General features: G+C 43.7%; 5 protein-coding genes across 14 annotated transcripts; 3 read left to right on the top strand and 2 right to left on the bottom strand.

The window, feature by feature from the left end:
• The first annotated feature begins 14366 nt into the window (after positions 1-14366).
• LOC105015548 (protein jagged-2) lies at positions 14367-42406 on the top strand. 2 transcript variants are annotated; one of them, XM_010878798.4, is made up of 25 exons: positions 14367-14675; positions 15228-15548; positions 22198-22255; positions 27014-27268; positions 27416-27476; positions 29570-29700; positions 29973-30092; positions 30241-30354; positions 31551-31664; positions 32670-32783; positions 33791-33837; positions 33958-34131; positions 34222-34372; positions 34588-34752; positions 34878-34991; positions 35086-35313; positions 35465-35581; positions 35678-35705; positions 37046-37131; positions 37466-37579; positions 37660-37775; positions 37873-38124; positions 38323-38454; positions 39818-39977; positions 40105-42406. In XM_010878798.4, the coding sequence occupies exons 1-25, from the start codon at positions 14607-14609 to the stop codon at positions 40608-40610; spliced, it is 3747 nt and encodes a 1248-aa protein (XP_010877100.1). In that variant the 5' UTR covers positions 14367-14606; the 3' UTR covers positions 40611-42406. The 2 variants fall into 2 exon arrangements, with proteins under 2 accessions (XP_010877100.1, XP_010877101.1); XM_010878799.4 differs by lacking the exon at positions 32670-32783 and having other exon boundaries at positions 14368-14675.
• A 49806-nt stretch (positions 42407-92212) lies between these two features.
• esr2b (estrogen receptor 2b) lies at positions 92213-108645 on the top strand. 5 transcript variants are annotated; one of them, XM_020054058.2, is made up of 10 exons: positions 92213-92486; positions 99058-99569; positions 99727-99920; positions 100154-100270; positions 100368-100691; positions 101513-101651; positions 106214-106347; positions 106968-107151; positions 107259-107512; positions 107628-108645. In XM_020054058.2, exons 2-10 carry the CDS (start codon positions 99142-99144, stop codon positions 107681-107683), a joined length of 1830 nt encoding a protein of 609 aa, XP_019909617.1. In that variant the 5' UTR covers positions 92213-92486; positions 99058-99141; the 3' UTR covers positions 107684-108645. The 5 variants fall into 5 exon arrangements, with proteins under 5 accessions (XP_019909617.1, XP_010877103.1, XP_010877104.1 ...); XM_010878801.3 differs by having other exon boundaries at positions 99055-99569; XM_010878802.3 differs by lacking the exon at positions 92213-92486 and adding an exon at positions 96028-96120 and having other exon boundaries at positions 99055-99569.
• A 511-nt stretch (positions 108646-109156) lies between these two features.
• Positions 109157-221662, bottom strand: syne2b (spectrin repeat containing, nuclear envelope 2b). Of its 3 annotated transcripts, XM_029125398.2 has the most exons (129): positions 221541-221662; positions 216568-216703; positions 207071-207132; positions 202711-202806; positions 202386-202463; positions 202194-202286; positions 201810-202012; positions 201431-201630; positions 200939-201039; positions 200689-200778; positions 198522-198635; positions 197977-198114; positions 196706-196870; positions 196483-196595; positions 196218-196386; positions 195983-196079; positions 195293-195492; positions 194974-195138; positions 194738-194875; positions 194500-194601; positions 194115-194291; positions 193747-193905; positions 190868-193645; positions 190633-190767; positions 188812-188931; positions 188227-188423; positions 188025-188103; positions 186122-186216; positions 185830-185950; positions 185418-185720; positions 184653-185242; positions 184402-184560; positions 183976-184126; positions 183270-183428; positions 183012-183179; positions 182822-182923; positions 182378-182572; positions 181942-182149; positions 181679-181791; positions 181160-181362; positions 180842-180949; positions 180432-180699; positions 180019-180348; positions 179147-179476; positions 178654-178974; positions 177247-177576; positions 176739-177068; positions 176268-176612; positions 175945-176123; positions 175546-175861; positions 175225-175389; positions 174667-175014; positions 174351-174487; positions 173898-174027; positions 173243-173416; positions 166980-173141; positions 164764-164892; positions 163860-164015; positions 163452-163693; positions 161263-163339; positions 160832-161166; positions 160546-160690; positions 160255-160455; positions 159747-160006; positions 158881-159040; positions 157412-157567; positions 157110-157250; positions 156764-156940; positions 155848-155985; positions 155143-155328; positions 154901-155014; positions 154230-154382; positions 152487-154145; positions 152267-152404; positions 150626-150742; positions 149758-149856; positions 149455-149550; positions 147599-148159; positions 145917-146108; positions 144375-144548; positions 142679-142813; positions 142384-142499; positions 141692-141803; positions 141428-141562; positions 140865-141014; positions 140485-140679; positions 140053-140154; positions 139572-139691; positions 139098-139286; positions 138768-138941; positions 138489-138620; positions 137709-137902; positions 137433-137565; positions 137130-137324; positions 136684-136833; positions 136435-136596; positions 136117-136272; positions 135835-135978; positions 135443-135613; positions 134895-135028; positions 134570-134774; positions 134238-134420; positions 134010-134123; positions 133779-133933; positions 133435-133582; positions 133234-133328; positions 132818-133049; positions 132449-132643; positions 129804-129929; positions 128466-128621; positions 127214-127372; positions 126241-126407; positions 120794-120956; positions 119926-120113; positions 119659-119809; positions 119195-119377; positions 114751-114888; positions 114401-114595; positions 113923-114214; positions 113717-113785; positions 112689-112825; positions 112422-112545; positions 111895-112106; positions 111533-111733; positions 111275-111403; positions 110584-110865; positions 110433-110501; positions 110152-110201; positions 109157-109941 (listed from the first exon to the last, which is right to left on the bottom strand). In XM_029125398.2, the coding sequence occupies exons 2-129, from the start codon at positions 216650-216652 to the stop codon at positions 109734-109736; spliced, it is 34125 nt and encodes an 11374-aa protein (XP_028981231.2). In that variant the 5' UTR covers positions 216653-216703; positions 221541-221662; the 3' UTR covers positions 109157-109733. The 3 variants fall into 3 exon arrangements, with proteins under 3 accessions (XP_028981231.2, XP_028981233.2, XP_028981232.2); XM_029125400.2 differs by lacking the exon at positions 188812-188931 and having other exon boundaries at positions 164764-164949; XM_029125399.2 differs by lacking the exons at positions 216568-216703; positions 221541-221662 and adding an exon at positions 214860-214878 and having other exon boundaries at positions 164764-164949.
• A 1031-nt stretch (positions 221663-222693) lies between these two features.
• On the top strand, positions 222694-224162 carry gphb5 (glycoprotein hormone subunit beta 5). 2 transcript variants are annotated; one of them, XM_010878805.4, is made up of 3 exons: positions 222694-223066; positions 223367-223565; positions 223873-224162. In XM_010878805.4, exons 1-3 carry the CDS (start codon positions 223041-223043, stop codon positions 224059-224061), a joined length of 414 nt encoding a protein of 137 aa, XP_010877107.1. In that variant the 5' UTR covers positions 222694-223040; the 3' UTR covers positions 224062-224162. The 2 variants fall into 2 exon arrangements, with proteins under 2 accessions (XP_010877107.1, XP_010877106.1); XM_010878804.5 differs by having other exon boundaries at positions 222699-223066; positions 223870-224150.
• Positions 224163-226614: 2452 nt separating this feature from the next.
• On the bottom strand, positions 226615-281893 carry kcnh5b (potassium voltage-gated channel, subfamily H (eag-related), member 5b). Of its 2 annotated transcripts, none has more exons than XM_010878895.4 (11): positions 281609-281893; positions 279661-279784; positions 277362-277468; positions 277053-277202; positions 273677-273813; positions 269280-269672; positions 265691-266120; positions 246245-246444; positions 245804-246056; positions 241464-241660; positions 226615-230991 (listed from the first exon to the last, which is right to left on the bottom strand). In XM_010878895.4, the coding sequence occupies exons 1-11, from the start codon at positions 281679-281681 to the stop codon at positions 229939-229941; spliced, it is 3117 nt and encodes a 1038-aa protein (XP_010877197.1). In that variant the 5' UTR covers positions 281682-281893; the 3' UTR covers positions 226615-229938. The 2 variants fall into 2 exon arrangements, with proteins under 2 accessions (XP_010877197.1, XP_019909421.1); XM_020053862.3 differs by having other exon boundaries at positions 277074-277202.
• Between the last annotated feature and the right edge of the window lie 6465 nt (positions 281894-288358).

Genomic DNA, 288358 nt, shown 5'->3' with positions numbered 1-288358 from the left:
CCTAGGGGTATGAGGGGGTATGAGAGCAATAATAGCCCTGCCTAAAAATAAAAGGGGCAAAATGACAGTGGAGGATTCCATTACAAAGAGTTCCTTTGGACAAACAGGAGGGCTAGTGCTTTGAAGAGTGCTCACAAAAGACGACCATGTCCCCCCCCCCCCCGATCAGGTTCCCATTATTGGCAGGCCACACGGTGAAGAAGCAGGAGGGGTTTGAAGTGCCAGTTAGTGTGTGTTTCTTGCTGGAGGAATCCACCTGCAGTATACTGTAGGACACAACCAACATCACTCTGTGATATTCAGTTTGTTTTGGTCCAAATTGCATCATCGCTTTTACAATTGGTACGTCTGTGTGTGGGATTGCGTACACGTGTGTTTGTGTGTGAAGGACAGTGATGTGGGGCTTATTCTCCTTGGTCTCCTACCAGACTTGTTGCTGTCCCATCTCACTCGGTGTGTGTGTGTGTGTGTTGTCCCACAAATGGCTTCTGTCCTTTCTGTGTGTTGGGCTAATGCACTGTGCTGGATCCCTGCCCACCCCACCCTCCCCACCTGCCCCACCTTCTCCACCCGCCCCACCCTCCCTGGCCGCCCCACCCTCCTGTGTCTGCATCCTGGGTGGGTACGGTAGCCAGGTCCTCCGGAGTGGCATTCAGGAGTGGTCCACGGTGACTCATACCCCTTTTCCATCAGAACAACGCCTTTTTTAGATGGGGAGTGGACTGTTCTTAGCACCTTCAGTAAAGCCCCTGGAGGATACGGGCTTCAGCTAAATCACGCTGGGCGGGTGACTGGGTCTTCGCTAGAACAATGGCTCTGTGGCGGTCTCCTCCTGTGCCGCAGCACGGCAGGTGCTTATCGGAGCCTCCAGCCCTCCGGACCCCTCCTTTACTCAGAACCGGCCCCAGAAGGAGAACCGACCCAGCCCCGGCACCGTCCCCGGTGCGTTTCAACACCGCATTGTTATGTCTGGCAGTGTTCTGCTAGATTGAGATCTGCAGCAGAACGTGTGATTTCCTCAGTCCACTAGAGCCTCTAATACCACCTTCTGGTCTACAGTGTACATTTCCACCCCCATCACTCAATGTCCCTGAATTAACAATGCTATTCCTGATTAGATCAAAGCACATGATAGCGCTGGCCTTGCCTTTCTGAACTTTTTGCTTCCAGAATGTGCTCCCTCCTGTTCGTCATGGTGACTGATGTACTACTGTTTGTGGGCACCCGTTGGGGATTACAGGGGTGATGTAGGTTCATGTTATCAGTGGACTGGACCTGGATACCCTCTCCCAGGGTATGGATATTCCTGCTCCATGTGACTAGTAGCTGTGATGCTATCCAATTTAAAGGCTTGAGTGCTATCAAATAGCATTACACAAAGACATTTAAGACACACTTCAGAAGGGAATGGGCTTTCTGATCTCCCATGGGACCTCACCCTGTGAAGTGTGTCCAGAAACTGATGTGTTGTGCGTACTGATATTCACTCAGTCCTCAGTTTTTCCTTTGTCTTTTTGGGATGTGCTGCATCATGGAAATAGGGATCAGGTCACCTCAATAATGCAGGGTAAGGGTTAGGGTTAGAATAATGGTGCTTTGTAGCTGCCTAACAACGCACAAATAAATTCTAGTTGTGCAGATGTGATTCATCTGGCTCCTATATCATCAGTTTTGAAATGCACACCATCACAGCAGTACATGCAGCTTGTGAAGTTCAACGTCTGACTCGTTCATTTTACAATGTAACCGTGCAATAAACGTACTCGGTGGATTACAGATAAGGTCTGATTTTCTGCTGTACTTTTATTGCTTGATTACTGACTATTACATTTTTGGGCGCCCTTGCTGTCAACGGCAACACACCCACCTCTTCCCGCTGCTACATGTGCACTGGGATATTTTCTCAGGAGGTGGGCACCTGCTTCAGTTTCCGTAGTGATTGTTTCCAGGTCCTTTGCCTATGGTCTTGAAATGTTTTGCACTGAGGTAACGTTTCCTTGCATTGACATGGTGAATGGCTGTCTGTCTATTGTGCCTTGTGTTAGCTCCACACGGAATCAGAAGAGAGAGGCCCGGGCAGCGACAGGAGGGGGATTCCGGGGAATTCCTGTAGCATTCCAATTGTCTTCCCAGTTTAACCATTAGCAATCAGTGTAGGAACAGCTCAGTGCTTCAGAGTCAAGGGCATGTCACATCTCTCCAGTGATTGTACTCCACATTGCCGTGTTTACATTAGACGTTACACGGTTTTCAATGGCTCCATGTGTTTACTGTTCAGAGGAACAACTGATGTTGTGTAGGCCGGGTCCCCTGAGGAACACATTCTGAGAGCCTTGGACCCTGTTTGTGTAAGACTTGATGAGGGAACTTGTAAAAATAGTCATGGAATAGTTCATTTTCACATTCTCTTTACAACTAACACTTTCCCTTCGTCCGTCCCCCCACTCCAAAAAAGTCACGACGAAGAGTGAGTGGACCTGCTAGATTTGGTTTCAGTAAAATGAGGAAAGAATCTCTGACAAAGTGCCAAAAGAGATCCTTGAGATCTTATCAACAAAGGTCATAAAGACCAAAAAAAGGCAAATAAACAAATGTGGCCAAAAATGCCTCTCATCTGTGTTTATAGTAAGCAGAGAACTAAGAGAGCAGGGGGGAACCAAGAGCTTCCAGACTAAGTGAATGATTTGAGTCCTGATGATGGAAGGGTGCCTAAGTGAGTGGCTCTATTTACTGTGGTGCTGCTTGATTTCTCCTGGATTCCTTAGATCCTTAAAGTGCTTGGTTTTACTCATTGTCTGTGGAGCCCCAAATTAGTTGTACTGTATCTTTAGTTTAAGTCATGTTATTACATCGTGGTTGTGAATTTATACAGTACTTCAGTAATTGAGACTGTGTTACATTTCAGCACCAGGAGCTATTTGAAAAGCACCAGTAACTATTTCAGCCCAAGAAGCTATTTCAGCCCAAGAAGCTATTTCAGCCCCAGAGGCTATATGAAGGAAAGACCCATTGGCACCGTTCTGGAGAATTCAAAATAACTTACATTACAGTCTGTTGGTCGTAGTTGACTGGGTCATGTATCTTACCTGTGCTAGGTTTAACGTGCCTACATCGTATAACTGGCAACTCAACAAGGTATGAGAAATAGAAAACAAAACATTCTGCTTCCTGTACCACTGCCCCGATGGCAAAAAACAAACAATTGTCTTAGGGTGCCCTAAGTAATTCTTATGCAGAGACGTTCCCGTGGTTGGATATCTTAAGACATTAGAATTCCTGTTACCCAAATCCAAAACATCCTTTTTACTGTCCATGGAACTGTCAAGTTTCCAAAACTGGACCCCAAGAAGATACTAAACCTCAGATGTTGTTGAAAGCTGGTTCTGAACATTTGACAAAGCACCTCACACAAATTCTAATGATTTGCAAGCTGACCGGAAAAATACTAGAAGGAAAGATTCAACCCGAGCCTTCCACTGCGCTTAATCTATAATGGTAAGCCCTACCGCTGAAGGAAAGACACAAGGGAGCCTGACTGAACTTCTCCAAAAAACATCTAAACGTGCCTAAATCCTTCTTGGAAAATGTTCTGTGTAACAAATTTGCAGGTCTTTGGCAAATTAGATCAGCGCTGTGTTCACAGACAACCAAATTAAGATTTCATAGAAAAGAACACCCTATCTACAGTCAAATACAGGGGAGGTTTGAAGGGTAGTTGCTTTACTGCCCTTGATAATGAGGCACTTAAATATATACAAAAACATCATGAAATCAGTGTTCAACCTAGAGTCCAGAAACTGGGAAACCATCGAAGTGTATGGGTCTTCCAGCAGGACAACGACTCCAGCACAGACATCAAAAAACACCCAGGAATGGCTGGAGAAACATTTGACTACCATCTTGGCCAGAGATTGTGCCACCAAATATTATATATTGGATACCAAACCTTCTTACATGTTTCTAAATTGTAATGAAATTATTTGTTTATAAAGCAAGGGTATGAATATTTCAAGACTAAACTGTGTATGCACGTATGTGTGAATGTGTGTGTGTGTACTATGTGTGTGTCTATGTGTGTTTCTAGGTGTGTGTGTGTGTGTGTGTGTGTGTGTGTGTGTGTGTGTGTGTGTGTGTAGTCATGGGGACATCGGTGGGGGTAGGCTGGGTGCCTCAGAACACATTTTCCCACTGCTCATGGAGCCACCGTTCTGTTGTCTGCGTTAGGCAGCCGTTTTGGGCATTGTATTTGTGTCCTGTGTATCACTTCCTTAGTGAGTTTGTGGATTGTTATGGGAACAATAGTGTGTTTTGCCTTGAAAGGACACTTCAATCACTCACTACGCCGTAAACCACAAGTATACAGTCTTTCTGAGACAAAAGTAATTTTTCCACTGTTATCATTTGAATGTAACTCGTTCAACAACCATCATCATCAATCATATTTTTTAGGGGCGTAGTAGATGTTTGCAAAGATTTTGGTGTATTCCAACAATTAAGTCATGAGTTGCTGTGATTTACATCAAAATATGCAATAATCAATTGAGATGTGTTTTCGAATATTTGATTGCAGCCATCTCAGCATCCACTATTTTCCATCTCCCTATTGATACTATTTGATTTATTAATTTGTAGAAGTTTTGCTTTCTCATAAGCTGATTATTTTCCCAGGTAGGTTCAAATTAATTACATATGTGTCTACCAAGGTATTTCCAAAGGTTTCAACATTTCAGTTTCTCATGAGTAGCTTTTTTCTTGGTACTTCAGGTACATATTAATTCCAAATGATTTATTTTATTTGATTGAAGAACACATTGTAACCAGCAAATAAGCACGGGAAATGTGCCTGTTGTCTGTGTTAGTTCAAGAAGCATTCCGGAACTTTTCTTGATTACCTAACTATTTTTTTAAAAGGCAGGATGTGTAATAAGTCATATATAACTGTAAGAAGACCTAAGAAATCTGGAGGGCAGGCTATGTTGAGGCTCAGCATCAAGCAGTAGGAGGGATAGCTACGTTAGGATTAGCTACAATATATGTACAATTGTTTTCATAGACCCGTTTTAGTTGGACAGCACCACTTACATGAAATTCGCGGAACTCATATTTAATGGTACAATTTCTATTGAAGTTACAATTTCCTGGCTTGTCTTGATGAGTCAAATTATTCATACATCTTCGGTGTAGTTATTCATATGGTGCAACAGAGCCTACTGCCTAAGTGAAATTCCAAAATGTCAGTGTAACAAAAAATTATGTGAACTTACACACTTGGAATAACATTCTACAGGATATTTTATAATTACCTATTGTATAATAACTTGTACCGATAAATCATTATTTTATTATAATTACATTGTTGTTAATACAGTTGTTAATATGTATTTACATAGCAGTTACATACAATAGTAATAGGTGTGTTAAAATGTTACCGACATTTTTCCAATCTTTACCAGTGTCAAATAATTCTGTACAGGTGCTATATAGCATGTTTTAGGATGCTTGGAGAAGCAGTACTAGTTTTGTCTTGATCCGCAGTATATCAATACAAATATGTCAAATAAAAACATTTGAGAATGTGATTAGAAAGAAGAAAAGTATTCTCTTGAAGTACATCATCTTTACAATTCTCTACATTTCTAATTAAATTAAAATAGATGCAATATTCTGTGCAGATAGGACATCATGGCTGAGCCCATATTCATATTTTATAGCCATAAGGTTCTCTCTGTGACTGTATCCCAAAAACATTTTATTTTACAAATGCTCCAGGATTCTGATAGTTCTGCACTTTTCACCATAAAGTTGAGGACCCGAAATAAGAATTCGCTAAAATACAGTTTTGGGATCTGGTATGTGAAATATTTAATGCCCAATAACTATGTTGTGTATGAATAGAAACCTTCTAACTTTATACACAGTACACCCATATAAATGCATAAACACTGAGGGATGTCTTTGGCCAAAAGAAACACACCCTTAAAACACTTCCCAGTGAGATAGCTCCCCAGCCCAGGATTAGGTCCCATCCACATTTGGGAAACCCCCAAGGATACACACGTCAACACAGTCAGTTTTTTGAAAAGGTGGACGTCAGAAATCATGCCTGAATTTCTGACCTCTGCCAAGATCTTCATACCCCAGAAGTATAGTAGGCATGGACAAAAAGTCTCAGGAGATACCATTCCTCAACATCAGATTGTCAACCTCTCGATTAGTACTACAGCTATTTATTTTGATGCATTTTATTCTCAGTGAACAATGTATCATAGACAGACTGTCCTTTCTAGAACATCCAGTGTTCTGAAGCAGCGTCTACTATGCAACACTACACTGCCTACTCCATCCTGTCAACACAGACATGCCCACCTCCACAACTATGCAGTCAAGCACACACTTGTTGCTCTTGCAGTGCCCCCCCAACCCCACCCACAGCCCCACCCCTCTTAAATAGAATGGTATGCATTTACCACCCACACTAAAAACCTTTGGAATGGATCAGACACAGGTATAGTGTGGATTGTCCTCCCACCATCTCTTAACATGCACAAAATAGTCAGATGTTCATCTATTAAAGCCCCAGTGTAGATAACAAAGGAAGCAGTGAAATTATAATTGTTATTTAAAATACAAATGTCCTGTATTCCTGAGTCTTTGGATAATTTTAGCCAGTTGTTGTGAAAATGATGCTCATCAGCTAAAACAGGTCCATATTTCTTTTGTACCACTTCTCCCAGATCGTGATTTTGTCATACATATGTCATAACATAGTATTCACCTTTTGTGCACTGTAGATCTGCTCTGTAGTTCTTTGAATTCAATTGAGATAAAAGCTATTGCAAAGTCACTGAAAATGTATGTATGATTTCTAATCAAATTAAATCTTAAGCACCACATTAAAGTGGGATTTCTGTTGCACTGCTTATAGAGTGAGATTGACATAAAACCAGTGTCTTCTGTGTCTCCTAAAATGTGAGAAATATTGGCTTGAATACATGGCTCTGATGCTGCGTTAGTGGTGAAAAAAAGATCAGAATTGGGCTGCTTGTGTCACGCAAGCACCATAAAGGAAGAGCCTGATGAAGGAACAGAAAAAGGGGATAGGCCAGTATGGGATTGTTGGGTCCTGGAGGATTGGTAAATAGGTTAATAGGTTCATTGTGGTGAATATTTTGGCTGAAGATACATCATTAGCCATGCCCGGGGTGTGGCCTATTGATTCCCTCATCTCTCTGCTGCCACAATACACCAAGAGGAGCTCTGCGATCCATTCGACCTGTTTGGATCACATGGCTGCAGCTCTTTGAATTCCACCAGAATCCTTTGGGCCTTGCCTTTTGAACTGAAGTGTCCATGTGCATGGTAGGCCAGGGGAACTTGGACATCATAGATGGGGTCTTCGGCGAGATTGGGGTTAAGACAAGGGGTTTACCAGGGAGTTGTGGTTGGTGGTGCTAATGGTGGGATAATTTAGGAGCTTAGTGTTTCCGAAGGAGCGAACCTGGTGGAAGGGGTCATTGAGCTGAGTGGTTGTCACCTCCAAATGCCTTTGGGAACCACTTCAATTTTGGTTTAAGCGTAATGCTACCAGGCGCTTAAGTCCCCGGCCACCTCACGCGTCCTTCATCGCCCTCTTGGCCATTGTGTCCGGTGTCGTCTCCCCGCTGAAATCCCACCATAGTGAGACTCTTTGGAGCACGGTCACAAAGGCTGGAGAAGCTAATCTGGCAACCCCCACTACAGCCGCTGTGACCCCTCCCAACCGCCAATTATCAATAGTGCTGCAACCCAAGCCCGTCTTTCAAAGGGCTGAGGTCGTACATGGCGATGTGAGCGTGCAAGTGTGTGCGAAGCGTGTAAACACCGGAGACGCCGTAAGAACTTCAGTCGTACTCTTGAAAGCTTTTCACAGGCTACAGGAAAGCCCCTGAGCAGACTGTGTGTGCATGTGGGTTTTAATTTGCGGCGATTACCTTACCTTTACCTCTGTAGGGAAGCAGCAGGTTCTGGGCTGAGCACATAGCTACCAATCACGGAGTGGGGCCTAATTGACACTGTCTGTCTGTGGGGGGATGCTGCTGTTTTGTTTCGGGCTGAGTTTTATGGCCCGGCAGCCTCTCCGCCCCACTGTTTAATGAGATGTTTACATGGAGGAGGGTGTGGGAAAAGAGCCCATATGCTCTAGTGTTAGATGACAGGGCATGGCTTTGTGTTTTGGCCTTGTTAAGGGTTTGAGGACTCAAAGCAAAGCAGTGCTTCCATGCTGGTGACGCAGAGATAGCTAGAAAGAGACTTTTTTTGCACTCGTCTAACTTTCTTTGTAGCCGCGGATGCCCCGTGTGCTGTTTTCCCTCATTCCCTATGACTGCCTATGCTAAAGTATTGTTCATAATGGGAGGAGGTACTAAAATTCAATGAAATTGTTTTCTAGACAATACATTTTAGAAAGCTATTTATATTTTAGATAAAAGAATAATGTTTACCGTGCTTTTCAGGGGTGCCATTTATTTTTGGTCCAGTCAATCTTAGTTTAGGTCATTGTTTCTGTTAGACTTATTGTGATTTAAAAATGCTTTTCTTCTCATTGTATATTCCATTGGTTCTATTGGGAACTGTCACTTTTGAATGAATTTTAGGATAATATTGTCTATCCTAAACTCATAGAGCAAAAAATACACATTCTTCACATAAAAGCCTATTTCCTGACTTGAAACATTTTGTTACACCATGTGCGTCCCCAGGATGTGATATATCAGCTACAAAACATAACAATGTCTGGAATGGATTTGTTGGATATGAGTTTGAGCTACTCCAGGAAGTGATGTTGAAGGCTAGCTCAATGCTGTTACCTCTCATTGATAATGTAAAACTGAAGGCCAACGTGAATACAGACAGCTTCCGTTGGCCACATTATCATTTAAAATTATACAGCAATCTGTCTTGAACTTTTATGGCTTCCATCACAGGGACAATTGTTCTCCCCGGACTTTCAGACAGAACTGATACTGAGGGGAATTTCTGCCCAAAACGATTTTCACGGCAGTAATCATGAAAATGATAATCTCCAATACTAGCCCAGATTCCAGTAGAGTAGTGAAGGCAGATATATTCCTGAATAGCTGCCCTTGGAACCAGAGAGACAGGTGCACATGTCGCTCTTATCAGTCCTTAACTGTGCTGTGGGGCTATAAAAGCTATAAAACTATAGTGGGCTATCTCACACACCTTTGTGCACCTGCTGCTGTTCACACACACTGACCCTGTAGGTCTACTGGTGGTCTGGCCGCCACTGAACACCTGCTCTGTGTATGTGAGGGATGTCTGTGTGTCCTTCTTATCTGACTTGTGGGTGAGGTTAATTGGTACAGGATTCATTCCTAGACAGAGGTACTCGTTTCAGATCCTATGAATAAGGTGAGTAGGTGATTCATTGTCTAATCTGTTGCAGAAGGAGCTGTTGGTGTATGGATGTGGTGGTGGGGGTACTGTAAGTGTGAACAGTACTGTAGGTGGGGGATGTACTGTAGGTGTGAACAGTACTGTAGGTGGTGGGGGTACTGTAGGTGTGAACAGTACTGTAGGTGGTGTGGGTACTGTAAGTGTGAACAGTACTGTAGGTGTGAACAGCCCTGTAGGTGGTGGGGGATTGTAGGTGTGAACAGTACTGTAGGCGGTGGGGGTACTGTAGGTGGTGGGGTGTACTGTAGATGGTCGGAGTACTGTAGATGTGAACAGTACTTTAGGTGGTGGAGATATTGTAGCTAGTGGGGGGTACTGTAGGTGGTGGAGGTACTGGAGGTGTGAACAGTACTCTAGGTGTGGGGGGGGGGTACTGTAGGTGTGAACAGTACTGTAGGTGGTGGAGGTACTGTAGGTGTGAACAGTACTCTAGGTGGGGGAGGTACTGTAAGTGTGAACCATACTTGTGATGGTGGGGGTACTGTAGATGTGAACAGTACTGTAGGTGGTGGAGGTACTGTAGGTGTGAACAGTACTGTAGGTGGTGGAGGTACTGTAGATGTGAACAGTACTGTAGGTGGTAGAGGTACAGTAGATGTGAACAGTACTGTAGGTGGTGGAGGTACTGTAGATGTAAACAGTACTGTAGGTGGTGGAGGTACTGTAGGTGTGAACAGTACTGTAGGTGGTGGAGGTACTGTAGATGTGAAGAGTACTGTAGGTGATGGAGGCACTGTAAGTGTGAAGAGTACTGTAGGTGTTGGGAGTCCGGTAGGTCTGAACAGTACTGTAGGTGGTGGAGGTACTGTAAGTGTGAACAGTACTGTAGGTGGTGGAGGTACTGTTGGTGTGAACAGTTCGGTTTGTGGTTGAGCTTCTGTAGGTTGTGGAGGGTACTGTAGGTGGTGGAAGTACTGTAGGTGTGAACAGTACTGTTGGTGGTGGGGGTACTGTAGGTGGTGGGGGGTACTGTGGGTGTGAACAGTATTGTAAGTGGTGGAGGTACTGTAGGTGTGAACAGTACTGTTGGTGGTGGGGGTATTGTAAGTGTGAACAGTACTGTAGGTGGTGTGGGTACTGTAAGTGTGAACAGTACTGTAGGTGGTGTGGGTACTGTAAGTGTGAACAGTACTGTAGGTGGTGGGGGTACTGTAGGTGTGAACAGTATTGTAAGTGGTGGAGGTACTGTAGGTGTGAACAGTACTGTTGGTGGTGGAGGTACTTTAGGTTTGAACAGTACTGTAGGTGGTGGGGGTACTGTAAGTGTGAACAGTACTGTAGGTGGTGTGGGTACTGTAAGTGTGAACAGTACTGTAGGTGGTGTGGGTACTGTAAGTGTGAACAGTACTGTAGATGGTGGAGATACTGTAGGTGTGAAAGGTACTGTAGGTGTGAACAGTACTGTATGTGTGAAAGGTGCTGTAGGTGTGAACAGTCCTCTTGGTGGGGGGGGGTACTGTAGGTGTGAACAGTACTGTAGGGGGTGGAGGTACTGTAGGGGGTGGAGGTACTGTAGGGGGTGGAGGTACTGTAGGTGGTGGGGGTACTGTAGGTGTGAACAATAATGTAGGTGGTGGAGGTACTGTAGATGTGAACAGTACTGTAGGTTGTGGAGGTACTGTAGGTGTAAACAGTACAGTAGGTGGTCGGGGTACTTTAGGTGGTGGAGGTAATGTAGTTGGTGTGGGTTACTCTAGGTCCATTCAGCTCTGTCAGTGATAACGTTTTCTAAAGAGAAAGAGAAAGGCATCTCTTCTCCTTCTAATCCTCCTCTTCCATCGTCTCACCCCTCTTTCTGACCAGCGGAGGAATGGCCTGTCAGGTTCAAGTCACAGTTTTTAGGGATGGCTGTTTTAAATGATTTCCTTGCCGCCTTGTAGGAAATATGACAACGGCAAGCCACTACAAGACTGACTAAAATGTACTATTTTTTTAAGATAATACACCTCTGTTTGTATTCGTCAGGATAGGACTTGTAAACGTTCCTATGGTGCCAGTTTCCCTCTGTTTGTGTACTGTATGATGTGTCCACAGTAAGGTTGATGGACTGAAGTACGATGTATATATGCAGGCACTCCTGTTATTACATTTTTTTTAAAGCCCCTATAATGCTCTGCAAAACAGGAACTTAAAGAGATGGACACAATTCCTCTGAAAGGGTTGATCATGAGAGAATAGGTGTGAAACGGGCAGGTTATCATGTTAAGTACCGGATGGGTGAAGAAATCACCATGGCAATGGTAAAGAAAAGAGTGAAGGGGGAGAGAGAGAGAGGGGGACAGAAGAAAGGTGAGTACTACTGGGCAGGTACATACACGCCAGGCGTGTGTAGCAGCCACCTAAACTCCAATATCTGATTTGGGGATTTTCAACATTGACCAAGGAGAGGATAGAGACGACCACTCATCCTTATCATTGAGCAATGCTGTAAAACCAAAACGTTTCATACTGATGATAAATTACCATTTTACAGCTATATTTGCCAGGAAACAATAGATTGTCGTTTTGTCTGCATAGAGGTCTTCAGCAGTCACGGTTAACACATTACTGGGTCTATTGGTGTAGACTTCAGTAGACAGATATGTTGTTTTGTCTTTGTTCCGCATTAGAGCAAAGCAGATATGCAAGAGGGGACTTTATCTTGTTGAAAAACAGAAGGAGTTGAAGTAGAACTTTTGTGGGTAAAAAGTGCTCTTTGGTAACATGGCAAAATAGTCATTAAAAATGAAAGGGTTCTATTGAACAGGTGATAATCATTATGAAGGCATTCAAACTCATTTTATGAAAATCGCCTGGGTGCATTTAGTTTTAAGGGACTTTATCTTGTTTTAAAAAAATTATAAAGTCAGTCAAGAAAAGTTGGTTTTAAGAATACTCTCCCCAGGTTTCTTTAGCAACTTAGATGTGGATATTTGGGTGTTGTTGAACATTTAATAAGTATTACTTAAAACTCTAATTTACCAGAACACAAAGATCCTATATGTGGAGTAAACGTTGCATAACTTTGTCAAACACATGAACCTCCTTGCTTCCCCAGTTTATCAGGACTAGCAATTTTCCCATGGTTCTTTATCATGTGTGATAAGAGCCATCATAAAGGGCTGAAGAGAGGAGAGCAGAACAGAGAGGTGTAGGGAGAGGAGACGAGGCATAGGGCAGTCTTCTGCACCTGCTTCCCTGGCCGGGAGGGAGGAAACATCTGCTGGAGTGTGTCAGAGGCCATCTGTTGGACTGTGGAGAAACACTGCTGCCTTTAGCTACTGGACCACTCCAGGCCACATGGCTGTAAGCTGGGTGATTGGCTAACCACACCAAGTGTAGGCTAAAGAACAGAGTAGGAAATACTTAATTTTTTTTGCTGTTAGGCTAAATCTTGTTTTGACTGAAGCTTCCAAATCATAGTGGTCATTAAGTAGTGATTAACTACTCCTGTCAGGTGTGGGATCTAGGAGAATCAATTCAAAGACCATGTATCGTTATCTATGTAACCCCTGATAGGCATGTAGATATTAAATGTTTACGTAACTTCATAGACACACACAAACAATTTTACAGTGCATACAGTATATACAAATACACTGTACATAGGTAGCACATTCTAACACCTGCTTGTTTACTTCAATCAGTGAGTTGTGTAACACAGTATTTTAGCATCAAACACTTATCACTGGTTATGGTAGGAATGGACAGAATACAATCACACTAAGACCAAATTATTTCTCAGAAGTAATAGAGAATGACGGAAGAAGCTAAATAATCTTAATCTTACTGTCACATTTTAGTCAAATGGATGCACATTACAAATTGTGACAGCAAGAGTATCAGTAAAAACCTGGGTAAAAAAATCAGTAAAAACCTGGGTAAAACCTGACATTAACACTCTTCCTGCCTATTCTTTGGAAAGCTTGAAAGATTTCATCAAGAGATAATGTACCTGAGGCACACAATAGACAGCTATGTGAGTACAATTTAATGCGGAAGACTTTCCTTTTTGGGCTGGTATTTCTAAAGTTTGCATATTTGCACATCAATATGAAAAGTGACACACCAAGTATTTGCTGACACACGTAGGTGTTTCTTCATACAATATATTAGCCCCTAGGGTAAAAGTAGATTCCCATGTGCAGCCCATAAAGTAATTGGTTTTTAATGCGCAAATCTGTGAGTGATGGACCCAAATTTGTTTTGTGCCAGACCCTTTTGTGGTATAATTGCTTTTAAACTCCCCACCAAGTGCACCTGTGATTGTTTTTTAGAATACATGAGGTACTCCTGATTTTTCCTTTATTCAAGAAAAACTGTATGTGTCCTCTCAATGGCAACTTGCAAGTGACTTCCTGTCTTTGTGTGTTTGATGTCTTAAGTCAGTCTACTTATAGGGGAATATGAAGTACAGTGAGTTTGGTATAGAGCTGAACTCAGGGGTCCTGAAAAATTAACAGTAGAGGGCGCTGAGAGACATGTCTTTCTCTACTTACATGTAAGAGATCCAGACTACCTGCATGTTGGACCACTCCATGCTCTACACAGCAATGTATTTTAATTATATATATTTTTTTTATATTATTTTTTTGTAATGTTACACTATTTTTGCAACAATAAACAATTACTTGTAAAACTTTCTTTTCCTTTAGTAATATACGGAAGGATTGTTTGTAAAATATACACACGCAAAATATTACACACGCACACACACCCACCCACACACACCCACACATATATATATATATATATATATATATATATAGATAGATATATATTTGTAATGTACTCCGCCCCCCCGTCATTTATGGTTGGCTCTTGGCGGTCCTTCAAGTGTTTGAGCCAAGAGTTTGTGAATGGTTTGTTTAGCTGTCAATCAAAGAACCGTCCCCGGGCTGGGCTTCAGCGCTGAAACCGATCGCTGGCTTTGCTGTTGAGTGATTCGAACGGTGGGGGAAAGTCGTGTGTCTGGACCAGCATTGCGCTGCCTCGGCTTTCCTTAGTACGCATCTTATGTTTCTCCTTTATTCGGAGAAATAGCAAGCGGAATAGATAACGCTTTCACGTCGTGCATGCCAGGAGAAGAGGATACAATCGCCGGTCAACTGCATTATTTTAGAAATACATATTTGTTTCCTAATGATAGCCTACACTAATCAAACGGAGACATGTGGAATTGTATGTGGATTTCGAATTGCCTCTCAATAGTGTGTCTTCTCCTGACGGTGTGGACTGAGGTGAGAACTTTTTTATTTTGATATTGGAATGCAAAATTAAAAAATCGTATTCTGCATCGAGTGTCTGATGCAGATAACTAGGTTTTATTAATTTGGTAAAATGTAATTGTTTGAATTTCATTTCTAATGAAATTACGTAAAGTTAAACCATGTCATCTTGGATATGCTTGTTTAGAGCGTCCTTATCAATTTCTTTTTCTTGCCCTGTCATTGCAGTCATCACATTGTATCTACAGTGTTTATAATCTAAGTTTATTAAATCAATTTTTTGACGTTTCTAAACATATATTTATCGTATAACGCTATATTGATTGTATCAAATAATTATATCTATTAAAAACCCAAAATATCTCCACTTATTAGAAATGTGCAAGTGGAACTAACGCCACTTGGTTGAGAGCCTACAGTACTAAACACTGAGTGGAAACCGATCAAACAGTTACTAACGAGAAGTGTTGATAAAGTTCCGGTGTGCAACATGCATAACCCACTGCCTACTTAAATACTGTAGGTGCTTCATGTATTTATTTTCAATTCAAATGTTATTTATAGGTGTCCCAGTCCTCGGGCTATTTTGAGCTGCAACTGATTGCGGTACAGAACGCAAACGGTGAGTTGTCGGACGGGGACTGCTGCGACGGCGAAAGAAACGCTCAGGATCTCCGCTGTAGCATGGATGAGTGTGATACTTACTTCAAAGTGTGTCTAAAGGAATACCAAACGGAGGTCACGACCAAGGGTTCGTGCATCTATGGAACTGGATCTACTAACATTGTCGGTGGGAATACTTTTCAATTTAAGAGCGCCAAAAACAACCAAAACCGACATAACGATGGTGGAAAGATCGTTATCCCATTCCAGTTTGCTTGGCCGGTAAGTTGACGACCCGATTACAGCTGTTGATCCACTGCATGTGGCCTGTTTTAAGTCCTTAACTTATTAATAGTCAAATAATATTGTCAGTATCTAAGCCCAAACTGAATATGACTGGCACATGGGCATCTTAATTGTGGCCACTTGGCGACTTTGGACTGCAACTGTGCGAGTGATTCTTTGTCCGTGCGCAATAATGTGTTTCCAATTTAGAAAGAAATTGTAAAAATGTAATAAATCTAATGTCAATAATTGTTAAAGATCAGTTGCTATTCGGCTTAGTGCATTACGCAAACACGCCGAAAATGCGAATAGGTTGCTGATTATTTTACGCAGAAAGAATGTGTAGAACATATGCAGTTTTTCTGACTCTTTTTCAAATGACATGTATAAACGTTGTATTCTCTTTCATTCTGTTACTTACTGGCTACACGTGGTTTTGTCCTAAAGCCTGAAAATCAAAAGAGCTGTCACTACGATTTTGTGCATGGTGGTCAAAATTGTTAAAAAGGACATCATCACCTTAACTTAATAATACCCTGTAAATCATATCTCTGGCTGGTACTCCCATAGACAATGTGGACCTACGGTCCTGTACACAATATGGAAACTTGCAGTTCATCAAGAATGTTCTCATGAACAAAATGCCTCTGGAATCGAAATGTGAGGATTGTTGTACGGTTGGTTGGTTGTGTGACCTATCCATTCATCAGTCCTCATGGTCAGCTGTCAGCAGAGGGAAAGATGGAAGTAGTAACTTGGGGCCCTGGGCAGATTTGATTACCACTAAGTTGTGTGTGACATAGGGAGTAGATATCAGTATCACCACTACTCAAACAAGCGAAGATCCCGGAAGATCCCTATTCATGTGGGCTAGGGATTGCCTTTACCTCTGGCCTCTCAGGTTCACTAGCCTGTCCGTTATTGGGTCATTGTCTCTATTCACTGGGTCAGTATTAGCCTCTTTGTACATAGGACAAAAGACACGATAGGTTTGTAGAGCTGAGAGAACATTTGAAGTTTTTCATTGTTGTGATGGGCCAAGACAAGAACATATTAGTGAATGCGCTCTTCAGTGTTCTAACATTAAGACTTACTCCAACATAGCTTTCAGAAAAATACCATAAGTCCAGAAAGCCAGTAAATGATGATCCTTCCTATACATTTCTGTGACAGTTGATTTAGTGTAGCAGCATTTCAAAACCTTTTAAAGTCCTGTGCACTTGAGGTGTTGGGTTTGAAACCACCAGGGTGTGCTGTGCTGGCCAGGTAGTTTTTCTTGTGTTGACAAGGAGGTGCGTTTGCTTTCTAAAGAGTGGAGGTTTTTAAGAGCAACAATAGGACATACAGCAGCACACTACCAACAATACGTGACAGGTGCAGTTTAAATTTGATTTGAAGCTTGCTGTCAGTTGCTAGGAGACCCCTGTTAGTTGAGTATCCCCTCTCTTTCGACGTGTACTTTTATGTGAAAAAGAATACCTTGCCAGTTTACTTGCAAGGCAAGCGACAGACCGTTATAGTAAACAGCATGTAGCACACTGGTTGATATGTTATGGACTGATAACCCCAATAAAGGTCATGTTATCGAGGCATGCCCTGGTAGCCTATGACGGCATAGCCTGTTGGTTAGAAAATCTGGGCCACTAGATTCTGCCATGAATTAAAGAGAAAAAAGCCTTTGTTCTGCGACTCAATGGTAATTTCTTCTTCACGGTTAACCCCTCTGGCTGTTTTGGTCTTTAGTGACATCTTTCTCATGAAATGAAGTGAGGGAGGGATGGATGCTGGTGAAGAGAGAGACTGCCTCTTCTCTTCCCTCTGCGAGGATTCTGTCACGAGGGAGAGGTATTTTTAGGACCCACCCGGATCTTCAGAGTCACTTAAGGCTCAGTGTTTGACTCCAGAAGAAAAACAGACATTTAATTTGCTCCATACTCCTGCTTATTCTCCTATTTGTGGTATATTTTGAGCCAGCCTGACATCCCCTCACCCATATTTCACTGCCGGTAGTCTATTGGTTAAGTGAGGTGGGGATCAGAAGGTTTTCAGTTCGAGTCCTGGGTATGAAGGGAATGATCTGTCAGGAAGTGAGCTGCCAACTAGAGAATTGCTTGTATCAGATCCTAGATGCCATTGCCTGCCCTTGAAATGTGTCTCTGAGCCGCTATTCCCTTGGAACTGTGCCAACGAGTTCTCAGTCTGGCAACACCCCACTCCAACCTGGGCTGATTGTAGATGTAGAGGATCTGGGTCTTTTAGAGGGTTGGGAGAATGTGGAAGTGAAATTTTGGTTAGGACCGTCCGCAATTGACCAATAAAGGGATGTTAATGGGTGAAAACCACATAGATGAGAGACTGTTGCCAAGTTCATGGCTGTTTTCCTTTCGCTCTCTTCTGATTTCACTGTGAGACAGTCGGCTTTGACCAGGCTGTGTTTCAATATTGCTGAGGAAGAACTTGATCACAGAATGCTTTTCCTTTCTGTGTAGTTAACTATCATATGATTACATAGTGCATGACTCACAACACTGGGAGTAAGACACCGATGACGGTAAATATCCCTGAAATCATTGTCTGGTGATGATGACTCTACAGAGGTGCGTAATGTTTCTGCTCTCTTAAGGCTGATGCTTAGGGACTACTTGTAGAGAAGGACTCATTTTACAAGTGCAATCAAGAAGATTATTTGAAGTGTTTTTGTTTTAATGATCATGGTTGCTGTCGGAGATGAATCTCACCAGAGTCAATCAGAGCCTTTATTGGGGTGCCACACAACAGCTCATCCTCTGACCCCTACCTCCTGGGTCCCTTTAATAAGCCTAAAAGCTTTGGCAGCTCGTCTCTGGATGTGAGATACAGGACTATGTTACCTGCGTGTGTGTGAGGTCAGGCAAGGTGAAGGATAGTGTTGTTTAAAGTCGTGCACACCTTCATTGGTTAGGAAAGTTGTGCTCATTTTTCCTCTGCCTACTTACGCCGCCACCATTGACTCCCTCTGGTTTCAGTTTAGATGCCCTGGTTCTTCATGTAGCCTGGATGTGTGAAACCACTGATTACTGGCTGCTTGTTGAATGTATAGGAAACGTGTAAAATCACTGATTACTGTGTGTGATTCGGTGGGCTCTCTGAGGGGGCACCTGTTCACGCGGTTGTGTGTCTGATAAATGCTAATGAAATGCATGTATTTCAGGTGCTGTTGTGGTGCTGGTGAGACCAGTGCAGCTGTCATTAAAGCATGTTATTACACAGCCAGTTTGTTTAATTTCCACTAGCCTCGAGTACCTGTTCACTTGGCTGGTGGGGCTCAGCTAGAGCCTGAGCAAAGCCACCCTCTTCTTATTTGTGTTCTGGTCTAATTAAATCATAGGCTTTATGCATATCATTAGTGGAGACCTTCCTCTACACATTACCGCTCACCTTCCCAAACCCTAACATCAGCAGCTGCCCACTGGAAAAGCAGTGAATGTATCTACGTATCTATTTCTGTCTTACACTTTAGTGTTGATATACAGTGTTTGGTCATTTTTTACTGTAGTTGAGTGATTCATTGAGCGCCTCCATGTCACGGGAATTCCAAAAAGCTTTTGCAACACTGCCCCTCTTGGTGTGTGAGGGTTCACCCACATCAGAGTTTCTCAATTATTATATCGTCATTAACCTCAGTTACTTAACAATTGTTTTTGTGGGGAAGTGAGTGTGTCCCTGTAAATTCTGCATTTAGCTCCAATTAATCATCATACTGTTCCGGCCATTTGTGTGTGTGTGAGGGATGAGTGGGGTTTTCTCAACCAGGAATATCAATTTTCCAAGCCTTGGAAAAAATTAGGCTTCCCTTTTGTCGCAGAGCCTTTCAGGCCAAACAATGAATTTACCTGAGTCTTTGTCTATGTATACATTGTGTTCTAAAACAAGTGGAGAGATGGAGAAAGACAAGATGGCAGTTGTGTTGGGCAAAATGTCAGGACTGGATTGGAGCGCGTTTACATGAGGCCTCTCTTGTGTTGCCTCTGAAGTAGGCCTGTGACATATCTGGTGTTCAACGCCTTAAACAGGAGTTGGGTTTCTTGTCTGAAGTGTTGGGCTGTCAGTAGAGGAGGCTGACTTATGGATTCATCAATGACCATTACACGGTCTTGAGAAAGATCACGCTGCTTTGAGGAGAGGGACAGCAGTTCTGTTACAGGTGGTATCTGTCACAGTGACAGAGTGTGTCAGGCTTAGTGTTCCTCTGGATATCATCATGGCCACTTGTAGCATATTGGAGTTTGAGCATGCTGCCATTCTCCAGAGATTTTCATGTCTTATCTTCGTTTCATGGGGATATGTGATTATCTCTAGGATGAAAAACAAAATATCTTTGTTACTAAATTGTGAAAGATTGCCAAATGGTACAGTTTTTGGTTCTGTCTTACATAATATGATTGACGTGAACCATGATAATGAGTTTCAAAATCTTGACTGTGAACAATGAACAAGGTAATTTAGTTTTTTTTCTGCTGCTTGTTCCATGAAAGGGTTTGATGAGGGGGTTCGATGAGCTTTGTTTTGACTGCAGGTCTTTTAGATGAGTATCATGTGGTTGTCTCTACAGCTGGGTTTCTCTGCTCATAACATGCTACATTAGCCAGTCTGACTGGACCCCACTGGGACCTGCATGTTTTATTCATTTCAGTATCCTAACAGGTGTGAGATGACAGGTGTTGCTGTTTTTCCCCTCTCATCTCAGTTCCACTGAAGTTGTTAATTGAGTGTTAGAATGATGTCAAGCATACTTGCTGTGAAACCCCTTAGTTTTTTTATAGACAATCTCCTTGATTTGACTCTGGAAGACCCTTAGTTAATTCAGTACTACTAGTACTACAACTACTACTACTACTACTACTGTAGTGTCATTAGGAGTCAGGTGATGGAAGCGGTTCAGTAATTTATTCATTGAACAGGTGAAGGCAGTGAGGAGTGGGCTCATTCCTCTCTAGCTAATTAAAACTCAAATCCCTCCAACTCCTGTAAATTGGCTGGGAGGTGTCAAGTGACTAGCCTACTGCTGCAACTGCTGCCCAGCCCTGGCGGCCACATAAACAGTGCAGTACAGGCAGGCATCTCACAGCCCCCCTCTCAGTAAGTCCTGGGCCAGTAGTAGTGAGGAGGCCAGACTGTCCTGGGCCAGTAGTATTATGTAAGCCTGGCTGGCCCTAGGCCGGTGTTAGTGGGGAGAGCTGGGAAGTCAATGACGGGCCAGGGAAGTAGCCCTCTTTTGTGCCACACCCTCTACTGTGCTTTTCATGAAGAACACTTTTTTTATGTGATTTAACTGAACTCTCTTGGTGGTAGGTGGAGTATTAGGATATATTATAGGCTAGGTATTAAATCAGCCAATATGATGATGGTTCAGGTCTGGACCTTGGAGTGATATATGTGACAGTGTAGAAGTCTCCGCCTTTTATAAGTCCCTAGGGACTGATGAAGGGCCCATTACTGAGACAGCTCGTGTTATAATGGAAGGTTTGCTTTTGAGGGAGGGTGAAATTAAAAGCGTCAATGTCCTTGGACCTTTAAAGAGCTCTTTTTTTGCATTCAGAAAGGACCTAAGAGTTAAACATGCAGTGTGTTTTTGTATCACTCTGGAGAGTCACTAGCTAAGTGAATGCAGACTACTGTGAACAAGGACAGGCGGGGTATGACTGGAGGTGATGAAGGGGGGACGTGTCGTAAGTCACTGTGGTGGGGGGAGATCAAGGACTGGAACAAAAGTCCTCTCCTTAAACATGCGTAGCATTTTAGTATTCTTAGATGTCATCATCTAGATCATAGAAATGTTTAGCTTCTTTTTTTATTACCTGTTTGAATAATTTTTTTGTAGGTTAATTTCAGATCTGTTTCCCTGTGTTAGGTGTTTTTGATGTTGACATCATAAAAGGTTACTTTGGACAATTACATACCCCAGTCTACAGTTCCCTCCCTCCTCTCTAATCTGATCAGTGTGTGTAATCTACCTCTACAACGTGGTCCTGGGTCATGGGAATTCACATCTGTTTGACTGGCCCCTCTCATTTGACAGGGACACAGTTTCCTTCTTGCTTTGGTGTACCGATACCCACTCCGCTCCCTAGGAGTTTCAGTTAAAGAAAGCTTGCTGTTGTTAGGTTATGTATTGTGCCAGAAAATGAGGGAAATTATATCAGTGTACAGTCCGCAGAGCTGCCAATGTTGAGCTAACAGCCTAATCACCTGTGCTGTATTGGAATGTGTTAGCTGCCAGTGTTTAGCTAACAGCCTAATCACCTGCATTGTCTTGAAATGTGTTCAGTCCCAATGGTTCAAAGTAGATGTTGATCCTTAATTCCCCACAATAATTGCTGTACTTGATAACTGCCCTTAGACTGATCTCCAGCTAATCAGTTACCACAGTGTGGGAACCAGAGCTATTTTCCCACAATCAGCTGTGTGTATGTGTGTGTTATCATCATGTGTTCCTTATTTAATACATTCCGCACACAGTAAGAACGTCTGTGTATGTGTATCCGTCTGTCTGTGTGTGTCTGTGTCCCTGCCTGTCTGTTGGTCAGTCTGTCAATCTGTTTGTCGTGTCAGTCTGTCTGCCGTTATCAGTGACCCCCTGACAACCTCTTGCGTGTCTCTTTTGCAGCGTGCGTACACTCTGATGGTGGAGGCGTGGGACTGGGACAACGGTACGCAGAGCAGTGGTGAGTACTGTCCAGGTGTCAACACACGGAAGGAGAGTCCGGGAGAACACGTCATCAGGATTCAAATTGGGATGCTCCTCTGACATGGAGAAATAGGGGAGGACCAGGGCACAGTCTCAAAACATCAAGTCCAAATGAGGACTTGTAGATTCCTGCGGGGATCTACAACCCTGTTTCCAAAACATTTGGGATGCTGCGTAAAATGTAAATAAAAACAATGCAAAAATGTGCAAATTTAAAACCTATATTCAATAGAAAACAGTACAAAGACAACATCTCAAATGTTGAAACTGAGACATTTTATTGTTTTGTGAGAAATATAATATATAATTCAAGAAACAATTAAATATTATTAAGCCCACTGATGCCATCAACATTTCAAAAATTTTAGGACAGAGGCAACAAAAGACTGGAAAAGTTGTGTAATGCTAAAAAACTAAACCTGGTGGAATATCACACTACTAATTAGGTCAATTGGCAACAGGTCAGTAACATGATTGGGTATTAAAAGATCATTCCAGGGAGGATGAGTCTGTCAGAAGTGAGGATGAGGAGGGGTTCACCACTCTGTGAAAGACTGCGTGGGCAAATAGTGCAACAATTTAAGAATAATATTTCTCAACATAAACTAGTTTTGGGATCTCATCATCTACGTGACATAATATCAGAGGATACAGAGAAATCTCTGTATGCAAGGGACAAGGCCTATAACCAATATTGGATGGCCGTGATCTTTGGACCCTCAGGCAGAATTGTCTGCATTAAAAATGGACACAATTCTATAGTAGACAACACTGCATGGGCTCAGGAACACTTCCAAATACCATTGTCTCTGAACACAGTATGTCGCTGCATCCACAAATGCAAGTGAAAACTCTACCATGCAAAGAAACCAGATATAAACAAGATCCAGAACTGCCGCCGCCTATTCTGTGTCCAAGCTAATCTAAAATGAACCGAGGCTAAGTGGAAAACTGTCCTGTGGTCTGACAAATCAACATTTTAAGTTATTTTTGGGGATCATGAATGCAATGTCCTCCGGACTAAAGAGGAGAGGTACCATCCGGCTTGTTATCTGAGCACAGTTCAAAAGCCAGCATCCATGATGGTATGGGGGTGGTTTGGTGCATATGAAATGGGTGACTTGTGCATCTGTGAAGGCACCATTAATGCTGAACAATAGGTTTTGAGGCAAGGTTTTGGAGCAACATATGTTGCCATCCAGATGACGGCTTTTTCAGGGAAGGCCTTGCTTATTTCAGCAAGGCAATGCAAAACCACATTCTGCATGTATTACAACAGCATGGCTCTGTAGTAAAATAATCTGGGTGCTAAACTGGCCTGCCCGCAGTCCAGACCTGTCACCACTGAAAAAAGTAGGTGCGTTATGATACGAAAAATACGACAAAGGCGACCCCAAGTTGTTGTGCAGCTGAAATCCTATATCATGCAGGAATGGGAGTAAATTTCACTTTCAAAACTATAGCAATGATGCAACACAGTGGTAAACAATTTTTCTGTGTTGCTGGCATCAGATAAAAAATGGCATGTACTTTTCTAAAAACAATACAATTTCTCAGTTTCAACATTTGATATGTTGTCTTTGTACTATTTTCAAATAAATACAGAGAGAAATGATTTGTACATCAATGCGTTCTGTTTTTTTTTGCATTTTACGCAGTGTCCCAACTTCTTTTGGAAACAGGGTTGTATTCAAAGGACCTTGCTGTCGTAGTGATGGGGCTGGTGAAGATGTAATGCTTTATTAAAGATGACTTATTGCCCCTGGGGGGGGGGACAGGAACGCGTGAGGCAGCAAGTTCCCTGCGTCACACCCTTTGGACACGGACAGTCTGCTGTTACGTACACAGCTGTATCCTGTTTTTACTTGTTCCTCTCATTTTGTTCTTGTTCCGGTTTGTTTTGCAAGCTCTGCCAGGAGGAAGAAAGGTTAATTGAGGAATGTAGTCTATGCGATAGAACTTTGAGTACCTAGGTGTTGGCTTGCTGGAGTCAAGTGCATTATATTTAGGGCAGCTTAGAACTGGAGGCAAGATCAATGGCTGTCCTAACCTGACATGGGCTTTGTGTTTTGTCCCGTTTTGTGACCATACGCTACACAGGCGTTCAAGATTCTGTAACACGCCACTCCTGTTTTCACTGCTGCGTAACTTAGCCTTGACCCCCTTTTCAGAGTGTCAGAGTGACATTCATAGGAACAACGTTGCCTCACACGAAGCAGCATCGTAGCGGCACAAGACAAAGAACAGTCCCCAATGCCAAGCAAAGTCTTCAGTTGAAAACTGACTCTCCGTTTGAGCTGCAATAGACAAACCCAGAAAGAGCAGTCATAGAACGCCTTTTACTCCCCTCTGTGTCTCTGTTTCACCCCTCAGCATGACCGTGCACGGTCATATCAGTCTGGTAGCAGGAATCCTGTTAACTTTAGTTTCGGGAAGTGAGAGATCCAAACCCCTGTCCTAGTAAGACAGAGATTTCGAACGCATTTATTCTGTTGGTCTACTTCATCTGTGATGCTGCATAGTGGCCCTTCATTCAGCCGCGGTGCCTGATGGGTTGCATAGCGAGACTTGTGCCTACCCAGCGGACCTGAAGGATCTGACTCACTGTTTGTGCTCCATGTCCATGTCTCTATATAAAGTTTGTGAGCACATCACCTTGTTAAGCCGTTCATTATGGGCCACAGCTCTTCTTTCTTTCCACTGGTGTATGCCTGCTAATTACCGTCCGAGCAGCTGCTGTGCTACTGCACACCACTTCATTATCACAGCCTGGACACACTGACTGGCAGCGTGGGCCCTCTTGACAGGACAGCTTCGACTGCTGCTCATAGGCTGGACAAAGTGACAGGCAGCCTTTTATAGCGTGGCTCTGGACTGCTTCTAAGTGCTGTGCACTGACAGGACAGACAGCCGGCCCTGGACTGCTCATGACCTAGGCTGCAGTGTAGCTGGGAGATGTATGGTTTGGAACAGCTATTTTCTTTAGGACTTAGCAATGAGCAGTACAGTGCAATGGAATAAAGCATTAGGTAGGTAGATAGGACAGCAGGGAAGATCGGACTGTGGGTTAAATAGGACAGCAGGGAAGATCGGACTGTGGGTTAGGTAGGACAGAGGGTAAAAGACAGTGGTTTGCACACGACAGTTGGATTGGACAGTGGGTAAGATTGGACAGTGGTTTAGACTGGACAGTTGTTTAGATTAGACAGTTGGTTAGATTGGGCTGAGGGTGGGATGAGGTCCAAGAAAGAAGGGAGCTGTTTATTGTCCAGGAATTCTCAGCAACTGGCTCTGTTTTTAAACACTAAACAGACAGCATGTTTTCTCGACTAGGTGGCTCTTAATATTATTGTTTCTTAAATCACATTGACTTCATCCTCATCAGAGAATGATTGAAGGGATGGAGACATGAAAACAATATTATGATGAATAAAGTTCAGGAAAGGTTGTTCTGAGAAGAATCTTGTTAATCAGTTAATAAATCAGCTAATGCTACTTGACTGCTAACGTGTCCAAGTTTAAAACGCTGCCAGCCTGACAACAGCCTGACAACAGACGTTGGCTTAGGTTACAACAGCCACACTGCTAGTCACGCGTGACTAAATGATGTTGGCTGTTTGAAGACACAGACAATTATGTGGCCCTCTTGACTTGGTCAACTGCTCAGTGTTGAAGCCCCCTTATTGTTTGTATAAGCCTGTGTTGTAGTCACCACACACACACACACACATACACACACACACACACACACACACACACACACAGACACACTCACCCCTCCGCCTGCTCTCCCTAGTAACAGCGGCCTCTCTCCGAGTGTCTCCTTCAGCGCTGAGAGAGCCAATGATTGGTCTGTATTTTTAAATCTAATTGCTGGAAATGAGCAGAGTGAGTGCTTGAGTTTTCAGGTGGAGAGAGAGTGACTGATAATCTGTGCCAGTGTGTTAACCTTGCAGTACCATTTAGAAAATCAGGACAGCAAGCTCATTTATGTTTTTTTTTATGTGTCCTTTATCATGAGTAAACTTTGGAAGTCAGCATGGCTGCCTGGACTGTATACTAAGTAGGATAGAACAAGAAGATAAAGACTATTACCTGGATAAATGAAGGTAGGCCATACACAGTCCTTCTAATGAAGGGCCCTAGGAGCCCTGACTGTCCATTAACAGCCCACCATCCAACCAGGGCAGATGTTGTTTGGTGGCTCCTCAGGGCCCAGTCCTGGGCTGTGGGTGGCTGAAGAAGACAAGCCCGTTTGGTCATGGTGTTTCTGTTTCTTGAGAAAAAGCTAAAGGCCCTTTCCGATGTCGCCCTTCCTCGTCTGGTCCCGTCTCTTATTATTTCCGCCCTGGCTCCGAAGGAGTCGGAGCTGGATTTCCTGAGAAAGGGAGAGAGGGAGGGAGGGAGCCAAAAAGTATTTCATGAAGCAGGAAAACTGAAAAAGCATTTGGTTATCAAGCTCCCCCAGCCGCGGCCCTCGCCCTCTATTTGTGCTTGCTGTATTGTCCTTCTTTTTTCTTTCATGCTCTTGGAAACTGAGTGGTGTTTGACCCCAGGTCGCCCCCTCCATCTCCAGCAGCAGATAAACACCAGGGTTCTGCTTGAGGGTTCTAATAATGACCAAGGGCCTAGCTGGAACTCGCGTCTTTCACTATTAATCCTATTAACGTCAGCTAAGGTCTGTTAAAGACATGTCATCACGTCTTGTTTTTTTTTTTTTTTTTTGTTCGCGCAGGTGAAGATCTGTTGATTGAGCGGAGTGTCCATAAAGGAATGATCAACCCTGGAGATGAGCGACAGACCATCCAGCACAACGGCCCCATCGCCAGCTTTGAGTACAGCATCCGGGTGCGCTGTGACGAAAACTACTACGGCAGCAAGTGCAACAAGCAGTGCCGTCCCCGTGACGACAACTATGGCCACTACGTGTGTGACCAGTTTGGCAACAGAGGCTGTATGGAAGGCTGGATGGGGACCTACTGTACAACTGGTGAGTACAGCATGTGTCAAGTCTTATTATCAATCAGTCAGTCAGTCAAATTTAGGGTATAAAACAAAGTGCTTTTACGAATCCTTTTTAACACAGCCAAACACACGTGTCGTGCTACTGGGAATAACCGGCTAATCCTTTTTACAGCGATCTGCAAGCAGGGGTGCAACCTGCTACAAGGAACCTGTGTTGCCCCAGGAGAGTGCACGTGAGTCTGGCTTCATGTGCACCACTGTGTTCATAACATACCGACATCCTTCTGGACGGACATCCCGTCAACTAGGAGTGGTGCCTGGAATGGGCAATGGGCAGTGGGTCTGTTTGAGTTCAGTGTGGATGATGGTCATGACACAGGGCTGATTGCATACCAGAGCTCAAGCCTGTGTCCCCGCCCCCCGTCGCCCCACCTCTCTATGGAACGTACTGCCCCCCCCCCCCCCCAGTCTGATCCAGGAGCCATTGTTCTCCTTCCTGTCCCAGACCTGGCCTGTAGCAGTAATGGCTGCCTGTTTTTCACACAGCGTTTCCTCCGCTTCTCCAGCGGTGTTTCTGGGCGCCTCAACCCAAGTCTGAAGCCCCCATTGCTTCTTCCTATCCTAGGCCTGTTTTGGCTGGCACACCCCTAATGGGGGTGTGGACTCCCTCCCGGCAGCCCTGGTCACGTACGTGTTGAACCCATCGAGTATTCCATGTCAAATCCTGTTGTCAGACCACCTCCTTGTGCATCTCCGAGGTGCATTCTGTACAACAGGGGCGGGGTCTTCCCAACAGGGATTTTCCCAATATTGGCCTGATTTTGTGTTGTCATCTCATAAAAGAATGGATTTCTCATTGAAAATGGCTCGAGGAGTGGAACAAAGAGGAACAAACATGAATATGCCCCAACATGTGATTTGGCGATGTGTTTATTCTGAATGTGAACACACAACTTCCTTCTGCTGGTGTAACAAGCCATGTCTGGTGCCTGCCAAAGAAAACGAACAATGTGTCGGTGGTATCTGGTTTCCTTAAACACAAATCATTCACAACCTACGCTCCCTCATGTAACACTACTAAAGATGGATCCATGCAGCAGTCCGTTTATTTCCCACAGTTATGTAAATAATTCAGAGACAAAGCGATCGACTGCAGCAAAAAAAAAATAATAGAAATAAAAATCATGCATGCGTCGCTGATAGCTGCAGTACTTTATTGAAGAACAATGTACTCACTATGACTGAGTTATGGGCTTGTCCCACTGAACTAGCGTAACATGAATGCACTAACTGTAAGTCACTCTGAACAACAGTGTCTGCTGAACTACAAAAATGAGGGTGTGGTTTCAGAGGGCTATTTCCACAGAGTGGGTCCGCTCATGTTGGGCTGGGCCTGGCTGGAGATATTTACAGTGTTGCTGGCCGGCCATCTGGCTGGGCTGAGAGAGCCCTGCATCGATGGGGCTGTGGTGAGGTGGTTGTTGGGTATTGGTAAAGCCACCCTGGCCTTGTGGCCACATTGGTCTCTCCATGTTGCCAATGTGGCCATGGCTTTTCAGTGCTGCTACTTCTGCTTATACAGCTACACAGTTGAGGACAGCACACTGACACACAGTAGCACACCGCTGCACGCTTCAGTGTTTTTCCACATGTTCACCAGTGTACTACAGTATACAGCGCTGTCTGCAGCTGGTGTAGCTGTGAGACGGCAGCGCTGCGTCGTAGCGAACATGTTATCAAGGCAGCATTCCAGTTCAAAATATCAACTAGTAGTGTAGCGTTTGGTTGGCGTCCATTTGCAGGCGAGTGGTCTTTAAATAGCCCTGGAGGAGAAGTGACAGGACAGGTGGGGCAAGGTTACCACTGGCCTTGGAATAACAGAGTGCTGCCATAAACCAACAGATTAGCTAACCCTTCACCGGCCGCCTCCACTCGCTCACAAGGTTGCTTGCTTGGGAACCGCCGCTCCAAGACAACTCCCCCCAACCCCTCCACCCTGTCTCCGCCCCGCACGCCATAGGCTTGACCCCGTCACGGCCCTGGAATGTTCCTGTTCCTTTGTCTAATATTAGGAGCCTCAGAAGGGAAGAGGTGTCACTGGTCAACTTGATGAAGACGTGACTGTCTGTCTGGCTTCTGATGGAGACTAACATTACATTGACATGGATGTGTGCTGTAGGTCTGTCAAGTCCTTGACCATCAACCAATGAGACTGAATAGTGATTAGCTTTTACTATCCATGAAACGAATAGTCTTCCTATGAAGATCCTTATTGGCTGTCCGTTGCCTGGGCGTATATAACGGAGGTGTGTCATCTGTCCTGCAGGTGTAAGTACGGCTGGCAGGGTCCGTTCTGCGACGACTGCCTTCCCTATCCAGGCTGTGTCCATGGGACTTGCGTCAAGCCCTGGCAGTGCAGCTGTGAGAAGAACTGGGGAGGCCTGCTGTGTGACAAAGGTGAGACCAATCCCACTGTACTGTTAACACATCCTTTACAATGACCTCCGACCTCAATGTCAGACAACACATCCTCCGACTTCCCCCTCAGCAGCACTTTCAAGACAGACAAAAGAATGGAGAGACTACATTTCACAGTTTGTAATAGTCTGACCACGAGAAGTTATAATAATATAAACAGACATTTATCATTTACCATCTTAATCCCTCAGATGTTGGACCATAAGACCACAAGTGTGTAAATGTAATCCTTCCTGTATGATTCTCTCCAGATCTGAACTACTGTGGGACAAACAAGCCCTGTAAGAATGGAGGAACGTGTATGAACACAGAGCCAGATGAATACAACTGTGCCTGTCCCGACGGATACTCCGGCAAGAACTGTGAGATAGGTGAGAGTCCTCCACATCTCCAATATCTCGTCAAAGACCGCTCAGTCTTATTCTGAACGTTAGCCTGTATATTATTTTGTTAAGCCGTTTATTGAGTCTGTCGGTCTGGTTCCTGTCTGTCTCCTCATGTGTGCCCCCATGTCTCCAGCGGAACATGCCTGCGTGTCCAACCCCTGTGCCAATGGCGGCACCTGCCACGAGGTCCCGTCTGGGTTTGAGTGCCACTGTCCCGCGGGCTGGGCTGGGCCCACTTGCGCTAAAGGTGAGTGAGTCACGGTCTTGACCCTGCCAAGGTGTGTGTGCGCCTTAGGGGTGAATCGGTCAATGGAAACATGTTTTATAATAAAAACACAAGGCCTACACACTGGATTCTCTGTCTTAAATGTGAAAGCCACTGGAGAAAAACGCCATTAAAAGCAAAATTACTACACTTTGTTGTTCTCAAAGTACTGATTACTTCTTAACTGTTATATTTCAAACCAGTATTTTGTGAGGCGACAACTGATTCTAGGTAGTGTCATTGACCAATCAGAATGGTACAATGAATGTGTAAATGTCAAGACACCACAACGACACCACAACATCCCCTTTCCATTCATGCTGTTCACTGTCACTGTTCCAAAGAAATGACAAGACCGATGTGTATGTTTATGTATATTTTCGTTGTATTATAGGGGAGGACACCACCTTTTCTTGTGGTTGAGAAGCACGCTCTGTTGAAAAAGCTAGAGCTTTTTAATGATTTGGAAAAAGCACACTGCGCTTACTCAATAGCCAATCACGGTAGATGACAAGTGACCAATCTTCCTACTGACAGGCTCCCTCTATAGTCACAAGTGTGTATCTTGAAGTTGGCAGTGTAACTGTGCATTGTTAACCAAATGTGAACATGAACTTCCACGTATGACAAGGGAAAACTGGTTATTATTAGTGAGAAACCCTTCTGTTGTCATGACATCATCTCTGACATCATCTACCAAGGAAATAAAACATTTTGGAAACAGCATTTTTGGTGGTTAAATGCAACTACAAAACAACATTTGAAAAAGGCAAATGTTGACGTGTTTTTTACTCTAACTTACTCCCTATTATTTCTTTACAAGCAGAACGGTACTTTGTACGTTTATGGTGGCCGTAGCTTGTTGGCCAGTAGCCAATCAGCATTTCTCAATTAGTTCAAAGCACATGAATGCATCCAACTGGTATTTATAACTCATAACCCACATGGTTAGGAACGCAGCTTCAGAGTAGAAACTTGAGAGGCCCGACATAACAATTCCATCACAACAGTCAATGCCAGGAACATTATGAATGGCATTTCATTTTCTCTCAGTTCCGAAACTAAACCGCTACCACAAAAATCACAATATGTACCGAACGGTGGTTTCGGTAACCCATTCCACCCCCACCGTGCCCTGATGTTTTCACCAAGCTGACCGTCACTTTTCTGTGTTCCAGACACGGATGAGTGTGCATCTAACCCCTGCGCTCAGGGTGGCACCTGCATCGACATGGAGAACGGCTTCGAGTGCCTTTGCCCATCACAGTGGGCTGGGAAGACCTGCCAGATAGGTAAGCCCAGGAGGGAGAGGTGCCGTGGGGTCTAGCCTGGGGAACTGTAAATGTGGGTTGAAGTGGAGAACCTCATGTCCTGTGGAGCATCGCTTTTGTATGTTACTATGAACGATCCGTTTGATTTGAACTGAAATGTGATGTGTTGCAATGTGTTATTGAATCTTCACTATTGAATCTCGCCGAGTTGGGTTGTATTCCAGGAATGTCCGTGCTCGTTTAGTATCTGGTTGTCTGGGTCCTGCACCCTGTTGATCCTGACTATTACTATGGTGTGAATACTCATTCGAAATGTTTGCATGCATGTCCATGGAGAAAGGGGTATATTATGTGCAACCCGAGCCAGGTGACTTGAGTAAACCTATAAATAACACCTAGCCTGGCAACTGCTAGTCTTCGGGCCAGATATAGCCTGAGAGGGGGTTATCTTTGGATACAGACTGGGGTAAGAGTGGGATTTAGTCTGCACCAAGAGCAGAGCCTCACCCCAACTCCACTATTTGGCTTGGTGGAGTGGAACAGAGGAGAGGCTTTATAATGTGTAAAAACATGCTCAGGGAGGAAGCCAAGCTCCGGGTCTCGTGTTACGGTTCTCCTTACATGCGAGCGGCCGGTACCTGAGATAGGGGTGTCAGGTGTCCATAGCCCAACAGGTGCTTCTCACCTCTGAGGAGAAGTGGTTGTGATCTAGTCAGTCCAGGGAGAGCGTGTTAGTGACTGTTGCCTTGTGAACTGACCACTGGGCAGAGAAAAGCTCACTTCAGATTAGAGTAGTGGACAAAAAGACATTTGGGTAGGATGTGAGTTCAGTAAAATTGATGGCAAAAAAGCAGTGAAATTACATTCAGCTGAGTTGTGAATGTTTTCTAAAGGCATGTTACAATTATTGTATTGTGTGTGAGTTGCTGTACAGCCCTGCTTAGTAGAGATCTGCTTGGTGGTGGGGTTTGGAGGCTGGTTTTTAGCTCTCTCTCTCTCTCTCTCTCTCTTGTCTCTACTTCACAGATGCTAATGAGTGTATGGGGAAGCCTTGCCCCAATGCTTACTCTTGCAAAAACTTGATTGGTGGATATCACTGTGCCTGCTTTCAAGGATGGGCCGGGCAGAACTGTGACATCAGTCAGTATCAATCATGTACCTCTGTCCCCTTTGCCTGCAGACAGCTCCTACCTGGTCCACTGACTGCTCTGTCCTGGTCCTATATCAATTCGCTCTGCCTCTTACCTTGTCCTATATCAATCAGCTCTGCCTCTCACCTGGTCCTATATCAATCAGCTCTGTCTCCTACCTGGTCCACTGGCTGCTCTGTCCTGGTCCTTTATCAGTCAGCTCTGCCTCTTACCTGGTCCTATATCAATCAGCTCTGCCTCTCACCTGGTCCTATATCAATCAGCTCTGCTTCTCACCTGGTCCTATATCAATCAGCTCTGCTTCTCACCTGGTCCTATATCAGCCAGCTCTGTTTCTCACCTGGTCCTATATCAGCCAGCTCTGCCTCTCACCTGGTCCTATATCAGCCAGCACTGTCTCTTACCTGATCCTATATCAGCCAGCACTGTCTCTTACCTGATCCTATATCAGCCAGCACTGTCTCTTACCTGGTCCTATATCAGCCAGCACTGTCTCCTACCTGGTCCTATATCAGCCAGCACTGTCTCCTACCTGGTCCTATATCAGCCAGCTCTGCCTCCTACCTGGTCCTATATCAGCCAGCTCTGCCTCCTACCTGGTCCTATATCAGCCAGCTCTGCCTCCTACCTGGTCCTATATCAGCCAGCTCTGCCTCCTACCTGGTCCTATATCAGCCAGCTCTGCCTCTTACCTGGTCCTTTATCAGCCAGCTCTGCCTCCTACCTGGTCCTATATCAGGAAGTGCTTGTGCTTTACTATGACTTTCAAACACATGTGAGTCTTGTTTTTAAATGACAATGAGTTTGATGGTTTTCAACAGTTTCGCTGCCTGTACTTTAACTAACAGCCATCTAGCCTTCCTGCATCTTTAGAGAAATCTTCTTCTGAATTTCTTTACAGCTTTAACAAAGATGCATTTCATACACATGGAATGTGCAAGTGTCCCTCTGTCCTGGCATTGTACTGTATTAGTAAGTCCTCTTTCCCCTCTGCAGATGTCAACAGCTGCCACGGGCAATGTCAGAATGGAGCAACATGCAAGGTAGGACGTCGTTTTAAATAAAGCTACCAGCCACAATGCCTGATGACCTCCGTTCTATTGATTCTCTGGATAACAACGTGGAGATGGGAGCAACTGAGGAAATCTCTGTCCTTCTAATAGGAGGGGCGAAGGGGCTACATATGCACATGCTCACCAGGATTTGTGGGCCGGCACTGTGAGATCCAGAGGAACAGCTGTGCCAGCAACCCGTGTAGGAACGGAGGCAGGTGCCACACCCTGCTGGACGGGTTCCTCTGTGAATGCCCGCATGGTTACTCTGGCGCCGCCTGTGAGGTGAGCTACGACTCAGTCATGACCTCCCACTGTGGAGACCGATCTGGGCCTGGATCTATTTCAGGGTGTCTTTCCACCGCTCCATCCCAGGTCCAGAGCAGCCCGTGTACCCCTAACCCCTGCCAGAACAAGGCCGAGTGCCACGGTCTGATGGGAGACTTCTACTGTGCCTGCCCTGATGACTACGAGGGCAAGACCTGCTCTGAGCTCAAGGACCACTGCAAGACCAACCCCTGTGAAGGTACGTACTCATTTACTGTTGTCAGTTCAAGTCCAAGAACTCGACCACCTGTAAGAGTATTAACCGGGGGGGGGGGGGGGGGGGGGGGGTTTCTGGTGAACTCTAAAGAGAAATCTGATGTTTAGATGCTCAGTCCAGTCAGCGATTGTTTCGGCCCCATCCAACAGCTCTGTCATACCAACAGCGGCCTGTACTTCCTTCTGTTTTGATCTTAGTCATCGACAGCTGTACCGTTGCCGTGGCCACCAATGATACGCAGGAAGGGGTGTGGCACATCTCGTCCAATGTGTGCGGCCCCCGCGGACGCTGCATAAGCCAGCCTGCTGGGAACTTCTCCTGCGCCTGTGAACCGGGTTTCACCGGAACGTACTGCCACGAGAGTGAGTGGACCCACGCCATCGTCACCACTCCAAACGTCCTTGATTCTGACTGTAACAGAGCACCGTCTTCATTTGTATCATGGTCATCCTCAGCCCCTTGGGTTTGTCTCTCCTCCGTCCCCCAGACATAAACGACTGCGTGACCTCTCCCTGTAAGAACGGAGGAACCTGCATCGACGGAATCGGCTCCTTCCAGTGCTTTTGCCTCGACGGCTGGGAGGGCACGCTGTGTGACATGGGTAAGTGTGTGTGTGTGTGTGTGTGTGGTTGGTTTTACTTTGCCTCTCTATAACGTGTGAGTTTCTCGAACTGATCCATGTCATTGTGTTACAGATGTGAATGATTGCAGTAGGAACCCCTGCAAGAACGGAGGCCAGTGTTTGGACCTGGTCAATGACTTCTACTGCCAGTGCCAGGATGACTGGAAGGGCAAGACCTGCCACTCCCATGACAGGCAGTGTGATTCCAGCACCTGCAGTAACGGGGGGACATGTTTAGAACACGGGGACACCTTCCACTGTACCTGTCCCTCAGGCTGGGGAGGTCGAACGTGTAACACAGGTGAGAGACCAATATTACATGCTTTTAACCATCTTCATGCTAATGTACGATAGAATGCACTAGTCCATGGGCTTAATAAGATAACTTAGTTTTGTGCGTTTGTAGCTGGACTATGGGTTCTAAGCTCGTCTCGCATTCACTCTCTTGTCAGCCAAGAACAGCTCCTGTGACTCTAACCCGTGTGAGAACGGAGGCACCTGTGTTGGAGGCGGGGACGCCTTCACCTGCATCTGTAAAGACGGCTGGGAAGGGCCCACGTGTGCTCAGAGTGAGGCGCCATTCACTGAAATACTTCCTGTTAAGAATAATTGTCAATATTTCCTGTTTTTGACTTTTGTTCCTGTTTTATCCCCTCTCTTAACAGATACTAATGACTGCAATCCTCACCCCTGGTAAGTGGAATTCATGAAATAAACCAAACTACTTTGAAAAGTGTTTTAAACTCCTGGTGCCAGTACTGGTTCTGTAAGTTGTAACCCTCTTCATGAAAACATTCGATTATTCTCAATCGATGCGGGCACACACACCCAACGCTAACACATATTACAACGTTTCAAAACAGGAACTTATCTTACAAATCACTGAGAGATTTCCTGGAATTGCATTCTAAGGTGTGTGTAAGGGGAAGTGTGTGTATCCCTGTCTGTGTAGACCAGTGCATAGCCTGACAGCTGGGTATTCCCAGTTTCCCCTGGATGAGAGAGGCTCAGTGGACAAAGGCTCCCGCCACCACAATGACTGACAGGGGGATTAACACAGGGGGGCAGCAGGGTGGGAAGAGACGCCCCTCAAACTATTCTTCACCGCTGACCCCTGCGCACAGGGTGGTGTAGGCAGGATTGGGGGGCTGGGGGGCATGGGGGTATAGACCCAGCACAGTAGGGGGTCAGTTTGGGATTTGCATATGAAGTCTGGACATTGATAAGAGATCAGCTTTAGTGACCACAGTCTCTCTCTCTAGTCTTCTTGGATGGAGACCTAGGAATGCGAAGGCCCTGTTCTCTTTGTAGTCTCAGCCTTGAGGGTTCTGTGTGCTGCTGCACCTGTGCCAGTATGTCCTATATCCTGGCCTGATGTGTCCTATATCCTGGCCTGATGTGTCCTATATCCTGGCCTGATGTGTCCTAAATCCTGGCCTGATGTGTCCTATATCCTGGCCTGATGTGTCCTATATCCTGGCCTGATGTGTCCTATATCCTGGCCTGATGTGTCCTATATCCTGGCCTGATGTGTCCTATATCCTGGCCTGATGTGTCCTATGTCCTGGCCTGATGTGTTCTGTATTCTGGCTTGTTGTTTCCTATATCCTGGCCTCAGGTGTTCTGTATTCTGGCTTGTTGTTTTTCCTATAGCCTGGGCTGATGTGTACTATAGCCTGGGCTGATGTGTACTATAGCCTGGGCTGATGTGTACTATAGCCTGGGCTGATGTGTACTATAGCCTGGGCTGATGTGTACTATAGCCTGGGCTGATGTGTACTACAGATCCGGAAAAAAACAAGAGATCAATGTACCTTTTTCTTTTCCAAAAAAGTCAAAAAGGAAGGTTTTGAGTAAGGAACAGATGGGTTAGAATTAAGAGACCACTGCGGATTGAATGCTTCTGTTCCTCACTCAAAACTTTCCTTTTAACTTTTTTGGAAAGGAAAGAGAAAGGTGCAGTGGTCTCTTCATTTTCGGAGCTGTATATCCTGGGCTGATGTGGATGTTTTTGTCTTGTTTCCTTCCGGCAGCTATAATGGTGGAGTGTGTGTGGATGGCGTGAACTGGTTCCGCTGCGAGTGTGCCCCAGGATTTGCTGGACCAGACTGTCGGATCAGTAAGTCCCTGGGAACCAGAGGGGTGTGGGGGGGGTCAGATTTTAGGGGTCAGGGGTGAAAGGGGACGGGGGAGTTTGAGCTGATTGTTTGTGAGGGACAGATTAGGAAGCCTTTAGGAAGCCTGTCTTAACCTCTGACCTCTCTTGTGAGGAGAGGTCAGCTGTGTTCTGCAAACAGGTCAATTCAGTCGTACATTGTCAGGCACAGTTCCTTTCCCCTTTCCCAGAGAGGGTCTATTTTAAACGTGGGGATGCCAGACATGTTGTGATGGTGTAACAGCAGTAGACTAATCATGTGTATGTGGTCATAGCTATCCTCTTGTTTCCTCACCAGACATAGATGAGTGCCAGTCGTCTCCTTGTGCATACGGCTCTACCTGTGTGGATGAAATCAACAGCTTCCGCTGTGTCTGTCCCCTGGGCCGGGCTGGGCCTCGCTGTCAGGAGTGTGAGTAGACTGAGCTGTAGAGAAAAGCCCTGAATACTGTATCCACTGGCCCTAACCTGCTCTCCTCCCTCCCCCCACAGTCATCGGGGTCGGCAAGGCCTGTCGTTACTTCGACCTGCAGTTCCCTCACGGCAGCCGATGGGAGGAGGAGTGTAATACATGTCAGTGTGTCAACGGCAACGTGCGCTGTTCTAAGGTCAGCATTGCATAGTTGTGTGCATGTGTGTCTGCGCGCGCGCGCGTGTGTGTGTGAGAGCTGGTTCCCTGACGTGTCTGTGTGTGTGTGTGTGCAGGTGCGATGTGGCCGGCGGCCCTGCCTGCTCCAGAGAGCCGGTCCAGACAGCAGTCCCGCGTGTCCCGGAGGACAGGAATGTGTGGAACACCAGTTCCTGACCTGCTTCGCAGCGCCATGCCACCAGTGGGGTGTGTGTTCTACCCCCGACCCCCCTCCACCTCTCCACACCCAGTGTGAACCCAACACTGGTTACCTGGACAAGACCTGCGCCCGCATCACACTCATCTTCAACAGAGACAAAGTTCCACAGGTAATTACAAGTCATCATCACAAGACATTTAATGAGATATTTAATTTAAAAAAAAAGATAGATCTCTTGACTTGTTTTACTTCGCTTGGATCTCTGACTTTCCCCATGGTCTGCCAGAAAGAAGTAATTAAGAATGTAATTAGCTAGAAGTTGGCAGTAAACTCTGCCGAAAGTTTTAATGGCTATCTTCTGTCAAAGGGCACCACTGTGGAAAAGATCTGTTCAGAGCTGAGGTACCTTCCTGTCTCCCAGACCCTGGCTAAAGAACACACCCTCCTGATTCTCTGTGACCTGTCTAATTCCAACAGGGACGCTGTAGAGGTTGCCATGGTGAGTACCCCCTAAACACCACCGTTCTTGCACCACCCCAGTCCCCCCACTCCCACCTCAGCCCCCCCCCCCCCCCCCCCCTCAGACTGACCTGTTGCCATCTGCAAATGATTGCCTCCTACCTCCACCTCACCTCTGGCAGTGGTTCGCTAGAACAGTCACTCTCTCTTCCAGTTATCCCTGAGGACATCGCCCCTTTTTGCTCTCTCGTTCACTTTATTAAAACACACACTTAATTCGTCATTGTAAATGGGTTCCAGAGTAGACTTGTAAAATTGGAGCCTTTTCTTTTCCTCTTTGTAAAACTGGAGGGCCTTTTGAAGCGCGACGCCCTTCGTCTGAACATCTGGATGACATTTAGCTTAACTGTGGAACACCTTACGGTTACAGTGTAGTCTCTTCTCAGTTGCTTCTCTTCTCTTCAATAGCCCCAGCTACATGACATACCTCTCTCTCCCTATCTCCCTCCTTTCTCTGTTTCTCCCTCTTTCTCTCTTTTCCTCCCTCTCTCTGGGACTGGCGTGGCCACCCAGGTTCTCCTCTACAGTCAGACACAAGGGAAATCAGGCGCTACAGGGCACTAAGCCCTTAATGGAGGGGATTAGACCTTTTCTTGTGATCTAGTCATGTTTGGGGACGTACAGGAAAAGGAGTGGTGTGTCTGACGTCCTGGTAGCTTAGTACTGGGGTTGATAATAACACTCCATAGAACCTTGCAGGCTTACAGTCAGACGTCAGTTGGGCTTTGTTAGACCGTTATGGAGTAGCCCCAGCTCGACATGAACAATGTCATAGCGTCTCAACCTGAGCGTTGTATTGTGGATCTGGGTTTGGCAAAGTAGTCCCCTCGGGCTAACCTAACTTGTGTATCTGGACAGATGTTCTATGGAGACCCACAACAATGAGTTCTCAGTTAGACGCCTGAACTCCACTCAGAAGCCCAGAGCCCAGAGGCTCTCACTCAGAAGCCCAGAATAAGGAGAAGCTGTGTGTGTTCGCATGTGTGTGAATGAGCTCCTGATTACCCGGAGAGAAGACAGGGGAGCGTTGCTGACTGAACTGACTGGCTGGCTGGCCAGGGAGCACCAGGGAGCCCCAGCTGGCCTGTTCTTCTTTGTTCCTACTAATTAAAGTGCACAGCATCCAGCTAATCTCTCCATGCTCCCCCTGGACTCACTCTGGTCTACTTATCTGGCAATTAACTAGACCCACTATGTGCTTCATGGGGGGTGCATGTGAGAATCAGGACTACGAGTGACTCTAGGAGTCATTCCCGGAGTTAGTCTAGGCGTGACTCTGATTCTAGGGGAATATCTTGGCGTGAAATCCTGTCTCATGTTGACTCTCTCGCCCCCTTCTCCAGTCGTATGATCAGGATGGACAGGAGGCGCTTGGAGACGGTGGGCGGATCCAAGAGGCTGCCAGTGCCGTGATTGGTGCCCTGTCCAAACGTCACAACAGCACTGTCATGCTGGCCGTAGTGGAGGTCAAAGTGGAGACCCAGGTCATGCCCCAGTCCACAGGTGGGTGACCGGATCGGACTTCCTTTGACCGTCTATGGTTTTATACTCTGCTTCATTTCCATTAGCGGTTGATGACCTTAATAATAATTAGGAAAATGTAACCCCCCCCCCCCCCTGTCCTCTCCAGAGACCGACTACCTGGTGCCGGTTCTGTGCGTGGTGTTCAGCGTGCTGTGGATCTTCTGCATCGTGGTGTGTGTGTGGTGGACCCGTAAGAGGAAGAAAGAGCGCGAAAGAGAGTCCATCGTGGACGACGGCACCGTCAACAACCAGCTGGAGCCACTAAGGGTCAGCCTGCCGCAGCACAAAGACAACCGAGACAAAGACATTCAGTATGAATGCCAGAAACTCATGGGCTCCCCAGACCGGACGTGTGACGGGGCTGAGGAGGAGGACGGGGCTGAGGAGGAGGAGCTGAAACGAGGAGCGACCGAGCTAGACAAGAGCTCCTCCCGAAAGTGCACCTCGGCAGGAGTGCGGGACAAATTGATGGGCGAAGTGGGACGGGTGTGTACGACGCGCAGTGCCCCCGTCAAACCCCCCCACCGGACAGCGTACAGCCCCAAAGACAACCGGTGTAAAAACCTTAATGCTGCCAACATCAGTGAGGACATCAAAGACCATTACGTATGAGCACTAGAGGTGAGACCTCCCTGACTAAAGACTATGTCTCATAGAAAACCCAAGCACCAGTAGTGAAGACTTTAAACACACGTTTTACATTTTATTCGACTTTCATCCTCTGTCTGCAACATGGAGGCTCCTTATTTACTGAAAGCGTTTGCAAATGTACATTTCAACAGCAAAAGGAGACTTGAATTTCGATTTCAATCACACTCTTTACTTTTTTGTGTTTACAAACTGCCGCTCCCTTCAAAGGAGAGCAATCACAGTGTGTCACTGAGATTGTGTGTCATGTGACTGTGTGAGCACTGCCCTGTGGACTATGGAGAGTCATGGAATGGCAGCTGTTGTTGTACCACTACGTTACTATTAGTGCATTTAGTGAATATATGCCTTAACCCGCACTGTGGGCCTTTTCATTGTTCTCTTGGTATATTCATGTCATATGTATCAGTGTATGTATGATGTAAAATGTTATATATACAACCTTATGAAAGCTATAAGCGGTATATAACGCCTTACATCAGCATTAGGTTGTACACATAAACATATTTTCCACGATGTCAATGATTCTGGAGATCATTGTAATCTACCACTTCATGTGAGTCTAGATGCTTTATTATTTCAGTATTTTATTTGGTAGAAAGTGTCTTCAGGCCTACTTTTATTATTTCATCTCATTCAAATAATTGATCCAGAACATACTGTAACACATTTAAACAAAGGGAAAATGTCCTTTCACAACTTTTCATATCACCACAAAGGTATTTCTTTGAACAATGTATATATGTAATTATAAAAATGCCTGTGTATATTTTAATTTAGTAACTTAAGAGACCCTTTTTGTTATGGTTATTCTAAAGAATAAGATTTTGTTTGTTTTCTATGATTTCATTCCGTTTTCTTATCGTCAGTTGACACAGGGCAGATTTTATATTGATTTATGGACGATATCCAGGGTCCCACTTAATCACAAGAGCATTGACAGAAACAAATTATTGTGCTTGTTTGTTTTGCTGTATGATTTTTTCTTTTGCTCCAACACTTAACATTGTGAGTAAGCAGAGCTGTTAGTTGTAGTCTGCTGCTGTACTTGGAGCTGTTGGGAGTTTCCCTAGTGAATGCTGGCTCACCATCTCCCATTCACTGTGCTACTTACTGTATGTGAACATTAGAATGTCCTATTATATTGCAGAAGTCTACCAGGGCATGGATGGGTTGTGTCGATCTAATACAAAAGCAGGACATGCAGGCTCTCGTCATTGCGATTTAAGTCTGAATCACGAGTCACTAGAATCCAATTCAAACCATCATGATCACATCAACCAAGTGGATGAATCGTTGTCTGGATGGAAACTCGTGGGTTACACTGCTGCTTCGCAGGAGCGCTCAGCCCTGCTGTGGTGCATTGGATTTCTGCTTTCAATACTGGTCTAATGAAGGGAACAAGTTTTATTGTTGTTGTTGATGTTGTTGTGGTTGTTGTCCAGTGTTTGCATTATATTCTGTTTCTGCACTAAGACAAGAGGACCCATTGAGCAGAACCTCAGCGGTGGTAATGAACATGATTTTTTTGTTCTTTAATGTTGTTAATTCTCAGACAGGAATTGTGCTTTAAATTACAAAAATAAATGTTTTCAAATTAGTACCAATATCCAATCAGTAGAATACCACTAGGCCCAGAGAACGGGCTGAATGTGCAGAACATTGTAATAATTTTGTACAAAAGAGCATTTGCGTCTTGGTTTGTTAGTGGAATTTATGTTTGTTCTTAGAACAATCCATTTATTTATTAAAGTATTTTATACCAATATCTTTGTTTTGTCTTGTTTTTAGCTTTGGAATTTGACCTGTTTCAGTTTTCCATTCATTACCATTAATTTGCCCTAGCTCATTTAAATGTGTTAAAACTGGACGTGTTCACATTTTGGCGATGGAGGTATATCTGCTGTTCCTTTAGGATGAATCTTTCCTTGGCTGATTGATTGTCTGCATACAGACAGATGCTGGCAAAGAACCAATAAAAAGGTATGTCCTCGTTTTATTGCTTTAATCTGCCCTGAAAGGGAAACAGTCATACAAAATCTGTTATTAAGAACAGTTGTCATGACTGTCAGGTGGGTTCTGTACAGGATCACTGACCTGCTTGGTCATACCATATGGGGGGGGGGCAGCCAATGGCAGTCAGTAGGTTACAGTATGTATGTGTTCATATAGGAGATGGGGGGAGGAGCCAATAGCAGTCAGTAGGTTACTGTACGTATATGTGTTCATATAGGAGATGGGGGGAGGAGCCAATAGCTGTCAGTAGGTTACTGTACGTATATGTGTTCATATAGGAGATGGGGGGAGGAGCCAATAGCAGTCAGTAGGTTACTGTACGTATATGTGTTCATATAGGAGATGGGGGGAGGAGCCAATAGCTGTCAGTAGGTTACTGTACGTATATGTGTTCATATAGGAGATGGGGGGAGGAGCCAATAGCAGTCAGTAGGTTACTGTACGTATGTGTTCATATAGGAGATGGGGGGAGGAGCCAATAGCTGTCAGTAGGTTACTGTACGTATGTGTTCTTAACAGTCAGCATGCACTGCAGGATGTAAGCCAACACCAGAGTCAAGTTACTGTCAACTGTCAAGAGTTACTTTCCAAGACAGGTTAGCCACTCCACTCCACACATAGCAGTGAAAAATACATGTTGGTGGGTATGCCTGTTGTTGGTCGCAGTTAAATAATTTATGCTCCCTACGCTTTTCAGGTGGGTAAACTTTCATGGTAAATAAGTCTTGTTAAGTAAACTTGTTCACCCAACAAGACACTATTGAACTAAAATTGTTTTGCTGCTACTACATCAACTCTGTCTGTTATTAGGAGCATGATGTGTGAACACTATTAAAACCGTAGAAATAAAAAATGTATTCTCATTGTCATTCTAATTCCTGTGTAACTGATGATTATTTTAGATTTGCGAATACAGCACATTTGCACTATTTAATTTAGCACAGAAATGTTCATCGGATAAATGGTCTGTGATGTGTGTTTTGATGTTGGTTCAATGATTAACGTGTAGGCAAAATGTGATTCTTGCTCACCCAGTCTCTTTACCTCCCACAGGAGACATCTAATAGATCAACCACTGAGACAAGGATGATATATCTGTCAGAAAATGGACTGCCCATTAGCATCACCCAAGATCCCATGGGTGAGAGTCACCCACTTGAGGTAAACACAGTAGCGGTGGTTAGTGAACCAGCGTTGTGTCCCAAATTACACACTCTTCCCTTTGAACGGTGTGCCTTTTGGGGCGTAAACCCAGGTTAGTAATAAAATGATCCAGGATAGTGTAGTGTACATGGGAGTCAGTAGGATAATGTTGTGTCCACATCAGGTAAACATGTGGGACTGGGTCAGTAAGAAAATGTCCACATCAGGTTCACACACAGGACTGGGTCAGTAGGATAATGACTACATCAGGTTAACACACGGGACTGGGTCAGTATGACTACATCAGGTTAACACACAGGACTGGGTCAGTAGGATAATGACTACATCAGGTTAACACACGGGACTGAGTCAGTAGGATAATGACTACATCAGGTTAACACACGGGACTGGGTCAGTAGGATAATGACTACATCAGGTTAACACACGGGACTGGGTCAGTAGGATAATGACTACATCAGGTTAACACACGGGACTGGGTCAGTAATAGACTAAGTCATGTTTGCATAGCGAGGGTTTGTGCCAGGGCCAGGGCATCCCATGCACGATGCACCACCAGAGTAGCCAAGGTATTCCCTGACCTGCTGACCCGTTGCTGCTTTTAAATACAATGACCCAGATACGCCGGGCTGAATCCACCCTGTACTTAATGACTTTACCCGACGATGCTCTGCCTGGTAGTCACACTCTACACACCTATTTTTGCCCAGATCATTGGCGCAGAACACAGCCACACACAGGAAGGACGGATGCAGGAAGGACAGGCAGGCAGCGGATGATGAAATAGAGCCGCTCATGTTGGACGAGGTCCTCTCATTGTTGATCATAAACAAACTCCCTGTCTTACATAATATATGATTGATATTTCCTGTATCACAATGCCTTTATGCTGAACCTTCTCATAAGCTGGTTATTGCTTAATGAACCAATCACAACCTTTCAAATGGAAGCATTTCTGAATGGTAGCAAATGAAGCGTGGCATGAGGTGATAATGGTAGGAATTCAGAGTGGAGGGATGGTGCTGGATAGCGTGTGCATGAAGAGAGAATTATGTACGTCCCCAGGATAGTGAGATTCCTTTTCATTTCATAGGAAGCTGCTGCCACACCTTGATCTGGCCTGGCTCAGGGCCCAGTGGCTCCTCCCGTGATGGCCCAGGGGGGGTGGAGCTGAATCCACATGTTCAAACGGAGATGAAAGGCCTTGTAGGGAGGGTGTCAATGCCAATTCAGCTGCCTGCCAAGTAATCCCCACTTAGTGCATTTCCAGCTGTTCTCGACACTGAATATTCGACCATGAAATACAGCGAGGGAGCCTTGGACCGACCGTTCCCATCAGCGTTTGGGGAGGAAGACACGAAACAATGCCGTGCTCCTGCTGCACCAGTCTTTTCATCTTGAGAGAAAAAAAAAAGGTATCTGTGATTTGGTTATCTACAGAAACAGGAGGGTCGGGCCCTGCACTGGAAAACTGACGTTAATTCCCATTTCCTGTGAGTGTCTTTTTTAGGAAGGTGGAAAAGTAATGCGAGCCAAGACATTCTTTACACTAGGGCAACCACTTATAACCCTTAATAACTTCATTATCTATGTCAGGGGATGTCATTCCCAGTCTCTATTATTTTTTTTTTTAAACCATCTGTATTAACATCACATCTGCTTGATGGAGCAGTGAATGACTCCCGCCCAACAAAGCCCAATGTTAGAGCAGTGAGGGTTTAGTCATCCTAAAGCTTTTAATAAACTGACTAGTGCTGAAAAGCCTAGTGTTAAAAGTAAAATGAAGAAAGTATGTTTGACTGGTATATAATCTTTAAGTCTAATGGTATGAATCCACCTGGTCCTGGTTCTGTAGACAGTTCATGCAACTTGGTTTAATTATAAAAATCATGTGTTCCTACCTCAGTTTGGCTTTCTGACATGCACAGTGTTCCCCCAGGCTACCACATTACAGACAAGCCCCAACCAACCGAGGAACGCTATAACTCACAATATCTTTTTCGACATCCACCTATTTTAATGACAATGTAAAAATCTCTTTATTCAGCTTAGAATTGTAAGGTATCCACCCGTGAAAGAAACTGAGAAAAGATATCCTGATATTTTTTATTTCACCAAAGGAAGAACTGCTATTAGGTGAATGTAGGATAGATATAGTACGTGATACAAAATGATAGACATACATTAACTAATGTTAGTGGAAGTTAACAGTACAGTATACGTTTTACGGTATATTGAAAGAGCAATGGTTGAATACGTTTAACTGCTATCTTTGTAGTAAACCGTAGCGTAACAATATTGCATCCATTATATTAGCCCTGTAAGCCCCGCAGCAGTGTGAAATGGCCCTTACACTTCTCTGGTCCTGATATTGCAGGTCTTTGTCAGCAACCGTTTGGTGGATGCTGCTCAGACAGACACCCAGTCACACGAACATGTTGACTTTCTGACCCCTTTCTTTCTCTTTCTCTCGCAGAGACGGGACGGCCTTACGTCATGCCATTTGCACGCGCGGTGGCCGAGTGGCCAGTGCCTGAGGGGTTGGCCCAGGATTTTGTGACCGTGTGATGGTGCGGTCACCGGATTGACTGAGCTCTGTGTCATCCGTTGACCGGAGGTGCAACAATAAGGCCTAATGCGTGATTAAGTCCCACATCGCCTGTCATTATTAGAGAGCATGTCAAGCGTGAGAGTGGTGTGGTTCACAAAGCCCCGTCGGTGGCACTTTGCTCTGCTGCTCATGTCTGTCTCTGTGTGTCTCTTTGTCTCCGTGCACTGTGTCTCTCTCTTCCAACACATTACTTTCTCTCTGCAGTTAAAGTGTGAAACCCAAATCACTGCTGCCAGAGTAATAATGTGCATTTCTGTACATGCTATGTTAAAATCAAAACCATACAACAACACCTTCAACTTTGCACCTAACTTGACACCATCAAAGAAAGATGATATTGACATTTGACCTTTACTGTTGAAAAGCATTCTTCCAAATTTGAAGACTTTAAAATACCCACAGTAAAGAATGAATAAAAGCTTGTGCCATTTTTGGACCAGCTGCAAAATGCCTTTAAATGTATTTTTAAATGTTTTACCTATTTCTTTTTGTTTCTCTAGGCTTTTTAATAAACCAAGTGAAAAATGGTGCTGAAATAACACTAAAGTGCCAATTTAACCAATTACATCATCATACCAATCCTAATTTTGAGTAATTGGTTTGAATCCACCCCACATGTTGAGCTACTGGGTTGGTAATTTAATCAAACATGTTCTGATCTGCCCATTTCTATAACTCTCAAGTCAGAGATTTCATCCAGGAGAAAAACTATATACAGAATAGAAATATAAGAAGTGCTTTACAAAAACATTGTGTAATATGCAGATGGCCATTACAAAGTTTTCTAGCCGGCTCAGAGTGAGATTGTTGCTTATACAGTTCCATTGAGATACATTTTTTTTCCTAGAACAATGTATTGACAGACTTCCTGTTTGCATGCTGACTTAAGTGGTCACATTTCTCTTTCTGACTCTTATACATGGTTTGCTTATACAAAGAAAAGCCAGTAAACCCTGATGTAAAGTCAAAAAAGCAACAGAAGCAACACAAAGAAAAAGGGGGAAATCTTAGATGAAGCCTGATGTTCCCTAGTATGACTTACGTATGCCCAAGAGAAGCTCTGACTTATGAGGGCTTCCCAGTCAGTGGTCATTTTCAAAAGAAACAGAGTTAGCGTGTACAATGATTACAGTCCCATCACTGACGGAGACGGGGCCAAATTCAAGAAGGTCAAGACTCTCATCTGGCAGCGAGATGGTAATTTCACTCTGCTTCATGCTGCTTGTTGTTGAGGGTGGAGTATGATGCTGAAATTAAACCTCGGAGGATGCAACACAATCCCACTACAGGGATGGACTTGATGATGTTACCTTTTATGATACGACTAGTCCTCACTCCTCGTGAACATGGGCATCTACTGTAGTTGTTTGCAAGGCAGGATGGGACTGGAATAATGGGTTTGAAAACTGCTTCCTGCCAAGGTTGACTTTCTAACATGATGATGTCATCCTCGCTGGGTGGAGGTTCTCAAACTAGAATTTTGTAGATATGTTACATGCAATCCTTCCATTTTTGTAAGACAAGATTTCACCAGTTTTAATACTACCGTATACAATATTTTTATGAATGACAAGCTTTGTTTGTATTTTCCACTTACTCCTGTAGCCGGCCATCCACCCCACCAGGGTGAAACACTGGACCTTTTAGGGTGTGATGTCATTTCCCTTTTGTAAAAAAAATAAACATTTGGACTAGTTATATCTGGATAGCATTCTTATAAATGAGGAGTTTTCCTATATATAGACACAAAGAAATGACAATAAACACTGACTAGTCAGTGTTTCAAGTATGAAAATATTCCATATATACCATAGATATTTTGTCAACAACAACTGGGCTATAACATTTCAGCATTGTTTACCCAGGCCAGAGGGACAGAGCTAAAAGCTATGCCACTGCTTTCAGCTGGCAGTTGATTGGACTGAAAAGTCTTTTAATTACTCATTTAGTATTAATTATTATATTTTTTATGCAGGTCTTTTCAGGAGTGGTGTGCTATCAACCTCGCTAAATAAATAGGCTACCAGAGAAAAATGGAGAATGTGCCTTGCTTGATTATGATAATCTGATTGGTCAAGACATTCATTGTGGCAGTCCAGTGGCAGTCCAATGTGGACGGCAGATATATTGTGTGCGAGGAGACTAATCAATTAAACTTTGCTAGCAACAAATCTACCATTGCGTTTTTTCTGCTCATACTGATTTGTTTCCTGGTTTGACGTGTGCTTGTTTGCTCCGCCTGATGCCTTTCTGACGGCTGACCTTTGACTCCACTTGTTAAGTTCATTAAGGGTAATTTCCTCATCGTCTTCAGCATGTGAATACATGCCTTTTTGAATGATTTACATAGCCTTTTATCTATGTGTTTGTGTGCACAGACATGCACAGTCTTTTACAGACTTGTTTGTGTGTATTGTTGCTTGCTTCCTGAAATCTTCGGATGTGTTTGATGATGATGATGTGTGTACGTGCAAATATACTGTCTGTATGGTTCTGTGTGTATATGTGTTTTGGAACAGCCATGGAGAGCTGGATCAGAATGGACAACAATGGGAATAACAAACTCAGGCAACTAAGGAAGGTCTTCCTCCAGGGAAAAGTCCAAGGACTTTTATAAGGGGAGTGGTAACAGAACATGTTGACTTTCTTTTCCTTACTTCTAATTCAAGAGACTTCTTGAATACATCCATTGAGAATAGTAATCTAGGATTTCCTGGTGACATGGCATGCTAGAGAGTTGCTCCCATATTCTTTGCCAATCCATCCTAAATAACAAAAAAATTCCATTCTAAAAATGGAATTCTAAAAAATATTTTTTTTTTTAACCAATGTTCAAAACAAAACACAGGGCAAGATGACCCCTAAGTTGGCTGTTGCTGGGATGGAAGTTAAAATGACTCTCAAAGTCAATGTGAATCAAGACAAAGAAAGAAAAGGAGAGCGAGAGAGAACGAACAACATGCTAATGGCTAAAATTGGGCATGGAGGGCGGCGCCAGAAGTTATAATCTAAGACTTACAGTGAGGGATATTTTTTTTATCCCCTGCTAATTTTGTATGTTTGCCCACTGACAAAGAAATGATCAGTCTATAATTTTAATGGTAGGTCTATTTGAACATTGAGAGACAGAATAACATCCAAAAAATCCAGAAAAACGCATGTTAAAAATATTATAAATTGTTTTGCATTTTAATGAGTGAAATGAGTATTTGACCCCTCTGCAAAACATGACTTAGTACTTGGTGGCAAAACCCTTGTTGGCAATCACAGAGGTCAGATGTTTCTTGTAGTTGGCCACCAGGTTTGCACACATCTCAGAGATTTTATCTCACTCCTCTTTACAGATCTTTTCCAAGTCATTAAGTTTTTGAGGCTGACGTTTGGCAACAAGAGCTTCTTCTTGAGCCACTCCTTTGTTGCCTTGGCCGTGTGTTTTGGGTCATTGTCATGCTGGAATGCCCATCCACGACCCATTTCCAATGCCCTGGCTGAGGGATGAAGGTTCTCACCCAAGATTTGACGGTACATGGCCCCGTCCATTGTCCTTTTGATGCTGTGAAGTTGTGCTGTCCCCTTAGCAGAAAAACACCCTCAAAGCATAAAGTTTCCACCTCCATGTTTGATGGTGGGGTTAGTGTTCTTGGGGTCATAGACAGCATTCCTCCTCCTCCAAACACAGTGAGTTGAGTTGATACCAAAGAGCTTGATTTTGGTCTCATTTGACCACAACACTTTCACCCAGTTCTCCTCTGATTTAATCAGATGTTCATTGGCAAACTTCAGACGGGTCTGTACATGCACTTTCTTGAGCAGGGGGACCTTGCGGGCGCTGCAGGATTTCAGTCCTTCACTGCATAGTGTGTTACCAATTGTTTTCTTGGTGACTATGGTCCCAGATGCCTTGAGATCACTGACAAGATCCTCTCGTGTAGTTCTGGGCTGATTCCTCACCGTTCTCATGATCATTGCAACGCCACGAGGTGAGATCTTGCATGGAGCCCCAGACCGAGGGAGATTGACAGTTCTTTTGTGTTTCTTCCATTTGCGAATAATCGCACCAACTGTTGTCACCTTCTCACCAATCTTGGCAATGGTCTTGTAGCCCATTCCAGCCTTGTGTAGGTGTACAATCTTGTCCCTGACATCCTTGTACAGCTCTTTTCTCTTGGCCATGGTGGAGAGTTTGGAATCTGATTGATTGATTGCTTCTGCGGACAGGTGTCTTTTATACAGGTAACAAGCTGAGATTAGGAGCACTCCCTTTAAGAGACACCTGGGAGCCAGACACCTGGGAGACAGAAATCTTTCTGACTGAGAGTGGATCAAATACATGTTTCACTCATTAAAATGCAAATCAATTTATAACATTTTTGACACACGTTTTTCTGGATATTCTTTAGTTATTCTGTCTCTCACTGTTCAAATAAACCTACCATTAAAATTATAGACTGATCATTTCTTTATCAGTGGGCAAACGTACAAAATCAGCAGGGGATCAAATGTTTTTTCCCCTCACTGTATAGGCATACCTATATCAGTGTAGAAAGACTCTCACCCCACCACTCCTCCCTCCTTCTCTCCAGTCTCTTCATGGCTGTCCTGGTCAGTCATGTTATTCTGTTGCCTTCACGCTTGGATTGTTCCAATAGAGTGGTGATCGCCTGAGGTTCCATCCCTGCTCAAAGTCCATCACGTCCTCAAGACATCCAAAAGGAGCTGATCTCTCGTGCTGCGTTACAGAGATCGGCTGAAGTATTGCAGACCCAGAAATAGATTTTTCTCCTAAGGTTGCCAGAGATATTGTATGCTGGTCAGGTTATGACAAAGTTCTACGACCATGGACTTGTACAATGCTCACCCTGTGAGAAAGAGGAAATGTCTAAAGGATTAGCTACAAAGAGATTGTTTCTTCAAATCAAAAACATTTTGTTCCTCAGCTATGTTCGTGCTGTGATGTTTAAAATACATGCTGGTGATTTAGTAAAGAAACTGACAATGAAGATGGGATTGGCCACTCTGAATGTGAGATGAGAGAGCCACTCTCTTTTGTTTATTTACCAGACACACCTACAGAAACATCCAGCATATCTCATATTACTTATCAAAGTTAAGACAATTTATTATAGCACAAGAACAGTTAATATTTGATACAGGATTGCTTCTGAACTAAGTAAAACTGCCTTTACTTTTTTGCACCAGCAAAATGAGCTCAGTCTTCAAATATTTGTGCCCTTGAAGGAATTTATTGAAGTCTTGGAAGTTTAATTTGTGGAAAAATATCTGTTTGTGATTATGTAACTGCAACGGTGTGTCAGGAAGACTAGGCCCAGAGGCTATACTGCATGTACACCAGTCCAATAATTTATGGTGAAATATTATTTGCAAAGGTATTTATTTGCATGGTGACCAAAAAACAAACAATAAGACTGAAAAATGCATATCCCTCAGGGCCGCACCTGGGCTAATGGTTCTCTATCCACTCACCATAATAAAAATGTCTTTCCCACCCTTGAACTGACAGAGGCTCCTTTTGTAGGGGAATGCCCTCCCATCTACATACCATGATCAATTACAATAATTCAATCAAACCAATACACATCATAACATTTCGTATTCCTCCATTAAATAAGAGACAATAAGTACAAAAGACAAGTTTATAAACTTACAAATACCTCTTTAATTACCATATGCTTTCCTAATACCACCCCTACTGACATGGTATCTTCCAAAAAAAGGCCAACCTATCCACATGGATTGAAACAAGCACTACAAGGCCAGCCCACTGTTGTAGTTTAGGTCCTTTTGGAAGGAAATCTGGAGGCTGCTGAAAACAGAAAGAAACTACAGACACAATAATTAAAACTATATAAGAGACAACTGTGACCACCTACCTCTTTCAGGGGGGTTGTGGTTGGTGGGTGTCCCTTTGGTTGATGCCTGGCAATGTGGGTGGATTGTTTTCCTGCCTGTTGGGCCCTGTCCGGGGCCTCCCCCGGGTAGGGCCACAGTGTCGCTGGACCCCCCCGTCTCAGTTCCATGGTGTTACGCTGCTATATTATTGTGCTGGGGGATATGAGGAATGCACTTTCTAACTTTTCTCAGTCTCCTCCAGTTTTAAAATTTAGGAGGAGATGAGGTCCTGGTCCACACCTGCGGAGTACCTGATTTGGGGGGCCCGTTGCTGTCCCTGTCCATGTACACCTGGTCATACTTTTGACCTAGTCTAGAATCAAATAGACTCTGGATTTAGCCCAGAGAAATGTATTTATTATTCTAATTGGACTCTTAATATCTCACCCGGCACAGCCAGAAGATGACTGGTCACCCCTCTGAGCCTGGGTCCTTTCTAGGTTTCTTCCTAAAATTCGGCCTTCTTAGGGAGTTTTTCCTAGCCACTGAAATCCAACACTACTGTTGTTTGCTCCTTGGGGTTTAAGGCCGGGTGTCTATGTAAAGCACTTTGTGACAACTGCTGTTGTAAAAAGGGCTTTATAAATAAATTTGATTGATTGATTGACCTGTACATTCACCGAACAAAATTATAAATGCAACACTTTTGTTTTTGCCCCCATTTATCATGAGCTGAACTCAAAGAGCTAAGGCATTCTCTATGTACACAAAAGGCCTATTTCTCTCAAATCAGTGTAAATCTGTTAGTGAGCATTTCTCCTTTGCCGAGATAATCCATCCACCTCACAGGTGTGGCATATCAGGTGTGGCATATCAAAACGCTGATTAGACAGCATGATTATTGCACAGGTGTGCCTTAGGCTGGCCACAATAAAAGGCCACTCTAAAATGTGCCGTTCCATCACACAGTACAATGCCACAGATGTCGCGTGCAATTGGCATGCTGACTGCAGGAATGTCCACCAGAGCTGTTGCCCATGAATTGAATGTTAATTTCTCTACCATATGCCGTCTCCAAAGGCATTTCAGAGAATTTGGCAGTACATCCAACCGGCCTCACAACCGCAGACCATGTGTAACCATACCAGCCCAGGACCTCCACATCCAGCATCTTCACCTCCAAGATCGTCTGAGACCAGCCACCTGGACAGCTGCTGCAACAATCAGTTTGCAGAACCAAAGAATTTCTGCACAAACTGTCAGAAACCGTCTCAGGGAAGCTCATTTGCATGCTCGTCGTCCTCATCAGGGTCTCGACCTAACTGCAGTTTGTTGTCGTAATCGAATTGAGTATGCAAATCCTCACATTCGATGGCGTCTGGCACTTTGGAGAGGTGTTCTCTTCACGGATGAATCCCGGTTTTCACTGCACAGAGCAGATGGCAGTGTGATATATAGTCAGCGGTGGCATTCTCCTTTCTTTTTTGCCTTGTGAAGAATACAAACCGGATGACTCTAGACACCACCTGGTCACACAAGTGGTATGATCTTTTATTGTCTGAATCCATGTTAGGGCTCTGTGGTCTGTGTGCAAGTCAAATTATCTTCCAAAGAGATAATAACAAAGGCTATCCATGACCCATTTTATGGCTAGGCACTCCGTCTCGATGGTTGAATATCTAGTTTCTTTGGGAAGAGGCACATGGATCAGGTACAAGACAGGCAATTATTCCCTCACTTCCCTTTGTGCCAATACTGCCCCAGTGCCCACCGCTGAGGCATCCACTTGCACCAGGAACCTTTTTTGAAAATCAGGGTTGGAAGAACGCAGGGCATTTGTCAGGGTTTGGAAGGACACTTCACACTCATCAGGCATATATGGCTGACATCAGTTCTCAACAGATCAGAAAGTACAAGCACATCCCTTCCCAATATCATCTGAAACAATAAATTCTCCACTACTCCAAACTTGAGATGATACTTCTGACCCCTAATCTCCACAGTTAACTCAGCTGTGGGATGCTGTATCTGATCACTGTGGACACACTTGATGAGTGCCTGGTGACTGTAGTCCATGCAGGGGACAAGTACATTATCTTTCCTAATCAAAGACAGAGAGCTACCTGTGTCAAGCATAGCAGTTAGATTATAACCATTCACTTTTACAGGTAGCAACATAGACAAACAGCAAGGTTCTGAACCTCTCTCATCCCAAAGACAAACCCCCCAGAGTTATCATCATATTCTTTAGTGTCCTTTGTCTCTGGTGCTCCTTTAAATGGACAATGCAGAATGGGCGTGGCATTCTGCTCTTCTGGCACTCTGGTAAGTCCATCTTTAGGCTCATGCTCTCTGACCCAGGTCCGGGTGTTGTGGGGCAGGACTTGCAGTAGCTGCTCAAGCATAATGACCTCCCTGATCACCTCTGGTGTCTATTCCTCTGCATCAGTGGTAGAGACCTCTAATGTGATAATATATCTCTGTTAGCAACTCTCCCAAAGGTATAGAATCATTGGCGGTAGGTTTCTGGAGAAATGGCAAACTTCACCAGAAGAGCTTCCTTCAAGTCCTTGTAGACATTGGACAAATCCTCATCCATTGCGATATAGGCCTCTAGGGCCTTACCTGTAAGTATTGGAAATAGTCCACATGCCCATTCTTCCTCTGGCCAAAGCAAAGTCTTGGCCATTCGCTCATACCTCAGCAGATAATTTTCAATGTCCTCCCCTTGCTGATATAAAGGCATTTTCGGTTAATTCCTGAAGATGGCAGGATGGTTGACATTCACACTTCTGGACTGGTCTATCAGATTACCTTGCCATGTTAAAGTGCCCAGGGCATTCTCCTGTAATCGAACTGGTGTTGGTAAACCCAACCATTCAAACCATTTCTCCCTTCCACACACACGTTTTTCTTCTACTTTTGTTTGACCAATTACAAAAGCAGGAAAAAATATATTGTCTGGGATGTAAAAAAAAAACAATACTTGGTTTTGTGTAGAATTTTTGCCATTGCTCATTTGAGATAAGATTATCACTAGACTTAATGAGAAGAGACGCAGACAACAGAGGCCGGTGCATCCTCAGTTGACCAACAGACATTCTGTATTTTAGAATGCACATAAATAAAAATGCTACCCAAATAAGTTTGTGTGAGTGCCTTTTGTCAAACACTCCACTTTGGCTGTAATTATTGTGACAGCTGCTCCCCGTGGTGCGGCGTGCTCCTCTCCCACTCTGGCGCTCCACCTCAGCGCTGTACTAGACGCCGGCTGGAGCAGATGGCAGCAGCGCTCCCTTCACATCCACACACCTGTTTTGTGTTAGTCATTAAGATGTCTATTTTAGTTACTCATTTTCACCCGCACCTCATAGGTTATTGTGTCTATATATGTTGATGACCGTGTGGTGCTTGGCTTTTCATGGATGTAGAAAAGAACGTGAGCATTTGTGTCAGTGTCGTTTTGTTGCTTTGTTTTTTGCCTCTCCATTATGCACTCGCTAGCCTCGCAGTTCAATATGGTCATTTTTTATTTAAGTTAATCAATTAAGTGGGGCTATACTGACATAGTTTAATCCCTTTTTATTTGATTTTAATAAATATTTTATTATGTATTGACATTCCACATTTAGTCTCCTTACAGCCTTATTCTAAAATGTACTAAATAATTTTTTCCTCTAACGCATAGTGATCCTAATAATTACCTATATTGGTCAAACAAAAACTGATTTTAGAATCAGTTGGCTAGTGTGAATGTGGAATAAATTAAGGGTTCTCAATACTTTCTGAATGCACTGTAAGAATGTGTATTGTGTACAAACTTTTTCTTGTAACTTGCCATTGAAAAAAGGCAAACAAATCCTCAGGCTTGACACAGAGAACCTACATCAACTGTTATATTACAGAGAAATAATTTATTATTTTCTATGCTGAGGTTGTGCAGTGCCTTGTTTTTTTCATATATTTTATATTGAACACAGTAAATAAAGAATTTGCAAAACAGTTTAAGATAAAAGTAGAATCTAAATATAAACAGAGAGGAAAGAAACACAAAGAGAAACAAACCAAAGTAGAACCAAATATACCCCGTCTTAACTTCTCCCCATGGAAGAGATGCCTCCTTCCCAACTTTGGCTACCAAGTTTGATAGCCGGTGAAAAAGCAGTGCACATCCCTGTCTTGTACCTCTGTGGATGTGAAATTAGGAAGACAAGGTATTCTAGCCATGGGTAACTGTATGGAAGTTGGATCTATTTTCTGAACCTATCCTTAATGTTACATTTCTCTTGGACAGCAAATAGGTGGGTCATTGTACTTGATCAAGGTTTTTATTATGTAACAGCAAGAGAGAGTACACTATTGCATAGGGACTCCTAAGACTGAAAAACAAGTTCCTTTTAGGGAATAAGACAGTCTGATCCAAGTCGTGGGGTGAGAGTCCCACCAAAGTACTCAAGCTTATTTTGCTAATATCTTTTAATCTGTTTTGCGGAGGACTAATTTCTTCCCTTTCAGTCTGTCATGCTCTCATTGTGGCCACACCTGAAGTCCAAAAGAGGCTGGAGCTCATCAGAAGCTTTGCCTTTAAGGTGTTATAATCACAGCTCTGCTCTTGTTCTCAGATTTCCTGCTCTTGATTGTGATAAAAGGTCTTACACTTGTTTTGGAATGTACTATATAACTACCAGCTTTGTCTTACATTTTTTGGTTTACTTTAGAGAAAGTGTACTTACCACGCATGGTGTTGTATTTAAAGTTGTTAGTGTACCATTTATTGCAACACTACTGGTGTTTTTTGTCTGATTAGGTGCCCAGCAAAAACAAGTTCACGAAAGCCAGGATTAAGCTCTACGGGTGCGCCGTGTGGTGTTTTCCCTAACACTGGCGGCTTCTTTTTTCCTGTCTAGCTCAGCTAGCTGGTTAATGAGTAAGAATGGTATGCTTACGTTATGTTATGCTGTTTGCTTATATTCGTGCACAGGTTGCGCTAAATGTGATCTTGGCTGTGCTTATGATGTTAGCTCCATCTGAATTGGTGAAACAGGGAGAAACTGTTATAATTTGGTTAACGTTTTAGTTTAGGCATGATGACGCACACAACCAGAAAGTTGAATAACTGTTTAAAGTTCTTGTTAATTCAGAGGTGGTTTTAACCTGGACGTATATGTTAGAGAGATTTCCATTAAAACATAATTGAAGGACAGACACAGAGTAGTACTGAATTGATTTCACTATTATCCGAGGACAACGTTCTGACAACCTCCATGTACATGTCTGATATACAGCAACCCATTTAATTATTTCCCTTCGTGCCTGAACACTGAATGCAACATTTCCTTCTGCCAAGAGGGATGTGTTACTAGTCCTAGCAGGCTATTTCCCAGGCCAGCATTCCACAGTGTTTGCAACTGTGGGATGTTTTGTTATTGAGTTATAATTTGTTGAGCACATTTTCCTTGCTGATCTTACCTCCAAATGCTGGCTTGGTTCTGTAAATAGTATTGCTGTGGTGCTTGTGACCCAAACAGTTGGCTTCGTTCTTCTAATTGTCTGTATAGATGGGCAAAGAGCTTTGCCCTGGGCTAAATTGACTATCCCTTATGCTGCATGGTCATGTCTAAATAGGAGTGGTACTACATTGACCTACCATTAACCTCTCCGGGGCTTAAATAGACTGGGCATTTATTTCTTCTTGTAATTCACTGATCCCTATAGGGGACTTCTGGCTGAAATAATCAATCACAGTGTGATTATTATGGCAGTGTGAGTTATTGTGCATACAGTCTTTGGGTTCACTACACAACAAGCAATCCATCTTCTGATTAACTTGTTATTCCTGGTGAACTGTTAGGACTCTCGTATGGTTCACAATAGCATGGTCTACAGTGCCAGTGTTTTGGGTTTGGTTCACGTGGGGACTAATATGGCAAAAGTTGGGAATATTTGTGCAGCTATAGCAAACTCACTCCAGGAGTTAGTGTCTGCCTGATGACAAAGTGTAACTATGCTTCCACGTCTGGTTTCTGTGAGAAGTTGTTTAACTAGCTACTTGTGCATCCTGCACATTCCTGTGTTTAGATATTGCATGCACGGACACAGCATGTATGGCACCAACATACAAACCCCAACATGTGAGCATTAGTAAGCCCTTTTCCACAGAGAGGACTTAGTTGTCAAGAGTGGGGAAATGAAAGAAAACATTACAAACAATTCCGACCATGGCACAGTGCTTCTACAGGTTCCACCTGCTCAGTTCGTGAGACTGTCTGCACACGTTACTCTAGACGTTAGGTGACTTTCCTCTCTCCTTCAGGAACAGGCAATTTGACTTGTTGAGGCCCAGGACAGTTTGTGTAGTTGGTTTCTCCAAAAGGGTTTGAAAGTTATGCATCATTGCACTTACAGGCCCTCGTGGAAGTCCTTTGCAGTCGGTACGTCTCAGACACCTCTTTGAACCCAATCACAGTTGGTTCCTGAGGCTTCAAGGTCTTAGCCTCAGTCTCTAGTCTTCCCTTCAGTCCCACCATTCAACTTCCACCTATTCAAATGGAGTTAAATATGCACCTGCACTACTGAGGAGCAGTGGACTTAGTATGATTGGCTGGTGGTGGAGTCAAAGGAGGTGGTGGTGCTCCATGCCTCAGTACTCCTATCACGTAAAGTCAATGGGTTTCAGGGTTAACCATGAGCAACAACAGCATGTTTGAGTCCTGGGTATCGAAAAGGATTAAGCAGGGATTATCTGGCGTCCTTGGTGGGGTTTGGCATATGCCTCTGCCTGTTGGAGTTGATGGTGCCTATGATAGAAGTTTTTCCCTCAAGGGTGGTTATGGAGGCAACCAGCTCATCTCTGGGAAATGTCCACACACATAAAAGCACACCAACACTTAAATCACTGGCTCCAGGTTTTATCATATCTCATTGTGCTGGTCCCTTGTAGGGGCCCGCAACACGTCTCGTGTCCCACTCCCATGTGAAACAGTGTTCACCACAGACACATTCCCCTGGTTCTTTTGGAGACTGGTATGGTGTTGAGAATATGTGCACTCACAATCTGATTTTGGTACTGCTGTGACAAGGGCATCACTCACACAGTGATTCAGTTTTATTTCCTCAATGTTACGGTTCCTCCAGCCCATAATGTGCTTTCAGTTGAGAAAAAGAGGATACGTAGACTGCATATTCCACTTTGCCTTAAGGGGACTGCGCTTAGTGTAAGTTCGTTTCCTGAATCAGAGAACAAGGGCAATTCTGAGAAGGGTAAATTAAAATATTAATTGTTTCATGCAAAAAATCAGTTTGGACCCATTCTATGTACTCTTGCTTTTCATTCTTTATTGGTTTTGTGACGTCTAATAAAACATTAGAAACTATGAATAAGGATTATTACACCAGGATCATTACAGTATATGACTGCTATGGTATCAGGACAGGAACATGGATGGATCCCAGCAGCTGTCTAACCACTGATAGGTTCATGTACAAACATGGATCAACCTGACACATGAACATGACCAGCATTAAAGCCTTTTCCTTTGATGTCTAAAACAAGAAAGGACCTGCATTTTTCCACCCAGTGAAACCAAAGAACTCAGAATATTTTGGGAATATACTTTCTGGTGATGCCTGGAATTGAATAACTCTCTCACCCATGAACAGAAGGGAGAACACTAAAGAGCAACATTTGAAACATTGGGATGAAGCATCAGCAGGCTATCATAGGTCCACACCCTTTGTGCTAGGCTACACTGGGCTCCTAGGACTACCAGCTGGTCAGACTTGGCTTTTGCGTTGGACATGCTTCAAAGGTCCACTCTAAAGATATCCACCTATAAAGATGTGTCTGTCTGTCGTGTGGAAAGTGTGAATCCCAGCTGTTCCACAGGTTTAGCAGCAGAATGATAGACAACACTAGCCTTTGAGAGGCTGGATATCCTTCCACAGTCTTGGCTCCAAGCCAGGTCGAGGCCCACTCATCCATCCCTGTCTCCCCCTAATCTATCTGCAGAAGCAGACTTTGTTTTATTAATTTAACCAGTTTTATTACTATACACTATTTGATTTCAATCGTTGTTATTTGAGTCTTCATTTAACAAAATCCAGGCATTAATGTTAAAATAATTCATTCAGATGCTGTATCTAGATTTTGCACTGCCCTCTGCAGGAACCCAATGCGCTGTCAGTATGTCGCAACCAGAATTCAAACTCTTGGCTGCAGACTCAGTTGTACTGTAAAGCAGTGGCATGGACCCCTGGGGAAATGTGAATGGTTATGTGGATTATAATGAATGGTCATGTTTTGCAGGAATAAATCTAAAATGTCCAGCTCTATATAAAGTCTGACATTCTGAAGTGGAAATATTCCTGCAACAACAGGATTATCCAATTAAGATCCTGCCTCTGTAAGGTGACTGCGGCTTGGAGAAAACAGGTTTACCTAAGATTTTCCCACATATTTATAGATCAGGGATGAAAGCTTTAGGAGGAGCCAGACACGCTAGGAGCAAGTAAATATCATCCTGTAGTAGTTTGGTGTAGTGTACATTATGGTGGTACCGGCCCGTAGACTTAGTGGTGATCCTTATCTCCCACCCCATGGGCATGGAGCCAGGTACTGTAGTCTCTCAGTGCTCTCTCTCTCCGCCCCCCCCATTCCCCAGTTGTTGCTCAGCACCAGTCAGTGTTCCACACAGCTCCTCCGCTGGCAGCGTCCATGGCCACAGGTAGATAATCACCAGTGTACCGGACATGCCCTCCACCTCCATCTCCCTTCCCTGATATCCTGTTGGCAGCTCCGGGCTGGCGGGTTAGATGGAGCTACACTCCACGTCCAGAAATAAGCAGCACATGGTTGGGATTCAGGGCCAGGTAACTGACACATTGTTGGGATTCAGGGCCAGGTAACTGACACATGGTTGGGATTCAGGGCCAGGTAACTGACACATGGTTGGGATTCAGGGCCAGGTAACTGACACATGGTTGGGATTCAGGGCCAGGTAACTGACACATGGTTGGGATTCAGGGCCAGGTAACTGACACATTGTTGGGATTCAGGGCCAGGTAACTGACACATGGTTGGGATTCAGGGCCAGGTAACTGACACATGGTTGGGATTCAGGGCCAGGTAACTGACACATTGTTGGGATTCAGGGCCAGGTAACTGACATATTGTTGGGATTCAGGGCCAGGTAACTGACACATTGTTGGGATTCAGGGCCAGGTAACTGACACATTGTTGGGATTCAGGGCCAGGTAACTGACACATGGTTGGTATTCAGGGCCAGGTAACTGACACATTGTTGGTATTCAGGGCCAGGTAACTGACAAATGGTTGGGATTCAGGGCCAGGTAACTGACACATAGTTGGGATTCAGGGCCAGGTAACTGACACATTGTTGGGATTCAGGGCCAGGTAACTGACACATGGTTGGGATTCAGGGCCAGGTAACTGACACATGGGTGGTGTGATCGATAACAGACGTGCTCATCGCACCAACAGAAAATCAAAGCAGTATGCTTCCAAAATATGCTTGGTTAAGGGGCAAAACAAACCTTCGGAGAGTCACAGCTCCGTTGAGAGCTGCAGTGCGGGGTAACGCACTGGCCTTTGACCTCTAAGGGGGGTCAAAGCTTCTTAATCATTGTTGGTCCAAGCAGCTGAATGAATGCGTGACCCCCCCTCTGACCTGGGCATGGTGCCGGGAGTCTGCCAGTGCCGGTGTTCAGGTCAGTGTAGGTTGGAGTGTATTAGGGAGTGTCGTGTGTGTGTGGGGACAGGGCTCCTGACCTGCTGCCGTGCCCCTGGGCATGTTTATTCATGCTGCCAGGGCACAGGTCAGGCACGGGTCAAGAGAAGCTGTGGCCCTCAGGAGTGTGTGTGTGTGCCACTGTGAGCGTGTGAGTGTGTGTGTCTCTGTGAGTGTGTGTGTACGTGTGCGTGTGTGTGTGGCAGACAGGACATCAATTACCCTAGATCATGTAGATATACTGCTTGAGATCCTCAGAGTCCGATTTTTCCCACTGATCATTAAAGTTCCCTGATGCAAATACTTTGACTCCATGACACACCATCGACTAGACCAGGTAGACTCACTCATCCCAACGTCATTATTAATCCTCATCCTGCCCTACCTTATCCCAGGTGTGACACTCCTTATCGTCATCATCCCCGCCCTGCGTTACCTCATCACTGGGCATCGCTGCCATCATCATTAGGATATGCAGATGGGACCCTGGATCTGGCTGGTGCTTTGTGACCACTCTATTTTGTTTTGTCGCCAAAACAAACCCCTTTCTTCTCTTTCATCTGCAGCCTAGCTCTGAAGAATTTGCATAGCTTAAATCAACTTCAATCAGTCTCTAATCACAGATGTGGAACGGCAGTGAGAGAAACATATCATTTGAAAAACTATAGGAGGCTTGTGCGCCATTAATAGATGAAGGCTCCTTGGCCCCCCACCCCACACATTACTGTCAATGGTAAGCTGCTCTCTGCCTAAACATGCAGCGATGTGTCTACCTGTGCTTGTCTGGGCAAACCAAAGAGCCCGTGCCTGCTGTATATAGACAGATAGAATCGATGGATGTGTGAAATGCTTGTGTGGTGCAGATGACATCTGAACATAGCCTGATGATATTTTTTGAGAAAGGAGATCATCTACTATAGGGTGATTTACTTCTTACTGGCTTAGATCAATGGGGGGACTACCACCACAGCCCGAATCCAAACTCACACTGTACATACCTTTTTCAGCCTTGACCTTTACGTATGAATTCAGCAGTGCTTTAGACATCCCAATAGCCACTGTACAAAGAGATTCCTGTCTGCTCATTTCCTTTAATTTGACGCAAGTTTCGCTCCCTCGTTTAGATGTCTCACCCAGACAGTCACGGACACACGGCCCTATCAAGTCATTAATGAAGGGAAGGAAAGACGGTCATCTGCTGGATGATGTCATAGCACACCCCTCCCTCCGCTCAGACTGTTACAACTCGGATCCAACCAGGAATATGTTTGTATCTACACGCTTAATTGGTTTATGTAAGAGGATGATTATTGTCTTCCTTTAATGCAAAGGGGAAAGCAACTTGATAACCATAGCATGGGTCTAGATGATTGACTCGCTGAAAATCAATTTCCCTCCTTAAAATTCTCAGATTGTTTAAACTACTGTGACATTTTGAATGGTGATAAGCACAAGAACAGGCACAGAGCCAATGGGGAATTACAGAGCTGATGTGTGTGTGTGTTTCAGCTGATGGTAAAGCAGTGGCAGCAGTAGCTGCCTGGAAAGGCCTTGGGTGTGGCTGTGTTGGTTGAGGTGGAGGGGGTGGGGGTACAGCTCCAGACTGTCTGTGGGACTGAAACACTGGGAGCCCAGGGCCAGACTGTCTCCCCCAGTAACACTCAGACTTTCCCAGCCTTGGCAAAGGAGCCAGTCTCCTCAGCAAGCCCTTAAATAAACTACTGTTTACCACACACACACTTAACACATACACACACACACACACACACACAGACACACACGCACGATCTCATCCCTCTTATTATTAACCCACTCTGGGACCGAACCGACAGGTGAGGGAGAAGAGAACCTCAATGAAGCACCATCATAACATCAAAGCTAATACAATAAATACAGTATGTGACCCTGATTGTCAGCCGTGCAGTAGTATACAGTAACCTGCCCTCCACGCCCACACATAAACCAACACTCCACCCTTAGCATCCGGTTCTCACAGTTACAATGATGCTGGAGCCAGTTTGATCAGCCTCCGTGAACAGTGCAGTATCCTGGAAACAGTCCTGATTGATTGATTCTCATTAGAACTGTGATTAAATGGTAGGGTCACATGGTCCCTGTCCTAGTTCTAGACCTCCACAGCTAAAGCAGCTCTCCCTCTCTCTCTCTACCCACGATCACCTTTCTTTGCCGGGGCTATATTTAGCCCAAGCTTCGGTGGGGCTGTAATTCCTGCAGCGTTTGTAACGGCCCTCTCAGGCTCGGCGCTGGGACCTGGCGGACGCCGCCCTAGTCTTCTAGGGCCACTGCCAGGTGTCACGGGAAACATTGGTTGAACTTATTTTAGGGTACGCCTCTCTGCCCGCCACTACATCGCCATCAGTCATGCAAGGGGTATATGACTGAGAGGAGTTAGAGGGCGTGGCCTATCCTGCAGCTGAAGGTTTACAGTAATCGTTCTTTGATTTGCATACAGTGGTAGTCGTATAACTCCCACGGTGATTTAGTGAATGCGGAGGTTGCGGAGGCTGTACACACCACATCACTGCGTCTAAATGTCACGTTCTGCTGATGTCTTCTGGTTTAAATGGGTGATTCCGGCCACGTTGGATATGTAGAGGAGCTTGAAGCCTGGCTTGTAATTGTTGGATAATGTATTGACTTTAACTTAAGATAACATTTCCTTCAAAGTCATACTATTTGTTTACAACTTATGACAAAGCCACCCTTTACTGAGCCATTCATCAAGCCCTATTACTGATTAGAGCCTTCTGAGTTATGGTGGGAACTACTGACATTTCCTCTCTGGTGTAGACCCATGTTCCTGCTGATAACAAACTACCACACAAAGCCATTCTGTGCACTGTATGCTGTGTTACACTGTATTACACTGTAGCCTGACAGAAATGTGCATTGAGCACCCAAATAACGAATAATGCCTTGGGTGGTGATAGATTTAGTAGCCGTTATTCATTATATAAACCCCAAAGTTCCCCCATGAATGAGTTCCTGACAGAGGCCAATTGTCCTGTTAGCTGATTGTTTATGCCAGTAATACAAGCCACCACTGATAAAACTTTTAACATTATAAAAATATCTTGCTTTGGCTAACAATTCTTAGTTTTCCCCAAAAAAGTGGCGCAGCCTTGACAATAAGCATTTGATGCCTTAGACCATGGGTGTCAAAACGGTTCCACAGAGGGCCGAGTGTCTGCAGGATTTTGGTTTTTCCTATAAATTGGATCCCAGTTCAGACCTAAACAACCAGGTGAGGTTAGAAACTAACCAATTAGTGACCTAATTAATCAATCAAATACAAGGTGAGAATGAAAACCTGCAGACACTCGGCCCTACATGGAACCATTTTGACAACTCTGCCTTAAACCCACCTGTTGATGACCGCTGATTAACCCTTCTGATAATTCACCTGTTCTGTGTTTCAGGTCTATTAGATGAACTATACCATAGCTAGCAGCTGATCCTTCTCATTAACATTAACACCAACCTCCAGCAGTTTCTGAATCATGATCAGATAAGTTGTAGCGGCGGCGAGCATTGGTGCCGCATTTAATGGCCTACCATTGGACCCCCAAGTCCAGCCAGGGTGTCTCGGGAGTTGGTTTATATGCACATCAGTTCCATTCACACACGTGTGTGTTAAATGTGTAATAAACGTGTGAAACAGGCTCAACCAAAGCACAGCGGTAAATGATTCTGATTACTCTCCAAGCGGTGTGAAGAAGCCAGACTGGCTGAGTGGAAAGACGGTAACCTAAACCCTGCTGCCCGGCCCAGGGACCTGCCCCCCTAGTCATTAGGGACATGGGACCAGCTGTTTATGTTTGTTTGTTTGCTCGGCTGTACGGAGCAACTCAGCCTTGTTTGGTTGCATACAGCACTGGCTACTCTTAAGCACACAGTAGATTAAGCAGCGTCATAGTAACCACCCTGTGTTTCTCCGGTCTCAGCTCATGGTTCCTGTGTACTGCTTGCCTCCCTGGTAATTGCCAAGCCTTCCCGACTGATGATAGGAGTTCAGGTAGTCAATAAGGGGTGGCTTTGCTTTGCTTCACCTAACGATCTGTTTGGCCTGTTTGCTGAGTAGCTGGTGTCAGGAGAGTGTTTGTACTCGCTGAGTTCACCAGTCAGCTGTTTTTTTTTTTGCTGAACTACAGCACAAGCTTACGATGGAGCAGGCACTTAACCAAGAAAGTGTGAATGAAATGCCTTTTGGAAAATGTTTTAAACACACCTGTAGGCACACACGCTTCCGCGTGGACGTAGGCACAAAAGCATGCACACACAGAGAGAAAGAGCTATAATCACAGTATTCCAGAATTCTCCAACACTCTCCAAAAATAGCGCCTTCTCTTTGCTTTAAATGTCCAGGCCCTTAAACAGCTGATTGTGTGACAGCTACACAGTGAGACAGAGACAGTGTGCCAAGAGGGCCGTGGGCGGGGCCCTCTACCATGGCCTGGGGTTGGTTGACACCCCATCTCTGGCTGGTTCTTCTAATGTATGGCCAATTGCTCTCTGGCCGGATCAGACCTGTTAATGTTGGTGCGGTCTGCCAAATTGCACAGACAACCCACATAAACATACACATATTCAGGCACTCACGCACGCAAAAACACACACACACACACACACACACACACACACACTGTAAGCAGATTCACCTCCGGCTGTCTTTGTTTCAGAGTGTACAGTTCTCACCATCTCTTCCTCAGCTACATATTAATTTAAAAAAGCACCGTACAGATATGGCCTGTTTTGGTTTCCGGCTGTACAATGCACTGTAGGTCGGTGTCTGAGTTATGACACTGTGTTTTGCATGGTGATGGGAGCTTGAGCTAACCCACAAACTCTAATTAAATGACCGTGAGAAAACACTTGCTCTCTGTTCTCCTGTCTCACTGTAGCTCCTGCTGTAACAGTAGTCCTGATCCGCTCTCAAACCCTGCTTTCATGTTCCTGTTCTCACGCTCGTCAATCTGCCTGCTCCAACCCAGTACATCCAGCACCAAGCCCTGCCCAGCGGAACCAAAGTTGTTCAGTGAACCACGTAGGTGTGAAGAAACATATGGGGTCTCTTTCTCGTTGTCTTTCTCTCGCTTTCCCACTCTTTCTCTCCGTCAATCTCTCTATTTGTCTCCGTCTCTCTTTGTCTCTGTCTCTTTTTGTCCATCTACCTGTCTTACTCTGTCTCTCTTTCCCATCCAGCAAGATTGTTGATAGACCAGCTGAGATAACATACCAATGGTCATGCTGTATAAGTTGGTGGGCATCTGTTCGCATTTGTGTGTGTGTGCGTGCGCGTGGGTGCGTGTTCTGTTCTGACAGTAGTGTGAGTGCGGTAGTGGACGTGCATACTGGTGACCACAGTCAGTCAATGAGTCAGCCACACAGCCGGGCCAACCGGAGCCCAGTTTCCTAAAAGCATGTTATGGCTACGTTGATTTTTGTAGGCGATGAGTTGTTTCCATGTTACAAAAGCTGCACTTGAAAACGCTGATTATTTAGAATGCCCCAGACCAGCAGCTAATCGTGTTGTTTGACCTCTTCTATTCATTGAATCGATAAGTGTTTATTTGTTTTCACAGCTAATACCCAGGACCCATGCCTGTCACAGCTGAAAATGACTCAGCAATATTGGTGTCAGGCTCTAATGACTATTACAGCAAAACTATTGGGTTCTCCACCAAGCCTGTAAATGTTTCTGAGGACTTCCTGATCGAATGAGATTTGATAAAAAGCTAAAAGGCTTGGCAAAATATTTCGTAGGACTAATGTCTCGATCTTCTGGTATATGGCCAATATACCACAGCTGTGAGTGACGTGACGCATCACATACCTAAGAGCTAGACATGGTGAGAACCTAGGAAACATTCTCTGTGTTGGAAAATCAACGGCATATATTAAGCCATTTCAGGAAAGATGCATTGATAAGACACTAGTAAGCCAGACCTTTATCGCTATCAGGAAATTGAACAAAGACTAGGCCTGACTGCTGGTCTCACTGACTGCTTGTCTCACCATCCAGTGGGATCTCAATGTCCTCTGGGTCTCACGGACTTCTGGTCTCAGCATCCGCTGGGTGTCACTGATTACTTGTGTCACTGATCACTAGTCTCATAAACTGCTGGATCTCACAGATTTCTGGTCTCACTGAATTAATCTCATTGACTGTGGGTCTTATTGACCAGTGGTCTCACACTGCATAATTTCGGTACAGTACATCTGAGCTCCAGCAATCTTACAAGTCTCTTATCACACACACATTAATACCACAAAGGAAGCCTGGCTAATTTGCCTTGTTGTCATTTTGCTTTGTTTCACCATCAAACAGACACCATGGGAACCTGGTCATTAATTAGTGTGTGATTCACAGTTTGAGTTACCTCCCTGGTCTGTCATTAGGAGGTTCCCAGCTCTCCTTGTCTCTCCTCCAACGCAGTTCACACCAACACTTAACTCCACTAAATCACCACCACGTTTACACTAGTCTCCTCACAATGCTCTTCACTACAATGCCTCTGATGTCATTGTATTTTACTGTTGAAGGAAAACTTTGGGATTTGAGAAATGGAGTATTTTTTGTCAGACAAACCCATGACTATTATTTCTATGCCTGTGTGCAGTTTGAAGGATGTGGAAAGTACATCGTTATAGCTTAGCACCATTTGTGGATGACTGCAGGAACTACTAGTCAATTACTATTACTTATTATTCCAAAGTTGGCCATTTATAGTTTAATCTTACAACATAAATCCTCTTCTGTCTTCATTTTGTCCCCTGTTGTTGCATAGTGATGTACAGAAATTGTATCTGTACAAATTATATCACAGACTTCCGTGCGTGCTCAGGCAGTGCTATTAGGTCAGATTCAAATCTTCAAACAGCACAGCGAGGCATTCAAATTGAATCCATGAATTTATCAGAAAAAAGGCTTGATTCCCAAAATGCTGAAGTGTCCCTTTCGCAAGATCTAGAAGTTGATAAGGCAACTTGAGACTGTATTCAGACTTGAATTGTCCTTTAAGCCTCTGATTTTCCCCATGAGGGTGGGATTGGTGTGGTTGGTAGACTATGTATTTAACCTGGGAGACAGGCAGACGCATCGACTGTGCTGATCTGTAATAGCCAACACTGTAGAGGGCAAGTAATGGCTGCAGTTGTAACATTCAGCTTGGATTTTTACCAGCTACCAACTAGACATGGATAAGGCCATGGGGGCTGGCCAGGGTAGTCTTACCACCCACCCACTGCACCCCCAACCCCCAACGCACACAGTCTGTTTGTGTATGCATGCATGTGTGTGTGTGTGTGTGTGTGTGTGTGAACGTGTTATGTGTGAGTGTGTGGGTATGAATGTGTTATGAGTGTGTGAGAGTTTATTATGAATGTGTGTGTGTGTGTGTGTGTGTGAGAGAGTTTGTTATGTGTGTGTTGTGTGTGCATGTTGCTCCAGCTGCCCCAGACTGTAACCTCCTCTAGCGTCAGCCCAAACAGTTGCTCACGTCACTTCACTGAAGTCATGCAACACGGAGGGGTCTGGATCTGACTGTAAGTGTGTGTCAACGATGGTCAACCGGGGTGGCGCCGGCCAATACCAGGTGGGTCTTATTAGAAGGGGAGGATGCCCAAACAGGGACTTATTCACTACTCTGGAGATCCTCACACACTCACAGTCTTGTGGAATAGCGTGAAATGTTGTAATGGCATTTATATACTGTAGTACCAGTCAAACGTTTAGACACACTTGCCCAATTGAATGAGTCCAGACCTTTGGCTGGTACTGTTTATGTATATAAATGTCTCCATTTGAGTCACCTCATTAAACTGGTGCTAATTATTCTTCAGTTGTGTTAATGATCTGATAAGCTTTTTTATCAGAGGGAAACATTTTTTAAAACCTACCCACATGAACCACATGAAACACAATAAAATTTGAAACGTACCACATCACCATGGATCCTGGACTTAATAGAAAAGACTTGGTGAGTGCCAAGTGTTTTTCCCCTAAAAAAGGAAACATTTAAATAGTAAAAACCAGAGAAGTGTTTCCACCAATTTCTTGCTTTTGACAATGAACATAGAGAATACGGAATAATTAATTCATTTGGTTGGGTCTTTTAGACCAAACTCTCCCGGCTAAACCTGTCCTTTTCTGACTGTCAATGGACTTCCTGACTGACAGGTTGCAACATGTGAACAGATTACATGCATATGTAAGTACTCAGTGCATATTTCATGCATATTTCGTTCTCCCTCAACAGTGGAGTGCAGCAAGGATACGTGCTGTCACCCCTACTTGTAGGTCTTGTTTTTTAAAAACATTATTTTACCAGGGAAATATGCTAAGAACACATTCTTATTCACCTAACGATCTGGGTGCCTTTGCGCTTAACTATCTTGCTGAGGGACAGAACAGGGTCTAAGACCCGACAACATGTTTGTTACCCAACACTCTTGACCACTATACTGCTGCCAGGTTTGCAGATTACACTGTCTTGGTTGGGTCTTATCCCTTACAGCAGTGGTTCCCAACCAGGGGTACTAGGTCCCCTTGGGGTACTTGGCCTCTCCACCGGAATACTTGAAATCATGACACCATAGCCTTTAATAGTGAAATTAAAATGAGGGGATACCAATAAGTCCATGTTCCATGGAAAGGCTGACTGAAACTTATTACTGAAAAAAAAATGTGGTCTTCAGGAAACATCCCCTTCGTTCCCTCAATATTTAAAGCTCAGCTGCTGGTTTGGCTGCATCATTCACATTCATAGGGAACATCATCCCCCACAACCCTTGGTGACAGTATAGAGTCACAGCGGTCATAAAAGCACCCCAGTGGATGTACCAGTTGCGGCAGATGAAAAAACAAATAATCTCTGATCGATTTGGCTACATGCATCAAACCGAGTTCTCCCATGTTGAACGTAAAACAACCAAATCTCTGAGCTTTAGACAGCGTTAATCAGATTTTTCAGAACACTGAGCAATAACTGCAGTTGTATGACGGCCCACCAGTGAACCCATGTCTTCAATCTTCAAGTCTCCTTCTTACAGTAATTCAGTCCAGAGGTGCCATTGAAAAGACCTCTGGTGTAAGACAAGGAAACATGACCATGTGACCATGATAAAAATATTCCAACACTGACTCTGAAGAGGCCTCCTGTGCATACCTCACACAACTAACAGGCTCGTTATGCGGTCTCCTCCTCACACATAAACATACAAACACACATATACACACTGTCACATTCACACACCACGCTCACACCCCCCACCCCCCACCCCCCCACGCACATGTATGTACACAGCATGCACGCACACACACATTCTTCTGGATCTCCAACAGGGTCAGCTGGCATGTCTGGACTTGTCCCGGCTACCTCCAGCACCGCTGAGCACCGGGAGGGAGGGAGGCTCACCTTGTGTCTAGTGGGAAAAGACAGACTGTGCCGTAACCTCTTATCAGCCACACCAAACACCTAGAGACTCCCAGGCAGCCAGGCGGGCAGGCAACCTGACCACAGGTGTGTTTCACAGTCACACACTGAAGGCCCACAGCTCCGCTTAGCTTACTCACACTAATACATGTGTTATAGGCCACATAATAACCTATATTAGCAGCTGAGGGCTTATCTCTTATGATAGCGCTGCAGATTCACGTGCTACTTAAAGTGGACAGACTGTGTTTTGGTTAACTCTCTTGGTTTGCTAGGGCTCTAAAGCTGTGATCCTGTGTGCTGCTCGGCAGTGTCTCAGACTTCTAACCATAACCTTAAACGGGTGAGCAGAAGCAAATATAAGCCAGCATGCACTTTAAAGATTCTGAAGTAAGACCCAGTAATAAATCCAGCCCCGGTGAAAATAATAGTTTCCCAAGGGCCCCGTTCATTAGAGAAGTAGCTCACCTCCCAGCGCTGGTCTCTCCTGTTACGTAGTGCGATATGCTATCAACCGTAGCAATTAGCTGCCAATAGCGCCATCACATGGAAAGTAATGCTTAATGGCATCAATACTTTTCCTTAATTTGATTTAAATGTAATGAAAACACCTGTTGGAGACAGATATCCCTCTGGACTCCCACTGGACCTGGAAGACAGATGCGAGTAACACACAGGAAAGGGACGTGAGGCCACATAAGGCCTTAGTTTAATTTGTGACGCTTAAAAATGTTTGCATGTTCATGTAACTGTCCGAAAACCAAGCAAACAAGCCAGTGTTCTCCAGCCGCCCCTGCCGACAGAACGGTGAGGGCTAATTGGAGGCCGTGCCATTATCTAGGAAATGCTCTAAACACAGTAGTCTGCCCTTACTGACCTGAGGGGCTGAGTTTGTTTAGCTGCTGTTAAAGTTGTCTTAAATGGAGATGTCCGTGGCTGTGGGACACAAGCAGACTCTCTATCCTGGGGTGATGAATGGCCCTCTCCCCCACCACCCCCTCCCCCTCCCTTTGAGGCTGATCACCTGTTCCTCGTTCACAGGGAGGGGGGCCAGTCGGGGGGGGGGGGGGGGGGGGGGGGGGGGGTTGAGAGTTATTGATTCTCTTCTACAGCCAAGGATGTTGGACAGTTGGCTGTGTGGTGGCTGGCATGTGTATATGTGTGTTTGTGTGTGTGAGTGTGTGTGCGTGTTTATGCATTAGCTTATATGGGACACTATGGTCTTAGATGATTGACATTTTTGCCAGTCCGGAGGAAAGACAACTGTGTTTAGCATTGGAATCAATTAGTGCCAGAAAGATATGCAGGCTACTAGGGAGGTTTCTCCAGAGGTCAGAAAACTGACACCAACTAAAGGACGTTACTGACATCTCTAAATGTCCCTTATTCATCCTCACTTTGTGGATAATAATCATGTCGTCATACTTGACGAGGGATTCTCCAAATCGTCCTGACGGTCATCTCATATCCCCTAACAGAACCGTGTTGTTCGGAAGCCCCGACCTGTCAGGATGTTGTGTCATGGTCCCCTGGATATCCTTAGGATGTGACTTGTTTCATGGGAACTTTGGGTTAGGGAAAAATGTTTCTCCTTTTTATTTAACAGATATTTTCAAATTGCTTTATTGTGTTTCCACTAAAACAAAAGACAATAAAAAACCTAAAAAACTTTAGAAACATGTTTCTATTTAGTAGTCATCAAATGACTAATTACTATGCCCCTTAATTCTGAGCCGTGCATTTAATCAAAAATACCAAAGCAAATAAGCTATAAATGCTCTTCTGTCATGTTCTCATCACATCTGACAGACTTACTGTAAATACCATATCATTCCCATGTTGACACTGTTGGCCCTGTAATATTCTCTAAGCCTCTGGAATTTTATTTTAGAAAGAGATATTTAACCCAATAATCTTCACTGTTTGTTTAAGGTGTTTTGACTCAAACCAAACCATCAACAACCACCAAATTAGAGCAATTCTTTAGCTTTAAATGTCTTAGCTGCACTGAACAAGAGTCTTTATTTAGCCACACAAATGCATCAGTCAGTGTGTGTGGTTGGAAATGCGGATGGGCTGATGTGATGCTTCTGGAGCTTCTAGTTCTAGTGGCTAGTGCATCGTTTAGAGAGATGTTGTAGAACATGTCAGTATACAGTGTCAGAGTAGACAACGTGCTGATCATGGAGCCGATACCAAATGTAACCGTCCATGCCATCAAGGCCTCTCATATTGAATTATGCACGGCATGTCGTGCCAGTAGCTAACAGTTGGGGTGGCTTGGTAGATGCCATTTCATACGGACATGATCATAATGTTTGATATCAAACTCTGCCCGGGCTCAAGTCTCTGGGGCTTACTTAAATCCACGGTCCCAGGGCTGGGGTAATCTGGTGATCTCTGCAGCTACGCAATACTGCTTTGTGCTGTACAGGAAGAGGGTAAACATATCCCAATGCTTTCCCATATCCTGGGGGTTCCTGACCACATAAAGGAGCCAACACAATACAACCAGAACGGATTTCCTCCCACCACAGACAGGTGGGGTGACAATGGCACTCCTCCCTCTCTCTTTCTCCTCCTCTATCTCTCCACTTCTCTTTATGTCTCACTCCCTCGCTGACCCCTAATCTCACACACTCTCTTTCCCATAGCCTCGGGAAGTAGGGGCGTTGGGGGTACTGTGGGTACCCCCCACTCCCCTGGTTCTAGCCTCAGCACCCCCTGACGAGATTTTGAAAGTCACTTTTAGCTTGGTATTGTTCCCCGTTTGCTCCAGCGGTTTGCTTCGTTTGCAACTCACGCTGCCAGAACAGGTGTGCCGTGCTCACGGATAAAGCTTTGTGTGCTTTTGAGGGTATCTGTTCAGCTAATATTCATTAAACTTTTCACCATCTCTCTTCTCATCCTGTCCAGGTTTCTACCTCATCCATCTCCTCCTCCATCTCCTCGTCATCATATTCCTCCTTCAACTTGTGACCTTTCTTCCTCCTCGAACTCCTCATCTCCCTCTATCTCCATCACCTCCTCCTCTCCTCCCTCCTCCTCAGTTTGTCTACGGTATGTCTTTGTTAAACCACCCCCTGTGTTTTTGGCTTTGCTTCTAGACTTGCATAACCATGATTACCCAGTGCTGCCTTCAGCCTGTGATGCCCACCACTTGATTGAGTGTGGGAAGAAGCAGAGTGTTTATTTGGATCCCTCCACTGTGTGATTTGACAGGGTATGTTTTGTGTGTGTTGTTCAACCCAACCGGGCTGGCATATGGATCAGAAAGGGGTGTGTGTGTGCGCGCGTATTTGTTCCGAGGGGTGGTCAAACACACCACCTCAGGTTAAAACGGCATACTCCCTGTTTTGACACCGCCGTCAGAGGCTGTCCCAGTCTGACCTGGACTGGGCTGGCGTTCTCCAGGCAGGCCGATCCCAACGATGCCCTTTAGCCCGTGGGTCCAGGGGTCTCAGTGACTGTGGTCGTAACGGCCACTGTCATGTTTGTGTGGCTTAATCTTGAGAGGTGTGTTTGAGGGAGGGGAACAGGTGATGGTTGGACGGACGGAACGGGCCGGAGACGTAGTGGAGCGAGGGGGGGGGGCGGGGGGTTAGAGGCCAGGCGGTAAGTTGAGTGATGGTTGGACAGCCGTACGTCTGACAGACAGGTTCCTGGGCGTGCGCAACGGGACAGATGGAGCCGTAAGCTGATCTTATTGTGTCCTCTTTAGACCCCTATACTGCATTTTATTGGTTGTTGTGCTGAATGGGCCGGGCCGGAGTCGAGAGGCAGGCCTGGAAAGACTGGACACTTTCGAAGTGTTTTCACAGTTGTCCAGCTTTTCTTAGACTGATGGGTTGATTCTTTTTTGACGAGCCAAAAGTCAAAGGTCAGTCTTGTATTCACAGTCCCCGTCTCTCATACTGTAGAGGTCAATCCTGTGTTCACTTTCTGACCAAGAACAGGACATCCCCAAAATGATTACGTCAGTCCCATTGAAACAGCGCATGCTGCCACACAATCCACCATGGCCTTTAACTGCACCAATAAGCTTTTAATGCTTTTTCACAAATAACTTTTTACCGCCACAATGTCTAGCGTTAAAAGAGCTGACACTTTTATTTGGGCCTGATTTATTGATTGAAACAGGCTTTTATAAACGGCTGTAATTTTTTTCTAATGCTGTAATTACCCTCATGTTGTATCATTTTATGTCCAAAACCTCCCAAAACGTTTCATCTCCATGCCAACGTATGATGTAGCTGCTTGCGGAGCTGAGCTAGGAGAGCAGGGCGAGAGGAGACACAGGACAATGTGGAGACACTCAGGCTCTCTTAGTGGCACCAGCCCTGTCAAATGTTTTTTCGTCCACCACCACTGTTAATAAGAATCAAATGTTCACTTTTATGACTGCTGACTTCTACAGCACTAGGCTAAGACATTTAAATTCGGGTGGGGTACATATTTTTATTCATAAAGAGTTTATGCTGTGCGTTGACTGTCAGTTGGATCCTTAATCTACCAACTGGAGTTAGAGCTAGGACAGGGGTTCCCACGACCCCCGTTTTGGTATCGTCATATAAATACGTCCCTACCATGTAAAAAAATGAAGGTGATGTAATCGGAATGTAGACTTCCTTATTTGGAGGCTGTGACATTCTACAAAAAAATCAGTCCGACCATGTTTTTGACAGTAGTTAATCTTAAGGACTAAAATGCATCTGAAAGTTATTAGGAAGTTCAGAAAAACATTAAAAAAAGATCATCAAGCAATATGATCTATTAGCGTAGAAAAGAACACCAATGTGTTTCTAACAATGACGTTCTTTTCCACCAGTCATCTGGTGTCTGGTCCTGTCCATTTTGTTTTGACGAGTCCTAAGCACCCTTGTGAATGTGGAATAGAGAAACAGGAGACAGGTTAATGTTCCTGAGTTACCGTAACTTTCAGAAACATTATGCAGTCATAACACTGTAGCTTACAGGGTGTCAAGAATGCTTTAAAATGTAATAAGCTATACAAAGAGACATTTCCAGAAAGTTAACATGAATTATCCAAAGGTTACTCATGTAACACGTGTCCTATAAACTAAATGGCAGGTAAAGAGCAGGCAGTCATTCAGCAGATGGCCGAGTCAACACTAGGGGACAGTGCCTAGGTATTTTCTCCCAAACACTCCAGGCACACACAGGGATGAGATGGAAGCCAACAACCAATCCGAACCACGATAACCTTTTATATTTCTCAACTGATGGACAAGCAAATACCGCCATCACTCTGCAACCCCCCCACCCACCCCCCAGCCACCACCACCCTCTCTCTCACTCATTGTTTACATTGGCTGCCTAAACAAGTGAAGACCACAAAGGGCAAGAGATGTCACTGATGCCCGTAAAACAACTGCCGTGGCTCCTCCAAGTTCCAGTTGGACTCCAGAGTATAGTATGAGAGGGCTGTAGTGGAATAACCTCCAAGTCTATCAGACTCTGTGACTACACCAGTTTTGAAACGGGACACCCTGAAGCTCTACAAGCAGTGTTTGACCCACGGTGACCCTGCTGGACTCTTCGACCTATCATTCCACCCACTTGCTTTCCACACACATAGTCCCTGGACAGCGGAGGCAGAGCTGAAACCCTGCTAGCAGTTTGCCACGCGAGACAGCGGCCACAGCCTCGCCCACAGTTTACACACTGTGCTGAGCAGAGGAGGTCAAGGAGGCGTGTGTAGCATTGGGAGCAGAGCTTGGCAGCGCTGGCCCATATAATCATCACTGTTACGCAAACATTCAGACGCACTGTTCCCTGCATGATTTAAGGATTGTGGCATATTGTGAGCCCAGTGTTGCTGCGATTTCATTTTCTATTCATATCTACATTTTGAACTCTATGCTTATAGATAAATTCCCCATTATGCTCTATCACGACGGCTGTTTCCGTGTGCAAGACCCACACCTAAACCAACACATGAGATTTAGCAGTGGCTCCTTCCTTTTCCTTTTGGTAAACAGTACTCGAAAAAAAAAAAACCTTCTCACTATTAAAAGCATATTAGTTAAATCAACGATTAAAGGTTTGGCAGTCCAGTCTTCATCGATGGCTTTCGTCAGATCCATCAGGAAACTCATAGTCCACTTATGACATGGAGGCTGTAATTGAGTTGGTAACTGGTAGAATGGGACATTATGTGCAATTTGAGGTTTAAACCGTACAGTGTAGTTTTCGGCGCCAATATATTATTGAAAATACATGGGTCTGGACCTACCATTTCCACCCTGCCATGGCAACAAATGTGGCTTTGTTAAAAAAATTGCCCGCCTTTAAACTGTGCCCACCACAACGAGCACATATAGCAATTAGCTGTTTCTACTCAGGGGCCACTTAGTGGATTTGAAAGCACCAAATTGTGTGGCCACTTGAGAGACACTGTGTCAGTTGATTACACGCACCCAGTGCAGGTTCTGTTCCAGGATCTGTTCCAGGATCTGTCCCAGGATCTGTTCCAGGTATTGGAGTGGAGTGTAGAGTATAGCTCTTCCACCCAGTACACAGAGTTAGCTTAATGGAGGAGCTCTCCAGCAGAGGGGCCCAGCTACAGGACTGCACTCTATGTCTGCTACAACACTTCATTTGTGGGGTTGATGATGATGAATACAATACACAATCTCCACAAAGACTACTTAAACTGTTACCTAAATCTATGTTTCCTGATGCAATAACCCACACAGTCAGGCTGAACAATTCAAGGGCCAAAAGTGTCTCAAAGAAATAAATTACTACAGGAGTTAGAAATAAATATATTAAGGATTTCTTAAAATACAAAAAGCCTAAAATGTATGCAACATAAAGTGTGGCACGGCGGCTTTAAAAATGAATTAATGTAACGGTTCATACACTTTATTATAGGGGACATTTCGTATTGATATTTAAAGCTTTAAAATTAGATTTTGGTGACCCAATACTTAAAATAAATGTAAAAAGATCAGAGGGACTAAAGTCATCCCGGGTTTGTGGAATGACCCATTTACCATGAATGCAGTCTCCACAAGTGTGGTCAATTTGCCTTTAAGGGTAAACAGAGTACTGTCTATTTACTTTATATATCTCTGTCTCTGCTGGGATGGTGCCCTAAGACATCTTAGAGAGCAGACTGGGCAGTTGTACTAGAATCCACCAGATCCTCCCCATATTTGCTTGGTGATTGAGAAAGCTCCTGCTGTGTAACAGCCAGTGGGTCTCTGAGGAGGAGTTGGTTCCATGAATACATGTTGTGTGTCAACCCTGTTATAGAGCAACACGGCACAAATGTCCCAGGGGCAGGAGGGACATCAGGGTTAGGGGTTATGTGTACACGTTTTGTTTCATACACTCTGGCACGGGTGTTTCAGCTATCAGAGTACAGGCAGCACTGCTGGGAGGCCTCCTCAGTTTGTTGGATCGTAGCTCATCAGCTTCGCCTTTTTTTTGCGTTCTTGAGTTCTGAAAGTGTGTAGGATGAGACGCGTGTTGATTTACTGTATGGAAAGGCTCCCCTCTAGTGGTGGATTTCCAACCCTACAGTCAACTTAACTCTTCTCTGAGATAAATAAAAATTTAGAGCACACACACACACGCACAAACACACATGTGCACGCACACATATTTTAATATTATTTCTTTGTTTTAGTAACACATGAGGAACTTTTATAATGAGTTTTTCTTTTGATAATCCGGAGGCTTAAAATGAAGTATTTGCCACCACATTATTAAAAACCAGCTGAAACAAGCCTGTGATTAAACAAATGAACGAATTCATTTGAATCAAGTTCCACCTCAACCAAGGAGAGATTAAAACAAAACATACATCTTCAAGTTTCCAAAAAGATAAAATGTTCTGAATATATCAGAATTCTGTGAGTTTTACCTCTCTTGTAGCCCTGCTTTTTAGAAAATCGTATAGAAACCTATTCACACAACCCAAGAGGTTGATGTAGTAAAATCTTCAATGTAATTATGATCAATGATTTAACTTGAATGGACTAATAATCCACCTTCGTACAAAGTTTCCATTAAGTTCGTTTTTTGGTTCAGGACAGGTCTTAAACAATATTTGTTTAACAACATTTATGAACACAATTTCTGGTTATTGATTGTGCAAAACTGAATACTAACAGATATTATTGACTTCAAAACATGTCTCTCATCAAATAAATCTGAGTAGGGCAAGCTAATAACCAGGCTTTTACCTTTCAGCTCGGACATAAACAAAAAGTTAACCCTCCATTTTGAGTCAGGCATCAGGGCAGGCTACAGGAGTCCTTCATCCACACTTAAGCGACACCATAACTGCCATAGAAAGCAGCATGCAGTGCTGTCCAACTCTTTCAAATGACCTAGCCAAATGTTTCACTCTGTCAACCACCTCATCCTAATCAGCATTCTCAATTGGGTTCTCAGAGCCATGTTGGAAAGCTACGTTTCTGGCTGTGTCAAAGTGGAATATATGCTGTCCAGACCCTGTTTCTTTGGGTGCTTGTCAGGGTTCAATTCTCAGGCTGAATGAAATATATTCTCTGTATAGCACACTGTTGTACTTTTGGCAGGTGACTCTCTGATTCACATTTGTGTAGACGGCACTGTTTTGTATTCATCTGGTCCCTTGTTGAACTCTGCGCTGACCATTGGCGGAACCAGACCGCAGGGAGATAGGGCAACAGCAACCCCAACATGATTCAAGAAGGTGTCGATGCATGTTGTTTGAGCTGATGAGATCTTTATGCTCTGATAAATAAGCCCTCACCACATTCAAAATGTCAGCCTCACTGGTACAAGCTTATCTACAAGTCCCTCCAAAATCACACTTTACTTCTGTGTACTCCTCAGTAGAAATCTGTCCTCTGGTAGATACCTTACTATGGTCACTCCTAAAGTAAACACTTCTTTTGGCTCTTTGCTACCAGTGACTGATACCTATTGCAAAAGACTCACAAACTTCACAGATTGATCACTTTTTTCTCTTACTTTCAAAAATAAAAGACTGAACTGCTACTTAATCATCTGCTGAATAGATAGAAGTGCATGTGCTAAGCACATTATCCATATGTACAGCTCCAGGAAGAAATTAAGAGACCACTGCACCTTTTTGTTTCCTTTCTAAAAAAGTTGAAAAGGAATGTTTTGATTTACATTCAATTTGCAGTGGTCTCTTAATTTTAACCCTTCTGTTCCTCACTCAAAACCTTCCTTTTTTGACTTTTTTGGAAAGGAAAGTAAAAGGTGCAGTGGTCTCTTAATTTTTTCCTGGAGCTGTATATTGTATCTCACCTCATATGATGAGCAACAATACATTATATGTTTTCCGAACTCATAAACGTAAATATTAATAAAAGTGAATATCAAATGTAAAATAAGAGGCCCTTGTGGAAACAGATCGGGAACCTTAATCTCAGAATAGTTTCAGTAGATGGAGCCATTGAGCCGCTACATCGTTGCTTTTGTTCTGTATGTTCTTTGGATTTGCCAAGTCAGTCTGAACATTCCGTAAAGTTTGGACAAAATTAGTCTGCTGTCAATAAAATCCGATGGTCTATCCAGATTACATCTGTGGAATCAGAAGAGCCCAGCGGGGGCTTGGAAGGGCAAATCCGTATTCACTGAGTCTTCCCACCAACGAACCCATACAAACAGACCACCATCCACCCATACAGGCCACCACAAACTCATACATGTTATTAGGTTGGTGTTCACCAGAGCATTCAGAGAAGCAGGCATGAGACAGTGGTGAACAAAAGCCATCCCTGCCAGAAGGGTTACCAGGAAAACTATGGCCTTTAGGAAAAACACAGCAATCAAATACAGCAAGTGTAGAAGTAAGGGTGATATAAAACAATGAGGTGTGGTGCAGTTATAAAAATGCCACAATATAATGAGGTGGAAATATTTTCAGATTTTCTGTCAATAATATCACGAGTTCAGAGGCAGGATGAGATTGTATGGATGTTCAGGCACAGGTGTGTTACCTCAGAGACCTGTCACATGAGAAATCAGAGTACAGGATCATGGCTGACGTGTAATTCACATCAGAAGATGGAAGAGATGTGCAGGGGCCTTCCTGATTGAATGGCCTTCTCTTTGTGTTGGCCACAATTCCCTGATTCTGTGTGGGATTTCAATTTCCGCCACATCTGGGCATTGAAAGGCCTTCTCTCAGTGAACGAACAGAAATGGACTTTACCACTGCCAATCTCATATTAACCTCATCCTTGTCTATTGTCATAGATAGTAAAGTCCCAACAAAGATGAGTTTCCTGCTGAATAGTGTCATTGGTATCAGAGTAGAGAGAAAATGCGTTTGATACATTAAAGTGTCTGTCAGATCTGATATTAGGCCGAGATAGAGCAAGGAAGAGGTTTAGAGAGAGTCTCTGTAAGATATCTGTATTTTTGCGAAATGTCAACCATATTAAAGCATGAATCTAATGGAAGGTATTACTTCTCATCAAAACAAATGTCTGATTTTCCTGCATGAATATTCAGTCTTACCCTGGAGTCTCAGGCATAAAGCCTTCAGGATTTAAAAGTACTTTACTTAACCTGAGCAAACATTCATCTTCTATTACAGCCACAAGGAGCAATAAAACGTCTGTTTACTGAATCCATCCTAGAATTAATTAATCTAAATGGAATTTACACTTAATAGCTGCAGATTGAAAAGATAATCTACCTCTCTTTATTGTTACTCCCGGGCCAATGCTGTGACAGTTCCCTTTGAATTAATGAACCTTTCGGATTTTACAGTTTAATCTTAAGGGTAAAATAATCTGTGTGTGTGTTCTTGTGTGTGCGTGTGTGTGTGCTGTGAAAGGGATAAGATATCCCATAGTACTGAAATGCATCCAAATGGCTGTACTGTACATACATCTTAAGCCTTTTACAAGCATAGCACCTGTCATGGACCAAAATAGAGCAGGGAACATGATTCATCTGTTTTGAATTTATCTCTCCTATGAGTGGTTCACCTCATTTTAAGCAATGCAAGTTAGGTCAATACTGCATGCTCATCAATTACACCAGAATATGCAATTTGCTGAAAGTCATTTTTGTTGCCTTAAAAAGGGTTGCATTGCAAAAAGGTATGAATCTGTTACAATGAATGAATGAATGAAGGAGTGAATGAATTGGTTGGACAACCATCAATACCCGATGTCAGTACAAATGTTGCATTGCTAGTTCTTCCTTGGGGCATGCAAATTTCTTTTAGTGGGTTTTAAGCTGACATAAAGGCCAAGCCCAGACTGAAATGTGTGAAGAGGGAGGGATTAATCTTTCCTTCATTATTCTAAAATAATTTGATTCTATCAATCCATGTGATGTAGATTTAGATCAATTGGGCAGGTTGGTGGGTGAGTGAGGGGTTAAGGTTAACGATACACTATTGAAATAGCAGACAATTCCTCCCTATTACAATGTGTTCTAGATGCAGAGAACACTTCAGCCATAAATTATCACTCAGCTTGAACAAATGCCAGTAACACTCTCCAAAAGCCTGTAACCCTCTCCAAGAGTTCCTTAGCGCTGCTCTACATGCACACGTGCACTCACACACACACGCGTGCACACACACCGTACAGTTTTCCATAGAGGCACATTCAACATATTACAGGGAATGTACAGCACAGAAAAAGAAACCAAACAACTTTGATGTGCCAGACTTATTCCAGAAAACTTGAATTGACTTTAACTGTAATGTATTAATCAGGATTTTGTAAGAACAGCATGGTGGTAAGGATCTGGTTCAGAATGTAAATGACCTTTATTTGCCATCCACATTAACCAACAGTCAGAATTTGTCATTGTCATTTTGTCTAGATTAAAGGCTTGGTTGTTTTATTGCATATTACATATAACCAGGTATCTCTAAAAAACAACTGTAGCTACAACTTGTTAGCTACAGGTGGCTAGCTTGAAAGTTTATTGGTTACAGCAGAGACAATCCATGGATAAAGTGGGACTAGATTTTTTAAAATTGTTAAGTAATTTTTTTGTTGGATAGTCTGTCCTCGCACTGAGATGATGTTCACTTGCACTTACTAGCATTTAGCCAGCATTCGGTATGGGAACGAGCCTTACCACAGATGTTTCCACAGATGAATGAATGTGAAGCATTTCTGCCCTTTAACAAATGTTTACGTTTTAATCATTTAGCAGACATTCTTATCCAGAGCGACTTACATAAGTTCAAGGCAAAACAACACTTTTTTCACCATGTCAGATAAGGGATTCAAACCAGTGACATCTGGCCTTAAACTACAGTATAAACACTCAGCTGTCTGCAGTAGCCAGCAGTGGGAGATGAAGCAAGAAGGCACTTGGCTGACATTTGGTCCATTTTGTCATTGATTTTACATTTGATCTGAACAGATGTCTTCCCAAAACTAGAATTGGATACAAGTGTGGACTGATTTCTTTAGACCAGACCATTAGTTTTATAACTGTATTGTTTTTGGGGCAAGGGCATATTAAGTTATTGTACACATCACAGAAATGCTGTTCCCCAAATTAAATATGCAAATACATGCTAGAAAGATACTATAGAACTGCCTACACCTAAAAGGAATACTCCCAAAGCCTGACAACAGTAAACTAGTAAATTGTCTGTTTGTAGCATATTGCATCTGGAGCCTGTGGGAGTTCTGCCGTGTGGAGCTGAGCTCCCTCTGTCCTCTAGAACCACCCCTGTGTTCTGTGTGTTCTTTGACCTTGGGACAGGGCTGGTTTCTCATGAAAACGTTTTCTCTGAACCACTTTCTTCTCAGGGCCACAAAAGGCAGCCTTAGTCCTGCCAGAGTATTCAGAAAGTACTAAATTACTCTGACGGGAGAAGGACATTCACCAAAGATCAAGGTCACCTGCATGTCTACACTCCTCTACAGTGCCTGGTTGCAGAATGTATGAAACTCCATTTCCAAAAATCATTTGGTGGGAAATGTCTCCTAAAACCTGTTCCCTAATAGCTTCAATGAGAAGAAAAAGAGACTGATCCGACAAGATAAGCAGATGTCTAATTTCTCTATGTGAGAAAGGTAACAAACTCACATTGCAAAATGTGTTTACGGTATCTTGTTTCCATTTTTTAAATACCTTTTATTGAGGGTGACACATTGAGAATGGATTCTTGTTTACAAGTGTGCCCAGTACATTTTAAAAGAAAGAAAATAATCCAAACAACCAATGAAATAAATGAAATAAGAACATTTCAAATTCATAAACCTTTGAAATTCTGAAAGTGACATAAGGGCGTTAAGCTCTACTTGCTTCTTGTTCCACTTCTGTGGGGTGTAATAACTGAAAGCCTGTTTTTACCAAGCTCTGATGCCACCCTAGGTGTTCTTTTACATAAAGAGGCCTACCCTACGTTTACATATAAAATAATATCTCCATAATCTAAAACAGTTTCCACATTAAATTTCTTATTAAGTTTACCTCCACCAGAAATAGCGTCTATAAGCTGTTAGCTTTTGCCACAGGCTGTTTGAACAGCTTATTAGCCAGTAATAGGCTTACTGATATCTACTAACTTAGGAATAATCGTAGGAATTGAGCAATTGCTAGCGAGACTGAACATGAACTATTCCATGCCAGAAACAGTGGCAATATAACCGAATACATTTCAGTTTTTTGCAAGCGAAGTTTTCATCAATACGGAATAATTTACAATGCGTACTTCGCTTCGCCTGCAATGAGATACAAACTCAGGACCTATAGTTCACAAGTCTGCTTCTCTAACCACTATGCTATTCAACAAGGTCTAGTCAGTCAGTCAGTCAGTCACTCAGTAAGAGTATTTGCTCTTCTTAGCCAGCTCCGCTTACGCGGTCCGGCAAATACAAGCATTGAACTGACGTCAGGGCCAAGGCGGAAGTCACTGAATTGACTGTCATGTCATTGCATTTACAATGTGGTAAATAATTTTCCAAACCAGTCTACTAACACCTAATAGTACTTTCCCTGTGAAAAATAATGGCATTATATGTGACCTTTTGAAGCTAAAAACATTATTGTAGGTTAATATTACCTGGAATCCTGTCCTTTTCTCTTGCCTGTTACTACTGCCAATGCTTTCATTGAGCAGTTAGGCAGTGGAAGTAATTCAGTGAGGTGTAAGGAAAGAATCTGATGAAAATGAATGAACAGATATGCATAATAGGACCTCATTTACAAATGTGCTTCCCAATCCTCTCTGCTCCCCTCTGCTCCACATCCACACAGAGGCAGCGTATGCTGGCTGTCTTCTACTGTCTCTGGGAGGTGCTACCCTCTGTTCCCTTGGAGTTAACAGATAGGAGGGGAACACAAGTGGGAACACTCAGTTCCAATTTTAAGTTTCCTTTTTTTAATCAGGATTTGGGATATGATATCGTCCACGAGTGATCCTTAACATTTGCAGAATTTAGTGGAGTATATTACACTTGTAGTTTGACATGTTGTTACCCCTATGTTACAGGGACTCGGCTAATAGGCCCTATGTTCTCATCATAAGAAGAAAATGGGGAGGATGGAAGAGAGTACTAGATAACTACTGGATTCTAGCCTTGCTTCTTAGTGAATAAATGTACCAATTATAGTGTTAACTCCTTAGCTTTCCAGGAACTGCGTCTATGTGGCCTTGAACTATTAAAAGAGTGGATGCTGTCTTAAGAAACCAACGACTACTTATTATGTTACGAAACCAATGGCTACTTTTTGCTTTTGCTGCATTCATTGGACCTAGGAGTCTCAGGCCTAAACACATGCTCTGTAATGGCGGTTGATCTGTAACCTGAGTGAACTAACTTCCTCTTCTACCACTTTTGCCTAAACCAGTTGCTATTTCAGTTGCAAAAGTTTATTGATGTTCACAGAATTTAATGTCTGCTGTAAGTGGAGCAGATGTTATTCCTTATTCTATGTTTTGGAAAGGCATGTTTGTTCTAGACAGCATATTTCCACCTCAATGATACCGAATTGAAACATGTACTGAAGCAACTCAGGTGAATCAGATGAGGTAGTGGGATTAAGTCAGAAGGCCAATCAGATGAGGTAGTGGGATTAAGTCAGAAGGCTAATCAGATGAGGTAGTGGGATTAAGTCAGAAGAACAATCAGATAAAGTAGTGGGATTAAGTCAGAAGGCCAATCAGATGAGGTAGTGGGATTAAGTCAGAAGGCCAATCAGATGAGGTAGTGGGATTAAGTCAGGAGGCTAATCAGATGAGGTAGTGGGATTAAATCAGAAGAACAATCAGATAAAGTAGTGGGATTAAGTCAGAAGGCCAATCAGATGAGGTAGTGGGATTAAGTCAGGAGGCTAATCAGATGAGGTAGTGGGATTAAATCAGAAGAACAATCAGATAAAGTAGTGGGATTAAGTCAGAAGGCTAATCAGATGAGGTAGTGGGATTAAGTCAGAAGACGTGCATAATAATCAAATCAGGTGTGTCCTAAAGCATATGCTGACTTTTAAACTATTGTGGCAGACTGAAAAGTCAAAATCACTTTTTAACTGGATTTCTAAATTGTTGTCTAGATGGTAATGTTCTTTTTTTTCAACCAAACTGTACATGTAGAATAGGGGTTAATACTGAATCTCATCTTCTCAAAAAACCAATATAAGACACTGCCAGACACCATCCATCATCTTCCGCTTATCCGGGGCCGGGTCGCAGGGGCAGCAGTCTAAGCAGAGATGCCCAGACATCCCTCTCCCCAGACACTTCCTCCAGCTCTTCCGGGGGGACACCGAGGCGTTCCCAGGCCAGCCGGGAGACATAGTCCCTCCAGCATGTCCTAGGTCTTCCCTGGGGTCTATTCCCGGTGGGACGGGACCGAAACAGATGCCCAAGCCACCTCAGCTGACCCCTCTCGATGTGGAGGAGCAGCGGCTCTACTCTGAGCTCCTCCCGGGTGACCGAGCTTCTCACCCTATCTCTAAGGGATCGCCCAGCCACCCTGCGGAGAAAGCTCATTTCGGCCGCCTGTATCCGGGATCTTGTCCTTTCGGTCATGACCCAAAGCTCATGACCATAGGTGAGAGTAGGAACGTAGATTGACCGGTAAATCGAGAGCTTCGCCTTGCGGCTCAGCTCTTTCTTCACCACGACAGACCGATACATCGACCGCATTACTGCAGAAGCTCCGATCCGTCTGTCAATCTCTCGTTCCATCCTTCCCTCACTCGTGAACAAGACCCCTAGATACTTAAACTCCTCCACTTGAGGCAGGCACTCTCCACCAACCTGAAGTGGGCAAGCCACCTTTTTCCAACTGAGGACCATAGCCTCGGATTTGGAGGTACTGATTCTCATCCGCACCGCTTCACACTCGGCTGTAAACCGTCCCAGTGAATGCTGAAGGTCCTGGTTCGAAGGGGCCAACACGACAACATCATCCGCAAAAAGCAGAGACGAAATAGTGTGGTCCCCAAACCTGACACCCTCCTGCCCCTGGCTGCGCCTAGAAATTCTGTCCATAAACATTACGAACAGAACCGGCGACAAAGGGCAGCCCTGCCGGAGTCCAACATGCACTGCAAACAAAATCTACCTTCGGGTATGAATAAAGTAACTTGAAATTGAACTTGAACTTGATGCACTGGGAACAAGACTGACTTACTGCCGGCAATGCGGACCAAGCTCCTGCTTCGGTCGTACAGGGACCTGACAGCCCTTAGCAAAGGACCCAGGACCCCATATTCCCGAAGCACTCTCCACAGGATGCCGCGAGGGACACAATCGAATGCCTTCTCCAAATCCACAAAACACATGTGTATTGGTTGGGCAAACTCCCATGACCCCTCCAACACCCCATAGAGGGTATAGAGCTGGTCCAGTGTTCCACGGCCCGGACGAAAACCACACTGTTCCTCCTGAATCCGAGGTTCTACTATCGACCGTATTCTCCTCTCCAGAACCCTGGCATAGACTTTCCCGGGGAGGCTGAGAAGTGTGATCCCCCTATAGTTGGAACACACCCTCCGGTCCCCCTTCTTAAAAAGAGGGACCACCACCCCGGTCTGCCATCCCAGAGGTACTGTCCCTGACCGCCATGCGATGTTGCACAGGCGTGTCAACCAAGACAGCCCCACAACATCCAGAGACTTGAGGTACTCAGGGCGGATCTCATCCACCCCCGGTGCCTTGCCACCGAGGAGTTTCTTGACTACCTCAGTGACTTCAGCCCAGGTGATGGACGATTCCACCTCTGAGCCCTCATCCTCTGCTTCCTCAATGGAAGACGTGACAGCGGGATTGAGGAGATCCTTGAAGTACTCCTTCCACCGCCCGACGACATCCCCAGTTGAGGTCAACAGCTGCCCACCTCTACTGTAAACAGCATTGGTAGGGCATGGTTTCCCTCTCTTGAGGCGCCGGACGGTTTGCCAGAATCTCTTCGATGCCATCCGATAGTCCTTCTCCATGGCCTCACCGAACTCCTCCCAGGCCCGAGTTTTTGCCTCCACAACCACCCGGGCTGCAGTCCGCTTGGCCTGTCGGTACCCATCAGCTGCCTCAGGAGTCCCACTGCCAGACACTCTCTTTCCATTTGCTCTGAAAACCATAACTTCCAGTTGTTGGGACAGCACAAACATTGGAAATGATAGATCAGAGACTCAGTTCAATGTGAAAGACATGCTTTTAACTACATTTAATATCTCAGATATGCCTTTTTTTATCATCATACTGTACCATTTTAAAGCAATTTATGTTTCATCAGCAATTAAATGCCTTACAGCTAAAAAACGCCAGCAACCACAACTGATTACCCCAGCTATGCAACCAGCTAATATGAAAAATAGTTCATTTACGTATTACATGTAATTTTGCACACACTGTTATCCAGAGCCACTTACATCAGGGCATACATATATTCAAACCCACAACCCTTGCAAACTCCAACTGAGCATTCAGCATTCATTTCATCAAACCTTAAAAGGGAAAACTTCCAAATGTTACTCAATAAAAATAGTTCTGAGGGACCACATTGTAGGTCTGTTACACTAACTACAGTGCCCTCCAATTGATTAAATAAAATTCAAGGAAAAAATAAACATTAAACTATTTTTCTCATATATATTTTTGCCACAATTGTCGGTGCCCCTTAATTTATAACTTTTATAAATTAAGGGCAACATCTGTTTTCCCAGATAACAGCTCTGAGTTTTCTCCTATAATGTGTAATGAAGTTGGAGAACACGTCACAGGATCTGAGACCATTCCTCCATACAGAACCTCTCCAGATCCTTCAGATTCCAAGGTCCATGCTTGTGACTCTTCAGGTCATCCCACAGGTTTTCTGTGGGCTTTAGGTCAGGGGATGGGGATGGCCCTGGCAAACTCTTGATTTTGTGGTCAGTGAACCATTTTTGTCTTAATTTTGAGGGGTGCTTTGAATCATTGTCCTGCTGGAAGATCCAACCACGGCCCGGTTTAAGCTTCCTGACAGGCAGTCAGGTTTGATTTAATCTGCTGGTACTTCATGGAGTCCAGGACACCATGTATCCTAACTTTGTCAAGGGCCTTAGGAAGAAAAACAGTCCCAGAGCATCAAAGCTCCACCACCATATTTAACAGTGGGGATAAGGTACTTATCTCCATGGCATTCTCTCCATCTACGCCAAACCATCTACGCCATCTAAGCTTCCAGAAAGCACTCATTTTGTTTCATCTGACTACATAACCCGGTCCCATTGAAAGTTCAGGTAACGTTTGGCAAACTGTTGGCACTTGAGTTTGTTGTTTGATGACAGCAAAGACATAAACAGGCATATTTTCAAAGCCTGTTTTGAATAACTTTTTATTACAATTATATGGGGGATCTAGCTTCAGGTCTTTCTTTGGACACTTGTTAGGTAGCCATCTGACTTGCACATCACACTCCCTCATCTGATTGGTAGGCAGGTCTTCTGACTTTTGTGGCTGTTGCCACTAGTGACCAGTTGCTGGGGATGGAATGTGGAAAGAGCAATGAGTTTAATTGAGTTCCTACAAACCATAGTACCTATGCTTTTCCAAAACAATTTTTCTTTCCCAAAATAGCTCAAATGTCTTTTTTTTTATTTAGGGCAACTGTTAACATTCCTAACTTATTTTTAATGATCGGTCCCATTTGTGTCAATGTAAGGGCCTTTAACATTTTAAATGGGTCAACTGAAGCAAGGAGTGGATTTTGGAGCAGCTTAGTGGTTTGTTGGTTAGAGCAACAGACCCCAGATCAAAATGTCACTAGATTGCATCCTCAAATCAAGTGGGTGAAAACTTGTGTTTATTGCATATTGTCTTTATTTCCATTAATTGCAATACTCATCAGCTCTCTAATTCAAATAGTTTTGTTTATATTCATAAGCCAAATCTTGGTTTCAACTTGTGTGGAAAATGACAAATACTCCCTCACCCTACTAGTCTTTTCCACCACAATATGTATGATGACTGGAATACAGAGGCAGTGTAGACTCAAGCGCAGAGCGCTGACACTTTAATCAAAGACAAGGCAGAGACACAGAACAAGGGGCAGGCAAGATTTGAGATTACATAGGCAGAGTCCAAAAACACACAGGTAATCAAGCTGCGTAGCAGAGGTAACAAGAGGGGCAGGCTGGCAAACGTAGTCAAATAAAAGCAGGCAGGCAAAAATACAGGCAGGTCAAGAATAGGTTTGTGATAACACAATAAGTAGCAAAACTAACAATACTTCCCAAGGACAGAGGGAACAGTAGGCAATATATTGGAACGCAAATGAGAAACAGGTGGTAGGTGAAACAGATGTTCAGAATTCCAGTGATGATGATCTGTGACGAGAGCTGCTTTCAGGAGACAGACAGTGTGCACTGGAAATGGACCTGACAATATGTTGAAATTATATTATCAGCCATCAAAGTACAATTTCACTCAAGACGTCAGATGGTTCACGAAAAGTAATCCATATTTCAATTTTATTTAAAGAGGCATTAATTGTTGAAATGAATAGAAGAAGAAAACAATTGTATAGGGAATAATTGTCTAATCGTTTTTTATAAATGTTATAATTATGAAAAAATATAGTCTATTAAAAGTGAAGGCAAACTCCACAAGGTAGGAGTGAATTTTGGAATATATCCTAAATAATGGGTCTCCCTGAAAACTTGCCTTTCCCTTGAGTTTGGTTCCATTTGGAAATGGTACACATGGAAATCACATGCTTACACACCCTGTTTACTGCCATTCATGGTTGGCCCTAGCCATAAATGACATAGGCGATCACTTAGGGCCCCCGACTGCTATGGGGCCCCGGACCGCTAGTGAGCCTCAGACCACTAGAGGAGAGGGGGCCCCCGAAAATAAAATGTTGCTTAGGGACCCCAAAAGGCTAGTGCCACTGCTGCCATTGATTATTATCTGAAGTTTGTAAAGGCTTTTAAAAGACAACAGAATCATAAAGTTTATTTCAATAATAAAGATAATAAAGATTGTTCTTTCAAGAAAATCCGTTAGGAAATAAGGAAAATTCTTCTTTAAGAATTATGTGGACTGAGATACAGCTATAAACCCCCCACTATCATTGTTTTACAGCATCTTACACACTTACCACATAAGTGTTACATGTATGCGATTATATACATAAGATTAATTAACTATTTAACTTTTAGATTAACTGCTATTCTATGTATACTGTACTTGCCTACAGCTGCAGTGATTCAAATAAAAAAGCGGCGCATATCAGAGAGGGTGTGGTTAGTGACGTCAGCAAAAGTCTAAGTCTAGTGCTTTTAGATCACTGTCAAATCTTCGAAACTCGGAAAAGGAAGTTGGAAATGATTTACCCAAAGGAGTAGTGGTTACATTATATCAATGGCAACATGCTAGTGTCTACATGTAGCGTACCTAGCTTATAAGCGGCGTATTTCTTTCTCTATATTCTGTAGTTGTTCGTGTGCGCGCCACGGTAACTCCACCAAACTCCACGCTGCGCTGCAAACCTCCGCAACAGGCACTTGGCTCAATTCACTGACTGGAGGACAGGTTGGTTTAATCAAATTGCTGTTATTGTTGTCGAATATAAAAATGAAAAACAACGTGAAAGTAAAAAGGGATAACGTTATGCTATTGTAGCATACATATGAATGTGACATCTTTTGAAGATTAGTAACCGATTTAATATCCAAAGGCTACAGCGTTACTAACCCTTAACACTTAATTAAGGTCAGTGTTGCTTTGTTACATTATACTTTTTACCTGGGATGTGCTTGAGCAGGTAAACTAGAATATTCTAGTAATAACTCGTGGGTTATTGGTCTCTGTGAAAACCCGCAGGTTCCTGTGTATCAGTGAGACACTCCTGTGATTTAGTTGCATTAAGATTGAATATAGGTTTGATTAAACTGATAACAGATCTGGACTCACATTTTAATTATAAGCAAAACTATGCTGTCGACTTGGCACTACCCTGCACTATTATCTTTTACTTGAAATAGGCTGCTCAGTGTTACTGTGAATAGTGTATGCCCTTTTGTAATATAATTATTGTATAATTTGCCTTCAGCCAGATGACCATTACTTAACATGTTATTGTATTATTTTGACACACCTATGCATATGTCTGGCATCATGCTGACTTTAAATATGATATTGCACCACAGCTTAATGAAAGATACACATGGGCAAGTTGAGAGAAAAACTGTGAAAACTGCTTATTGTGGCATGTGTGAAATCAGGCACAAGTGAAAAGTAGAGGACAATCAGAGGGAGAGGTTGTGGTATTTGTGAAGTTGGGTTTGTCTGTATGAGATGACATACGCTGATAAGACACCAGTCAAATACAAGACTCGTACCCTTATTATGGCTGTCTGCTTGAACCTCCCTCCTCCATTTACAGGAATTCATCATCCAGACTGTGAAGCTAATAGAGAATGAAGGGTTAGACAAGTAGTTTGCTTTGGTCAGTTTTACCAGAAGAAGATTACTTTTAATTATACGATTATATGCCAGCTCCAGCATTCATCACATCGCATCAAGATTACGACCAAAATGACAGCTAGGGCCTTTATGTTGCTGGTGTTATCTTATTTACCTAGTTCTGTTATCTTTTTACTCACCAGAATGATATTTATAATTCTCATCATCACACAAACAAAAATAGGCTTATCAATCCATTCATATCATTTATGGAGCCCTGCAAAAAATCAAACAGGATTTACATTTGTCTATCTCCTCTGATAGCCTTGAGACTGCTCACAGCGTGACCATAATCTTACTTTGTGTTACTCAGCTTCTTCACTTACAAATAACTTGACTCTGGGGAAGCAATGTGTGGGGGATGTCCTGTCGCATACACAAATACAACCCAACTCTGTTCATCCCCTTCCGCCCTCCTGCATTTCCAGTGCTTGAAACGCATTCCCTGGGCAAGCGCCTAAAACACACCAAGGTCACGCTTTCAAAAGACCCCTTGGTTTGTACATTACGCACGGAAAAAAACTGAGCACATCGTGTAACTAAAACATGCCTGCTGTAACTAAGGGCGGCCCATTCCCCCTGCATACACACTGGGACTCAGTCACTGGTGGCCCTGCCTGGACAGGCTGATATTGGAGTGTGCGCGCTGTGCTGTCAGCTTTAGCAGACAGGTGTAACCTTACTCACAGCTCCCAGGAGCAGGTGTCCCTGAGCGTCAGCCATCATCCAAGGACCAAAGACGCTGCGTTTCGACTGACACGCCTTCCCTAATATCCCTACCTGGCCGGGCCGCCGTGTCCACGTTGAACCATTTCATCTCTGTGCCACATCATGTACAGTATTCGCCCGCACCTACCTGTCCTCCATGGCAGATGCAATCTCATTTCCCATTCATCTGTTTTATACCTGTTCTACAACAGAGATAAGTTGTTTTTACAGGTGTTTTACAGGTTTCCTTCACCTGTTTTTTCTCTAGAGCTGTCTGTTTCATCTCTTTGGAAAATTTGCTTGTTTTAAGGCTGGCCTACTCACCTGTCATTTATACCTGGCTCTTACTGTGGTAATTCTAGGTGGCTTTTGAATAATTGTGGTGACCTGTTTTAGTGATATTAAAAGGACAGTATTCCCCTGGAGATCAAAATGTAACTTAAAGACTGCAATCAAAGTAAGTGCCATTACGGGCAATTTGAAGAAGGAGACCATAAACCATGTGGAAAATCATGACCCAGAATAGTTAAACAATTGCCAGTCCAGGTCAGTGTCTGATGCTGGTGTTATTTGGAGCTGGGTGGTTAAGTGGTGAGTAGTTGTGTTACTACAGTACAGAGGTACAGTGCAGTGGGCAGGTGTAGAAGCTAAAGTGACAGGTGACAGGTAAATTACCTCCGAGCTCTAGGCGCCATAATCAGCCTGTCTGCACTGCTCAACTTTATACTGTTCTGCGCCACTCTCACAAGAGTTTTACACTGTCAAAATCAGCCCCTACAGTATGCTCTTCCTCCTCCTGTGTAATCTGCTTACAATGCTCGTTTTTTCTCCCTCCTTCCAATTGAGTATTTTCTCGAGCGTTTCCTTGTCAGTATTGATGCAGAGCGATTGGGGGCTAAATGAGGCTGCTGTAGCTCTTTGTGTGGAGGTATGTGTCCCTTGCTGTTTGCATCCGTTTGAGGGGAAATTATATGGGAACCTGCTTTTGCCAGAGATGGACTCTCTTAATCATGCTCTCTTCCACGTTGTCTGATCTCCACATTGTCCACATTGTCTGCAAATATTTTAGATGCAGTACAATCTTCTGAATGGATGCAAATTATTTGCCCTGTTTTTTTCAGAATCGACAATGCAATTAACATTAACCCAGTACACTTCTAAAGACATGGGACTAATTGCTAAATGTTGACACATTGTATTATGGCAAAGCCCTCCTAAATGCATTTTAATCAAAATGCTATTTTGGGGGGAGTGTTTAATTAAAATTGGCCTACTCACTAGAACACTCAAATGAGATCCTTGAACTTGAATATTTATAGGTAAATGTTGCATACTGTATGTAAAATTTAAAATGTAAAATAATATATAAAAAAATTAATGAAGAAAGCTAAATTTAGCCAAATTGAATTTTTAAGTTTGCATTTCACAGGATTTAGGATATGCAGAAGGTCACAATGGCATAGAACGCAAAAGATTAACAAATGATCCAAAGGTTTGTTGTTGTTCAAGGAGTGTTGTTGAAAGTGTGTGAGAACATATGCCTCTAAGCATTCAAAGGAATCTCAACCCTGCACTACAACACTCAGTTAGGCTTGATGAATTGTGCATTGTTATTGAAGTCCAAATCCTCCCTTGTGTTTTGGGTGATTGGTAGCTAGAGTAGCTTAACCTCCGTCCACTTCTCTGCAATCCTTTGAATGTGGCTGTGTGTGCCCTGTATACATATGGGAAGTTCTCTTGGTGAGAATTATGCTGTATTGTGGACGTATAGTCTCATTAACAGAGCTGGCAACATGCCCTCTGACCTGTGAGGCAGTGCTGGGTTTACCATGGACCTCTGCCAGGTTGCCGGTTCAACATCTAGACTGTCTGTCCAAAGACCAAATCTCTGGACTGCCAGCATTTGACAAAACAGCAGTGCTGTCTGTCAGACTCAATAGTAATCTCTGTTTCATATTCTCAGCATGGAAATGTAAGACCGTTCTTGTACAAGGTCTGTCAGAGGTATTTATTTTCTCATTTTTTAATAGAGATTGTTTATTAAAAACAATATTACAATGTTTTCTTATCTGATTTAATATGGTTTTAACATTTAAATTATTGACTATTCTCAAACGAGAATAGCAATAAACTGAATATTCCTTTCATCTGAATGTTGAGTCTCCACAGGCTTGGTCTCATGAGGTTTTTGATGATGTGAAATGTCAAGGAGAATGTGGGCTGTAATTAAGACTGGATGATTTTAGATGGAACTAAATATGGAATTGACACTGAAATAGAATCTACCCTCAGCAACATCAGGTGAAACATTTTGTAAATCTTTTATTGGATGGGTTTCATGGCCATGTGACAGAATGGATGTCTTTACTCTAAATTCAAGTGAGTGGGCCTATTTTGCTGTGAATGGAAATGCCATTCTAAACCATGCTTGTCCTCAGCCCTTGTCCTGTGATGTAGCTTTGCTTTCCTCTCATGTGCTATTATAGACATGCCATCCACTCTGGCACTGATTAACTGATGTCCTGTTTTACCCAGCGTAGGTACAGTATTACGTAATGTGGATTTCCACACAAAACACCAGAGCTTACATACAAAATATTACAATAATACAGTATCTTCCTTAAATTATGGATGGGTAATACAATATTTTAGCATTTTCTTTACAGTACATGTGTAATATAATCAGAATGTAGTTTCCTTCCAGTTCAGAATATCTCCACATATGTGAAAAATGTCTCATGTCACTCCTTACGTTGAGGCTATATCTGATGCAACTAATTTTTCTCTGTGTATAATGTTTTATTGTTTAAGAAATGGCTATTCTTGTTTCTCCCTTGTACTGGAGTGGCAACAGTCAAAGTAACTTGTAGTCTAGACAAGATTTTAGACTAATTTAAATAAATTAGTGCGTCTGCCCTGATGCATCTGTATTTTCACAGGTTCAATGTGAGTAGGATATTATAAAACTATTTACTACTTGGACATGGTGATTAATAAAGGCACTATCCAGAAGTTCAGTGCCTGGCAGGATCTTTGGGCAAAGCTCACAGTCTACAGGTCTTTTTCTATCTGGGAAATGCACAACAGCTCATCCACTGTTCACTTTGGGAACATTATCTAGACAAACACATTTTGAATTAAATATTAATGAAGTGTAATTTTTTATTAAACTTTGCCAGACTAAGGAACTTTCTTCGACACCACTATCTCTCCAACTTTGCAAAACAAATATGCATACTGTCACCTTGTTTTATAGTAACAAATGTGTTATACCCAGCACATCTAGGAAGGAATGAGAGAGCCTTGTTGAGAATGGTGAATCCTACCAAATTATGTCACAAATTTAAATGGATAGAAATGCTGGTTTAGCCAAATTATTGAAAATGAAAAACTGAAATATCTCATGTGCATAAGTATTCAGAACCCTTGCCATGTCACACCAAATTGAGCTCAGATGCATCCTGTATCCTTTTATCATTCTTGAGAGGTCTGTAGAACTTCATTGGAGTCTACCTGTGGCAGATTTAAATGATTGGACATTCACACACCTGTCATTACAATGTCCCTCAGTGCATGACAAAGCAAAAACCAGGCCATGAAGTCCCAGGAAATCTCAGTAGACATCTGAGAGATTTTTGTGGAGGCATAAATCCTTGTAAGGTAATACAATTGCTAATGCATTGAAAGATCCCAGGAGCACAGTGTGCTCCATCATTGAAATGGAAGCAGTTTGGAACCACCAAGACTCTTTCCAGAGCTGGCTGTCCAAACAAGAAGGTCAGGGATGTGACCACAAACCCAGCAGCTACTCTAACAAAACTTCTGAGTTTCTCTGCAGAAATGAGAGAACACCCCAGATGGACAACCATCTCTGCAGCACTCCATCAATCAGGCCTTTATGGTAGAGTTGATTAGATGGTAGTCACGCTTGAGTAAATGGCATATGACATGCTGTGAGAAGGATTGAGAGCATTAGGAGAATATATTCTGGTCTGATGAGACCATACTTGATGTATTAGGCTTGAATGCCAAGTGCCACATCAGGTGAAAAACAGTGTACCATTCATATTTGAATAATACCATCTTTACTGTGAAGCATGGTGGAGGGAGCATCATGCTATGGGGATGCTTCTCTTCAGGGACTGGGAGACTAGTAAGGATTGAGGGAAGGATATACATAGCAAAATACAGTGAAGTCCTTGAAGAGAACCTGATCCAGAGTGTCTGGGACTTGTGAAGTTTGCAGAACACTGAGTCACTCCCCATCTGATCTGATCGAGTTTCAGAGGATCTAGAAGGAAGAATGGGAGAAACTGCCCAAATCCAGGTGTACAGTGATGATAGAGGCATACCGAAGAAGACTAAGCTCTTTTCACCAAAGGTTCTTCAAGAAAGTGTGGAATAAAGAGTCTGAATACTTACGTATGTTAAATATTTCTGGTTTTTAATATTTTCAATATATTGACACAAACTTTCTCATTATGAGAGTGTAATTTTTTATAATTGAGTACTAAAGCTTAGCAGAAAAACAGATGCCATTGTACTTGTTGAGCTTCAGGTCTGGTGAGAAGCTGAGTTTCACAGTATGGTCAACAGACCTCCACAGTAGCACATTTTTAAATCAATCAATCAATCAAATGTATTTATAAAGCCGTTTTTACAACAGCAGTTGTTACAAAATGCTTTTACAGAGACACCCGGCCTTACCGGGTAATTGTAAATCAATTATAAATTAAGTCTAAGCCTACGTTTTTCTTAAGTGTGTCTTTAAAACTAGGCATACAATTTGTTTATTGTTTGGCTGAGGATTGGATGAAGAGTGACTTCCACATTATGTGTTTGATAAACTGTGTGTGGAGTAGTGAATATTTCCGTGGTATTTGAGTGTGACTTGGTATTCTCTCTCCATCCCTCCTCCATGGTGCAGTAGGAATTCTGATCTTCTGGGCCCAGGGAGCAATGCGATAGACAGTAGCAGCTACAGCCACAACGTCAGCCAAACGTTAACTCCAACATGGCCAGTTCTCCTGGGAGTGGAACTGAAAGTTCTCCGCTGCTTCAGCTCCAGGAGGTTGACTCAAGCAAGGCCCAAGGGAGTGGAAGCCCCCTGGGACTCTTGCCCACCATGTACTGCTCCCCCAGTGACATGGAGACCCGCACCCTCTGCATCCCCTCTCCCTACACGGACAACAGCCATGAGAACAGCCACGGCTCACTAACCTTCTACAACCCCTCCATGGCGGGCTACAGCAGAACAGCCACCTCCAACAGCCCCTCTCAGTGTCCCCCACTTAGTCCATCTCTCTTCTGGCCCCACCCTGGCCACAGCCAGCACAACATGCTTTCCCTGACGCTGCACTGCCCCCAACCCCTGGGGTATAGCGAGCCAAACCATCATGCCCTTTGGGTGGAGCCTAGACCCCACGGCCTTAGCCCCGGCAGGTAGCTACAGTCCTTCGGCATGTGACACAACCCCCATTTGCATCTTTTAGGGGTTCACGCCTGTCTTATCTCAGTAGGAGACGGGCTCTTAGCAGATGTTAGGCTCCTACGATGGAGACTGTGTGTTAAACATTATAATCGCCGTTCCTTCTCATAGCCCTCTCCTCCACCCTACCAAGCTGCTGGGGAGAGGACTGGTGGATGACAGCGATCTGAGCTCCTCCGCTGGCAGTTTATTGGCCAAGGCAGACATGCACTTCTGTGCCGTGTGTCACGACTACGCTTCAGGCTACCACTACGGCGTGTGGTCCTGTGAGGGCTGCAAGGCTTTCTTCAAGAGGAGCATCCAAGGTAGGGCCACCGAAACGGCAGCATGGTGTCACAATGTGTCCTGGGTACCGGGGTCATGCATGGTGGTCATCCTGTGGCTCAAAACCCTGCTCTGTTTCTACTAACTGTACCGCTGGCCTCCTATGTTAGGTTATCCGCGGCGAGTTTGTGTGATGATTTGGGTTAATTGTTCGTTGGTCAGGTTCGTAAACACATGGCCTTTAATATCACCTGTCTCCATCTGTCTGGTTTAGGGCACAATGACTACATTTGTCCGGCGACTAACCAGTGCACCATCGACAAGAACCGCCGCAAAAGCTGCCAGGCGTGTCGCCTTCGCAAGTGCTATGAAGTGGGCATGATGAAGTGTGGTAGGAAGTTGTCCTCTTGTACAAGCTGTGAGCCAGTGAGGATGTGGAGCTGTCTATAAGGGTGAATTCTCTGTTCTTTATCTGTGCTGATGTCCAGGTGTGAGGCGAGAGCGCTGCAGTTACCGGGGGGCAAGGCAGCGACGTGTACCACAGGGGCGGGGGGCCCCAGGCAGGCTAGTGGGGATCGGTGCCAGGGCCCAGAGGCGCCTGGAGGCAGGATCCATCCATCAGTTAGATGTACACCACTCATCCCTGACCCCAGAACAGCTGATATCCTGCATAATGGAGGCTGAGCCCCCTGAGATCTACCTGATGGCGGACCTCAAGAAGCCCTTCACTGAAGCCAGCATGATGATGTCACTCACCAACCTGGCCGACAAGGAGCTGGTCCTCATGATCAGCTGGGCTAAGAAGATCCCTGGTGAGGCTACTGGAGGCTGTGTGCGTGCAACACATGTGCAAGGCTGGCTTGATGCTCCAAGTTTATATGTGAGGTAGGAGATATGTCAACAACCAAAAAAGGAAGAAAAACTGTCTAGCTGTAGACCCAGCTTCTATGTGTATGGAACCAAGCTCATTGTGATGGCCTGTTCTGTAGGAGCTTTCTCATTAACCCACATACAGGACAGTTCTGCAGCTAGGCACATAGTTGGTTAGTCCTGTTGGGCAGGAAATCAGCCTGGATATGAATGGGTTACTCTTCTACTCTGTCAGAGAGCATTTTGCCTTCACTCAGGGCTTGATAAATGAGCCCAGCAGGTGCCCTCTTAGGTGAGATGGGACTGAGTTCACTCATTCTTTTGTCTGAGATGGTCTTTTGGGGGTCTGGTGAAAGACAGAGATGTGATAATAAGTTTGTATTGTCTGCTGTAAAGAAGAACAAAACTCTGCAGACAAGCAATGTGTTGTGAATGTGCCCCAGAGAGCTCTTCAGTTGTATTAATGCAAGGTGCCTCAGCATTTGGCCTTGTTCAATGTCCAGCTTTCAGTACTTGTCCAGCTTTCAGTACTTATCCAGCTACAGTAAGACTGGAGGGAGCTTAGGCTGTTAGTGCTTTACTATGCACTTCATCTATCCATTATGGGGGGGTGGGGTGGGATTAGTTATTTGTACGTTCTTGAACTACCCTCAGACTCAGACCTACTGGAGTTTTATGTTATTGAACAATAGCTCCAGTCAATGAGCACTAACTTCCACTTTCTTTTTGTGTGCGTGCGTGTGCGTGTGCATGTGTACAAAAGGCTTTGTGGAGCTGAGTCTGACGGACCAGGTGCATCTGTTAGAGTGTTGCTGGCTGGAGGTGCTGATGCTGGGCCTAATGTGGAGGTCTGTTGACCACCCTGGGAAACTCATCTTCTCTCCGGACCTGAAGCTCAACAGGTACAATAGCATCTGTTTTTCTGCTGAGCTTCGGTATTCCATTATATAACAGGTCTTTAACCTAAAAAAAATTACTATTTCCTGTCATGGTTTTCAACTATGTAAGAAAGTATATTTAAAAGTAATAAATACATTACTTAAATAAATACAATACTTGAATTTACAATAGTTTTGTTAGAATCTTTGGGGCTTCCTCACAGTCTTCACCGGTCACTCCCCCAGATCAGACTTGTTAGCTTGTGCTGACACACCTGGCAAAGAACGCTCTCACATTCTTAGTACCCTCCGTGGACAGCATTAGTCACTCAACGTAATGGTACATCTTAGCACTAGCAGGTCCTGGGGTGTGTCCAATTTCCTAATTTTAGGAAATTAGGAAATTGTAAGCGCGTAAGCTGGTGGTGCCACCAAAGGGATATGTTTTGTTGAATAAGATACTTATTTTTAAGTGCAACGAGACCTTGGCAATACTGGCAAAATTATACATTCCATGGCTTTTTATTTCATGTGGTCTGCAAGTTCTGTAAGTTATTGCTGGGCTTTGCAATGTCATCAACTCTGTCTGGGTGCGCAAAATATTTATTTTCTGCCTTGTCCATTATGGATGGCTATGGTTTGTTTATTAGAATAGGCCACAATAACATATGGAGGACCTAACCTTTATTTATTAGAAATAAAAAAAATATTAAATGCACACACTAATATGAAAATACATGAACGAATAAATAAACACACACACATATACACACACACACATTTATTTGTATATATAATAAAATAAGTGAATGCACCCATAAATAGATGAATGAATAAATACATACATGCAAATCAATTTGTAAATAAATATACATTTTCGCAAATAAATAGATACATAAATACATGGATGCAATAATAAGTGGATTCTAATTCAACCATATTTTATCAGTTTCAAGTTAGCTAGCTAGCATGTTTGACACTCAATCATTAATGTTAAACTTACCACCTTTTTGTGGTCAACTCATTTCCAGTTCTGGTCGACTGCTTTTTGCCTACTCCAGTCTTATGTTTTGGTCATCTTTTAAATGAAGGCAAAAGTAGGCTGTGGCATTTGCAATCATAACCCCAGCCTCCAGGGGAAACAATGTTGTTAATGACTTAGTGTTGCAAACTATCATTATTATTAATGTTTGGGGTTCACATGAAACCACAGTATTAAACATCATTCTAACTGATCGAATTGCAGGCAAATGCAATTGCACAACAGACTGTGGCCTTGATTAATTGATAATGTGTTAGATACCAAACACATGCATGCATTTGGCTGACACCCATTCATTTTCATACTGGTGTAATAATCATACTGAAATAAATAAATGAAGAAAAGAAACTCAAGTGTTATTAATCATTTAAATAATGATGCATCCACTTGTGTGTATTCTTGCAACCATTTATTTATGTATCTGTATATTTGTTTATATATTTATTTGTCTATTTTATATATATGTGTAGTCATATATTTATATGTGTATGGCACATTTAGTCCTCCATAAACATCAAATAAAATTGCTAAAATTACAATCGGGTGCACCATAGTAGGTGTGAATGATTACAAAATCATTAGGAAGAGAGTAGCTTGAAAGGTATAGCCTTCCATAAAGATTAGAAACATGGTCTGGTTTGGTCTTAACCATGTGAGTGTGTGGTAATACATCATGGCAAGATCAAGCAAAGCTACAACAAAATGGCTCAAAAAGAAGAAAAGGCAGGTAAAGGACTGGTTGAGTAAAAGCCCAGATCTCAGTCCTATAAGAAAAGGTTTCCTAAAATTGTGTACCATGTCACCAATTCACTAACTTTATAGCTTGACATTTCATGGCTAACTGTGGTATGATAATGACTCTATTTATATGTCTATTATGCACATACAACATCATCAAGCTCAAAATGGGAGGATTATCTGGACATTTCTTAAACAGCTTTTAAGGAAAGTTTGCATGGCTGAATGGTCAGGATTGTTGTCAATAGAATAAGGACAGTCTACTGAGGGCTTTTTCTAATCAAATGAAACCAAAGCAAGGAGTTTTTTTGGGAAAATTACTTATTTATTTTCCTAAAAAGGGTGCCTATTAACTGCTGTAAATTAATGATATGTAACTATTGATTCTTTAAATATTTATTTTAGAAATTACCTTGTTTCATGATAATGTTTCTGGTAGGTCTGGTTTTACGTCTACAATCTTGTTAAATAAAAAAATGTGTGTCCAGTCTTTTGCAGCACAAACAGCTAATTTCCTCTTTCATAATCACCTAGGTAGGCTACTCGCAAAACCTTTGCCATTATCAAAGTGTTGACAATTGTTAACAAGTTCTGAATGATATTACCAGTTATGCGCTGGTTTTTATTGATAAATATTAACCCTCCCACAAGAGTAAATACTAAAGTGTTTGACACCAAAAAAAGATAGGTTTCTATGTGTCTGTAAGCAAGTGCGTGTGTGGGAACAGATACGAATGATTACAAGTGGTTACAATATGTTCTCCCTATAATGTACAGAGAAGTTGACCTCCTATAAATCTGTCAGATATCTGAAAATGCCATAATAATGATATCAATGTTTGCTTCAAATATGGTCATACAGTTGGACAGAATATTGTCAAATTCCAGATAGATTTTCTTAATAAAATTTCTAGTGTTCATTTGAGTTATGTTTGACTTTGAACTTTGGCCACCTCGACGTCTGACTTTGCTGACAAAGCACCTTTTGAATTGTCAGTAAACAAAAGGTTTGTGTGTTGTAACCTAAATAACTTGATTTGATCAGGGTTTGTTAGGCATTACTGTTTGACAGTTACCTGCAATTCTGGGGTTAGGTGAATGAAACCCATTTGTTGGGCTCCAGGTGATTGATCTCCCCCCTAATGCAGTCTTCTAGATGTGTCAATGTGCACTAATTGTCTATGTTAGTTTGTACTACTTCGCTATAGTGTACTACTTGTCTGTATGTGATTGTACTACTGTATACAGTGCCCTCAAGAATTATTGGCACCCTAGATGAATATTAACACAAAAATTAAGTTAGCTGTTTTATCTTACTGTTTAATCTTTTGATCTTACACTTAAAAAATATTTTGACTCTAATTGAGTGCAAATGGTTCAAAAAAATAAAATAAAAAATCCAGTGATGGATTTTGACCATTGCAACTTGATTCTGTGGTCAGTTAAATTTTTGTGTGGATTTGGAGGTATGCTTTGACAATGACCCAGCTCAGACCCAGACTGGTTTCAGCCTAAAAATCTCCTGGTTCTTCATTGTCCAAGTTGCCAAGTATCTTATAAAGCTTCGCAGAGCTGTTGAAAGTAAAACAGCCTCCCAACATCACATATCCACCACCATACTTCACAGTAGGGATTAGGTTATTTTCTGCATGGCCATGGCTCTTTTTAAACCAAACCCACCTCTGGTGTTTGTTGCCAAAAAGCAAGTCTCATCAGACCTGAATTTTAGTCACGTTAGAACCTGATTTCAATCAAAGTTTCAATGACATTTAGCAAACTCCTGGCGCTTATGTTTGTGGTTTGATGACGACAGAGGCTTTGTTCTGGCATCCCTTCCAAATAACTTGTTCGCATGGAGTGTGATCCTTGAAGATTTTTTATCTTTATTTGTTATCTTTTTTCAGGCAGGTTCGTCACAGCTCCAGTTGTTTTAGTTTATTTCATTATAGTTGAGATGGGGTATAATCAATTGTGTAGCTATCTTTTTATAGCCATTGCCTGATGTGATTAACAAAAAAAATTTCTCTTTTTTTGGTCATTCGATGGCCTTTTGCATGTTGATGGAGGACTAATAGAGTTTAGTCTGTGTGTCACCTCATGTTTGTACCCAAGTGAAACAGGACATCATGGATGACCACTTATGAGTTGTCAACGACTTCCTCATTTTAAAGGTAAAATCTTAGTTTTAGTTATTAGATGACTTTTTTTCTCAGCGTTTTTTGTTAGGATTATATTACCAAGGTTGCCAATAATTCTGCAGGGCACTGTGTGATATTATATTCTACCTGTCTATTTGTTAGTACATTACTTGTCTATATGCTAATGTATCACTTTTCTGTAATTAGTGTGTTCTACTTTATACGTGAGTGAACTACTTGTCTGTATGTTAGAGGATAAGTTGTGTAAGTATGTGTGCTGCTTTTTAAATACAGTAGGTATGCTCACATCCCAACTTAACTGTCTAAACCCTGTATGTTTTGTTGTGAGAGTGTGGCTGCATCGTGTTTCACCTTTTCCACTGCCACGGCGACAATCACTATAGGCTTAGCTAACCTTGGTGTGTTCTCCTAACATGGACTTATTTTTCAAAGTCCTCTGACCATTGTGTGGCTTTTGCACTGTCTTGAGACTGCTATGAAAAACATATGACGTAGACAAATTGATCAGTGTTTTGATCTGACTTTTTTTTGCTCTAATGCCCCCCTCAGCACCCCCCCCCCCCCCCCAGCATTAATTGTATTACTCAAATCAGGAATTGTGCATTATATGTACAGTATAATGATACTCTTTCCTTCTGTGTCTATAGGGAAGAAGGGAACTGTGTGGAGGGCATTGTGGAAATATTTGACATGCTGCTAGCAGCCACTTCTAGGTTTCGGGAGCTGAACCTTCAGAGGGAGGAGTATGTCTGTCTGAAAGCCATGATCCTCCTCAACTCCAGTAAGTTAAATTATCTTTTCTTCTGTACTGTTCTTATGGGGGTGAAATCCACTTTTAGAACTACTGTGAATTAGACCCATTGTCTAACCTGTCTGTCCTCACTGGGGTCGGAGCAATGACACTTCATTCACTGGCTCCAAACACTGTCAGACACTTGGTTCTCTTCCATAACAGCTGGAAGGAGTACGAATTGTGCTGTTGAAATCTTGGTTAGAAACGTGTGTGTGTGGGATTGCAAAATTGTTTTGGATTGAAATAAGATTTCTCAGGCCGGTATTTAGTAACCTTAATTGCTCCTGTAAGTCATTCTGGAAAAAAGCATCTGCTACTGTAAATGACTGTAAAGTAATTGTGATATTAATGTATTCTTGTGTGGAATTGTATGATTTAGGAAGACGTTTTTGGAGGCCTTTGTGTTTTCCCCAGCAGTGACATCTAGTGTTGCAGTAATGCACGAATAGTGTTATTTTATTTGCCCGTCCTCTCTTTTACATGCAAATAAATGGCATGTTAACTGCTTGTAGGTATTTTATCTTCTCTTTTGTAGTTTTGTGAACACCATGCTTTCTGTATCTGTGACATATTTTAGTCAATATTTTCTGCGTATGTGTCCCCTACAGATATGTGCTCCAGCTCTCCGGAAAGCGCAGAGGACCTGGAGAGCAGGGGAAGGCTCCTGCGTCTGCTGGACTCAGTGACCGACGCCCTGGTCTGGGTCATCGCCAAACGAGGCCTCTCCTTCCAGCAGCAGTCAGCCCGCTTGGCCCACCTCTTAATGCTGCTTTCACACATCCGCCATCTCAGGTAGACTACTGCAACAATAGCTACAGGTCTGCCTCATTAGTACGTTGTATGTTTGTTGGTTTTCAAACCTTAACGTCCTATGCTCCTGCTCTTCACTGTCTCCTTAGTAACAAAGGAATGGAGCACCTTTCCAACATGAAGAAAAAAAATGTTGTGCTTCTCTACGACCTGCTTTTGGAAATGCTGGATGCCAACACCCACAGCAGCCGAATGTCCTCACCCCATGAGCCCTGTAACCCCAACCCCACAGAGCCCCCAGCAGCACCAGCCCAGGTCCCAGCCCCAGCCACGGACCCCCATCTCCAGCCACACAACCTACAGCTGCCCTCCCAAGACCCAGAATGCCACACACTTGAGAGCTGTTAGTACATTTTTAATGCAACGTAGCATAATGTTGGATTAGCGAATGGGGGAGTACAATATGTATTCACTACTACTGCAGGGAACAGTACCATATGTGTGATCTCTGTCTCCAGGTTCCTCCACACAGGGTGCTGGCCAGCTGAGAGAGGGGAGATGTGTACCCCAGTGACCAGACACCAGGGAGCATGGATGGAGACTGTAAAACAGTGGGTGACTGAAGAAGAAATGTATGGGTGACTGTTGAAGATGTATCCAGAGACGGATTTTGACCTGAATTTACTCTGTGGGACACTGGACCCCATTTTCAATTGACTGATGAGAAACATTTTAGAATGTGTCATAAGTCTTACCCTTTTAAGATGGTTTTGGTATATGGAGAAACTGTGGTTTGCACAGTAACAGTGAATTTGACGGGTTTTTGATTGAATGTATTTTTTGTGTAATTTCCTTGTAAATATGCAGTTGGTAATGTTGCTAGTAATGAGTGTATATGAACCTCTACTAGTCAGTCTGTCTTGTTTAATGTCAGCATTAAGTGACCGTGGCAGTGGGATGTAATGTGCAGTGTGCTGCGGATGGATTGCGGAGGTTTGGTCAGCACCACGTGCATAATGCTTTACAGTGAACACCTTCAGTAGCTGTGACTGTGCCTGATGACTCTGGGCATCCTTCACTCCTGATGCACTCATTGTAGAAATTCATCTTTTTTTTTTCCACTTTCAATCAAATGAATTTTGTGACCTTTGTTTAAGATGACTGTTAAAGAGGCTCCATTCAAGTTTATGTGCAAGATCAGAAGCCAAACAAAAACTAGCATCTGCTAAAAGACATACACGTGCACATTTAAATCCATATTCTGCCGTCTCTACTGTGATTATTTGGTGCTTGTGCTGTCTATGTGTTCAGTGTCAAAGGCATGTTGGAATTTCTAGAAAAGAACCCAGAGCTTACCATATAAAGGCATTTGAGTCCCAGTGGGATTGCAGCCAAACAATGAAAGCAGCATTAAAAAGGGGAACGTAGAAATAAACACCCTTAATGGCAAACATTGTTTATTGTCAAGTAAAAATGACAGCTAACTATTCATCATCCATAAATAAGCATTCAAAAAATAAATCAGACTGTACACACCATTGTGTTGTCTATTTTCCATTGTACTAGTTGAGCTGTACAGGATAACATGGCTATTTATACATGGCTATAAATTAACTGCTCTTTACACTGTTCTTTGATTTGCTATTGTACCAGTATTTCACGGTGGAGTGACCCTCTGTTAGACACACTATAATGCGCTCTTTGATTCAGCCTGTTCCCCATTATATTCATTGACTGTCCACGTTCAGGTCCCTATTTATTCTAGTGTTAGAACAGAATCAGATTTGACTCATTACTCAAAAACAGAAAATGGTAGAATAGTTTCCACAGGAATACATCCAACATGTTGATCAGTGCCAAAATGATTTCTTAGCAGCGCTCACTATATCAGCACATGTAAGATACACAAACACACAAGGCCTCTCTTTGTCAAGATAGGGTCTCACACACACAACCAATCAATAATTTACCATTGCTTTGTCAGTTGTTTTCCATAACGTACGTACGCACGCATGAACACACACACACACACACACACACTGAAATATATATATTAAAAATTTCTTTTCCAAAGCACTGACTCCAGCAAGGCATGTTTTCATTTGATTTGCTACCACTATTTAGTGAAAATGATCCATCACTGTGTACACGATGCTAAATCAAACAATATGTATACATACACAAATGTGCTACCCACAGTTGGTTGTGAGTAAAATGATAAGAACTGTAGTCATGGTACAAAATTATACTCTCATCATTCTAATCCTTTGGTACAAACAGCAGTGGTTTACAATTAAATGAGCCATTAATATGGGTATACATTATCTTCATTGATAAAACAAAGCTATTAAAATATGTATCTGTGTCTGGAAAATACAGCTTGTAGGGGATGTTATCTTATGCACCTCCACTACATGTTAAAATGCTTTACTTTAAACCAAATCAATTATATGGCTTATTTTCTTATTTTCTGAGCTGCACACCTTAATGAGCTCAGTATATATTAAATATAGATATGTGGACATAAAAAAAGTCATTAACCAATATTTGAGACAACTTTCTGTAGTGTAGTGTTTTTCAGAGGCTTTAAAAGGCAAGGGCAGGGGGGCGGTGTTTTTGCTATCTCATGTGGGCGGTGGGCCATTGGTGTAGCGCAACATGGGGTAGAAAGAGCGGGCAAAGTTATTGGACAGGGCACAGCTGTAGTCCTCTTCAGAGTGAGGAACCAGACAAGCCAGCACCAACAGGAGCAGGAAGAGCAGGTGTAGGGGAAAGGCAGCACGCAGCACCCTGTAGAAGAAGGGACGAGCCGGGGAAGAGTCTCCCTTCTCCCTGGAGATCGCGCGAGACGGAGAGAGAGAGGCATTTCAAATTAGAGATAATTATTTCATATTATATAAAAATGTTGGTCATAGACATTTGGCATGACGTTACTCATCAAATACATGACTATTGTGGTCACTCAGTTTGATTAGTTTGAAAAGCATCATATAACCAGGGTGAAAAAGTTGGAAGCAGGCAGATGTAGAATTCAGCACATACTTTCTAAAGCTGGTGGCTTTGACTCCTGCTGCTCTCATTTCAGCCTTATCCTACACACACACACAAACACACACACACAACACAACATGCCGTGAAATAACAGTCCAGTCAATAGATAGCATTTAAAATATATTAATTGTAAATATTCTTAAACAGGCCAAATGTATTATTTAACGTGACTCCTTGAATTTCCCAATGTGCACTGTAAAGCATTTACTGCATAACACTGACTATAAACAACATTGTGGGCTAGCAACTAGCCACTGTGTGTGTGTGTTTACCTTGTGCAGCGGAGCACTGATCATCCCCAGACCGACGCTGTCCATCTCAGAGCTGGTTGGACAGGATTCCTGTGACACACCAAGACAGCACACAGTCACATCATCGGCGGAGACGGACACCCCAGAAACCACTAACCACAATAAGACTGACCGCCGTCACCGATGGTTCTCCAGTACCGGTTCCCTTCACCAAGGACATGAGAGATGGTTCCCTGGTTTTGGAGCGGTCAGTGGGACGTACCAGTCTGTCGTGCAGGATGTGCAGGTCGCTGGCCACCTGGCGCAGCAGTAGGCGGAGCTTGTTGCCTATGACGTGGACCTTCTCCTTTGCCTCAACGCTGTCCTCGGCCGTGGCCTCCAGGAGAAGCTGGGAGGATATCTCCTGCAGGGAGGAGACCTGGCGCTGGCGCCCACGCAACTCCTCCTCCAAGGTCTGTAACACAGCAGCAGCAACAGGAGATCAGGCCTCAGTCACCACACAACAATTAGACGAGTAGGGTAAATATGTACTTATCACCTTTCTACAGGACTGACTAAAATGTACTTGGCTGTGCTATAGCTGGGTTGTGTGGTTGGTTCACCTAGCTACGTTACAATGAATGAACAGGAAGTCATTCTCGTTAAGACTGTCTGCTAAAGGACTCAAATGTTACGGTAAATATACAGAAGATCAACACACTTTCCTCATTCTCTGTGGGCATAAACATATGCAGGCAATCCTTTCTATTCCAAGTATGCAGCTTTAACGTAATGTAATATATAGTATTCAGGCAATATCTATATTTAATCCAGTATGTTGTTCTGGGCTACTTCTGTATGGAAGCTAGTTCTGCCCTCCTCACCATGAGGATGTCTCTGTGCTCCAGCAGGGCAGAGCGCTGTGTGACGCAGCTGTGGATATTGATGGTGTGGCGCGTGTTCTCAGCCTGGGAAAGCCACAGCAGCATGGAGTGCAGTGTCTCATGGAACTCCTGAAGGGGAGAGGACAGAGGTTAGAAGGGCAAGGTCATTCTCATGCTTTCTATATAGTAACATTGTATTCCCTGCAAGGCGTGTTATGGTCAACCAGTGTGTGTACTGTATCTACTTGTTTCCCCTACCTGGCACTGCATCAGGGCACTGTGGAGTCTTTCCTCCCAGCTGTCCAGGCCAGCACAGGCCTGCGTCCAGCTATGATTGGCAGTCCTTAGGGTCTCCTGTAGCTCCTGCAGTTCAGCAAAGCCCCCAGCCTGCAAGTCTTGGCCTCTCAGGTTGATGGAGATCATCAGAGACTTGTAACTGTTAAATGTCTTTTGCATCTCCTGGAAAGACAGGAAAACAGCTAATTAACAAGGGGTAGTCAGTCACTCACTCAGTAAGAGGCATTCGCTGTTCTTGGCCGGCTCCACACAAAAAGTCACTAGTTTGGGTTTATTGTTGCCCTGGAGATGATAAAAGACTCAGATTATTCTCGACCTCTCACCTTAAGTCTCCCAATGTTGCCCTCCATGTCACGGACGCTGGTGGCCGGGGTCAGCCTCTGCAGCCTCTCCAGCTCTGGTAGCACATGATTCAGCCAGGAAGTTATTTCAGCGAGGTCAGAGTTCAGCTTCTGCCACTGCTGCAGGTCTTGTTTGATGCAGAGTTCATCACTGTGGGCCTGAGCCTGCAGCAGTTCCCAGCGCTCGATCACACCTGAATGGCAACAGATCGTAAAAGGTTGAAGAGTACTGAGTAGGAGTGACAATCTCAAATATAAATTGCAATATTTCACTCATATAGTAATGCATCATAGGATTCCTCTGTTTCATAGGAATCTGGTAACACAATTTAACTGGTAATTTAATTTAATTGTTTTAAAGGCTTATGCGAGGGATTCTGTAGCCTGGTCCCAGATCAGTTTTGCTGGGTTTTCAAACTTCGAAAGAACAAAAACTAATCGAACTGGGATGCTAGCTATACATGCTAAAATGAATGGACCGGTGGATCGGTTTCCTCATGGAAACCTACCAGTCTGTTTGTCTGCGCTGGTCAATGTTGTGAGGCCTTGGTCATCCAGCTCTTCGTCGTCCAGGATCAGTTTAACCCTCTTCACCCTGTCGATGCTGCCGCTGCACTCTGACAACAGCTTGACCTGGCCCCGGGAAACAGACATGGCGATGTCACTTCCTGTCCGCACCGTCATCTACAGACAGTTACGTCTTTCACCATGTCACTGCCACAACAGCGTGTATTGTTAAATCAGTGTATGTGGAGAAACGACGCACGAGGACTCACATATCCCCGCTGGTGGAAGGGGGGGCTAATGTGGGGTCTGGGAGATGTGCCCGGGCCCCGGAGGACGTCCCTGGGAACACGTTTCTTCTCCTGGGGCTCAGGGGAGTGCCAGTTGGGGGGATCCGTTAGCGACTTCACTGGAGGAGCGAACAAGAGGAAGCCGGTAAGACTTTGGAAAGATGCTTCTAGGTTCACTGAGCGTTCATGGGTAGTCGGACAACCCCGTGGGCCCTTGGCTGTATCACGGCACTCTGCATCCCACAGCTGACATGCATCTGAAGCTAAGCACGGTCAGTGCTGGTCGGTTCCTAGATGGGAGGCCTGACGCTGTTGGATACTGTTCCTCGGGTCTTTATATCAGATTGTAGGCTGCTGTCTTCGGGATGTGTGTCCTGAATCACTGTGGCAAAACATGCCATGTAGCATAAGAGTAGGGGCATAAACCTGGCCCCATGTCCGCCATGGCCACACAATCATCCCCCTCACTCCTACACCTCTACACCTCAAACTGACGAGTGGGGAGCAGTCTGGGGCGCTACACGTTGGTCGTGGATGGAGTTTCGGCCTTGCTTTTCAAAACACTTTTGACACCCTCAGTTGTTACAAAGCTCTACATAAATACAGTGCATATACATATTATCCGTAAGCACTCGTCCAGTCAACATTTCACACATGCACACCTGACCAAAGGAGATGCCATGAAAACGGTTTGCATGCACGGGTCACAAAACCTCTATAAATCAATAGTACATTAGGGAATATAGATAAAAATGCAGGTAATACGAGGTACAATCATGCAGTGTTGCATATGAAGGGAAAACAATGCAGGGGGGCAGTGGCTCTAACCAGTCCCGAGGCCTGTATGTAAATTGGGCAAAGCAGAGCAGCGGTGTGGGGTGGGTTTAAGATGGGGTGGGGTTGGTTTGAGGTGGGGTTGGGTTGAGGTGGGGTTGGGGGTCATGCCTGGCCATTATAACCACAAAGCAGTGCAGACACATGCAGGACAGGACAGCAGGCAGAGTGCCTACCGGAGGCTGCTCTCAATGCTTTGGCAGTCGCCTTAAGAAAGGCCTCTGAACTCTCAGTGACGTCTACATCTGCAACAAAAGAAGTGGATCAGTGGTAGTCTTCCCACCACTACGGGTAACATGGCCGCCTTCAGCACTCTTCTTCATTCACCCTCATTCACCTGGTAACAAAGACGGGTTCAGGAGATGTGACTAGTGAGCAGTACCTGACATGGCGTTGTAGAAGGTGGCATCCTCTTCGTCCTCGTGGGATGAAGATCCACCCACGTCCACAGTATGGTCCCACTCCAGAGGAATGGAGTCCACACTGACCGGGGTTTCCCTTCCGGAACGTTCCAGAGGGTGGGCCAATAGATGACACACGGCATGCCGTCCCAGTGACTCGCTTCCCACTCGGCACTCATCTTCCTCCTTCTCCTCATCATCATTCTCCCCCCAGGACCCTCCGGTCAGTTCAGCTGAGTCATCCAGGTCTGTGTCTCGCTCCTCCTCCAGGACCTGAGGACAGGTAGAGATCACCTCCAGTCATATACAATATCCGCAGCATTTCCAATTAGAATAGCTAATTACCTACTTCTAGATCTTAGTTTGTATGTATAATTATACAGGAATTAAAGGTTTTGATTGTTAAATGAGCTACGGTAAATACTGCCATGGTGTTATGGTGCCTGGCTGTCTACTGACCGGGTATCTGTTGGTGAGGCGGTGGTGGAAGCGGGCCACTCTGCCAAACACCTCCTGGCAGTAGGAGTGCAGCTCCTCCAGCTCATCCTCGATCAGTACAGCATCCAGAGGAGCACTCTTCTGGATTAGGTTCTCCCCAAACACAATCAGTGCATCGATCTTATTAGTGTTCAGAGTGATCTCCTGCTGGAATCCCTGAGGGAAGATGAGAGAGACCCATTGTCAACCCAGCGACCAACCAACGAGGCACACTTAGAAGGACAAACTTCAAGAAAATCAAATGCCCCCAATAGCTTAGAAGAGTTTGGGAGGCAAGACAGATGGAGTGGTTAGTAGGGTGTTGAACGTACAATGAGCTGTCTCATCTTGTCCTCAATGTCGCTCTCTGAGAAGTGCTCGACGTTGGTCAGCTGCAGGTCCATCTCAGTTAACCAGACCAGGATGCCCTCCCGCGTGCCCTCAAAGTCCTCCCTTTGAGAGGTGAAGTGCTACAGGGGACAACCTCTTATAAGATCAGCAAGCGGATATTTAATACAGACTTACTATATCACATGAAGTGTACAACTGTTGCCCGTAGTAACAGGATGTTTCTTGTTTGACAAAGGATTTAATTGTCAGCCTTTTTATGATTGTGTGTAAAAGTGTATTTATGGCAAACGCTCAAATGTAATGTATTATATAGTAAGAACACCAAAACTATATTTTCTTATTTGTTTTATTAGTGCACGATTGATAGGGCAATCACATTTTAAAGTAAAGAAGCTGAATTTGGGAATTTTAAACATTATCCTGCATTATGAAAACAGTGGACTAATGAAAAAGATATAGTTTTAAGGTGAACCATTCATTTTAGAGACCTTCATCTTTCTTTCTGGGCAATTCTGAGAAAGCAGATAAGGTGATAAAGATGAAGGTCTCTAATCAGATGCTTCTTGGATTGCATCTGATGTTATAAAAAACATCCTCCATCTGGCTTCAACCACAAGCCAAACTGGAAACAGCTGCTTGGCAACGTAACTGTCCTTGTTTTGTCACCATCTGAGAGGTGACCTATATACAGAAGGCTTAGTGCTGACGGTGAGCCAAAGCACCACTCAGTTCAATACCCACATGAACCTTACTACAGCTACTAACCACAACTGCATCAACAAATCCACTCAACCCTCACATCTGACATGGATCATGAAACCTACTAAACTCCAAACCAAAATTATTGTTGGTGACCATACACTATTCCTTAGCAGGGAGTACCGTTATATGACTCCAATCTGACCCCAATCGGCTCACGTTCCAATTCTGATCCATCCATCCATCTTCTTCCGCTTATCCGGGGCCGGGTCGCGGGGGCAGCAGTCTAAGCAGGGATGCCCAGACTTCCCTCTCCCCAGACACTTCCTCTAGCTCTTCCGGGGGGACACCGAGGCGTTCCCAGGCCAGCCGGGAGACATAGTCCCTCCAGCGTGTCCTAGGTCTTCCCCGGGGTCTCCTCCCGGTGGGACGGGACCGGAACACCTTCCCAGGAAGGCGTTCCGGAGGCATCCGAAAAAGATGCCCAAGCCACCTCAGCTGACCCCTCTCGATGTGGAGGAGCAGCGGCTCTACTCTGAGCTCCTCCCGGGTGACCGAGCTTCTCACCCTATCTCTAAGGGATCGCCCAGCCACCCTGCGGAGAAAACTCATTTCGGCCGCCTGTATCCGGGATCTTGTCCTTTCGGTCATGACCCAAAGCTCATGACCATAGGTGAGAGTAGGAACGTAGATTGACTGGTAAATCGAGAGCTTCGCCTTGCGGCTCAGCTCTTTCTTCACCACGACAGACCGATACATCGACTGCATTACTGCAGAAGCTGCACTGATCCGTCTGTCAATCTCCCGTTCCATCCTTCCCTCACTCGTGAACAAGACCCCTAGATACTTAACTCCTCCACTTGAGGCAGGCACTCTCCTCCAACCTGAAGTGGGCAAGCCACCCTTTTCTGACTGAGGACCATGGCCTTGGATTTGGAGGTACTGATTTTCATCCCCACCGCTTCACACACGGCTGCAAACCGTCCCAGTGCATGCTGAAGGTCCTGGTTAGAAGGGGCCAACACGACAACATCATCTGCAAAGAGCAGAGACGAAATCGTGTGGTCCCCAAACCTGACACCCTCCGGCCCCTGGCTGCGCCTAGAAATTCTGTCCATAAAAATTACAAACAGAACCGGTGACAAAGGGCAGCCCTGCCGGAGTCCAACATGCACTGGGAACAAGTCTGACTTACTGCCGGCAATGTGGACCAAGCTCCTGCTTCGGTTGTATAGGGACCTGACAGCCCTTAGCAAAGGACCCAGGACCCCATATTCCCCAAGCACCCTCCACAAGATGCCGCGAGGGACACAGTCGAATGCCTTCTCCAAATCCACAAAACACATGTGGATTGGTTGGGCAAACTCCCATGAACCCTCCAACACCCCGTAGAGGGTATAGAGCTGGTCCAGTGTTCCACGGCCCGGACGAAAACCACACTGTTCCTCCTGAATCCGAGGTTCTACTATCGGCCGTATTCTCCTCTCCAGAACCCTGGCATAGACTTTCCCGGGCAGGCTGAGAAGTGTGATCCCCCTATAGTTGGAACACACCCTCCGGTCCCCCTTCTTAAAAAGAGGGACCACCACCCCGGTCTGCCATCCCAGAGGCACTGTCCCCGACCGCCACGCGATGTTGCACAGGCGTGTCAACCAAGACAGCCCCACAACATCCAGAGACTTGAGGTACTCAGGGCGGATCTCATCCACCCCCGGTGCCTTGCCACCGAGGAGTTTCTTGACCACCTCTGTGACTTCAGCCCGGGTGATGGACGAGTCCACCTCTGAGCCCTCATCCTCTGCTTCCTCAATGGAAGACATGTCAGCGGGATTGAGGAGATCCTCGAAGTACTCCTTCCACCGCCCGACGACATCCTCAGTTGAGGTCAACAGCTGCCCACCTCTACTGTAAACAGCGTTGGTAGGGCACTGTTTCCCTCTCCTGAGGCGCCGGATGGTTTGCCAGAATCTCTTCGAGGCCAGCCGATAGTCCTTCTCCATGGCCTCACCAAACTCCTCCCAGGCCCGAGTTTTTGCCTCCACAACCACCCGGGCTGCAGCCCGCTTGGCCTGTCGGTACCCGTCAGCTGCCTCAGGAGTCCCACAAGCCAACCAGGCCTGATAGGACTCCTTCTTCAGCTTGACGGCATCCCTTACTTCCGGTGTCCACCACCGGGTTCGGGGATTGCCGCCTCGACAGGCACCGGAGACCTTACGGCCACAGCTCCGAGCGGCCGCTTCGACAATGGCGGTGGAGAACATGGTCCACTCGGACTCAATATCTCCAACCTCCCTCGGGATCCAGTCGAAGCTCTGCCGGAGGTGGGAGTTAAAGATCTCTCTGACAGGAGACTCGGCCAGACGTTCCCAGCAGACCCTTACAGTACGCTTGGGCCTGCCGAGTCTGTCCAGCTTCCTCCCCCGCCATCGGATCCAACTCACCACCAGGTGGTGATCAGTTGACAGCTCCGCCCCTCTCTTCACCCGAGTGTCCAAGACATACGGCCGCAGGTCAGATGAGACGACAACAAAGTCAATCATCGACCTGCGGCCTAGGGTGTCCTGGTGCCACGTGCACTGATGGACACCCTTATGCTTGAACATGGTGTTCGTTATGGACAAACTGTGACTAGCACAGAAGTCCAATAACTGAACACCACTCGGGTTCAGATCAGGGGGGCCGTTCCTCCCAATCACGCCCCTCCAGGTGTCAATGTCGTTGCCCACGTGGGCGTTGAAGTCCCCCAGTAGAACAATAGAGTCCCCAGTCGGAGCACTTTCCAGCACCCCTCCCAGAGACTCCAAGAAGGTCGGGTACTCTGCACTGCCGTTCGGCCCGTAGGCACAAACAACAGTGAGAGACCTATCCCCGACCCGTAGGCGCAGGGAAACGACCCCTATTGTTCACCGGGGTAAACTCCAACACATGGCGGCAGAGCTGGGGAGCTATGAGCAAACCCACACCAGCCCGCCGCCTCTCACCATGGGCAACTCCAGAGTGGTGAAGAGTCCATCCTCTCTCAAGGAGTGTGGTTCCAGAGCCCAAGCCGTGCGTAGAGGTGATCCCGACTACCTCTAATCGGAACCTCTCAACCTCACGCACTAACTCAGGCTCCTTCCCCGCCAGCGAGGTGACATTCCACGTCCCTAGAGCCAGTTTCCGTGTCCAGAGATCGGGTTGTCTAGGACCCTGCCTTCGACTGCCGCCCGATCCTCTTTGCACCGGCCCCTTATGGTCCCTCCTGTGGGTGGTGAGCCCACGGGAGGGCGGCCCCACGTCACCCGTTCGGGCTGAGCCCGGCCGGGCCCCATGGGGGAAGGCCCGGCCACCAGGCGCTCGCATTCGAGCCCCAACCCCGGGCCTGGCTCCGGGGTGGGGCCCCGGCTGCGCCATACCGGGCGACGTCACGGTACTCAAAATTGTATTCTTCATTAAGGGGTTTTGAACCGCACTTAGTCTGACCCGTCGCCTAAGACCTGTTTGCCTTGGGAGACCCTACCAGGGGCATATAGCCCCAGACAACATAGCTCCTAGGGTCACTCGGGTACTCAAACCCCTCCACCACGTTAAGGTGGCAGTTCTTGGAGGGGTCCAATTCTGATGTGCTTTTCAAATCACATTTCACAAGGATTACAGATGTTGACCTCAGCACTGCTGATTTAGTGAGGCAATACTGATAACTCCACTGAACCTTAACCCCTAACACCTGACCTTTGACTCTCTCACCTTGAGTCTGCGAAGAATGGTAGCCACTCTCTTCTGCAGGCTGTCCCAGCGCTGGTTGCCTTCATGGACCATGACCTTGAGTTTGCTGGCAGCATCTGTGCGGTTCTCCCGGGCCAGACGACGATATTGCTTGTTGACCAGCTCCAGCTGGGTTAGCCTCTCATGGACCTGCCTCTGGAATGCCTGGGGTCAAGGGGATAGGCTTGGGTTAGGACTGACCTCTATTGTATTTTAAACATGACTCTCAGTTGATGTTGAATGGATAAACATGCTCCCTGGCCCTTGGATTCTAATAAATGTGGTAATGATTCCTGTGAGTACTTGTAATAGAATGACATTGTTCAGTTAGGTCAATTCAATTTAATAAACCATGAAAATGTAAGAAAAAGTACAGAATTTGGTATAAAGTAGCGTCATATTTATTATGTGTGTGGGCTCAGTCATCAATGCACATTTTCGCTGACCTCAAACTTTTTAAGTTCCTCCTTGGCGCTAGTGTAAAGGACATCGGCCGACACAGGGTTGGCCGCCGTCCGCTCAGCAGTCCTGAGCCAGTCCTCGAAGCGGGAGTAGTCATCCTGGAACTTACACCACAGCCGCCATGTCTCCTCAATCCTAACAAGATGTCGTAGAAAGAAAATACAGACAATGGCACAAACCACATATCGGGGGATATTGTCACGTATCTGTTTGAGTGTGTGTACGCCTGTATGAGAGAGTCCATGCCTCACCTCATTCTCCTCTCCATGGACATGGCACAGATGTTTCTCCAGCGGCGGTCCAAGCTGCGGGTGGTCTGTTGGATGGAGTCATTCTCCGTGTCACTCCCACAGGCGTCGGCATCGTGAAGCAGAACATCGCAGATAGTCAGAACGGATGCCACACCCTCTGTGTGCTGCTCAATGTCTCGCTGCAGATCCTGTGTACGGACACAGGAAGAGAAGGACACCGGTGTTGATTAGCCTGAATTACATCCATTGCTTTTGCGTTAGGTCCACGACCTCCTCAACATATCTCCTGCCAGAGCAATAAATGTTTTTTTCATAAGCTGCGATTTTTCAACTGGAATCTGGAATTGTCCTGGAAAAACCTGGAGGCCTGGAGAGCACAGCAATGTAAGTGTCATTTCCAAATGCATCCGAGTGTTCCCTCACTTTGTGTAATGATGAGAATGGACCTTTCTCCAAAGCTGCAGGACACTGTTTTTACTTCTCTCTGACACTCCATTCCCCTGTTCCTACAGTACAGACTGGGGTAGCGGGAAGCAGGACTATTAAGGCTAAAGTTCATTCATCTGCACTCTGCACACTCAGAAACCTGATGCAGCTTTCAAAAGTACATTTCTGCCTTCTCCCTTCATAGTCACAGTGTGCCTCCTAACAGCTACAGCTTCCTGTAACCCACTGAGACACCACTACGGCACAACACTTACAAAAGTGTAAAAAAAACTTTAAAAAAACACATATCTTTCACTATTAGATTATTCTGACCCACAAAGAAACAAACTGAAGGTATGTATTTGATGTTGATGCCATGTAAATAAGTCTGTATGGTGGGTGGTATGTGTATGGAGTGTCTGTCGTTAACCGCTGAACCCACCTGCTGCTCAGCCAGCTTCCTCTGGATCTCATCACTGTGGCAGATGCTGTAGACCACAGGCTTGGACAGCTCGGCCTCCATCCGGGACAGCCACGTCCGCAGGTTGCTCATGTTCTTGTCCAACTGCTGCACTGTCACCAGGGTCTCCTTCAGCTTCCTCACCCTGGAGAGCCAATCAAATCGCTTAGTCAATCAGTCAATCAAATTAGCCAGTCAGTCAGTCAATCCAATCATACAGCAACCAATCAAACCAGCCACTCAAAACAATGACATGAAGAACTTTATTCATTCTATTTGTCAACAGTGGCACAATAGCATAGACCCCTGATGAAGTGTACTATATCGCGACTTATAACAATTAGAGTTACACTAATTCATTTTAATTATCCTTCTCACTCTCAGTCTGACAGTGGACGTTAGGCTTCACCATAAACGAAAACTCTGCGGGCTGAAGAACGCTTCCAAAAAACACACATTCAACATCCAATTCACAAGCCAACTGCTTTGCATGACCAGCATGCCCGCAAACCAGACAAATGACGATGGGTATTCCTTCAGGGTGGAGTACACGTTAGCCATCACACGTCGTTCCGCTAGCATGCCCCATTCTAACCTATGACACAACAGCCATCATTATTGCCAAGCTGATTTGCGATACAGCCTGACCTACATCAGCGCAGTCCTCTGAATAATGTGTTGTGCAAATCTAGTGCACCTCTGGTAAACTATCTATGTAAGCGCATTCTTCAGCACGCTGTGGCACAATGTAGCATATTCCATGGTCACATGACGCACTAGTGAGTATTCCACTAGAATCTCCTTCAGACAAACCTGTAGAAGTCTGAACCCTGGCTGCAGTTTTCATGATAGGGACCAGAGATATATTCACCTACTACCTACTCTCACACACCATCACTGACAGGACAGCTGACCGCTGCTTGTTAGCTGATTAGCAAACTAGAGATCTGACCCAACATGAATGCAAAACCAGCATCACGCTGCCATCAGGCTGTTAGGAAAGGCGCATGCAGTACATAACTGACCTGTCACAATTCAACAAAAGAGACAGGAGGGAGGAAGTAACACAGAAAGGCTGTGTTGTTTTATTTGTGGCTCGGTACTTGTGCTCATCTCAGAGATACGGAGCAAACCGCTGCAGGCTGGGCTGGATTGAGGCTCTAAGTAACTGAGAATGATGTCTGGTAGTGGAGGAGAGATGAGTAGCATGTGCCTTACTAAGACTGGAGTGCCCCAGCCTGAAAATTAACAGCACCTAAACACAGATACGCTGACACCATGCGAAAACCCACAGTAATCCAGGCTTGAGTCAGCTACACTGAGCCTGGATATCTCCGGCTCCTTGCATGCTCCGACAAAGCACTGCCCATCCCCCCACATTCTTGCTCTCCATCTCTCACTCACTCAGTCTATTTCACACAGACACAACAAAACCGTTTTCCGTTCCCCTTCAAGCGGGCTGCTCACTAGCTGTGCGTACAGGCATGAGGGCCGGACGATTAGGGAAATAGAGTTACTTACGTCAGGGCTGGTGAGGAGGCTACTCCACGGCGGCTCACCCATTAGCAAGTGCTTCCACTCGCTTTCGCCTGCCTCATTCTGTACGTATACAGCCTGTCCCCTCCCCCTCCTTCAGCCTCAGCCACGCTGGACCAGACCAGACCAGCCAACCCCTCACTCCCCAAACCTCCACACACACACACACACACCCATTCAAACACATACACACCGGAGACATAGGAGCATCTGCCAAACAACCCATTGTACCACAAAACAAACCGATGAGCCGGAAGAAGCAGCCACGGTTCTTGAAGTCAGTGGTATGGCCCCTGAGGGCCAGGCTGTGGACAGGGGCTGCCTGGACATTGTAGCCAAGGCCATTAAAGCTCATTTAAGTAAGCCCAGCACTGAGGAGATTACAGGGCCCAAGCATGCTACTGTTACTGTTTAGTGCCAGCCTGCACCTCAGACCCCCGCCTGCACCACTGCCAACCAGGGCAAGGCCAAGGACACAGTGCTGCCTGCCAGAAAACATTCACTGTCATCTGTCATTTAATCAAAGACAGCTTAGAACAACAATATTGACTTTGTAATGAGACAAGAAATCCCGTTGACATGACCATTATTCTTCTGTATAGTAACCTACAGTCATGCACAAAAGACAGTAAAGCTCCATTCAATCGCCAACTGACCACAATGTGTTGTTATGCGGTATTGTTACTATTAAGTTCCAAATACTTTCTCAAAGACTGAGAGCTCTGCAGAAACATTGAATGACTCAATGTGATCTACTGGCAGCAATCCAAGCTATTCCCCCACACACAAACACACACCAACACCCAGCCTCTCCTAAACCTCCAATACACACTCAGACAGACAACTCAATGCTGCCACACATTGTCCGAAGTCAACTTATTACCATGGCAACCATGCTGGCAGCATAATGCGGAAGTTCTTTGAGAATCATTACGTCGCCATGGCTACAGGAACTTCGACCATGAAGGGGAGATTGAGACAAATGGCGAAATACGTTTTTTAACACCTAAAATAAAAGACATCTATGAAATCTGTACTTGGAGAAAAGAACAACAGAGATGTAAATCCCTGTTTTGACAAACAAAGGAAGTCTATTTGTGAGGACTGAGCAGACGCCCGGTCAAAGGCTAGAGAGGGTTGTTTAAAAAAACATCTGCCTCACGCGCTCCTCGCTCAGACAATGGCGAGGAGCACAGGGGCCTTGGGTTAGGGGAAGCAGGACTACGGCGCTATGGATGACACAATGCCTCGTGTCAGCAGACAGCAGCTGCTGGACAGGGTGATAGAGTACCCAGTTTGTTTTGGGGGACAAAGGCGACCGGCTAGCCTGAGCCAATGTCAGCGCATCTAATCCTCACCAAGTCAACTTTCGCTAATCGTCTATATCGCATTGCACCGGGTCTGCCCAGACACTGGCACGGGCTGAGGACCAGCGCTCACTCATCACCACTCTGAAGCGGCCTCTTGTCTCTGACTCATCCAAATAGGTGACACATTATTTCAGGGCCCCGTGACTGGTCAGTGAGAACGGCCAACCTCCAAATCAACTCAGACTTCCGCCTCGAAGCATGAATAAGGGATGTTTCAAATCCCCTGTATGGCTGATGGGTAACAAATAGAGTTCAGGTGACTCATTGATAATGCAAAAGATCAACATACAGTAGGCTGAATGATTTCTGAAACTGTATAAAGTACCAGACAAAAATGAATGGGCAAGTGTCCCCCAACTTGACTGAAACTGTAAATGCTATTGATTTGATGAGGGAAGGTGGCAGGCATACCACTTCATCATAGGATCACAGTGTATTATGGGATAACTGGGGATAATTGGAAGTGGAGCTGACATTGAAGTCTTGCCTGAGCAGGCTGCAAGTGGGTTAAGTGAGGACCGGGGGGCTTTTCCTTCATCCATCTTTTCATCTCTCCCCTTCTCATTCTCTCTGTATATCCACCTGCCTCTCTCTTCATCTGTCCCTCTCCCCCTCTCATACCTATTGATTAACAAAGCCCAGCTCACTCCTTAAACTTTTAACCCCCAGACAGAATGCCACTTGCTGCCTTAGCCAAGTCATTTGGACTGCCTCTGCCATCTCACGTATTCACAGAATAGTTTTCCACTATGTACCAACCTTCTAACATTTGATGACGGTATTAATGTTCTCTTTACTACACAGAGCCCTCTGTAAATATATATTATTATTCACAAACAAGCTGTCACCTGTGGCTAGTTGCCATGCAGAATGTGATGATAATGACCGTGCAGCATGAGAAACTCAGGCTAGAGGCAAAGCAACAGGGCAAATGGTTTCCATGTAAGCCGCCTGTTCAAATGCAACGGACAGACCTTACTGACGTTTACCCACGCTTACAAGGAGCTGCCGCTTCCCTCTACACTTCAATACAACCAACCAGGCCCAAATCACATCATCAGGCATTCTGAAGCTGAAAGATCACATCTCAGTCATGGCACAGCATCTCTGGAATAGGGGTGGAATACGTACGCTGAACCAAGCGTCCACACATTCCTCTGCATTGTCACATGGACCAGTACTAAGTGTCAGAATGGACTTGTGCCAGGGCGCTAGCCAGCTCATTAGCAGGACAAGACATTCACGCTTGGCTGGAAGGGCAGTGGGTTAGTGGGCTGGGCACTCTGTTGCATGTGTTACCCCAGGCTCCACCCACCCCCAATCCTAATCCTGTCACTGACCACATAGCAACACACAAAACAAAGCTGTCACTCAAATAGCAGCCACTCCCCCTGCCTGTTGTTGTTAATCTTGGCAGAGCCCTCCCTAGTCTGAGAGAGACAGACCAGCTGTACATGCTGTCAGGGAGGAAGGAACAGCCACCATATGGCCCAGCTAAGTCCCTCATTCTCATGGAGGATAGGACACCCAGCACCCTGCACATCAAAGTGACATTCCACCTGGCCAGTGGCCACTGGGGCCAAACTAAAAACATCCTGTTAAAGTGCAGGTTAGCTAGCTGTCACTGAGAAGTGGCAGTAGTTTGGCCAACTCAAATGGGTGCTGGAGGCAGGTCTGCACTGAAGGTATAAACGTATGCGATTACTGGGCTCAGTGGAGAGGGTGGAGCTTATGCCCAAACGCTTAAGTCGCTCATTTACATCTCAAACGGTTCCAGTAAGGGTTTAGGTCAGGGTTAGGTAATGGACAGGGGTTAAGGTTAGGGTTTTGGGTATGGAAAATGCACTAATACAATATTCTAGCAGGGTCTTGTAATCAGACTGCAGCAGAGAGGACTGCAGAGCAACATTATGCTAATGATGCCCAGACACATTAGGCCAGCATTTACATCAGGGACTGCAGATAATGGACAGTGTTTATGAGACACAGTGAATCATTAGACTTGTATCTCTCATAGTATATCATTCCCCATGCAGCATTACGTTGGATTTAAACATGTTCTTCTCTCATTAAGCCTGTGGTGTTCTACATAACCGGCTTCATATTCCTCAATGTGGATGGTATGTTTCCTGCTCTCCGAGGCATGCATCTGCCATCAATAATAACGCTGCATGATGATCCAGAAGAGGGATACGCCTGTATATGAGAATCTCGGCAGTTCTCTCCTGTGTTTACTGTGTTGAAATAGGATGAATGTTGATGGATTAATAAGCGTATCCCTGCTTTCATCTGCTTTAATCCCAAAGCTGGGAATGTTGCAGCACGTGTGTCAGGCTGTGCTGACCTCAACTAGCCTTGGTGGTAGTCCACCGTAGCCATGCTTTTCCAAGAGGCTACCCTCGTGTACATCTGAGAGTTTTACAACGATCCATTGTTGTAATGAATCACCAACCCTGTTTTGATTGTTGATTAACTATGAATTGCCTGGCCAAATTAAGCTCGGTGGTTGCATTTCAATCTTACCTTGCCTCTATGTGGTCAAACAGGTGCTGCCACCGATCATTGATGTCTTTCAGCTTGTCGTTGACCTCGGTCTCCTTGGTCTTGTTGCTAGCGGTGATGAGCTGCTCTCCAAGTTGTTTCAGGTGAGTCTTATTTTCACTGAACAGGTTGATCTCCTCCATACAGTCCTGGTAGGTGAACAGAACATGAGAGTCAGTGTAGAATCCGAGTGGGCCATGGCGTTCATGGAAGCATTTCCCCTGATATCAGGGGGTAATGTTGTCACAGTCCTTAAAAAGTCCAATATTGTCCAGTCATCATCACCCCCCCACCCCCAGACACACACACACACACACACACACACACACACACACCAATTCACAAGTACCATAACAAACAATGTGGCCAGGCCTCCACAAACCTAGTTTATGTAGCCTGGCTGAGATTGAAACAGCTGTTGTTCTATTCACAGGCAAAGTAATTCACAGCACACTGAAAACCCTAAACTCCCCCTCCTCTCTCTTTTTCTCTCCATTCTCTCTTCTTCACCGCTTTCTTCTTTTAGGACACAGAACAATACCCACCACTCTAACTCTGTCTGCCACCAGCGGCCACTTGTAGAGCGTTCCATTCTCTTTGTTTACTTCCCTGTCATACAATGGACTTTGATCAGCTGATGAAGGTGAGCCAATCAGTGGACTGTTAGAAACTGTATTGGATTTTGGTGATTCAGTGTTAAATGTTGGGTGTTGGTTTTAATCTAATCCATCATCCATTAAGGCCAATATTCAGTGTTTCAATAAACAATGGAGATTTAAAATAAGAAAGTACAAAACAGACACTTCAAACATTTCACCATTCCGATCTTAACTCTAATTAGAGGACTTTGTCCCACTCCCCAAGGTATATGTCATTCAGTCATGTCCATGCCTCTGCATGCGCCTGAATCCTAGGCCCCTCCCAGCGTTCCAGGCAGTGTGTTACAGCTCCCTACCTTCTTCAGTTTCTCCACCATCTCCTCAATGCTGAGGTCAGCATTGTGGTCCACCTTGTTCTCCATCTGAGTCAGCCATTCACAAAGCTCCTTGTTCTTGTCATTGAAGATGATCCAAGCATTGAGACGGTCTGCTATCTCTTGTTTGCGGAGGGAGACCTTAAAGGGAACACAATATGGTCAAAACGTGTATAACTGATCACACGTTGCGCATTGAAATCACAGTTTTTTACATAAGTTACTGTATATGACTCTGTTGAGCTCATAATGAATTCAAAATTCTGTTTCTCCAGGCTGAATAAGTGACAGTAAGATTGCTAGATAATGTCAGAGAAACCTGCTCAGTTGCTTCACCAAAGTTTCCTTCTGGTGAGTAAAGACTGGTAAACAAAGTCTGACACACACACAGATCTGGAGCATTCACACTGGTGTGATTTCGCTTATCCATTGTGACTCAGTGTACCACGCGACTCCATTAACTCCATTAACACCAATGTCACTGCTCCACTGTCTCTAAACGACAAGTTCATGGTGGATTGTGTGGTGGAACATTAGGAGGTGTAAGCAACACCCTTCATCTGAAAGCTGATTCTGATTTCCAATGAGACAGATTTTGAGAAGACATCAAAACTCCCAATTTAATACAATCCATCAGTTGAATAAGTGAGCACTGTATTCATTTAAGCCTGACAACACAAAATCAGTTTATTTTTCTCTCACTACTTAGATGAGACTGAAAGCCTTATGATCGCCATAGCAACAGGCCTTGCGTGATGACAGGCTGCTTTCCTACACAAAGGCCTGCTTCCTGAAGCCTAAACTAATTTGGCCTCTCACCATCTGGCTCCTGAGTCACTCACAGACACCTCCCCCGACCTCTCTCAAACCTGTTGATCTCTCCCGTAGAATATAACCACAAATCTCAGGCCAGCACAGATCCACCAAACTTGGTTCACCATTTTTTGGTTGACCGTATCATAAAACAAAACAAACTCAACACTTATTATTAAACAGTTTTACATTTCCCCCGACTGGGTTATATGTGTATAAAACCCATGTAAACAGATGACAGCTTAATGCTCTTTCAAAACAATTCGAGTAAGGAACCGAGTTCAAGCATTTAGTAATCTGGACATGATATCCATGCCAACCAGCTGATTCCGTATCTGTCACTCAGCAGCAGCTGCCACGGCATAAACACATCAACACTTCGGCCAGTGGACTCCTCGGCATCGGCCAAAACCGACAGTACCTTGAGACAGAGGTCCTCCCATTCACAGTGGAGGTGCTCCACCTGCTCTTGGAGTAGCAGCACGTCGTCGGCGATAATGTACTGGGACAGGTCCGTCTTCATGGTGGCCAGCTCGGTCAGGCTCTCCGCCCAGTCATCCAGGGAGTTCTTAGCCTCCTGCATACCATAACACAACAGCAACAATCTGTCCGGTCAGGCCCCTCTACTCCACTCACACGTTCTATCCCTGTCTATGTCCTGCCCCTCCCTCTCTCAGCTCTGCTTCTCTCTCTCTCTTCCTCCCCGCCCCGAAAGAGGATTAAGGGCTGCAGCAGGCCAGGACAGAGGGGGAGGGGAGGGGGAGGGGTGGAGAAGGGGAGGGGAGGGGATGGACCTACAGTATCTCACAAAAGTGAGTACACCCCTCACATTTTTGTAAATATTTGATTCTCACTTTTGTTGCCAGTGGTTTAGACATTAATGGGTCTGTGTTGAGTCATTTTGAGGGGACAGCAAATTTACACTGTTATAAAAGCTGTACACTCACTACATTGTAGCAAAGTGTCATTCCTTCAGATATAATCAAATATTTGCAAAAATGTGAGGGGTGTACTCACTTTTGTGAGATACTGTATATATGGTCCAGAATGTATATTTCAGACATATTGAAGTCTACAATGTAATCCCCAATAATACCCAATAATACACAAAGTGTTTAAGAAACAAAAAGGATCAAGGCACTCATCAGCTAATTATTTAAGACGCCTTATTTTTGGTTAAGGCACGTGCCGTTGAAACAAAAGTTAAAATCTGGTGTGCTGTGTCCTGCAGCAAGTTTAACAGATACAGTGAACCATACTAGACAAATACTTGTTGTCCCAAAAAAGGTTCAGAACACTAAGACATTAATGTGGATGTTACCCTGAAATTATTTGTTTATAACAATTTTATTTCTTCCAACAAGACATGTAACATCAGCTTGCTTAATAATAATAATAAAATATGATATACAATTCAATTAATCTGCTCCAGTTGATCTATTACAAAGACATAGGCGTTCTGATCAATTAATCTATCCAATTTATTTTTTGACATCATCGGTTTTCACAAAGTGCTTGTACAGCCCCCTGATAAGATTTTAGTTCAAATGTTTGCAGAAGTAATACAGACGCTAAAAGGTTTCCAAATTGTCCTTCATCACTCTATGCAATAAAAAGATTAGCAGCAATGGACACACCACAACCGGTAAAACAAACCAAACAAATGACCGCCAAGATAAAACAGTTATAAAGTGGGACATGGCTTGAATACATTTGTTGCTATCCATTTGTCCCAACACGTTATTCATCAAACATTTACCTTAATTTGTTTCTCTGTAACTTGGAGCTCATCATTGCGTTCTGGGATTGACTGCTTTAGTCCGGTCTTAATGGTGTCCAACTGCTGCATGCTAGCTGCTAGTCTGGTCTGGCAGTGGTCCCAGTTCTGAGAGGAGACACATGATCATTTATTTATATAAAGTGGGAAGACACAGTATCAAAGGGTGTCATAAAACTATAGCCCCAAAGAATAGTTGAGTAGGTAATTACCAGTTAAGGACAATTTCTTTTCTCTCGATGTTTTACTATGCACATTTTGATAGCATTTAAAATGTATAGCTGTGCCTCCATTCTCTCGGTGGATGAAAGGAGAATTGATTAATTTGATTGATGTCAGAACAATCACCTCCATTGTCTTTCACTTTCCTCATTATTTCTAATCGTTGCCTGAGTATTGGATGAAAAGCCTGTAGCTTCTGTCAAAGGAAAGAACGATTTGGCCAAAAAAGACAAAGGCAACAGTCATCTAAGGTGTCAAAGACCATCCATCTGAGCCTCCATACAAAGAGCGAGGCCAGGTTTCCATTACATACCATATCTGTAGTCCCAGCCCCACATGGAGTATCTCCAGGTAATGACAGTGGAACAGCATGGCCAAACAAGCATTTTTCCCCAGTGGGAGTGGAGGCTCTGGTCTCCATCTCCATCCTAGTGGCCAACTCAGGGTCTAGAAGGGTTCAGGTGCTCTAATACCTAGACAGACTGATAACACTAAGCAGCATCCCCCTGCCAGCGTGTCTGCCTCACACCTGCTGGTTGGCCTGTCTGCCTGTCTGTCCATAATGTCCTTAGCATAGTGGAAAATAATGGGCTGAGTGCTTCAAAATCACCTACTAATTTGATTATGATCCTTCAATCTGAGGGATTTTACAGGCTAGATCAGATCAATTACAGGACATTTTCTCTTTGACTCATAGCTTTCCATAAAGAGCCTTTAACATAACACTACTGAGTGATATTGATCATTATTCAATGATTAATCTATCTGGCGGGGGCTGGTCAAAAATGGGGGAGGGTTTTTTTTGCTCTGTATTGTGTGTCTTTTGTGAGGGCAGAGGGGAGGGCATTGCATTTATAGATGGGTTTTTTTTAGCAGTTTTGCAGGTCTCCCATACCTTATTTTATGGTACTATGGAAGAATCTGAGCGGCATTCAGCATTTTGCTATCCAGCTTGACTCAGACAGCTAGTCATGCTATGACACATAAACAACTCCACATAGCTTAGGAAGTTGTTAAGAAAGGGAATTGAGCTTTGTTGTGGAGCAGAAGACCACTGGTTTGCGCTTTATGTTGGCAGGCATACCTTCAGGGAGGGTTAAGCCTAGTCGTGCAGTACAAAATGAAGCTCAATGAAAATCGGTTTCATCAGAGTGACTTCATTATTTTTATTCTGACCATTCTGTAACATATTTAATGAGGGAGGATTTGTTTTTATGCTGAGAGGGTGGTGCATTTTTTTATTGATACATGGAGTTTGACCTGCCTCCCCACTCCCCAATAAATAACTCTCTTTTAGTTAGGTCAGTTAGTCAGTAAAGTACCCGACACAATCTCAGATCAGAGATAAATTAAGCCAGCCTGCTGAATATGTGGATATATGGTTATTCTAGTGAAAAACAGGGGATGGAGGTCATTGTTTCAGGCCCAAATCTACTACATTTGACATTTTACTGCCTGAAGCCCAATCAGGGAGGAAATGGACTCCCTATACCAGCAGGGGTAGCAATGGGCATTTAAAGTTCAAATATAACCACAGTAGGGGGTCACATTTCATAACAGGTATTTCAAAGGGGCTCTAGAACTCCTATGGCAAACTACAGACCTCTGGCTGTGGAGAAAGCCAGCTGAACATCGGACACTTCAATTTCACATGGCATTTTTGTCGATTCTATCCAGCGCATTCGTCTTCAGATGGCTAGGTGTGACAACCGCCAATCACAGTAATTGCAAGTACATTTTCCTCAATGAGTAAGTCATAAGCAAAGACGGTGCTAGTAGAAAAAGATAATGATAGGGGTGCCAGGACAGAGGAGTGTGGGAGCTGCTCTCCCATAAGAGTGGGATGGCCAAGAAACCACAGGTCGCTAGACAGAGTGCTTGGTTAGGGATGTAGGCTTTGTGCGTGGCGTGTAACTAAGGCGGGGCGGTTTGACTCGCTATTTTATAGGAAGCCAGTGTCGTATGTGGAGGAGTGAAGACTGAACGGCAGTCGGAGCTGCAGCGATCCGGATAAGTTGCAGCGATTAAACTGCACAATCGGGCAGCCCAGACAGCGGTCGGTTTCAGTAGTTCGGGCAGTCACAGGACACGAAAAGCGCTTGGATTAGGGCCTGCTTGTCTCCTACAGGTGTTATAGAGCATGAACCCGCTGAAAGCCTGAAATAAGCTTCTGATTTATAGTACATCTATTTATTCTATTATAAACCACTGTACTCCATTCTATTGTTTCAAATAGGTCCTCTTCACGTTTGATCTATGATTTCAGTTTGTGAATTTACAATCAAATGGACTCTAAAAAGATCATTACATAACAGTGATGGACAGGTAACGATCTTCCCGGGTCAGCTGACTAGTCCCTTCTCCCAGTGGCTGGTTCCCACCTGACTGAGAGCTTAAAGAGGCACCTGAATGATGAGGTCTGTGAGGTCCTTCCTCTTTCCTAGCAGGCCTTGTAGGTTCTTCCAGTTGTCCTGCAGGGTAGCCAGCTCGTTCTGTAGCTGTGTCTGGGTCTGCTCATCCCCCATGGAGAAGAGCTGGCGGCCCAGCTCCAAGGTCTGGATGTAGCTGCACTGGTATCTCTGGAACAGCAGCTCTGTGTGCTACAGTCAGGAGGAATGCGCGGAATCAATCAATGTACGTCTGTATTGTGGAAACAATCAGTCAATGGCTCTTTGTGCCATAATGAAAATCAATTGGACAGACCCTTTTCCTTTAGTCTCTGCTCTTATTGACCCCCCCTCATTTCACCTTGGCTGTGTTGGTTCAAATCTAACCTTTAGGTCATGGAGCGAGTGTTGGAGATGCTGCACGCTGCATTGGGCTGGACCAGTAAGAGGCAGGAGGGCCAGGGCGTCTGCAACAAACCTCTGGAGCTTCCTGAGGTTGCAATGATAGAGGTGCCAGTGTTTGACCAGCCCCTCCACCAGAGAGCGCCTCTGATCTGCCCTCTGAACCGCCCCCTGCCAGTGCTCCCTCAGCTGGGCCAGCTTCAGGATGAAGTCCGTCCTGGGGGACAGAAGGGGCCCAGTGTAAAGCAGGTTAATGATTGCTAATTCATGGAAAGGAAGCTACAGTGTTTTACTAATGCCCGGGCGATGATCAAAGGAGCAGCTAATAGAGGCAAATTAACATCAATACCTCTACAAAGACTAGAACATTGTCCATGTGACCAGAGAGTCTCTGTTCTCACCTGTCATCAACATCTCCCCTCTGCAGCAGATGCAGAGCATCGTTGATGACCGCGTGCAGGATCTGATGCCCAATGGACATCTCTAACTGGAACCTCTGAGACACCAGAATCACAAGATCACTTTCATACTTATCGTCCTCATCAGGGGTACAGAGGAGTAACTGCGTCGTCTGGGTGTGTGTCTTTGTGAGTGTCCGTCACCTGGTGTGTGCGTAGCTGCTCCCTCAGGCCGGCGTAGGTGCTAGCCAGTTCTACTGCCAGGCTGTCGTCCATCGTCTGTAGGAAGTCCGTCCAGCTCTCACACTTCTCCTGAAAACTCTGCCGCCTCAGTGCCTCTGTCTGCAATTCACTGGCACAGACACACAAGACTCTCACCTTCAGATCTGGCGCGCCGCCAGCAGGGATTGCCCAGGTAAACACTAGACAAGTCATTGTCCCTGAGGGCAGAGTGGAGGCCTACCTGAACTCTGTCTGTTACTGCTGTTCACTTGATACAACGCCCTTTACTTACATATGCTGACAGATTAGCACTCGACTTTACTGACCTGCAGGTGTCTACAGCACGGGCAGAGGCCTGAGCCCAGCTTCTGTTGAGGCTCTGTAGTCTGTGGGTGACGGGGTCACTGAGGGACAGTCTGAAGCTCAGCTCATTCAGCACGTCCAGGTCAGGAGAGAAACCAGCGAGCTCCAACAGAGCCATCTGAAACATGTGGCGCCACGGTTAGTCTCTGGATGGACGGCGTTAAAATTTAGAGCTCGGCTGTGTTTTAGCCTACCTTGGATACGGGTGGAGACACAGTGGCGTCTTTCAGTCTCCCCTCCCAGGCCTCGAGGTGTTTCTCAAGGGATGCCAAGACACTCTCAAACTCCTGTAGCTGCTCACCCTCTTCCTATATGCAGAGAATCAGATGTGTGCAAATGCAAAACATAACTAAAGCTGTAGTGTAATGAAGATGTAATGATCCTAGGTGAGTGATATAACATTTAAAAAGTGAACATCTTACCTGCAGTTGACCAAGCTGATCAGCCAGAGCCTGGTTAAGATGTAGAACACCACGGGTCAATAGGTGCCTCTCTGATTGGATGTAGATGGCAGCAGAGGGTTCCATTAGTCCACTGAGTTCCTTAGAGGCGTCTAGCACCCTTTCCAAGTCAGCCTGTAAACAGTCCGCTCTCCCCTGCAGGCTCTGGGACCAGGTTAATGGGACAAACACAGCACGGATCATGACAGGGTACAACAAACGTCATGATGCAGAATCAACCTGATCATCACACAACATATTGCCACTACCGTCCATACTTAACCACCAAGTGGTTCTGATAACATCCCGCTTACCTGGGCGCCCTGCATCTGGGCAGCAACCAGCTGGGCAGTCCTGGCCTGACCGGGTGGTCTGCTCATCAGAGCTGTGACGTCACCCCTCAGGGTTTGCAGACGTTCGGAGAAAGGCACAGAGAGCTGGGAATAGTCCTCCCAAACCTGGAGCAGAGTCTGGCTTCTCAGAAGGTTATCCTCCAGCTCACTGTTCACCTTGGTCCACCTTGACAGACCACAGGCACACACTCAGAGTGTGCGTGTATGTGTGTGTGTGTGTGTGTGTGTGTGTGTGTGTGTGTGAGAGAGCGTGTGCATGCATGTTAATTGTGTTGATTCTGCTGACCTGGCTCTTTCTCGGTCCAGTTGCTCAGACATGAGGTTGAGGGTGGTGGGACTGATCATGTCTCTGAGGATGGAGAGATTTTGGCCCAGACAGGCCCACTGAGAGACACACCCCACAGTCTCCTTCCTTAGACACTACATACAGGAACACATACACATTACTGTGATGGTCACCTATGTAACAGAATGATAACATTATGCCATTACTGGTTTCATAGGTTAATTCTGTTTGAGACAGCAGCAGCCTTCCAAGGGTCCCCAAAATACAAAACAATTGAATGTTTCAACTGAAGAGTTTTATGTTATCTAAGCTTTATGTAATTTAAACACAACAGAGTTTGCAAGTTTAAACACAACAATATTTAGCATGAAAACAAGAAATGAACACAAGAAAAAGTTCCCTCAACTAGGAGAGACTGGATTGCGTGTTGTGTATATATTTAGGATAAGTCGTGCTGCACGGTTTTAACCAGCTTTAGGTCTCTGGCTAGGAACATTTAAAAATAGGGAAGACATAGTGTAACCAACCTGGTAAACGTTGGTACAAACCTGCAGCTCATCATGAAGTCCTTGCAGGGCATGAAGAGAAAGCTGAGGGAAGCAGATGTATTCTACAGCCTGACTGGTCTTCATGGTAGTCAGCATCACATCGTTCAGCCCTTTGTCAAAACCTGCCCAGACCTCCAACACCTTCTTTAGTCTCTGTTCCAGAGCGGTGTTCTGGAATGGGAAGAAACAGGCCGAAAGCACAAAGATTTAACTAAACCTTCCGCATTCTGTCATTTGAAAACCTCTGGAAACTTTTGATTTCAAATATGATACATATATTTCTATGCTTTATTTTACAGGAAAGGGGAGAAAGATAGGAGAGAGAATGTTTGTTGATCACTGGACCCACACAAGCACACAATGTCAAGTCATTTCCATGCCAAGTAACTTACTTCTTCAGTGATATCTGCACAGGCTTTGATTAACTCATCTGTCTGAGTGAGGAAAGCAGAAGTTCCTTCCTCTTTTTCTCTCCTGTATTTTTCTTTCAAGTCTTGAAGTGCTGAGATATTTCGAAATACATTCTCCTTCAGACCCTGAACCCCCCCCCACAGTAGTAGTTAAGATTACACAGGAACAAATGCATCATGGAACTTGGGGTCTTGGAACTTAAAATGACCACTGGCTTGACACCTATAATGGTCATGTAACCAAGACTCTGATTTTCATCATACCTCGCAGGTTGTCAAGCACTTCTCTACCCCTGACAGACTAACAGGCCTCTGGGCTGAGCCCATCCACTCTCTCTGACTTCTGATCCAGTTGTGGTGGTTCTGCAGGGTGACCTCTCTCTCTGAACACATCCTCAGCTCCTCGTCCACTTCCCGGTTCTGCAGAGGGACCGTCAGTGTCATAATCAACGTATTTTTGGTTACATCTAAGTCAGTGGGAGTAATGGAGTAATCTAGTGAGATCTAGTTGATCAGACGTCCTGTAGTTTGAAGGCGGATGTTACTGTAGTATATTTTCTCTTTGCCCTACTGGGAAGTTACCAGGTTGTTGAGGGTTCTCTGTAGGCTGAGCCAGCGGTGGTTCAGAGCACCCAGCTCCTCGGCATAGTGTATGCACTCGTATCTCCCTGTGATCATCTGGAACGCTGCCTGGTTGACGTAGTCTACTGTGAGCTGGTGTACCGCCATCTTAGCATCACATTCCTGAAGGAGAAAGAGACAGAGAGACCTATGAAATCCACCCACTTGCTTATTTAAGTACACATCTACTACATTATTAGGAACTGAGACCTTGTAGCTCTGAAGGAGTTGGGTGAGGTCAGCGCTGTTCAAGGCGGTTTGGATCCTGTCCCTCTGCTCCTCTAGCCTGGCTTCAGTCTCACCTATCCAGGTCAGCAGTTCTGTCATGGCCCCCAGTGGGGAGAGCCTCTCCATCAACAACTGATGGATAGAAGGTGGGGGGGAGAGGAGACAATCAGGCAGAGGGAGAAATAGGTTCACACCAATGAAGAGGTGAAGAAGGCTTCAGGTGCCTTTGTGCTCCGCAGCTGTGCTGTTTAAACCTGTTAATTGGTGAGAGGAGGCTCACATATAAAATGTATGTGTGACCACTTGTCAAACAAATGGCACGTATAAATGAAGCAATTTGTCCATTAGTAGTTGGGGGAAAAAGTGTGATGAAGCTCCACGGTTGTGTATGTATGATGTCACTGTGATATTGTTTGTGACAGACTCACCTGATGCAGACTCTGTAGGACAGCGGGTATATCAGCACGCATGTCAGCCCAGTCCTGTTCCATCTGTCTGAGCTGGGTGTCTATTGAACAGAATTCTGCAGGGCTCTCTGCTTCTCTCAGCTGCTGCAGCTGCATTCCTGTGGTGATCACAGAGGTCTTCTGAGTGGTCCTAACCTCCAGCGCTTTGGTTAAGTCCTACAAACACAACAGATGTGGTTATAGTCACATGAAGGTGATTCACCCCAACATATTCCCACAGGGGTTAACTTGACTGGACTTGTCAAAACAGTCCAAAAGATTTACCATATATTGGTTGAAGCAGGCGCGTATATGGTCAAGATTTTGCTCCTGATTTGCTGTGAGAGTGAATATCATGTTTATGCATTTCCTGGCCCCTGTGATCCACTCACTCAATGCCAAAGAGTCATGGGAAAATCTGCAGGGGTTATATTAGGGACAATCTTTAGAATTTGTCATTAGGATTAATAAGCTATACAACACAACTATTTTAAAATAGAAAACTGCCAGTGCAGTTATGCTTTCATACGTTATCAGTGACCCCTGTATGAAAGTTGTCACCTGCTCAACAGTTTCCTGCTCCTGTCTGTAGTGGCTGGTGTCTTCTCCAATCTCCAGAGAAGGCTTGTCCAGCGAGCCTCCAGGGCACGGCCGGACGCATCCACCCGTTTGTAGCCCTCCTCCTGCAGCCTCTTCCCAAGCACCTGCACCTGGATAAGCCTTGGCCTGCTCTCATCCAAGACTCTTTTCATTTTCTGTCAGAGAGAAAGTACCTAATCATCAGTCTCTTCACGCTGACCCTATATATACAATTCTAACTCGAACTCTATCTATATCACGCTGCCTTCTCCTCACCCCCCTACCCTGGGCCCCTGAGCACCAGGCTGTGAATGAGGAAAACACTCATGTTTCTGACAGAACGGGAGAAGACTTTCCTCTGGATGAGGTGCCCCACTCTGGCCATTTTGGATGAATGAGAAGAAAGTGTAGTAGAATCAGATAGGCATGGAGCTGGGAAGATATGAGGTGCAATTACTGCTAGCTGCCCCACATCAAAGAGAGAGAACATCCAGTGCTCCCATTAATGTCTCTCCTGTATTCAAGTGAAGCAATTAGAGGTAGAGTGCAGTGCAGTAATTGCACAGTTGATTGAGTACATAGAATGTCCAATGGCCTCCAAATTAGTAGGAAAAAAATACCTACATATATGTAAAGCCAACAGAAAGTATGTACAGAGAATCCACAGCCTGTTATTAGAGGTCATAACTTTAATACATAATTACTGTTTTGTCCTATTTTTATGTTAACGGGACCGCAATTCTGGACGGTTAAAGCATCAACCTGGTAGACAGAGAGCTTCTCGCGAATCTGCTCCTCTGAGTCCTCCTCCAGGTGTATGCTGGGCAGACCAGCTTCCACATCCACTAGCAGGCTGTCCAAATGGGCCCACGCCGCCTCCCACTGGGTCCACATCTACAACCAGAACCATTTAACAACAGCTCATTCAAATGTACTAAGCCAATAGTAGCACAATGTACCATCTCAAAACAGTCAAAAAAAACCTGAACGTGAGTCCGCATCTAGCCCCGCCGAACCCACCTGTTCCTGTGCTGCGCCTACCTGTAATGTCCGCAGCATCCACGTGCCTTCCTCCAGGGCCTGCTTCTGGAGCTGGGACACCTCCTCCTGGAGGTGCTTCAGAGAGCCCACCCGCTTTTGGAGGGCGCTCTCAGGGATTCTCAGAGACAGGTGATGCAGGGTCCCAAGGTGAATCCCAAGGAACTGGAAGAACTTCTGTTAAATCCACAAGAACCCACAGGAGGAAGAAGGCAACACGCAAAGCATTAATGGTATCAAATCCAACGGCTACGTGCATAGTGGTGCTAGAACGGGAACCTCTCCACTTCATAGGATCAGTACCCAGTCGGGGATTGAATGGTCAGTTCTTACTGAGTGTCTGCTGATGTAGTTGTGTAGTTCAGTCCTGGTGTGGAGCTTCAGACCAGGCCTCTGTGACAGGCGATCTGTGCCAAGGATGACCAGTCCCCCCAGGCCACGCAGCAGCCTCTCAAACTGGTCTTGGAGATCCACACTAGCCCTCAGCTCCACGCACCTGGCCCCCACGGAGCCTAACGCTCTCTGCAGCACCGCCCAGAGACACACATTAGTAAACAGAATCATCACACACATGGTCTTGTGTAACCACAAGCCCAAAACTGATGTCTTCATTCTATATGTTGAGTAATACAAATTGGGGTAGAGCCGAAAAGGGGAGAAAACTAAAACTAGGAGAAAGTAAGGTAATCTCTTCTCCTATGTAATGTAACTGATGGGATAAATTTCACAGGGTAATATCACAGTGCTGTCACATCACGCCTCCACAGAGACCATGTCGTTCAGTTCTACCACATGTTAATAGAGCACCTCCAGCTTGGTGGCCTCCTGTGTGAGTGTGGACGGAAGACCCTGTCTCTCTGCCTCCTGCTGCAGGAACGACACCTGGCTGAACTGGACCAGCAGGTCTCCCTGGATCAACACCACAGACTAAACACACAAACACACAGGTCTGGAGACCGTTCAACAAGCCACAGCCGGCTGCTGTGTGGGGATCTAAATATCACGGCCATATAATGTCAGTTTGTGAACAGTTGATCGTATTTAGGCCTAACATCAATGACTTACAGAGCTGTAAGAAATCCACAGAGAGGAACGTACCGGAAATACTAAGCCTACGGTAACCATTTAACATGTAACATATTTACTAGTGACTACGGATAGCTGTATGTACAGTACGTATATGTAAATGAATGAGGTTACAGTACGTATATGTAAATGAATGAGGTTACAGTACGTATGTAAATGAATGAGGTTACAGTACGTATGTAAATGAATGAGGTCACAGTACCTGTAGTTGATCACAAGCGTCTTGAGGGACAGCTTCGTTAGTAATTCTGTGTAAGGCCAACTCATTAGCAAGACAGGCTGCATGCAATTCTGCTAAGATTGTCTGTTGAGTTATACAAACACAGTACAACAAAATCATGACATTGCAACACATAGATACTTTAGGCTGTGCAAGCTACAAGTAATGTCCAGAGTGTAAGGGAGTTTTAGAAACATTACAGGTATAAGACAAAGGGACCACAGACACGTTATTACAAATAGTGAAGGGAGCAAAACTCCTTGTGTTAAACACGGTGTAAACACACAAGACCAACTGCACCCATCATACAATAACATAACATTCTGATATGGGCTGTCCTGAAACTGTTCTTTAACAGCTGTTGTAGTAATGACCATTATAATGTACACAGGGGATTTCAGTGGTGGTTCTGACCTGCTCATGGCCCGTCTTCTCCACCTGGGCCTGCAGCTGTTTCTGCCTGGCAGAAACATTGTTCAGAACCACTCGCAGGAGTTTACCCAGGTGATGCACACAGGCGTCACCTCTATCAGACCCCAGGACACTGATAACCTCTGACCCCTGGGAGCTCAGCTCTCTTCCCAGGGTCACCAGCTCTGTGGACAGAGTCTGAGAAACAAGAACACGCATATAGACACACATGCATCAGAGTCACATTCGACTAAGTGAATTAGGCACTGAGCATGCATAAAAGGAGGGAACAGTATAAAAGAAATACTCTAATTACATAATAATTAATTAACATATCAAAACCAACAGAGGATGACTGTAGAGGTTATTTTGCCTGATCATACCTCTAACTGTAGCAGCTCTGTGTCCTCACATGACTGCCCAAGAGGCAGCTCCAGAAGATGGGTCAGAGAGGACAGAGTCAGGCCCACTCCCCACAGCACTTGAAATAGACCCCCGTCCAGCTTCAGGTCCACTTTCTCAGGTGGCACCGCCTGGGAGACAACATACAAGTCCACAGGAACATCACATATCAAGAGTTGTCAGTACAACAAACATACCACATGTAATTTAAAACATACCAAAAAATCTGACAATCTTCTTGCAAGATTTCCCTTAAGTTCCCTTGTTGGCTACATATTTCAGTCAGACACTCCTTCCATTGTAGCGGTTTAGATGATTTTACAATGTGGGGGCTTCTACAGAACAAAGTAATCCGTGACTGGATCGTCTCAACTCACCAACCAGATGATCGAAGCCAATTACAAATTTGCAAAACGATGAAAAACATGTGGATTCGGGCTCTACATGTCAATAGGTTTCTGGCACCAATCAGATGGAACCCATCGGTTTCTTGGAAAGATTAGATGGTTTGGTTTGTATTCGCGACCAAGGAGACCTCCCTTACCGAAGCCACCACCTCCCTGGCTGCCTGGCCCAGCTCTCTCAACCGACTGATGTGTGCCTGCACATCCTGCAAGCTGCGGGGGTCAATAACACCACAAGCTGTTCTGTGACTCCAACTCACAGGAAAGTCGGTCACCTATGGAGAGAGAAAGAGAGAAATGTAAACCCTATTTTAATAAGCCATGAGCTTGCACAAAAACGCAGTCATCGTTTTGAAGATTACACCTTTGACAATTTATGTGATTTAACAGCAAGAGATGCGTACATCAGAAGAACCTTTCTGTACAGTCTCCTCTAAGGCCAGAAGTCGGTTGTGTAGGTGAGTCCACTTTTCTTGGGCCGCTGTCTCCCCCTCACTGTCCAACTCAACAGGAACTCTGGGGAAGGATCTGCAGTTATATGGTTGACATTCCCATAGAGGAGTCTTGTCACGTACACAGTTCAAATAATTTCTATGGAGCTGTTATTTTAAGTTTGAAATAAGTAATCATTAAATCAAGGAACAAATTCCTTCTCATAGAGAATGTGGAAACAAAACAAGCCTACACACTTAAAAACTGTTCCATAAGGGGTTCTTCAGTTCTCCCTGTAGGGGAAGCCTTTTTTTAGTTCCAGGTAGAATATCTGTTCTACCAAACTAAAACCAAAATATTTCTACCTGAAATCAGACAATGTTATTCAAACGGTTCTCCTAGGGACAGCAAAGAACACTTTTAGATGATTGATAGCACCTTTATTTAAAGAGTGTTCTCTTCCCAATGTCCATCTGTACAATCTACAGTTTCTGTTGATATGCACCTGCTTACTAAAATGTTTGTGAATATTTGGTTTGGAATAATGTTGGGGTACAGATTAAGGTTAGGTTTGGGCTAAGTTTTTTTTAGATAGTTACATTTTACTGATTATCTAGATATCATTGTTCTATACTACAAACTTGAGCAGTAAGAGGACCAGTACCCTAAAGATATCTTGGCTTGATCCTCTTGTGTCTGGCTGTGGATACGACCTCTACTCCCCTGCTGGGCGATGGCTTTGGTCAGGTCTCTCTGTTCATTCAGCTCCTGCTCCAATTCCTTCATGAGGACAATGAACACTGCCATTACTCTTACTAAACTTGTTTACACTGTAATATATTTATTACTAAAAAAAATTTTTTCATTTATATCTGTCCCCCACTTGCTTCTCAATTAAAAACAAATACATAATAATAAAAAAGTCTATTAAACAGCCAACCAAAATCAAAAGAGTTAACCTTCTGCTGCTGAAAGCTGGTCTGTCTAAATAGTTTGCTTCTCGAGGAGGAAAACATCTCCTGGACGCTGGCGCTACGCTGCAGTTTGCCCTCTAGTGGTGGCCTTCTGGGTGAAGACAGTGATGGTGTTGGGACCTTTAGTGAAAAGAGAGAAGGGAAAGGAAGAACGAAAATCATAGCATTCTCACCTGAACTTTGTAAATGTAATCTCATTCATGACTTGGAACATTATGCTCAGAATGTATTACTCATTAATATCGCAAAGCCTGTTGGTATACAAGCCTTATTAAAAGACACATTTGAGAAATGGCTACAAGATCTAAAGTGCTAATAATATCTATGACATTACTTTAAAGAGAGCTGTTTGTTTATCAAGCCTGTTACCCAAAGAGACATAACACCTACAGGCACTAAAATCAGCAGACAACTTCTTAACTAATTGTTAATGCGTGTGCGTGTTTGTCTGGCCCCTGTCATGGTACGGTGAGCAGCAGCGCCACCGTTCCGTGCATCTTCAGTTTCCCATTTCTTAGGAACACATCCCGGACTTGTTTTGTCACATGTCTTCAATCATTCACACCAGGTCCCAATTCATATCGGTTGTAAGTGTTTACATGTTTCCCCTCTGCTCCCCACAGTGTGGATCATTGTTATTGTCATGTTTGCTGTTGTGCATGGTGCTGTTAATTGTAAGTGTGTTATACCCGTTGCCTACCTACGGTTTGCTGCTTTAGTCAGCCCTTTTCTTTTGTTGGTTTTTTGCTCTGTGTTTGTTTATTCAATTAAAACATCCACACCGACTACCTCTGCCTGCACCTGGTTCCTTGCTCCCGGGAACACTACACCCATTCATTACAGCCCCCGTGTGTTAGAGAGGAAATGTTTCTAGCATGTTTTCGTGTGTGTATTTTTGCAGCATGTCTGTATGTCTTTACATGTATGATTGCACATCTGTGCGTATGTATCGGAATTCTAAGTGGATGTACCAGCTCCACTCTTTTTGAGTGTGTGTTGTGTTACATCCCCTTCTTGATGTTCTCTGTCCGCCCCTCAGGTGTGATGAGTGGTTTCTGATAAGGCGGGCTTATTCAACCATCCATCCAATCCAAGATGGCCCCTTCACAAATAAATGAGTGTTTCTTTTGTGTTTTGAGAAGAGAAGACTGTTATTGTTTGCGCTTTGAGAGCAGTGTTTGTGGTGACCATGGGCTAGTTCTTTTTTCCTTTGTTTTGACCCTTGTGTGGAGAAGAGCTAGGAAAGACACCCTTAGATAACCAGCTGTTATATACACTAGGTTAGAAGCAAGTGGCTGTCCCCTTTTTATTTGTAGCAGGTAGGTTAGTTGTGCAGGGATTTGTTTGTGACATGCAGGTTAAAGGTGTAGTGAAGTTTAGGGCTTTTATTATCATTCACTTGCTTTCACAGCCCCCTCGCCCAGTCCTCCTACCCTTTAACTGTTAGCATCCCTCTTATTTGTTTTTGTCTCTTTCCTTTTATTATTTCCTAGTTTTCTACCAAAATAAAGTGTTGAGACATTCTTTGGTTTCATCTTTGCAGTTACTTGGTTAACTTTCATTAGTTAATGAACTCCCCACCTCACAAGTTTCCTAACCCAGGGTGTGTGCATGTGGCAAGCTGCGTCCCCCTACACTAATGGGCTATTGGAGAGATGTGTGTGTGTGTGTGTGTGTGTACCTGCTCCTGGCTCTGTTTCTCTTGCAGAAGCAGCTGAAAGGTGACCAGCCTGGTCTTCAGCATCTCCAGTTTGGAGGAAAGAGCCTCGGCCTCCTGGTGGGACCCTACTGAGGCCTCCTGCTGTCCCAGCACAGACAGGTCGGCCACCTTCTGCTCTATCTCAAGGTACATCTCCTACACACAAAACACAGGCATGAGACCTAATTCAGGCACAGCCTCGTGTTAGTACCTCATTCACATGAAGAATAAGGAAAAGAGAACCAGACCTGCAGCAGAGTAAGAGCTAATGTAACCAGAACACAGCGTGCTGTAGAGAACAATCCCATTCACAATGACTAATCCCCACAGGGTGTAACCCTGAGCACATACACTATGTCCATGGATCAACTAAACCAGGGCAATAGGGCACATACTATAGCACACTGTACAGCACAGAGACACAATGGGCTTACAGGACATCCATCTGCTAAGGCCATGAAAAGGGTATATGGTATTGGGTTCTGTGTGTTGATCAATTTGAAAATGGCGCTAGATCCTATCGGATGTGTTTTGTCTACAAAGACTTCATTCAATTATGTGGTGATATACTGCATAACTGTGTTTACCCTGTGAATCATTAATACACAGCTTAGATTACACACGCAAGGGCAACAGAGCATTTGACAACCTGTACAATCCTAGATTTAAATGGTGATAAAGCACAAGCAAAGAATGTGTTTTTACAGAATAATAAATAGTAAAATAGTTACAAATTATCCAGCTCCCTGTGTCGCTAAGAGATTTTAAACAATGTAAAATATTTTTTTGGAATAAAGTGAAATATTTTCAACAAATGTTCTCTAGTCATGATCGTCATTTGAAAACTGTTCCAAAAAAGAAATCCATGCTTAAAAAAAAATCATTATTGGAAAAAAACTATTTTGGGAAAAGAATGAGATGCTCGATCTTAAGAGAAATCATCCAAAATGTCAAATCAATTAGTAAGTAAATAAATAACCCTGTTACAACACTATAATATTGTTAAAATATACTGCTTTCAGAACATCAAAGCATGAAAACCAGTTATAAGAGAAAGCCTTTGGATTCCGTCTGCCTAGAACCAGATAACTAGTGAATACATTTTGGCACATTATTTATAATCTCTCTTAAGATCAATTAAATATTAATGAAAGATCAATGTCATGTGTAACAGATTGAAGATTGAAACCAAGCAAATAATAGTACATTTTCAAGAATGTGCTGGACCAATGAATTTGTTCAGCCTTAACTAATTTCAAACAGCAATCTATCTGCATGTGAGGCAACACTTTCCATCCAACAACTGCCTGTAATAAAACTGAAATCCCTACCATTGGTGGCCATAGAAACAGGCAAATGACTGTTGATGTACTCTCAGACGAATCAACTTGTTAATGATACTATGCCACCTGTGTGAACAGTTATATCCTTGCTATTTACAACCTGGGGAAGTTTCAGGATAAACAATGCCCCAGGCGCCCGGACCTCCATGTAGCTGAACTTTGATCTGTTGGCAGTCCTTACCTGGCACATGAGGAGTTGCTGCTCTACCCTCTCCTGCATGCGGGTGGTGGTGTCCCGCTCGGCCAGTCTGAGGCTATCCTGGGCTCTCTCCAGCCAAACTTCCAGCTGGGTGGCCCGCTCACGGCAGGCATGGAGCACCCCCAGAGTGGGACAGGGTCCGGTCAAGGCCAGGGCTGTGGACTTCCCCGGGGCCTGGGACACAGACACACAGCCACTGAAACTCCTACTGTACTGACAAATTTCCACTCACAACCAGCCAGCAGGGACAGCAAGAAGTGACAGGAAAAGAGGAAGTGAATGACAGTCCAATACTACTGTCACTGTAACTGACAGGCACTGGCAAGATGTCTCCTCTATGGAACCCTGTTGACTGTCCTGGGAATGTCACACAGTTTCCTTCTATACAGAGTAGAGATGACTGCCCTGGGGATGTCACGCCCTTTCACTGTCTTTATCTCCGTTTCTGGCTAATCGCAATCTTCCTATCCGTCTCTCTCTCTTCCTATCCGTTTCCCTCCCTCGTTCATTCACACTGTGTCTGTCTCTCGCTGCCCTAGACTGTCTAACTAGTTCTTGTTTTCTCTACCAGGGGCGCCACACCCACCTGTGGCCAAAACCACTTCCTGAAAGGCAGGCTCGGGTGACAAGGACTCATTTTCACCCACATCAGTGGGTGGCCTCAGGCTACAGTGGCGGGCTGAGCTAGAGGAGGCAGGTCTATTGACAACTGTCAGCTGACTCAGCATACAGTACCTTCAAGCACTCCTTCACACTTTCTCTTTTTCTTGGTATTCTCTCTCACTCGCTTTCTTCGGTCCCTTTTAGCTGTTTGACTTCCCCTTTTTTCAGTTGCGCTCGTTCTTTTCAACTCTAATGGATTTTCCTCTTCTCTACACTTTCAGCACATGTTTTACGTAGTGTAGAGGTTTGAGACCAAGACAGTGTGAGATGTGTGGGTTTAAGGGGTTCACCGGGGTTCACCAGGGTTAGCTGCAGTACCGTAAGTCCTTTACCATGTTGTACCATGCAGTCTTAGAACATTACATCAAATGGATCACAGGAGTGATCCTATAAATGAGAGTTTTTAAACAGACCTGGATTCAAATATTTTTGGAAATCCTGAGCTCCAGATTGATATGGTTTTGAGGTTTTGGGACCATTCTATTGGTTCCATTAGACATAACACTCAATATACTGATATTGATATAAAGGTAACACTGAGCCTTGACTGTCCCTGTAGCTGACAATGGCTGCAAAGTCCCAAGGGAATCGTAGATAGGCCAGCTCCGTCTGGAGAGGGGGAAGGCATTGTTAGCATCTTCCTTAGATCGTAGATGCTTGCAGCAATATGAGGAAAGCTTGCAGCAATATCAAACTCTCCCCAATCTGTCAGTAATTGTTATGATGAGACAGGGGTGTAGAGAAAAAGGCATAAGATGAAATTGGGCAGCAGAGAACAAAGGGAGTAAAAAAGGGTTAAATATTATATATATATGTATATATATGTATATATATGTGTGTATATATATGTATGTATATGTATATATGTGCGTGTAATACAAATTAAACCCAGTTCTGTTTGTGAAACACAGTTTAAACAAACCAACTGCTGTGTGTTGACAACTGTCTGTGTGGTTAACAGGGGTTAGGACTGTTGGAACTGTTTCTCACTGCATGCTTACCCATCCTGCTGCTGGATGCACAGACCCAGAGTCCTGTGGGCTGCGTGTAAATGTGGTCAGGGGGGTGGTGTGTGTGCTGACCACACCCAAGGGTGTGGTGGGGGTGGTGAAATGGGAAGGGGCCTCTGCTGGCACATCTGTCTGGTGTTTGAGACTAGAGGCTATGTGTGTCGAGCCACTGAACACATTGAGTGCCATCTCTAGAGGCCCGGAATGTGCTGTGAGCGACCCTATCACTCTGGGCATGAGAAAGGGCAATGTGGGTCTCTCTTCTGGAACAGCCAGAACCTTCTCAGAGGGGCACTCAACCTCATGTTCCACCAGGTCAGAGTACACCTCTGACAGCCTCCTGGGAGGGACGGGGACTGGAGATGCACTACGGATGTATTTGGGGACATGTGAGCCCACTGTGAACACAGGACGTGTGTGTGCATCCTCTGTGAGTGTGTGTTCAGCAGGCAATCCCCCAGGGAGTGTGTGAGTGTCTCGGACGTGTGTCTTCAGCCCCTCTGGGTGCCTGTTTTCCCCCCTCCATGCAAGCCCCATCTGTCCCATGAGCTCCTGACACAGAAAGAGACGGGGAGTAGATCATTTGGCTGGATTTATTTCTATTTTCTGTTTGCCACACAAGGAGAAGTTCATAAAGGCAGAAGGAGAAAAGAACAACCTACAGCACAGAACATGCAGGAATATTAACACTAGGTTCAATGTTAATATCAATTAATTACCATCAGTGCATTTTCATGGCCAACAGTCATCTTAGCAGTGCATACTTTAATAAAGAACAAGGTGTAGTCAATGGCCAATACACTAGGAAACAGGGCGGTTCTTATGCACAATGCAGGGTGCCTGGACACAGCCCTCTCACATGGAATACTGGCCAGAAACCACAAACCCTGATGCACTTCCTCCCTATCATCAACTGGTTACCAATGTAATTAGAAAAGTACGAAGAACACATTTTGTGTCATACCCCTAGTACAGGATGTGATATACCACAGCTTTCAGCCAATCAACATTCAGGGCTCCAACTACCTAATTCGTATTTGACAATAAACGTTCTTGCTAGCTATTGATTGTATTGATTGTATCAGGTATATAAATAAAATAATCCGGATTCCAACAATATTGTTTTCCAAGCAGAGGGGCAATAATTTGTGAACAGCTTATTTTATGCAAAACTGGCATCATTTATTGAAATACAGTGCATATTTAAGTAAGCAAGCACACAGACAAAATCACAAAGATACGCATATGGCATTGGCAAATATGCTCAAAGTCTTTAAAGGATTAACAAGATCTGAGAAATCTACAGTAAACATAAAAAAAACAGGATTCACAAATGTGGTTACCAGCATACAATTTTATGGAAAGTCCAAAGAATTATCTATATCAAGAAATGTATTATTAAACCAACAGAAAAGGGCCCATGCAGTACCATTGTATCCTTAAAAAACACCTGACACAAGATTTCTATTTCCCTCCTATTTAGAAGGACTGTCTTGGCTGTGAATGAAGGTGGTCTGTCAGCTACCAATCACCAAAATGAACCAGATTCACGTGGGTCTACTCCCTGACTGTTCATTGGATCGCATGCTCAGTCATCCTTCATCACGTAAACATATAAAACTATAAAAATGTGTAAACAGAATGTTCAGACACATAATGCAACCTGTGAGAATCAAGCAGCAGCATAATAAAATGGGTGCGATTCTTCTGCCATGTAAATGCACTGAACATAGAAAGAGAGGGTGTGTTCTAAACAGGAAGGGTTCTACTCCAGACCAACTCTAGGACACCATACACTGGTACTTGGAGGAGGGCTTGGAGAGACTACTGGAGGGGGTCGTATTTACCATGCTTTCAGACAGAGACTGTGTTCTGACTGTGCCCAGAGGTTTTGATAAAGCTTCGGACACACTTGTTCCCGAGGTGAGCACTACTTTGAGGTCCTGAAGAGACATGAGCAATGTTAGAATACAGACACACTTCTCTGGTACAGAATCAGTCATTATTTTGTTGTTGTCTATGAGATCACTCAATAAGGCACTGAAATGGCCCTGTTATATGTTATGTACATATTGTCTCATATGGGTATTATTATACATGTTATCTCATACAGTGCTGTTAGACGTCTGATAAATACAGATGTCTGGTACCTGTTCAGGTGTGTCCTGACTCTGGTTCGGTTCCATGGCTGTAGTTGTGCTTCCTCCTGCTGCTTCAGCCTGCACCTCTCTGACTGCAACCTCTGGGTCCTGAGCAGAGCGGCAACACAGTGGTCATAAACCGTCCCAAACATGACAAAACTAAAAACTAAAATGTTTACAACCGAACTTACATTCCGACTCTGAAATGACGCCCAGATAGTGAAAAAGCCTTTTTAAAGAAAGCTTTCTTGTCATAAGCAAATATTGTACCACATTGCCCCCTAGAGGTTATCAATCCCAGAGTATTCAACAGTCTAAGCAGGGCTGGCCAACCCTGTTCCTGGAGAGCCACAGTCCTGTAGGTTTTCTGTTCAGCCTCATTTGTGACTAACCTTCATCCAACTACTAATTAGAATCGGGTGTGCTGAATAAGAGTTGGAGAGAGAACCTACAGGACTGTGGCTCTCCAGGAACAGGGTTGGCCAGCCCTGGTCTAAGAGTTTAAGGAACTAATGACATGAGGGGACAGCCAGAATGATTACAACCCTCCCAATGCACAAGCAAACAACATTAAGAAAGGGAAAAGAAAAGATACTTGAGTCGTTTTAAAGTGGCAGAAATACGACGTGGAAAGAGACTTTCAATCCAGACAGGCACAGTGTTAGAGAGTGAGGAAGAAGGAGGAAGAGGACGATAGGGATGTAGGGCTGAATATAGTGCCTCCCAGGGCTGCAGCGAAACAAGGGGCAGAGTGACCCACAGACATGTCACAGGAAGCCCAGGAATAGTGAAGTCAGAAGGTACCGGAGGACAGTGTGTACAGCAGAGAGGAGAGCTGGGCAGTACACGTCTGGTTGGCAGCAGTCCTTCTCTTTACCTCTAAGGCTCTGCCCCACACAGTCTCCCACAGCCACCATAGATAGCCTCCTCTCCCTTCATCCTCTTTCTTCTCCTTTTCCTCTTCCTCCTCCTCCTCCTCCACACCCCTGGACTCCTGCCACAGAGTCAAGGACACATGCTCACTGAATTATGGGAACTCATGAACAATTAGTTCATTCTAAAAGAGGCTATGACAGAGATAATTTGAGAAATCAGACCGGATACATCCGAAAGAGCCAAACACATGACCGTATTCATGATTTAGTGTGGAGAGTTGCATTAGGCACATGAACCATGAGCCAATACAACTTTAGAGAGACTGTTGGCATACCCAATGTACTCACACTGGTCCCCTAACTGGATATGAGAGGTCATGTGTAGAGGGCTGAATGGACTCATGTCTCATAGGCTGGGGGGTCTCTCTATCTCTCCACATATCTTTCTCATACACAATCTATAAATAAACTTCTAATGAATTTTTAACTTTTCGCCTCCTGAATAACCAGTAAGACAGAACATTTTAGGCAAGAGACTGTGTGTTTAGGGTGGCAATTTGATATGGCAAATTATTAAACACATCTTAAATAATAGCCAATGCTTAAGTAATACTGTATATGAAGCAAAGCGCCTTAATGTTAAGACCCAGTCATAGTAATGTCATAACTATGCTTAATATTAGGCTTTGTATAAAGCGTCAGCCAGATGTACATTATGCTCACAATAAGCCTATTGTAATTTACCATTCTCATTTTGGTATGTTACAACCTCGTAAAACATAACATTAGCATCCCGAATTATGTATTATTCCATGTTTTTTTGAGTATTATTTGTCTTTAAATATGGTATGTCCCTCTCTATGCAAAAAAGAAAATCATAATCCCCTCACACTCAAATAAAAGAATGAAGTTAAAACAGTCGTGAAAAGCATGCAACGCAAGATGACTGAAATCCTATATGGTGTCCTGTAAACCTTAATAAGTTCACAAAACATATGAAGGCAATGAAGGCCTTACTATTTTTAAGATCATAAATGTTTACAGAACCTAAAGGTTTAGGGCTAGTTTAACATTTATCCATTCATTGCATACTACTGTAGCATACACAAATATATTTAGTTGATACAACTCAAATGTGGTCCAGATTTGAGTTGTATATGCTTAAAGGAACTGTGTAATATACTAAGCCACCCCTATAATATAACATTCAATGTGTTTATGACATAGACATATTTATAAAATTCATTAATTTTAAATTATTTTAAGTCCTAGGCAATTGTTATAAATGTTCAACTCTAAATACTTAATATATCCCCTAAGGCCTAAATTTGAAATCTTGCTTTGCATAGTATAGTGGCCAGAAAGTCATGGTTGACTTTCATAACCTTTGAAAATGTCCCTGGTTTCAAAAAATAAATGACAAAACATGGGGATTTAATTTTGCAACACAACCCACAAGGCATTGGCAAACGCTGCAAACAAATGCATGATTCCTATAAGAATCCATCTGAACCTCTGACAGGAAGATGGATTTTTTATTTAACTGTATCAATAATTACAGCACCAGGTACAATATTATACATAGACATACTGAAGACATACTGACAAGCGGACAGCATAGTTGGAAGTCTGTTAGTTCTTACCTGACTCTTCTCAGTTCCCCAGTTGAGTCTCTGTTCAGGAGAAACCTCCTCCATGGTCATCAGTGAAGCTCCAGACTGATTCAGCATGTCCTCTTCCACGTGGAGCACATGGACCTGAGCCTGTTTCACTTCGTTCTCCTGCAAACACAGCCTCTCCTGGTCAGATTCAGTATAATGAGAAGGTGACAGTCAGTGGTGTGGCTGTAAGGACTAATCTCACCTCAGCTTCCAAAGTGGCTAGTGTTGTTGAGCTGGGCACATCATTTTTCTCTGTGGAAAATATAACTGCAACAGCACTAGGTGTCGAATCCTCCTCTGACAAAGAGATTGGTGGCGTTGGGCGAGGTGTAGAATCCATCTCTGGGAGAGGGGTGGGTGGTGTTGGGCTAGGTGTAGAATCCATCTCTGGGAGAGCAGTGGGTGGTGTTGGGTTAGGTGTAGATTCCAACTCTGGGAGAGGACTGGGTGGTGTTGGGCTAGGTATAGATTCCATTTCTGGTAGAGAGGTGGGTGGTGTTGGGCTAGATGCAGAATTCATCTCTGGGAGGGAGGTGGGTGGTGTTGGGCTAGATGTAGAATCCATCTCTGGGAGATGGGTGGGTGGTGTTGGGTTAGGTGTAGATTCCAACTCTGGGAGAGGACTGGGTGGTGTTGGGCTAGGTATAGATTCCATTTCTGGTAGAGAGGTGGATGGTGTTGGACTAGATGCAGAATTCATCTCTGGGAGGGAGGTGGGTGGTGTTGGGCTAGATGTAGAATCCATCTCTGGGAGATGGGTGGGTGGTGTTGGACTAGGTGTAGATTCCATCTCTGGGAGAGAGGTGGGTAGAGTTAGGCTACGCGCAGAAGCCATCTCAGGGAGAGAGGTGGGTGGAGTTTGGCTAGGCGCAGTAGCCATCTCTAATAAAGAGGTGGATGATTTTGGGCTAAGCTCAGAATAGATCTTTGTTAGAGGGGTGGTTCGTTTTGGGCTAGTTGTAGAATCCATCTCTGAAAGAGAGGTTGATGGTGTTTGGCTAGGCGCAGAAGAAATCTCTGGGAGAGGGGTGGGTAGTGTTGGGCTAAACACTGAAGCCATCTCCGGAAGAGGGTTGGGTGTTGTTGGGCTAGGCACAGAAGCCATCTCCGGAAAAGAGGTGGGTGTTTTTGGGCAAGGCACAGAAGTCATCTCTGGAAGAGTAGTGGGTGGTGTTGGGCTAGTTGTAGAATCCATCTCTGGGAGAGAGGTGGGTGGTGTTTGACTAGGTGTAGAATCCATCTCTGGGAGAGTAGGTGGTGTTGGGCTAGGTGTAGAATCCATCTCTGGGATAGGGGTGGGTGGTGTTGGACTAGTTGAAGAATCCACCTCTGGGAGAGAAGTGGGTGGTGTTGGGCTAGGTGTGGAGGCCTCCTCCAAGAGAGAGATGGGTGGTGTTGGGCTAGGTGTGGAGGCCTCCTCCGAGAGAGAGGTGGGTGGTGTTTGACTAGGTGTAGAAGCCACCTCTGGAAAAGAGGTGGGTGTTGTTGGGCTAGGCACACAAGCCATCTCAGGAAGAGAAGTGGGTGGTGTTGGGCTAGGTGCGGAGGCCTCCTCTGAGAGAGAGATGGGTGGTGCTGGGCTAGGTGTGGAGGCCTCCTCCAAGAGAGAGATGGGTGGTGCTGGGCTAGGTGTGGAGGCCTCCTCCGACAGAGAAATGGGTGGTGTTGGGCTAGGTGCGGAGGCCTCCTCCAAGAGAGAGGTGGGTGGTGCTGGGCTAGGTGTGGAGGCCTCCTCTGAGAGAGAGATGGGTGGTGTTGGGCTAGGTGTGGAGGCCTCCTCCGAGAGAGAGATGGGTGGTGTTGGGCTAGGTGAGGGAACAGTCGACGTCCCTTTCTTCACTATAAAATCCGCTGGGATCATCTGTAAACAAAAAAGATCTGTAAGTCCCGAGTGTTCATTCCCGAGAAATGGTGTATGTGTCTGGTGAGGAATCAAAGGAGCCACCTCTTTCAGCTGCTGTAGTTGTTGTTGGAGCTGGTCCACACTCTGGAAGACTGTCAGGGTGTCCTCAGCCTTCTCTGGCAGACACAGGCCTGGCTTACAGCTCTGGATCTCCTGAATGACCGTTCCCATAGACTGGATCCGGTTCACACACACCTGGGGGAGGACATAGAAGCAACATTACTGACTCGTGGGCACGGGACAGCCGACCAGATCCTACACAGAGGTGGTAAAGAGGTCAGTGGAATGCAGAACTTTTTTTTTGTTTTTGCTGCGTAACATGTACAGTAGACAACCTGAATGTGGGCTAATTTAGTAGGGGTTTAATTAGGAGATTCCCCCGTGGCGTCTTTCCACCACAAGTTGTCGTTATATTTCCATTGAGTTCCATTAAAATCTACACTGCACATATTCTCAAAGATTATTCTAGAATCAGGCCTCCCTTGCTTTATTTAGTGTTGATATACACAAAAAATTTAACAGTCCCAGGGATAGATCAGCCTGGATTAAACACAGGCTTTATCAGAACACACAATATTAATAATAATATAAAATATTATATTATATACATAATAATATGAATAATATTTGTAGCAATAAAGTATTATCTGAAAGGCAAATCCGATCCTAGATGAGAAGCAGGGGCTAAATGTAACTCCTTTCAGCCAGCTCACGTTCAGCCTCTCCTCTCTGGGTCCGGGGAGAGTGTTGGGGGAAGATAACAACATCCTGATCTCAGTCACATCCTTTTCCATTGTTTTCACCTCAGTCTCTATGGCATCCACCTCCTGCACAACGACAGGCAAACACTGAGCCATGCAGCGCAGAAGGAAGAGAAGTAGAGAGAAATATAGAAAACGAAAAATAAAGGAGGGGAAAACCGGGGAAGCAGAGAGACGAAGGAGGCGGGACTCACGGCGGCGGCGTGTTGGAGCAGGGAGAGCGGAGCCACAAAGCTCTGCTGCATGTCGGACACCCGGCGGTCAGCCTCGGCCAGCTGCTCCCGCTGCCCGGTGATGTCACACACCGGGGAGATGGCCTCCAGCACGGACACGAACCCCTGCAGGGTGATGCGGATGTGCTGAGAGTCATCCAGCACCATCTATGACACACAGAGAGGTCGTTAAAGCCCTTTTGGAAACACTGTGCTGCACACTTCTGAGTCACGTCGATGGATTTCTCAAGATGCTCTGTATCTGTAGGCACCATCCTTTTTTGCCTGGTTGTTTATTTTGTCAAAAACAGAATATCTAAAAGAAATCTATCTAATTTGTTCGGCATGATTCACAAACCACTTGTTAAGGAGGTATACATAAATAAGAATAAGAAACCAATATCATAACAAATCATACTGCACTTTACATAAGTGCAGTTACAAATTACAAACTCCATACAGTTGTCACTGAACACAGTTGTCATTTTTTTCCCCAATTTTTGGGGAAAATAATTCCTCAATCAGGTTACTGTTTGTGTTGTAATTAAAAAAAGAAAGAAAGAAATGAATATTGTGCCACCTGGTTTGTTTAATAAAAGGGTAATACATGACATAAAAGGGTAATACATGACATAAAGTCAAGAATGACGACTGGATCGTTTATCACCACTGCAATGCCACACTGACCTGTAGAGCATGGACATAGCTGGCTAAATCTTTGGCTGTAGTGTAGGTACAGGGGGTAGTTAGCCAAGACTGAGCCTCAGACAGCCAACTGTTGGAGCTGTTGATCATCTCTTCATGCTCCTGAAACCATTTGCGGATCTGCACCCCAACACAAATACATTATTAAGACACAAGAATGACACAAATATACAATCCCGACCTCACACTAACAAACATTAATAAATAGCCTAATACACTAATAAGATGTATCAACCTCCAGAAACACAAATCATGAAACTTCAGTTGATTTACTGAAAGCCTGTGTTTTATCATTGACCTGGACATTTCTGCTAAATCTGGCAACAGTGCCAAGCTTTCAGGCTCTCATTGTGCGTTGCCTTGGCCACCAGATCAACCAGATCAGTGTTGAGCATGCAAAGTTTTTTTCTGGTGCTTCTCAGTGGCAGGGACCAGAAAAATGGTCAGGACTGAGGCAAGGATGAATGGAGCAAGTACAGAGAGGACCTTGAAGAATCTGATCCAGAGCACACAGGACCAGTTATTCTGTTATTTTTCTCAATAAATTGACAAAACAAATGTTTTCTGTAGATTGACCACAAAATGTATGAATTATAAATTCAGTCATATAATACAGAATGTGGAGAATCTGAAAGGGTCTGAACACTTTCCGAAGGCACTGTAAGTTTTCCAACAAGCTTGCCACTGAGATAAACATTCATCTAGCCAGCAAGAGCCTGTCTAGAGACAACATTGCAGTGTTGGTTTTGTAGTCACCATGAGTTTCAAAAGATTTTTTCAACAAATGTCTCATGTTGGTAGCTAACTTAGTTAGTAACAGGAATGTATGGTTTTGGGTGGATTAACCCTTTAATTAAACACTGACATGAAGATGATGATGGGAGTTGTTGATTCCTACCTTGCTGAGAAAGGCAGTCCTCTGCTCTGCCTGCTTGGCCATGTGTGAGTGGAGAACCTGGTTATCCACCAGACTCTCCATGAGGACCTGGGCCTCCTCAGCCTGCTCCAAATCCTGAACCTCCACCTCCAGTGCTGCCACACGGGAGTGCCAGATGTCTAGTTCGTCCCACACAATCTACACGCACATGCAGAACACACACACACACACCATAAGCACCCGCATACACGCACGCACAGATATGAAGAAACATATGATGAATTGTGATAAAACATTCCCTCTCTTCAACTTTCATGGTTAATGCTGATCCCAGATCAGTTCAGATGTCTGATATCTTAGCACTCACCTTCTGTATGCTCTCTGCCTCCAACAAAGAGTGGCTTCTCTGCTGCAGTTTATTTTGCACTGATTCCAGACCAGCCTTAATTGAAGACAGCTTGGCTCCAAGTCTGTAGAGAGGACCGCTCTTCTCCATGACTACCCGTACCTGGGGGCCAGTAAGGTCAGTCTTGGCATTCATAGTAATACAACATAACAATACAGTATATACATTTTGTCCATAAAAATACATCAGGTAAAATGTTACACCCACAGATAAAAGCAGAAATTCCTTTATAGTTTTTCACACCAAGTTTTCAGCTCCTTTACCTTCTCCTCTACTTCCTGAAGTGAATGTGTTACTTCCTGTAGTGGTCCATCTATTTCCACAGGAACGAGGGTGTACATGTCAGAGTACTTCATCCTCAGGCCCTCCATGATGCGCTGCAGAACAGCTTGCTGGTTACCCAGCTGGGAGTGGACCTCCTGAGGGGAAAGTACCGAGAGAGAAAGGGAGAGGGCAAGAGAGAAACAGAGGGAGTGGAAGAGGGAGAGGCAGGGGGATGAAGAGAATAGAGACATAAAATATTAAGCTCAAATGAAAACCATTGATTTGAGTAACCCTCCATACACACACTCAGTACACCATCATTATCTCCCTACGGTCTCAAACACAATTACATTCAAAGACTCCCTAGCATCCATCTCCTACCAGAGAGCAGGTTGTTAGGTGATCAGGCTGTTGTGAAAATTAAGTGATTCCCCCTTATCTTCTGGACTGGTTCAATTACCTGTGAGAGGCTTCCTCTTAAAGTCTTTCATTCCTGCAGCTACTTAACATGAACCCTGTTCACCCCCACCCAGCCAAACACACATAATGAGTGGCTAATCACAGTCCCAGTACACAAACTGAACATGAACTAAAAAATGCAATAGCAACAGGAAAAACCAGACTAGTGATGCAGAAGAGACCCAGCACAACCTGGCTCTGAAAGAGGGACCAGGGCAATGCCAAAGAGGACAGAGTGTGTCTCTATGTCAGCGAGGTGACATCAGTGCTGTTCTGAGATTGAAGTGTGGGACAGAGGCACTTGGAGAAGCAAGGTAGATAAAAAGAAAGGCAGGGACACAGAGACCATTTTGGACCAGACTCAGGTCTTTTGACAAAACTAACACTGGCCCCCTCTGAGTAGCAGAACAAAGCTAGCTCATGGGATGAGAGCCCAGCCAATGGTTAGATTCAAACATGGATATTACTGGGGCACTCTTTCACCAGTCTCACTGAATGCCTTCATTAAAACAACCTTTCAGCAGAGACATTCAAAACCAACTGCCACATGGTAGAATGATGCATTGGGGAAACACAGCAGTCATACACTGTCATGCACTGTACAACTCTGTCCACTTGCTAACTGATCCTGGAATCATTAATCCTATGAATTTTACATTACATAAAAATGTGAAGTTTAAACATTGGAGAATAAATGAGTTTTTTCTTTTTCCTTTCCAGTGTACAGACCCAGCAATGTGTTTTGGGCAAAGGACTTGGACAGTAATTTACTCATTAGAGGCTCAACAAAATATAGTAAATTAGGTGGAATACACCAACAGCAATGATTCAATTCAGTTGCCGGTTCTGGGGGTGGACGATAAATGCAGAGAACCCAAACACTTTGCTTTATCTGGGCATTATCTCCGGCATGCTGCTGAGAATACTTAATGACTACACTATGGATGGATGGGCACATATCATTGTCGGCACTGTGAGAGGTTAAGGGCTTGTGAGGAGCGTTACCCACCTGTAGCTCCTGTGTGCTGGGACTCTGTTCCAGCTGTGACAGTAGGTGGTCTGCAGCCACAAGCCACGCCTTCACCCCACTCAGCTCCTCCCTCACCTTATCCCTGTCCTCCACCTCAGTCCGAACCACACCCCGCCTTTGCACGCTCTTCTCCTTCAAACTGTTGATAGAAAGGCGTTTAGCGCACCGAACTGACAGTTCCTTAGTGCACCAAACGGCGGAATGAAGCCAAGGTACTAATAAGACCACTGTAGACAAATACAGCAATATTATACATAATATAGAAAACTCTATTAGCTTATATTTAGGAGGCAAAAGGTCATTTTAAAGAATGTATTTTGACTGTGTTTGTGACTGTCTGGATTAGAATTTATTAGATTTTTATTGACACTAACTGGAGAAAACAGGTACCGTCCAACATAGCATAAACGAGCAACAAGATGATACAATACATATGTATACACTAAAGTAAACAAATAATCAGTTGTTTTATTTCTCATAAAACTAATAATGAGGAATGCCATTTCTAATACCTGTCAGTATCTACATGAAATGTGTGGGCATCTTTCTGGGCTTATTGTCCTGAATGACGAGGCACAGCAAACATTTGCCAAATTACTTTTCCCAGAATGCTCCAATTTTAAATGTGTGGAGCTGTTGAAAAATAGAGTCCAAGTGCACAGACGCTATAAGACATGAATTTCAAAACTGAACGCTTGCCTTTAAGCTTGTAGGTGTTTTCTGGCTTTGGGGATGAGTGTATTCAGAAGCAGGTACGAAGAGCAATATTTGAGGCGCTCCAACAAAAGTTGACCAAACACGGTGCCTCGCTATTCGGTCTGCTGTATAGTGGGGTGACCTCTCACCTGCCGTAGCGTTGCTGAATGGCCTGCAGCTGCTGGCACAGCGGGGCGAGAGGGGCCTGTTCCTGGTGGGCGGGGACACCCAGCAGTCTGGCGATGCGGAGCTCGAGGGCGGAGAGAGCACGGTGCTCACAGTCCAGCCTGTCCTGGTACTGCTCCCAGTGCAGCAGCAGCTCCTGCAGCTCCTCCCCACACACCTTCTCCCTGGAGCAGTCCGGCAGCTCAGCCTCCACCTGTTCCATCACGATGGCCGCGTGCTCCACCTGGTTGGATAACAAGGGAAAGAGATAACGAGTCCGTATGGAAAACAGACACTTCAAACCTAGCTTCCTGGGCTAGGAGAAAGGAATGAGGTCTGTTTGTGGTGCACATTATTGGCTATGTTTGGTTGATTTGAAATCACCAAATGTTTTATTTCCTCTGAAGAATATTCCACAAGCCATTCTGTTTCTCAACACCCTGCTAGCTTGTATGTATGTTTTTTTTTTAGATGATCTCTAATGGTACTCACACTGCTTGTTATGTCAATCCATTCAGCTGTCCTCTGCTCTGAGCGGGTCTTCAGGTCACGGGTGCAACACTGCAGTCTGGCTACTTCCCTCCAGAGGGCGCTCACCACCCCCACCCTTCGGCAACGGCAATCCTGCTCTGGGCACCACTCATGCAAGCTCTTCAGAAGCCCAGTCACAGAATCCACCTCCTCAGACAGAGTCTATAAAAGAGGGGAGAGAGAGATGGTGACAGACAGTGGTAATACCAATGAGACTCAAAATCGTTCGGTTAACACTTAGAAAATGTATACCTTGACAATGACTTGCTGGTCAGTGCAGTCGTTAAGGCATGTGACTTTGCAAGAGAGAATGTTGGAGAGACGGGTCTCTGCATTCTTCACTCTCTGGCATATCTCATCATGGCTCCTCCTAAATCTTTTGCAATACTCAGCACACCTACCAAACATAAAAGACGTATCGGCAAGGCGTGAAAATTCCCACTTCAACATTGATTTGAATTGGACGTAGAGTATTAAGACTATCATGGGTGTGCTTAAGGTAAAATATGGTTGCTCAGCTCTTAGAAAAAGTGCGTACCTCTGCAGGGCCTCCAGTCTCAGCTGGGCCTGGGCTTGTAGAGTGGACATCCGTACCAGGACCTGGCTCAGGACCTCCCCCTGGAGACACTCCACCATCTGGGGGCAGAGGTAGTCATGCTGGGGGACCATGGTCTCGAGTTGGCTGATGTGGGAGTGTAGCTGCTCTTTCATGGAGACCAGGGCCTGTTGAATGTCCCTCAGCCTCTCAGGACAACCGCCAACTGACCCCAGAGAGGGAAGAAGCATGCCCTCAGCTTCCTGGAGGAACCGTACGGCCCCACTCACTGTTCCAGTATAGTCTCTCAAAGAGACCCGAGCCTGAGAAATGCTCTCCTGAAAAATAACAATTATTAACATACACAATAAGTCAATATGCAAGTGAAGTTGTATAACATGCATTTAATATCAGTCAAAAACTAGTGAACTTGCCATTTGTAAATCAAATTCGTTCAGAACAGCTTTTTTCAAATCCATAAGTTCAGTATACTCCTTAGATTGAACCTTCTGCCCAGTTCCTTTCTTGTTCTCCAGAATCTCTAACACCCTCAGTCTATTCTCCAGAATTTTCTGCAGGATCACAATTCTCCTGTGCTCCTTGTCAACTGCCTCCATTGTGGGCTCCACTTGGGGTCGCTGCCCCAGCTCGCGCTGGATGTCACTGAGAAAGATCAGCACAGCCCTATGTTCGGATTGGAGGTGCACCTCCTTTAGCAGTCCCCACTCCAGGATCTGGAGGTTGTTAGTCACAGTCATCTCCCAGGTGTGGAGGCTCAACAGGTTCTGCTGGAGTCTCCCCTGTTCTACCGTCAGCTGGGAGGGATAGAGATCCTGCAAGATGTTCTGCAACTCATCGGCAGCCTCCTCACACAGTTTCTTCATCAGAGGGAGTTGGTTGAGTATGACCTGACAGGTCTTGTACCTCTCCACCTCACCCCTGTTATCCTCCTTAGTCTGGAGGACCTGTTTCTCCACATTTTCCATAAGGTTCTCCACATACTGCCTGAAATGTAGGTACCTCTTGTGTTCTCTAGCCTTGACATCCAACATGCTCATTTTGCGGTGCAGCTCGGAGATGACACACAGCAGCTCTTGTTTCTTTTTCTCAGGGATGCAGGACTGCAGCTGGTCCACATGGTACTTGTGCTCTACTATCAGGTGTTTAAAAGTCACTATGGAGCTCAGAGACTCGTAGGTGACTGGGAACCTGTGTCTGGTCAGGTCCACCTGCATTTCTCTCAGGCTCTTCTCTACCATGGTCACTTTCTGTTTAGCTGCATCATGAGTCTGAAGAAGGTCCTCCAGTTCCTGCTGGTTGGCTTTCTCATAGGTGATGAGGGATTTTATGTCCTCCTGGAGTTTTGTGAGTTTGTCATAGAGAAGCAAGTTCTCCGTGACAGTGAGTTCAGAGGCAACATCTCTGCTCCACATGAAAAGAGCCTCGGAAATGGCAACCTGTTTCTCTGCCTCCCCCAGGGTCTCCTGAATCTGCCTGATCCGACGATCCAGGTCTTTAGAAGTCTGGCCCTCCACCTCTCCTTTCTTTAAAGCCTTTCTGCAGAGGTGAACCAGAACCCAGGAGTCCAGGTCGGCAATCTGCTCTGACATCTTCTCTCTGACCTGCAGGCCTGACTCCATCTCCCTTACAGCCCTTGCTAGCTTCTCTGTGGTGGACCTGGATAGATTCTCCAGGCTGACCAGAGAGGAGTGCACCATGGGGACCTCATCAGCCTGGTCAAGCTCTGGGAGCAACTCCTCTACCTCAACAACCAGGGCCTCTAGCTGGGCCTGCTTTGTGGCCATCTCCCCCTGCAGCTTCTTCAGGTCTTTGATCTGCCGGTGGACCCCCTCAGGGAGAAGGGCCACCTTCCTCCTTCGCCACTCAATATCACTCTCTGTCTGCTTGGCCCAAGCAAAAGCCTCCATCATTACCTTGTGAATCTTACTCATGATTGGGTTGTTGCTGCTGGGCGTCTGAGAGGACATCTGCTCTCCTACAATATCCAACTGTTCCTTGATGTGCTGGAGCCTCTGTTCTATCTGCTTTGTGTCCTTCTTCCACTGGGAGCTGTGGGCCAGAGCCTCTGAGCACTGCTGCAGGTGGATGTAAGTTTGCTTGGCTGCAGTCATCTCAGCGTTCACCATCATCAGCTCCTGAGCTCTCTTGCTGTCCCACAGGACTTTAGGGGACTGCAGTGAGCCAAGAGCCTTTCCTATGGTCTCCAGTTGGTCATGAAGGGAGGATATTTCTGAGAGAAGGCTACTGGTTTCACTGGCATGGGTATTGACACAGTGGAAGGTTTTTTCTGCAGTTCTCTGCAGTGATCTCCATTCATCCTGAAGACCTCTTTGCTGGATCTTTGCAGCTTCTCGCTCTGCCTGATTGAGGTGCGGTGACAGCTTGGTGAGTGTGAAAATCAGTTCTCCCAGGACAGTCCTGTCCTCCTCCATACCCTGCATGAAGGAACGCAGCCCATCTGCCTCAACTGAGCTGTTCTCCGATGGAGATCTGTATACAGCAGGGAAGAGCAATGTCACTTTCTGAAATTAGGCTGTTGTTCTTAAAGAGTAGTGGGTTGGATACAGAACAGTTCACGATCAACTCCACTGAAAACACTCACATTGTCAGAGCCTCTAACTCTGCAGCCAGTTTCTCCAGAGTGGCGTTGGCCGTCCGTGTGTGCCGGGCCATCTCAGTGACCAGCTGCAACTGGGTCTCCTTACAGTGGACGGCATCCGAGGCATCCCGCACTACGGCATCCAACTGGCCCTCCATATGCTCAAAGGCCTCCCGGTTTGCAGTCTGTGCCTCGCTAGGCTGAGAGAACATGGACACCAGGTTCTGCGCGGCCTGTCTGCACTCCTGGAACCATAACACACGAACACACACTCAGTGGCATGTCACCACAGGGTTCAGTAATCAACGACCTCAATGGGACTAAAATAGTTTCTATAGTGTGCTGCGGTTGTGGTTAACTAATCTGCGCCGCGTCGCTGTTGGTTGCTGTTTATTTTGGCATGGTTCTCACCTCGGACTCCGCCACCTGCAGGGCCATGGCTGAAGGGCTGAGGTCGGCAGGGCGATATCTGCATCCCAGCGCCTTGACCTCCAGTCTGCCCAAACGAGCCTGCAAGTCAACCTGCAGCATTTTTAGAACCATCATGGCTTCCTGTCGAGGCTTAATCTGAGGAAACAAACCAGAACTGCGGCCATGTTGACAGGGTACAGTGTTGCACACTTTGACAGTAGTTGTTGATATTGTTATGTAATCCTTCATGCCAGGGCATGTCAGGGTTTTGACTCAAACTGAAATGGGGCTGTCATATAGGAAAATTGGAATGTACTGGCCCTTTCAGGTAGTTCAGGTCATCAAAGGTGACTATAATGACCTCAGTTTTTTTATGTGGCCACATCCTACAATTACTAATGTATGTGTAAGCAGTGCCTTTGGACTGTATTCAGATACCTTCACTTTGGCATTAGTGAGAAAGACACATGTATTACTCAGTATTACTTGTGTCACTATGTCAATATGTCTTAGTTTAAAATATGTTGGCTTAAAACTGTCAATTGGCAGTGAAAAAGTAAAAAAGTAAAGAGTTGAAAATAAAATTATAATCTTTACCCATATGGTCATTAAATTAGAACTTCATGGATTATATGGACACAAATATAGAAAATGTATTGTATAGTATATATTTTTAAGCATAAATACCCAAGGTTACCAGAGATTGGTATGGATTATTTTTACCCAAACTAAGAAGATTCCAATTACTTTGTTAAATTGCAGGTAACTTTGCAACCCTAGTTCTCACAAAGAAATGATTTGTAAGTCTTTACATAAACATACAAATTTTAAACCCTAACACAAAGCATTACAATAAAAAGAGGACTGAGTATGTGTAACACCACACAGTAACCTTTAAGCATACCACAATCTGAAGGCAATATGGTCCACTCTCTGACATGCGCTGGATTTCAGAGAAGACGTTCTGCATGGTCGGTCCTTCTGGTAATGCTGGTATCTCTTTCTTCACAACACGGGCCAGGGTTTCGGTCTCCTTTACAACAGAAATGGTTGCTTCAGCAAGAACTGCTGGCTTCACTGTATTGCAGACCTGCCGTTTTTGTGTACACCAAACAATGTTATTAGCCCGGCAATGAATGGTGGCTTAAGTATATCGAAAGTGTGGTAAAGAAAAAACATGCTTGTAAGAGGTGAAAAAGAATACTAGCTGTAAAAACTCCCTGTAGGGAAGTGAACACTAGAGGGGGCGGGATCAGTGTTTGTGACACCTAAAAGTGTCATTACAAGCCGGGCGGCTTATATTCCCATAGCCAAAGGCGGTGTGAGTAAATACCTTATGTGGTTAATCCACAAATTGATTAGTCCCTCTGTGCAAAGTTGTGACGAAAGAAGATTTGAACCCCTTTAGTCCTAAAATGTCTCAATTTTCACACCAACCTTGTAGTAGTACAGGCTGATCAAACATATCCTTTATGTGTGCCATGTCCCAAAATGTTGTTCACTAGCAGCACGTTTACACCAGTGGCTCCCAACCTTTTTCAGTTACTGTACCCCCAAAAAGAATTGGCACTGCTTGGAGTACCCCTGAAGTACCCCCTCATGTTCATTTCACTAGTAAGTCTATGGTGTCATGAGTGTTTTCAAGTACCCCCTGTGGAAAGGCCAAGTACCCCCAGGGGTCCTAGTACCCCTGGTTGGGAACCACTGGTTTACACCAACTAGCACTTAATACATTTGTAGTCAACCTCTTTTAGTCAAAGTTGAAAACATTAAGTTCTCTTTCGGTACCATTTATGAGAAAATATACAACAAAAAGAAATGTTTCTGCATTACAACGAGAATATTACAAGAGGTCCCATTTTATCATTAACAACATCAGCGGCTATCAACAGCAACAGAACACTGGATTTTCTTTAGACCCAAGCTGCAACGTACACAAAAGTGTCTTTTATGACCACCAATGTCCATGCAAATATGTTGATAGAAATAAAATGCCGGCTGTAGCATTACTTCCCTATGCAGCGTCAGTCAATGTATTCGTTCTTCTCAGGCTATTTCTCCCACTCTACCCTGTCTTTGTCTCTCTCGGCAGGACCTCCCTACAGTATATACTTGCAGCTCTGACTGTGCAGGAGCATTCACAGTGTTCTGTAACATAACTAGACTTGAATAAAAGTCAGGCTTGCTAACCCAGATCACATTACAAAGAGAGAGAAAAAATTGAAATGTATATGGAGCAGGAGGTACAGCTTGATTGGAAGTTCATCTATCATGGTTCAGTCATGTGGATAACAGACGTTGCACAAGGTACTGGTAACAACTGATGGTTGGTAAACAGCCATAAATAACTCCTGATAGAGGGCAAGCGGGATATAGCCTTACACAATATCAATGACCTGGCTAAGAGGGAACCCATTCAACAGCTTCACACAAAAAGGCCTGGGAAAAGGAGTAGGCCATTTTGTTTGAAGCTGTTGACTCAAACTAGTTGTTGGAGTCAAATCCCTTAAACTGGATTCTCATGGAAGGGCCTCACTGAATATTACAAATATCCACTGTAATGTTGTGTGTGTGATTACAGCACAGTGTGCATGCTTCAATAAATTACATGGGTATGCATCAAATTATCTGCTGCCATGCAACAAAAAGATCATTAATATTACTGATACAGTAGATGTGACAATTTAGTCTCTTCCAAAAAACAATATAATTCATCAATAGCTGACAAATCCAATCATAATATCGCCGTCTGGACCTAAGAGGTCAAGGTCAGGCAATAAAAAAAACACTGTGATGATCTTTGGAAAAACTAAAGTGAAAGAAGAGAGTCTTCTGTGTTTCTAGTGTTAAGTGGGATGGGATGGGAGGAGAAAGTCAGTAAAGGTTGAAGAAGAGGAAGAGGGGTGAAGAAGAGGAAGAGGGGTGGAACAGAGGGCTGGTTGTAATGAGTGTGGTGGGTCTTAAGAGGAGAACAGAGACGGTAAAGGAAATTATGCAAGAAATGTTGCATGATGAATTATAATTGCAATCACTAAGAATTAAAATTGGAATGGATAAGCTGATAAAAAGAGAGGATATCATTGAGTAACTGTTGGTGATGCAATGGAGCAATGGACTTACCCATAGGAAATCACTGCTCTCTGTACTGCATGTAACCATAGCAACATGCTGTGGTCCCAGATCAGTCTGCTTGAGTTCCTTGGTCTTTGGCTCCACTTCATCAGTCTGTAGTTTGTCTACTTTGGCCACGTTGAACACAGGCTTGCCTTTAGTGTTGCTCTCCTTTTCTTCATATGTGGTGATAACTGTTGGAGATGTAGCATCTTGTTGTTTGACTGGTTGGGCACATTTCTTTGGTATTTTTCCACTCAATGATTGTTTCTCACTTTCAGTTACAGCATACGGTTTTCTGTCTGGTTGGGCAGTCATCTCCAGGTTTAGTGTTGCTTCAGTCACACTCTCTGATGTCTGACATTGGTCATGTTCGGTATCCCAGTCTTTAGCATCCTCTTCACAGGTTACCTTTCCTTCATCATCAACGGATTGGTCCCTTGTTGCTTTGGAGGGTTCAGCTTGAATCTCTGGAAGGCTGGCTTTGCCAACCACTGGCTGAGATATGTCAATTTCAGTCCATATGGTTTCTGCTTTCTCTGACCGCCCTGTCTTAGTGACATGTGTCTTTGTTGTACTGCTTTGATCACAAACAATTACCTTGCTATTTGGTTTAGTGATAGCATCTTGCATGCCAGGTATAATGTTCTCTGTGACAGCAGGTAGTGACTGTAGTATGCTTTTCTCGGTAACAGGGGTTAGTGGCTGTGGTATTGTTTTCTCTGTGACAGCAGGTGGTGACTGTAGTATGGTTTTCTCTGTGACAGCAGGTAGTGACTGTGGTATGGTTTTCTCTGTGACAGCAGGTAGTGACTGTGGTATGGTTTTCTCTGTGACAGTAGGTAGTGACTGTGATATGGTCTTCTCTGTGACAGTAGGTATGGACTGTGTTATGGTATTCTCTGTGACAACAGGTAGTGACTCTGGTATGGTCTTCTCTGTGACAGTAGGTAGTGACTGTGGTATGGTTTTATCTGTGACAGTAGGTAGTGCCTGTGGTTTGGTTTTCTCTGTGACAGTAGGTAATGACTGTGTTATGGTCTTCTCTGTGACAACAGGTAGTGACTGTGGTATGGTCTTCTCTGTGACAACAGGTAGTGACTGTGGTATGTTCTTCTCTGTGACAACAGGTAGTGACTGTGGTATGTTCTTCTCTGTGACAACAGGTAGTGACTGTGGTATGTTCTTCTCTGTGACATGGGTTAGTAACTTTGTTGTGGTTTTCTCTGTCCCAGGAGGTAGCAACTCTGACTTAGCATGCTGGCCATCCTGGGGGGGAGTCTGTTTGCTCTTAGCTCTCTTGGTCCGAGGTGGTGTTGATGGGATTTTGGATTTGACTTCGGACTTGATAGAGATGACAGCAGGGGACAAAGCCACATCAGCCTTCGGTTCACATCCCTCAGACATTAGAGGTGATGCAGATGGTGATGGTGGTGTTGGTGATTTTTGTTGGTCCTTTTTCCCAACTGACATTATCTCAGCATCACTCACTGTGGGCAAGTCTAGGATAATGTACCGTTGTTCAGTTTGAGGCTTGTCCTTACATAACTCTTCAGTGTAACACTTGACTGGATTCTCCATAGCTTTGTCAGTCTGTTTGTCAGAGGGCAGGGGCAAAGGAGCCTGGGTAGAAGCATGCTTGCTCTTGGCTCTCCTCTTGGTACGAGGTGGTGTTGATGGGGATTGTGCTTTTTCTTTGTCTTCAGTCTGGATTGAGATGATAGCAGGAGGTACAGCCACATTGTCCTCCGTAGGCTTGTCCAGTCCTAGAACATCTGTCTGTTGTTTGTCTACTTTGGCCACGTTGAACACAGGGTGGCCTTTAGTGTTGCTCTCCTTTTCTTCATATGTGGTGATAACTGTTGGAGATGTAGCATCTTGTTGTTTGACTGGTTGGGAAACTTTCTTTGGTGTTTTTCCAGTCAATGATTGCTTCTCACTTTCAGTTACAGCATACGGTTTTCTGTCTGGTTGGGCAGTCATCTCCAGGTTTAGTGTTGCTTCAGTCACACTCTCTGATGTCTGACATTGGTCATGTTCGGTATCCCAGTCTTTAGCATCCTCTTCACAGGTTACCTTTCCTTCATCATCAACGGATTGGTCCCTTGTTGCTTTGGAGGGTTCAGCTTGAATCCCTGGAAGGCTGGCTTTGCCAACCACTGGCTGAGATATGTCAATTTCATTCCACAATATTTCTGCTTTCTCTGACTGCCCTGTCTTGGTGATTAGAGTCTTTGTGCGACTGGTTTGATCAGAATCAATTAACTTGCCATCTGGTTTAGAGACAGCATCTTGTTTGCCTGGTATGGTTTTCTCTGTGACAGCAGGTACTAACGGAGGTATGGTTATATCTGTGACAGCTGGTAGTGATTGTGGTTTAGTTTTCTCTGTGGCAGCAGGTAGTGCCTGTAATGTGGTTTTCTCTGTGATGGGGGTTAGTGACTGGGGTATAGTCTTCTCTGTGATGGGGGTTTGTGACTGTGGTGTGGTTTTCTCTGTGATGGGGGTTAGTGACTGTGGTGTGGTTTTCTCTGTGATGGGGGTTAGTGACTGTGGTGTGGTTTTCTCTGTGATGGGGGTTAGTGACTGTGGTGTGGTTTTCTCTGTGATGGCGGTTAGTGACTGTGGTGTGGTTTTCTCTGTGATGGGGGTTTGTGACTGTGGTGTGGTTTTCTCTGTGACAGGGGTTAGTGACTGTGGTATAGTGTTCTCTGTGACCGGGTTAAGCAACTGTGGCTTTGAATTCTGTCCATCCTGTTTGCTCTTAGCTCTCCTCTTGGTCCGAGGTGGTGTTGATGGGATTTTGGATTTGACTTCGGACTTGATAGAGATGACAGCAGGGGACAAAGCCACATCAGCCTTCGGTTCACATCCCTCAGACATTAGAGGTGATGCAGATGGTGATGTTGGTGATTTTTGTTGGTCCTTTTTCCCAACTGACATTTTCTCAGCATCACTCACTGTGGGCAAGTCTAGGATAATGTACCGTTGTTCAGTTTGAGGCTTGTCCTTACATAACTCTTCAGTGTAACACTTGACTGGATTCTCCATAGCTTTGTCAGTCTGTTTGTCAGAGGGCAGGGGCAAAGGAGCCTGGGTAGAAGCATGCTTGCTCTTGGTTCTCCTCTTGGTACGAGGTGGTGTTGATGGGGATTGTGCTTTTTCTTTGTCTTTAGTCTGGATTGAGATGATAGCAGGAGGTACAGCCACATTGTCCTCCGTAGGCTTGTCCTGCACCATGTATCGTTGTTCAGTTTCAGCCTTGTCCTTCTCTAACTCTTCAGTGTAACACTTTACCTGGTTCTCCTCAGCTTTGTCAGTCTGTGTGTCGCAGGGCTGGAGCAAAGGAGCCTGGGTGGGAGACTTCTTGCTCTTGGCTCTCCTCTTGGTGCGAAGTGGTGTGGATGGGGACGGTGCTTTGACATCTGTTTGGACAGAGGCAAAAACTGCCGGCTCAGCCACATCAGGTATGTCCAGTACCAGGAATCGTTGTTCAGTCTCAGTGCTGTTGTCCTTCAATAGCTCTTTAGCATTATACTTGACCTGGTTCTCTACAGTTCCGTCTGGCAGAAACAGTGGAAACTTTAGCACAGGGTCTTCACTGGGTCTTACTGTGGAGCTTTGTGATTTTGTCTGTTGTGGACTGTGACAGGAGAGGTTGACAGACGTTGAGTCTGAATATCCTGAGGTAGTGAGTAACTTATTGTCTGTGTTAGGCGTGATACCATACATTACAGAGGATATGATAGGTGCATTGACAATGCTAGTTAGAGGCCCCACATCTGGAGTCTTTATAAACACTTGGTCAGTTTCAGTGTCAAAAACAGAAGCATGCTGTGATGGTAGAGCATCCACTAGGGATGTCTCCTCATCAAGACCCTGCACTTTCTGGTCAGCTCCATGATTGGCCAGCTTAACAGTCAGATTTTCACTTTTTTGGAATTGACCATCCCCATGTTCCTTGACTGTTTTTAAGGCATCAACCAATTGATTTTTGACCTCAGACAGTTGAATGATGGTCGAGGTTCTCGCTGTCTTCAGGGTTTTCACAGTCACTATCTCACTATGTTTCGACTCTACTGCAGTTGCATTCCCCTTTGCTAGTTTTATTGCCATTAGAGATTCTGAACTCTGTGCTTCAGTTTGCACCTTGTTAATGACAGCTGGAGCTTTTTGTTTGACTTCGGTGACAGCAGGTAGTGACAGTGTTATGGTTTTCTCTGTGACAGCAGGTAGTGACTGTGATATGGTTTTCTCTGTGACAGCAGGTAGTGACTGTGGTATGGTTTTATCTGTGACAGCAGGTAGTGACTGTGGTATGTTCTTCTCTGTGACAACAGGTAGTGACTGTGGTATGATCTTCTCTGTGACCGTAGGTAGTGACTGTGGTATGGTTTTATCTGTGACATCAAGTAGTGACTGTGATATTGTTTTCTCTGTGACAACAGGTAGTGACTGTGGTATGGTTTTATCTGTGACAGTAGGTAGTGCCTGTGGTATGGTCTTCTCTGTGACAGTAGGTAGTGACTGTGATATGGTCTTCTCTGTGACAGTAGGTATGGACTGTGTTATGGTCTTCTCTGTGACAACAGGTAGTGACTGTGGTATGGTCTTCTCTGTGACAGTAGGTAGTGACTGTGGTATGGTTTTATCTGTGACAGTAGGTAGTGACTGTGGTATGGTTTTATCTGTGACAGTAGGTAGTGCCTGTGGTATGGTTTTCTCTGTGACAGTAGGTAATGACTGTGTTATGGTCTTCTCTGTGACAACAGGTAGTGACTGTGGTATGGTCTTCTCTGTGACAACAGGTAGTGACTCTGGTATGGTCTTCTCTGTGACAGTAGGTAGGGACTGTGTTTTGGTGTTCTCTGTGACAACAGGTAGTGACTGTGTTATGGTTTTCTCTGTGACAACAGGTAGTGACTGTGGTATGGTTTTCTCTGTGACAGTAGGTAGTGACTGTGATATGGTTTTCTCTGTGACAGTAGGTGGTGACTGTGGTATGGTCTTCTCTGTGACAGAAGGTAGTGACTGTGGTATGGTCTTCTCTGTGACAATAGGTAGTGACTGTGGTATGGTCTTCTCTGTGACAACAGGTAGTGACTGTGGTATGGTCTTCTCTGTGACAACAGGTAGTGACTGTGTTATAGTGTTCTCTGTGACAACAGGTAGGGACTGTGTTATGGTGTTCTCTGTGACAACAGGTAGGGACTGTGTTATGGTGTTCTCTGTGACAACAGGTAGGGACTGTGTTATGGTGTTCTCTGTGACAGTAGGTAGTGACTGTGGTATGGTCTTCTCTGTGACAACAGGTAGTGACTGTGGTATGGTCTTCTCTGTGACAACAGGTAGTGACTGTGTTATGGTGTTCTCTGTGACAACAGGTAGTGACTGTGTTATGGTGTTCTCTGTGACAGTAGGCAGTGACTGTGGTATGGTCTTCTCTGTGACAACAGGTAGTGACTGTGGTATGGTCTTCTCTGTGACAACAGGTAGTGACTGTGTTATGGTGTTCTCTGTGATAACAGATAGTGACTGTGTTATGGTGTTCTCTGTGACAACAGGTAGGGACTGTGCTATGGTGTTCTCTGTGACAACAGGTAGTGACTCTGTTATGGTTTTCTCTGTGACAACAGGTAGTGACTGTGGTATGGTCTTCTCTGTGACAGTAGGTAGTGACTGTGGTATGGTTTTCTCTGTGACAGCAGGTAGTGACTGTGGTATGGTCTTCTCTGTGACATCAGGTAATGACTGTGTTATGGTCTTCTCTGTGACAACAGGTAGTGACTGTGTTATGGTTTTCTCTGTGACAGTAGGTAGTGACTGTGGTATGGTTTTCTCTGTGACAACAGGTAGTGACTGTGGTATGGTCTTCTCTGTGACAACAGGTAGTGACTGTGGTATGGTCTTCTCTGTGACAGTAGATAGTGACTGTGTTATGGTCTTCTCTGTGACAATAGGTAGTGACTGTGGTATGGTCTTCTCTGTGACAACAGGTAGTGACTGTGGTATGGTTTTCTCTGTGACAGTAGGTAGTGACTCTTTCTTATCGTGCTGACTGTCCTGGGGGGGAGTGTGCTTGGTCTTGTCAGTCCTCCTAGGTGGTGCAGTTGGTGCAGATGCGTTGTTGTCTTTTTCGACTGATGTGACAGGCGAAGCTATGCCTACACCCTGGGAAAGCAAATGATAGAAAATATTCATACAAATGCAGGTGCATATCAATAAAAAAACATTTTGGTTGAACACTGGTTTCAGATGAGAGATGTTTTCACCATCAGAGTCTTGATGAGAGAGGCGCTGTGTGTCTCCGCATCCCTGAGAGTTCCAATAGCATTTCTCTCAAGGAAGTCTGCTTGGTCGGGCTTCAGGCACTCCACCAGGAACTCTCTATTTGAAAATGCCTCCCTCAGATCTTTTTGGTACTGCACACCCTCATCCAACGTAGCCTGAAGCAGTAAAAACCACTGTCACATGCTGTACAGTCAGAGAGTAATTATTGTTTTCTGAAATGTTTACTAAAAACCTCTTCCTGGGAACAGTTATATCCCTGACGTCAGGAACTCTGATTCATGTTGTTTCAAGAATCTGCCAAATGGACCCCAGTGACAGGGCGTACGTCACTTATTACAGGATGTACTAAAGGGCATATAACAGTGTTCCTGAATATGTTCCTTCAGTAATTGGAAATAATGACTGAATTCAGAAAAATAGTTTCTGACCATACGCTTATGTATCCTAGCAGGTATTCTAGCATAGCATATAGGAACAGAGTGTTGCATTTATAGTTCTGGGACTCAACTGTGTTTCATGCTCATTAAACTAGATAATCAGGAAATGCAATGAAAACACAAGGGCTGACTCTGATTGAAGAAATGTAACTTCATCATCATCACTGATTCCCTTCGATGGCGTGGACTCTGTTATTACCTGGATGGAGAGGGCTGTCTGTGGGATAAATGAGCAACTCCACTGCTGCAGAGCCTGGATGGAGCCTGTAAGGCAGCAAGTTGTGTTTTCACTGCAGCAGCTCTGCCTCTCATTCAACCTGGTCCTTAGACTAAACACACACACAGAGGACAGAGTCACCACATTAGATATTAATAGATGTTCACATGTCCAAGCAGGTACAAACTTCTTAGACTGTATTAAAAATCCCAGATAAGAATAAAATAAAAAAGATATCTATATATTCTAGCTACCCTTCAAAAACCCTTCAAAAAACTAGATGTTCCATTGTGGTATTATAATAGGGAGTATAAACACTTATAACTGATATTGAAAAAGAAGAAAGCCGGCTGAATATAAACTGGAAGAGCAACAAGAGGTTCACTGTGTTCAGTTTAATAATGAGCTGAATGTTTGGGATGCCAGTTCTGTTACCTGTTGTGTTGCTGGGTCAGTGACTCCATAATGGACAAGACATCAGTTGGAAGCTCGTCCTCGGTGGCTGCAGATCTGGCAGCTTCACACAAGTCGTGAACTTTCACATTTAAACCTTCCAATGATCTATCACAGTTCTAAAATGGGCAGAAATCACATGAAATTCAAGTACTAACTCTGCCATTCCATACACTGTGTGCAATGACAGTTCACGATTGTTTAAAATACCTTCATGCAAGTTTACATGGGAACTAAATGATCATTCATGCATTGTCCCAGGCTAGCAGCAGTGTGTGTGTGTGTGTGGCGGGGGTACCTTAAGGCTGTGCCAGTGCTGCTGAAGCTGGGCTATGTTGTTTTGTGGCTCACTGTAGCTCAGGGCCTGGTCCAGAGAACGGAGCTCCCACTGCAAAGCTTTGGCCATCTCTCTTAGGCCCTGGGCCTTCTTGGCCATCCTCTCATCCAGTTCGGCCCAATGGGCCTCGCAGCCTGCCAGCCTCTCTCTGATCTCCCTCTCCGAAGTGGTGCGTAGGTCGTTGAGGTGGCTGACCTCGAGGGTCAGGGTGTCCCGGCCGGCAGGGCTGCAGTGGCTCAGCAGAGCGTCTCGGACTGTGTCGAGCTCACGCATCTCTCTCTCCTCCCTGTCTACAGTCTGGAGCAGAGCCTGGGGGAGGAAGGCCTACATGAACACCCTTCACAATGCATTTGAACCACAGCAATGCTACAACTAGGAGTTCTCAAAAACATATAATAATACTTTGACAATGAAGTTCAGGCTGCCAAGAAATAGAATCACATTAGACCTGTAATTACAGGTTTCATTGTGCTACAAAGATGTTCTTTTCACACTGTTTTTTATGCTTGCGTGAACAACCTTCAAGGTGTTGGCGTAGCTGTGTAGAGCATGTCTGTCCTTGGGCAGGGGGCCCAGACCTTTGACGTGCTCTCTCAGCCAGTCCTGGGCTGCTCCATGCTGCTCCACTAGCTGGGCACAATGCCTCTCAATGTGAATGCCCTCCTCCATTCTAGCACAGGCTTCCTGGAACACACACACACACAGTGTCTTTCAATGGGCAACCGTTCGATGAGGAAACCGTTTAAAATAATCTTCATACAGAACCAGTAACATACATTAATGCTACGGGTGAGTGTACAGTATCACTGGGGAGTGTGAATGGGAAGATGCAACACCTACTGTCAGTTGTTTGACCAGGACAGGGATGCATTCCTCCATGCTAGCCCAGGAGGAGTCGGTCCAGCTGGGGTCCTGGGTAAGATGAAACATTTCCTTGCCCTGGCTGTGGAGGACAGAGAGGGATGGAGCCAGGTTCCTGACTTTATCCAGCAGCGTCCTGGCTGTCTCCACAGCCTGCCTCCTGTCTCCCAGGCCTGGCCAGGGAAAGTGACAGGGCAGCTCTGCTGTCTGGTGCTGGAGTTCAGACAGACGTGACTGGGCCTGTTGTCTCTGGTGCTGACAAGATACCAGGCGCTTCACCACACCCTGCAACAGTCTGACACAAGAGAGACAAATCACATTATTATTAATGAAATGATTCAGGACACATTTTGAACCGGTAATAGAACATCCCAGTACCTGTTCACCACTTCTGCCTTGTTCACAACTGCTCTCCACTCCTCCTCCACATCTCTGACTGTCTGTTCAACCTCTTGTCTCCTGCTCTCCTCCAGGTCCTGATGTTCACACAGACTCTGACTTGCTCTCTTCAAGTCCTGCAGCTTAGCTTCACCCTCAGTTCCGGAACTGAGAACAGCCTGAGGACGACATTGTCAATGAATGAACTGAATTTAAAAGGAATGGTCAACTAGAGAGGGTATACTGCTCAGCAAGCTGTAGCATGCTTATGCTTTAGTAAATGACGACAATACAAAAATGATTTGTTGTAGTGAAGCCCTCACCTGTGCTCTCTGCAGCCTTTCCTGGATCTGTTCCTGGCTGCCCTGGGTCCCTGTGCCCAGGGAGAGTGCCTTCTGCTGCTGCTCTTTGAACCAGGCTTTGCTGCTCTCCTCCAGAGCATGGAAGGCCTCTAGCTGCCTAGACAGAGAATACTGTATCTGGGCCATACTCACAGTCTCCTCAGCAGTCTGCATGACTCTCCTCCACTCCTCCTCCACACCTCTGACTGTCTGCTGAACCTCTCGTCTCCTGCTCTCCTCCAGGTCCTGGCGTTCACTCAGAGTTTGACCACATCTCCTCAAATCATGTAGCTTAGACTCTCCCTCTGGTATTGAACTGAGGACAGACTGTGGATAAAGAGACACACACAACAAGAGTAATGCCTCAGCTTGATCAGACCATGTTGGAAGAGGTACTGACTTGACCGTGGCAACAAACTGCCAACACGATGTTGTTTTCATCAGAAACCTTACCTGTGCAACCTTTATTCTCTCATCAATCTGGGACTGACTGCCTAGAGAGTGTAGGCGTTGTTTGTGGTCTCGGACCCATGCCAGAGTGTTTCCCTTCTGCGTAACATATTCACTCATTTCCCTCTCTTGGACAGTCTGCATCTCTGCCAGATCCAGAGCTGATTTTGCAACCTTTAGAACTTCTCTCCACTCCTCCTCCACATTTTTGACTGTCTGCTGAATCTCCCGCCTCCTGTTCTCTTCCAGGCCCGGGTGTTCACATAGACTCTGACCTTGTCTCCTCAAGTCCTGAAGCTTAGAGTCTCCTTCAGGTCTGGAACTAAGAATTGCCTGAAGAAAGAAGATAAAGACAATAACAACATGACCATAAGAATATAACTGAAGTACTGAGATTTCCTGGGATCCCCTTATAAATAAAGCCATTGAAAGCCATTACAACAGCTTGCTCCAACAAGTCATGCTGGGAAATACATTATTACCTATAGCACAATAGCAGCTGTAAACTAACCTGTGATGTGTGAAGTCTGTCTTCAGGTTTAGCTTCACTAGTCAGAGAGTGTAGGCCTTTCAACTGGCCTTGGACCCAGGCCTTGGTATTCTCTTTCTGGTTCATGAAATCTCTCAACTGGCCCTCAATGGCGCTCTGCATCTCAGCCTTGGTAAGAGTCTCCTCAGCAGTCTGCATGACTCTCCTCCACTCCTCCTCCACATCTCTGACTGTCTGGTTGACCTCTCGTCTCCTGCTCTCCTCCAGGTCTTGGTGTTCACACAGACTCTGACCTTCTCTCTTCAAGTCCTGCACCTTAGAGTCTCCTTCTGGTCTGGAGCTCAGGACAGTCTGAAGACAAAGATATCACCACATAAGTGTTATATTCAAAGACCAATGTACATTATTTAAATGGAACAATTATATGCACAACATGTAAAAAATGAAATAAAAATAAGGATCTTTGGTTGTGAGGGAAGCAGGGTCATATTATTTTGTAGCTCAAACCATTATAAAGTTTGAGTCACATTTAAAAGACGACACGTTAGGTTCTGTTTTGTTTTGCTTGTGCTCCTTAACAAAGCTTGACCCTTTTGCTTCTGATTGATTTCACCTGTTTGTTGTATAGTTCTTGTTAGCTCCCTATATAGTTTGCCCTCTTCTGTTATCCCTTTGTCGGTCATTGTGTATGTCTTTGTGTCGATACATGCCACCAGTCCATGTTTTTGCCTGCCTACGTTTTCTTATTTTTACTTCCTTTCCGTCCCCTCTTTAAAGAACCTCTTTGTTGCGCTTAGGTCCTGCTTACCCCAAATAATTACAACACAACTGGCTCCAACTACATTCAGCAGCTATGTAACCTCAGTTCAATGAACAAAGCACCATTTCTTTCAGTTCCTCTTGTCTTCCAATTTACAAATCAGACAAGGTAACATGGTGTTTTGACCTTGCCTGACTAACTGTGCTCTGGTCTAGTGCTCTGCCAAGCCTACTGAATTTAGTTTCTTCTCAGCAAGGAGTCTTGATCTGAATACTTCCCAGATGACTTCTCATTGAAAAAACAGCTGAACAATATGATTGGTGCCAATAAAACAATGGGACATTTTAAGGTTTTGTTATTGTCTTTGACACTCTGTTTGGCTCAAAAATATCAGACTGTGACTTTTTTACACATGCCTACATTTTGACAGCCCCTAAAAAGGCAGCAACATTAGCACAGCGAACATTTTCATTTAGAGTTTTCAGGCAAAACACAACCTCTAGTTTGTCAAATGCTGCACAGCAGGAACACTTTAAGAGGTAGTTTAGAAGAAGAAAAAAAAAGCCAAATCCATACTTTCAATGTCAAGGTAGACTGATGGAATAGTCATGAATGAACAATCACAATAGCTCCATATTAACTGAAGATTAACCCTGCTGTTTTCTAACCTGTAAAGTATGTAGTTTCTCCTCAGTTTTGGTCTGGGTCCTGTGAGAGTCTAGAAGTTGTTTCTGGGCTTTGATCCAGACCTGAGTGCTTTCTTTCTGGATTTCAAAACCTCTCAGCTCTTTGTCTAATGCCTCAGCCTGACCCTGTACATCTTTAGCAGTCTGCAGGACTTTTCTCCACTCCTCCTCCAAGACTCCAACTGTCTGCTGAACCTCTTGTCTTTTGCTTTCCTCCAGATCATGTTGTTCACACAGACTCTGACCACGCTTCCTCAAGCCCTGCAGCTTAGCTTCTCCTTCCAGTTTGGAATTTAGGACAGCCTGGAAAAAAACACAAACCTGATTTAAAGGCAAATGTACAGTAGCATTATGAACTATGATACATCCAAATATGCATAACAACCATAGCCCAATACTTAGCCTATGCTCAAGCCCTAGCCATGTTCTAATGCAGCCTACTCCGAAAGACTAATCATGTCTACCATTTACTGACCATTGCAGATTGTATTCGGTTTTCTGTCTTGGCCAGGCTGCCCAGGGAAAGTAAGCGTTGATTTTGGCCTTTCATCCAGTTCCTGATGTTTTCCTTCTGGGTTATGAAGTCTCTCAACTGGCCCTCAATGGCGCTCTGCATCTCAGCCTTGGTAAGAGTCTCCTCAGCAGTCTGCATGACTCTCCTCCACTCCTCATCCACGTCTCTGACTGTCTGCTGAACCTCTCGTCTCCTGCTCTCCTCCAGGTCCTGGTGTTCACACAGAGTCTGACTTTGTCTCCTCAAGTTCTGCAGCTTAGAGTCTCCTTCTGGTCTGGAACTCAGGACAGCCTGAACACAGAGACACACACTTTGAATAATCAGTACTTTAAGCATGTCTCACTTTAAGCTGAACAGATGTATAACCAAAACTACATCCCAAACCAGGCCCCATGCCATGACTCTTAATGATGCTAAACTAAGTGTCACTGTTTGTTGCATACACTTAAGAAATGTTTCTTCAATTATTCTTTCACAGCTCTAAAAGTTAATTCGAGAACTGTTGCTTGATAAAGGGCCTTAAAAACAGTATTGTTTTTGGTCAAACAATTCTCTCCATTAGTTTATGAAGTGCTGGCAACAAACTGACTGTGTAGCTTTTAAAACTACCAAAGGTTGTTTTGCCATTTATAGGGAGTGGAATTAATTTCGCTTCAATCCACAACTTGCTCCTTTAAACTTGGATTCAAGATACAGCAAACTGGGTTGGTAATACAGAATTTAATGTATGTGTGCGTCTTAGAATAACCAAAACTTTTATGGTTTTTCAGAGGTCCTTAAAACCGTTGGGAACTTTTTTATCAGTGTAGACAGTGTTTAATGAAGCAAATGACCTGTGCTCTTTCTTTTCGGTCCTCAGTCTTGGCCTGGTTGTCCAGAGAGAGGATTTGCTGCTGTTGGTCTCTGACCCAGGTCCTGGTGAACTCTGTCTGGGAATCAAATACTCTTAACTGACCCTCAATGGCACTGTGCATCTCAGCCTTGGTAAGAGTCTCCTCAGCAGTCTGCATGACTCTCCTCCACTCCTCATCCACATCTCTGACTGTCTGCTGAACCTCTCGTCTCCTGCTCTCCTCCAGGTCCTGGTGTTCACACAGAGTCTGACCACGTTTCCTTAAGTCCTGAAGCTTAGCGTCTCCTTCTGGTCTGGAACTCAGGACAGCCTGGCATGAGTTAAATGAAAGTACATCTTAAGGAAACCCTCTTTATTTTTCAGATGTATTTCAGATATCACCTATAAACCTACCTGTGCTGTGTGTACACTGTCATCTTTCTGATTCTGGTGAAGTCGTTGTTGCTGGTCTCTGACCCAGGTCCTGGTGCTGTTTGACAGGGTGTCAAACTCTCTACTGGTCTCCTCTAGCACTCTTTGTGTTTCAGCTTGCCTCTGCAGTCTAGCCTCCAGGTTCCCATAGCGCTGCAAGAGGCTGTCACTGTCTGTCAGCAGGCTGTCCACTCTCAGGCCTTGCCTCCGCATCGAGGAACACAGCGCGCTAAGGGACTCCACCATCTCACTAGACCATGGACAAGAAAAGGCATCTTGGCTACTCTACATCACTGATCTACATGAATCCTTCAGTCGTTTTGGCGAATGATTTATAACAGCCAAAATATGTGCAAGTGTGCAGTAACTTGTAATGTGGCCACTAAAATCACCTTTCTCTGTGGAGATCTTTGAGAAGGCTGTTGGCTTGTTCTCCTTCCAGTGACTTGTGTTCCCAGCACTGAAGCCAGGCATGGAAACTGTCATTTTTCTGCTGTAAACTGAAAAACACAATACAGTTTTAACAAAAACAATTAAGGGACTGATGATAACTCTTTGTGATTCTGTTTGCTTATATCCTTTCATCATATCACAATAGTACAATAGTAAAAGGTTATTCTAGCCGAGGAGTAGCAACCTATAACTTAAAGAGTAATTCTATTACTAATACTGTAGCAGTGTACAGTTTTCAGTGGTGTGTGGTAGATTACCTGTTGAGGGTGCTGAGTATTGTTTCCAGCTGGCAATGCCTGCCCTGGCAGTGAGTTCTGAATGTGGCCAGCTCCTTCTCCTGCTCCTTAAGCCAGTCATTGAGGTGAACTAGCTGCTCTGGAGGAAGCTGATCATTACCTGCCTCCAGGTGCTCTCTCACCTGACCCAGGAGTTTCTCCCCATCCTTAGACGCCAGGAAACACTGGTAGGAAAAAGAAAAATGAACTTCAGCGGCAATTTTAATATAATATAAAGTTATATTAGTTCACCACAGATATGTTTTTAACCTATTCAACTGTCCACTATAATTGTCAATATTGTCAAAATGTGCATGGGTAACATTTGCTGTCCTTTTACTTCCTGAACCCTAACCTCTGAAATTGGGGATGGAGTCCTACAGAGTAAATTCTGCCAATCCAATCCAACACTGTGTTCACTCCTAAAAAACATCCAGCTCCTACATCCATGTTTACTGTCAGATTACTCTAATATTGCACGTCTCATAGTCTGCTACTCACAGCCAGTTTTTGCATGGAAGCCTCCACATCCTGTCTGCACTCAGGGTTCTCGAAACACTCATTCACAGACAGCTGCAGGTCCTGGAACCACTCCTCAAAAGACAAGCTCTCATCTGATGGACAGTCATTGAATGAAAGAAGTGGTTAAAAGAAGGGTCAACTGAATATGTGGCTAAATCAAGTAGTCAGTGAATAAAACGAATCATGGATTTCTCAAACCAAGTTTAAATGAAAGCAACAGGAATGTAATAGAAAAGCCTTACCTTTGATGACATTGACGAGGCCCTTCTCTACCTCTTCTCTCTTCCTGTGGATCATGTCCTTGGATTGTGAGATGGTCTCTCTGAGGTGGATACAGTCTGCGGACAGGGACTGCAGCACCTGCGGGCTGGCCATGCTGGACAGTAAGTCCACCTTGTTCAGTACTGAGCAGGTCTGCTCCTCTTGGGACAGCAGCTGCTCACATAGATCCTACAGCATGACAGAAAACATACTGACTACCGATACAGAGTCAGGATCTAATCCGGTCAATGCATGTAAGGGTTTTTTCAGTGGATAGGGGTTTTTGTCTTTGAAATGGTACATTTGAAATATCAATCAGAATGAAAGGATAAATCATAACTATCACATAGTTTATACAATGACAGGTTCATTTTATCACAATGTTTAATGAGAGCTGTACAGATAACGGTACATTACCTGCATCTGGGCCTGGTCTTCCGGCATACTGAGCATGCCCACCGATGATTGTATATTCTGAAGGGCAGACTGGCACTCTGCCACCCTCCCTGCCAGGTGTTTCTTCGCAGCCATCAGCTCCTGGAAGACGTCAGTGATGTCGGAGAAGAGCTCCTCCACCTGATTCTTCTTCTTCCTCAGCTGGGTCTCCATCACCTGACAGAGTTACACAGCATGGTAGGGATAACGACTCGAAAATGCTAACTCTAACAGAACTCTGGGGGTCTGTTAAGGCCCACATAGAATTATGTGATTACTAGCAACAGTACTTCCTGGTTTTAGGTTTTTGTCCTTTATCTATCCAATATTTAGACATATCAAAATGCAGTAAATATGATGGTTGACCTGGGACGGTGATTTATGTGCTGATGGTGGTATGTGCTACATTGGTAAGATTGGTTCTACCTGTAGCTCCAGGGGAGCCTCTTGGGTTTGAAGAAGCTTCCGAACCTCAATGGTCTTGTTGTGGAAGCGTTCAATGTTCTGTTCCTGGGCATGGATCTCATCCTGAAGAAGACAGCGGGTGATAAACAAATGAGGTCGCACAACTTTACCAAAAACGACTTGGAATGGAAGATGGCTTGTGCAGCCTTACCCTAACTGCCAGGACATCCTGTTCATTCTGGAAGGGGTGGCTTTCTGCAAACTGGGCCAGTTTGGCCCCCATCCAGCTTTCTACCTCCGCTCCCAACATCAGCTGCTTTTCCCACAGCTCCAGCCCAACACGCAGGTTATCAAGGTACGAGTCTGTCTTCTCTGTCACCTGGGTCACCCAAAGACACAGTTTCAATGTGTGTGTGTGTGTGTGTGTGTTGCATTGTAGATTATTAGAGTGTATTTTCAGTGCTCTCACATCCAGCCACTGGTCCACAAGCTCATCAGCCTCAGCGTCAAACGGAGTCTCGTTACAGTCAGGGATCTTCTTTAGGTGGGACTGCAGCTGTATGCACACATACCTTATTTCCTCCATACCTGGACTTAGGCCACTGAGATCTTCTTTTATCCCTTGAACCTGAGGAAACACGTTATAACACACCAGAGAACTAAGCTAAGGTTGTGGCTGCCATCTAGTGGTATGTATGGTTTATTGTATAATACATGAGGGTTGGTGTCAATTTAGAATGTCTAATTGGCCACACTCAACAGGAAGCTGAATATTAATTATATTTGAAGTACAATATAATTAAAATCAGTTAAACTGAAATTTGAAACATGAAAGTTTCCTTCATTTGATAAATATTTATAAAATGATTTATAAAATAATTTTAGGTGTATGTGTTTTCACTGTAACAACCTGAATAATACTGATAACCATAGCAGAACTCAAATTAAACATTATTATAAAAGCCAATTGAATTTAAGTGAATTCAGCTTGCTTCAAATCAAATTATATTCAAATAATTCTTTTTGGGGTGTATGGCCATTTCAAATTCAAGATACAGTATAAAAAATCTATGATTGAATTGGAATTAAAAGAGCAATTTGTAACTCTTTAGAATTGACCCGAACTGACACACTGTAGGTGTTTGTTATCAGAGATCCAGTGTCGAGCGTGGTACCTTAGCTATGAGCCTCTGCAGGCTCTCCTTGCCCATGTAGGAAGCCTGCTCACTCATGGTCTGCTCCGCCCTCTGCATAGTGGTGCTTATGTAACTGCGACAGCTCTGAAACTTCTTTAATAATTCCAACAGGATGCTGCACTGCTCCTGTCTGCAAATAAAGAAACATGTCCATAAACACTACCCGTTTTAATATTTCAGATATATTTAATCCCTCTGCTCCTCCTTCCATCTCTCTTCTATACTTCCCTTATCTCTCTTCTTGTTCCTCCATCATTTTCTCTCTTCATTTCCTTCCTCCTCCCTCTTTTGTTCCTCCCTCTATCTCTCTCCTGTTCATCCATCTATTTCTCTTGTTTTCTTCCCTCCTCTCTTTTCTGTTCCTCCTTCCATCTCTCTATCACAGTATTCTGTTCCCCTGCCTACCTGTCAGCCACAGCTCTCTGTGTGTCCTCCCACTGGGTCTCCAGCTCCTCCAGGGTGTTGCCTCTTCCCTCCTGGGTGTGAGTGAGGGCCTGCTGGAGACTCTGAAGCTCAGAGCGCTGGGAGTTCAGCTGACCCTCCAGGTCTGACAGGACACGCAGCCTGAACAAAAAAACAGGAATTAGGACTCTGACAGTTTTATACCATATATCCCTGCCAAAAGACCACTTGTCGTCGCGCCCACACAAACACACCTCTGCTGTACAGCAGGCATGGTAGGCTCCTTGAGTCCCTGTCTCTCTGCTGCCTCCTGCACTCTTCTCAGCTCCCCTAGCAGAGTTCTCTTCCTCAGACCCAAGCTCCTGCTCTCCTGCTCCCTCCGCTGGTTGTTTTGCTGACTGGCCAGACAACTGTCAGCCTCCTCCAGTCGCCGTCCCAGCGTAGAAACCATGTCCAGGCAGGAGGCCGGGGCCCCATCCCGCGTCACAGAAAGCCTGGCCCCCTTGAGTAGAAGGTCCAACTGAGGGGCCTTGTCCCCCAGACTGTCCACACTCTGCCTGATCAGGGCCAGCTTGGAGCGGCCGTCCTGGAGTACCCGTGCATCGCTACAGGGGGCACCCTGTACTGCACTGATGTCCTGCTCTACGGTGCGCAGGGACATGAGGAAGCGGTCCAGAGCCCGGGCCGCCGCCTCGCTTTTACGGACCTGCTGTCTTAGCTCGTCCAGACTGGTTTTGTGGGCCTCGACAACACAGGTCACGGGATCGCGATCTCTAGGATCCAGCTCACTGGACTCAAAGCGGGACAGTTGGTCTAGTTCTCTCTGAATGCTCTCATCTAGGTCCTGTTGAGAGAGAATGAACAAAGACCGCTTAAGATACAGATTTGTTGGAAACGAAATTTCACAACATTTAAGCAAAGGTATCAGTCAATACATGTAAACGTCAGCATATCACTGAAGTCAAATTCTAACCGAAAACGGTTAATAATTTCTCTTAAAGGCTAGCCTTATTGTGTACCTTGATATCTGTCAGGATGTTGGTGTTGGCCAGCGTGAACGCTGTGATGTCCTTGGCTTCTCTGATGAAGCAGTCGAGGCGTTCTGAGAATTCAACTATGTGGTTCTCTGTACCGTCTGTCTGTCTCAGGGCTTCCCTCAGAGAACGGCCTCTCCTCTGCAGAGCTGATTGCTGGCATTGCAACTGTTCCTTCAGCTCAGCTCTGTCCTGATCCACACCACCACCTTCCCTGCTATACTGGGAGTTCTGGGAAAACTGGTGGTCAAACTCAGACCACAGAGACTCAGAGTCCTGATGCATTGTCTGCCATAGGAGATAATGACACACAAATGACACATGGTCACCATTAACTGATACCAAGTATTCAATACATGATTGTGTGAACTACATGGTCCAGTAAAGAGTAGGGTACCTGTATTTCCTGTAGACGTGTGTGTAGGTATTTGAGTGAGACTGAGTCACTGGTAAAGTCTGTTTGATGACTCGCATTCTTGGCCAGTTGAGCCTGCAGAGCCTTCTTGGTTGTGTCATATCTGAGGGTAGAATTAATCCATAATATGAGGAAATTGTGGTTCATTGTTAACATTTGCAATGCTGGACAGTACAGTCAACACAGACTGTGTCAGTCTGTTTCTGCATTAAACCAATATTGTTTTAATAACAGACTTATTGCACACCATCACCCAGCCATAAGCCTACTGTACCTTTGAAATGCAGCTTTTTTGGCAGGATTTTCATCTATGACTGTTGGCCTGTCAATCTCCTTGTCAATCACCTTCTTTTCAACAACCGGTGAAACCTAACAAAAGAATAATCAGATGGATAATTTCTCAAATTAGCAGACCTACAGGTGCTGGTCATGTAATTGGAATGTCATCAAAAAGTAGATTTTTTTCAGTAATTCCATTCAAAAAGTGAAACTTGTATAATGTATACATTCATTGCACACAGACTGATATATTTCAAATAATTCTTTTAATTGTGATAATTTTAACTGACAACTAATGAAAATCCCAGATTCTCTGAAAATTACAATATTACTTAAGACCAATACCAAAAAAAGATTTTTAGAAATGTTGGCCAACTGAAAAGTATGAACATGAAAAGTATGAGCATGTATAGCAGTCAATACTTAGTTGGGGCTCCTTTTGCCTGAATTACTGCAGCAATGCGGCGTGGCATGGAGTCGACCAGTCTGTGGCACTGCTCAGGTGTTATGAGAGCCCAGGTTGCTCTGATAGTGGCCTTCAGCTCTTCTGCATTTTTGGGTCTGGCGTATTGCATCTGAAATTCAACACTACTGTTGTTTGCTCCTTGGGGTTTAAGGCCGGGTGTCTCTGTAAAGCACTTTGTGACAACTGCTGTTGTAAAAAGGGCTTTATAAATAAATTTGATTGATTGATTGATTGATCTACCTCTTCACAATACCCCATAGATTTTCTATAGGGTTAAGGTCAGGCGAGTTTGCAGACCAATTAAGAACAGGGATACCATGATCCTTAAACCAGATACTGGTAGCTTTGGCAATGTGTGCAGGTGCCAAGTTGGAAAATGAAATCTGCATCTCCATAAAGTCGCTCAACAACAAGAAGCATGAAGTGCTCTAAAACCTCCTGGTAGATGGCTGCATTGACCTTGGACCTCAGAAAACACAGTGGACCAACACCAGCAGATGACATGGCACCCCAAACCATCATTGACTGTGGAAACTTTACACTGGACTTCAAGCAATGTGGATTCTGTGCCTCTCCTCTTCCTCCAGACTCTGGGACCTTGATTTCCAAAGCAACATTTACTTTCATCAGAAAACATAACTTTGGACCACTCAGCAGCAGTCCAGTCCATTTTGTCTTTAGCCCAGGTGAGACGCTATGACGCCGTGTCTTGTTCAAGAGTGGCTTGACACAAGGAATGAGACAGTTGAAAACCATGTCTTGCATACGTCTGTGCGTGGTGGTTCTTGAAGCACTGACTCCAGCTGCAGCCCACTCTTTGTGAATCTCCCCCACATTTTTGAATGGGTTTTGTCTCACAATCCTCTCCAGGGTACGGTTATCCCTATTGCTTGTACACTTTTTTCTACCACATCTTTACCTTCCCTTCGCCTCTCTATTAATGTGCTTGGACATAAAGCTCTGTGAACAGCCAGCCTCTTTAGCAATGACCTTTTGTGTCTTGCCCTCCTTGTGCAAGGTGTCAATGGTCATCTTTTGGACAGCTGTCAAGTCAGCAGTCTTCCCCATGATTGTGTAGCCTACAGAACTAGACTGAGAGACCATTTAAAGGCCTTTGCAGGTGTTTTGAGTTTATTAGCTGATTAGAGTGTGGCACCAGGTGTCTTCAATCTTGAACCTTTTCACAATATTCAAATTTTCTGAGATACTGAATTTGGGGTTTTCATTAGTTGTCAGTTATAATCATCAAAATTAAAAGAAATAAACACTTGACATATATCAGTCTGTGTGGAATGAATGTATACATTATACAAGTTTCACTTTTTGAATGGAATTACTGAAATAAATCAACTTTTTGATTATATTCTAATTATATGACCAGCACCTGTACATGTTTCTTGAACATACAGTATGAACAGGCACCAGGCCCTACCTCGGCTGTGACTGAAGATTTGTCACTCTGCACAGTTGATTCCTTGTTTGGAGTCAGATCTTTCCCCAGTTCTGGGATTCTAATGAAACACATTGAAAACAATGCAGTCAAGTATTTCAGTTGCAGGCATCACATAGACATTCTGTAGCTAATGTGTGGTTCATTCCACCCATTCAAAGGTTTTCAACCCATTCTGGCTCACCCAGGTGTGTCAGGGGGAGGTGTGTCTCTGTCCCCACTGAACTGGTGCTGGATGGCAGCCAGTCTCTTCTCACACTCCCTGAGCTGAGCTTGGGCTAAACGGTGGGCGTCTTCAGGGCTCAGGGTGTCACACAGCTCTTTAAGGGCCTCCAGGTGTTGCCCCGCCTGGGCAAGGCTGCCCTCTGCTGAGAAACAGGCCTGGAGAAAAAGCCAGCCAGTCATCAGTTTACCAATGTCTTTGGTACTGCCACTGCCAATCCACAAGGTGTAAATCCCTTTGGAAGTTATGATCTAGGCCGTCCTTGTCTTGGACACCTCAAGACCAGAATCCCTAACGAACGAAGACCTACTGGTGCAACCAGTAAATCATCTATTAGTAATATGTTTAGTATTAGTAATAAAGTAATCCAAGTCAAACGTTTTTGATAAGGAACTGGAAGCAGGATGCTTAGTGGATAATTATTTTACTTAAACTGTAGATGAATAGGGAGCAGAAGAAAAGCAACCTCTGCATGCATGTTTGATACCATCGTGTGCATGCACCCTAGCATGCGATAGAGTCAGTGTTAGGTTGTAATTATTTTACCTTAGTTTTGGGGGCTAATTTGGAGATTAAGTCACACTGTAAGGCAGATGTGTTAAAGTCTTTTCTCTTAACCTCAAATCGTAAATGGTGCAAAAAGGCTTCTATCTCAGCTCTCACAGCCTAGATGAAACAAATCAAAATCATACACAAACTTAATCTGATGCCAACAATGCTTGTTAGGGACTTCATTATTCATGCAAATAAAACAATTATATAATAGTTTCCAAACTATTAGATTTTTCTGATTGTATATTTACCAAAGATCACACATGGAGTGTACAATTGAATTCAATATTCAATATTATTAGCAACATACACTCATTTGTATCTCTGCAAAACAAATATACACCTTCTCAGAATACGTACACTACCGTTTGAAAGTTTGGAGTTAAAAGAAAAGCAAAACATTTTGTCCATTAAAATAACATCAAACTGATCAGAAATACAGTGTAGACATTGTTATTGTTGTAAATGACTACTATAGCTGGAAAAGGCTGATCTTTAATGGAATATCTAAGCATACAGAGGCCCATTATCAGCAACCATCAGTCCTGTGTTCCAATGGTGCGTTGTGTTTGCTTATCCAAGTTTATAATTTTAAAAGCCTAGTTGATCATTAGAAAACCCTTTCACAATTATGTTAGCACAGCTGAAAACGTATTCAGACCAGCTGAGTATCTGGAGAATCAGCAATTGTGGTTTCAATTACAGGCCCAAAATGACCAGAAACTAAGAAATGTCTTCTGAAAGTTGCCAGTCTATCCTTGTTCTGAGAAATGAAGGCTATTCCATGTGAGAAATTGCCAAGAAGCTGAAGATCTTGTAAAATGTCTACTACTCCCTTCACACATGCAAAACTGGCTCTAACCAGAATAGAAAGAGGAGTGGGAGGCACCAGTGCACAACTGAGAGAGAGGACAAATACATTAGACTGTCTAGTTTGGGAAATAGACACCGCACAGGCCCTCAATTTGCAGCAGCTTCATTAAATAGTACCCATAAAACACCAGTCTAAATGTCAACAGTGAAAAGGCGACTCTGGGATGCTGGCCTTCAAGGCAGCGTTGCAAAGAAAAAGCCATATCTCAGACCGGCCAATTAAAAGAAAAGATTAATAAGGGCAAAAGAACACAGACACTGGACAGAGGAAGACTGGAAAAAAGACTGGAATTTAATTTTGAGGTGTTTGGATCACAAAGAAAAACTGTTGTGAGACGCAGACAAAATGAAAAGATGCAGGAGGAGTGCTTGATGCCATCTGTCAAGCATGATGGAGCATGGTGCTTTGGTGGTGGTAGAGTGGGAGATAAGTACAGGGTAAAAGGGATCTTGAAGAAGGAAGGCTATCACCTCATTTTGCAAAATGCCATGCCATACCCTGTGGCGTTTGAGTGGAGCCAATTTCCTCCTACAACAGGACAATGAACCAAAGCACAGCTCCAAACGATGGAAGAACTATTTAGGGAAGAAGCAGTCAGCTGGTAGTCTGTCTGTAATGGAGTGGCCAGCACCGTCACCAGAACTCATCCTGGTTGAGCTGTGGGAGCCGCTTGACCATATGGTTACGTAAGAAGTGCCCGTCAAGTCAATCTAACTTGTAGGAGGTGCTTCAGCAGGTGTCTTCAGATTACCTCAACAAATCAACAAAGAACGCCAAAGGTCTGCAAGACTGTAATCCCTGCAAATGGAGGATTCTTTGACGAAAGCATAGTTTGTGGGACACAATATTTTTTTCAATTAAAAATCATTATTTCTAATGACTATATTTCCTATTCATTTTACTATATTTCCTATATGCAAACACAGAACAACACGCCCTACCTCCCATTGGCTCTTGACAGACTGTGTGAAGAACTCCATGTCTCTTAGCTGAGGCATAGTGCAGAAGGCCTCCATACCCTCTGCAGCCCTCAGGAATACTTTTAATAGCTCAGGGTCCAGGGTCCTCAGGGTCTCCTGGTTGAGGGGACACAAACACAATCAGACTACGTAATAACATGACTTTAGAACAACTGTAAACACCACCAAAAAATGATAAAGTATTACAATTGCTTACCTCCTTTACTGAAGATTGTTCAATAGATATGTGTTTGTCTTTGAAGACGTTAATGGCGGCCAGGATGTGCTCCTGAAGGCAGTGCTTGGCCTCCTCAAACTGGTTCCTGGCCAGGGCCTGAGCCTTGGCATAGGCCTCGGTGTAGGCCTGGGGTGGAGCTTGGGCCAAGGCCGGGGGTTTAATCTGGAGCTCCGGGGAATCTGGTGGTGACTGAGGAAGGAGATGCGCCTCGAAAAGGTTCTGGGCCTTAGGTTGGATCTGAGGCTTGACCTGGGGCTGAGACTGGATGATGGCCTGGACAGTGGGCTGGGGCTGTGTCTTGGGTGGTGTCTGCGGCTGAGGCTGTGGCTTGGGTGGTGTCTGTGGCTGTGGCTGAGGCTGGATAATGGGCTTTGGATGTGGCTGTGATTGGGGCTGGGGCTTAGACTGTACCATGGGCTGGGCCAGAGGCTGCAAGTTGGGTTGAGGATGGAAATGGATCTGGGGCTTGGTCTCAGGCAAAATCCGGGGCTGTGGCTTAGAGTGGGGTGGAGCTTGAATATGGGTCTGGGGGTGAATTTGGGGTTGAGAAGGTGGCTGTGGCTGGAAATATGGCTGAGGCTGAGCTGAGGGATGGGGCTGGGGCCATCGTGACTGTTGGAACTGGCCTTGCTGAGACTGAATGTTGTAAGCTCTCACCTGAGGTTGCTGTTGGCTTTGGGGATGTATTTGGGCTTGAGTTTGGCCATAAGGCTGACCATAAAGGTATGTCTGGGGGACTTGCTCTGGCCTGATTGGGGCCCATTGATGAAGCGAAGCTTGACTTAGTGGGTAAGCCTGAGTAAGGGAGTGACGTTGAACCATGGACTGATGATAGGCTTGGGGAAGGTTCTCAGGTATGTCTGGCACTACTTGAGTTAATGGCTGGGAATGGCCCTTTGGCTGAGGGTAAGTTGGGCTAAAGGGTCTGACAGGGGCCCATTTTTGGGGCTGTGCCGGAGAATGGGAATAAGGCTGAGGATGAGTCTGGGCCTGAAAGGGAGGCTGGACTTGAGGGTGGGGCTGAGCTTTGGGCTGAGGCTGGGCCTGAATGGGAGGCTGAACTTGAGGGTGGGGCTGAGCCTGGGATTGAGGCTGGACTTGAGGGCGAGACTGAGCCTGGTTGTGAAGCTGGACTTGAGAGTATGATTGGGCTTGGGGATGAGATTGGACTTGAGTGTGAGACTGGGCCTGGGTGTGGGGTTGGAATTGAGAGTGTGACTGGGGGTGAGCCTGGACTTGAGGTTGTGACTGGGCCTGGGTGTGAGGCTGGGCCTGGGTGTGAGGCTGGACTTCAGAGTGAGGCTGGCCCTTGGGGTGCATCTGAACCTGAGGATGAATATCAATGAGCGCTTCGTGTAGCCAGACTGGGACCGGTGCTTTAGGATGTGGTTGGGCCTGAGCTTGAGGCTGGTAAACCTGTGGCTGAACCTGTGGGTGGGGTTTCTGGCCCTGCTGTGGCAGAGCTTTTATTTGAGATTGAGCCTGAGCCATCTGAGATTTAGACATGGCTGGAATTTGTGATAAAGAATAGTCCATAGGTTGAGATTGGCCAGAGATCATGGGTTGTTGTTGGGTATGGGTCATGTGCTGATGGTGTGTCCGAGTATGAGATGGATCTCGGGTAATTGTCTTGGGTTGTTCTTGGTTGTGGGCTGCTGGTTGAGGTTGAGTGTGGCTCGTGGTCGTGGATTGGGCTGAGGTCAGGGAATGGGCAGGAGGCTGACCATAAAGATATGCCTGGGGAACTTGCTGGGGCCCTGCTTTAGGTTGAGCCTGACCACTAGTTATGCCCTGTGGCTGAGGCTGGGGCCTAGGGGTTCCTGCAGGCTGTGGAACTACCTGGACAGGGAATTGAGCTATACCTGGATTCATTTGCTGTGTTTGAATCTGTGTTGGAGCTTGTTTTGGAGCCTGGACTGGAGCTTTGGCTGAAGCTTGAGCTGAAGCTTGGGTTGGAGCATGGGCTAGAGCCTTGGCTGAAGCTTGGGCTGAAGCTTGGGTTGGAGCATGGGCCAAAGATTGGGCTGGAACCTGGTCTAAAGCCTGGGTCTGATCCTTAGCTTTGTTCTGAAGCCAGGGCCGGTTTTTACTGGCCTGAGGTTGTTTCTTTCGGCTCTGTATCTCTTCCTTGGTTAGAAGATTCTTCTGTGTTGGTGCCAATTGTTGGCCCTGTCCCAGCTTTTGGCTTTGAACCTGCTGTTGAACAGACACCTGTTGTTTTTTAAATAGAACCTGTTGCTGAGAGATTATTTGTTGTTCAGTGGGATACTGTTGGTGAGGCACTGACTGTTTCTGCACTTGTGGTTGTTTTGGGGTCTGTGGTTGTTTCTGTGTTAGGGGTGGAGAGAGTTTTTTTCTCTGATCAGCCATCTGTGGCAGTGCCCGGGGCTGTGGAGGTGACTTGGCCTGGCCCTTTGTTTGAGACACGGCCTGTGCGTAGGAATAGGGAAGAGGAGGACTCGGACTTGCCTTCTTCTCTGTGTATTCCTGGACAATGATCTGCGGTATTGGTGGTTGTTGGGCCTGAGTTTGGGGTTGAGAGGGAGTCTGGGACTGCGGCTGTGTTTTCACATCTGACTGAGATGGGCCAAAGGGCTGGGAGACGTGCTCAGCTAGAGAGACGATTTGATGTGGTGAAGAGGGAGTCTCAGTTTCTTCCTTAGATTGGATGAGGATCTTAGGTCGAGGTTGATCTTCTGTGGGGCTTTTGCTTCTGTCTCTTCTGGCTCCTAGAGAACTCAACATCCCAACTGCCTCCTGTAATAAACCAAAGATTTTAGCTTTGCCAGTCAGCATATATTTTCACATCTTTTCATATCTTTTTATCAAGAGATAAAAAAAGAGGGATGAGCACTGGCCTGTGACTGAGCCACAGCAGCTCTGACTTTGTCCTGCATGGCGGAGGCTCTGAGGTACTGAAGGGGAGAGTTCTTCTGCCCGGTCATCACCAACACCTGCAGATCCTGCTCCTCGGTCACTGCCTGGCCCTCCAGCTGCAGCCCACGAGAGATCAGCACCTGGAGAGAACACATCCAACACCATGAGCACATCATGATTCATATACAAGGCAATGATCTAACCTTTACCATACGTTGAACCTCTTTGTTCCTACATTTTAAACCAGGCTTGCTAACTCTTTATTGAAGCTACAAACGTTTACCTCGTTCCTTTTGCTCTTTTATGTTTCCCTAGTTGAGTATGTTATCATTGGCCACGTCAGTCTTACCCTGGTACGGGGGTCCTGGCCACGCGGGGCCCTACATTCTCCCGCCTTCAGGATGTGGTAGAGCTCCCGGGCCTCTGTCTCCCAGTGCAGGAGTTCTGCCAGGCGACCCTCCAGCCCAGACACAACGTGTAGGAGCTCCACACACACCTGCTCAGACTCAGCCAGTGTCTGCATAACCTACAGACAAAACATACACAGATACAAACGGTGTACACATTCAGTAAACATTAACTTCTGGTATTTAAGAAGTAAAAATTTGACTACTTTACAGTGCTCTACTATGTTTATGTAGTCTTCAAGAGATTAAGTACCTACAGCAGACCACAAACAGGACGTTAGGCATTAACAACATATTTCAAGAAAATAATATATCGAAGTCATCAACCTCAGGTAAAGCCAGCTTGAGTTTCTGTAATGTCTCAGCAGGGCATTCAGGGGATGGGGAGAGGGAATCCATATTCACTTCCTTTATTTTCTGCATCATGAACTGAGCAGCAAAGGACAAACAGAGAGCATGGTTGAAATGCTATTTCAGTAAAAAAAGAAATTCTGTTGCATGAAACGTTTCATTATCCATTGATCAATTTAACTTCTCAGTGAATAATTTTCTAATAACATTGTACCTGTATTTTCTTTCTGTAGATCCTCAGGGGACCAGACATGGCTTCCACAGGTTCCTTTAGGATCTGAGTGGCCTCTCTAAAGAGTGTGTGGAGGTCTTGGGATCTGGCTGTGGCTCCGCTGGGCTCTGCTGCAACGGCCTGGGTGTAAAAAGAAAAGCTTTTATTGAACTACACAGTACTTTCACACAAATGTAACATGAGCCCATTACAACACTGAAGTGTCATCTCTTACTTACAAACTGTGTTATCTTGATGAAGTCTGCCCAATGCAGGTTGATCTTGCAGAGGTCATCTGCCATGGCTCGGCTGGTCGTGGGGTCAGTTAGTTGAATCAGGAAGTTCCCCACCTCATTTACATGAGCCAGACGGGACCTCCATTCTGTCATACTCTCAAATGTTACCTAAGCAACATGAAAACACTTAATTATTAATGAAAAATAATACTTGTTCAGCAGAGATGGGGGAAGGGATGTTTTTTACTATATACTTGATATACTATGCTATAACCATGAAATTTGGGCAGCAAAAAAACAAACAAAGGGTTTTTGTCTGTACCTCTGGCCTCTGTGTAACGGCGTGGGAGGCTGAGCCCTGCTCCAGCCAGGCCTGAAGGGAACTGGAGGAGTCGCAGTAGGAGTCCCAGGCAGACAGCACACGGCCCATAGTGCTCTTCACCATAGACACCTCCTCCAGAGTCACAGCACTTTGCTCCTCCAACTCCTTTACTTGGCACATGATGTGTTCAGAGTCTGCAGCTGGAGAAAATAATCAATGAACCCAAAACCATACCAAGTCTTCAGAAAAACTGCACTATATTACCAATTCTTTCTTATTTTACATTTTAAATCAAGACACTTTACGAAACACAAATATACACACACGTTGGTATTTCTATCAAAGTGAGGACCAGCAGTATAGTATCATTAAAAAAATTATAAACCTAACTTTAATCTTTACCACAAACCTAACCTCAACTTTAACCTTCATTAACTAACCTAATTAAACTAAGTTCTAAAAACGACCCTTAGTGTCTAAACATAACCTTAACTAATTCTAATTGTAAGCCTAATTGTAACCCTAACCATAAACCTAACCCCAAGTTAGATAAATCTCCTCATTAAAGTAAGGACCCATCAAATGCTTTCACTTTGCATGATTTTCCTTGTTTTACTAGCACAGTAAGGAACGTAAAACAGGAACACACACACATGCAGTACAGTGTGTACGTTCAGGCAATCCTCCTACCTAGGGCAGATTTGCTCGTATATTTGTTGGCAACAACCTTTAAGTTAAGGAGGGCCCGCTCCAGCAAAGTCGGTAAATCCTGCTTCACCACCAACTCCTGAAAACAAAACTGGAGATAAGTCATTTGACTTGGGTGGCATATACCTAGTCATTTGAGTGGCATACTATCATGAAGCAAGTCAGCCTCTGGTTAACACAAATGTTTCACACCAGGACATTAAAGAGGATCACTCACATGCCAATCCTTCAGCAACACACGCACAGCCTCCTGGGAAATGTAGGGTCTCTTCCAGACACGGAGCTTGATGTTGAACTGGCCCAGGAATTCCAGCACAGTGTGTCGATGCTCCTGGTACTCCAGTTTAATCCCATGATACTTGGCAGTGACTCTTACACTGGTGAACCTATTGAGGAGGGAGAGAGGGCTGGGTCGCTGAAGGCTTGCCAACATTCACACCACAATGTGGGAAGATGGGAAAAACAAGCAGATAAGAACACACCTTCTTTTCATCTCTTCTAGTTTGTCTGTAGGTACCAGGATGGCTCCATATTCATCTACATTTTGGAACTTCTGAAAGTTTTTTATTTGTTGTGGCATCTCTTCCAGGGATGTCTATAAAAATGTACATTAATGTCACAGTTGTCCATTAGTCTTTTGATCAGTTGGCAGGCTGGTCTTCAACTCCCTATTGCTGTAGTATAATTCTGGATCTGGGATATTACCTTGAGCAGCTCAAGTTTCTCTCTTGCCTCTTCTGCGGCGCGGGAGTGATCCAGGGAATCCCCTTCCTCCTCTGCCAGGGCTCTCTCGGCCGTCAGTAACCAGCGGCCCACGCCGTCCAGGGGAGCAGGCAGACTCAAGTCCAGCTCTTTCTTATACTCACGCAGCTGCACAGGATCAGTCACACAAAGTAACAAAGCAAATACATTAAAACACACATAGACACACACCAAAAATGACATTACGGTATCATGTTTATATACACTCAGTGGCAACAATATTAGGTACAGCTATCTAGTATTGTGTAGGACCCCCTTTTGCCTCCAGAACAGCCTTCTTTGTAGTATGGATTCAACAAGGTGCTGGAAGCGTCCCTAATGGATTTTGGTCCACGCTCATTTGATTGCGTCCCTTCAGATTTTTTGCCCACACATTAAATGCGGCAAATTTAATTCCGCCTCATCCCCAAGGACTTTCTGTCAATTTGAATTAGTCTGGCCAATTCCACTGACCTCTCTCATTAACAAGATGTAGGTTACACTACCGCAAAACTGCTGCTCACTGGAAAAAATAAAGTTATCATAAAATTGTCTTTAAACTGGAGAGAATGTAGTGTGTGGAAATCCCAGGAGGTTAGCTGTTTGAGATGCTGGAACCACCACGTCTGGCACCAAAAACCATACCGTGATCAACATCACTCAGATCACGCATCTTCGCCATTCAACAACTAAACCTCCTGACCATGTCTGCATGCTTAATACGGAATGCTGGCTTTTGCACTGTCTGCTGATAACAAGCCAGAAGGGTCCTCTCCTCTTTAGCCCAGAGGATGCAGTCTGCATGATTCTCACTCCATCTAAAATGAGCTTGGGCTCAGAGAAGGCGCCAGCGATTCTTGATCTTGTTTATATCTTATTTCTTTTTTGCATGGTAGAGCTTTCACTTGCATTTGTGGATGCAGTGACAAACTGTGTTCACAGACAAAGGTCTTTGGAAGTGTTACTGAGCTCACGCAGTGATTTCCACAACAGAATTATGTCTGTTTTTAATGCAGTGCCGCCTGAGAACCCGAAGATCACGGCCATCCAATATTGGTTTTCGGCCTTGTCCCTTGCAGAGAAATTTCTCAGGATTCTTTGAATCTTTTAATGATATTATGTTGAGAAACATTATATACAGTCCTATGTTTACATACTACATTACAGTATCATGTGTTTGTGCAATTATAATACCAGAATTTAACTAGTGTGTAAGATAGTAAGAATGAGCAGACCTTTTCAGCAAGGGTATCCCAGGCCACTCTGAGGTTTCTCTGTTCCTCACTCAACTGGGGGGTGCGCTTCATGGCTGTTAGGAGTGGCATCACGGGGCGACGCTGCTCGTTAAAGGACACCACAAATGTCTGGAACACCTGGGAGATGTATGCAAACAGGAAAACCTGTCTGAGATAGTGCTTTGAGCCCGAGGATATTTAACTCAGGCTTGACTAGAATACAAACACATCTCCCTACCTTCTAAAAAATATAGACAGTTGGCATAACTATGCATGTGCAATTTTGAATCCAACAAACAAAATAGGACAGCACTCCAGTGAATAAAACTTAAATGAACAAAATTGCCATTTAAGTATATTCATTGGAGTGCTGTCCTATATTTATTTTTTGCCTTATACTTTATATGAGGATTCTGCATGCAATCTAAGTTTATATAAGAATGACTCAAGCACATTTGTTATTTTTAAAATATATAAATATTATATCAGCAGCATGGACTCTGTACAGTCCAAGCTGCTGAAATAGCACAGTGTACAGCCCATACATGGTATCTCTCTGCATAGCTCTCGCCTTCCGTGGAGTCCCACCCTTCCAGTAGCTCCTGATAGGCCTGTACCAGCCAGCAGGTCACTTCCTGGGCCTTTTGATTGGATGTGGTCTGGAGTTACAGGAAAAACACAAATCAGTTACTCGCCAAAAAGACAGTTGAAGCCCCAACCACACCATATATACCATATCGAAATTTTATATATGGCAATATGTGTATGTAACTTATGTAACTCTTATATGAGCATATATGTTGTAAACAAATATTCGGTTTGATGGGTACATAGCCTATATGTCAAAATATGCAAGAATTGCCTGTTTTTATATATGTCAGATTGAAATATGTAATTAACATATAACATATAATTACATATGTATTTCAAAATATGTGTTAAGTCTTTATATGTATATGGCCATATATTACATTTCCGTATGGGCTAACTCAACTAGCCACACATCTCGCCAAAGTCTGCATAGTTCCTAAGTCATTCCAATGACTTGAAGTAGAGGTCTTCAACTATTACCTACTTTCTTATCTCTTCTAGTTGTGCATTTGAGGACCTAAAAGAAGCACACTTTTCGTTGTTTCGTTTGGAATTGCATTCCCAGCATCACACAATTACTGTTGTTGACAATCTAAAAGCAGTCCAATGTATATAACAGCCTGGGTCAGGTGGATATAATTCAAAAGCTTGTACTATTTTCAAAATGTCCTAGGCTTTCACAAGGCAATTCAGAGAAATAGATCATAATCTTTGCTTGAGCGGTGTCTGAGCAGTGGTGTCTGAGAGGCCAAGACAGTTTCAATTTAGGCGCTTACTGTATCAGTGCCTAAATCCCTAATTTTCAGTCATATACAGGTACGTGTGTAAAGGGCTATGCTGCCTTTTCGTTGATCATTGTTTGATCGTTAGGGAAGAGGGACGTCTTAAGAGATGCCCTGGGACCAGGCAGACAGGATGAACAGGATTCACTTCAGTAGCAGCAGCTCTGGGGGATTCAGGTTCCTAACCAGGCGCTGATCTGATAAGTTGTGATTGGAGCAGGCGAGCCTGACCAGAGAGTAGACAGAGGAGAGTGAATGGGGGCTATATGGACTTGACTGAAAAGCTTCAGGGAAGATCATTAAAAAAAGGAGTTTGCCTTACAGTCGTATCACATGTCAGTCTCTATGGCTCCATACTAGACCCACCAGAAAACATAGGGCACATGCTCACCCTGGATTCATCAAGCTCTGGCAACTTGCACAGGCATGTCAGAAGCCTGCAAGCTAATTGAAGTCGTCAGTCAAGTGAGCATGACCTCACATGCACTGATCGGACTGACTTTTAAATGCTGACCGTGCAGCATTTAAAAAAGCAAAATGGCTTGGCATGTGTGCATCAGAGGTAGACGTGCCACCATCTCCAGCTTTCCCGAGCCTATTCAGAGTTACTGCAACGTGATAGGGTCATAAACAGATCCGAAAATTCCAAAATTGGGGAGTAAGAGACGCAGGGCTTTTTAATTGTGTGTCAACTTGTCATCACATGCATGTTCCCTCAGATGACGGCTGGACAACCCTACGCATTAGGATAATTAAACTGCCGGAATCCAGATTTGGTTGAGCTGAAATGTTCAAGGACATCTGAGCTGAACACGGGACCTAGTATGATCTGGTTAGAGTTCCCTGGGACATGACAGCAAACACCCTGGTCTCATTGGAATTAACTACAACCACCCTACAAGCCTTTCATAATGTATCAATATAGGTGGGGAAGAGCAACACACCTTCTTGTGGCTGTCATACGCCTCGCGACTGGCAGCCAAGGCACAAAGAAAACTGGGTGAACTGGTCATAGAAATCCCTAATGCCTCCACTGACATAAATCACTCTGTTGGCAAGCCTGTCAGAGATGTCCTGCATTTCTTTGACCTTCAGATACACTGGCTTAACAGATACATTATTTATTTGAAATTATAATAATTATAGCTACTCAAGAAATAGCTTTTAAATTCATCATTGAACAAAACGCTATTTGAAAAATGCTGCAGGTCAGTAGATTCATTTCAGATGGATACTTGTGCAGAAACAGGATCCTCGACGTTTAATGGTGCATTGAATATTGCTTAAAGTGAGAGGTGTAGGGAAAAGTGTGCCTCAGGCTCATTGAGGGATAGGCTACCTGGCGCAGAGGTGAGGCAGCGATGGCAGGAGTGAAGTTAGAGGGGAGGTTGACAGGAGAAAGGCTTTTAGGAGAACTCATATAGTGCATCTGAATTGACAGAACAGAGAATGAAAAACAGCTTGATTTAATTAGAACAAAAGTGGGAAGTATTTAGAAGAACCTGGGAAAGAGGTGGAGTGGATAGTACAGAGATTTGATAGGAGCAGTATGACCCCAATGAGAGCGGTTAGATTGAAGTGATACCAACCTGCATGTCTTCCTCTGTAGCAGGTGTGTCTCTGGAGTACTGGAGGAACTGAGATACGTAGGTCATGATCGACTTCTCATCTGGGTCTCTCACATCAACATCTGCACAAAGAAAGGTTCCTTGAGAAATTCACACCAACTGTATAAACGCATACACCCCTTTTCACATTTAAATATTCAGAAGCAATGAAGTGACGATCTGATTGGGCTGATTCGTTCCTGTGAAACATTGTTCAATTTTCATGCTGTGGTTTCAGTTTCTGTGTTCAGGTTTTTTTACGTAACAATTCTGTTATTAAAGTCCTCCGTTCCCCCAGTGCCTGTGTCCTGCCCCTCACTGTAACGTTAGAGACACAATTTAATGAAATGTATTTGACTGACAAACATTGATAAGTTGGTGGTTGGATCATAATGTAACACTAATGTTTAGCGCAAGGTTTAAACAACGTTTTGAAGCACAGCCTAGCCCCTACGGTACCCAAACCCCACGCACCGTCAGGCTCCAACAGTCTGGGGATGTGCAGCTCACGCTCGGCAATGAAGAAGGCCTCCTCCAGGTTCTGCCGGTTGGTTCTGGTTCTGGCCTTGGACAGGTCTACCAGGTCAGGTCTTAGGGCATTCAGGATTGCCAGGAAGATCACACCACTCCGCCAACTGACCTTGAAGTCCTTCACATTCAGAGTACAGCCAGCCCTATGGAGGACGACATGTAATAACACCATATAATAATGCTGTGCAATATTATTTAGAGAGCCAGAAGTGCTCATCAAGGCAACAATAACAACATGGTGAGACTCATTTGGTAAGCGGGTATGATGGGAGTGATGACCTGGAGGTGAAGGCTGAGTGTCTGACTGCGAAGAGTGGCTTACTTGTGGCACTGTTCCCTGACCCAAAGGAGCAGGGCTTTCTTAGCAGAGACACGGAAACTTTGGTGTAGGGGGGAAGCCCTGGGGGGCAAAGGGCTGCTGCTGCTGGAGAGGGCTGACAGGGTGGAGTGAGAGTCCAGGCTGGCCAGAGACTCCAGAGAGGACTGACGAGAGCTGAACAACAGGCTGCTGGCCAGCTCTTCAATCTGCATGCACAGGAGAAGTTCAACGTTCAGGGGACCAGCAGGGTTTCAGATTGCTACAGCACACACATTCTCATAGAAGGTTTCTTAGGCATCTGATTCGCACTGAGCAAATGAATATGAAAGACGTATTATGAACACTCTTTTTCAACCTCCTGCTCAGTGGGTTGGGACACAGACTCACATGGTACTGCATTATGATCGTCCAGATCAAGCCCAGGATGATGGACGGTTTACCGTCAATGATGTCAGGAATGTTAATGTTGACCAGTTTGATCTGTGTGAGGAGGACATATCAAAAATGATCAGCATTTCCATACAAACGGCTTAGCACTTGAAATGAGATTTGATCGAGAGCAGAAATATGGTCATTTACTGATTTCTTCTTCAAGAAGGACAGGGCAGTTTCAATGTTGCTCCTGTGCTGGAAGAGGCCTCTGCCTTTTTCCCGACTCTACAAGAGCCAAGAACAAATAGAACATCAGCGTATAGGCAAAGAAAACAACCACAATAGATGACAGAGGGCCAAAGAGAACTACAGAGGTACAATACAGAGAAGTGAAGAAACCACTTAGCTGCTCCATGTCAAATTAGGGATCTCTGGCTAAGAGCTCGCTTGAGATGAGCTTGTACTGTACACAGATTGTGTTATATACAGTACAAGTTGAATTAAAATGAGACAGAGAAAAAAAGAGACTCACAATTTGCTGGCCACTCATCACCTCCAGGAGGTCCAGCAGTTTGGACCCATCTCGGAAGTCATTGAACAGGTCCAACACCACACACGGAGGGCTCCTCTGAGACACCAAAAGAGAACAGCTGCTTTTAGTCTCTTTCATGAGGTATATATTGTGTCATGCAAAATTATTCAGACGCCGGATCATGTCGTTCATATTCCTGAATTGCAGGTGGTACATTGACATTTCATTCATTCATTCATTAATTCATTCATCTTCTTCCGCTTATCCGGGGCCGGGTCAGCAGTCTAAGCAGAGATGCCCAGACTTCCCTCTCTCTAGACACTTCCTCTAGGTCTTCCGGGGGGGGACCGAGGCGTTCCCAGGCCAGCCGGGAGACACAGTCCCACCAGCGTGTCCTAGGTCTTCCCCGGGGTCTCCTCCCGGTGGGATGGGCCCGGAACACCTTCCCGGGAAGGCGTTCAGGAGGCATCCGGAACAGATGCCCAAGCCACCTCAGCTGACCCCTCTCGATGTGAAGGAGCAGCGGCTCTACTCTGAGCTCCTCCCGGATGACTGAGCTTCTCACCCTATCTCTAAGGGATCGCCCACCCCCAATGCGGAGAAAGCTCATTTCGGCTGCCTGTATCTGGGATCTTGTCCTTTCGGTCATGACCCAAAGCTCATGACCATAGGTGAGAGTAGGAACGTAGATTGACCGGTAAATCGCCTTGCGGCTCAGCTCTTTCTTCACCACGACAGACCGATACATCGACCGCATTACTGCAGAAGCTGCACCGATCCGTCTGTCAATCTCCCGTTCCATCCTTCCCTCACTCGTGAACAAGACCCCTAGATACTTAAACTCATCCACTTGAGGCAAGAACTCTCCACAAACCTGAAGTGGGCAAGCCACCCTTTTTTCCGACTGAGGACCATGGCCTTGGATTTGGAGGTACTGATTTTCATCCTGACTGCTTCACACTCGGCTGCAAACCGTCCCAGTGCATGCTGAAGGTCCTGGTTCGAAGGGGCCAACACGACAACATCATCTGCAAAGAGCAGAGACGAAATCGTGTGGTCCCCAAACCTGACACCCTCCGGCCCCTGGCTGCACCTAGAAATTCTGTCCATAAAAATTACGAACAGAACCGGCGACAAAGGGCAGCCCTGCCGGAGTCCAACATGCACCGGGAACAAGTCTGACTTACTGCCGGCAATGCGAACCAAGCTCCTGCTTCAGTCGTACAGGGACCTGACAGCCCTTAGCAAAGGACCCAGGACCTCATACTCCCGAAGCACCCTCCACAGGATGCCGTGAGGGACATAGTCGAATGCCTTCTCCAAATCCACAAAATACATGTGGATTGGTTGGGCAAACGCCCATGAACCCTCCATCACCCTGTATAGAGCTGGTCCAGTGTTCCACGGCCCGGACGGAAACGACACTGTTCCTCCTGAATCCGAGGTTCTACTATTGGCCGTATTCTCCTCTCCAGTACCCTGGCATAGACTTTACCTGGGAGGCTGAGAAGTGTGATCCCCTGTAGTTGGAACACACCCTCCGGTCCCCCTTCTTAAAAAGAGGGACCACCACCCCGGTCTGCCATCCCAGATGCACTGTACCCGACCACCACGCAATGCTGCAGAGGCGTGTCAACCAAGACAGCCCCACAACATCCAGAGACTTGAGGTACTCAGGGTGGATCTCATCCACCCCTGGTGCCTTGCCACCGAGGAGTTTCTTGACTACCTCAGTGACTTCAGCCCGGGTGATGGACGAGTCCACCTCTGAGCCCTCAGCCTCTGCTTCCTCAGTGGAAGACGTGACGGCTGGATTGAGGAGATCCTTGAAGTACTCCTTCCACCGCCCTACGACATCCCCAGTTGAGGTCAACAACTGCCCACCTCCACTGCATTGGTAGGGCACTGTTTCCCTCTCCTGAGGCGCCGGACGGTTTGCCAGAATCTCTTCGAGACCAGCCGATAGTCCTTCTCCATGGCCTCACCGAACTCCTCCCAGGCCCGAGTTTTTGCCTCCACAACCACCCGGGCTGCAGTCCGCTTGGCCTGCCGGTACCCGTCAGCTGCCTCAGGAGTCTCACAAGCCAACCAGGCCTGATAGGACTCCTTCCTCAGCTTGACGGCATCCCTTACTTCCGGTGTCCACCACCGGGTACGGGGATTGCCGCCTCGACAGGCACCGGAGACCTTACGGCCACAGCTCCGAGCGGCCGCTTCAACAATGGAGATGGAGAACATGGTCCACTCGGACTCAATATCTCCAGCCTCCCTCGGGATCCAGTCGAAGCTCTGCCGGAGGTGGGAGTTAAAGATCTCTCTGACAGGAGACTCGGCCAGACGTTCCCAGCAGACCCTTACGGTACGCTTAGGTCTGCCGAGTCTGTCCAGCTTCCTCCCCAGCCATCAGATCCAACTCACCACCAGGTGGTGATCAGTTGACAGCTCCGCCCCTCTCTTTACCCAAGTGTCCAAGACATACGGCCGCAGGTCAGATGAAACGACAACAAAGTCGATCATTGACCTACGGCCTAGGGTGTCCTGGTGCAACGTGCACTGATGAACACCCTTATGCTCGAACATGGTGTTCGTTATGGACAAACTGTGACTAGCACAGAAGTCCAATAACTGAACACCACTTGGGTTCAGATCAGGGGGGCCATTCCTCCCAATCACGGCCCTCCAGGTGTCACTGTCGTTGCCCACGTGGGCGTTGAAGTCCCACAGTAGAACGATGGAGTCCCCAGTCGGAGGCACTTTCCAGCACACCTCCCAGAGACTCCAAGAAGGTCGGGTACTCTGCACTTCCGTTCGGCCCGTAGGCACAAACAACAGTGAGAGACCTATCCCCGACCCGTAGGCGCAGGGAAAGGACCCTCTCATTCACCAGGGGAAAACTCACATGGCGGCAGAGCTGGGGGGCTATAAGCAAACCCACACCAGCCCGCCGCCTCTCACCATGGGCATCTCCAGAGTGGTGAAGAGTCCATCCTCTCTCAAGGAGTGTGGTTCCAGAGCCCAAGACGTGCGTAGCGGTGATCCCGACTATCTCTAGTCGGAACCTCTCAACCTCACACACAATCTCAGGCTCCTTCCCCGCCAGCGAGGTGACGTTCCACGTCCCTAGAACTAGTTTCCGTGTCCAGGGATCGGGTTGTCGAGGCCCCCGCCTTCGACTGCCGCCCGATCCTCTACGCACCAACCCCTTATGGTCCCTCCTGCAGGTGGTGACCCCAACCCCAGGCCTGGCTCCAGGGTGGGGCCCCGGCTGCGCCATACCGGGCAACGTCACGGTCCTCAACATTTTTACCATCATTAAAGGGTTTTTGAACCGCTCTTAGTCTGACCCTTCGCCCGGGACCTGTTTGCCTTGGGAGACCCTACCAGGGGCATATAGCCCCAGACAACATAGCTCCTAGGGTCACTCGGCTACTCAAACCCCTTAAGGTGGCAGTTCATGGAGGAGACATTGACATTTCGTTCTGTTATTTGTTGACATTTCATTCTGTTATTTGTTTTAAACACTAAAACTCAAAATCAATGACTTTAAGTCGACATTAGTTCTATGTTGAGAAATAACTAAGTAGTGGAATACTTTCTCAGGGCATTGTATATATACGGACTACTAAGTCAATAGACTCAAACCACTAGACAACTGTGTTCTCTCTCCATTACGTTCATTGTCCAACCATTGGTCTGATCCCCATCGGTCGGTCATTCCATCACAGAAGTTGAGTGTTTTTAAGAAAATTCAAAATGGCACAAAATCCATCAAACACTATGAATTCCTGTATGCAAATGTAGGAAACATTTCCCTTTGTTTTTGGGGGTGGACGTACAGAATGTAGCAAACGTGCCTTAACCTCTCACTGGAATTTGTATTTTATTTACTACAGCAAGCGCTGAAGAATAGAAATAACCAATGTAATAATAAAAATAACCAATGCAAAATGTTCTACATCAGCTACACTAATAAACCCGGATATACAGCTAAAACAGCAAATGTAAAGTTGGTACAGTTTTGTCAACAGAATACAGTTCATTACGTTCCATAAAATTTTAAACTCATTGTGTGTCCATATGAAACCACAGCTGAGGCTCCACAAAATTGACTCTTTGTAGAGTCAGGGCCAGTGGGGGGGGGGGGTGGACTTCTGTTGCTGTCTGTCTCTGTGTGCGCACTAACCCCTGCTCCAAGGGGCTATATTTATATGATTTGCCTCTGCTCTTCCCTGCCCCTCCCCCAGCACTCTCCTGTCACATGCACATTTGACCTCTACCATGAGCAGGAGCGAAACACTACCATTGATGAGTGAGTGGAGGCGTGTGACATAAAGACATACAGTATTTCAGATAGCGTTACCTTTGAAAGCTGAGCATTGATCCAGTTGGTGAAGGTTCTCTTCTGAATTTGCTCTTGTTCCACTGCAAGGAAGGGCAAAATAAATATGGGTCATATTATATCCTATTTTACATAACTAAACACTTGACAGTACACAGGCAATTCATACAAATGCCAAAAGCCCTTTTTACATGTATATTGTACGTGAGATTATTGATTAGTTAGTGCCAAGTTTGGATAATAGTGACATGAAGAAAAAGACATTGAGCATTAGGAAGGGTACCCCTTATATCCTCATGATAAAATAAAAGATCAATTTCACAGATTTATTAGTAATTTAAAGAAATGATACAGTACACAAGTAAGTGCTTTGTTACACTCAGAGTAAATGACTGGCATTAGGATGGCCTGTGGGATAACATTTGAAGAGGTAGAGTGCTTCACTTTAGTACATTGCTGTGTAAGTACACAAACACTGCCAACTTCCATCCTTATCCTTCTCAACGTCTGCAGAAATGCTGTATTTGCATATAGAGGAACTTTGCGATTTTAATGACACATACCATAGATTAACAACATGTCAACAAACATAATACATTGATAGAGCGGCAGTGACATTTCCAATTTAGGCCTTTTAAAAATCTATTACATTAACAGCATAAATATTATAATCAGATTTATACTTATGCAATACATTATTGTTTTTAAACATATAAACTGTGCTTCACAAACAAAAGTTGCACCCTTCAATGTTGACCAATCAGCATATTCATTCAAAGGCAAGCAAGCATATTTAGGCCAGAAAACCACTGGTTGTGCAAAGCAGAAAATGAGTATTCCTTTACATTAGTCTATCCTCGTAAAATTCTTATTAAATAAACTTCCCTCCAGCTGATATCATATGCCTAGTCTTACAGCTTCCTGAGCTACAACTCTTAAGATAGAGGCAACATCACACTGCATTCCAATGCATTACATTTGTTGAGGAGAAAAGGTTTAATGAGGCTGAGGAGTCATGCCATGATTTCAATCGATACTGTAACCAGTGTTGCCTACAGGCAGGCAATATGACTCCACTAGCTCTACACTTACAAGAAGTAACATGAGATCCCTATTGACTGCTAAGATTGACTCAAAGGTAAAAACATGTAACAGATTTTTTCAGAACTCTATTTATAGCTTGTTGACTACTGCTGTACTAAAGAGAATTACATTTCTGTCTAAATCTATTGTCTAATCCTTTAGCCTATTAGTTAGGGCCATTAAAGTACTTTTGGTTTTTCCAAAAGCCTAGTTCAACTATGAACTGAAATACTTAAGATGACTTATTGCTAGCTGACATTTAACTGAACAAAAAGTCAGTTCCAGTTTAAAATGGGAGTGGCTTCAAGTCGGCTAGGCTTTGCTGAAATACTGTGACTAAAGCCTCCCTAGTTCTTTGAGCAGCAGCAAGTAACAGCATTCTTGTCAAGCGGCAGATTTGTCACCGGAAATGAAGATTGTTCTGCCGGGTTGATCTCTGCCCTTCAGGTACTTGACTTCATGGCCCTGAAAGAGACATCATTCACCCAAGAAAGTAGTGCTACTATTGCTGCATTCTCTTTATTTAAATACTTGTTTTCCACCCAATGTGCTGTCATAATCCACACCCTTTGATCAAAACACCTCCCCACGGCTATGGGCCACACCCTTGTCCAATGAGATCTATCTATTTCCTCATCTTCGCCTTTCCATTTAAACTTCACATTGTTTTCAACTAATGTCCACCAGGTGGAAACATCTTCAATGAGCTTGACACATTGAAAACTTAATTTGCTGACAATGGCAAACCACTCGTATTACTAGGTGACTGAGAATTTCCAATTTCTCAACTTTAATCTCCAGTCTCCTCCCACTCACATGGCAGGCAATGCAGTTGACCTCATCTTCACTCAATTCTGTCAGCCCGACTAAACTCACTGCAACCCACCTAAAGGTCTCTGATTCCTAATTTGTTTCCTTCTTGCTTTCTCTACTCCAACCCTACCCTCTCAGGCACTACCCAGAAGATCATGTGTTAGAAAAACGGTTTATTCTAACTCCCATACTAATCTGTCCTGTATCCAATCTGCAACACTAGACCCCTCTAACAAAAAGTAACAGACTTGTCTCCCTTCAGTCTTTCTTTTAACATCCCTCCTGATTTCTTTCTCTTTATGTTTTCCTCAACCCTAGCTTGTCAGGCTTCAAGACGGTTCACTCAACCACTGAGCTTCCCTTCCTTCTTCCTCCTGGGCCTGTCCACTCCAACACTTGTTCATCACAACTGACAAATCAGTGTTGTACTCTTGGAAGAGTGCAAAGACCTTTGGCATGACTTTAGAGAACATGTTGTTGTTTTCCGGAAACATCAATACAGTGACTCGTTACTAAAGGTTTATGTTCTATAACATTTGTAAGGCACAACCTTAGCCCACATACTGTAGGATGCACTGCCGCTACAAATACATGTACATTTCATCTCACGTTTTGTTTGCTGCCACTCATTGTTGGTAGGGCTCCCTGCATGTGCAATCAAATCCTGCTTGTACCATCCTAGTAACTTCCTAAATGTCTCCACGATGTGTCGTGCCTAAGAACAGCTCGCCCCTTGAGCCTTATTGCTTACTCATAAACCGGGTGGTTTGATTCATGAATGCTGATTGGCTGAAAACCAATCAGCTATTACTATTATCAGCTATTACTATTTTCAAAATAGTGTTGATTCTTGATTAATGCTCTCTTGATCCACTGCTTTCTCGACCACGTGCATTGTACCATCTGAATTACTGTTCAACAATAGATAGTGGATGGTAAGCCCTGACCAAGTCACCACAGCCTACTGAGCTCAGTGATACAGGAACAGACTTATAGACCTACCAAGCTGTTGTACAGAAGGCCAGTCTTGGCTCCAGTCAGTGCCTAATGTTAATCTTAAGGACTCATTCCAAATGTGAGTCAGATTACAAATATATATACAGTATCTCACAAAAGTGAGTACACCCCTCACATTTTTGTAAATACTTGAGTATTTCTTTTCATGTGACAACACTGAGGAAATGACACTTTGCTACAATATAAAGTAGTGAGTGTACAGCTTGTATAACAGTGTAAATTTGCTGTCCCCTCAAAATAACACAACACATAGCCATTAATGTCTAAACCGCTGGCAACAAAAGTGAGTACACCCCTAAGTGAAAATGTCAAAATTGGGCCACCACCATTTTCCAGCACTGCCTTAACCCTCTTGGGCATGGATTTCACCAGAGTTTCACAGGTTCCCACTGGAGACCTCTTCCACTCCTCCATGATGACATCACGGAGCTGGTGGATGTTAGAGACCTTGCGCTCCTCCACCTTTCATTTGAGGATGCCCCACAGATGCTCAATAGGGTTTAGGTCTAGAGACATGCTTGGCCAGTCCATCACCTTTACCCTCAGCTTCTTAAGGAAGGCAGTGGTCGTCTTGGAGTGTTTGGGGTCTTATCATGCTGGAATCCTGCCCTGCGGCCCAGCCTCCGAAGGGAGGGGATCATGCTCGGCTTCAGTATGTCACAGTACATGTTGGCATTCATAGTTCCCTCAATGAACTGTAGCTCCCCAGTGCCAGCAGCACTCATGCAGCCCCACACCATGACACTCCCACCACCTTGCTTAACTGTAGGCAAGACCCACTTGTCTTTGTACTCCTCACCTGGTTGCCACCACACACGCTTGACACCATCTGAACCAAATATGTTTATCTTGGTCTCATCAGACCACAGGACATGGTTCCAGTAATCCATGTCCTTAGTCTGCTTGTCTTCAGCAAACAGTTTTACGGGCTTTCTTGTGCATCATCTTTAGAAGAAGCTTCCTTCTGGGACGACAGCAATGCAGACCAATTTGATGCAGTGTGCGGCGTACCCCCCACCCTTTCAACCTCTGCAGCAATGCTGGCAGCACTCATACATCTATTTCCCAAAGACAACCTCTGGATATGACGCTGAGCACGTGCACTCAACTTCTTTGGTTGACCATAGCGAGGCCTGTTCTGAGTGGAACCTGTCCTGTTAAACCGCTGTATGGTCTTGGCCACCGTGCTGCAGCTCAGTTTCAGGGTCTTGGCAATCTTCTTATAGTCTAGGCCATCTTTATGTAGAACAATAATTCTATTTTTCAGATCCTCAGAGAGTTCTTTGCCATGAGGTGCCATGTTGAACTTCCAGTGACCAGTATAAGGGAGTGTGAGAGCGATAACACCAAATGTAACACACCTGCTCCCCATTCACACCTGAGGGCTTGTAACACTAATGAGTCACATGACACCGGGGAGGGAAAATGGCTAATTGGGCCCAATTTGGATATTTTCACTTACAGTATGGGTGTACTCACTTTTGTTGCCAGCGGTATAGACATTAATGGCTGTGTGTTGAGTTATTTTGAGGGGACAGCCAATTTACACTGTAATACAATCTGTACACTCACTACTTAACATTGTAGCAAAGTGTCATTGCTTCAGTGTTGTCACATCAAAATATATTCTCAAATATAAAAAAAATTTGAGGGGTTTACTCACTTTTGTGAGATACTGTACATTTAATATGATAAAAATATACATGGTCTGTTTTTCTTCTTTTTGCTTTTTACAAAAGTATTACAAATAAATACCTTCCACATGAGAATCCAGCAAATTTTTGTCAAACTATTTTATCATAATTAAAGTTGAAGAGGTTTGCATTTGAAGGAAAAGAAACCTGAGAGTTGTGACACACTTGATGTTTTGCCAAGCAGCATTCAAAACAAAGTTGCCAGTTCAACCTGCTCAACATGGACACACAATTAAGGTTTACTCTTTCATTTTGGCCACCAAACGCAGAGCCAGGTAGGGACCCAGCAAACAAAAACTAAAATGGTTTGCATGTCCACAGGAGTTACATCCATGACAGTTGGATATTTTGTCTCTTTCATACCCTGTTCCTCTTTCACAATGGTGAAGACAATAAGTAAACATTTTAATCACCAAACATTAGAACTCTAAATGGTACAAGGCCATCTCCAAAGGGTTTGGGATCCCTGTTTCAACAGTTTGCAATGTTACTGAGAACTTTACGGCTCATGGAACGGTCAAGAACCTCCTGGGACATGAGGAAAGAACCAAGAAGGCAAGAGGAAAATAGGAAAATGTATCAAAGGCAAGAGGAAAATGTATCAAAGAAGTCTTTGAAGGATGGTGCGAACTGTATAAAAACCACGTAAAACATCCATACAGCTTAAGGCTGACCTAGAGCAATGTGGAGTGAGGGTTATGTGGAATCATGAATGTATGTTTCATTGGAAGTTAAATGTGCCTAGATAATGAGAACAACAGAAACATCTGTGTTTACATTCTCTTTCCGTAGGTCACACTCTGCCAACCTCAGGAATGTGAACTGTTTGACTATTGATCATTTGGTGATCATTTTGGTGATCACATTGGTGCTAGGTAGCATGCCAGGTAGCAACGCCCTTCAAGGTATATGCCAGCTAGCAACCATTTTTACAGTGAGATGTAGTTGTTGAACGACAAGGCTACATGTACTGCAATTCTATTCAATGAACACAATGAATTGCTCTCTCACTTGACTCTTGAGGGGTGCGTGCTTAACGAAAGTGACCATTATACAAAAAGGCTTATATTACTAAAGTTTAAACCCGTACCGTGCACAAACCGTACCATGCAACACTAAACAAAAAAGGGCTTTATGGGTGAAGAAAAGAGGATCCCACAGCTGAAAGCAAAACATTAAAATGACTGAACTGCTCCAAAACCTGCCTAGTGAAATCACAATGGAAGATGGAAGATGTTCTGTGGGGAGATGTTACAGATGAACAGCTCTTTGACAATGAAGACCATAATTTTCTCGATAGGCGACAAAATGTATCTTATACGGAAATGAACACCCTACCTACAGGTAAACATGATGGTGGATCTGTAATGATGTGCGGCTGCATTGCTACCTCTGGTACTGGAGTCCTTAAACTTAAGGAAATCATGAAATTAGTGGATTTCCATGGCATTTTTACAGCGATATGTGGCCAACAATGAGTCTCTGATCCCAATCTGATTGAAAATCTTTGGAAAGAGCTGAAATCGGCCATTGGGAAAAGGAATCCTGCAAACATAGCAAGCTTGAATAACTTGCAATTGAAGAGTGGGTGAAACTACCAGCAAGAAATGTTTGTAAGAAACAATCCAAGAAGCTGTCATAGTTGGCAATGGTTGTGCAACCAAATACAACCTGTTTCAAAAGAAGTTGGGATGCTGCGTAAAATGCTAATAAAAACAGTATGCAATGATATGCAAATCATATAATGCTTATATTTAATTGAAAAAAACTACATGGACAACATATCAAATGTTAAACTGAGAAATGTTATTGTTTTTGGAAAAATATATGCCCATTTTAAATTTGATGCCAGCAATACGTTTCAAAAATGTTGGGACAGTGGCATGTTAATAACTGTGTTGTATCTCCTCTTCTTTTAACAATACTCTATAAGTGTTTGGGAACTGTGGAGACCAATTGCTGTAGTTTTGAAAGTGAAATGTTTTCCCATTTTTCAAACCACAGGACAGTTTTCCACTATGCCTCAGTCCATCGTAGCTTGGGCAACAGAACACGACAGAGTTTCGGGATCTTGTTTATATCTGATTTCTTATTTGCATGGTAGTTTTAACTTGCATTTGTGGATGCTGCGAAAACTGTGTTCACAGACAATGGTTTATGGAAGTGTTCCATACAGTGATGTCCACTACAGAATCCTGTCTGTATTAATGAGTTGCCACCTGAGGTCCTGAAGATCACAGCCATCCAATAATGGTTTTCGGCCTTGTCCCTTGCATACAAAGATTTCTCAGGATTCTCTGAATATTTAATTATATTATGTACTGTAGATGATGAGATCCCCAAACCTTTTGAAATATTACATTATTCTTAAATTGTTGCACTACTGTAGCTGCCCACGCAGTCTTTCAGAGAGTGATGAACACCTCCCCATCTTTACTTCTGAAAGACTCATCCTATCTGGGGTGCTCTTTTTATACCCAATCATGTTACTGACCTGTTGCCAATTAACCTCATTATTTGTGTGATATTCCACCAGGTTCTTTTTTGTATTACACAACTTTTCCAGTCTTTTGTTGCCACTGTCCCAACTTTTTTGAAACGTGTTGCTGGCATCAAATTCAAAGTGGGCATATATTTTTCAAGGAACAATAACATTTTACACTTGATATGCTCTCTTTGCACTATTTTCTATTGATTATAGGGTTTAAATTATTTGCATATCTTTGCATTCTGTTTTTATTCCCATTTTACCCAGTGTCACAACTTTCTGGAAACGGGGTTTTATTATCATTTTAATGCTAAAAATGTTTCTCTAGTGAAAACACAACATGTAAGTTCAAAGGGCATCTTTTTTTGTTGAATACTTTTGGACATCCCCTTAAAATATTCTGATAACACAATGTAAGTACATTTCCAACTATTTCTGAATATATTGTACATGATATGCAAAATGTTCAAGGGGGCCAATAATATTGACCAGAACTGTATGCAGCATCAGTAGCTTGACAAGTAATGTTTTGATGGTTTGCAGAGGTAACAAAATACCTCTGTATGGCCTAAGAACCTGTCTACTGATACGGTTAGATGTGTGGTCACTAAATAGCTGACAAAACATTTGTTGAACAGTTACAACTACAGTATTTCCAACCTGAAAACGCAGCTTGCAGAAATGTAACAGCAATACAAACTGGCAATGTACTCACCCATGATGTGAACACCAGTGCTGCATCAGACAAGAAATATTTCAACATTTAATAACAAATCTTTAGATAAATCTGATGTATGAGCATGGTGAAACCAGAAATTAAGCAGTCTGAGATGATGATGATGTCTTCCGCAAACTGAATCTTTACAACGCAATGGGAAATTAACCATTAAAACGCTAAGTTCCTTACAGAGGGAATCCTGAATAAAAAACACTTAGCCAGCCAACCTACTAGGCTTCACCTCCAGGGGAGGCAGGTGAATGAAGACAAAATAGCTCCACCCACGCCAAGCTAAGGCCATGATAGATTTGGCCTGCCCAAACAAGACTAGCAGCAACCCAGTTCTCAAGCTACCACCCAGGTCCCATCACAAAATAGACCGCAGAGACAGAAAGGGTTGCTGCATGGTATACTTTAGATCATCCATGATTGCGTCATATTTTTCTGATGATAGTTTCTAAATATCCTATCAAAATGCAGGCCACTGTAAACGGTGTCAAACCATCAATTTCTGTTGAACTTTATTGAGTTTCCTGTTGTAATCCTGTTGGTCTTAGCACATACAGGCAGTGTTAAGAGTTTGCCACAGCCTTTATGATGAGACTAAATCTCAGCACACTAACTTGGACTATATTTAGCTGCATTCTTGAATTGTTATGCCTCCACATATGCGAAAGAAAAACAGATTTTCGAGAACATTGCTTTACAAACTGACTTTTCAATGCGGGGCCATAAACACCCAAACAAGCAATTGTGTAGTCTGGCATTTGAATAGCTGGGAAAAATCTAAAGCCTTGAATAAATTATCCAGAAATGGTTGTCTCAAAGTACAGCTAAAACAACAACATTCATGTGTTAGCATGTGACCTTTCAATAAAGGCAATCCGAATACAAAGCATAAAAGTGTAAAAAGTAGGGAGTGTCATTGTGAGGGACACAGAGCAATATATAGAGACAAGGCATAAAGACAGGGGTAGGGCAAATAGAGAAAAAGACTATTAGGCAAGTGTCATATTAATCCCCTGGGGAGAATACCTGTATTCAGTGCCAACATACAAGACAAGACGTCTCTGTTTCTCTGTGCCCTGCCCAAGGTCAACAGGATAACAAATCAAACGCTCAATTATCCTCTCCACTGACAGCGAAACTGATATCTGACCAACAAACTCTCTAATGAAATAGAGAAAACACCCTATAGGCAAAAGTTAGTGAACCTGTGATAAGCAATGAACAAAGTGACTTCATAGACATACAGAATGACTTATCACAACCCACTATTGAATGCCTCCCACTTTAGCCCCTTTTGGTTGACAGTTTGGCATTACACTAATATCCCAATCTTTTTACATTTCAAAACTAAACAAAACCTAAGGAGACTACTTTGAGACAAAACTTTATCACCAAATGTTCCCTGTAGTTATATTAATATGATTGTGAACTTTCCCCTTGCATTTCAAAATAATCTGTATAATTATCATGAAGAATGATGTTGCCCAAGAAACTGAAACAAGCAAGGAAACAAACAAGAGATTAATAACTAGGTTGTTTTCTTTTCAAACAATACATCCACAGGTCTGCTTTCCAACACGACACCAACATTCTTCTTAAAAGACTGAAGGACACATACAGAGCTAAGAGGAAAGAATACAAAGTTATCAAATAGGGCTAAAGAACGAGGGGTGAAAACACACAGAGAGCCACTGACCCTGCAGGAGAATGTGGACGTTGTCTATGTCCAGGGGTATGTGTCCCCTCTCCACCGGGCCATCTCTGTCTCCTGGCGACGTCATGCTTCCTGATGGAGGGGCTCATCCAAGAACCCCTGACAGCATGGTACCTCACTGGAGAACAACAGAAACAAACACGTCACAAAGACATGCCTCATTATTATTGGAGACATGTTTTATAGGATCCTATTCACTAGTTACAGATGGCACACACTGAATTACCTTCACATAACACTGACATAAGGACAGTACACAATGTTTATAGCTTCTGTTCTTTCCATTGTTTGGATGGCACCTTTGATCTGATGCACAATATCCACGAAGTAGAACAGTAACTTACATCCACTCAAAAGCAAAAATGGCAGAGAGACAAATGTATTTGTTCTTGAAACCTGCAGATTCCAGTCCCCTGGTTCCTCATTCACTCAGATCACCATTAGGGTGAAGACGGAAGTCTTAACATGGACAAAGGTAAGCTCAGTATTCCTACATTTTGCTGGATCTACAAAACGTGTCCTAATACCAGGCCTAAACACAGCTTTCAGATCATAACATCACAGTGTCACATGCAATAATGAGTGTCAAGTCATGATTGTTTCCATCAGTTTTGTCTCAGAAGTTCTGTGTCTGGTGTGTGTTGTTTTGTCATGTTTTGTGTTGCAAAAAGGAAGATCTTTATAACAGGTACAGAGATAATGTATGTCATTGCATTGTATCATTTACTCTCTCTCTCTCTCTCTCTCTCTCCCTCTGATGCACTCTCTCTCAAAACATGACAGACAACTATGAAAAAGAAAGGTAAAAGGTGACTGTGGTCAAAATACCCAATACACTTATATTAACCTACAGTTCTCCACTTCTCCCTATAACCTATACTAAAAACGACAGTAATGCAGTTGTGAAAAAAGGATAAACATGGAGGTGCATCTCCATCACTGTCAAACATGTGCCCATGGAATATTTGCTGTGTCATGGCCATTCTCACTGAAGTGTGGCATCTGTGCTATCCAAAGCTACATGGCAGTGGAAGAGACAGAGGGGAGGGAAGGAAAGGGGAAAGAGAGAGAGAATGTGTGAACCTGAGATCAAGTCATTCAGGGTTGCTCTAATTGTAGATACACTGGGGATCTAAAACACATACTGCACCATGATCCACTGGAAAAAGAACAAGGGGGAGGAGAGGCAATAACATCGGCATCAGACATTGTTCAATGAAATGGACACATAGCATGTCTACCACTGGAAAATATCCAGTTGATTCACCTAATAATTCCAGGGGTGGAGAAGTAGGTGTAGGGTTACGCTCTATGAATGGTACTCTCTAGGGCTGAGGGCTGTGGGCAAGGCCTTTGGAGGTGTGGGGTTGGGATTCTTTAAAAGACTGAGGGGAAGGTGGAGAGGTACTGTTCTGTTTTGCATACAATTGACACAATTTGTTCTGTTCCAGGCTAACTGGTCCTCCTACAGAGGCAACAGAAACAACCGTGTGGTTTTAATACAGTCAAGACAGTACACAGACATCACAGACCTTTCCTGTTTAAACAGTGTAAAACAAGACCAATCCTACCCATACAGCCAAGCATTCTGACACACAAAAGGACACAAGCATGGAGGGTGAAGAAAAACTGTCTCTAGTTCAAAGAGAGGGACAGTTTCTAGTTCAAAAAGAGGGACAGTTTCTAATTCAAAGAGAGGGACAGTTTCTAATTCAAAGAGAGGGACAGTTTCTAATTCAAAGAGAGGGACAATTTGGGGAATATGCAAGTACAGTATCAGCGTAAGCCAGTGAGGGACATGATTGTTACAGAGGAAGACAGACTGAGAGAGAGACAGAGAGGGAGAGGCCACGGCACTCCTCTATTATATTCCTGCTGACAGTTAGGAGTCAGAGGACCAGCAGTTTTCTCCATACCAGAACACAGCCAGCCTGGCCCAGGCCGGACAGGATCAAGGATATGAATCTCACTTTCAAAGACTAAGTCATGCTGCTCTGTTTCGGATCTGTCCTGCACTTCGTTGTTTGGCCCCCGATCACACCCACAGTGTCATTGTGTTTTGGTACACCAGAGGTAATTTTTTATGCCCAATGAAGTGCCATGTTTCAGCATTACATGTTACAGTGTATGCACTGGATGTATCCAACACATGGATCAAATTGGACACTTAAACGGCTTTACAGACAAGGAAGTACGCCAGTGAAGTGTTGTTGCACAATACAAATTTGTGTTGTGACATTAGGTGTGATCGAGGCGTTAGCATTTAACAGCCAATATACATGCCTTGCAAAAAGTATGGTATTCAAACAGACTGATTACTTGACTGAGCTTGTGCTGAATATCTCACTCTTGGTTGTAGCATTCATCGGCTCTGCAGGGCAGGAAGCATGATTTTACATGTCAGATAATCATTAATGATCATTCAGGTCCAAACAGATTTGAGATTTCAGAAATAGTCCATTATTTTGTTTACAGTGGATTGTATAAGCGTTCACCCTCTTTGGTCTTTTTCACATTTTGCAGTGTTGCCTCGCAATGTCAATGTCAAAAATACAATTTGACAACCTTTTATAAAATAATAAAACATACTTAAACACAAACCTTGATGCAGTTATTCACCTACACGCAAAGCCCCAAAACAACACAAAACTAAGCTTGATGTGGCAGCATCATGGCATGGGTATGCCAGACATCAGATAAAAACAGGGTCCAAATAAGCATAGTCAAGCATAGTCATATACTGTAACATCTGATTATGTGACTAGTTTGTTTAAACTAACCTTTCCAGACATCCAGACTCACAACATCTATTGTCTTGATAAATCAATCCAACATAAATCATGATGTACGATATTCGTAAGACCTAATGTTAAATGCGCTTAAATCATACAATGTATGCAGTCCTGATAGCTGATTGTCTGAAAGCTATCCTATCTGAGAGCATATACCATGCGAATAACATTACAAAACGTTTTAATGTTCTAGTCGTGTTTATTAATATTAGTGATATACACTCACCTAAAGGATTATTAGGAACACCATAAAAGGGGGTCAAACTGTGTTTGACCCCCTTTTGCCTTCAGAACTGCCTTAATTCTACGTGGCATTGATTCAACAAGGTGCTGAAAGCATTCTTTAGAAATGTTGGCCCATATTGATAGGATATAATCTTGCAGTTGATGGAAATTTGTGGGATGCACATCCAGGGCACGAAGCTCCCGTTCCACCACATCCCAAAGATGCTCTATTGGGTTGAGATCTGGTGACTGTGGGGGCCATTTCAGTACAGTGAACTCATTGTCATGTTCAAGAAACCAATTTGAAATGATTCGAGCTTTGTGACATGGTGCATTATCCTGCGGGAAGTAGCCATCAGAGGATGGGTACATGGTGGTCATAAAGGGATGGACATGGTCAGAAACAATGCTCAGGTAGGCCGTGGCATTTAAACTATGCCCAATTGGCACTAAGGGGCCTAAAGTGTGCCAAGAAAACATCCCCCACACCTTTACACCACCACCAGCAGCCTGCACAGTGGTAACAATGCATGATGGATCCATGATTTCATTCTGTTTACACCAAATTCTGACCATTCTACCATCTGAATGTCTCAACAGAAATCGAGAGTCATCAGACCAGGCAACATTCTTCCAGTCTTCAACTGTCCAATTTTGGTGAGCTTGTGCAAATTATAGCCTCGTTTTTCCTATTTGTAGTGGAGATACATCCGCCTCAAGGTTGTGCGTGTTGTGGCTTCACAAATGCTTTGCTGCATACCTCGGTTGTAACATGTGGTTATTTCAGTCAAAGTTGCTCTTCTATCAGCTTGAATCAGTCAGCCCATTCTCCTCTGACCTCTAGCATCAACAAGGCATTTTCGCCCACAGGACTGCCGCATACTGGATGTTCTTCCCTTTTACATTGTGAAATACTCAGACCGGTCCGTCTGGCACCAACAACCATGCCACGCTCAAAATTGCTTAAATCACCTTTCTTTCCCATTCTGACATTCAGTTTGGAGTTCAGGAGATTGTCTTGACCAAGACTACAACCCTAAATGCATTGAAGCAACTAACATGTGATTGGTTGATTAGATAATTGCATTAATGAGAAATTGAACAGGTGTTCCTAATAATCCTTTAGGTGAGTGTATATCAATGGTTAGGGGTATCCAGGCACTCCACGTGCCTCGTGCATAATACTGTAACATTGGTAACTGGCCATATACCACAGTTACTGTATCTTTATTGTTGCATAACATGGTTCAACAAATAATTATAATAATACTTGTAGGATTATTTCCACTAATGATGAAAAAGCATAGTAAATATACAAATTGGCAGCATTAATTAAACGTAATGAGCCCCAAACCAAAACGTTTAAAATTGTTTGACACGTACGCCTCGGTTTTTTCCCCATTTACATTTGAGATATTCCTCACTTGTCGAGTTATTAACAGCGTGCACTTTGACTTTCGGAATGCTAAATTGCGCGAGAGACACGTTAACGTCGTGACCCTGTCAGTGCCTAAAATAGCGCGTGGGCACGTGTTCAGTGCTTCTTCAATGCTCTTCAAGTCAAACTTCAGAACTGACTGTTAGTCCTTGAGGCAGACCAGTATTGACCAGAGAAGTTTTCTATAGTCAAAGCGCAGTTCTTAATTTTGTTAGTAGTAGAAAGTAGAAACTCATCATGAGAAACTCGTCATGGGCCTCTGTCTTGACGATTTATTAAGGTTAGCTAGAAGTTGAATACAGAAATATAAGAACGTGTAAATTAAATTAAGCGTATTGGCCAATATGTCATTCTGAACACGGGTTTGTGGGGTTGAAGTGTAAAATATTGCAATATGTATAAAACCAAACATTACAAGCTTAGTAAAAACAAATTATTTGCACTTTTCCAAAATCACAGCCACTAGGCTCATTCATTCACGAAATTGTTTATATACTTACAAGTAATTGAATTGGCGCGTGTCAGTTGTCCGGCCCGAAAAAACTTAAATAGAATAAAGCAAAACAGTAGACTAGAAGTTGTGGAGCACAAACGCAGTTACACCCCTCCCACGGTGCGCAAATTTGGAGAGGTCTACAACTCCGAGAGTAAACGCAAACTTCTGTCAGAAGAGGAGTGGGTTTCATACCGAGGCTGGTCGGCTAAATATACCAGCGAGTCAGAACAGAACATACTTTCCATTTTGGCACAGCTGGAGTGGTTGGTGGCAAGCATACAAACGTATATCCCATTGTATTTCGTACAACAAATGTGTCTCTGTGAGATCAACTTTTTTGTTTGTTTGTTAAACCCGCTTCATTAACCTCTTATGTATAGGCAAAGTAGTGTGTCCTTTTTAGATCTGGCATGTTCTTCAGCTAAACTAAGGCCAGTCAGATTCTTAGCTTTGATGCAATCGAATAATGTCCACTCCCCTTCCACCAATGGATCTCTGATTAGACTGAATCACAAATCCAATTCAATTTTCATGGATTAGGCAGGCACAGTTAAACTGTCTCACTAATGTCTCAGGTCTGCTGTTAGCTTGGCAATATAATGCTAAACAAAAAGTACACCTCTCAATTTGTAGTTATTGACAACAGCAATTGTAGCCAGTCTATTAATGTTGTATTTCCTTTGAGGATTTTTGTGTTAGCTATTCAACAACACAAAAGGGTGTCATTAACTAACCTTCCATAGTTGGAGGATATCCCTTTATTTCATGAGCACTTCCAGCAGGCAGAAAAGGCATTACATTGTATTGTGACCCCTGCGATCAGATCAAAAAATCTTGCTTGAGATTTAGGAAATTGTTCAGACCTAACCTTGATACCCCCCCCCCTACACACACACACTCACACACACACACAGTAGTTTTCATACAACTGGAACTGGGTGGAGGTTGTGCTTAAGTACTTGGTTCTTCTGCTCCCATCCCGAGCATATAGACGATTTCAGGAGAGGGATAATCTCATAATGAGCAAAGATCTTGCCCCCCCCCCCCCCAAAAAAAAAAAATACATAAGTGGAAACCCAGGTTAGTAGGGCTGCAGGGCAAGTTTCACCTGTAAGAACTCCTCCTGAGGTCCATCAGCTAAATGAGTCGAGTGTGGATCTAGAGGTATGACTGTGTTTTTCCCCTCTTCCAAGTGGATGGTAATGAACAAAGGAGCAGTCTGAGTTGGTAATCAGGCTAATGTACTGGAGCCTGGGTTGAAGGGGTACGTAGGGGAAGGCCTACGGGGTATCAGACAGGAGTATGACTCTCTGGCAAGAGCTAGATACATGTTGGTTACTAAGGCCACGACTGGCTCTTGATTGACAAGACACGCTGCGATAAATAGCTGGCGGTTCCCTCCCTTGGGATCCATTATCAGGTACTTCTGCGTTCAGAAGAATCACGACTGCTGGAGTTATTGCAGCTCCTGATTCAAGTGTTAGTCCTCTCCTGTGAGACCCAGATGACCCGGAGGACAGGGACTCAGTGGTGAGTAGTTAGATCAGTTCAATGTACTCTATAAAGAGTAAAGCTATTTTTTATTATTAGCTGTTGTACGTTCAGTTCTTTTTTGTTGTTGTTGTTGTGTTCTGCTTTAATTCCTTTTACCAACAAACTGTTTGCTATATTGCATTTGCTAACACTAAAAGGCTATCAGTATATACAAAAATACTATATAAAAATTGCTTTTAAAGAACAATGAAAATAATTCTGTATAAGGGAGATATAGTGAAAGCATAAGATGTATGCATGGGAGATAACCCCATGGCGTGTGTTGTCTCTGTGGAGGTGGTGGGCAGTGCTACTGTCCTGTACACTACTGCGGTCATGGCTTCACCCAGACACAATGAGCCAGGCTTCAGCCGTAAACCTGCGCCATTTCATTGGCTGTGCCGTTCGGGAGTTCACCTTCCTGGCCAAGAAGCCAGGCTGTGGGGGGCTGCACATCACCACTGACGCCTGTTGGGGGCGCTGTGAGACCTGGGAGGTGAGGAGACAGAGTTATAGCAGCCACAATTAACTGTTATTGACATTAGAAGATGACAATAAAATCTGAATATTTTTGGATTATGTTTATCTAAACTATGCTATAATGAATATTGTAAAAAAAAAAGGAAAAGCCTCACTACATTATGAAGAGGCTGAATCCACCTGTGACTTAATAATATAATCAAGTAAATAATGAAGAATTTAAACCATAAGCAGTACTTCAAATGGAGTAACTTAATTGTGCAGTGTATTTTTAGAAACAACTTGTTGACATGTTAATGCAATGCACTGTTGTCCTTCAGAAGCCTGTCCTGGACCCACCCTATATAGAGTCCTACCAGCGTGTGTGTACCTACAACGAGACCCGGCTGGTGACCGTGCGGCTGCCGAACTGCTCCGCCCACATGGACCCCATGTACACCTACCCGGTAGCCCTGAGGTGTGACTGTGCAGTGTGCCAGACCACCACCACGGAGTGTATCACCTCCGTCTGACTGTCGCCAATCTGTCACCGGTGCCCAATGGTCCTGCAGCTTTACTCTGTGTAGAGAATGGAAATCACCTTTTTATACAACTTCGAAAAACGTTAATTAATAAAGAATTTCAATTCCACGTACTGGAGCTCAGTTGACTCTCTTTACTAAAACGAAGTGTAGATTTTTAGAGGATATTGACCTGATGGTGAATTTGAAATCATTCATAAAGTAGTTTTTTGTGATGTTTTTAAATATATATAAGAAGGAACATTATATAATGAGTGTACTCACGTGTCACAATGGTGCTTCAGGGCTGTGTTTGAGCTCTCGTCTTCAGTGTGTGGGTGGGGTTAAGGACACTGGAGCACTGCTTAGATATTGTCACAGACACTCACTCAGTGTTACACCCACACACACACACACACACACACAAACCCAATGGTGACAGGAGTGTCAGTCTCATTTAGAGTCCCTCTTGGGTTCATCACAAACTCCTCAATACTGGGAACATAAACACACATATCATCACCCTCTCCCATTAGATATTAATATTAATAGTCAAGTCTCTGGGTGTTATGCTGTTGGGATTTTCATTTTGCGACACCAAGCACCCGTTTTAAGATGGGTAATAACAGTGAGAGCAAATTAAGGGACCATCCCGTTTTCCTACCATCTTTAATCCATGTTTAACTCCATATCAAATCTGTAAATGCAGATTTCTGCCTGAGTTCTGTCATAAAAAAGCTATAGTGCCGACACATGTTTAACTCCTACCTAATCTGGAGTAGTGAACGATCCTGGCTGGGCTACTGTGTCAGCTGGCCCTGTCTCCTGGGCCTCCTTCTCAAACACACTGACTGTCTACAGCGCTGTCACTGTCAAACAGAAAATGGCTTTTAAAAGAGGCAAGGTTAGAAGACCTGGCTGTTTGTCTCCAGAGAGCACAGTTCCGTGGCCCTGTGGTGAGCTGCTGTAATGTCCCCTGTTGTTTTAATCGTTTCTGACATTACCGCTGCTTCCTCCTCGGGCCATAGGGGGTGGGGTGTGTGTGTGGTGGTGGTGGTGTGGGGGGGGGGGTTGGAAGGGGGCGGACCTGTAACAGCTTCTGGCAGCAGGACAGAGGGGGAGGGGCCACCACAACATCTTGGTGGAAAAACAAATGGCAGGATCTGAAAGGAAGGCACAAATGATGATGACAATGACACTAAGGGCAATGGTGAGTTTGAATGAAAACCTGGTCATTCAGACCTCAGTCATAACAGTGTCTCTGTCACACGTGCTGAGAGAGAGCTAATGAGATAATAATAGTGAGATAATCACTAAAGCACACAAGGAGTGATTTTCACCCTGTAGGAATATTCTAAACAACAAACTTAACATAGACTCCCACAGTGGAGATCATGCGCAAACCAAATCACCACTGTGAAAGAATGACCTTACGCTGTGGTTCACCTGGAATGTCTCACAACGATCTTGGTGTCAAAGCATGTCTTGGTGTCTGAGTGTAAAGCTGTTAGAAGTCTGACAATCAATGCCCTTGTACGAAAGGACATCAAAGATAGTCCCCGAAAATGCTTTAAATAGAGGATTTTTGCAATAGTCAGCAATATCTCACTATTCTGCCCATGGAGGGCGGTTTTGAAGTAAAGGAAAACCTGGCTCAGTTTTAAGAACACTTAACCAAGGGTAACGGTGTTAAACTCTGTGGACAAACTATTACAGAATAATTGGAACAGTCAATACATCTAACATTTCCACAAACCCGAGAAAAGTCATCCAAACAACTTAGGCACAGTTTGATGGAGTTTATGAAAATGTAATTTTAGTGGCTCTTGACAAGCTAATTCCTCTTGACCATTTTTCTTTGGCTCAGTGTCAATACACACAGACGATAGTAAATTAGCCATAATAATTCCTCTGTCAGCATGCTCAATCTTAATTGGTGGTCCAGATTAGAACCCATCATTGCACCTTGCTTGAACATTGCCTGCAGCCCCGGCGTTAATGAGCTTCCTGGAATTAACTGAACTTATCGCAACAACACAGGAGTTGACTGGAAACAAAACTGGATGTGTATTCTTGATGCTAAATTAAAGCGAAAAAGACTCTCACAAAGAGAAAACGTTTTTGATCTTAGCGCAATTTATGTTAATGAATTACAATGGGTTCAAATATGACTGTTTCAGTCTAGAACATTGCAGCAGATTATTGTGATCCTCTTACAGTCAGAACCCGGTTCCCGTCTATTAGCATTCTGCACACACGCAGAACACAGAGACATGAATATCGGTAATATCTAGCAGGGGGAGAGGGCTGAAAGCACGGACAGTATCAGCCTTGCAAATCTAATTGGCGGGAGTTCTGACTCCAGTACGGCATCTCTGATTGGACTTTGCTGTGAAACTATCAGCTCTTAAGTCATTTGAAAGTCAAAATAGAGGGTATACGCTGAATGGATGATTCTGACGTTCCGCAGACATTCCATTGAAACATTTCAGTTTTTGCAAAGAAGTGCACACTAGAAAACCCCAGACAAAGATGTCCCAGACAGCAGTTTATTTAGCTGACGCTACAGTTAAGATGTGCAACTGTAAAACAATACATGAGCCTTAGTGGGAATCAGCAGTGCTACTTAGTTAATGGCATTGATTTAATAAACAGTAGAAAACAGTAACATTCTGGTAGAAAAGGATTGGACCTTATAGTTCAGGTGTGACCATATAATTTCCAGTCCCGCCTGTCCAGTCCACATACGGAGTGGTGTTCAGCCAGCACGCACGCACGCACATAGGTAGGTACACACACACACACACACACACACACACACACACGCCAGATAGTAGCATGCTTGGACACAATCAGCGAGAAATCCTAGAAAGAGATCTTTAGAAAGAGAAGAGAAAGAGTGATGGCGGGTACATGAGAGAGAAAGGAGAAGGAGAACGCGTGAGACCAGTGTGAGGTGTATGAGAGAGAGAATATCAGGGTCAAATGAGAGAGAAAGGAGAAGGAGAATGTGTGAGACCAGTGTGAGGTGTACGATTTAGAGAGAGGAGAGCAGGATCTGATGAGAAAGGAGAAGGCATGACACCAGTGTAAGGTGTACATGAGGAAGGGGAGAGCAGGGTCAGATGAGAGAGAAAGGAAAAGGAGAACGTGCACAAGACCAGTGTGAGGTGTACGAGAGAGGGGAGAGCAGGGTCAGATGAGAGAGGGATGTTGGATACAGCAATACATTCAGGCAGCTGAGACACGATATGTCCCCTCACCGTGATGAAGGGAAGACTGGGCAGGCAAGCATGCAGGCAGGCAGGCAGGCATGCAGAAAGGCTCTCTCCCTCTCTCCCTCAGATCACAAGAGATTCTCTTCAGTTGCTTGTCAAATACAAACAATGCTCCGTCTCCCTGCGTCCCTTCAAGAACTTCCAAAGTCAGTTCAAGTCATTTGAGAGATATTTTCACGATGCACACAAGAGTGTTACAGTATGAATGACTTATATACACAAATCCCTTTTCTGAATGCAACCGCTGCATCCCAATGTATCTCAGCATCATTCAGTAGTAGAAAGACTAGACCCAGGCAGGTGTCCTTCAGTGGACTGAGAACCAAAGCCAGACACATACACACTATACGGTAAATAGGACTGATGTGAGCGTACCAGTGAAAGTGAGAATGGTTTCTCAGACATCAGAAAAGTAGCAGGTTGCATAGCTTGCAATACTCAGAACGTCTTAACCATGAACAAGGTGGTGAAATGGACAGAACACCTTCACCGTGTGGTGGTGTCCTACTGGCAATTATGGGTTTATCTTGTCTTAGCAACTCCCTGTGGGCTGACAGGAGCTAAAGATCAGCCCTGCGTCCTCGGAGGCACATCACGCCCCTCCGTTCTACTTCTTATCACGCCGCTCACGCAAATCAGGAAGTAGACCGGGGACCACACCATTGGAGGAGCTCTTCTCAAGCTTACAACCAGAATTGAAGCTTGCAGCTGCCCGACCCACCACAACTAGAGCCCAGCGTGGCAACACAACCCTGTCTGACATCTCTCCAACCCACACGGGCAGTGCTGAGACAATTTGCACAGCACTTTCATGGGACGCCCGGCCACTCCGTCTGTGCCGCAACTGATCCGGGGTCCCAATGGCGCAGCTGCAGCAAAGAGGTGGATTTTAAACAATGACCAGCCTGTAGGGCTGCAGTGGTGGATACAATGGCCAGCCTATAGGGCTGCAGTGGTGGATACAATGGCCAGCCTGTAGAGATGCAGTGGTGGATACAATGGCTAGCCTATAGGGTTCCAGTGGTGGATACAATGGCCAGCCTATAGGGTTCCAGTGGTGGATACAATGGCCAGCCTATAGGGTTCCAGTGGTGGATACAATGGCCAGCCTATAGGGTTCCAGTGGTGGATACAATGACCAGTCTGTAGGGTTCCAGTGGTGGATACAATGGCCAGCCTGTAGGGTTCCAGTGGTGGATACAATGGCCAGCCTATAGAGTTCCAGTGGTGGATACAATGGCCAGCCTGTAGGGCGGCAGTGCAGGTCAGTGGGGTCCGGGAGAGAGCTGACAGGCAGGCAGGCACCCCAGCACACGCATGCAGCAGAGCTTTCCATTTTCTAAAATGTGTTTGATCTTTTAAGAGTGCTATCAACCAGCCAATCCTAAATCATATAATTAGACACTGTGGAGATGGAGCCATGTGTCGGGACCGTGTGGACATTCATATGGATTAAACTTCAAGTCCCAGAAGCCATACTGCCACATATAGTTCATCCAGCAGCATTCACTAAAACAGCCGTTCAACGTCTTGGCAACATACAGTCGACACAGAACATGTATCAAATGATGCATAGACACAAGGGGGCAGTCTTCGCTGACGACTACACTTACACTGTGTCTGCGAAGCCGGCCAAAGGAGATTCAACTCCAATGCTAAAATACGTTAGAAAATAATCTTTGTCTACAGGAAACTGGACAGTGAGAGGGGTATACATTACATGTCGATCATCAAAAATATAGATCAATGTATGTAGCAACAACTGAATGGAACTGACCAAGGCTTGGGAGAAAAAAACGACTCGTGCCCATATGATGACAGTGCTCAATAATTGTAGTTCAGTCAGTATTATCAATTTACCACTTGCATTGGGCATTCTTATCATCGGGGCTGGTTCTAGGCATAGGCGACATAAGCGGTCACTTAGGGCCCCCAAAAACCAATTTGCTTAGATCCCCCAAAAGGCTAGTCAGCCCTGCTTATCATCAAGGAAGGCCCAGATAATAGCTTTGCTTGTACCTCCTAGTCGTTCTGTGGGGGAGACCTAAACATCAGGCACGGCGCTACACTGGGGCTGGGGGGGGGGGGGTGTATAGCCACGTCACAAATCTACGTAGCTCCAGTTGTGCCCCCTTAAGCATTTTAGTATTTTAAAAAACGAGAACTTCCTTATAACTCTGAAACATGAGAATTTATTTTCTAGACCCCCACGTATTGGTCAAGAGAAAACATCTTGGCACCGTGCCTGCTAAACATTGTAGATTTTCCCTTTCACCAAGTACCAATGAAATGTTTCAGCAACTGCTAAATCCTGGTTAATAGTGCTACCTCTCTGCATACCCTGAATGTCAACATTTGAAATTGTCAATAACATAAAAAATATTAATATATGTAGAGCAGATTCATAAAATTGTGGTTCTCTTTAAATACATGTTCATGCAGTCACCTGCATAAATTACAGGCAAGAATCAAATAGTGATAATATCTTTGGCAAGCCAGAATCCAGCTGGGCATGCGTAGAAGTATTTGCATACAAATAAAAAAGGTCACATAATGGACATTACTTCAATGTTTATGTGCAAATCTTAAGGTTTGTCAAAGAGGGACCTCTTTAGACGTGTCCACTGTCATCCACTGAGTCAGGAGAAACGGGCCTTGAGACAGTGAAGATGTCCTGACGTTTGGTTTTGGTTTTGGGGGTGGCGGCCAGAGGTAGAGACGGCCTTCTCTTCTCTGTAGAGGTCAGCAGTTTAAGGATCTGAGCCACTTGTGCCTCCAGGGCCCCTATCCGCCCCCCCAGAATCTGGAGGTCACCCCGGAGCTCCAGTCGGGTCTCCTGCAGCGCAGCCTGCAGGGCCTGCTCTGGGATGGGGCCAAAGAGGTGTGGCAGGGGGCTCTGCTGGAGGGGGCTCCGTGCCTCCCCGGCCCTGTCGATGCGCAGCTCACTCTTAGTGATGCCACTGTCGCAGGAGTCTGTCTTACGGAGAGGGTTGTCCTCCCCCTCTCCTCCTCGAACCTCCTGACCTCCGCCCTCCTGAGAGAGCATCTCCACCGAGACGGCTTTAGCTACATTGTTCAGCCCCTCCTTCCTGACGTCCGGCGGTGGGGCGGCGGCCATGTTTTTGAGGCGCCCCCAACCCCTGGCAGCAGGAGGCTTGGCCAGAGCAGGGCTGCTGCTCACTTTGAGGCGGACAGGAGGCGGCTCCCCCAGGGCAGCGCTGGGCTGCAGGACCTCCCTGTTGTCCTGCTTAAGGCCCGGCCCAACGGCAGAGTAGGACAGGGAGTTGTGCATGGGCGTGACCTGGGACACGGTGAGCACACCGCTGCTGCAGCCCGACGGGGGAGCCCCATTCTGGAGCCCCTGCAGGGCGGTGTGGGGCCCGGGCCGCTGGATGCTGAGGGGCAGGGAGTGCTGGAGGCTGGAGTGGGACAGCTGCAGGCTCCGGGGGATGGGGTGAAGGTGGTGCTCCACCTGGATTTGGTTCTTCTCCAGGTCCAGCTGGGAGGACGCCGCCTGGTTCCGCTGAAGCTCTTTCTGCTGCTTGAACTTCTGGAAGAGCTTCCGGACCGGGTGGTCCTGGGGGATGGTCAGCTGAACCTCGTTCTTCTGGCGCTGCCGCTCCTCCTCCTCCTTCTTTACCTCACTGATCTTGCGGAAGATTACCTGAAGGGCACACAAAATGGTGGAGTGATTCGGTGGAATAATGTTTCTCAGTTAGGACTGAGCAGTCACTCGTGATTCTGTAAATTCTATTTCAAATTGCTTTATTGGCAGGAAAAACATTGCGTGAACATTGCCAAATCCTCAATGTGTACATTATACATTGTCATGAAATAAAATAAAGCAGCACATTAGTGAGATAAAAAAAAATGGCATAGTAGAATTAATGACAATAGAATAATTGCTGTGAATACAAATGAAAATAAATGTGATTGAATATTGAAGGAAAATGTCTATAAAAAATAAGGTATTATAATTACCATTTCAACAATCTAATCTGTATAATCTAAAGATATACATGGTTCTGTATGTCAGTCTGTTCATCTGTCTATACATCATGTGTCACATTGACAATACAGTAAAATCAAGCCAGGCTCTTTAAATTTGCTAGCAGTTTCAGTAGAGGTCTCTGCAATAGAGCACTGCTGATAAAATATCCAGCAGCGCTCTTGACTGTTCCTCACTCTATTATTCAACCTGCAGTGCCAGCCTGCTCTCCTGGCACTCCTTAGACACTAATTACATTGGGAATGACAGGGATTTCAGCCAGCTGGAAGACTAAAGTGTTGATTAAAATTATAACGTTGCCTCTGCCGTGGACAGATCAGGTATGTGGCTCTTAATGTAATGAGTCTCTATCTTGGTCAGACAGTGCCAGGACAGCAAGACGGTGTACATTATCAACCACAAAACAGCGCTTTTAATGTTTCCCAATTAATTGAAATATCAGTTTGACATGTTCGTTTTTCTCTGTCAACCAGAGAGTCTGCTGACGTGAGTCAGGACTAAAGTGCGATAGAAGCGGAAATGCAAGACAAGCACATTAAAACCCCCAAAACCATGCCTTTGGCAGCTTTGGGATGTGAGTAGATTTGAGGAAATTAAGAGGGGCAAAAGGGTTTCAATTAAGAGGGGCAAAAAAAGTAAATACAAAAAAAGTATTTTATTTTAGTTTTAGTTTTTTTTGTTTTCTGACAGACTAAGCTATACCGATTTGCATGGAAATCTTGAGTAAGTGGCAGTTAGGCTTGGAAAAGAAACAAGGTTGTCATGGTTGTTCTGGTTGGCATAGTTTGCAAAGTAAAATTCCTCAAGGAAAACAATTTTACCACAAGGCTATTAGAAAAGTGGTTGACAAATTCTCCTAATTCAACTGCATTTTATCGACAGAATTATCTTCTTGTACTGTTTATCCTGAAACATACAAAAGCGTATGTGCATTTCAACGTCGCCCACATAGTCCACTCATATACAAGTAACATAATGCATATGTGAATGGAGAAGAGAATTAGTAGAGTAGCTGGAAGGGGAGTAGCAAGATGACATAGATGACAAGAGAACACAAAACAACCAGTTTTTAAACGTAAAACAACAAGAAACACAGACTCTAACCGACAGATTAATTATTCAGTTGAAAACAGGGGCCTGAAGGGCTTTAATATTTTCAAGAGGAGTTGATAATGAAAGCTTAAAAACAGACCTACTTCTCCATTCCGCCCTGCAGAGATATTTTGCAGACATATCCCTCCCCAAAAAAAGAACTTTCACAAACACATTTAATTGGTTTTTCCTTTATTAACCCAGGTTAATCGGTCAGAACACATCCTCATTTAGAACAACAGCCTGACCAAGATAGAGAAAATACAAACACGGTCTGAGTATCTCAACTTAAATATGTTTGTTGTTAAATACAAAACCAACCTTTCAACCCCATTGGAAAATGTTGTTTTTTAATTAAATAAATGCCGTCCCTGGAAACTGTAAAAGAAGTAGAATAAAGAATGGAAATACATATTCTCTTGCTGCCTATACTACACTATTCTTATAACCGCAATGTCTGGCATTGAAAGAAGATACTATTGTATCAACAACATATTTTATTTTTCCTGTAGACAGTTCAACAGAGAGAAGGAAAATCTCTCAAATCAGCATTGCGTAGGCTCTATTTTAGGAGCAGACTTCAAAGAAGTACAGTAAATAAAACAAATCCTACTCAGGTTTAAATAAAAATCTGGAATAGAAAAAATATTTTGACCATTAAACATTTAATTCCTAGTCTTACAGAGGGTTAGATCTGCTTATGAACCTCTCACTACATGGGTGTGTTTAGTCAGAACGTCTTTCATTCCTTCAGTAACAATCTGTCACTGGCTCAGTTGAAAGAAGGGAGGAAGAGAGAGAGAAATAGAGAGAGACAAAGAGAGACAGAGAGAGAGAGAAACAGAGAGAGAGAGAAAGAGAAACAGAGAGACAGAGAGAGAGAGAAACAGAGAGAGACAAAGAGAGACAGAGAGAGAGAGAAACAGAGAAACAGAGAGAGACAGAGAGAGAAACAGAGAGACAGAGAGAGAGAGAAACAGAGAGAGACAAAGAGAGAGAGAGAGAGAGAAACAGAGAGAGACAAAGAGAGACAGATAGACAAAGAAACAGAGAGACAAAGAGAGACAGAGAGAGAGAGAAACAGAGAGAGACAGAGAGACAAAGAAACAGAGGGAGACTAAGAGAGACAGAGAGAGTAAGAGAGAGAAACAGAGAGAGACAAAGAGAGACAGATAGAGAAAGAGAGTGAAACAGAGAGAGAGAGAAGTCAAGGAGAGAGGACAAAGCCAGAATGAAAGAATCAACACATGTTGTGTTATCTCTGGACCTCAACATGAAACACGGCCCAGAAGGGTTGTGCCACTGTACACAGAGGGCCATGATGAACCCTGACTGTACTTCCCTCTCAACTCAAACACACCACATGTTCTACATTCTCACACTCAATGTCTCTCATCCTATCCCTTTATTTGACCTCTCTCTCTGTCTTTCTATCTCGGCATTGATTATGCCTTTCTACTTATACTATTTCTATTTTTATCTCTCCCCTCTCTCCTGACCTCCCTACAACGTGATACCTCCATTTATTTCTTAAGGTGCACTGGTGATTGTGAATCGTCCAGTCATTTGGGCTATTCATTGATGTGGTTATGGCCTTCGTTAGGTCACACTTTGCCACTACAGCACTGGTACCCAACCCTGCTGACATGCAGAACTGAAGGAAAATGCTAAGATACGTGGTTAATTAGGGATGATGGCTAACACGCATTCTGCTGAGCTATGTCTGGTTGACACAATTCACGGTGGGATCCGGGAAATGAAAAGCAGGTGCGAGCGTTCCTCTCCCGTGACTCATTATGACAAAAGATGATAATCAAAAGCCCAGTTAATTCCTCCTCTTTCCAGGTGCTGATGTAAAAACTAATCCAATTAGCAGTGTTCATGAGGCAGGGACGAGCCAAGTCAGCACACTGACTGAAACGGGTCCAAGCACTTAAATACACAACTGCCAGCACGCAGACCATCTTTTAGTATAAATGATGCAAAGCACTCAGAGTAATAAAACATGATATAACTGCAGCGAAACACTTCGTCCTACATCAGCTGGAATATCATTTGAAAAGGGTCCCAAACCTGCAGCAGTGTTCGGTGCCGGGGAGTGGGAGGTATTGTGTAACTCCTGGCAGGAGATATTGGCCATGGGAGCTAATGCTGGTAGTTGGAAGGAAATGGGAGAGTGTAGGTGGTCTCATCTCTCCTTTTTCATTAGATGTTTTTTTCATACAGAGTTATATTTATCCCAGTAAGCTAGGGAGTGGATGTTTCTGGAGCCCCGGGCCAAAGAAAATACTCTGTTGGTTCCGTAACCAGGTTCAAATGATCGCAGGAGTATCCTTATTATAGGATCAAAACTATATGCAGGACCAACCTGGTCTCAGGAACCTACGTAGGCTATTTTACGAAAATCCATGGCCCTCAATTTTGTATGATATGTGACGTTACGTTAGGTTACATTACAATGCGCCACCAAAACATATGATACATTACGAAATTATTCAAACGTAACATATCTTACGAACGCTATTACAACATATCAAATGTTAGACTGCTATTAAAACGTAAAATAGAATACGAACGCCAGACAAACATGTGATATTTTACGAATGCTATGAAAGACGATTCTTTGACAAAATGTTAGACCTGCATTTCAAACCGGCGACATTGGCATTACAAGGTAGTCGCCTTACCAACAGACCCACACTAGACATGGGAATGAGTAACAGCAATAGCAAGGTCGCCAGTATATGTAATAAAAGCATTTTATCGTCAACGTTATGTTGACGTTAGGCATCACAGCACTGGGGTTAGGGTTAAGGTTAGATCTCACAGCACCGGGGTTAAGGTTAGAGTTAAGGTTTGGGCTACGATTAGGAAACAAAAAAGGTTAGTTTAAGGTTACGTCTCACAGCTCTGGGGTTCAGGTTTGGGTTAAGGTTAGCTATCACAGCACTGGGGTTAAGGTTAGGGTTTGGATTAGGATTACAAAGAAAATCATTTCAAACACTTCAAACCTATGTTGTGACAACAGTGGAGCACTGGGAAGCGTGTCTCGGTTAGATGCGGAAGGTTGCCGGTTTGAACCGTGGTAGCTGCCTTTTTTTTTTTTCATTCCGATTCTAACGTTATTTTACTGCACATAATATATCTTAGGAAAACCCCTGCCTAAAATGTACGTTAAATAGTCTACGTCATCATTCTGAGACCAGGTTGGCAGGACAGTCAATCCTTCTGTTAAAACTCCTAATCAAAATTTACTGCTGACTTAACGTGAAACAGAAATCAACAGTCATACATTTTATATTGAAGGGGGAGAGATGATGAAGAGCCATTACAGAACAATAGTATATGACGAGAGATGCTCGTCTATTGACCACTTGTCCGTACTGCCTCTTCTCTATGGGTCTCTGTGTCACTGACCAGCCCCACCCCACTGGCCCGGAAGGAATTGGAGCGGGAGAGGGGAACTAGTGCTCCCCTTCTGGGGAGTGTCTCTGTGGGCGAGTGGATGACACATCCCTGTTCCCTAGGTAATCCAGCCTGTCATCCTCCTTCCACACCGGTCACATTGTTTAATCAGGCCATGGGGGCGGGAACCCACACACACACAGACACACAGAGATATACTGCATAAACAGGTCTTAGCGATAGTCAACGGGCTAGTAGTAAATATCGTACTGGGAGTACAATCTATACTTTCAGGTTGAGGGATCTTCTTAAAAAGCACAGAGCCGAACACAGAGGTCCAGATTTGGGGAAAATCCATGTCTGTTGGACCATTTAAGTGTCCTTATTTCTCTCTTCTGATTTTAGAGTCTGCAGAGCAAACGGCCCTGTCCCCCTTAATGAAGATATGAAGCTCTAGATACTTCCTCTCCAGAGAAAAAAGTGGGTCGCTCCTCCTAAGTTCAGCCATTCATTATTTACCAGACAGAACAGGACTGGAGAAAACGAGACTCCCAGTATGGATGGCTCCAGCTCAGCTCTCTCCGTTTCACCCGATCACTGAACTGTCAGCCGCCCAAACGTGTACACACATACACCGCCTCTTTCTGAACGTTATGTATTTTGATTAACTTTGCGAATAAGTTCTGATTCAAATTGAAAGCCTCCAACCTCGTAAAAGGAATATCTAAGCCAAAGCTCCTCGTTCTGGGGCCTCCCAGGCGGCACACAGATCTAAGGCCCACATTCTTAGCACTAAGCTGATCAGCACAGTCTGGGCTGAAGCCTTAAATGTGCCACCAGCTGACGAGTGGCTGGGAAGCTCCATGGGTGACGCAAATTTGCCAGCTTCCCCCGGAGAACAGGGAGGGACGTCAGCAGGGATCTCCTGGTGTCATGGTGCTCTAGCGACTCCCTTAGACAGCTTGGGTGCCTAGGAAGCTGACTGAGGTCCAGAAGAAATTTTAAATCACAGGGTAGTGGATGTAATGATTAAATATTTACGGAATAAGGGGGATAAAACATTTGATTAAATTGAAATGCCACCTGCTCCCCTTCGGATAAATCACCCAGACATATAACACAATAACATTTGAAAAAAATAAATTGCCCTGTCCTTGCATGTCCAAGTAATCAGTGACAAATACGCAGATGCCGGAAATACACATTATCTACAGTCAAAACCAGCAGCTATACCAGGGGTCCACACAAAACATGCACTGTCTACAGAGATGCTGTCCACAGGAAAACAAACAACAGTGTATGGACTGCTTAAGGGTATGTACGGAAACACAGAGGAATACATCTTATAAATGTATGTTTTAAGAGTAACTGGCTTTAAATGCTCAGTAAATGTCCATTCATAAAAACTATGTGTTTAAATCTGCAATGTCTGCAATGGCCATCAACTTTAATCTTTTTCAGAAAATTACCAATGTCATACAAAACATGAATAAAGTATTTAAAAAGTGGAAAATTCCCACAGTTCTTTAACTAATGATTGGCAAATTGTTTATAAGAACAAACATTTTTAAAAATTAAGGAGTTATTCATAATAAATTATTAATAAAGATTACTAATACCTTATCAAATGTATGTTGTGTGTAGTTATTATGCAAAGCCCTACCGACAGACATTTATATAGACATCAATAAAAAAAAGTACATGAATAAAAAACATTGTATGTGCATTCAATATGGTTCAAGTTTAAAAGTAATACATCAAAACGCACACTATATAAGACAGCATGTTTTGAAATTTGAATGGTAGTTCTAGCTTAGGCAATTTACTCATTAAGGTTTTTGCACACAAGTTAATTATTATTAAAATGCTTTGAGATTAATACTACTATTGTTGTAATAAGAAAGGGATTACTGATATCAACAAGTGTAATTAAGTCTTATGAACAGGTGATTCCAAAGGGGCCCATGGCCAGGTCTTACTAAAATGTCTGTGAAGTCTGAGAAGTTAGAGCTGAAAACGAAGAAAAGATATTAATGGAAAGGTGAGAAACGCAACAAGCTTGATTCTCTTCTAAAATGATTGGCTGGCAATGATGCGTTTATGAAAGAGGTCAAAGGATCATTATGTGACATTGGAAAACCACTGTGTACTGATGGTGGAGGTGATGAAAATGGAATTCAAAGACCTTTTGTCTCGATGGGCAATAGCCTGGGGATGAAGCTGTGGTAATGATGATGGTGATACTGATGTCTTTGTCTGATGTGTTGATACTGAGCCTCATGACAGTATGTCCAATGATTCACCCAAAATGTTGAACATGACAGGTGTGTCATCAAAGGTGTCCATTACCTTCTCTGCACGCATTAAAATCAAAGCAGAAACGCAGCCCTAATGCAAAGTTCTAGAGCTCTTGAGAAGATACATTCACTGGGAACGGAAGTGGAGAAGTTCAGACAAGTAAAGAAGAGCTGGAAATAGCACATTAATAGCTGCAGCTGATGGAAGGCAAGGTGGTGAACAACAAGAGCACCTCTGACCGCAGGAACTCGTATTACAAGCCTTAGAAACACCATGACAACTCCTATCCTTACGGCAAGACTGATTTAATATCCATTTTTTAGTTTTTAAAACCTTTCCTGGGCAGCAGAGATGTCTCACAATTTGGTCATAGCTTTGAACCAACTCACCTGAATCAAGAGGTCAAGGGCTTGATAATCTGTAGTTGATTCAGCCGTGCAAGTCAGAATGTTTACAGAATGCTTTCGGGAATGGCCTTGGATTCAAACTTATTGCAGAGAAGACAAATTAGTCCAAAACAGACTTTACCTTCGATCCAGAACATTCCAAACATGGTCAGTGGATGACACGTCATGTGAGTATTCAGGCCATGGAAGAACTGGGAAATGTTCAGCATCCAGGAACTGTGTACATATTCTTGCCATATGAGGCTGTGAATTATGTTGGAGAAAACGGAAGAATTGGAGGTTATGGGCTGATGGTTACTACACCATGGTCTGCGGATGTGAGGCCAACAGAACGTATTGCCGAATTCGCTAACCAGCTTATGGTAAAGAAATGAACATGAAACAGAAATCTGTTTCTTTGATGGTAGTTATCCATGCCATGTTTCACAAGATTAGGGTCTCTATGAAGGAAACATTGCTTCCCATCCGTGGTGCACCAGGGGAGTTATACAGTCTTGTAGAATGCTGGATGACTGTACGTCTCTTTGGAGCAGTGCCTAGTTGTGCAGAGAATAACAAGGCCTGTGCTCAAAAATAAGTTCACCAAACACCCAATGTTCTATGAGTACGATCATTCTATGAATATGATCATTCTATGAGTACAATCATTCTATGAGTACAATCATTCTATGAGTACGATCATTCTATGAGTACGAGGCAGCACAGGGATTCCTGTTACCATCCACTCTGCCACTGTTGTTGTGGGATGTGTGTAAAAGAACCAATGGTTCGTATGACAGCACACATCAAGCTCTCTCGCAGCACTGGACTGGAAGGTTGGCTGACCTTAGCAACATTTTAGAGTTCAAGGGGGACCAGTGTATTCAGCCCAAGGACTTGGAAAAGCCCACATGCAGTCTTATCATTGGTCAGATGTCACTGATTATGGCTTTGGTGCTGTGTCTTACTTGAGGATAGAGAAGGACAGAAAGGAAGCCCGCTTTCATTTTGATTCAAACAACAATTCCTGAAAGTTGCATTTGTTAGCTGTTCAAGCTGACGAAATGAACAGTTGGACCGATTCACAGTTACGACATATTCTTTCCATTTCTTAAGAACAGACTTTACTGTGCACCAGGGATATACAATGGAAATGTTCTATTATTCTACCGGATTGGAACTCTTAAAGAACCCTATTCCAGATTGCTTTGAATGGTCCTTCATATTCATGATTTTTTCTCATGAATTTTACTCACAGAAACAGTTGCAATTAACATGAAATCACATGAAACACCTTTACTGCACACAGATGAACTCCATTTAACAAATTGTGTAATTTAATTAATGAAAGTTGGTTAGACCACAGCTCATTCAGGTGTGTCATAGCAAATTATGCGAAACCTTATGGAATCAATCATTTTATGTTTTATATTTCTTATTAATTTACAGCAGTTAGTGATTTTATCTTTCACTTTGACAACATGGCGTTTTTGCGTTGATCATTGGCAAAAAGTAGTCATTAAAGTCCAAGGGAAATGAATACTCTTGAGAGCCCACTATGTTTTATTATTTCTGAAGGGAAGTGATATCTTGACAGCACAGCAGAGATCAAAACGGTGAGTTTGATCTGAGACAGGTGAAGTGGAGACAGACAGGTGAAGGATGGAGACAGACAGGTGAAGTGGAGACAGAGAGGTGAATGATGGAGACAGAGAGGTGAATGATGGAGACAGACAGGTGAATGATGGAGACAGACAGGTGAAGTGGAGACAGAGAGGTGAATGATGGAGACAGACAGGTGAATGATGGAGACAGACAGGTGAATGATGGAGACAGACAGGTGAATGATGGAGACAGACAGGTGAAGTGGAGACAGAGAGGTGAATGATGGAGACAGGTATTGGACTGTGGTCTCATGCAAAGAGGAATTTAGAGTACCTGTGCATGAAGACGAGAGTGTTACCTCTCAATTGAGATCTGGATTACAGGAGCACAAACCAGTACCATTACCATGGTACTCACTATTCTGGGTAATATATGACTATATTATTGTTTTACAATCACAATAATCTAACAGCACAGTGTGGACATAACATATGAAAATGTTTCCAGCGTAGCTTATGAAATACAAGTCTTCATTTGTGACAGAACATTTTTTGTTTGTTATGAAAGTTGGTATGTAGGTTGAAGTAATAGCCAGAAAAGAAACGTCCAGAGTTATTTCCACCCATCACTAATTGACTGAACGAGAATCTTATGGTAAATCGAGAGCCCCAAACGCAGAATAACAAGCAGAGCTGACTCAGTAGAAGTCAGCGGCTGACCCAAATACAAGCCGGCTTTGTCTCCCTAATGACTGAATCACATCTCTCATATTCTGCATTTTGACTTATACAATTATGGGTAATGGAGATGGGGCTGAATCAGTGTTTTATCGCACCAGATTGTCACACACACAGACACTCGAGTACCAGTCATGGTACTAGCTCACATAATCAAACAGGACCAGTTTAGCTCATGCATGTGCACACACAAACAAATTAATACACAGAGTATAGTAGCTCTAAGGCTACCTCTTCCATTTCTCACCGCAGCGCCTGTCAAGATATATGTGTACTGCTACAAGGCGACCGTAAGTAATGAGCCTCTCTGTGTTGTATAATTCATTATGTGAAAATGGCTCTGAGAAAAATCGATTGAGTGTAGAGAGAATAAACACAGTGAATGCCTTTCGGAATAATACCCTAATAACGTGAGTTTTACATTCCAGAGTTCCATTAGGAGCGACGGAAGAACATAACGAATTGGCAGTCAAAAAGAAAGGCAACATAAAAGCTCCGTAAATGTTTGAGATGAGGAAATAGGTTACAGAAAGACGAAGGAGGAGGATGAGTGACAGGTGGTTGTCACAGGGTGTGTCTTTGGGTGTCATTGCATAACTCATACCCGCTTGCGTAGGTTGCAGGTGAGGATGAGGTTACGTGAGAAGGAGTTGGCGAAGGCTGTGTAGAACTCCAAAACCTTGAGCAGTGCCTCTCTCTTGATGATGTGCAGGTCACAGTATGTCAGTGCTCGTACGTTAGCACAGGCGTGTGCAAGAGTGGTCTCTTTCCAGAACACGTCTCCAAACACATCTCCTTTACCTGAGAGCAAGGAAAGAGATGGAGAAGTGCTTTTTTAAGACTAAACAGTATCATAGCCCATTCATTTCAGCGCTTGATTTGAACTTTGTGGAAAATGCTAATCTCATGTTTGTGGATGTACTGAATCCTGGCAGAAATGAGTACAATTTGGGAAGCCAAATTGATTGTGAGACATGACTTATAGATTCTATATTATCATTTTAGTTCTCTGGTTCATAATGTCTCTTTTTCTGAAATCTTTTACCATGTAATCCTAAAGGAAATTATTCCACCTGCCAATGAACGCTGCCTCAAACAGCAGGTTACATTCTTTCACAAAATATGTTACGACGCATCAAACCATGTCTGGGTCTCGCACTAGCTGAGCGAAAGCGCATCGGCTGATGATCTAGTCTGATGAAGCGGTGTTATGGCTGAGTTGCGAAGAAAAGGCCATTTCTCAGATAGGCCAATAAAGGAAAAGATTAAAGATAGCAAAAGAACATAGACACTGGACAGAGGAAGAACTCTGCCTAGAAGGCCAGCATCCCGGAGTCGCCTCTTCACTGTTGACGTTGAGACTGGTGTTTTGGAGGTACTATTTAATGAACCTGCTGCCGTTGAGGATCTGTGAGGCGTCCGTTTCACAAACTAGGGACTCTAATGTATTTGTCCTGAGTTTCTTGGTGAAACTCTCAGTTTCTTGGCAATTTCTCACTTGGAATAGCTTTCATTTCTCAGGACGAGAATAGACTGACAAGGTTCAAAAGAAAGTTATTTGTTTCTAGCAATTTTGAGCCTGTAACTGAACCCACAAACACTGATGCTGAAGATACTCAACTAGTCTAAAGAAGGCCAGTATTATTGCTTGTTTAATCAGCACAACAGTTTTCAGCAGTGTTAATATAATCACAAAAGGTATTCTAATAATCAATTAGCCTTTTAAAATGATAATCTTACAATTAACATTACCATAAAAACAACATACCATTGGAACACAGTGGCTGACCATGGGCCACTGAAAATCAGCTGTTTCCAGGTACGATAGTAATTTACAACAGTACAACAATGAGTAAGATGAGTTTAGGTACTTAGACACTTTTCACAATTTGCTTTTATTTTCTTTAAAGAATAACTGAATTGGGAAAAAAAAACTGCCTAACTTGTAATCTCAAACATTGTCTACTAGGCATCATTATCACTCAGAACAATGCTTTCTACCGTTAAAACTGACTACCAAGCGTAGATATTATCATTTTGGTCATGAAGTCTCAACCAAGAGTTTTGTAAGACTTTTCAAGATCACATCTTCATCACAATGAATATGAGGTTTGAGGGTTCAATTTGATCTAATTTCACACTACAGGAGATCACTGGTGGCGGTGAATGCTCTAAATGAAATGGCACCTACAGTGGGAGGACTTTGTTTTCATTAGGTATTCACAAACTTTTTTGTTGGTATTATGACGTCTTGACTCATCTTAGATGAATTCTGTCTATTTTGAGGAAGTGACACTGACTTCCTTCATATGGTGTCTCAGAGGGGACAAACAACAGTAACTGCGACTTTGAACGGCACCACCAAGACAGGAATCTTGTTTTTCTTAATGAGCAACAGAAAAACACATGCGGAATCGATGTGTTCGGTCGCTCTTTAAGTAATATCAAAGTGATATCACCAGTCAGACATGTCATGGATATTTTGAGATCTGAGGTTTCAAGGTTTCCTTAGAGACGAGTTTACCTGGCTGAGCCCTTAGCAACCAAAGATATTTATTATACAGAGCACAGTAAAATGATACATGTCGATTTACCCAACAGCAGGTAAAAAACCAACAAGAACTCATTATTTTCATTTTAAACCATCTGAAGTTATTATGAAACATGTCAGTTGAATATCACATCAATCTGAGGATTATCTTGAAGGGACTGCACTAAAAAAAAACAATTAAACTCACTTCAACCAGTCTGAAGTACAGCAGAGTGACATCAAACATCAACTCCTCAATTTCCTTGTTGGTTGTGAGAAACCATCCAACTACAGAGTCCTACAATTGTGGGTACATGTAGAATGAGCCCCACTGAGAAACACAGCAAGTCCATTTATGGAGCAGATCATGCAGAAGGTCAGAGAGATCAGCCCAATGGGATCTAGAGGAGCTCGGTCAGGTTAACCTGAGAGATGTCTTTCAGTCTGTGGTAGGAGATCAATAGAGCGCTACAGTTTCCTCACAACATGGCCCTTGGTGATGGATGAGAGTGAATACAGTGTTTAATGATTGTCCTGTCCTTGTGACCAATATCAGTCATGGTGGCAACTATGGCTCAATAAGCTACCAGATCTGTGTGACCGAGGCCAAGCGCTGAGGCATTGTGATATGGTTTCATCTCCCTCAGCTTACTGCAGATCCACTCAGCTCACTAGACCAGAAAACAATGCTGTGTGAATACTTTCTCCCTCAAAAATCCCCTTCTCATAACGCAGCATGAATAATGGATTAAGAAATTAATCAGATCATCGTTTCACAAAACACAACAAAGCCAGAACATCGTAAACAGATAAGGCAGCTGAAATAGTGTTAGATAAATCCCCTGGGAAGGAGCAGAGCAATGGAAGATGGGAAGCTGTTGTAGCTCTGTGGCCAGTGGAGTGGATTATTAAAAGTGTGGGATTCTGCTGGTTCTCCAGGTGTAGAATATTTACAATATTTGTTTCAACAGCTGCTCTGGTCTTGGGCTGCACTGGTAAAAGAAGAGAACGGACCCAGAGCTCAGTTAACTTTCTGCAGTGCGGCACAAATGAGAGGGTTCTCTCGTCCTCTTTCCTTCTCACTCTCCCTATCTGTCTATTTTCCACCCTCTTTCTCTGTCTACCTCTAAATGTTTCCTCCCTCTCTGTTTCTCCCTGTCCCTTCCTCTCCCTGTCTCTTGCTTTTTCTCCCTCTGTGTCTCTTCGTCCTTCTCTTTGTCTCACCCTCAGTAAGTGGTGAGCCCCAGGTCTTCTTCATGACTGCTCACCCCTCTTACCTCCAGGGGGTTTATTTTGGGCTTTTCTGGCTCCTCCAGCAGTTTGGAAAAGAGCTTTCATTTAGGGTATTTTAATTTAGGGTATTTTCATTTAGGGAATTTTCATTTGGGGTATTTTCATTTAGGGTATTTTCATTTAGGGTATTTGCATTTAGGGAATTTTCTTTTAGGGTATTTTCATTTAGGGTATTTTCATTTAGGGTAACTGCTCAGAAATTACAGCACGTTTATGTCACCTAATTTTTGGTAACCAAAAGTAGTTGGATACATTTGGTCAAAATGGAGAGGCGCGCCTCACACTCATGGATGTATGAGTTCTCAAATGAAATGTAAACATTGTTACCCTGTCTCTAAGCAACCATAGGTTGCCAATGTATTGTCAGTTCTGGTGCCAGAGTGTAGAATAACAATATAATCAAACCCATTCAGAAAAGTTACATTTATCAGGGTGAGCTGCAAGATGACGAGCATCAAATAAGGCATGAAACAGATCTTGAAGTAAATGCACAATGCTCAGCACTCATTAATATTATGTATGACTTACAATCAGAAATATTAAACAACAGAACAAACATAAAGATTACCATTCGTTCTGAGTCTACTGCAATGCCTATCTGCTCTCAATTATCATCAGTCTAGCAGTACCAGGCAAACCCCCTAGCTTGCCACACCCTTCATGCCCCCCACAAAAATCAGATCTGGGGCCCACCCATGGTGGCGAGACAGACACTTCCTGTTGGCGTCCATTTGAGGTGCTGATTAAATTCTTCAGTGTTGTGAGGCAATTTATCTGTGGCTAATAGGCTTTTCACAAAGCTACAGCACCACTGTAGCTCCTAATGAACTTAATAAGAAAGTTGAAAAGCAACAAAAAGATTCTCTGATAACACGCACTGGCATTACAGCCTGTAACAAGTAGAGACTTCTCTCTGTTTCCCCTGTCTCCCTGCTCCCGGTCCCCAACTCTGTTCTATATCTCTGTTCTATCACAATTCACATTTCTGAACTATCTACTGTAACTCTGCTTTTTCTATCTTTATCTATCTATTTTTATACTGTATATCAGTTGGGTCTGAACTAGCTAATAACTTGCTGTCTAAAGAGGAGATACAGCCTATGATGCACTCTGCTGCTCACCTAGAATGGCAATGACCTCATCATCCTGGATGACCTCCAGTGACCCTGACACCACAAAGCAGAGGGTGTCCACGCTTTCCCCAGCATGGAAGATCAGATCCCCAGGGGCACAGTGGATTGTCTGGAACTCTCCAGCTAGGGAACGAAGGCAGCCGTCACTGGCCAGGCGGAAAGCTGGGTGTTCATTGAACACCTTGCGGTTCAGGTGAACACAGATGTCTGCCCGCATGTCCTTAGGACAGATAGACAGCACCTGGAGAGGTGACAGGGAAACACCTCGCCCATCAGTGTTCCAGTTTTTTCATTACTTTTAATGGCAGTGTTGATGCATTGTGTATTTTAATACATTAGAATCTAATGGGAGATCCACAAGCTTTCTACTATATATGAGCTCTAGTTCCAGGCAGGATGAATCCTATCAGTCCTGGGTCCATGGCTTACCTTTTCGGTGTCAATTCCCTTTGACATGGACCATGTGGAAACGATGTAGTCCATCACCCTCTCACTCAGCCCCTTGGGCACCTGGTAGAGCTTGAGGAAGTCCCTCACATTGTTCAGCATCTCGTGGTAGCGGTTGGTGTTAGCATACATCTGCTGGAAGATAGTGGTGACATTTCCAAAGATGGTGGCATACAGAAGAGCTGGAGAAGAAAGGGAAATCAACTTTCAAATACAGTCGTCATTAGATAAAGTGAGCTGACTTTAGTGGTAATGACAGGTTACATATTGTGTGTAATGGTGTTCATATAGATCCGAGGACAAAGAAGAAGGAAGAATCCCAGAACCACTAAAGCTCCACAGAGCTGTTTACTGTCAGCTTCTGGCACCGTGACTGTACCACCGCTCACTGTTACCATAGAGACTTTACCCAAAAATAGTTCTGTCTTTTCCCAGCCAATAAAAAAAGAGAAGAAAAGAAATAAGAATGTTAAATACTTTACGATGGGGGAGGGATCAGTGCTGGCACATGAACCAGAGAAAGAGGCTGGCAGGCAGGCAGCCTGTAGAGAGGGATTCAGCAGGGAGGGAGGGCACAGTGTTCTTTCATTCCCTGTGGAAATATTAATAACTACTCTGTCCTGAAAGACGGCTGATTCAAACAGCTGCACCCCACACCTGACATCAACGCACCGGCAAACAACCGCTGACATTGTTGTTCAGTCAATTGCGACTGACAGCAGGTTGACAATAATAACTTAAACATTTCAGATTAAATGTCGAGTACTAATAAAAGAAAGCACGGACATTCTAACTAATTTCCTTAAGTAAAAGAACAAGTCAGAGACTATGGACATGACCTCTGCTTCAATAGTCCAGCAGATAATCTTTCAAAAAATACCATATTGTTTGATTTGATATAGAGTCCCCAAGACAGTGATTAGGCCATTTTTGGATTTTTGTAACCTGAGGGAGGGATGTCAACCTATAAATACCCATTCCATTCCAGCACTAAAAGCTCCTCCTCTAGACCTACGTGGGCAATTTTACACCAACAGGAGGGAATCATCTTTTTTGGTATATCATAACATTCTGGCAATTCCCACATAGGCTTGAGGGAAAGGATATTTGAAATTCATTTATTTGTACATTTGTTTCATACCCTTTTTGATCATGAATGAAAGTGGTTATTTGCATTCATGATATCAATTTTAGATCTAATTTTATAATTTTAGACCCATACAGTACAAGCCTCCTTTAAGACTGTAAATATTGAGTGTGCCTTAATTCCAATTTTCAGTCCTTTGTGCATCCTCCCATTTATGGTTATGTGTTACATGAAATACATCGATCAGCCATAACATTGACCTGCCTAATATTGTGTAGGTCCCCCTTCTGCTGCCAAAACAACCCTGACCCGTCGAGGCATGGACTCCACTAGTTGTGATGTGGTATCTGGCACCAAGATGTTAGCAGCAGATCCTTTTAGTCCTGTTAGATGTGAGATGGGGCCTCCATGGATCAGACCTGTTTGTCCGGCACATCCCACAGATGCTTGATTGGATTGAGACCTGGGGAATTTGGATGCCAAGTCAACACTTTGAACTCATTGTCGTGTTCCTCAAACCATTCCTGAACCATTTTTGCTTTGTCGCATTATCCTGCTGAAAGAGGCCAGTGCCATCAAGGAATACCATTGTCATGAAAGGGTGCACGTGGACGGCAATAATGCTCAGGTAGGTGGTACGTGTCAAAGTAACATCCACATGAATGGCAGGACCCAAGGTTTCCCAGCAGAACATGGCCCAAAGCATCACACTGCCTCCGCTGGTACAGGGGGTCAGCATGGGCACCCTGACTGGTCTGCGACTACACAGCCCCATACGCAACAAACTGCGATGCACTGTGTGTTCTGACACCTTTCTATCAGTACCAGCATTAACTTCATCAGCATTTTGAGATAAAGTATCTCATCTGTTGGATAGGGCCACACGGTCCAGCCTTCGCTCCCCACATGCATCCGTGAGCCTTGGCCGCCCATGACCCTGTCACCAGTTCACCACTTTTCCTTCCTTGGACCACTTTTGATAGGTACTGACCACTACAGACCGGGAACACCCCACAAGGGCTGACCTAGTCTAGCTATCACAATTTGGCCCTTGTCAAAGTCACTCAGATCCTAATGCTTGTCCATTTTTCCTGCTTCTAACACATCAACTTGGAGGACAGAATGTTCAGTTGCTGCCTAACATATCCAACCCATTGACAGGTGCCATGATAATGAGATTATCAGGGTTATTCACCTCACCTGTCAGTGGTCATAATGTTATGGCTGATCGGTGTATATATTTACAAAGCTCAACAACCTTTTGTCTCATTTCTTTTGTATGGTCTCTGAGCTTCCCTTTGTTTTTAGATGAATAAGGGAGTTTGTGTCACCTCATTTGTCTCTTCATATTTTGACCCCAGTAAAAGAGGAAATTGTGGATAATCAAATAACACTAATGACTCAGAATTTTCAAATAAGACTAATGACTAAGAATTTCTAGAAGTGCCAGTAATAATGACATACGTTTAAGGTTTAAAATGTATAAATATATTTCATTATTAAGGTTTCTCATATTTTGTGTTGAGCTGATTAACAACAATAACATAAGTCTTTCTCCTCATCTTTATCAAAGGCAGCAAAAAATTCTAAAGGGCACTGCATATATTATTACATTTAACAAATCTGGTTGGACAACATACTCTGGTACTTTTGCACCAATGAGCCAATTAATTCATTGACATTTACATTTTACTATAGGTCATTAACCACTAACACCCCTCCTTATGTAATGCACATTCAGCAAATTACCAGCAGAGGGAGTTCCCTTTAAACATATTAGAGCACACAATAAGGATTATCATGACTAAAGGTTGTCTGTATGGTTCACATATCGTAAGGTCTTACAGGAGGCAAATATGGGTCCAAAAATGGGATAAGAACTTTCTCACAATTAGTTTGTAATACGAATGTCAAAAGCATTTCAAACATAATGAGAATTCTCAGAAAATCTGAAATAATAAAAACATTTACTGCTCCCACGTTCATTTAATCGTCCACATACCACACACACAACACTTTAGAACACACAGAAAACACCCACTCGAGCCATACATTTGCATATATATACATATATGCATATGTATGAAAGTGTTTCATACAGTAACAGCACTGGAGTTTGTAAGCTTAGTAAAAAATTCTGAGAAAGGCTGTAAGAATGTACAGAATTATGTGTATACAGTAGTTCCATGATTTGTTGGATTTTCACACATTTTCATCAGAAAAAGATGCTCTGGAAAAAGGCTTGTTGACAAATATTTGACATTGTAAAAGCACAATATCAGTGTTTGACTTGGGCCGAAATGGTCTAATGTTTGGCAAACAGCTTTCCAGTTCCTTTTTTAGGCAAGCTTTATGAACACACATTTTCATGAAAATAGTCGAATTGGCAATTTGTCAGTTCCTGCACTTATTTTATCCCAACTCAAGTGCTGCATAATACAGAAATCACTTATCAAGGTTTGGTTCCACCCAGGCTTCCATAAGACTCCCAACATCTTAAAACATTGTACAGTTTGAAAGGTCTGAATAAGGCCAAAATGACATTAGTAGGCAAAACTTTGTTCTGTGAAATGTGATTAAATACCAACAATTCTTCTTCCAAAGTCACATTCCATTGCAATTTTTTTATGAAACGGCAAATTGTGGTATTTATTTTAACTTGTTCAATGAGACATTTTTCAGAAGAGTTCTGTCAACAAACAGTTGAAACAACTTGACTTTACAAAATCTATTTTGACAAAGTGGAATTGTGTATCAGAATCTCCTTCCAAATAAATATTCTTGCAGGGTGTCTCTAAATTAGAACTGACTGCAAGATTAGGCAGCAGATATTAGTCAGACTATTTCCACCCCACCCAACCCCATGCAAGAAGTATTATTTATATAATCATAATTCTCATTAAAGTAAATAATAATATTTTCCATTGCAAATTCTCATTAGGTCAACATAATAGTCAATTTGATGTGATTTACAGAAGATAATAGCTTTGTAGAGGCCACTGGTGATTCTGCTATTAGAGCTCTGCTGATGAAGTAAATCATTCAGAAAAATACCTAAAAGTTTTTTTGTAACAGTTTATAGCAGTCATCCATTTTGAATTGAAGTCATTTAGCAGAAAGCTTATCCAGAGTGACTTAGAGGAGCAATTAGGGTTAAGTGCCTTGCTCGAGGGCACAACAACCAATTTTTCACATTGTCAGCTCTGAGATGAACTAGTCCTAAGTAATTAATGATTTAGAAGTTTGATTCTTTTTTCTTTCTTTCTTTTTTTTTTACATGAAATTAATGAAATAATGAAATAACAAAATTCAATTATTTGTTTTGGACTGTGTTCCCTGCCAAAACCATCTTTTCATTTTAGTGCACACTGGCCTTTGCAGCTTCCCTTCTTGTCCCAATGCTGGCAGGGCCCTTTCCTCTAACTGTCCTCCTCTCCTCTCTGTGCCTTCTGCCTCAGCCATCCCCAGTTATTTTTATGACACTGACAGTCGGTTGAATGCTATAAAGTTTTTGACATTTTAGTCATTTAGGAGACACTTACCTAGAGCGACAATAGTGCATACATTTTAAGATAGCTGATGGAACAACCTTGCTTGCTAGTGAGTACATCCTACTTAGTGAATCAGCTATCAGCAAAGTCAGACAAGACAAATACTAAACATTACAAGCATTATTTCACAAAGGCAACAGTTTCACTTGAATATGGTATGGGTACTTTCAACACGGTGGCTCAACATCTAGCATTTGCATTTAGATATTTGAGAAACTGAACAACCAAGGACTAGTTTTTCATTCATCCCACTGACTTGTGAAACCTCGAAGCCCTCTCTTGTCAGTTGAGTCTGCTTTACAAACATTCCTCAGAGGTTTTGTGCGGTTGCTCTTGTGTTAAAAAAAACTATCCTGTAACTCACCCATGTGTCAAGGATGAATGACTGATAATGGTATTATAAACAATGTGAATATGGAGTTTGAATGCATTTCTTTAAAAAACGTAGATGCTTATAAAATACTTAGGAAGTTTACCTTGAATCCTTACAAAATCAAGTATATTTGAATATTTGGGATTTATTGAATACTTGGGATTAATTACAGTAATTCCTCATTATCTGCTATATGAAATATTGTAGTGTGCCAATCACACTGTGTTGTAAATATTAGTAAATAGTGGCACAGCACAGCTGGGGTATTGAAATAAGCTGTGACACAAATATAACCAGTCCCTGTGTGTCTGCTGTTGAAGGTAACAAGGCCATAGGGGTTTCCCAATGACAGGGGAGGGGATAGAACAATAATGAAGTCATTGAGGACCACTCAGAAACAAGCCTGGCCAGATAAACACTGGTACCACTCACTCTCATCCCACACACAAGCAGTTATGCACTGAAGTGAAACTAGCAAAGAAAGAACAATAACAATAATAATTAGATGGTTCTACTGTAGTCCATGCAAGACTACACGCTGGTCGTATCAGATAATGTATATAAGCTCAAGAGCGTTAATTGGGTATTGACTGGACTTAAACTGCATGTTAATTGACCATCATTGTTTAAGGTGGTTTTACTGAATACTGCGTGGACTTCCGTCCATATTGTTTTTACGAAAATATCACAAAAAATTATTACTTTACCAGTCTTCGGCGCAATTCACATAAGAGGATTGGGTCGATGGAAAATAGGAATCACAAATGAATATGTCTCACAGGGGCAATAAGAATGGTGATAATTAAGAAATGGTGTTAAGATCAGTACCAAAGCATTCCCTGGGTATTTGCAAATATGTAACTGGCATTCACTAGTTACAAATCAATGATTGCGTAACACTTTAATGAGTCACGGGACCTTTTGGCGGGTAAAGCTTCAACTTGTTTAAGAAACACTTGCATAACCTTTACACGCGCATACAATTGAGTTAGATCCCCTTGACCCCGTCAAGCTAACATGGTAAATGAGTCACAACCAAATTTCCTACAACCACTTTCTGCATGCTGTGGTCCAAGAGGAGGACGCATCTTAACTCTGAAGCAAATCTTCAGCTACAAACGTTCCAATGACAGTCTGTGAGTAAGTGTTCGAACACACGCTAAGGGCCCTCAAGGGATTGTTCACACATGGGGAAGCAGTGCCTGCACAGCTAAATGAATTGCTTAAATACCTTGTCCATTGACTGCTTACAGAGCAAGGCTATCAACACGTATTTTAGTCTTTGGGTGAACCATCCCTTTTAGTCTGTATGGAGTGCATTTAATTAAAAAAAAATCCAAAAAAATAACAGATAAAAATAGGGGATGAAAAAAGAAGACACTGTGAAGACACTGTAAAGATACTGTTTTAGGCCAAAGCAAAAGCTTCCCCTATCAAGCAAACACTCTGTGTCTTCATGGCAATATTTAACTCTAACTTTTCATTTAATAAAATTATTTTATTTTGTTCTGGTCTGCGCAATCTTTCGTGTATACCCCAGGAAGACACTACATTTGCAACAGTTAATGGTGATCCAAATTAAGCAAACAAACGCACCCAACAGCGCACACTAAGGCACACTTGCACAGACACATAAACACCCACACACACACACATACATCCACACACATACAAAACAATACAGAAGCACCAAGGCACCCACACACAGGAAAGGCACCACAGTCTCCTCCATAAAAAGTGTGCTCATGGGTGGATTTTTTTTGTTGCAATGTGCACCCTTTTGGTAACATCCTTCTCAAAACAAAGGCCCATGGACCAGCATGCTGTGGAAATTCCTGTTGTTCTGTGGCATCATGAGAAAGTGTTTTGATTGAAATGGATTTGTCTAAATCTACTGAATGTGCTGCTCAGTTGGTAGAACTGTGGTAGCACAGTTAACCTCCAATGTCCTCTATCTATCAAAGAGAACTTGTATTTTATTCCTACAAATTTGACTCCAGCTTTAAAATGGTTGAAGCTGTTAGTGGTAGACTCTCAGAACCATGTACTGTGCGTTTTCTGTTTCCCTTAATTATATTCACAGGCTGTGCAGTACAAATAAAAAGGGACCAAATCACGATTGAAAGAAATGCATAACTTCCTTTCCACAAACACATCACATGAAGATCTTCCCAATCCCTGACATTTTTAATGACTTTCAAAACAACTTTTTGGAAAATTCCAGTCACTACAAACTCATTAGAAATAGAGTTTAGAGTGTGTATTATTTAGCAGTGTTTACTGTTGTATAATTATGTCTATAGTTAAAAGTGTTTCTGATAACCCCCAGCATTGTAAAACAGAGATGATGCTCTGGTAAAATCATTGTCTTGCCGCTAACTGCATCATTGCATCAACTACAATGTTTCATGTCAACATTTTTCTCATTAGTATTTCTTCAAATTCCTTAAAAACGAACAATTGTTTTTAAATAAAGTTTCAGTCAGCCATGATTTTTCATCTAGCGGATTAGTTCTTAGATGAGTACAAATTAAGTTAATTAATTTTGCTTATATGCTTTCGGAATGAAGATTCTGTTCTTAAACTCTCTCTTTACCCGACTTGACTTTCTCATTATCTAAACGGTTAAAAGTTTAAATTGGAAAAACTACGGAGATCCAATTACCTTACCAATATAGAGGCATGGATGGGCTTTAGTGATGTGGTGGATTTGCTCATTCATAATGGCTGTATACTATTATTTGCAGATTGAGATTAGGGCCTCATTACCGTAACAGAAATGCATCATTACCAAATAATTATTATGTCTGTTCCAGTAATGAGAACCTTTACTTCAGTAATTATAATAAGCTAATACAAATGTATTATTGGTTTTTAATGATGGTAACTTTATTAATATACAAGGACCACTCCTTAACTTTATAGAGTCTTTGTAAAACCACAGCTATTTCATTAAGAAGGGGTTGACATGAAATTTGGGATTTATAACACCCATTCAGATAACTTACATGCTCATTATTTGGAGTTTGTGTTTCAGGAAAGAATAGCCCCACCATGAAGAGTACAACCCCATTTTTATGCTCTCTTTCACACTCCCTTATACTGATGTCTTGATATTCCTAAACACAGGGTTCGGTCCATATCTCCTTTATTCAGATTGGTAATCTTGTCCAGCAGACAGTTTTTCTTTTGAATTGATTGGTTTCACAGTGCCTCCGAATGGAACTTGAATGGAGACAGCAGGCTCTGACAAATCCCAAACTCTGGCAAATCACATGCTACTTTAAATAGGCTGGTCTCTCAGTCCATTTTATAATGCAACCGACAGAACCTTGTTACATTTATGTCCACCTTTATCTTTTGAAAATGCATGCATGTGATTCTGGTAATCACAAGGGTACTTTTGGAAAATTAAAAACTATGTTAAGAAGTGATTTTAATTGATTAATTTGATATATTTTTAGGAAATATTTTCTAAAATAAAACATAACTATCAATGTAAGATTATTTTTACAATGTGACTTTGATATTCCTTTTCTAAATGTGTTATACTGTATATAAATAAGGAAGAAAAACTAGGCAAGCCTAGTTTGGCTGGGACGTGAGTCTGAATACAACTCGAAGAACACTCGTGATGGGGAAAAATGCATACTACTTGTTTGTCAAACAACATAATATATTTTTGTTGTTAGTTTGTCACCTAGTGAATGTAGGCTACTGCTTCACAAAGCATCAAGGGGATTAGTTGGGAGAGAGCAATATGTTTGGTTGCCCTCACTCTTACCTGCTCTTCTGAGTGAGAGAGCAGCATTTCAAGACACAGTCCAACACATACATTTATGATGTGACATGTCTGTTGCAGTTCGTCCATCGTAATATTAACATAAACTGCACTCGATCCGGCAAAATATGCCTCAACACCATAGACTCAGCTGGCGGGGAACTCACAGTGTGTATAACACTGCTGTTCTGACCACTAAGCTACCCAGCAGAGTACTGTAGAGTGGTGGAACATCCTAATTTTCTGTATTCAACTCTAAGAATATTGGAGGTGGGAAAATATCCATACTACTTAAACATTTTTCAGTCATTAGAATACAGTTTTGTTTTGCTGGTTTGTCACAAAGTTAACTTATTTCTTAGCCAAGTTCTACCAAGCAGATTAATTGGGAGAGAGAAATACTGTATGTTTTGTTGCCCTCACTGCTCTTCCTGGGTGAGAGAACACAGTATGTTTCAAAACAAAGAGTCCAACTTCAAGAAATATACGACGTTAGACATGTCCACTGCATGTTGTCTATCACAGCATAACCCAGAGATGGAGCTTCGGTTTTGCGGTCTCATTACAGTACAGACTGCGGTAATATTATATTAATATATATTACAAAGCTAAAGTCTTGGTTAGCTAGGCTTGGTAGCTACACTAGTTAATTTGGCCAACGTTAACATTGTGATGTGATGGACACAAAACGTTTCATTGTGGGTCTTGTTCTCCAAGGTTTGGGTCTTGCTCTTGGTCTGGGTCTACAGGGTTGTGCTCTTGACTCCATCTCTGGCATAACCATAAACTGTTTTCCTTTTGTCTTACTATAGTAGCTACTGAAGCTTGTAGCCAGTGAAGTTTTAGTTCATCCTCAACTAATCCTAATTTGCTCTTTTGTTCAGATAGGTTATCATATAGTAGGCTGGAGATGCTGCTCATGATAGCTGGCTGAAAACAGTAAGTGCTGTATGTTTGTCTTTTCTCCCTCGTGAAATAATAATAATTACAATTGCAGCAAGAGCTTTATGAAATAACTTCAACATGTTGTAATGTACTTTTCAAAATTAGTAAGTAATGAGTAGTGTAGTTAGTGAAAGCAGTGAAAACAGAAAAAAGTTACTATTCAATAATCACTACAAGAAGTATTTAGAGAACTCTAAATTATGAAATAGAAATAGTTACAAAGAAAATTTGAAATTGTTTGTTTTTATTAATAAAAATTATTAGTTGTTTTAACAATAAATCTTCCAGACAATTAACCTTAACACATCTTGTAGAAAAGACATTGTTAAATCATATACCTTTCACCAGCAAGTAAAATAATAGTTGCCATGGAACATTATTAATTAATCTTATTAGTTATTTTTCCATTCACTCAAGCCAATATTATCACAGCTAAAAGGAATGAATAGAAATGAAAATAGATGTCCACATCCCTATTGATCATTGGTGACAAAAGACAACTTGATATCTATAGCAAATGCAAAATATTCAAGGTGCCTACTACATGGAAACAAAAAGAAGAGGCTAAATGGCAGGTCTGATAAAATGTGAATAACATAATTATTTTTGTTTGTTTGCATGCTTAGTTGTTCTCTCACGTTAGATTGGTTTCTTAGCCAAAAGCAAGTTGAGGGTCAGGCATCTATGTAAAAAAAATATATAAAATAGTTCCATTATAAGTTCTGCATGCTTTGTATGTTTGTAGATTTTAGGTATTTATATGTGATCTGAAGAGTATTTCTAACTCAAAACCATTGATAGATCAATTAAATAGGCTTGTATTTTGCCCACCACCTAGGCATGTTCCTCTGCTTACATAATGCTGACACTGGACATATCTTACTGTACCTTTACAGGTGAGACTACATTTAAATCTGGCAATATTCCATCTGAATTCTTTCTAGAATGATGACATTGTCATTATTAACTATTATTGGATGCACTGATGGGGAACAAATATGTACTTATGTACGGTAAACTGAAAAGTTAGATTGAGGCAATGGCTCCCATATCAGCTAAAAATAGAATGTAATCATATAACAGAGAAAAGGGACAAGGCTGCCAGCTGTTTTTACTGTTCAGCAATAGTTATTATTTCACAGCTAATTAACTTGTCGGGGGGGTAACATGTTGTTTGGATTAATAGTCTCTGAGGTTTAATTTGGTTATCTGTCCAAAATAGGCCACTAGCTAGGCACAGAGCTATAGCCTACCGACCAGATCGAGAAGCCAAGAAAGAACTCTGTCCCAATGGCATAGGAATGAGTCTGCACATCTATACTTTCAAACAGTACAGAAATAATTCCAATGCTGCAGCATATGTCAAGGAGCCGCCATTGCAGTTTGTAGCTTTAAGGAAGCTGTTTTTTTGAGCTAGGCCCCCTCTGATTGCATTGTCTTGGTGTGAGATTAGCAGTGACCCTGATGAGTCAGGGTGGAGGACTTCTAGAGTCAGAGAGAAAGGAGAGAGCCCTTTATGGATTAGACTAATCAGGCTGCAGCCAGAGGAAGAAAAGCTCTCCAGTTCCACTGCAGAACGGATCGGGACATGCAGGACAATGAAGCTTCCACCATCTCTTGTTTTGTCTTCCTAATCAGTCGTTCTTCAAGTTTCTATTCTACTGACCATCCCCGAAAATCTCTGTAACTATTTCCCCCCATGGAATCCTTGCTCTCTTCATTAGTAAGGGTATCTGACCTGAACAGCCTGCAGGAGAGAGACACTGACCTGCTTTTTTGTCAACACCCCCGGCCCCCCCACCCCACATCCTCAGACCAGTCTGGTAATGATCACTTGGTAACGTTTACTCAAATGGAGAGGGGGAGTAGGGGTCAAAACAACCCCACGTCTGCTTGGTGGGGGACATCACGCTCTAGAAACCAACACGGAGGCAAGAGCTCTTTGCGACTGTAGCCAGCGGAGTGGATCCTGATCCTTACACAACCCCTATCATGTGTTGTGGTTTTCAATACACTTTCACATCAGCCGAAACAATTCTGCTGAAATGTTATCTTTCATACTTCCATCTTTCCCCCAGGCCATGGAGAGAAGTCTGACCTCCAGTCCCCTGCTCTGCCTCTGCCGTCTCATCGCTCGTCCCCTCACTCACTGGGCAGAAGAAGTCTCTACTGTTTTAGAGACTCAGCCATCAAACAGGACTCCTCAGGCAAAACCCATGTATTCGTCCATCCGTCCATCCGTCCATCCGTCCATCCGTCCTTTTGCCCGAGCGCCCTTGTCCTGCTAATGAGCTGAGCTCAGGTAATTCCCATAATTCCCAGCGATCACGACACAGTTCACCGATCACCCATTGCTCACATCTCTTTCCCAGTATTCTCCCTTTAATGTATGTCTTTGATTTAAAGGTACAATAACTAAGAAATGTTCTTTCACATATGGCTCTAAATGGCCATAGAAAAGTGGCATGGATCAGACAATAAATTGCTTTGAGGATCACATGAAAACCTCTGAACCCATGATTGCCTCTTTGGCTTCTTTTTGAATTTCTGTGGTCAACCATGATTTGGCTGTAAAATGGGGCCTATGCACTTTCATGTATGAGGCGTGGCCAGGAAAACAAAATTTGCCTGTGTTCCTTTGAACAAGGCACTAATAAGTCACTCCGCAGGACAGCATCTGCTAAATGACTCTACTGGAAATGTAAGTTGGGCCTTGACCCTGCCACTAGCTGTCAATGGCAGGGAAGCACATTGAGCAGTGCAAATTTGCCAGCATTGCCTGGAGAGTGGTGAGGAATCATCAGTAGGGTTTTCCTCATCTCAATCTAGGCCTCTGCTAAGCTATTGGAGGTTGTCAGGAGAGAGTAAGCCCTTACACATGTTGAGCCACATTACTTCCTGGTATGAAGAGCAGTGTGGGAGAAAGCAGAATATCTTGGCACCGGATTCCAGGGAGACTCTCCCAATCCTGTTTGGAGATGTTGCTATAATTTGGGATTATAGATACATTTTTATATGAAAACACATAACATAATTTTAATATGAATGCTAAAAATAGTTCTTAGTTATTAATATTCTTATTCAGATTCTAACGAATAAGCAGATGAAACAGTATTACAAACAAGAGAAAATGGCAATAAAAAAAATATTTGACACATTTTCATAATTTCCAACTGTATCTACAGTGCTTTGTCATCACTTTTCAACTTCTAATGAATGTGGGAGATCTGAAGGTGGTGGCTCAAGATTTCCTCACAGTTACCTGCGACAAGCCATTCTGCTTCTTACTAGTAAAACATGGTTCAACATGTGTGAGGGCACATTAACTCAACTGACAACCTCAGTTAGCTTTGCAGCTGCCTGAGGGAGTCACTAACACCCAATGATTCAAGAAATCCCTGCTGACAATGCATCCCTGCTCCCTGTTTGTGTCTGTGTGTGTGTGTGTGTGTGTGTGTGTAAGGAACTTTTGCTAATGTTTAAAATACTGTACAATTCAAATCGTTGGGTAAATGTGAACACAGATACCAGAAGTATGAAATTGTACTATAGAAATGCATGTATTTCATTGCTGCTATCAATTCTTCTGCGTAATATAAAATTGCAACGGTTAAGCTGTGTGTTAGTACTATAGTGTTTGTTAGATTGTGTGTGTGTGTGTGTTCATTCTTTGTTGAGCAGTGAGATGTCTGTTAAAGGTCATTTTGCTGTGGGTATTGAAGGGAGCTCCATGTGATCATGGCTTTTTTGCATTGCTGTGAGTTTGTTTTAGAAGCAGGGGCTGTAAAGTAAACCCTGGTGGCATGTCCTGTTGGGTTATGTATGGGTATCTGAGTGGTATGTTATTTGATTATGTAAACAGTTTGGACTATTCATTAGTGATATCTCTCATACAAACTAGAAGACAAGAAGTGTGTGCAATAACTCAACTTAACCCAACTTAACATTTTTGAAACTTTTGTAAAGGGCAAAGTCTACATCACTGTGCTTCCTTTCCCATGTGAAGTGGAAATGATGACCTGATGCTTCAGATTTATCCTTCCAGCCGGCTATCTGGCTCCTTATCTACAACACCATTTCCAAAAAAGTTGGGACACTGTGGAAAATGTAAAGAAAAACAGAATGCAATGATGTGCAATTCATTTAAACTATAATAGACAATAGTACAAAGACAACATATGAAATGTTGAAAATGTTTTTGTTTCTTGAAAAATATAATTTAATTTGATGCAAGCAACTCATTTCAAAAAAGGGACTGGGCAAAAAAAGACCTGAAAAGTTGTGTAATGCTAAAATAAAAACCTGCCTGGAATATCTTACAACTAATTTGGTTGATTGGCAACAGGTCAGTAATATGATTGGGTATAAAAAGAGCATCCCAAAGAGGATCAGTCCAGAACTGTCAGCCATTGAAAACATTTGGCGCATCATGAAATGAAAAATACGACATACTGTAGGAGCCCCCGAACTGTTGAGCAGCTGAAATTCTATATCGGGTAAGAATGGGGAAATACTTCACTTTCAAAACTACAGCAATTGGTCTCCTCAGTTCCCAAATGCTTACAGAGTATTGTTAAAAGAAGAGGTGATGCAAAACAGTGGTAAAGATGCTCCTGTCTCATCTTTTTTTAAACCTTTTTCCAAAAACAATACCATTTCTCAGTTTCAACATCTGATATGTTGTATTTGTACTATTTTCAATTAAATATAGGGATAAAATATTTGCACATCATTGCATTCTGTTTTTATTAGCATTGTACACTATGCAATTCGCATCAAGCAATCAGACAGCCCAGTCGGTCCAAATATTGTTTTTCATTGTCCGTGAATGGAGTTTTTCCAAACCCAGTGATGCAATATCACAAGCCTTCTGATAAAGCTTGCAAAGCAAACTTGAAACACCAGAACAGGGTATGAGGTTTCAAAAATGAAATCTGAAATTTGCTCTTGAAGAATATACATAACTCCAAATGTCACAGCCCATCCGAATCCCAAATATAATCTTGTCTGTAAATGGTGTTTGATATTTAAGCCTGAAATATTAGTGGTTGAAATGTAACTTATTAGGCATGCAAATTATTGAGTTGTGTTATACTGACTCTTAGATTTCAAAAAATATATGTGGTCTTTAAGATTTTGTATTGGAATCGGAATTTAGTCACCAATTTGTTGTATTAGTATCTAAATGTGTCACATGTCACAACTTATTGTATATAAAATGAAGTTCAGAATTCTTCATCATTACTATATTGAGAGCCAGCATTTCCTTGTGAAAATTCATTACATTTTGTATTATTTTTCTTAATAATTTCGCAATGTCAGACATCTGTTCTCAAACTTATTTTACATTATATTTTAGATTTATTCTGACAAACCCTGTTATTAATAAAAATAATGCTTGTGTCTCTTTCTGATATTATTTTATATATGTTCCAATGAGATTTTAATGATTTATCACTAACAAAGCCTTTCTTTGGTCACAATTCTGAATGTCACACCAAATGATAGTGCCACATCATAGGAGGAACCACACCACACTATCATTTTTCAATGCAAAAATGTGTATTATATTCATTTAACATTTAACAAAAACGGTTTAAGAGCAATCACACAAAGGTGTGAAACATTTTGCAACTAAACATTGTAGAGCACTTGGTTATCAGACACAGGACTAGTGAAGAACCATATTTCTAGTGAGGAACACACAAATAAAGAATAGTCTCATAAGTAATTGTTTACAGTGAAGTCTGTGGAATATTAACTACTTTTAAGTACTGATTACTCATAACAACCCCTAAGTAAATCAGTCATATTAGTAAAGTTAGTTTAGTAATGAGTAAGTATGAAAAATTGTGTTGGTACAGTCTTCTTCAATGGGTGCTAAGGTAACATAATAGGTTCCTTTGACTGTGAGAGGTCAGCTAAAGGAAGAAAATTCAGATTAGCAAAGCGTTCAAGGCAGGCCTGGCTATAAAACTAGGTTTTAGCCTACAGTAGTTCACTTGTTTTCATGTGATGATAAACAAAACAAAAAGTGTTAAAAAGGACAAAACATACATTGAGCTAACCTATTCTAAATACAACAATAAATTGTTAGCTCAAATTAATAATTATTCTGCGTGTAGGAAAATACCATTCATATCATGTGGTGTGACAAATGAATCATACCAACCTGTCGCACAATATGAGGTTTCATGCACTTAGCACGAGATTGGGCCTAGTGGTTGTGTGCTAGCATCCTAGCAGCAAAATGCAACATGGTAACATGTATTTAAAAGTAATTATGACAAAAAAGTAAGTAAAAAAGTAATTATGTAAAAAGCATCACTGAGAAAAACACTGGGAAAGGTTACTGAAGTCGGAGTGCCAAAAATATTTGATTTATTGAAACAATGACAAGTGACAACCCACACTGTAAGCCTTCCATGTCCTACTGAGGTGTTTTCAGTACTTCCTGGTTGAACAAGGACCCCTCTTTCCCAAGGGTCTACAAATGAACTGCCCATTTAAATATCACAATATAGTGTCACACCATTTCTGGTAAGAAATCTTTTTAATCAGAGCTGACTCAAAATACTATACCTAGACTTAATATCAGACTCACAATTAGACATGTTATCATAATGTACTTTACTGAGGAGAATTGCATTTATTTTCCTTAGTTTTATACAAGTTTAAACTTTGTGAAACGTGCTTGTCACACCATGAGTTTTTTCATGTTTGGTAGAATTTATTTGAAAAAGTAAGTGATCAATTGCGTGAATGTTCAGTATGTTCACATAAAGCAGCATGTTCTCAACAATACAAATTTTTTTTGGGACAAATTAAAATGTTATTGATTTGTGTTTAACACTAGGAACCACAAAAAGGCCATGTTACGCCAACCACCCAAATGCAAACACTGTATAGCCTCAAAATATGGTTACAACTAGATTTTGAATGTGTTAGGTTTACCACTACAGGGATGTCAGCACCCAATTAATACAGTAAAAGCTCTTCTCTGTCCTGGCACCCCATTGGTTGAAACAGCTTCCCCCGGTAAGTAACTGATTGTGATATAGCTGACAAAAACATGTGTGCATTTACAACTGCACTGGCTTCTATTCAAGACGGTGTAAAAGCAACTGGGTACATGTTTATAGAGTATAGTAGAGGCATATTATCTGCTTTAAAAAATAGGGAAATAATAATAATTTATTTTAAGGCTAAACAATAGCTCAGAGAAATTATTATTTTTGCCACGTAAAATAATTTTACCCCAAAAAGGTATGTGACAACATTAATGGCACCCCCAGGGATTCTCATAAAACACTATTTACTAAATTAAAATGGATTAACATTTTCCTTTCCTAAGTAAATCTCAGTCTTAAGCAACTGTATTCACTTTTTTGCTGGGATATAAAGAAGCGCAAATGAAAGGAAAGGTTTGTTGAGACAAAAATATCTCTGTATGAACAGTACTCAAAAAATTGTTGCTTAGCTGCAACACGCCAAGTTAATAATTCGTTTGTTTTTAAATATATGTGTCAATTTTGTTGATTCCCTTAAATTATTATTGAAATAAAATACATTGCAGATGTTGAAATATTTCTATGTAGCTCATAACATGTGCCTTTTTACACAGCATTTTTGCTCATCTTTATCAAGGGTACTTGTGGAGGGAACTGTACATGCTAATGAATTGAGTACCACCCACCAGCTCCTAATAGTCCTAAGTGGATCATTAAAATAAAAGTGATTTCTGACACTTCAGATAGAGAGGTGGGAGGGATGAGAAGAGGAGAATGACCTTATCCAGAGTAATGGAAAAAGGTCTAATAAACCTTTGATCACTTCACTGAACGAGAGCCTCTGGATGGATTGCTGAACCACTCTTCTCTCAGTTCAGCTCCACTACTCCACTGACATCAGCCAAAACACAGAACACACAGTGATGTCTGTTTTGTCTGCTCTGTGTCTGTGGCACACTGGCACACCGTGCCAACGATATCAGCCATGCCCAGGCTCATCCCAGAGGGAAAAACAGACCTCTTGGCTCTGTTGTTTATTGGCCAGCCTCACGCCGACAGTCTACCCAATCAGATCAACAGAGAGTGAGCCCCTGACTGTCAGAGGACAGCATAACCTCCAGAGGCCTTGCAGAGTCAGCGGATGGAGGAGCCCCAAATACCATCAGATCTGTTGACCATCAGCAGCGGGGCCAAGGCTCTCTCCACAGCATTTTTCTCTATCTGTGAGAAGTCTATCCTCGCCCTACGTTTTGTTGCTCAGATTATTCTAACAGACGATGGGACATATTGGATTTCATTAATCAAACATGTCGTCCAAAACCCTCCATCATGATTCTCTCCCATATCAGCACCTGATGGAGGTAACACGGAAGCAAACAATCGAGTTACACTAATATTACTTTACGGGTTACTGAGTAATGTAAGAAATGTAACATTTTTAAGCAATGTGCGCATTACCTTTGATTTAGGAAATACTTTATGAACATATTTCCCCGCCAGGCATGGTATTTGCATGATCTGTTATCAACTTTTTCACATCTAGTGCTTGAAAAAGCTCTTCAGAGATTTTGAACGAAAAGATATGAAATCAGTACAGGGGTTTAGCTTATATTAGGCTTGGCTGTGCAACATAACATCCATTTCACAGGATGACACATAATTACAGGCTAAAGCACGCTCTTAAGCCCTTTTCCTGGGGAGCTATCGTCCTGTAGGTTTTTTCTCCAATGCTAATCTAGCACACCTGATTCATATAATTATCAGGTTGATATGTAATTATATAATTATCTGCTGAATCAGGTCAGCTGCAAATGGGGTTGGAGAGAAGAACCTGGGGGGGTACCTCTCCAGGAACAGGGATGAAAGGGTAAAAAAACTGTCTATTTATAAAATAAGATTTTCCCAATTACTTTACGTTAGTCTAACTTGGTTTAACACACTGCAAGGGAACATCAAAATCAGACTTTCTGAGTATACTTTTCCAGTTCTAAATCATCTATGGTTATGTAATTATTCATCAAATAACATTGTGCACATGTTTTATGCCTATTACATTTTCTTGTACTTGATGAGTGGTTTAGAAGTGTTTTTTTCCTCAGGACCCAAATTGAACCAAGTTGTCTCAGTTACATCTTATTTTTTCTGGGGCCAGAAATGGGTTTAGCAATCCTTCAGGAGGGTCCCCTAAAAAGTATACACTAAAACCATTTACGTTTTCCTTGTTTCGTCTAAAACATCTTTGAGGACCTGAGCAATTTGATTAGCTGGCAAATAATTTCCTATAGATTGTGTGGACTTCAACAAATGTTTTAGGATATGCTGCTTATTCTGGACCAGGTTGTATCCCTGAGACTCAGAAAAAGAGAGAGGTCAGGAAGACACCATTACCTTGTGTTATTAGCAAGTGTGTAGTTGCTAGAGATTAACCAACCAGTTAACCAACCACAAACCGAAAACAAGCAACCAATAAGCAACAACCACCAATTAACCAACAACAACCAAAACCAACCAACCCACAACCAACAACAACTAACTAGCCAACAACAGCTAACTTTCAAACAAAAAACGTTCAACCACCTATCCATCCAACCAAATAACCAACAAGAAAACAATCAACAACAACCAACTAATCAATAACAATCAACCAACATTAAACCGAAACAACCAAGCCAGTTACTTACATCCCACCATCATCATGGCCACAGAGAAGATCTTCTCTCCGTCCGTGGTGGGGGCAATGTTGCCAAAACCAATGGTGGTCAGGCTGGTCATTGTGAAGTACAGAGAGGTGATGTACAGAGAGTCTTTCCCAGGACCACCTTCCCATTGTCCAGAACCACTGGCATTGAAGCGGTAAGGCGAGCCGATGGTGATGGCCAACTGGTAGAGCCAGCTGTCCGTCTTGATGGTGTTGGTGACTTCATCAATGACCTCGTAGTCTCCAATGCTGTACCAGATACAAGCCAGCCAGTGGGCTACCAGGCCGAACACACAAACCAGTAGGACCAGTACCGCTGCTCCATACTCCAGGTAGTGATCCAGCTTACGAGCCACCCGACCAAGGCGCAGCAGGCGCACCACCTTCAGAGAGCTGAACAGGCTGCTGATTCCCTGGAGGAGATGCAGGGAGGGGACACAGGGTTTGGGAAAAGGTTATTTAGGTCACCCGCATGGTACGTGTTAATCAACACAAGTAGACACTGGGTACAAAAACACTGACTCATTTCTCAGTGAAGCCATGCGAATGAGGCTAAGTGGAGCTAAATAGGATAAGGTTTGTTGTCATTTCATCTTTTCAAATAGCATGGCCAATATCACAAATGCCTTAAAATCCCTTATACAACCAAATGCAGATGTAATTTAGCCTCTGTATATTATTCAGTCATTGTGCGGTCTCTAAATCTAACCATTTATGTTGTATTGAGCTCTATTGCAAGCAACAGGTCCAAGGTGCCTGAATGCTAAAACAACTTTTCCAAAGAGGACAGGAAAGCAATGGCTAAGGAAATAAAAACCGATTCCATTAAAACAAGGAAGTCTAGTAGTCTGAAAAGTGTGTATTGTTCGACTGTATCCACTTAATACAGGCACACATTTACACAAATGTTGTCCACCAGGCAACAACAAACAGAAACATACAGAGATCTTGTTTCGAAAATAAATCTCAGTATGCTGTTTTTAATCAGAAGAAGGATTGCAGTAACATGAACAGTATATTAAAGGCAAAAACTTTGTATGCTGTTCCGTCTCAATCCTCGCCTCCCCTTGGCCCTTCCTCTGTCCTCTCCCTTCCTCTCCTCTTCTCCCACAGCATCAAAGGCCTCCGTTGAGACCCCAGCTCAGCTCATATGTAAATGTCTTTTAACTATCTATGTGAGATAGCACTGATAGTGGGTTGAGATCAAAGGATAGCACAGAGAATATTTACTGCTGCTAAGCACCTGTTCATTACAGATCTGCCTTGTGTTAGGAGTCAGGTAAAAAAATATTGGGTGGAGGGATAATTGTGGTGTATCCATGGACCCAGGGTGGATATGTTGGGTGGAGGGATAATTGTGGTATGCCCATGGACCCAGGGAGGATATGTTGGGTGGAGGGATAATTGTGGTGTATCCATGGACCTAGGGTGAATATGTTGGGTGGAGGGATAATTGTGGTATGCCCATGGACCCAGGGAGGATATGTTGGGTGGAGGGATAATTGTGGTGTATCCATGGCCCTAGGGTGAATATGTTGGGTGGAGGGATAATTGTGGTGTATCCATGGACCTAGGTAGGAGCAACTTCAGACTTGACTAAAAATAATAATCAATTAAATGTCTGGATTGAATTAAAGCCTTATTTCAGCACAAAGCATTCGGTTGTTCAAACTGATTGCAAATTGACACCCCGATCTATATCCTTGGTTTAATTAAGATTCAAAGCTTTGAACTAAATAAATAAAGAAGTCAAGAAAGGTTTTACTGTACATCATTAATCAATTAGTCAATCAGGCATTGACTATCCAAGCCAATAAGCTGATAGGGATGGAGTACCCTGTTAACAAGGTAACATCCCTCAGGAGGTTTAAATGCATTCGTTCCTAACTCCAAGACAGCAGACTGCATTATAATATTCTACCTGAACCCTAAATGTGCCTAATGCTTACCTAAACCTCCGAAAATAGCCTAAGCGTTAGGCTAATGCAATCCAAAGACACCCAGAGCTAGCTTGAGGAGATGCTAATAATGCTAACCCGTGCATCCACCGTGCTAAGGGAGAGGCTCCCCTGGAGATTGTTCCGGTTCAGTGTAACATGTGTGGCACGCTAAAAGGTCATGCTGGATTAGCCAGCACAGGCATGGTCTCTGCAGACAGGAAACGTGCGTTTCAGTGCACTTTATGCTCAATGCCATTAGGTAGCAGCCTAGACTACAGGGGTCTGCCTGCATCTTCCTGCCCTCCAAGACTTCAGGGAGCCATCCCAATCAGCAGCATACAGGATAACATACTTGTGGAAACATGACATTGTGTTGTATGTAAGCAGTCCTGGCTCCTTGAATGTCAAGTTTAATTCTGTATGAAATAGATCTGCATGTTGATTTACTGTGTTTTGTGAAATCTTCACAAAAGCTCCACATGCATCAAAGCACATGCAGAAACTAAAGTCAATGTGCAGCAAAATACATGACCCTGTTTCCTACAGAGGCTCACAGCTAGACTAGGAGACAAATCATCACAGTGAGTTTTGAAAAGTGGTTGTGCATTTGAATCCTATTGATTTCCTATCAGCCCGTAACGGCTGCTCCTGCCCCTCTCCCTCTGTGAACTAGTGGACTTCACAGCCACATCCCAGCAGGAGCCTTCAGAAACTGACCACATGAAGAAAGCTCAGAGAGGCACACAAACCTGAACTACAAAGCAGGAGACCAGTCACCTAGAGGATCCTGACCAGACACCAATGCAAGACATAATTCACTACTTCACACCAGTTTAAAAAACAGCGGGGAACCAGCGCTCTATTCTAACAACCTGGGCACCACAGCCATCGATATATCACATGTGTATTTTATATAAAAGACCTTGTTGGATAAGAGTTGAATATCCCTGTTCTTCGGTATAAAATCCTATTAATTGTAAACTCGATCGATTGGCAAATCACATTAGACATGATTGTGTTGAAGAAGTATTGATCATTGCTTCTCCTGGAGAGCTAAAAAAAACAACCTCTGCAGCTGTGGTTTTCAACTGTTGAGTTACAATCCCAATGTTTTTGAAAGGGTCATGGGTGTCTGCAGTTTTTCTTGGCTATAATAATTTCTACATTTAAAGTCAGCATTGCATCATTGTATTTTTCCAGACAGCAATTAGTCAAAAAAATACAACAAACCTTATTTTGTTTAGAAGACCTAATTAAGAGTGATTCCAGGCTACAGTGAAATGGTAAAACCTTAACTGGCCATGAACTTTTTTCACTGTGATCAAAACATTACATTTTATTTTTAGCTGTTAGCTGATCGGAGTGAATAGGCCTATATTAAAGCAAAGTTACACCAGCACGTAGAATATCAGAATATTTCGAAAAAAGGGAAGTTAAAAAGGTAAGCTATCTTTCTTTGTTAGAAGATAAGTTTTTCTAGCAATAGAAGTGAACTTTTCAATGCCTTCACAATAATGCAATCGCCCTCATTATGAATGGGAGTGGAACCGGCAAACCAAACTACCTTTAGATTATCTCCTCAGCCCCCCCAACCCCCACCCCACTTTCCCCAGCCACCACCACCTTACATACCTCATCGACATTCTCAAATGCGTTGATGATGTCATAGGGGAGGCAGGACAGCAGGTCGATGACAAACCAGGTCTTCAGGTAGTTCATCCTAATCAGCTTCGGGTCGGAGATGACCTCTCCACCGGGCCCTACGAAGGTGGTGTGGAAGTTGAGCACAATGTCCACCAGGAAGATGACATCCACCACACTGTCCAGCACCAGCCACACAATGTTGTTCTGTTTGGTCTTAAAGGACACGTTATATGGCACCATGATGGCTGTGTAGAAGGTGAGGATGAGGATCACCCAGTCCCAGGTGGTCTTGAAGGTGCAGTAGTGAAGGATGATGTGGGGCGGAGTCTTGGGAGCCTCCTGCTTGTACTGGGGGAGGATGTCCGAGCCTAGCTGGAGAACCTGAGAACACAACGACAGGAATAAAGACAGTAAGAGAGAAAAGAACTTTAACGTTGATCTTAACATGAGACAAAAAAGTTACATTTAAGTCTTTGTGAATTTTTACTGTTACACCGTTATAGAGCTTCCGTAGCCGACTGCCCCACTTCCGTGATAACGACAGGATACTGGGAAAGTGGCGTGGAATATATTCTTTTAGGGCCAAAAGCTAAACATACAGTATTTACAGACTTACCAGCGGCTGTGTTTAAAAAGAGAAGAGTTCATAGAGACCGGTCCTACAGGGCCAGAAAAGTACCTGCAGCTACACTGCCAGGGAGCGATAATGGAGCTGAATTCTTCAACACAAAAAAGGCTCCTGTTTAAGTAAAATAGTACTTGTGACACAGATTTAAATGGTATGGACCTTGTCCTCAAATGCCAAGTATAAAAAAATAAATGTACTGCCCCACAAACAGGGAATGTGGCCTTAGAGGTTGTGTTATGATCCCCTAGAGGTTCTACGTAGTTCCCAGTTGGTCCGAGGGATGTTCTTGAGGAGGTTTTAGTTTGTGGCATGTCAGCGGGAAGAAATTTGTCATGGTCCCCTAGATGTTCTGTTTGGTTTTCAGTTGGTCTCTTGGATGGCTCACATGACATTTTCTAGACGTTTTTGGGATGTTGCATCACTGTCCCCTGGGGGTTTTGTTTAGTTCCTGGTTAACCCCAGGGATGTCCTTAAGGACATTTTTAGGATGTTCTTTGGATGTTGCGTCATAGTTTCCTGGAGGTTTTTTTTGTTTCTTGTTGGTCCCACTGATGTACCCAAGGACGTTTTAAGGACATGTCACACTCCCCTAGAGATTTTGTCTATTTCCTGGTTGTCCCAGGGACGTTGTGTCATGGTCTTCTAAAGGTTCTTGTCACTTGATGGACGCAGCAATCCCAAACCATTCATCATGTAGTAATAAAACCAGGGTTTTAAGGTAAGTGCTATAACATAACATAGTGTGATATGATTACCTTTGACATGATCACTTAGTACTGACACAATAAAATGATTTCACCCCGGACTTTAACTTAAAATCTTTGGATTTCAAGTGGGCTGATCTTTCCACTGCACCATAAAGTGTAGAATGTTCCCTACATATTATTTTCTTACACTGCATTTTACATTTTAAATTAACATTTTAGTCGTTTAACAGACACTCTTATCCAGAGCAACTTACAGTTAGTGCATTCATCTCAAGATGGCTGGGTGGTACAACCACCCAACCCAATAAAATTAAGTGCATTTTATTTAATGAATTAGCTATTAGCAGAGTGAGTGCTCTGCAAAAGAAGAAGACTGCCAACTGCCCTGCTAGGATTCTGTCTTTACTGATTTTATTCACTTATTTTAGCAATGACAGTTTGTACAGTTATCTAACAATGGTTAGGCATTTTATTCTGTTTTAATTTAACTCCAGAATCACAGTGATATATATATTTTTTTTCTTGTGTATTTTTGTAATAGATACATTTAGTGTAAAGTGTAGGAATACATGTCAAATCAGCATGGAATATCTCAGACCAAGAGGTTGCATTAAATAATCATTGATTTATAAATGTGTCACATTTATCAACTAGACCCCTATGTGAAAAACAATGTCGACAATTATCCATATCAATTCTAAAAGAAAGTGGATTAGTTTGCTGACCAATCAGGATCAGTATAAGGGGGTACACATGCCCTGAAGAACGTTTCTTTGGGACCATCTGAAATAAGCCAGGTACTCCTGAAAATGTCCTTCGGGACATCCCTGAGACTAAACAGAAGCTAGACCATATGTTCAGGGGACCATAAAAATAACATCTGAGTGTATCCTAGAAATTTCCTATAGGATGTCCCCAGGACTAAACGGGAACTAGGAGAGAGAGATAAGAAGAGATAGAGGAGGTGGGAGGGTTAAAGCAACACAAATCTCCAATGGGCCTGACTCCATAGAGACAATAATATAATAGCAGGATGGTTGCTTGCTGAGAAGAATAAGTGCCAGAACAGTGGTTGCATCTCATCTTATCCTCATCATCAGATGTGCCAGTCAAACAGGCCTCCATCAAGGCTGTGCAAGATGAAAATGTCAATTAAGAGCACAAAGCCTTCTCAGAGACATTTCAGCACATCTGAAATTGCACACTCAGTTTGAGATGTCAGCCGAGCATTGTAAGGACAAACGCAGATGGATCTCTTGCCTGATCTATCAGATGTTTCTCAGATATTACAAACCTACTCATCTTCATCTTGGTTATTTAAATTAGGGTAGCAAAACTCATCTTTCTCCTCTTTCCTTTGATTTTGTCTTACCTCTCTTTTGTTTACAGAAACTCATAAGCCCTGCTCACCTGAGGATCTCTCTTGGTAATGTTTTGTTTTAAGGGTTCATAATTAGGCATTTAGAAGACTCACCAATTATGAATCATTACTCCCAAATTTATAAACCATTTACTGATCATCAGTAACATATTTTGGCACCCCCTAATCTAAAGTGAACACTATTCATACTTCATGAATACTTCATAAACGGGGAATACAATTTGGTGAAAAGTAATTTCAAATAACAAAAGACGCTTATCATTTTGGTAGACATTTCAGTAGTGTCTGGTATAAAAATGAACATACAGGATATATAAGGAAATATGCACACATTTTACAATAACTAGATTAGTAACATTTACAAATGTGGGAGAAATTCGTAATACATGGTGACCAAGTTGTTTATGAATGCTTTTCAGATGGTTTATTCCAATAAGCCGTTGATTTACCTTGTTTGAGGGGTGGAAAATACACTTGCCATTTAAATTGCTTGCCTCCACTTGTACTATGTTTTTTCCTGTTACCATATCAACCACAGTAACCTTGTCTCCAGGCTATTAGAACTATGGAAACATTTGTAATAACTCACATGGTAATAGCTGACACAGACTCAATGTAATACAAAGTTATCCCATAACATTTGAACTTTTTGTTCAACATTTAAAGCCCTATTTCAACATGAACATCCCAAGAAGGAGAAAAACAACTTAATTTAGAATGTAGATAAGATATATGCATTTTATACAAAATAAAATAAAGTTAAATTATTTAATTTAATTATAAAACGTTTAGAATTATGAACAAGAAAAACAGAAAATCCCTAACTATATTTCTAAACTCTATCTCATGCATTCAAATGAATTAGATTACATAAATCAGTGTCTGAGAAACCCTTAGGGGTATAAAAGATACAAAGCCCAAATAACATTCATCTTTGCATGAATTAACTTCAAAGGTCAGCTCCGGGACATCCCACTGCCATCAGCAGCAATACAGATATTGAGACAGTCACTCATACAGTCACACAGTATCTGGCTGTGCTTGGGCACAGGTTTACTTCACACTGTTACAGCGAGGTAACCAAAGTAGCAAAACAGCTATGAAATTGGGTCTGACACTTTTAGTTGTTGTTAGAAACTAACTAATTACGCTTTTAATTTCTGTCTACAACATATCAAGTCTACATTTAATTATAATTTGAAGGTGCTAGATTTTTTTTCCTTTGTAATTAACAAATTAGCAGGCATGGAATTCTAGCACTTAGGTTCGTATTTAAAAATCCAGTACCATAAAACATCCATAGATAACTAAGGGCAGAGGGCAACCAGGTCAGTTCAGGTTACATAGCTGAAGATGCGATAAAGTACACATGGCTCATCCTTAAACACGTCATCTGAGTTTACAGCAGTCAGAGACAGATAAAATGCCCGCTGCATCCATCTCTCTGCTAGGCATGAAATATTAATGTTAGCAAGTACAGCCGCAGCCCACAGGAACTCTGCATTCCCCTCTGGGAACCCAGCCCCACTCACTGTGTCAACCGCCTGTTCCAGGGATCTTGGTGTGTTTATGCTTGTGCCCTATGTAAGTTAATTGCACACATGTACGTGGAGGTGGGTGTGTGCGTGCGGTGTCCAATGGGTGCAGATTTGCAGTGTGTGACGGTTACCTCGGCCAGACGGGACTGCTTGGGTTGGCTGACCTCATGGCTGCTCATAGGAGTGAGCTGCTGTAGTGTGGTATGGTGACTGGTGTTGCGGTTATTGTGCGTCAGAGCTCGGGTCAGTCGTGCCAACTTGGTCCATCCTGCAGACAAGAATACATTGGCAAATTTAGCACTGCTTGACTAAATGGAAAGGGTGCATAAACAACATACACATATTATATACAGTGCCCTACAGAATTAATGGCACCCCTAATAAAAATGAGTAAAATAGGGGTATAAAAAAATCACGTTTTGGTGAATTAGCCTAATGTCACCCTGAAATTAATGAGAAACATCCAAACTTTATTTCTGAAAAAACCTTGTGTGCCACAATAATTGGCACCCCTAGAAATTAGTATGAATAAAATGCAACTGAGGCATTTTTTCCATTTCAGATCAGATTATCAGAGTATTTAGGAACTTTCCAGAAGTAATCAATGCCTTCCTGTTTCACTGGGGTATAAATATGAGGTGACACAGAGGCCATATTCCATTATTCATACATCAACATGGGAAAGATAAGAGAACACACAAATCAAATGAAGCAAAATTGTGTTGAGCTTCATAGGTCAGGCATTGGCTATTAAAAAGTAGCGACTCATCTGAAAATGCCCACATCTACTGTTAGGGCAATACTAAAAAGGTTCAAAGCAACTGGAACTGTTAAAAACTTGCCTGGATGAGGACCCATGTTTATTTTGCCGCACCACGCACAGTGAAGAGGATGGTAAGAAAGGCATAAAAATCCCCAAAGATCACTGTTGGAGATTTATAGAGGAGAGTAGCATCTTGGGGTCACAAAGTCTCCAAAACTATCATTAGACACCAAATCCATGCCAACAAATAATTTGGAAGGCATGCCAAAAAAATGCAGTTCCTGTCATTACACCATAAAACATAAGCACCTGCAGTCTGCTAAACACTACTGGAACTTTGACTGGAATCGATTGCTATGGTCAGATGAAACAAAAGTTTAGCTTTTTGACAAAAAACACTCAAGGTTGGTTTGGCTTTAACAGAAGGGTGGCTATACTGAAAATAACCTGATCCCCACTGTTCAGTATGGTGAAGGTTCCGTGATGTTGTGGGATTGTTTTTCCTCCAAAGGCCCTGGGAACCTTGTTAGGCTACATGGCATTATGAGCTCCATGAAATACCTGGACATTTTTATCTGAATCTGGCTGCCTCTGCCAGAAAACAAAAACTGGGTCATCATTGGGCATTCCAAACATACGTCCAAATCAACACAAAAATGGTTCACTGAACACAAAATCAAGCTTCCGCCAAGGCCATCTCAGTCCCCTGACCTAAACCCCATTAAAAACCTGTGAGCTGAGCTGACGAGGAGAGTGCGTAAGAGAGGACCAAGGACCATTGAAGATCTGGAGAGATTCTGTAAAGAGGATTCTCCAAACTTATTAGATGTTACAGGAGTAGACTCATTACTGTTTTATTTATAGGGAGGATGTATAAAGTATTAAATGCAGGGGTGCCAATAATCGTGGAACATGTGATTTTGTTAGAAATAATTATTTATTGATTACAGACCTTTAATTGAATAAATGTACTTCAATTAAAGGTTTGGATGTTTCTCATTTTTTCAGTGGGACATTAAGCAACTTCCCCAAAAGGAAACATTTTCAAACACCTTTTTTATTCTTTATTAGGGGTGCCAATAATTGTGGAGGGCCCAGGAAAACCACTTGCAGAAACCTAAATGTGTTGGTTGTTAATCATACATTTAGAAATGGCTTTATCTCAATATTGTAATGTAAAGCCAATAACATTTCATTTTGAAATGAATTATTAATACATTTAAATGCATTATTTAAAGTCACAGGTATGGATTGGCATGCGCAGGATGATTTGGTTCGATGGTGGGTTAATTTCCCCTTAACACGTTTGTCTGCATTATTAAGTTGGATAAAAGTGCTTATTAAATGGCTGTCATTTATGGTGGCTGAATAAAGTCTAAGATTGAGGAGATTATGTACTGTACAGGGTAAGAGTTGCTCAGAGCGCACCAAAATACCGAAAAAAGTAACAACCACAGTCAATCAGTCAAACCCTTTTAGGAGCCCTTTCCACAAAGAGAAATGGGGCTATGAAATAACCCTGAACTCCAGGACCTCCATCCTCTCCAGGACCTCCATCCTCTGAGCCCCTCTTTAAAGACGGTTCATTCAGTTCAGTCTGATAAAAGGGGACCAGAGGGAGGAACACACACAGCCGTGGCAGCAGCATAGGCAGCACAGCAGATCCGCTTCAGCTCCTCCCACCCAATGAGGGGACTGCAGGAGTTGTGTAACTCCTTGTATGTCCCCAGGGCTGAGGAGCACTCCACATTGACCATGTAAAGGGCCCCCAGTCTGTACTGTAATCGCCCCCAAGGAGCACCGTAAAACAGGCTAATGCACATTCTACTAGCCCGGGAGAACACTGAGAGAAAACAGCCTGACCAGAATGCCAACCCCAACAGCCAAACACAGTGTGACACGGCCAAACCAAAGCATTGCCTCCGAACAAACTGTTTATCATTACCAAATAATTACAGCTGAAATACAGTGAATACGGGACCATGCAGAATTCACTAAAAACAACTCGTTTAGTAAGAGCCTCTCTTCTTCAGCTGATGGGCGTTGACGTGAAGGCGTGTTGACGGGAATGGGCGTTGACGTGAATGGGCGTTGACATGAATGGGCGTGGACATGAATGCGTGTTGACGTGAATGCGTGTTGATGTGAATGCGTGTTGACGTGAATGCGTGTTGACTTGAATGTGTGTTGATGAGAATGCGTGTTGACGCACTGAGCCAACCGAGACGCTCGCGACGCACCGCGAGGAGGTTGTCTTGCTATAGTTTGAGTGTCTGCCATCCCATGACACTGAGCACTGCCGCAGGCCACAAAGCCATGGTCTGGGTCCACTACTGACATAGTGACTCCTTCAGAAAGATTTGGACAGTCTAAGGAGCAGCCATTGTTGACCATGACCTTGGAGCAGTTAGGGTTAAGTGGCTTGACCCAGAAAATCCTGTTGTCTACGCTGGGATTTAATAAAGCAACCTTTCCAATACAGGTCCAAAATACTAACCACTAGGCTACAGGATTTTTCTTGTCAAAGGGTAAACATACCCACTTATTTCTGCCAAGAACAGAGCTTAGGGCAAAGACCTGACAACATACATCCCTTATAAAGGAGAAGAGAATAAAATCAAATCATCTGAAGTTTCTGATCACATCAGCCACAATACCTTTTAGTTTGCATTCTTTAGAGGTAAGACTATCTCTTCATGAAAAGCAAAAAGTTCAGAATGATTGAGAAGCACAGAGAGACTTACCCGAACTGGACTCGTCCTTACCCTTATTGGTCTCGTCCTCGATCGGCTGCTTGAAGACAGTTATGTCTTTGAAGGTGCACAGGAAGAGAACCACTTTGTCATTTTCATTTCTGATGGGGGCAACCTGCATGTAGAACCACACTGGTGCCCCTGCAGAGAGAATGGATTATTTACACTGTAGTAATTACAACTGTTTTTTTACAATTAAGAGCACAATACATTTGGATTTCACAATACGAAAACAGTGTTCTTTCTAGACAATACAACACAGCATACAGTACATATGTACAGGGATATTGAAATACTCACTGTTTTTTCTGTATAGTAGGACTTCAAAGCAGTTGGACTCATAATTATCAAATGTCTCTCTGATTTTGTCAATTGTCTTCTTGTCCGTCAGCTCTCCATACATAAAACTGGAAAATAAGTCACAAAATCTAAAGGATTAATCATTTGACATATGGTCTTTAAATGAAGCACAGATTCTCAGTCAGGTGTCATTTAAAGTTGACTTTCAAGTCTGAAAAGTGTGACATCATCATGTTCTGTTATAAATAGGTGTAGTTGTACCAGATATTACCTTAACTTTACTTTTGTATGTGTCTGGCATGTGCATAAGGCATCTGTGCATTACATTACATGGTGATTGTTGAATGTGATGTTTGATCAGACTTGAAGTTTCAGGAAAAGCAGAAGTCATGAAAACGTCTCTGGTGAACAAACTGTTTGAGCTACTAATAAATAAAGATAATTGCAAGGGAACACACAGGTCTAGGTGGTCCAACTTTCACAGCCAAACAAAAATACATTCTAGACTCAGATGAGTTAACCATAACATAACCAGGAAGTGAGGAACAGAAGGGTTAAAATTAAAAGACCACTGCAAATTGAACGCTTCTGTTCCTCACTCAAAACGGTCCTTTTCAACTTTTTTGGAAAGGAAACATAAGGTGCAGTGCTCTCGTATTTTGTCCCGGAGCTGTATAAATAATGAGAGCCATTTGAAACATTTTAATATGTGTGGTTGATATATTCTTATGTGTTACTGAGAATGTAGTTGTTGTGATGTGTTCAGCCATTTACAGTTGTTGCAAGGGAGTAAAAGTAAGGGTTGAGTGCATTAATTCACTTGACACCCATAATCAGAATAGATATTGCAGTGAGGTCGATGCATCATCTGTTATTTCGGGGGAATCTGCCCCCTGAGTGAAATTCCCAAGCAGAGTTCACATCTCGTGTGTGCTCGGACCATCGGAATTCAAAACCTCACTTCCATTTTAAAGGGTAAGAGGGTGTGCGGAGGCCGCAGGTCGTTGAATGGTGTCAGTGTGTTGCTCTGAGGAGGCAGGGCAGATCGGTCTCCATCGTCACGTAAATGAAACTGTGCCAATTCTGTGCTGTTACTAAGGATTATCATGTTTATTTTACCGTTAAACGAAAGGTAATGGGTGTTGTGGAAATTCGGAAACCTGATGCATTCTTGATGATTAAAGGACTGAGTCCCCTTGTTTAGATAAATAGATGAGTGTGGGAGAGGGGATCTGGTATATGTCTTAGGGGGCATTCTTGATTGGTAACAGTAGATTATAGGGTTAATCGTAAATCTGCCTATCTGTAGGTTGTCCAGATGAAGTCTCCCTCAAGGGTTGAGAAAGTTAACCAGATGGGGGAGGACAACATGTGACTTGTGTCAAGCCCAGGACATGTGATAGAACAGAGGGAATGTGTTTCATTGACATAGGACAGATGGGCAGCATCTTAACACACCCCTTTTTCTGTGTAATATATACGCATTGTGCATGTATTGAGTTAGAGAGTCCTCGGACGATTATGTTTGTAAGCGGTTGAAGTGTCTCTCTTATTTGCAAATGATATTAAAATGGTTAACTTGTGCCTAGAGAATGTTGTCACTGTTTCTAACTCCTTTAAGAGTGTCGATCGATGGAATTACCATCACATGGGACTCATAGAAAGTCTGCTACAATTTCACTGTTACTATATTATAACATTATTTAAAAAAATCTGATCTATTACCGCCTTTTGCTGAGTTAGCGAGATCATCTTATGATATTTAATATTTTCATAATATTTGTACCGTGAAGTTTAGCTTTTGTCTTCTAAAGTGAGCGCAACTTAGCAACATACAACTATTTTTAGCAAGGGAGTTACAGATCTTTCTAGAACTATGCAGCATTGTTAGATTTGGTTCATAGCAGTCTCGTGATTTTGGGGGTATATCTGTTCAGGCAGGAAACATTGATTAAAGAGAAGCCCTATAACATTTGACTGACACTGACCCAGATGGCCTCATGCTGAGGCAGACTGACGTTTCCCCGTGGCAACTGTAATTGGTTCCATTTAAAAGCCTTTCTATAAGCAGCAGGCATTCATTCAGTGCAGTGAAACACCAGATGCAGTGTTTCTTTCTCCCAGAGAAGCACTTATAACGTGATATTTCGACCGCTCTGGGGATAAACTGACTCATGAAGACACTAAACTTCATTGTACACTAGTTTGGGTTGTGATCTGTAATCTGCATCAGCTACAGTAAACAGGCATCACAGATATTACAATGATTCTTCTCCGGTCATACGAAGGCCCCCCTTACCTGCAAGTGCTGCTCTTCTGCATAACCTCAGCCCTGTGAAACCCTGAGAGCTTGCAGAATCCGTCATTACTGTAGACTACAGGCCACTCCACGATCTGGGCATTTCCCAGGAGGAAGCTAGTCTCTGTGAGAAGAGGAGAGGTCAGGTGAACAGGTGTGGTTTTAACAATCAAATGGGCCGGCACAATCCATTGTGGATATGTGAGATGAGCGACCCTTCACAGCAAATCCTAACACAGTGATGAGGTGTCTCTTAAATGTCAGTCTTTTGTGTTCATCAAAATGTCCTCAACATGAACAACAACCATAAATATATCAAAGTGTGACAGAGTATATAGGGCTGCAGTGAATATATTATTTATTCAGCTAACTACATGTGTTTTGCGGAAACAGGATGTCCATAAATCACACCACAAACCATTGTAGTGTGAATACTTAAAGTAATAAAGACATCCTTACCCATTATGGTTATCTTTGAAATGTTTTGCTTTCATTACATCTTTTGCAAACTCAGCAGTTTTGATATCCATTCATCATCAATTACACCGCATAGCACAACAAACTTTTTAATACTATTTCAGACATAAGATTTTATTTAAAACTATGTATACAAAATTGAGCAAAGGACTAAACATTTTGAATTACCCAGAATCCTCTCACAACAGTCATATGTCACTATAGAGAATTCAATACCTGCAAAAACAAAATCATTTTACATCTATACAATACACATATTTGAGTGACAACACTAGATTTATATATTGACTGACTACTACTTTATTGTTTAAAAAAATATGTCATGCCTCACAGAATAAAGTAGGAATAACTGATATTAAAGCGTTAGAAGGATTTAAAATATTGAATAATCATAACAAGTAAAACAAAAAATGTTGTTACATAACTCAAAAATATCAAGTGATAAAACACTTTATTTGCATACACTATTGAGTATCAAATTATAGTTAGAGCTCTACTGATCGTTGGAGATGTTTGAGTAGCCAACTCCGTTTCTATGAAGACTTTTTTCAGTGCGCTATGGTAATGACATGTTAAATTAGGGCTTTATTGACAAGCCAAATTACTGTGGTTACCATAAAGATATTTTAATAGAAAAAAAGATGTCTCCTCTGTATTTAGTTAATTTCTGCTGGACAACCTTGCCCTTTTAAGCCAAAGATACGTTCAAGTTCCTAATTGTATGGATTCAACATAAACAACAAAGTTTGATTACGCATTGGAGTCCATGTTTTACAGCAGAAACGGCCTTAACCGTAAATATGGCTGGCAGTATCGTCTTCAGTTTTTTAACGTTTTTACATTTTACATTTTCATTCATAGCCGTTAGTTACATGGCTAAATGGCAATTGTGCTACCTCTTACAGCGCATAGGCTATGTATTAACACTACAGACGAGCCTGGTTGATAATTAGGGATTCTATGCCTCAGCTGCTGCATGTGACAGCTGATCAAGTGTAGTGATTCATTTCTCAGGTTGTTGGTGGCACAAATTTTGGTAATCCCAATTCGCTACACATAAAAAAGCCACATTTTGTTATACTGCAGCTATACATACCTATAGACTATAAGTGATACACCCTAAACACGAAAATATGTTTAATATGCGAGAATAATCAGATGACACTACATGTTTATACATATTACATAACAAAAAAGTAAAACATGATACATGATCTCAAAATAATACAAAATTTCTATGCAACCTGACTGGCAGGTTATTCCATACAGCACCTAACTATGATAACAAACAATTCGTTTTGGCATGACGCAAATAAACTTGGTAAATAAATAATTTTCACAATATAAATACAAGCAATGCAGTAAAATATGAATATTAGCATTTTGAGTCTTAAAATGAAGACAAAGTATTCCCAAACTATTAAAAGATGCTATGTTGTGGTATAAACCTACGAACAGATGCGTTGCTTACCACTTGAGCGCCGGACAATGTTTTCCAAAAAAGTATTCTGCGGTGCAACGAGCCCTCTCTTTCCCCCGGGCATCCTGGGGCCAGTCGGTGGTGGTCACGGTGGTGGACGGCTTTAATGCTGCTTATCGGAGGACGGCAGTGTGGGTGGGTATCAGCCGGTGGGATGGAGAAGCTCATTGTAACACTGCGCTTCAGCTGCTCCAAGCGCACTGTGCCACAGACACGCGCCTCTGAAGCGCTTCATTCCGCAGGCTCCCTGAGTCCGCATGCGTACCACCCCACACAACACGCTCCACTCCTCAAAACATGCGTCGGTGGACATCTGGGTTTCCCACTATGCAAGGCTGACGCACTTGTTATTTCCTAAATGTTTTGATAGCGGCTTTTAAAAAAATAAATATAAAAACGGCATCCTATCCACGAAACAAGATACCTTCGTAGAGATAATTAAGAAGGCTACAACATCAGGTTAACGAAAAATGTAGCTTGCGATAAATGTTATGCAATTTATGATGATTATGTAAATATAATTTGGTATTGACTAGACAGGTGTTGAAGTTATCTTATGTGAAAGCAAAAAAACATGTCATAAGTATTGTATCTACTGAGTCCCCAGTGGACATTAAGTAACTCACGTTAATATGACCCATGGGCAGTAAGTCTCCAGTGACATGAAACAATGGCAACAGTGTTGCATGTGGGTTTAGAACTGGATGTTCTGTCACACTGTCAAAGGCAGTGTTTCTGTTTTTTTATGCCAAGAGGCAGTCTGTTCTAACGATATTACTGTAATGTATACATACAGGGGAAACTAAACAAAGGTTTATCACAGGTTTTCCATTACTAGGCTATAAAGTCGGCTATATAAATCTTCGGATAATCCCCCCCCCCCCTCCACCTCAACAGCAGATGCTCTTCAATCTGTCCAAGCACTTCTGAAGAGATTTCAAAATAAATATGTGTGAGAAAGCAGTGTGTGAGGGAGTATATGCTCCGCCAAGTGTTCCCACAGGACATTTCTAATTGGCCCACTTGCATCACAGAGTATCAAACATATGTGTCAGTGCAGGTTGGACAGCTGCCTTCCTGAGTACAAGCAGACAGTTGGACAGGAATAGATGATCTCAACGCCTATTACTCCAAAATGAAATTTGTGCCACCACCATTCAGCTGAACATGGCCATGCGGCATATAGCTCTCAGCTCTCTGTCAATTCTGAGTGGCATTGAACCATTGACATGCGATTAAGGAGTCCAGTTGTCACCATAGGATCTAGGTACAGTTCATTGAGAGGAAAAAAATCCCCAAAATACTTTCCTTGATGGTTACTGTTCAATGGTAGGTCTTCACGTGGATGCAGGCTAACCCTTTTTTTGCTCTTACTGTAAATTGACATTCAAACCCTGGGGAGAATGCAGATGCACGTGGGGGACACTTCCCTTGCAGGGACACGATTACTGTAATTATACTAATTACCATACACCACTAACTACCAATTACACCCAATCAGCATTCAGCACAACTTTGATTGTTCAGTGGGAACAATAAAACGCCACTTTGAACATACACTCACCTAACAACCGAGCGTACATCAATGTACTGTTGGTAAGCAGCTTATAATAGCAATAAGACACCTTGCGGGTTTGTGATATGAGACCAGTATACAACACAAAATCTAAAGCTTTCATCCAGAAAGCTTTCATCCAGTTGTATTGTGGCTATGAACAGTCATTAGTTTGGTTATATTGGTCATATACCACAACCCTTTGTGTCTCGGTACCTCAATATTTTACTGGGTTATTTGGGTCTTGATTGAATGGACAAGTTATATTAGGCAGTACATTATGGGTATGAGGCTTTATTTGTTTAGCAGTTGTATATATTGGCCACATTCCACATACCCAAAAGTGACTTATTGCTATTATAAACCAACTACCAGTCAATATGAATGGAACAGTACTTCATGTTTATCAAACCCATAGTACACAGCCATGTGAAAAAGTAAGTTGTCTTTTTTTGCATATTATGATATCTGATCTAAATTCCAACCAAATTAATTGATTAAGGTAACCATATGGATATATGGTAAATATAAAATGTATTTTCTTAAATGAAAAGGATTATTGATGCCCATGAGTCTTGGAGGTGTTAAAAAGCAATTTTCAAGCAATTTGAAGTACATCATTCCACTGTCCTGGAATTTTCTCAATCTATAAATGGAGAACATTTCAGAGAACTGGCAATCTACATAGGACAGGTTGTCCAACCAAATTCAGCCCAAGACCTGGCTGAAATGAAAGTCTCTAATATAACCCCAGGGTAACATCAAGAGATTTACAGCAATCTCTTGCCACAGCAAATGTTCAAGTGCATGTGTCAACTGTCAGAAAGAGACTGCACTAAATTGGCCAACATGGTAGGTCAGGAAGGAAGCCTCTTCACTCAAAGAAGAATGTCATGATTGATGTTTGCCAGACAACACCTGGGTAGATACAAAAGGGTTATAAAACGGCCGAGTCGATGCCCAGATTTCAAGCCTACCGAAAGGATGTTGGGGGACTGGAAGGGGGTCGTGTGTACAAAAGATCTTGAACATGACAATGTTGCAGCAGTACTAGAAGATGACATGGCAATAGTTTCTTGCAGTTGATCTAAGAGACTGATAGGCAGGAACAAGAAAGGGTTAGATGAAGTAACTTCACCAGTTATTGAAGCAAATTGTGTACTAACCTTTTCAACAATAGGAAAATGCATTTTTTTTGTTCAATTAGGTCCGACCTGAGTACCTCAAGTCTCTGGATGTTGTGGGGCTGTCTTGGTTGACACGCCTGTGCAACATCACGTGGCGGTCGGGGACAGTGCCTCTGGGATGGCAGACCAGGGTGGTGGTCCCTCTTTTTAAGAAGGGGGACCAGAGGGTGTGTTCCAACTATAGGGGGATCACACTTCTCAGCCTCCCCAGGAAAGTCTATGCCAGGGTTCTGGAGAGGAGAATACGGCCGATAGTAGAACCTCGGATTCAATTTCGTCTCTGCTCTTTGCAGATGTGTTGGCCCCTTCTAACCAGGACCTTCAGCATGCACTGGGACGGTTTGCAGCCGAGTGTGAAGCGGTGGGGATGAAAATCAGTACCTCCAAATCCGAGGCCATGGTCCTCAGTCGGAAAAGGGTGGCTTGCCCACTTCAGGTTGGTGGACAGTGCCTGCCTCAAGTGGAGGAGTTTAAGTATCTAGGGGTCTTGTTCACGAGTGAGGGAAGGATGGAACGGGAGATTGACAGACGGATCGGTGCAGCTTCTGCAGTAATGCAGTCGATGTATCGGTCTGTCGTGGTGAAGAAAGAGCTGAGCCGCTAGGCGAAGCTCTCGATTTACCAGTCAATCTACGTTCCTACTCTCACCTATGGTCATGAGCTTTGGGTCATGACCGAAAGGACAAGATCCCGGATACAGGTGGCCAAAATGAGCTTTCTCCGCAGGGTGGCCGGGCGATCCCTTAGAGATAGGGTGAGAAGCTCGGTCACCCGGGAGGAGCTCAGAGTGGAGCCGCTGCTCCTCCACATCGAGAGTGGTCAGCTGAGGTGGCTTGGGCATCTGTTTCGGATGCCTCCGGAACGCCTTCCTGGGAAGGTGTTCCGGTCCCGTCCCACCGGGAGGAGACCCCGGGGAAGACCTAGGACACGCTGGAGGGACTATGTCTCCCGGCTGGCCTGGGAACGCCTCGGTGTCCCCCCGGAAGAGCTAGAGAAAGTGTCTGGGGAGAGGGAAGTCTGGGCATCCCTGCTTAGACTGCTGCCCCCGCGACCCGGCCCCGGATAAGCGGAAGAAGATGGATGGATGGAAGTTCAGCTGTTCCAGTAGGATTTTCCTGACATTTTCTTAGTTGAATCTCAGAGCAAAAGCCATGGTCCACAGAGAGCTTTCAAAGCATCAAAAGGATCTCATTATTGAAAGATATCAGTCAGGAGAAGGGTACGAAATAATTTCCAAAGCATTAGATATACCATGGAACACAGTGAAGACAGTCATCATCAAGTGGAGAAAATATGGCACAACAGAGACATTACCAAGAACTGAAAATTGATGAAAAGATGAGAAGAAAGCTGGTTAGGGAGGCCTCCAAGAGGCCTACAGCAACATTAAAGGAACTGCAGGAATTTCTGGCAAGTACTAGCTGTGTGCTACATGTGACAACAATCTCCCGTAGTCTTCATATGAATGGTCTATGGGGTAGGGTAGCAAGACGGAATCCTTTTCTTACAAAGAAAACCATCCAAGCCCAGCTGAAGTTTGCAAAAACAAGTCACCCAAAATCATGTGGGAAAATGTGTTATGGTCTGATGAAATCAAGGTTGAACTTTTTGGCCATAATTCCAAAAAGTATGTTTGGCGCAAAACCAACACTGCAAATCACCCAAAGAACACCATACCTACAGTGAAGCATGGTGGTGACAGTATCATGCTTTGGGGCTGTTTTTCAGGGTCGAGGGAATTATGAACAGTTCCAAATACCAGGCAATTTCGGTACAAAACCTTCAGGCGTCTGTTAGAAAGCTAATGATGAAGAGGAAGTTCACCTTTCAGCACGACAATGACCCAAAGCACACATCCAAATCCACAAAAGCATGGCTTCACCAGAAGAAGATAAACGTTTTGGAATGGCCCTGCCAGAGCCCAGACCTGAATCCAATTGAACATCTGTGTGATCTGAAGAGGGGTGTGCACTGGAGATGTCCTCGCAATCTGACAGATTTAGAGTGCTTTTGCAAAGAAGAGTGGGCATATATTACCACATAAAGAGGTGCCATGCTAATAGACTCTTACCCAAAAAGACAGAATGCTGTAATAAAATCAAAAGGTGCTTCAACAAAGTATTAGTTTAAGGGGTGTGCGCACTTATGCAACCAGGTTATTGTTTTTTATTTTTCCCCCTCAAAGATTTCAGTTTGTTTTTCAATTGAATTGTTCACGTTATAGGTCACATTAAAGATGGAAAAAATTCTGACATGATTTATCTTTGTCTCATTCTTTTACATCACATGAACCTGGCATTTCAACAGGGATGTGTAGACTTTTTACATCCACTGTACATGCCAAAGGAAGATGAAAGTAATGGGTGGATGACACTGAAGCACTCTGAAAGAGGGATAAATATTGAACGTCACCAGTCAATGCAGCAAATCTGGAGAAACATCCAATCTCTGTCAGCATTCTTCCTCATTGATCTGAGAATTAATTAGTTTGGATTCCATGTTCCCCTTGCTTCTCGCAAAGCTATAAAGAGGATTGGATATCCACTCGCCCTCTGCTTCTAATATTCTACTGGAGTGCCAACAACTCCATCAAAACTAAAATAGACCATGAAAAATTATTCAATTGAGAGGTCAATGCCCACCGGGCTTCCCTGAAGATTTTAAAGAGCACCAGAGTAGATGTAATAAATAGATCATGAATACAAACTGTTTCAAGTGTCTATTCTTTCAGTAGCATTGCCAGGTGTCAAGAAGTCTGAACGGGTCAAAATTGCTAAGAGATCTAATGAGGTAAAACACATCAATGTGTTGATGTACTTACTCGTATGATTCCTGTCTGTGAAGTGTATGCTTACCAAACAAACATTTCAATCTTACTTTAACAGGTAGTATTACTGACAAGACACCGTCATTTACAGTAACAACCTGGAAGCATATAGGGTTAACGGTCTTGCTCAGGGACAGAACACCCTCTGTCGACCACCTGCTACCCCCAGTTCGCGGCACTGCAAACACGTTTTCAACACATGAAATTGCATACAGCACTCTGTTGATGGGACTACAATTGAGAAACATTCACATTTAACTGGAAGCTTTTCCAGGCAATCCTGACCCAAGAGTAAGCTGGAGATCATGTGTTCTTGTTTGAGCTAATAACACTTTATACCTGAACGCCACCACTTCCACTAATAAACATGGGGCCCAAAAGAGAGGTTGTCTAGGGGATCTGCTGCTAGGGGACCAGCCTCTGGAGACAAGCATATGCCTGCAGTCACAATGAGTGTAAGTTGAATCTAGAAGCTGCATTATGACTCACACCTTTCATCACATACTGTGTAGCCGTATCCTTCCAAACCACAGCACTCTGGTAGGAAGAACAGCACAGACGCCTGGCGAGCCCCAGACAAACACACCAGATCCAATGCGTTGAACTAATAATCAAGCCCTCGATGAGTGATGTGAGCTTGAATGAGGCGAGTTTGGCCGAGGCAACAACAAATAAATGCGTGCTTGGGGGGTATCGGAGGACAGGAGTTGGGAAACTACGGGGGCGGCGCTTACAGGATTTCAAAACAAAATGAAAACAAAGCTGATTGGTGTTAGGTGTTTTCTTTCAACCTCTTGTAGTAAGTCATTAAAACATTGCTGAGCGCTCCCCTGCCCTTAGAATAACCAATTGAATAACCGGTTCCTTGGTTGGATAAAGATACTTAGGGAAAGTGTGGGAGAATGTCCACATTCTGACAGGCTGTGTCTGCATAGTGCATTAAGGGTGGTGAAATATTTATTTGGTGGAATCATTCGGATCCAGAAGGGGATGTTTTTAGAAGCACCAGTAAGACTGTGACCTCCTCTGGCCTGGTTACATCCTATTACTTGACAACACACACACACACACACATACACACGCTCAGACACATACACAACAACTTCATATGATCATTTTGATTTATTTTCTTCTTGGGGGTGGTAGAGGCATTGTCTGCATGGTTTTTATTG

This window comes from Esox lucius, chromosome 15, assembly GCF_011004845.1.
Source record: "Esox lucius isolate fEsoLuc1 chromosome 15, fEsoLuc1.pri, whole genome shotgun sequence".
In the NCBI taxonomy this organism is placed as follows: domain Eukaryota; kingdom Metazoa; phylum Chordata; class Actinopteri; order Esociformes; family Esocidae; genus Esox; species Esox lucius.
The sequence above is the reverse complement of the archived record's forward strand: the minus strand, read 5'-3'. Positions and strand labels throughout refer to the sequence as shown.

Coding starts and splice junctions, on each gene's coding strand:
- LOC105015548 (XM_010878798.4), top strand. CDS start 14,607: ATGTGGAATTGTATGTGGATTTCGAATTGCCTCTCAATAGTGTGTCTT. Junction 33,838..33,957: donor AGAATGGAGCAACATGCAAG/GTAGGACGTCGT, acceptor TCCTTCTAATAG/GAGGGGCGAAGGGGCTACAT. Junction 37,132..37,465: donor TGGACCAGACTGTCGGATCA/GTAAGTCCCTGG, acceptor TTTCCTCACCAG/ACATAGATGAGTGCCAGTCG.
- esr2b (XM_020054058.2), top strand. CDS start 99,142: ATGGCCAGTTCTCCTGGGAGTGGAACTGAAAGTTCTCCGCTGCTTCAG. Junction 99,921..100,153: donor CTTCAAGAGGAGCATCCAAG/GTAGGGCCACCG, acceptor TGTCTGGTTTAG/GGCACAATGACTACATTTGT. Junction 101,652..106,213: donor CCGGACCTGAAGCTCAACAG/GTACAATAGCAT, acceptor CTGTGTCTATAG/GGAAGAAGGGAACTGTGTGG.
- syne2b (XM_029125398.2), bottom strand. CDS start 216,652: ATGACGTCGCCAGGAGACAGAGATGGCCCGGTGGAGAGGGGACACATA. Junction 182,573..182,821: donor AGGCTCCCCTGGAGCTACAG/GTAGAACCAATC, acceptor TAACTCTGTCAG/GTGATGGAGACCCAGCTGAG. Junction 112,107..112,421: donor CAGCGCAGACAAACAGACTG/GTAGGTTTCCAT, acceptor GTTGCCATTCAG/GTGTGATCGAGCGCTGGGAA.
- gphb5 (XM_010878804.5), top strand. CDS start 223,041: ATGACCCGGAGGACAGGGACTCAGTG. Junction 223,067..223,366: donor CGGAGGACAGGGACTCAGTG/GTGAGTAGTTAG, acceptor GTCTCTGTGGAG/GTGGTGGGCAGTGCTACTGT. Junction 223,566..223,869: donor GGCGCTGTGAGACCTGGGAG/GTGAGGAGACAG, acceptor GTTGTCCTTCAG/AAGCCTGTCCTGGACCCACC.
- kcnh5b (XM_010878895.4), bottom strand. CDS start 281,681: ATGCCCGGGGGAAAGAGAGGGCTCGTTGCACCGCAGAATACTTTTTTG. Junction 269,673..273,676: donor AGCAGTCCCGTCTGGCCGAG/GTAACCGTCACA, acceptor TTGTGTTCTCAG/GTTCTCCAGCTAGGCTCGGA. Junction 246,057..246,244: donor AGGGAATTGACACCGAAAAG/GTAAGCCATGGA, acceptor TCACCTCTCCAG/GTGCTGTCTATCTGTCCTAA.